Below are 278,576 nucleotides of genomic sequence, written 5' to 3' on the forward strand. Positions count from 1 at the left end.
CGCGTTAATTACGCCACCGTGCGACGCGACGCGATTCGAGCTCGGGTTCGGGCGAAAATGTTAATTAAGTGATATTTTCGGCACCGCGCAGACATCCCAGCTATCCGGCATCCCAATTGGGCCTGTGCCCCTGCCTTTGCCTCTGCGCTTTTGGCAGGCACTGTAATTAAGTTGTCCTACGAACTACGGCGTTTGTGCGTGTGCTGATGCAACGTAACTTTTCCAACCTGGTCTTTGTCTTTCCCCAAGTTGCACAGAACACAGAACACAACTTGCTCAAGGTCACCGGTTGAACTTGCTGAAAGAGTCTAGGAAGTTTGGACAACCCACAAGATATATTGCGAGAGCTAAGCGATTTGATGTATCCTCAACTATTTAGGTGTTGCACATTCCCCGGCCGGGTATTTTATTCAGCATTCCGCATATCCGAGCATCTGACTGTATAATCTACAGAACAGCAGATGCCGTGCGCATTAGCCTAACTAGCTGGCTTTAGATGCATCATTAATGTGCATTTGTTGGCTTAGATTTTGCGGCCAGATAACCACGCATGGGAATCTCCGGAGTGGAAGTCCCGCCAGTCTGAAAACATTAGAGATACAGGCAGAGCCGAGCGAAGCCAACCTTTTTGTGCTGCTTAAAAGAGCAAACAAATAAAAATGATTTATAACGCAGTGCGTTGAGGTTGCAGCGCCGCCAAAAGCGCCAAGAGCCAGGCGGCGGCCCTCGAGGCGAATGGACATCGAGAAGGTTGTCCGCTCCGGTTCTCAGCTCCTCCAGTTCCCTGGCTCCCCTGTAGCCCCCGATTATGTTTCTGATTCCGATTCTCGGTCTCGTTCTCGTTCTGGGACTATCTTTCGCCCGACGAGCGGTGCGCAAGCTAAAAGTCTATGTTAACTTTGATAAATCGCTGCACTACTAAAATGCGATAAGCGTGCGAGCGCGACCGTCGCATCGCACTGATGAGGAGTCCCAAGGCCCCGGGTTCGAGTTCGGTACCGGCGGCAGGCAGCCAAGTGCGACCCCAGAACGCCAGTGATGGCAAAAGTCTAATAAAATCGGTCATTTAAGAAAGGAAGCAAATGAAAGTCTTTGTAATATGTATGTAGATTAGATGAGGAAATGATATCTTAAAAATTTTATTAGGTCTAACTAACACTGAAGTTGATTACACGCTTAATCATTTAAGCCAAGAATATCAAGAAAAAGAAGTTTAAAATGTTTAAAATAAATTTTAACAAAAAGACAGATTTTACCAAAGGAAAGTGGTTTGAAACCTCTTGAAAGGGCGCCTAAAAGTAGGCTATATAATATTTTTATGATAAGTGTCCTATTTTTGGAGCACATATCAAGGCATATTTTTAGTACATTTTAAAACTCCTTATTTCTCTGCAATCTCTTTTTCCCTTTAGATACAAAACGTAATTAAATAGAGATGTCAGATACATAGTGTATCTACCCCAAAATATAGCCAAAGGTGCACCACTGCTGGACTCTCCAGTCCGTGGAGCGATTCCGATGGCTACTGTGAAAGGGACGATGGCCAGTTGATCGGACGTTGTAAACGCATGCGCTGATTGCAATGCGATAGTCGCCGTGGTCTGGGGACTGGAACTCGAACTACCGATACTTATACTCATAGTACTTATGTATGTACTCCGCTAGTGTCCAGCAAGTACTTGCCACAATGATATCTGCATGTCTATCTTAGATGGGCACACACACTCTCTGCCGCACAGCACACACGCACAGTTGCAAGTTGCGAAAGGCGTTGAGTGGTGTACGCCTGCGTGGCTACCTCTTTCTGGGGCTCTGGCTTTCTGGGCCCGGTTCGTCTTGGCCCGGTCCGCACAGCTCTGGGCCATTCCATTGCGTGTTGTGGCGAGTCAAGTGCAGCAAAGGTCCGCATGTGTCAGGCACACACACTCCGGCACTCACAAGAGGGAAACACTTTAGCGACAAACAGTCCAAGTAACCCAACAAGCTATTTAGCAAGAAAATGTATTCCATTTTATTGAAGAGGAAGAGCTAAAGTGTTGGCCTATTTGCTTAATTATTTTATAATGGCTGAACCCCTAAAGAACGATATCCCTTTTAACAAGGTGGAACCCTAAAGGTATAAAATATATGACTTTTTAGAGAAAGGTTTTAAAACCAACCAAGAACTTCCTTTTGGAACATTCGTTTCTTTACAAAACTAATTAAAAGGATCTCATTCATTTTTTTAAGATATTATTATAACCCTGTAAAAAAACTTACGCAGAGCCTCAACCTTTTTGGATAATAGAATAATTCCAAATTAAACGTTCTGATAAAATTAAAAAATTATACAAATCCAACTTTATCGAGTTCGATAAAGTGCTCGATAGTAAACATAGGTAGATTAAATCACTAATACCAAACAATTTTGTTTGTAGATTTTTAATTTCTTTAAGATTTCTAAAGCCAGTTTTTATTTATCAGTATTTTACCTTGTGAATTTTATAACCATTCGATACATTTGTTCACTGGGTTGGACAAGTACTCGTCTTCTTTTTACTGGACTGGCGCATACCCACCACTCATCCCCATTCCCCCTGGCGATCCGCCCAGTACTTTGTACGATACGTTCGCTTATCTAGCGCCTTGAACTTGTAATGTTGGTTATTTTGTGCAAATATTGCGTTAATTAAAATATTTTAGTTGCGCCTCGTTGATAATGGTCGTCGTTGACGTCGTCGGCGTTTGTTGTTCTTGTTGTTGCTGCTGTGGCGATTCCCTTGGGGCTTCCTTACGATTTCTTGGCGCTGATGGCATGGGGCTCTTGCCACCGACACCTTTTCCTGCTTAATGTGCCACCGCCAGTTGCCAGTTGCCGGTTGCCAGTGGCAAGTGGATTGCAATTGCATTTCCAGACCCTCGAAGTTGGCAAGTTGGCAGCACAGAAAGTTGGCATCTTCCGCCGCGGTGATTAGATAACCCAATCCAATCCAAAGTCAAAGTCGGGGCAAACGGCATCTGGAGGTGATGGAGCACGTAAGCGCGTCAAATATTTGCATTAAGATGCCAGATAGCAAATGTTGCGTTTTCGTATTTGGCCGCTAAACATTTATAATTACTTAACGCATCTTATCGGCCCGGCCCTGGGCAACTCAAAAGCGCGAACGAAAATAACTCTGATAAAATAAACTGCACATCAAAGTGTCCGTCGAAGGTTCGACGCTTTTGCTGTTCATGTCTTGAGACGTGGAACTTGGAACTCGGAGCTTGGACAGGGGGCACGCTCGGGGGCAAGTCAACGAACCCAAATGGAGCGTAACTATATTCAAAGTGCCATTGGAGAAGCCGCACACTAAACCCAAAACCCACATGGCCCGCTCTAGGTCTATTCGTGCAAAGTTCAAAGCGAGGGCGGTTCGAAACGAAGGTTGAAAGTACTTTTGCAGTTCAGTAAAATCGATTATTGAAATGTGGTGTTTCATCATTATTATTGCATCATTGTTATTTAATTATTTAATTTCAAGTTTTCTGTTTTTTTAGAAAATGTATACCTTGTTACATTTTTAATTTGAACTACTTTTAAAAATGTAATACTAATATGTATATGTAATACTAAATTTGTGGAGATTTATTAGCTTTAATTTTAAGATTCCAGTTTCATATACCATTTTTTCACTCAGGCTAACACATGGCTTCGCTTCTAATAGTTATCATTTAGAAGTAGTTGACCCACCCTCGCGATTCCTGAAAGAAGCGCATTTCGAATTGCACCCACGCATTTGTTGTAACAAATTTGTAGCGCGTTCTGGGGAGCACGTGACTCTGCAACCGGGCCGAAAAACCAGCAGCGGAGGAACTGAAGCCAAGCCAAGGCCCCAAAATGCAGCACTATATCCCGATCTAAACGCCATTGCCGGGCGGAAGTGTGAGTGCTTCGGACCCTCCCCTTCCCCTCCCCCCGACTGGCCATCCCGGGGTCCGATGGTTCAGTCAGTGTGCAGAGCGAAAGTAATTGATTTCCTTTATAGTTGAGACAGTTTCGAACTCAAATGGCTGCAGCGGCAACAACGTTGCCAGCGTCAATGCCACAAAGCCCTTTTCCCCTCCATTATTTAGCCATGCAGTGAGAAAAAACATCTGAAAATGAAGGATTACTACTAAAATGTTAAAAGCTACTAGTAAGTATAGTTAAGGCATACATATATGTTTTGAATTATTATTAAAATAATTAAATCTAACATACTTAGTCGCACGATGTCTTATAAAGAAATATTTATGATATATTTTTATACGAAATTTGCAAATTGTTCAGTAAATGAGACTTATTAAATGTTTTTCAAAATTCATCAGAGCTGAGTTAAGTTTTCTCTATGGAATAATATTAACATTTGATTGCCAGCTATTCCGATATAAAATATCCTGCTTCCCCAAATTGTTCTCAGTATTGTTACATGTTACAGTCCTCACATACTTGGGCTTCCTGTCTGGCCATCGCCTTTGGCCCGCTGTGTTTGCCGCACGTGTAAATGCTCCAAACATGTTGCGGTTTTCGGGTTGAACCTAACACTTTTTCGGTGTTTTATTGCCAGAGCCGTGAGATGTTTTAAATAAAGATTTTTTATTGTCAATGTGGGGAATAGTGTTGCGGCTTTTAGCTTTATATCACCCGAGACCGAATGTTCGACCGTAACACCTCGGCATTAGCTCCCTAGCTCCTTCCCCCTGTCCAAATCGCTAAAGTCGGCATTCACTTTAAAGTGCCGAGGTCGGCGTGGAAAATGTCAAAGGGGAGTTTCCTGGCTGAAAGGTGCAGGAAACGCTTAGACCCGGCGACGCCAAATTAGCATTAAGATGAGAGGGAGGAAACGGAAAATAGAGGAGTCTTGGCGCGATCAAGAATTCCAAAGGCGAGAAATAAGAAAAATAAACTAGTTGGGACTAGGGATACTATCAAGTTACAAAACATTTAATTCTCTTCAGATTTTAACCAACTGTAAATAGGGAACATTTTAAATAATGACTTTAAATTACTTTATGCGCAGCTGAATAAACACAGTAAAAAGTAGAAAAAATACCAGTTTCGAGTTTCTCCGTTTTGCAGTAAAAAAATTAATTTACGTGTTCATCCCCTTCCTTAAAAGCCTATAAATAGAGACCAAAATTTCACTTGCGGCACGATAGGCGCCGATTTGGACTCGGGGCGTTTCTGAGACCCGCAATCAATCTACCGCATATTTAAAATACAATCTTATGTAAATAACCTGCGACGGCGCATGCCAAAATATGTTTTGCTAGTGTGACTTTTGATGATGCTTAACATTAATCGAACTGCTTATAAATTTGATAGATATCGTTTTGAAAATTGATTAATGAGCACCGGCACCGGGCGAATGTTTTTTTATTCGTTTGGTGGAGATAATGCGTTTAGTAGGCAGAAAGCGTTGAAGATCTCCCCCGAAAATAATTTTGTTTTGAATAGTTTTGGAGAAACCATCGCCGAGTCATTAATGAGACCAATTTGAAGATCCGTAGAGACTGGTAGACGTAAACAAAATGCAAACAAACCGCCGACAAAAATGATTTATTAGATGCTGCACTTGACACCACCAGGGGAGATTCGCTGAGATGACGATGGGGATGAGGAGATGGGTTGGCTTGGAGCTGGTCTCGTATGAGTGGCTGCTGCTCATGATGTCGCTGATGCAGATGCTGATGCGGCTGATGATGTTGATGATGAACAGGCGGCAGTGATTCGATTTGCCTGGATGCAACAGCAGCAGCAGCAACCATATGTGGCAGGGCAACATTTATATGCAACATGCGGCACGGCAACGTGTGTTTTCCAAGCCGTTGATGAATGCCAATGTGATGACTGTTTTTGTTGTTGTTGCTGCTTCTGCTGATGGGGGCACAAGTGCCAAATGCCTCTTACCCCCATCCGCCTTCGTGGGCGTGGCCAGCAGCACTTTGCGGCGCGACTTGACTCCCACTTGAATTTGCATTACAAAGGCAACACAAATTGCGCACGGCTCTTTGTGCCGGCTTGCTGGTGATGCTGCTCCTTGCAAGGTCTAGGCAGATCCTCTCTAGAAGCCGGAGGGGCGATACGAGAGTTCCTGGTCCTGAAAGAGTTATCGAAATGGTATATTTTTTCATATTTTAATAATCATAAAAATTTGGTTCAAATTCCAATATATAACTTTTACCTATGGCGTCTTCCACGAATTTCTTAACAATAAAATATAATTTAAGTATTTTACAATTTTCACTGTAGATAAATATTATTTTTATTTCACCCAACTTTTCTAGCACCCCTCGCTTGGTCAGGTTTGTTTGTGGAACTGTAATTGAATATTGAAATGCATTTTTCATTAGCGCAGAGAGGTAGATGTAAAGGGCCAACACAAAACGGGCCTAGAAAAATTGCGTATAATGAAAATTCAATTAAAGTTTATTACCTTTGGCTTCACTGGCTTAACCCCCTTGGCCTTCACAGGCTTAACCGTCTTTGGGACTTGTGGTCTATTTGTTGCATTAATTCTAAAGCAGCTGTTTTCTCAAGTTCCTGCCACAGCAGCAACAGCAACATTTACATTGCATCCCGGCAGCAACAGTTTGTAAATTGCATGCCTTTGTTGCGATTTTCCACAGAAAGTTTTTCTTCTGGTGCCTAGCTGCTGCTGTTGTTGCTGTTACTGTCAAGGCGACATGCAAACACCTTCATATCTTTTAATGAGAATAAATTGATGTTTTGGGTATTTTGTAACTACCTCCTCCCGATGTTCGTATGGAAAACTGGGAAAACTTCGTCGGGAGGCCGACCAAAGTTTGGTGTTAATCATTCTTAAGGCGCTCGGGGCGGGCCGGCGAACGGAGATTATTAGACAATTTGTTATTGATAGGCTGGGGCGAAAGGTGTGAAGGAAATAATAATTGAAAAATGTGGAAAACAAGCTAACAAATTATGAGCTCAATTTAATCCCAAGTTAGTTCAGGACAAGAGGAGAAAAGAAAGTTGGGCGTTCCCGCGTCTCCTGCTAAATTTTCGCATAGCAGGACTTGAGTATCTGCAGATGCATCATTACGACTGCTCATAGTTAAAACTTTCGCTCATATCGTTAATAGAAAGCGACTCCCACAAAGTAACCCCTCGCACAACGACCCTTTTAGCCATTGGAAGTGTCATTAAAAAACCTATTATGAATGCCCTGCAACGACTGTATTTCCCCCACAAACATTCAGTCATTAAATAAATGACAGCCTGTCCGTCTGCCAGCTCCTCACTGTTTCCCTGCCAATGGTGTGGGTCGACTTGCTCCACTTTCCGCTGCTGCCATCGAGATAAGGCAGCGATATTGACCCAAAGAACTCAGAACTGTGGAAAACCGAAAGCTCTGAGCCTGAAATGGACTCAACTCGACTCGACTCGGCGAAACTGCAATGCAAAAGTTGAAACTTATTATAATTTTAATGCAAAACATTATGCGAAAGTATAAAATTATATATCTCTGCCTGCCAGTTGTTGCAACTGCAGAGGCAACTCAAGTCGGTGGCCATAATTTTAAATGGGCAGCAGCAGCATCAGCAACAGCAGCAGCAACAGCAGCAGCAACAGCACTTGCAACAGCAACACCAACTGCTTCGGAATCAGCAGCCGCAAAGAATCAACTGTCATAATGACAGTTCTCTGTTTACGCCATCGCCGTAGTCATGGCTTTGCCACTTTGGACTTGGACTTGCTACTTGCAACTCGCAACTCGCGACTTGTTGCCTTCTAATGGAAATTATAATGTGCGGTGCAGTTGCAGTTTCAGTTGCCGTTGCCGCTCGACTTTTTTATTTCACTGCTCTCGCCGTTGCTCTAACTCGGGTAAATGCTTCTAAACGAGCAGATGGCTAAACTTTATAAATTTACAAAAAAAACAATTACCAACAAAACTAGTTCGCTAAACATTCCAAAGTTAAGGAATGAAAATGTTTATTTTAGTTACTATAAAAACATTTTCATGAACTGAAACATTCAATTTTAGTTTTATATAAGTTTTAGGGAAATATCTCAATATTCTTTATATTATTTAAAAATGCACAGTTTATTTAAAAAAGGTCTTTTACATTTAAAATTTACACATAAATACTTACTTAGAGAAAATATTCCTTACCTACTCATATTCGAAATATTTTTAAATTTTTAAGGACCTTAGTCTCAAGACCTCAGAGTATTCCCCCGTCGCCTTGGAGTACACCTCTCTCGGTTCGTCTATTTTCCTTTCTGTTCACCTAACTGCATAGAGAGCCAACCTCCAACCAGTTGAGTTGATTAGGGGCTGTCCGAGTGCCTGACTTTTTGCCTGACTGGATGGATAGATGGCTATATGGCTATATGGCCGACTGCCTCTCGAGCTGACTTGACTCCTTTTGTTGAGCGGCGCGGCGATAACGCGCCGAAATGTCAATAAAAGTATGGCCACGGCTTCGCCTTGACTCTCGAGTGCAGTGCGGCGGCCTCAAATTTCAAAATTTGATCAACGAAACCATGCCGGAGCGAGCATTTGAGTGACGTTGCGCTACTTGGCAGCCCGACTGTCTGTCTGACTGTCTGTCTGATTGTCCGACTGACTGGCAACAACAACCTTGTCTAGCCTTGCCTGAACCTGAATGCCTGAATGCCCGACTGCCTGATACCTGGGCTGCGCGGCCATTGTTAGCTGGTTTTTAATATTTATTTTGATGTGCGATAGATTCGTTTAGACAGGTGAAAGGCTAAATTGTCAATTTGCAAGCGGGCCAAAAGCAAAACCCCAAACTAAACGCCTGGCCTGGCCAAAATGTAAACCAAAGTGGGTCGCTCCGTTGACTTGTTTTTGATTGGGCCAACAAAAGCAACAAAAAAAATTCACAACGGCAGCATTTCCATTTCACTACGTTGTTATTTTCGGGACTTAAACTGAGTCAATCGGTGCACCCTTTTGTTTAGACATATCTATCAGTTTGTTTGCTCTGCTGACGTGGCTGGCTGAGTGACTGGCTGACGGACTGGGCAACTAACTAGCTGACAGACTATCTCTCCCCTCGACCTCGATTTGTTGATTTTCACTGGGCCAAGCCATTGAGCATTTATGAAAAATTCTGCACGAAATTTGTTCGACCCAGTTTAATTAAACCTGGAAGTGAAAGTATTTGCCAGGTGATGTGCAGTTTTTATGTATTTTTACCAACCCATTTTCGCTTTAGTCTACATTTACTAGATATAATAGCAGGGGAACTTCTTTAACTGTAACCTTACTTGTTTTAAAGCCTCTGTAAAAGGAAGTTGTTTTATAGGATCAGGAGAGTACTGCTATTAAAGTTGGAATGTTTAGTCTAACACGACCTATTCGTTGGCCAAAAAAAATGTAAACTGATAATTATGAAGCCATCAAATGATATATAGAGCTATTATTTTCTGTTAACGAGTCTATGCCAACAGCTCGAATTGAATGCCACAAATCCCCTGGTATATATTAACCCAAATGACACCACTTTTCACGCTAAACAAATCTCGGCAATTTAATTTCCATAGAAAAATAGGACAGAGGAGGAGCACTCGACGTTTGAATTTATATAGTGAACTTTTATGTGCTGGCTGCTTACGGTGCCATATACACATACGATTAACGGCCTTATAAACAAGTGCAGCAAGGATAGTCCTCCTCCGTTGCCCTTTTGCCTGCCACGTTTGTTAGTTTTGCGATGCATCGTTTAATTTTAACGCTCAATTTAAAATGTTTTATGCAGCAGCATCGCGAGGACTCGCTCCCCACACATGCTGGGGCAGCACCCTCACATTTATGGAGATGTGGGTGCCGGGAAACTGGGAAAGGGGAAAAGTAGAAACCCCGGGAGTGGAATACAACAAGGACATGGTGTCCTGGCAGTGGTCTGGTCCTCGGCTTCGGTTGCGCCTGCATGCAATTATCTTTGCACTGCCCTTTTCTGCAACTCTGCAGCCGACTCCCTTCGCGCCTCGTCCTTCGTCCTGCATCTTCTGCCTCGCAATAAATTAAGCTATCAAGTGTCCTTAATGTACAGTACAAGCAGTGGCCATGGGAGCTCGACTTAATTTATAAGCAGACATCCCCCACCCATCCGGCATAATAATGCCGGCTATATACAGTCCGTCGGCAATTATAAAGTTTTTATTTATGCAAGAATCTCGGCGGCCATTAAGGAATCGGAATCCCAGACTCCCGGACTCTGGCAGACGAGAGACGAGAAACTGCTGCAGCAGCAGGTGTTGCATATGAAAATTATACGCTTCATAAACTCTGTGCACAGATTGAAACTTGGCCACGAAAATGCTGACTGCGATCCAGGAGGTTCCCCCTATCCCCGTTCCCTCTAACAGAAACCCTAGACGTTTGTCAACCTTTTTAGAACTCTGTCATGCGATACTTTTATTCAACATCTTCATAATGATCAAGGGGCAGGCATCTTGTATACAAAAACCGGATACTACCTGCGCCAAATTAGTTTGACAATCTTCGGGATATCTGTGAAATCTGCTTTTGCTTAGGGATTCTTGTGGGAATCAAGCGAGTTGATGTCAAATTATTTTGAAGTGTTTGGACAGATTATTTTCCCTCTTTTTGGCGAATAATTTGATATGTTACCATGCATTTTATTGCTGGGCGTATACTTCCGCGGCAACAGCTGCTTATCGTCTGACAAACTGGGATTCCGAGGGCAGAACCTCAATTGAGGAATTTTTCTCAATATTTTCAAATCAATGGATTTGTAATATAAGACCAGGTAAACTTCAAATTTATTAAGGGGGAATTAAAACGATTTACCTTTATTTGTTTCTCGAATATATTCTCATCTTTTTGTATCCACTAAACAGCCAAGATTACAATGACTTTCCCACTTCTCTGATTACACATTCTTCCTTCCCCTCACGTCTCACTCAGCCTACTCCAATTTCAAAGAGTTAATAGCCCCGCTCTCAAAATATATTATAATAATCATAATGAAGCTGACAAAAAAAAACAGACTGGATAATATGCCAAAGCCATTCGCCGTTGGCTGTCGTGAAATGAAGACATTCGATTCGATTCGAATGGAATGGAATCATTTGGTACGGTTAACCCTTCAGAATGTATCGGTTTTCAGGTTTTCGTGTTCTAAATTGGTGCTAAATGCGCTGGCGTTTCAATTTCCAGCAATTGAGATAAATCGGAAGTTGGCCAGCATGCCATCTCGCTGCAGCTCGTCATCTTATCACCATTATAATGCATATGAGGGCTGGGTCCGTGATTCGAGATCCAGTTATGGCGTGCACCTTGCGGCGCCTCGCATTATCACCCGGGTCATAAATTTCTCCCGACCGAAAGCCAACTTCTAGACCGGCTTAAGTGCCGCAATTCCAGTTCGATTTTAACATGCTATGCGGATCGCGTTGATGACAAACTTTAAGTGCTTTTATTTCTACGCTTTATGGCGGCTGGCTGGGAGTAAGTAAAAATTTCTACTATATATAAAAGCAAAATATGCCGCTCCATTTAGGTTTTCCTTGGTGTTCCCTCTTGGGGTTTGTCTTGTTCCATTTATTGGCATTTGGCTGGTTGGCTTTTGAGACTTTTTACGATCGAAACAGACCTTTGTCTGCGCACTCTGTGTGGTATTTCGGGCCGAATTATGAAGAAGACAAAAAATTAAGAAATATCGCACACAAAGCCATTCGAGACAAGCATATTTTTATGGAATTTTATGTTCTTATTGTTGTGACTTGGCATATAGTCGATAGCCTTGTTCTAAGACGGACTCTCAAGGCCACAGACAGAATTTGTCATGTCAAATACACTGTATGAAAACATTTTACAGTAAAGCGGGTTTTATATTACATTTCGTTGTTTTATAAGCTTTAATTTTACACCGACAGTTACTTTTTCGCTTAACTAAAAATGCAAAACAATACTGCGAAATATTCGCTGGCAAAGCACTTAAACATCATAGTGAATTTTTAAAACATATTTTTTGCAGCTTCAAAGCTTTGAGTTGTCAACCTATGGTTGCGGTGTTTTAATATTGCAAATCCATGGCATCATTTTCTAACGTTCGCCAGGACAAAAGGTCACCCGCATCCGCAGCCGTGAATTTTGATTAAAAATGTCCCTTTGCTTTGGCTTCCGTTCTTTGTTGTAGCGTATGGATACGGCGAAATACGCTAGTTAAATTACATTTTTGGGGACGCCAAATACCACCGGATCCAACTCAATCACAATGGCCAAAGGGGATCCGCATCCCATCCCCCCAAATGATCCACGTGCTTTGGGTTCAATATGCTTCATATTTTTCCGGCAACGGTAGTGGTGTTGGCCTGACATTTTTCACACTTTTGGTGGAATTTTATCCACCTCCTCCCTTCACCCTGGCCTGCATTTTTTTTTAATTTTCCGCCTGCGACCGTTAAGCTTGTCATTAACCCAGTTTGAACTACTGTGACCGAGCGTACGGCTGCATTACACAGTCGGTAATATGTATATATTTTTTATGGACCGAGATTTAAATGAAATTAAACTCGTTGTAGCCTTCAGAGCCTGACTTGCGGGTGCGCCCAGCTGCATATTTAACTTTATGCGAAATGGCAGCCCGAACGGGAAGAGTTGGATGTTAATGGCCCCAATATCGTTTTTCATTAAGGTTTGAAGCTATTTTTTATGAGCCAAATTGGCATAAAATTGATGGCGGAAAATCGAATTGGCCGGGTTAAAGTTGCAATGAATTTAGTGTCTTTTTTGCGTTTTACTAATGGAAAATCCGGTGGGTGAAACAATTAATAAGTACTTTATACTTTCAACAATTTATAAAAAAAATTTCAATTGTTATTGAAATAAATTTGTGGATTGTTAACCTCTATTAAAAGTGGTCCTTAATTAAATATTATTGGCTGGACTTATATTAGTAACCGTAATCGCTTTTAAAGGTAATTTTTTATTTATGGATTAATATTTTATTTCGGTTTGAGATCATTAGCCATTTAAGCCCAAGGCACCAAAAATATGATTGCAAAATTTATTTCTTCCTTATCGAATTTTGACAAATTACGGGTGAAACTCATTCCAAGATACGCATGCAAACATATCGCCTTAATACATTTTTCGCATCGATTAATGGATGTTATTAAGACATAAATTACCGGGGACGCCATGGGTGCAGGGATCCCAAGATCCCAGGAATCTCGGGGCTGGGCAATCATCATCTTGGCTCAATATGTCACGAGCCTGCGCTGCGTCTGGTCGCCGGAGAAGCCGGTGCGCATCAAAGTGATTAATTAAAACATTTTTGCATATTACAAGCATTTCGACTTTGAACTTGATGGCGGGTCTGTCTGAGGCGAACACACATTACCAACGCCGGTTCAGAATGCACGCAACATGTTGCTGCTTGATATTGCTGCCGTTGCTATTGCTGCTGCTGCTGCTGCTGCTCTTGATGTTGCTGCCGGGTCTTTTGGTTGACTCTGCTCTGTCACTCAGCCTGAAAGGAGTGAAAGGGGGATGCACATGCTTAAAAGTAAAATTGTGTCGATTTCAATAATGCAGCAGACCCATTACACTTATACCCCATGTGCGTGCCTGCTCTGGCATTTTGTGCAAGCATTCCATCAAACCGCTTTCCACCGCAGCAGCAAAGGCAAACTTTGCAAAAGGGACGGGTCTTCCGGACCATTGTCAAACATTTCGTTAATTAAACATGCGAGTGTTGCACATTTTAGTTTCGCACAACAGCTCTATATGTAGGATGGATGCCCACAACTCTATAAAGTGTGCCTCTTCTCGACCACCCTTGGCTGGGTTCCCATTCTTTTGGCCCTCGGGCGGGAGAATTGGGAAACGGGAGAACGGGAGGGACCTGCGTGTCAAAAGACATAATTTTCAACATGACCAGCTGGCCGAAAGGAGGAGTCGATCCGGTCGGGGGTCCTGGCTTAATGATCGAAGCCCTCAAAAAGTTATGCTTGCTCCGCAGAATCTACATACAGCCAAGTGCTACATAAACTTGTGTGTTGCACACACCTCACACAAAAGAGGGACGGCCTTTGTCGAAGGGAACGGTTCTTCAGCTTTTTTCAGGGTTGCTGAAAAACATATTCAAAATCTCACCTTCATAGTTCTGATTTGGAACAGGGGAAATGGTAAGGTTGCTTAAAAAATGTGTAATTTCAAATCTGCTAATCTGCTAATAGATAATTATATCACGGAGTTCCAAAAATCCAGTCTTTAGATTACAAAAAAGACAGTAAAAATCACCAGTCCCCCAAAAAACAAAAACCATATATGTTCTTAATTACTTTATACAGATATGTTTTTTTCTAGCTTAAAATAAAATTATATCGAATCTTTAGTTTCCAACAACTTCATATCCTCAACGTACTAAAAGTATTGGGATATTTCCTTGCCACCCATGAATAATGATCATTATTTAAGTGAAATGGAATAATAGACCACTGAAATTTCTCATACATTTCCCCGGTTCGGCAGCCCTGGTCCATTTGCGGTCATATTGTACGATTCTTTCAGCTACCTTTAAATAAATTAAATAAAAATTATACAAGTGGCGCAGCATAATGAGCGCTGGAAGCGCTTTTTCAGTTACTCCTGCCTCAATGGCCAGACGACCGCAACTTTGGTCAGTGGCCAGGGAATCGGGGGTGTCGGTATGGGATATGGTATGTGTGTATATGGTATATGGCATACGGGACCTGGACTGATGGCAGTGGGACAACGGTGCATGGCACGGCTGACTGAGTGCCGTTGCGTGTGTGTGTGCTGCTGGCCGGGGTGAAATTAATGTGTTGTAAAAATTAATTAATTTTGCAAATTATATATTTTATGCATTATAAACCTTTTTCACAAGGTAAGCTTGTGCATCGTTTATGCGGTTGCCTCCTGGCCTCCTGCAGGACGTTTTAAATCAACAGAGCGGCTTTGATAAAAATAACACCAACAGCTGTGCAAACAACGCCATATGCAACATTTTACACACGACGCACACCCAGTTGTCTCGGCCCAAAGATAATGGTAAATCCGGCGAGTTAAGTCTGAAAATCATTTTCGCATAGCTTTAAGTGCACTCCATCAAACTTTGTCATGTGGCTCGGGTCTTTTGTTGTCGTTTCCTCGTTTTATTCCATTTTGGCTTAAGTGTCAGTCAATTTGCGTGATTCATGGGCCGAAACTTTGGCTTTGGCCTGGCCTTTGTGAGTGTGTGTGGCCACCGGCCAGTCAAAGTGTCAAATCGAAGGCTTTAAGCAAGATTTAATTACTATTTAAACGGCAAAGTTAAATGCATTAAGCTCGCCTCAATGTTCAATGTGCAATTATTGACACTCAAAAGAGTGCCGTGCGTTTAATGTTAAACTCGGAGAAGTGCTTTCGAATAATAATCGATTTGAGTGCTAAAGTTTAAAGCATTGGTTAATGGCTCGTTCAAATAATTTTATGCGAATAACCTCATTAAGATTAACGTAAGTCGGCTATAAAAAAAAGCGGCGAATGCTGCATCAACATACAGAAAAGTCCATTTATTTATAATCTCCATCTGCTCTGATCTTTCGTTCTGCTGATCCCCTTGGCCATGCTCAAAGGCTTAGACTGGCCAAAAAGCGATACAACGTCAAATCGAGAAATGCCCCACATCAAACAAACAGTGCCACTCACTTCTCAATGATTTAGTTCCACGCTCTGGAAGGCCGATTTGTTTTAATTGCCTGGAGTTCGGACTCCGGACTCCGGAAAAGGAATGCCAAAGCCCCAAAAAAGAACAAAACTGGCAACTTACTCACGACCTTAAGCCCGAAATTCGAATGAATTTGTTTCTCTCGAAGGCTGGCAGAAAGCAGAAGCTCTTTTGGGTAACACTTCTGTTTCTGTTGCTGTTCTAAATAAATTATCATTTTCGGCTGCGAATTCGTCGAATATCTCGGCACAAATCAACTGCTTAAGCTCGCCGACTCACACGAGAAATGAGTTCGCCTCAGTTTCGGCCACTTCAAAGTCGGAAACTGATCCATTCGCTGCTGGATTTGCGGTGGCGGAGTGATTAAAGGTGTGGCCATTTATCAGGAGTGCAGTACAAAGTCACAAAAGGTCTGTATATATATACCACTATGTTTTCATATTTGATTTTCGGTTTTTGGTGTGACGTCAAAACTTTTTTTAATTAAGAAATGTGAAATGAAAGCGAAGGAATCGCTGGCAAATTAAGTGTGACTTTAATTTGCGCAGGAATTTCTTTTAACGATGAAACCGAATCGTATTTTGCTTCAGGACTTCAGAAGAATTTTACTCAGGATTTCAAATTGAGAACAAATTATTAGGTGAGTGCCAAGAAACATATATATATTTTTAGTGTATGCTAGTGTATGCTATCTTCGGAATTCTTAGTACCGAAAGTTAAAAACAAGTTGAATTCGATTATGTATCTCCGATACATTTTGCCCCTTTTGCCATCAATGCCACAAAAGTTTAAGAGTCACTGCCACTTGACACTGAAAACGTTTGCGAATACGCTTTTCGCTTTCAGGCGGGGGAAGATTTATTAACCGACATTTTGTGTCAATGTCGCGCCAATGTCAAAGAGTCCCCGCTGACGCCTTGTCCCCGGAGGACATTCTACGGATATAAAGGGTATGTGCGGATGTAAGGGCAACGGCAACTCCTGTTTGTGAGTGGATGTGCTGGAGTTGCCAGCAGCTAGCTGGCATAATTATAATTAAGAGCTGCAGCGCGTTTACTTTGCCGCTGTCTGTTCGTGCCACCTCCCTCGGGCACCTGGATCCTCATTCTCATAGAGAATAAGGCTGGAGACTTCCTCCTCATTTTCTTCGCTCTTCTTGCAATTTTCCTGCGCTTGCACCCCTAAGCAATGCACACACGCACACTCGAACGAACGTTCCTTGTGCCACGCTCGAATTGTCATAAAATGTTGAACGCTAATTGGCGTCCGTTCCCGCCCCATAACCCCACCGCCCCTCCTCCGCCCACAGATGGGAATGTCTGTGCGTGAGGCGGCACTCACACGAGTGCGAATCGGGCGCCACTCCACGCCCCACCGCCCACCGCTCAGTATGTGGCGCCTTGATTCGACTGCCCCTTACAGTGGAGCCTCTGCCGATGGCACTACCATTCAAAATGAGATAAATATAATTTTGACAATTTTTGAAAAAATTTAAGTATATTAACAAAAACATATATTTTAATTTTGTTGTGCTACAGTTATATTTGTTTTAATGGTTAATACAAGTAAGTAAGTTAGCAATCTAGAGATTTTACAAATTCTAGTTTACTAAGAATTAATTTATAACATATCTATATCTTGGCACTACTGGAGTATAACTTTTATTAAAATATTTTTTAATAATAAAAAAAAATTTTAATGTATTGGTAATCAGTTAGGAAGGATAATAAAATATTAAAAATTAAATATATTAAAGGTTTAACTTAAAGACCAAGTTCGATTTATAGAGGTTACACTGCATATTTCTCAGGCTATGTTTCCCTTACCAGTTGATATGGCTGATGACTATTTGGGACTCGGTCTGGCTGGCTTGGAAAATGCATTCCCTATGAATACGAGTTACTGGTCCCCGGGGCACACACAAAAACATTTTGCACATGGACAGGCTACCCCTTCGAGCTTTGTCTGGAAAGTTTGGAAGTTGATTGTGGAAATTGTCGAGATCTCATAACTGGGTGCGTCATTATTATTAATTTAATAGACCTCGCTCTGAGTCTATTAGCCAGACAAAAGCAGCTAGGTAATTCTAGCTAAGCACACAGACGAATCCAAATATTTGTATTCTGGCCAGCAAACAAAGCAAAGTAATATCAATAACTGGGAGAATAAGTCCGTGTGCGGATATGCAAAATGTATTGCCATAATATCTATCAAAATCCAATTTGCGAAGAAAATAGCAATTAGTTATTTTGCCTGCTGTTATAATACCACCTCATATGCGACCGATGCATTAACTTGGCCATATAATTAATGCCGCACACATTCGGGTTCAGAATCCAGCATGAACTTTGCCCCTCGGTTTGCCGTAATTTTCGACAATTTTGTGAATCATTAAGCCAAACATTTTGCTGCTTGTTTCATTATGCATACATGTGTACAGCCACACACACAAACACACTTTTGGCCAGTTGTCTGGGCCTAGTAGTAATGTAATGGACGTGGTCTAAAGTAATTGCCGCCGCTGCATGCAGCGCATTACACGCTCGACAAACATGCGATTAACAACAATTCGAAATTCGAAGACATTGCCACAAAATTTATAACATGAAATGCATTGCATTGGCTGCCGTCCGGAAAAGCCAACTACTGGCCATCTGCTTGTTTTCCCTGGTTTCCCTGCTCCCTTCCTCGCAGCCGAAAAGCCAGTCCAAATGGATGATGTAGAATTAAGTGTTAATTAGTTAGAAAGCTGCAGGGCGCCTGGCAGCCAATGCAAAAGTCTTTGATTTACATAGCCCTCTAGATGAGAAAGGAGCTGTTGGAATTTTCTCATTTACTCTGTTCAATAAAATCATATTTATTAGTGATGAGAAAAAATAAATTCCTAGCCAAACTTTTTAATGGGCACATGAAAAGTAATTATAACTTACTGTAAACATCCGACTGAAGAAAAAGTATTCATTGTATTGGATTGAAAATTCTTATCTTATTAAAATTAAAAAAAAAAATTCACAATGAAAAAAAAAATTTTTTAAGGGGGGAGATACATAAAGACAAAAAAAATTCCATTTTTTTTTATTATTTAAATTGGTAGAACAACTCTTTAAGAATGTGTCATGAAAGTTTCACGAAGAAATTCGAACTATTTTGGAACTTATACCAGGATGACGGCACCCACCTTCCTTGTGCAGTAGATATATTTCATTACTTTGAATGCGTTTTTCTCGAAACCATGTTTTCCTCAGCTGCGGATGGTGTATCTCAAAAAGTAATGCTTCGATCATCATGCTGCTTTTACAGAAATGTTTGTAATGAAATTGCCGACTGTCTGAACCTACTTTATGTACAAATTTGTACGGTTATGTATTTTTTGTTAAGAAAAAACAACAAAAAAAAATTTGAAAAAAAATATTTTTGACTTTGAAAGAGTGCCACAACTAGAGTTTTTCAGATATTTTATGTAAGTTAGGTTCAGACAGTTTCTACGTTATTTTTTAACAAAATAAACTTGGTTTCATAAAAATCGGATCTACACAGCGACCTGTGGACGATCCGCAGCTGGCCTACTTTTTTTTAATATAGCTTGACAAAAAAATTCCCACGGCCGCCATTTTGAAAGATTCAAAAAAAAAATTGGTTAAAATTATATAAGAACAATGTAATCAACGTGCCAAGTTATGAAATCCCAGCACTATTCCTTATTGGTAAAAAAAAATCACGAAAAACATGACAAAATTGCAGTTCTATATGTATCTCCCCCCTTAAATACTTATATATTTTGAACACACCCAGCTACATTTTCCAAAGATTTATTTACCAGCTAAACAGTTTACAAGCCAACTTGTTCAGCACCTTGGGTTCCCACATAGCACATCCTTGAACATCAATCAATCTAATGATCTTTCTCACAGAGCTCTTCACTTTGAGGCGTTTTGATTGTGTTTCGACCACTTCGTTTTGTTTATGCCGCACCATAATCAATATCGAATTTGTTTTGTAATCGTTAAGCAGTTTTGTGTTCGACTGTGTGAATAGCACCTTTCGTTGCCCATTTTAGCCCTTTTGATCCTGCGGTGTCATGCTGAAAGGATCGCAGCTGCCTAATGATTGCGCATCTTTAATACTCCACTGCATACCGCATCCATATGGATCGAGGGGCGCGCTAGAAATCACACATCTATGTAGTTATAGAGACACTCTCAAGATGCCTGGTTCATTAATCAATTTGAAGCCTACAAATTGTTCACGAAAAGATCTCATTGTATTGCGGTTTACTGGCGAAGATATGAGAGATGTGGAGGGAGCGGCTATTGCTGCACATAAAATCAATCAAATTAACTATAAATTTCTCCAGCATTCGCATTTCTCGATATTATGCAAAATAATTTATGTTTAAGACGCCATAAATATTCATTAGCACAGCAGCCCAGCACCCAGGCCCACTAAAAAGTGTACATAGTTTTATGGGATGGACATGGTTGGACAGCCCCTCCAATCTCCACCCACCCCACCTGATGGAATCCGTCTATATCCCCATACGTGTGCTAATGACGGCGACGGGAGTTGATCTTGAATCTGCTGCGGCACTTCTTCGTTGGCTGGAGGGTTTCCTATAATTATCTCGGCACCCAGCCACTGTCCCCGTTGCACGGTAGCCCGGAGAGTTGTCTGTAAAATCGCCAATAATGGCAAACATAAAACAAGTTAATACATTGTAGTTGGGCCCACCTATTCGTATGCAAATGGCCGGGTCTGGTGCGAGCCGAAAACGTTTTGTAACTGGTTTTCGAGCTTCATGGCTTATAATTAAGAATTGGGGTTTTGTCTCCGCCACTCGAATGCCGCCTCTTAAGAGTTTATTTTCCGATTTCGGGCATATATCATCCGCGCTCAGCAGCCGAATGGCATTTGCATAACAATGCTCTAAAAAATCCGATGATCCCATGATCCATTGCTGACCAACCTGAGAACAAGCAGCTAAATGGCTTCATTTACTAGTGAGTTGTACCACCAGCCCCTTAGGTTTAGCGGCCTTTGTAACCCCTTCGCAGCTGTATATTTAAGAAATATTAATGGCCTCTTTGGGCAATGAAAAATATGGTTATTTAATTGGTTGTCACCTCGACTTTGCCTTAAACAGTCGCAGTTCACTTCGGTTTTCCCCGACTATGCGGACTATTCAACAACTTACTTATTTAACGAAAACCATTCAATGGACGGTTGCCTGAATGAACTTAAAATAGCCATTAATTTCCTGAATACATACGTATATGGTCGATTCGAAGTCTAAGTTGGAAATATTTATTGGCATTAAGATGCTAATTTTTGACAAATGCATGATTACCAAATAGGCATGAGTATTTTCATATTTATGGGTTTCTTATGCGGTGGTAATTTTTATTTCTTTTAGAAATTTATACTTTAAATTACAAACGCAGTGCTAGTTTTTGATTTTTGCAGTCTTTCTTAACGAGTATGCAAATTATCTTGATCAATTACCCCCGTAAAATCACCACAAATTGCGAAAATACTCCTTTCTTGTTATTATTTTCAATGATGCCAAAAAATTCCCAAAAGCAAATCTTGGCCAGTAACAAGCCAAAAAGCATGCTCGACAAGCAAAAAAGCAGGACTGCAATACGTTAAATAAAGGCGGAGGGAGAGGCGAGGGGTATTATACATACGAGCGCAGTATAAAGATGGTAAAGTCATAAAACTGTTGAATTGCACGTAAATCTCCAGGGCTTTGCACTCCACCGGGGGAGAGACACCATTTCCATTCCCATTTCCATTTGCACAGCCCCCTCTATATGGCAAGTCCGAGCTCTTCTATTCTGTGCGGAGATTTATTTTTATGCAACGCGTCTGCTCAGTTGCATTTCGGAGCTGCAGCAGTTGCAGAAGCAACTCCGGAGGAGTTGCCTCGGACACGTTGCGCAAGTGGCACCCGAAAACAAAATAAAAACTGAAGCCAGCTTCGTGTAAAGAGCAGAAAAATCATATAATCGTCAAAAGTCACAGGAAACATATGCAAATGCCTGGCCGAACGAGAGCCTGACTGAAACCGAGCCAAACCAAGCCAGGGCAAACCCAAGACCAGCGAAATACCCAATCTGGCCCTGTCCAGTCGCCTTTGTTGAGCGTCTCGTTTTGTTCTCGGCATGCAACAATAGCCAGCCACACCACGTTTGGCAAAAGGTAGCAAAAGTAACGATTTATGGATGCACTCGCGCAGCGAAGAATGTCAGCTATTAAAACACGCCAATATTAAAACAAATATAAATTCTTCTCCTGTTTAATTATACTATAAAAAATAAAAGTAAAATCAAAAACAAGTTAGTTACATTTAAAAAAAAAAATCTTAATCTCTAAAAAAAAATACTAAGCCCAAAAAAAAAGAGGTGTTTTACATATTTTTGTATTCCTGAATTAACTAACTAGAGTAGAGAATTTTTTAGACGAACATATTTATTTAAATATATTTACTCTTTCGAAAATATCAGCGAAATTGGAAAACATTTCCTTCCCTTAATTCATTTTATATCTAGACCTAAGTTGGAAAACATTTCCTTCCCTTAATTCACCCTATATCTAGACCTTATTTTACATGAAACTTTCGATTTCTGCAGAGTATTTCAATGTCGTCACGCCCTCCAAGCTAATTTTAGTGTCGTTGTTTTTGTGTATTTTTGCCACTGCTTGTGCTGCATTCATTCATACAAATTTTGCGCGCTTGACAACGCTGAACAATGATGTACTTCATGTAAATTTCACTTGCCGCCTCACTGCTTCCCTGGCTGACGGACTGACGGACTGAAGGACTGAATGACTGAAGAACAGAATGACTGACTGGCTGACTGACTGACTGTCTATCTGCCTGGCAGTCCGCTTGCTTGGGGTCGATGAAATGAAGAAAAAACCTTAAATGTTGCATATGTAAAGCGGTTAGAATGTGTGTCTGTGTGTGTCTGTGTGTGTCTGTGCTTACATAACTTTATTGATGGCAACAATAAATGCTGCCGGCTGAGGGAGCAGCAAAAGCTCAGCACAAATCGGCTTCATGTACTGCATATTTGTATAAATTTAAGTTTTAGATACGCGGCCAACGGCAGCAGCAGCTGTTGCATAATACAATTGAATTTGTTAAAACAAAAGCGGCAGCAGTGCAGTGTGCAGCCAGAAAACAACAAATCAGCGAGTGAGGGAAAAATAACAGCAAATTGCATTTGAGAATTTTCATTTTTTCGAGATGGGGTTGTACTATTTCCCTGCGACGCAACACCCGCCGCGGAACTTGGAACTTGGCTGCATCGGCTGGCGTCGTCGTTATGCCATCAAAAAAGTTGGCAGCGTACCCAGACCCCAGCTCAGAATCCAATTTGAAGACTCACAGCCTGACGGAGCAGAAGAAAGGGAGTTTCTGTATATTCACGTCAAAATGCCGTTTTGACGAGACTTCAAGATTGGCCGCGAGTCAAAGTCAATGGGTTTTGCACTTCAGCATCTTGGCAAAAATAGCGAAAATTGATTGGGGAATACCAGCAGAATAGCTGGGTTGCGTTGCAGTTAAAGGAAGATTTTCAAAAGAAATTCATCCTTCCAGTCCTACTAGAGAATCGCTTAATAGCTTATTTGAAAATATTTTTATCTTCGATATCTTCTATGTTGTCTATTTTGGAAAATCATAAGCCACTTTGTGACGAAAAAGATTCATGTCATTCTTGGGAGATCAAATAACCAACAATATAATATTTATTTTAAATACTAATTGTTATGTTGCCAACTTTATTATTTTTCCACTAAAACAACTAAATAGTCGATGAAAAGCAATATTATTAGGAGTAATTTAAAACTTTAAGATAATATAGACAATTTCATCTATGGCTTAAAGTAAATATAACAAGAGAGAACGCTATAGTCGGGTTGGTGTCCCGACTATTTAATACCCGTCACTCAGCTAAAGGGAGTGCAAACGCTGTACTCGGGTTGGTGTCCCGACTATAATCGTAACTCAGCTAAAGGGAGTGCGAGGGAGATAGATATATATAGATATTTTGATTGCGTATAACTTTTTAATGAATGGTCCGATTTGAAAAAATGTATACCTTTCGGAAATCTTTAAAGGCGTGGGCGCCAGACCCATTTTAAGAGGCGTTAGAGGGGGCACTCGGCTGAAATAAACTTGCGCTGCGTAAGAAGCCCAAAAATATGTGTGGAAAATCTCAACCTTCTAGCTTTTGTAGTTTCCGAGATCTCAGCGTTCATACAGACAGACAGACGGATAGACAGACGGACATGGCTAGATCGACTCGGCTAGTGACCCTGATCAAGAATATATATATATTATATTCTATATATATATTCTACCTGTTACATACTTTTGCACGAATCTAATATACCCTTTTACTCTACAAGTAGCGGGTATAAAAATAAACGTTATTTGAAAATAATCAGATAAAGTCATCATTTTCTTGAAACAAGGTAAAATATCACTATGGACGCCAGTCCATGTAGTGATGAAGATCACAAGGAGAGTCTGCGAAGGCGACTACTATATATACACGAAGTTAAAAATGCAGTACATTAATTATACCCGTTACTCGTAGAGTAAAAGGGTATATTGTATTCGTGCAAAAGTATGTAACAGCTAGAAGGAAGCGTTTCCGACCCCATAAAGGATATATATTCTTGATTAGGGTCACTAGCCGAGTCGATATAGCCATGTCCGTCTGTCCGTCTGTCTGTCTGTATAAACGCTGAGATCTCGGAAACTACAAATGCTAGAAGGTTAAGATTTTCCACACATATTCTTGGGCCTCCTACGCAGCGCAAGTTTATTTCAGCCGAGCGCCACGCCCCCTCTAACGCCCACAATCGCCCACTATCGATTTTAAAATGTGTCCTGCGCCCACATCTTTTAAGATTTCCGAGAGTATAAATGCAATTTTGTTGTGTATATTTATACCTATCGAACTGTAGAAGACATTTTTTAATTCGGACCATTCATTAAAAAGTTATACACAATCAAAATATCTATATATATCTTTCTCCCTCGCACTCCCTTTAGCTAAGGTTCGAATATTAGATAGTCGGGACACCAACCCGAGCACAGCGTTCGCACTCCCTTTAGCTGAGTGACGGGTATTAGATAGTCGGGACAACCAACCCGACTATAGCGTTCTCTCTTGTTTTGTAATCAAACCTTGAAAATTAAGTTTTGATATTTTGTAGCAAAAATTAAAATTAATTATCGTAAAATTGATGAGATTGCTAGGTATCCAAAACAATCGTTCCTTGAACAAACTGCCGTCCACAGAAATATCTTGAACCCTTGGAGATTATTTTATATTCTAAAGGCTCTTCCTTTAACTTTTGAGCAAAATTTACCCAAGGGTAAGTGCCTTGAAATTTTCAAATATTCGAATGCCTCTCCGCCTGCATATGCTAATGGTCACTCCCCCTTCGACCAGTATTCCAATGCTCCCACAGCAGCTCCCTCAGAAATGACCGAATGACGAACTGACCAACGTTTCCCCCTCCACGTCTCCTGTAGCAATTTAAAATCACAATTTTTTCTCGTCGTTTTTCCGTACTGCTGGGCTTTGCCGTTTAGAATGTCACTTGATTTTTGATTGATTGTTGTGGGAAAAATGGCCAGCACAAAAAAAAACATATTTTTGCATAAATTCAGTCAGTGCCCGTGGCAGCCGAAAGCAGAAACTGGAGCCCATATCCATATTTATGCCCATTTGTGTGTACGGAGTCCATCCAGCTGAGCCGGCCTGTTGACCACGGCTGTGTGTTAACATTGTTTATGTTTTTATTAAAACACAAACGTCGTCGAGGCGGAAACATTTCATATGCCATTTGGGCTCTCTACTCTGCAAACAGTAAAGCGAATAAAAAAATGAATTTTTGCTTCGCCGCCGAATATTAAAATGTGCATTATTTAGCGGGCGGCCCGATAGTTCGCAACATTGTAAAAACGCAGAGACTCGTAAAACGTCGACTCTGGCTAAAAGAAAGCATAACTCTCGGCTAGCCGACAGACATTGGGCCGATATAACGATATAACGAGCCAAGAAGCGCGCGCATTGCTCGCTGAGCATTAAAAAATCAAATTATAATAAAATTGCAGATTAACTGTTGACTGCCGGGGAGCAGGGGATTCGGATTCGGGTAGCCGGGGATCCGCACTCGTTAAGCCAGGAGATGGAGATGCAGCAGCCAAATGGCGTCTGGTAATGGCCCTGTTGGTAGTAAGTATTCCCCGCTCCAAGAATCTCGCCTGCCAACTTGCCAACTGCCGCTACTGGCCACGTATTCGCAGATCGGAGTTGGGAGCTGGAAGTCGGGAATCGAGATGGAGATGCAGCTGGGGTCTGAGACTGTGACTGCTGTGCAGCCTGCCAAGATTAAGTCATCATCAACATTTTGCAGTTGTCAACTGCTGTGAGCCGGCTACTTAAACTGCACTTTGTGTGAGGCCAATTTAGCCGATGTGCGGCTTAGGGATGAATCAATCGCATGCCGATTCCCGTTAGCCAAGCAAACAGCAAATTTTGTTATACCAAGAAAATTATGTCAAATATTTAGTTTAATAAATAATAAACGAAACAAAACACAATAAACTTGTGTATACCAATACTTTCAGTAAACAATATAATGAGATATATATTTATCAAAAACAAACAAATAAATTCACGATATATTTTTAAAATTTTTCTATTTAACTTTTTCGTTTATTAAATTATTGTAAACCCAAGATATCAATAAGGCACTCTCTTTTCCTTAAAACAAATCTGAATCATTTGATTTTTCTATGCACTTCAAAGCTTCCCAACCCTAGGTCGCTGGCAGAGCCATTCCCATTAACAAATACAACCAAATTTATTTGATTGCTGGCGAATAAGGCGCTTAGGGGCATGTGGAATGCATATTCAGTTGACAATTTGTAGGCTGGGAGTGAGAGGCACTCGAAAGGTCCGGGGTCCAGAGACCCGGGCTCTTATCTAAGTGCCCGAGGCACGACCAAGACGACAGTGAAGCTGCATCTGCTGCTGCCGATGACACATGCAACGTGTCTTGGGATCCCGGACAAGTCCAAGCCAAAGTGTTTATTGCATTGACACTCGAGGAGAGTGGAAAGCCTCAGCGACACACTTTCAAATCATAAATTTCCAGTTTGTCACTTGTGCGTTGATAGCAGCCAAGGCAGACAAAGCGAGTGCCAGGGAAAAATGCAAATGAATGATGCCCCACTGCCGAAGCCGATGAAAATTATAATTGGAGCAGCAGCAGGCCAAGCGAAGTAACAAAAATATTTTTTAATTTTTAATGGTGTCATCGCTTATCGGCAACAAAACGGCAATCACAAAACCGGGCATGCAAATGCAGTAAAGAGCCGAACAAAACGTTTTCGAGATGAAGTCATTAAGGGGACCCCGAAAAGCGAACGGAAATCGTTATCAGCACTTCGCTTCGATTTCGGCGTACATATTGAAATATTGAAAATGTTGTAAGACTTCCCTGGCATTCGTATTCCCATTTAAGAAATATATATAAAGCCATTCGATGCCCCCAACTACTCTCTCCTTTTGCGTTGTTTGCAGCTTGACATTCTGAACTCGACGACCGTTGCCCAACAAAGAGCTTCTAGCCACACAGCCCAGCATCCCCTCCTCGGCATCAATAAAAATTTGTTATCTCTCGTAAAAACGAAAACATAATTTTGTAGTGGTCCAAAAACACATTGCAGCGTCACTCTATCGTAAAGTTTCCAGCGGGGAACTCTTTCGGGACTTGTTCTACATTTTCTGAGAGTAATTTGTAGGCCAAACCATCTAGTTGTTCCTATTTTTGTTGCCTTTTATTACAATTTGCCATTTGTTAATGTCATAAACAGTGAGCACTATTACAGCAAAAAGAATATGGAAAGAAGAGTTTTCAGTTTTATTGATTTATACGCAATTCAATGGCCATTTGTTATATATCTATAGAGACTCAAATATTAATATTTGGTGTTGAAAAAAAAAAAATTTTAATTTTGGTTGCCATAGGAAAGAGCTTGATATCATTGAGGTATGAGATTTCATTTATCCTGCCAAAACTATTTAACTAATGGTTTAATTAAGAGTATTTTAAAATGAAACGAAAAAGAGATTTTGTGCTAAATAGTAAGGCATACAGCATCGTCCTTTGTTAGTTAAACTATTTACCATAATATCAATTTTCTTTAGCAAAAACACAATAGCTATAATAAACATCAAAATACCCTCCTGGTAATTCCACAAAAGCACTAGAATAGGTAAACAAAAACCAGCCCCTTCAACTAAAGAGGGTATTATGCAGCAATTGTACGTTATTAGTTCTTTCAAAACTGTTCTTGAACTAATTATTATGAAGGATAACAAGCCAGAAGCATACACGTACCCCTAATATGCATTGCAGACTGCTGGCCAGACCATTTCCCACATACACATGTAATGCCTGCTTGTTGAGATAAACCCAACTTTTCCAGCTCCCTGCCATCCATCCACCCAGCCATCTGCACTTGTTGCCCACGACAACGAGGAAAGCAGCCGACATTATTTCGACATTGAAATCTCCCCAGGAAGACACCGCCAACAACGAGGGGAGGAGGGAACCACTAAGCAGCTAAGAGACGAAACACAATAACCAATGCCTAGACACCCACCAGTCACGGGCAAAAGTCACACCAAAGCACACTGAGAAAAATACTATACTCTCTATACGCTACTTAAGGTAAGGAGAATCAGTGAACATTACTAATTCTTATCTTTCAAAATAATAATAAAATCTAAATGATATTTTTAAAGAACTCTACTTGTATATAATCATTCTACTGAATCACTGAACATTACTATTTCTTATCTTTTAAAATAATAATAAAATCTATATGATATTTTTAAAGAATTCTACCTGTATATAATCGTTCTAGTTACATTTGATCCCTTAACTAAAAAAAAAATACTTCGCTCTCCGGAAATCTACCCATTTTTAAAGTCTTAAGCCAGTTTATAGATTAAATCCTATTTCAATTTAATAAGCTGACTTGATTTTAAAATCAGAAAGACTATCAAATGATTATTTAAAAAGCATACTAGAAAAGGAAAAATCCAATAAATTCAAATTGTCGTAACCACAAATACCTACTCAAAACTAAAATCTGCAAACATAATTTGAATAGAATTTTATAATTGCAAAAATAGTTATTGACCAAATGATTTTACTGTTAGTACTAGAAAAAACTTTTTAAACTTTTCCGTATGACTAAAATTCTTGAAAATGTATTGTCTTATGTTAAAGGTCATGCTAAACTATTCCCTTATATTTTTAGTTCAACGAATGGTACTTTTTGCGCAGTGTAGAAGGCTCCGTCTAACCGCCTTCTTCTCTAGACAGCTCCTTGGGCAAATAAGCCTGCCACTGTTTTGCGCATTGTTTTGTTGCTCGTTTGTTTGTTTGCCGAGCTGCGTGTTGCAGTGAAAATTAGAAAGTACGCACTTGAAAAGTGTCTGTGCTCATGTCTGGCAGCTGTTGCACATGAAAACACGGCTCCAGGCTAGCGGGGTGCTCCCAATCCCATTTCCGATCCTCCTCCCGAAACAGCCGCATGAATAGTTTAATTAAAATTTCCCTTTAAGCTTTGGCTGCCCCGAGCGGAAGAGACAAACAACACGAAAGAAAATTGTGAAAAGCAACTTTGCCGGTCGGCTGAAAAACGAAATGAAAAACTTGTTAAACTTTTGTGATTTCCAAGGCGACTGCAACCACGACGACTGCAAGATGACGACAAGTGTTCAGTTTTAGTTTCGTGGCCGAAAAAGAAAAGAAAACCCTTAAATCTGTTAACCTTTCATTTCGAGCAGTGGTTGAAAGTGAGGCAGAAAAGGAGGCAGGGACAAACTACGGACATTAGAAAGTTTAAAGAAAGTTATATTTTTAGGATAATTTATTTTAAATGATACAACGGTACAGTTAAGCCCTTGGAAGCAAGGCAGCAGCAGAAAGGTTATTGAGCCAAAAACAATATGTATTATATGCATTATTTTATTGAATGAATTTCATATATTTTAGTTCTGTATTTTTTGTTTCGCAGTGAAATTTATAGATATTATTTGATAACCGTTATCCATTTTTAGACAATATTAAATTACACTTAATAAAAAGGTTTCTTAGAAAGCTATTTTCATTTCAAAATTGGAATCTTAAATAATTAATAATAACTAAAAATGGGTTATAAATAGTTTCATGTAGCTTGTGATTATTACTACAGGCTTATATTATCACTTGGCTCTTACAATCTCAGAAAATAATAATATTGTCATGCATGCTTAGTCCTGCCGACTGGCAACACAATGTATGAACCTCATCGCCGCCTTCCTATTTCGCTATCAGCTCTATGCGATCGGTTGCATTGCGAAGAGTCAAAACCCCCGGCGAATGTCAGGCTTGGCTTCTTGCGAACTGACGCCAATGCGTCAGAGGGCGTGGCTCTGCCCTGTCTGCCTCGTAATACGTATACGCAGGGGGGGTCGGCACGGACATGGGTATGGGTATGCCGGCGATGATGAGGATAGTTGTGGCTGATAATGACGCTCCGGCCGGGACGTTCGCCGATCGGTATCAACGTCAGCAGCCTCGTCGTCGCCACCGCCACCGCCGCCAAGTGATTATTGTAATGATAATGAGACAAGTCGACTAACCCATGGTCACCTCCAAGCTCCAAGGAGCTCCAAGGGGCTGTCGGCATTTTTGCAAAGTGTGCGCGGAAACATGTGTCGCGTGCATAATTGCCAAGTCGAACCGAAAAGCCCGAGAGCGAGGTGTTTGCGGGCCCCATAGAACACCGTTATGGTTCACGCTGATTTGACAAACAATCTTTGGCGGATCTGGAGCTGTAGTTTCTAATTAAGTCATAAAACAAACGCCGCAGCGGAAAGGCAAATAAGTTGCCCAAGTTGCCAGCCAACCTGCTTCAACGTCCCCGGGTCTTTTATCATCAACAGCTCGTAACAATATTTTTCCCTTTTAGCTGTTAGCTGAATTTTCCTTTGTACCCCCTATACCATTTTCTTGTGGGCGGTGGAATGTTTATGTCTGCTTTGTGACTTTTAATTGCTGCACATAACCGCACGTTAAACTAAACTTCGCAGTCTGCCATAAAAACCAGCCAGCAACAACGAGAAATGGCTATTTGCCATTGTAAAAACGAAAACAAAAACGACTCCCTTTTGGCTCAAACCCAAAGCCCAGACAATGTTCGAGAATCGCATTTTTTGTTTGACTTCGCCGTAAAAATTATTTGTCTAGGACCGTAAAATTTTTTTGGCAACGTTTTTTTGCCGTTCGCAAATGACCTGTTGCATTTTTGGCCAACGGAATGCAGTTAAATGAACTTTGGCGAAATAAATCGTTTGTAATTTACTCGTTTCATCCATTGTTTTTTTTTTAGCAACAAACCAAATCATTTGTCTAGTTACTGATTATATCAGTACTTAAGATGTTGTCTGAGTAATTCAAGGTCCGATTGAAATGATAAAATCAATTGTGGTAGAACGATTTAAGAAACATATTCCTATATAATAAAGAATAATATAGAATATGTTAAGAATAATTAATCAATATTTCAATTATTTCCATCATCTAAAAGTTTTCCTTTAAATAATCCGTAAAAGGATACTTTAAAGACAATAAATAAAGTTCGCAATGTTTAAGCACCAGCTTTAAGGTTTAAGGTTTAAATGCCACAGAATTCATACATTTATTATGCACTTGACAACACTTCTTATTCAGTGCTAAAATATTAAAATTCATTTCGGATCGGACAAGGCAAACGAACTCCGAGATGGCAGGGAAAACAATTTGCCATGGCCATTGGTAAATAACACAAAATATATAAAATAGTTATATGCACAGGTGATGCTAAAAACGAAGTCATCGCCTCACATGGATCAGGCGGCTTAAAGAGGGGTCCGAAAATCACACACAAACATGTGTATGAGCAGTTAGATGCATGGCAGGAGATAGCCCCTTTACCAACCAGTCAATTCCAACCCATGCAAACCCAACCCATCCAAACCCATCGCAATGCCAATGACTTCTTTTACAGAATAGCGCAGCCGAGTCAGTTGACTGGCAATAAAACTTTCATAACTCTGCAGCTAATGGAGTTCGAAATGCTGGCTCGTAAAATATCTGCTGTTGGCCGGTCTTGTTCCTTTTGCCATTGGTATAATTGCGCTCGGACTTGCTGGCCGAGAGTGGATGTGGATGTGGATGGGCCTGGTTCTGCTGCTGTGGGCAACGGAAGCGCCAACCTGGCCGGGCCAAGAGAAATTGTCATAAAAACACCACAGCGCTCCTTACATAGAGAAGATGCATCTACACTGCCATTCGGTTTGGGCGGCTTTATGCAATTTCGGCCGAAAGGTGATCGCTAGGCGCGCTAGCCGGACATTTTAATTGAAATCACAGCCGGTCAGAGTTATAAATAACGAGAGGGGTGAACAAAAATCCACTCGACTGCAATTATTTTCCAGGGAAAAAGGTATTGAACGGACAGCCATACGATGGCCAACTTAATCACCGCCCGGAACTTCAACAAATGCCAAAAAGTAACAACTACTTAGGCTTACCCGAGGTAACCAAAACGGGATGAGGACGGGTTTCCTTATTTTATTTTTATTTTTTTTCCTTATTTTTGTGTTATTGGGAATGGGAATGGGAGCGACTACGCCTGGCTGAATCTGCTTTTGTTTTTGTAGGCGTCAACCTGCTCTTTAAGCCGCATTATTTATGCGGCTGTTCAGCGATAACGCGCTTGCAAAAACGCCACGACTCCAGCTCGACTTGGAGTCGAGTTCTTTTCGAGCCGGCAACCTGCAGCAGCACAGCAGCAGCATAAAAAGCAAAAGCAAGCAGCAACTCGAAAAGCAAAAGCAACAGTAGAAGCAACAGCAGGCTGCACTACTTTTAAGGGCTTACTTACTGCACTTAAGCGCTGAGGAGCAAGAAGGCCAGGCCAGTGGAAAGGAACTGTAGGCAGTTCAAACAGGCAGGAGTGAAACAAAAATATGAGATATTCCTTATCAGCTGGTATGCATCTGAGCACCTCGGGCGATACTCCTCCTGCTGCTCCAGCTCCTCCTTGCTACTCCAGCTCCTCCTGGTACTCCTGCTACTCCTGCTCCTCCTCTGCTGCATTCGCTTTCAAACATTTTCATTTGCCGCTGAAAAGAAGCTGCTGCAGATTTATTGTCTTTGCTTTTGTTGTTGCTGCAGCCACGTCCTGGTCTTGGCCGTAATAATAATCATAATATCAGTCGTAAGTGCATTTGTTGCTGCCGCTGCACTAAATACCAAGGAATTTCCCATTTGTGGCTGCCCTCCACTGGGACTGCACTGCATCCATCGCCCGGGGGCTCCAAGGCGCACTGGTTCTGACTTTCCCCCCACATCGCTCCCCTTGTGTTTTATTGTTGCCCGGTTTCGATTTCTTTACTTAGAAGTGGGCAATGAATGTCTGTGCCTGACTCGCTTTCCTCGGAACGTGGACAACGCCGTGGATTGGGGACCGGCAAATGGTTCCACGGACATTTCTCATAGGAAGTATTTTCAAAGAGAACAAGCTTACAAGACAATTTCGGTAATTTAATATCCAGGAATTCTTGTAAAGTTTGGGACTTAGAACTATGTTGTTCGTATGATTTGCCATGATGTGCAGTATACCATGTTATTAATTGTTTAAAAATGTCACAAGCAGTTAAATAAGAAGGCAATATATTATTTTGTAAAAATAGGTTTGGGGCTTTGACATATTCTATTAGTATGATTTACCATGATGTGCAGTACTATTTTATTAATTATTAAATATTTATAGAAACAATGAAATAAAAAGGCAATATATTTTGTAGCAAAAGAAAATTACTTAAGAGTGTCTCAAAAAGCATAATAATATTATAGGCAATATTAATTAAAGTGTTAAAATAAATTGTGTTTTAATTTATGTCTTCCTATTATTATTTTAATTTTTTGTTAAGAATAAATTTATTTAATAAGTTCTTTAACACTTCACTTGATTTCTTAGGATCTTCAAGCAGAAATTATAAATTTTAAAATATTTAACGACGAAAATGTTATTTCTCTATTTTCTTTAAACTATTAATATTTTAAAAATTTGTTTAAAGGAGAAAATGTTTTTTTTAAATAATTCAATATTTAGCAGAAGTTTTTAATATGAAAACTTCTGTTTAATTTTAAAATTACTATAGTAATCTCTATAGAGATCAAATAATATTTCGCTCTTGCAACAATTTTGGTTAGTCTTCTTACCACTGTGCCACCCGAACACAGAAGCAATTTTTGTTGTACGTTGCCAAGGTTGCATCCTAGTTACACAAATTCATAACTAAAGTAGTGCGATATTTGTATAATACGCACATCTATCTGTGTGCACAAGATTCGCCAAGCGAATCTCTGTTGGCTTCGCCTGGTTCATGACCATAGACTGTGGGGAAAAACAACAAGCGAGCAGACCAAGAACAGAGCCTCATTTAAATGCTTATCAGTGGAATCTGGATGAACAAAAGCGGCTGCTGCTACTATTCGAGACTGCTGGCCAAAACTACTCACTCAAGTGCTGAGCAATGGGGAAAATATTCTGGGGCTGCGATGGGATGGGATGGGATGAGTTGGGATGGGATGAGATGGAATGGCTGGGTGCGGATAGCAGAAAAATGAGAAACCACTGAGATAAAGTGGCAGAGATTCGCAGCATTCAAAAGCTGATGCATTTGGTGTTGCTGCTGTGGCTGTTGCTGTTTGAGATTCCAGCAATCCGCAGCGTGCTCGGTGTATTTGCAAATTTTGGATTATTCATAGTGTTGTTTGGTTTGGCTTGGCTGCACCACTGCTACCACTTGATGAAGAACAACAGTGGAAGCAGCAACAGCAGCAGCAGCAGCAACTATTGCTATTTGCTCAGCATAAGTAGTGTGCAATGTTGCTGCTGCTGCCGCATTTCTTACGCAGATTGCCTGGGCCCTTATGTGAGCGAGTTTTCCTTGAAAGTAGGCAAAACTAACTATGAAATGGTTTCTTCTCCTTATCAGTCATCTCCTGCGTTACAGTGTGCCCACGGTGCGCATATTTAACTCTCGCTGCGTGTGTCTTGAAGAGCCCCCTCGAAAGCCCCCATTCGGATTCGCATTCTCATTCCAGCACCATCAGCATCACAGTGTGCACTGGATGTGATGCATCATTTTGGTCTAATCGCACCGCAAATCGTTGGCATTAAGCCCGGGCCCAAAGTTATGTTTATGTTATGTGCCTGCGACGCGGTCTTCGTCCCCCGGAGATTCTGATTTGGTCCAGGTCTTGGTTTGGTTTTGTTCTTCTGCTGGTCGCCTGCCACTGCCTACTTCTGGCAATTTTGTAATATTTACTTGCATGTTTGCATTGGTTTCTATTTGCCTTTGTGCCTTCGATGGGTCCAATGGTTAGATGCACAGATAAGGACTATTGCAGGCAAATAGTGCAGGGCGATTTTGTGACTAATTCCACGGCTGCTGCAGGGCTTAAATTAATCACTGCAATGAAGGTTAAACCGTTAATTAAATTAAATAAATTGCACATCTATTTTATTTTAATATTTATAATTTTATGTGTTATTATTTTGTTCTTTTTCAGAAGAGATAAACTAAATAAAATTTTTAAAAAACGTGGAATATTTTTTAAATTACCTTTAGAGATTAATCCATTGAATTTCAAAGTGAATAAATAAGTATCGGTTCCTTACCCTGCACCTATTTATCAGATTCTTATCACTAGTTTCCATTTCACTTCCAGCCAGCAAAGCGAAAGTTTGAACAGCATTCAGATCTACAAATGTATTTTCCACCCGATTTCCACGCAACATGTTTCACTTGTCAACTGGGCTTATAAAAATAGACAACAAATATTGAATGGACTCGAAGCCAGCCAAATAGAAACGTAACAAATGCCCAGACACTCGCCGTTTGAGTTTACTTAGCGTCATATTAATACGCTTTCATTAAAAAACTGAATGCTCGATTAGTCAGGCCCGATTGGAGAGGAGTTTGAGCAGGAGGAGTGGGCTCCGACAAATCGGAATCCCAGTCAACTGGCCACCTTTGACACGTGTGACCCACAAGCTCCAGCGACGTGTGCCGTCAAGTGGAGAAAATTCGCCTTTTGACAAATGTGGTTTCGGTTTTGGAAAATAGGGAAAAAGTGTACGGAACGAAAAGAAACGAAAAAAAATACACACACATGCCTTCATAATGCACAAACAAATGTTTGTAAGTCTTCTGTTTGCTCAACGGACAATTCAATCAACGATGCGTAAAAAACGAGCAAAGAATAAAATCGACTTGTAGGAAAAAAATAAGAAAAAGAAAGTCAAACTGCAAAGCCTTTGAGCCAAGAATTCGATTTTCCAGGGGAAGGAGTGCGGTATGCTAGAAACTTATAACCGCATGCGACGCTCTTTAATTACAAACGACACAGAATTCATTTCGAGTGTCTCAATTTTGACATTATTAATGTTTGCCATGCCACCCAATATGCGAGTGGATGGGGTATATGGGGTATTGTAGGATTTCAAAGGGGCTGTAGCCGGGGATCGAGCCGGTTTGCTGCACACGCTCTGGCCATACAAATCACAACATGGCCATATGCGCAATAAGACCGCGCCTGATATACGATTTTGGCTTAATCTTTGTGGAGCATGTGCGTCTCGGCTCGGGGAAGTAGAATGGGCATGATGAGGGGACACCCAAAAAAAAAATCGACTGAAATCGCCCTTGGTTTTAGAAAATCGCCTATGAATTTGCTTTACTGGCGATTTTGTCTATATTAAAGAAAGTAGGTTTTTAAAATCAAAGACGTTTTTTCTAAAAATCAAAAAAAAATAGACTGCAATTTAGAAATATTTTGCTAGAAAGTAAAAAATTATTTCTTAGAATTTAGAAATAAAGGTTTTCTAAAAAATAGAAATACGGTTTTTTTTAAATATAGACAAATATTTTTTAAATAAAAAAAAAAAAATTTCTCAAATTCAGAAAATACAAAAATCTATTTTCGGGCTTCGGAATTATACCCGGTTGTTTCTGTGACGCCACGGCCTTTGTGTTGTTTTTTTTTTCGTTCTTGTTTGTCACCTTATTTTAATTTCCTTTAATTGAGCACATGGGTGGTTTCAAATTGGAACTGAAATGAGTGTACAAATTACAAATTATAAATATAAAAACCCAGTAACTTACTATTTTGAGAAAAACATCTTGGTCGCCGCACGCGGGATTCGAACCGATAACCGCTCGCGCCTCACAGTTTGCAGTCAAGCACTCTACTAGCTACGCCACGGAAGCATCACGTGAGGCGCTGTACAAAGTCTATTCACATTTTGTTCTCCTATTTTTACTCAAATTGATCTGGCTTTCTTCTGGTTATTCCTTTTAGTTTATCATTTAATTTTACTTTTAAATATTTATTGATTAATATTAATATTTATATATTTATTATTTATTATGGTTCAATAGTAACAGTAATTGAATGTTTCAAATTTGAAAAACTTAAACAAAATGCAATACATTTTTTTTATTAATATGTAACTATTAGTGTTAAAAAAAAAAAACAAAAAGACACCACGAGTTTTTCGTCTCGACGTGGGTTTGAACTCACTCTTGCAGCCGCAAGCTTGAATAACATATGCATGCACGCACGCGTTAGACCCCTAGGCTACCAATCCCGGAAATTTTCTTCGATTAATAGCGATTTTTTCTTAGGCTAAAAAAAACTTTTCTAAAAAGTCTATAAGAAAGGAAATCGATCAAATACGGTTAAATTTTTTATTTTCTAGAAAAATATTTCTTAATATCACACATTTTTTTCAAAATGTTAGAAAAATCTTCAAAAAATTTTTCTGTTATTAGAAAAACAATATTTCTATTATGTAGAAATATTTATAATTTTAATGGCAATTTTTTTTTAGTTTTAGAAAAGTTCAGTCTTTTTTTTTCTAAAATCAATGGCGATGTTAACCCTCAAAAAAAGAAAGGATGATTAGAAAAATAAACCTTATAATTTAGAAAAAAATTGATTTTTCTGTATTTCAGAAAATATTTTCTAAAAAAACTCGTTCAATTCAGAATTTTTTTGAAGATTAGAAAATTTTTCTGAAGATTAGAAAATTTTTCCTCTTTATAGAATATTTTTTTGAAGCACAGAAAAATTTTTTTTTTCTATATTTAAGAAAAAATAATTTTTTGAGTGGAGGGGGAGGTATGTGTACCGGGGCACGTTCGAGATTTGCAGTTATAGATACCAATGCCACGCACTGCACAAGTGCACCACAAGGGAGAAGCGAACTGCCTTGCCTTCCAAAAATGCAAAAACGAACGCAAAACGATAAGAAAAATCAAATCAAGTTTGGCCTAGGCTGGCAGCCGGAGTCTCAGTCTCAGTTGCAGTTGCATACCCATTCTATATCCCCCCGTTGCCAGAAACCATAAACCGTTTCAATATCGAGCCGAGAGCAGCGGGCCGCCAAAAGATACATCGCCCAGTCGCACAATCGAGGCAATCGCGAATGCATGGGGCCAAGTAACTGGAACACAGCAGGATGACATTTTCATTGAGCCCAGAGCGCAGAGAGCTCTGAGGGACAAAGTCGGAGTCGGATTTGGTTTTGGACTCGGAGTTGGAGCTTCGTTGTCCTGACTTAGGCTTCGACATTGAGTCAACGTCAGCAGATAAAACAAGTTGGGACTAGGTGGGGGCCATCATAGAAGTTGAGACCTCGGAATACCCATTGCGGGTTCGAGTCTCAAAAAATATAATACTTCGGGATTAAGAGCTTTGGCAAATTTTTTAGAAATCTGTCATTAAACCTGATAAATATTTAATGTATAGAAATATTTAAAACACTTTATAAGTAGTTGTATGCCACTAGAAATCTTAAAACAATCTTTACAATATAAATCGAAAAAAAATATTTGGTGTTAACTTGTTCCACAGTTTATTTTACAAAAACAACCATTCCGACTAAGTAGTATTTTCAAATCATTAAAAAACCGAAATGGCTATGTACATTTTGGCGCACCTAGCTCGTTTGCCTCCGTTTTATAGGCCCATCCGAATAGCACTCCACTAATCCTGAAGAGCAAACCAGAACTCTTCGCGCAGTGGAAAAAAACGGGGTGGCGATGGTGGTGCCTCCCCCTCTCTTTCTCTCTCGTACCCAGTGCATATTTATGGGCCACAGTCGCAATAAAATTTATGTCTTAGAAGTGCAAAATATATAACACAAAACACGAGGCTTAAAAAATGCACCGCCCAACAGCTCGATGTGGGGGAAAAGAAACAGTCGAAGATTGAGGGCCCCGAATGAATGGAGCATTTAGCCAAACGACGACGACAAATGGCCACGTTTACCCATAGGAAATTAAGACTTCCTCACGGGCCCCCCAACTTTTGTGTGAGCACACACCTTCGCACACACGAAAAATTCATACATTCTTTTTTTTTCGAAGCCATTTTCCATTCTCTATTTTCCGATTCCGATATGCCGATGCGTTGTAGTTGTGGCCCACAAAAACGTTTGATCGCCGCCGCCAAGAACACACACGCGTCTCTCAGTTCGGTTCAGTTTGGATTTCCTGCAAGATGGACAAGTAATTTTTCCCAAGTAATTGATACTCTGCCGCGTCGCAGCTTCCCATTCCAAGCCATTTCTTACCATCTCACCCGTACTTCTTCTGCCCTAGCTGTTCTGTCCGGACAGCTGCTGTCCGGTTGTCTGACTTTCCGTCTCTCAGTCCGTTACCGCCTGACAGTCTGCTGTTGCATATTAATGACTTTCTTTAATGTCTTTTCCTCATTTATTTTACACACGGACACATTTCACACAGTCTTTGTGCCCGGGAAGTTTAACTATTCTGATAGATTTGCCGCATTTGCTTGTAAATGGTGCTTTATGAATGAATGAAGACAATTTCCTATTTTTATATACCTATTACAGAAATGTGTCTTAAAATTCCAATTCAAATTTTTTTTTTACTATCGATTTCTCTCTCCGAGATTCGAAATAGAGCGTAATAGCGCTAAAAGTTACATGGGTGGCAGGGAGAAAGACATATTTCAAGTTCAAACGTGCCTGCTGTTTTTTTTAGTTGGATCAATCTTAAAAGATATCGCAGAATGCTTTTAGACTTTGAGATTTAAAGGATTCTGCATACTTATGTATTTCCTAAATAGGGTAATTTATCGTATGTAGATTGTAGAGATTTTCTTTTAGACCCCATATCGTCTTAAAGGGTGGCTAGAAGTCGACCAGTATTGATTTCCGCTTTGCTTGCTTATTTTTAAGCAGTGCGGTGTCGGCGATTCGCTTTTGGCTTTTGAAATGCTCTCTGTGGGCCACCCAGAACCACCCAGATCCACCCATCTTCGGCACTTGCACTTAAACTCTGCGCTACCACCGCACGGCCACAGCAAATTGAGTTAGTATAATTAAATATGACATTGGCAAGCGTATATCCGGCAGAGTGTGGGTTGCCGCTTGACAATTGAAATTAAGTGTTGATGCTCTGTGTATCTGTGCGTGGTGCAAGGGAGCCAGTCAGTGAGCCCGTGAGCCTGGCAAGTTGCAGGCGCAGTCAGGCGACAAATATCATATGCATATCATGTCAGGGCGGACGTGTAATGAGCGGGCAGAGCAGCCAACCAAACAGGCGGACAGATGCATTGCTGCATAAACGCCTCACAGGCGACGCGCGCAATTTTCAATTAATGCATCCACATTCATGGCGTTCCCCGTCCACCGTCCACATTCTCATCCAAGTTTCCATCAGAAAACCCCATCTTCATTCGCTCAGCTGCTCGACTTCCAAATTCACGCATTGTGCCGCGTAACTAAATCAAAATTCAGCGACAACAACTCTGCAACTCGCAACTGCAGTTGCTGTAGCGAATGCATCTGGAGCAGGCGATGCTCGTGAAATTTGCATGCAATTTATGGCCGTGTGTGGTATATGCAAAGTGCGTTAGGGTCACTCAAAGATCGAAGAAATAAACCTCTCAAAAGGTGTCTAAAAGTATGTGACAATAATTTTTTTTTCCAAGTTTCAAGGTTTTATTTCCTAAGACCTTAAGAAATTTCTAAATAAATCTTAGCCTACCAATAGTAATAATACCCTACTCAGGTTTTTTCTGTTTTAAGCACGAATTCATTAGACTCTATTATTACAATAATACACAATTATCTTCATCTATTAGAATTTTTTTTTTTTTTCTAAATCAAAATAGTTATTAGTACAGAATAAGAATAGGAAGATTGGGCAGCAGGATTTAGCTTTCTTTATAGTTAAAATGAGAATAAAATCAGTGTGGGTTGAAAGACAGTAATTCAGGAATTGCCCCAGTGATTTTTCTTCTCCTTGTATACATCTTTACTATGCCTTCATAATCTTAATAAAAATATACGTTTTCTCTTTTTATTTGCAACTAATTGAAGGGCTAAGAAACTCAGTCTAAAATTGGCAATTGGCAGGAATGTCCCAATTAAGCGGCTGCATCCAAAAGTGCTGTTTTAGAGTGGAGCATCATTTACTGCCTGCAGTGCAGTTAGCCCATCCCAATGAGCACCCCTATGGCCATCATCCGATCCAAAGCAAACCAAACCAATTCGCGAGCGGGAAGAGCAGCAGCAATACCGATACCAACCCACCGAATCGTGGGCTTTTTACAGCGACAATGCCTCATTGCAGCGGGGATGCCGAGGTGCCGGGGGCAGTGTCATCGGCACAGAAGCCTCCCTGCAGCACGGAGATGGCATTGCGGAATGGAGCATGAGCATGCTGCATGGAGAACATAGCACATAGCACTCAGAATGGAGCGCCGAGAACGATGGACGACCCTGCGATGGTGGCGATGATGATGACGATGACGACGACGCCACCGGCGGCTGCGAAAAGTTTTGCTAGCCGGGTGACAGCTGTGAAATATGCCGTCAGGCATTTGAATTTCGCATAATGCACGCCTGCCTGCCAAGTGGCCGCTGCACAGTGGTTCGAGTCGCTGCAAATGCAAATAAATTAAACTCGGTCTATAATATCCTTCTTCCAGTTTGGAAAGGTTTTATCCGGGAAAAATATAAAACATTTCCTTTCCGAATATCTTGCCTTTTTTCCTAAAGGAAGTGTATAAACAATAGTTTTCCATCTGAATTATGAAAAAAAAATTCAAAATGGATGAAAATAGGATTTTATTTTGTCAATGAATATTTATTCTGTGGTCCATTTCAGTTGTCACCTCAATTTAAAGGCCTTAATTAGAGTTCAAATAAAATGTGACAAAAAATGCATTTCTCCTACAACAAATTTGCATTCGGTCTCAAACTTCACGTCGCTTTTCGTTTTCAGGCTAAACTTTGTTTAAACAATAAAAAAAACAATATCATACACTTTCCGAATCTATGCTAGCTCCCACCTGAAGAAATATTTATACCCTTGCAGAGGGTATTATGATTTCAGTCAGAAGTTTGCAACGCCGTGAAGGAGACGTTTCCGACCCCATAAAGTATATATATTCTTGATCAGCATCACAAGACGAGTCGATCTAGCCATGTCCGTCTGTCCGTCTGTCCGTCCGTCTGTCCGTCTGTCCGTCTGTCCGCCTGTCTGTTTCTACGCAAACTAGTCTCTCAGTTTTTGAGCTATCGGGACGAAACTTTCGCAAAAGTCTTCTTTCTATTGCAGGTAGTATATATGTCGGAGCCGACCGGATCGGACAACTATATCTTATAGCTCCCATAGGAAGGATCGGAAAAAAAAACTTTAAAAAATTCTAGCTTCGGTGTTTTTTGAAATATTACCTTCTACTTTTGGGGATGTTATTTTTTAAATATTTCTGAATTTCGAATTAATTTTTTTAAAAATCGGACTACTATATCATATAGCTGCCATAGGAACGATCGGAAAATTAATGGAAAAGTAATAGGAAATAAATTCAAGCTTCTTTGGTTTTTATTGTATTATCTTCTACTCTAGGATATGACTCTTTTTAAATATTTCCGAATTTCAATTTTAATTTAATCAAAATCGGACGACTATATCATATAGCTGCCATAGGAACGATCGGAAAATTAATGAGAAATATTAGAAAATTGAACATTTTTGCGATTTGTTAATTAATAGGAATGATCTGCAAGGGTATATAAGCTTCGGCTGGCCGAAGCTAGCTTCCTTTCTTGTTTTTAAATGAATTTAGGAAGAATGGTCCTGAAAAAATATAATTTATGCGCTATTTAGCTAAAGGGAATTAGGACCAAGTGCACAGAAAAGCTATAAATAAATATTCAAATAACTTAGCTAATACCCCGAAAGCCACTGTGCACTATGCTGCCTGATTTGTATGCAATCATATTTTCGGGCACCGTGCTGAAGTTGTCTGGGGGTCGATCCGCTCCACTGCGTCGCGCTCGACTTGATGATACTGTTGGATTACATTTAGGATTGTTTATGTTGTCATCTCCTCCGCAATTGTTGCCCGGCCCGGCGAACATGCGACCAACAATTGTGCATGATATACGATGGCGACAACAGGCAATGATGACGCTGAAATGGAGCTGGTTAAGCGGATGGCTGTGCGGATGGAGATGGAGATAATCACGATGATGATGATTCTGAACAGAGGTTTCTCGGGATGCTGGGGATGATGATAATGACGACGCTTTGGCGACATGAAATGCGCGTACAACAACGCCATTTAGGCTGCCGCTGTTACTCGGCCCACATAAAGGCACAAGGAAGCGAATACATTTGGAAAATAGACCAATTTGCTGCCTACTGTGCATCGCTACTGTCTGTCCTCCGAAGACACAGAAACTCCACTTCACGTGGGCGCAAGAGTTTCCATTTTCCAGTTGCGAGTTGCGAGCTGCAATTGCAATTGCAGTTGCTGCCGTTGATCATCAGTTGCAGTTGCCGTTGCAATTGCAGTCGCCGGCAATTGTTATTCATAAATGCGAATTCAATTTGAAAATTGCTTTAATTTTACTAGGCTGTCGTCACCTCTGAATTGGTGCAAAAGACAAAGCTGCAGCCCGTCTGCATTTATCCCCAGTGAAATTAGCATTTTGTATAAGTTTTGCGCTCTGCACACAAAGTGGCCTGCAAAAAGCCGGAAGGAAAATCATTTTCAAGTCACTTTTTTGGCTCTCACTTATTGCCTTTACCGAATAATGTCCAAGCACACATGTTTCAGGCCACTAAGAAATATGAAGGCAATTAGATATTTATAATTTACAATGTCAACTGCGATACACTTTAAAATCTACATATTAAATTTAATAAAGAATTATATTGATATCTGGATTTAAAGACCAATGGTATTAAAAATATTGTCGCTAATAAGAAAAATGGAATTAGGTTTAGAAAATGTATTGCGAAATAAACATTTTTTAAATTAAATTTATTAGTTTTCTCTTTCTACAGTTAATATACTTAAGCTTAATGAATCACAATATTCATCCGATAAGCAGCTGCTTGCGTTTTGTGTGTGTTTTTCAAAATCACGCTAAAGCGTTAAAACAACTGTTGTCATTTCCATTGAAATTGAATACGTTAGTTGTGCTTAAATTAACGAAATCTGCTACTCTGACAAATGGCCAGCGGCCCTTTTTTGCTGCTGCAGCTCCCTTTTTTCAAGCTCTGCATTTTGCGTATCTGACCGCTTACAGCTGAGCGCATTTAAAAAATCTGCATTAAGCGAACCTGGATTCCGATTGGGATTGGGACAGAGAATGAGCTTGGGGCTGGAACTGGCTTTTTTGAATCTTCTCGCTGGGCACACGCAGCCGAATCGGACAAAACAAAATCATTTTTCAATTTCACGCTTCAAATAATTTACTAATTAGATTTCCATATAATTTTTTGGCAGCCCGCATGTTCCTTTTTTGCATTTTCTGGACTACAAAAAACTCGGCACGCTCGCTGACTTGGCAGCTCGAGGGCAAAAGCGTATCCAGGATCCGCATCCTGCTGGGTGCAATAAAAGTCCGGCGAAAGTTTTGTTTGCTAAATAGTTGGTTACAAATTCTGTAAACTCCGGGCTTTTTATTGCTGCCAGATTTTTGGGCCAACAAACATGTTGCCAAAACTAATTATTCGAAGCAAACACACTCACAAAAGCCTCCCACAGTCGGAGTTCAATTTCGGCAATTTAGCAGAGATCATCATAATTTGCATTTCGATTTGCCCAAACGGCAACGTGAAGCGATAACAATAAGTCCAGGGATGAATAGTCAATTTACGAGATTTTCTGTGTTTTCGGTTTGTTATACCCGTTACTCGTAGAGTAAAAGGGTATATTGTATTCGTGCAAAAGTATGTAACAGGGAGAAGGAAGCGTTTCCGACCCCATAAAGTATATATATTCTTGATCAGGATCACTAGCCGAGTCGATCTAGCCATGTCCGTCTGTCCGTCTGTCTGTCCGTCTGTCCGTCTGTCCGTCTGTCTGTCTGTATGAACGCTGAGATCTCAGAAACTATAAAAGCTAGAAGATTGGCATTTTGCATGCAGATTTTAGGAGTTCCTACGCAGCGCAAGTTTGTTTCAAAATGGTGCCACGCCCCCTCTAACGCCCACAATCGCTAATATACGATTTTAAAAATTTTAATATTTTGGAAAAGTAAAAATGCAGTTTTATTGTGTTTATCAATACCTATCGAAATGTAGAAGAAATTTTTCAAATCGGACCATTCGTTAAAAAGTTATGCGTGATCAACGTTTTCTATCTCTATCTCCATCTCCCTCGCACTCCCTTTACCTGAGTAACGGGTATCTGATAGTCGGGGCACCCGACTATAACGTTCTCTCTTGTTTTTAACTGTAAAAAGAACAAGGTAATTAGTTTATTTATAATTAAAAATTCATACTAATTTGGTTTATTTATAAAAATAACAAGGCACCTAGTGTACAAATTAAAAAAATTTAAACTAACTTGCAGAACAAATAAAAATCCGGTAACAAAAAGAGGCTCCATTTTGATTTTAAGATAGTCTTAAGATAGTTAAAATGGTTCAAATATTTTATCTACATATTTTATGTAATAATTTTAAAAGTATTATATATTTTGGGATATAATTTATGGGAATCTAATGGACATTTACCTAATACACATTAATTTTTTAGACAAATTTCGGTTTTAACATATTATAAAATTAAATAAGACCGACCACTTAGAATTCTAACTGGGAGTCTTTAGCCGCTCCATCCCTAGCAGCACAAACTGACTAACAACTTTTGAGCCAATTTAATCAATGCCAGTGACAGACGACCCAATGAGCGCAATGAAAGAAAGGCGAGCTGCATCGAGAGACTGAAGACAACTGGAAAACATCCAGTCAAGTCACTTGGCTGCATTTTGCATTTGCATTTTGAGAATCTTGACAAGGCTTTGGCTCCATTTGGAGCCGACTGGCAAGACAATGATGCGGCCGGGACTGTGACGACTCAGCCTGGATGGAGGAAATTCATTTGGGTGCCTTTGTCTAACCGATCGATCTTTCAATCAATGACCGCCGAGCACCGGAGCGTGCAGTTGCTGACTCAGAGCCATGCAAATCTTCAAACAGCCCCAGCAAAATGCATCAAAATGCAATCAAAATTAAGCAAAACGAACTGAAACCAAACCAAACCAAACCGGAGGCATGAATCACGGGGGTCCTGCAGATTTTCTCGACGTGTGGGGGTCCCGTCATTCTATTTTAATTAATATGACAGTCGGATCATGCAAGCGAATGCAAATGCGACCAACTTTGACTCCATTAAGAGCTGGCTGCATTGCTAATTTGGGCTGGAACCGATCGGAAAGGAGCAACCAGCCAAAAAGCGAGCTGAAAGAAATGTCACCATTAGGCCGCTCAACGGAGCTGACATTTAAGCAATTCCAAACGTTTTGCTAACAAATTTTACGGCAGCAACGGCAGGAAATCACAAAAATCAGCATTGACCTTTTGACATATGGCTCTTGCTCCGCGACTCCGCAGCTCCGGGTCTCTGTGTGACTTCTTAACTTGGTCCCAAGTTGCTGCTACAGTTGCAACTGATGTTGCTGCTGTCGTCGTCGTTGTCGTCGTGCCTGGCACTCATATAGGGACAACTCTGAGCTCTGGCCGGCACACAACAGCGAGACATTTTACAAATGTTTCCAATTGAATTGCTCTGATTTTGGCCAAAACCACCCCTCATCGCCTCCCCCTCGTTCAATTCATGCCGTTAACGCTAACGCTGGCGGCAGCAGCGGCAGCCGAAAATGTCGTGATGATGGCAAATTGTAAATAGCTTAAATGGTCTAAATGGTTTAAATGATTTCAATAGCTCTGCCTCCGACTCGGATTGCTGGCGCTGGAGGATGAGTTTCTTGGCCAAAAAGTAGAAAATAAAAGAGAAACACAGACGACAACGAGGACGACTGTTGGCCAAGTTAGCTTCTCCGTTTTGGCTCGTTTTCAATGGTAACAGTTATCACACAAACTAATGACATGAAATTAGGTATTGCCCGACTGCAGCTCCGACTCCTACTCCTCTACTCCCACTCCAACCCGAATCGAATTCGGCTGTGACTCCAACTGACTTTGCTGACTGTGCGCCGCTTTTGCTGCCTGCCAGTTGAAAAACAAAGCCGGGGAAATCGGGCAACAAAAGCTGCAAATTTAACCGCTTTGTTGTCGCTGTGTTTTGCCTGCCATAGTTACCTTTGAGTTTTAAGCTGAATGCTAAGAATACACTCGAAATAAAATGGCTAACTGAAATTAAGCCGAGAAAGTAAAGCAGACTCGCACAAATTGGCTTAAAGGAAGTTAAGCACCAAAGCAGTTTGACTTTAATCCTTGGTTTAATTCTGTTTATTATTACAAGTTTATCTATATCAAAGGCAATGTGTAAAGAAAAAGTGTAAAAATCAATAAATGCTAATTGAGTTATTTTACTGACCTGAAGGCCAAATACAAAAAAATATCTACAAATTTTAAATTCTATAATTCGCGAATTTTTTTAAGCTTCTTCATTAGATAGTTCATAAGTAAATACTTAAAATAATTTAACTATTTAAAAAGCTAATTGGATAGTTCTAAGTGATGAAATTAAAAAAAAATACTTTATTTAATTAATTAGTTAATTAAATCACCCTGCATAAATTGGATACCTATTTTCTTCCAATGCACCACCCACCAGGCAAAAAACCGTTATATTATGAACCAAAGGCCCAAAGTTCGCTACCAAAAAAAAAATTTGAAACCGATTTTGTGTCACAAATATTGCAATACATTGTTGTGGCACATTATGACCGTTTAAAATCTCATTTTCCGTATTGATTTGTGCTACCAAAGTGATCGGAAGACAAAGGCTTCAGGGGGACCACCGACCGCAGAGCAAGTTCATGATCTCGGACAATCAAATAAAACAATAAAATCGCGCTGCCATTGTTTACCGATTTCCTGGTGAAATTATGTTTTTTGGGGGCGGGGTGAAATGGAAATGCAGATCTGAAGTGCACAAATTTCCCAACGAAAGGAATCGGCAGCAGCGGCATTCAAATTTGGGTCGTTTGAGGCATTGAATTATGGTAGCTCATTAGGCGGGCGCCTTGTCAACGGCGGGGCAACATGCCCTTTTCCTTCAATCACGCCACACCGATCCCGAAATCCGAAATCCAAGATCCGGGGAAACATTTAACATTTTACAATTGGCCATAAAAGGCAGAACCGCAGAACCACAAAACCCGGCTGGTGAAGGATAGAACGGATCTCTCTCTCTCTCGATCTATTCCCGCTTCTCACAGAGCTGGAAATAATTTAGATCACGAATTTGTTGTCGTATGCAAATTAATCAAATGTCGTCTGGTAATTCAATAATGTCAGAGCGGGCCAACGAAATCGATTACTTATCGCCGGGTTACTTATTCCCGGGCAACCCAAAAACATTTTGAACTTTGGGTATTAATTACCGGCCGAAAAGCATCTTGATTTCCCCATAAAAATATAATATCAATATGCCAGATAAGAGCTGTGCTGCCTAAAATGCAGTTTAGTTTCCTCACCACCTCTCCCAGGGTGGTCGTCGCCTGTCCAGGAATCGGACTCCAAGTCGGAACCGAATGGTATGCCCATGTCTGGTTCGGGTAATCCAAGACGGCATTTAACCAATTTAATATTATTATCTATGATCTGGTGGTGCAACACACAGACATCTCCTCATTCTCAGTCTCATTCCGCAGTTGGCCCCGGCCTGTAATCAGAGAACATTGGAACATGGACTTCGAGCACGGATGGGTTGGGATGGTATGGTATATTGGGAATGGGGATGGGGCTAGGAACCAGTCTCTGCGCTGCCCGTTTGTTGACAAACGAAAATGAGTGAAATATTTTTCCAGCTCTTTCTAATTGGCGCTTGTAGCCAGGCTTGTTCAAACGATCGCAGGCAGAAATCTTAAATCTACAGCGTTCTTATCTTACCAGAAATGAGCAGTCGGAGCATTCCACGGCTGTCAGGCTGCCAGATTGCCAGAACAAACGGACAGACGGCCAAACGGACGGACAGCGACATTGATGCATGTTTATGTAACCGCAAATTGATTATCCAGCTACTAGACGCCATCTCTTAGCTTCTAGCTCCCAACTACCAACTCCCCAAATGCCAGACTTCCAGTTGACAGCTTTCATCCACAATTAACTAAAAACGGGACGAAATATATTTCACAACTGCAATCATTGCTGCTGTTCATAAATACAATTGTTGGCAATTTGATTAGATACGTTTAGCTCTAATTAATTACTTTGTTGCGGCTTATCTTCGAATCAGAACTACTCACCTCTGTTCTTCCGGTTAATTGATTTTTGGCCGCCCGCTGAGACCTTGTTCTTCATTTTATCGTATTGGGGTCAGTGGTTATCGTCAGCATTAAATCACATTTTTGTCGTAACTTTCAACAAATGCATTGCCATTGTGAATTTTGGGTTGCGGTTTTCGAACAGATCTGAAACTTTAATTGATTTTAAAGCCAACCTCGTGTGTGGGTGGCTTTGAATTAGCCAGGTTATATAAATTGTATAAGTGCATGTATGTATGCTTTTCTGTGGCTGCCGGCACTGGCAATCAACCAGCCAGCCCTCGCAAACAGCCGCATTCTGATTTATTCATTATAAATGGTTGATTTAAGTTATTTATAAAACTGCTGTGCAAGAATTTTTCGGTTTAGAGTTAAATTAAAAACAATACAGATGTTGGAAAGGAATTTTACAAAATGAATTTGCTGACTTTTCTATGTAAAGCAATCCCTAAATATTCCATTTGCAATTTAAGAAAATGTGAAAAGTTCGACAATTGAAACGATAATATTTTCCTATTTTCTTTAAGGCCTTGAGATAGTTTTGCATTCCAGGACGAGTAATAAACTAATATGTTTACAGCGCCATAACTAAATTACACTCTAGTTTAGCACTTGCATTGAAAATAAACTGAAAACTAAATTTTTTTCTTTAAAAAGAAAAATTTTTAAAAATAAAACGGATTAATTGTGAAATATAAATTTTAGTAAATAAATTCCAATTTATTTCAGAAAATTTAGCAAGTGAAATTAATCTATTGATTTTAATTGCACAAAAAATCGCCGTGTATCTCAGTTATTTTTAGTAAAATGCAGTTAGCTCGCCCAAAAAAAAAAAAACCAAGCGTTTAACGCAATTATTTATTGATTTTTTATTCAGCCATATTTTCTATTCACCGGTATCACATAACGCATTTAATATTCAACTGGACTGCGAGATTTGCCAGCGTTGCACTTTTTTCCTCAATTAATTGGCCTGTTCTGGGCTGGTCAACCGAATTCAGAACAAAAGTCCCGAAACCAAAAGCTAGCCAACAAAACTTTTCTGACAAAACACACATATACCTTATACACACGCACGGAACTGCTCCACTTAATTTCAAAAACTGACCGCACACAATCACATGCCAATCTCAATCCTTGGCGAAATAAAAATCAGTTACGAGTACACGGAATTTAAATTGAAGCTCAAATATTTGGACAGCCGGAGGAAAAGCCCCAACACGCTGGACGAAAGTAAAGTTGGAATGGAAACCGAGTTGCATTCAATTAAAAGAATTTTCGATTATACAAAGTGCGTTTTGTCAGCCAAATGCAGGCGAAGTCTGTCCGGCGTCCAATGGCTCTGGGGCGGATTGGGGTTGGGGTTGGGGGTTGGTGGCTCGGGGAAAGTGGGGAAAGATGGCCGAGGCAAAGGTAAATAAAAGTGGACATGTTAAACATCCTGTACATGACAACTACCAAAGTTACAAAGACAGCCGTTTCGAATAGGCCTCTCTGCTCTGCCCGGCACTTGACAATGCCCGGAGTATAAGTGCTCGAATTTTAAAACAGCAGAGGAAAACCACATACAGAAAAATCAAACATGGAATAAGACACCGAATGGTTGGTGGGGGAAAAGCAAAAAAAAAAGTAAAAACAAGACAACAAATGGGGCCAGGAAAATAGAAATCTTGAATCGGAATTTCAGCCATTTCAAAAATTGATTAGAAGCTTTGGCAACATTCTGCTGAGCTGTAGCTCATGCGAAAAGCCGGGGATTCCGGGGAAGGGAAGCGAAGGCAAGACAGCACCAGGTTGGCCCTCAAGGATATGCGGGAATCAGGGGGAGCTGCAGATCCTTGCCTGCAGAGGACTTCAAAACGACGACGACGACGGAGACATCCTTGCCCCGGCATGTTGCATGTTGCGGACAGCTCTGACTCAGCTCAAGTTGCGAGAATATTCCTGTTTGTCGATGGGCAGGCTCTCTGTGTTTTCTGTTTGTCTCTGCCACTGCTTTGTTGCTTAATGTACGAAGGGTTCGAAGGGGGTTGGGGGTTCTGGGGCATCGGAACTAGGTCAGTTCTTTTAGCCCGAGCTGCGAACACAGGCAGGACACGTAGTGGCAACTATCTGAAAATGACGCCAAATTACCAATGCAAAGTATCCTGGTCCCGTTTACCCAGTGCAAATATTGCCAAAAATAAAAGTAGAAAGAGCCAAGAAAATTAAAATGAAAATTCAAACATTGCCCCCGTTTACTTCGCTGTTTCCAGTTACCTGTTACCTTGGCCAAATCGCTTTGTTTCCTCTCGTTTCGTTTCGACTTCCTCCTTGGCAGACAGCTGCTGGTTTGCCACTCTGCAGTGTTTTTTGGGTACTCGGAAAGGAAATTTCCTTGGCTAGAAGTTGGCTCACATTGTCACAACACACATTCGCATATAAAGTTGGGGCTTTTGGCCCGGTTCACATGGTCTCCGAATGGTATTTTGCACAGGTGCTGGCGGCCTTTGAGTATGATGAAGTGTATATGGAACGGATATAACGTAAACATTTGGCGGGATATTGAAAGACAATGTGTTTGTTTGCTTCCCTCGCTGCTTTTGATGATGGCAAATTGAATGGGGTGTGTGGACTTTATTACCTTATTACATAGAGGTAAGTGAAACAAGGAATGTAAGGATGAGTACTGAAGAAACATTGCAATAGGTAAAAGGTAGCTAGGAATATAATAACATTGTTTCCAATAAATAAATAATTAATTTAGTTTAAATACAAAAACAACAAATCGTTCTCTAATAGTGGTATTAATTTTTTTTGAGCTATTCACTTCACTACTCACATTCTTTTCTTTAAAATGTATAATATAAGATATAAATGGAAACTCATAAACCATTAATTCCGTGAGTATCCGTAAATATACATTGACGTCACAGTAATTAAAAATTCAGTTCTACAAAAAACATAGCTCAACCCTATTTTAAACAGATCTAACTCAATGCGAATGTTAATTCGCCTGTTTTGTCGCTAAATCGCAGTGCTCCGGAACTCTGCAATGTTTTTTACACTTCCTTACACATTCTCAGTTTAATTAGACCAAATTAAAAGCGCGCAACGAGCGGCGAACAAAGACCTATGGAGGGGGATCCGGGGAATTGATGTGAAGGTAACCTCCAGAGCAAGCCAGCCAAATGACTTAATCGCATTTGCGCGACTTTGTTGCCCATCTCCTCCCGCTCACTGCTTTCAGCTCTTTCTATCCCTCCCTTTCTCGCCGACATTTGCCATAAAAATGCAAATGAAAAACCCATCTGGAAGGAGGGGGAAATTGGGGGAAGTACCAGGGAATTACCGGGGACACTCGAAGTAGAAGCAGAGAGGATGAAGTGATGAAGTGCAAGAGTTACGCCATATCACGATGTTGTCTGTGTTTGGTTAATGCCACGGCTAATCCGCGTCCGTTACCTTAATCCCCCTCGAAACAATTTTGTTAACAAACGAACATCAAAGAAAATAAAATGTGCAATAAATTTAATTTGCGCTGGCAGTGCTTGCTTGCGAAATAAAAATCACACTCCCTCACCGAGGAGCAACTTCCTTCCTGCCGTCCCCGTCTATATCTTTTTTCGAATAAGTAGAGCAGTGACGGTACCGAGTTCCCCGACTTTGTCCGCTGCTATCGCCAGGTTTTATCGACAAACTTGGAGTTGCCAAATAACAAAAAAAATAAAGAAAGGGAAATAAGTGTCAGTGGAACTTCGCAGCTTAAGCGGACTCGCAGTGAGCTCAACACTTGATCAAAATGCCACAAAGCGATTTGCATATTTTAATTAAATTCGCGCTTTGCTCTCCGGAATAAAAAACGAAATTAAAAAGAACCTCCGCCAGAGAAAAGCGCAACACGGTCGCCAAAGTGAAACACTAGGGTGATTGTGGAGGGGGAGGGGGAATGACTCCCTCTTTGCTGTCTTTGCTATTTTAAAAAATATGTAGAAAAAACCGAGCGCAACACATGTGACCACAAGCGTATTAAATTTTGTCCGCTCTCTCCAAAAAGCAAAGCGAAACACAAAATAAAAGCACAAATAACAGACATGGGCAGAACTTGGCCGGAATGGCTTAAAATAAAAGCATGGGTGGCGACGAAGAGGGGGTGCCAGCAGAGTGTGTGTGGCCATAGGTAGCCAACTAACAGAGTCACAAAGTGACTGCCAGTGTGAAAGGTCAGTGCGGAGCACTGAAAGAAAAAAAGACTAATCGCCAAATGAAAAAGGAAAAAAACTACATGTTAGCTGACAGCGAAATGTGATAGTTGGTTATACAAATGGCATCTATTCGGAAAACTCTTTGAACAAATCGACTTATTGATATTTTTTATTACACCGCATACTTGGAGTTCGGGCTTAAGTAACAACGATTTCGCTTTGATAAAATATTTACTTTAGTTATAAAAATTATAAATAATAACTATAAATCATAAAAAATATAGTAATTGTTTTAAAAGTGTCCTTTAAAAAAAAGATGATTTCCAATTTTAAAAAATCTTCTTCCAGACTTAACCCAAACTTTAGTTGTTAAAAATAATAATAAGAAATCATCAAAAATATATTTAGTGTTATGAAAGTGCGCTTCCTCAAATTAAAGATAATTTCGTAATTAAAAAGAAATGTTTTCTCAAATCAATCCCTTAAAATTAAAGTCTACATCCGCCCCTGGGATAGATAATATTCCTTGTAGCCGATATTACCCACTCAAAATCGCTTTCTCGCTGTGCAAAAGCCGGCAAGCATATCGCTGATACACATAGCTGCTGTTGCTGCTGATGTTACTTACCGCAACTTTGCCGTTCGCCGCTGCTGCAGCAGCAACATGGCCAAAGCGCAGTGCAGCATAAAGTGTTAAATTGGATTAATCCAGAAGATTTACGCTGCGGGTGATATCAACATGGTAACGTAGCAACAGCAGCAGCAAAGGCAGGCGGCAACATGTTGATGTCGTTGCTGTTGCTGCTGCTGCATCAGCCGGCAGCAACACTTGAGCGAAGTCAGCAATTTTATTAAAACCGGACGCGTACTTCAACACCACCGGAAATGCAACAACAAAAGCGGCGAAAAGTGTGTCAATGTGTGTTGATGATGGTGTTGTGTGTTGCCGTTGTTGCTGTTGCTGCTGGACGTCAACGAGCATGCAAATTTTAATACGAAATTGGGATTACTGAGGCGACCGCGGCCAACAACAATCGAGTTGCAGCCCAAGTTGTTCTGAGCTAGTTGCAATAGCGATGCCACGGCAACACGGCGGTAATAATGCCTCGACAGCAGCAACATCAAGCGGCGAAGCTGCATTTCTGCAAGCGCGTTGATTATCCCAATCAGCAACACTTTACCAGCGTAAATCTATTTAATTTGCCATCGGGCCCCCATGCAATCCGACCACAAATCAGCTGTTTCACCGTCGCTCTTGTTAAATGTAATTGAACCTGTTCTTAAAGTTTTGTTTCGTAATTTATTATTGGCGCATGAGAGTTGCCAGCCGAAAAGAAGAGAAAATAGCCCGAGTTGGGAGCCCATTGCCTATAGCTCCGCGATCTGGCGATCCGATCATCATCAGCCGAGTGATACTGATGATGATGGTGATGATGATTGAGCGACCAGGCATGCGAAGATCGCGCGCTCTTTTGCCAAGATCGTGCCTGACGCGTAATTGATTATTACGAGAGTGCAACAGCAACAGCAACACCACTAGCAACAGCAACATCAGCACAAGCAGCAACAGCAACAACAGGAAAATGCCACGGTAATGATGTATTAGTTAAACTTGGCCAACCGGTTCGCATTTCGGCCATGAAAAACGGTTTAGAATTAGGAGCCGTGATTACATACTTCTGGTGCCCCATGCCACGGACCCAAGTGCGTTGAAATTGAAAAGAAGTGGGCATCAAGTTGGTAAGTTGCTGTTGCTGTTGCTGTTACTGTTGCCATGGCTTCAGTTGCTCCTCATGTTGCTGGTTGGAATCCAGATTGGAGTGCAGCTTAGCAGCTTTGGTAAAGTTTCAGAAAGAGTAGATTTTATGGCTTTTGTTTTTTGTGTTGTGATATAGGGAAATTGAAACTGCACAAATGAATTGCAGAACTTAGGCACATAACAAATCACAAACCTCAGTTCCATTTATTTTAAATGCTGTAGGTTAAATGACCCAAATATAAGCGCAATAAAAAAAAAAGCAATTACTTTTTTTAAATTTTATTAATGACCTGTCCGTCGAAAACAAACACAATTATCCTAGGTCATTTAACAATTAAATTCTTCTTTTTCAATTGTCCGCATTAATGCAATAGGATTCTATTTAAAACTTAGCGATACTCTTATCTATCTTATCTATATCTTAAATAATAGTTTAGACGTTGAGATTAAAGCATTAAATATAATTAGCTTCAGTGGTGGGAAACTTAATAATACAACAACACACAAAAAAGCTTGATATGAAACGATGATCGATTTGATGTTATGTGGTACCAATTTCAACTTGGTATGCGTTCACCTTAATTCGATATGCTCGAAATGTAAACAACCGGTCAGTTCCAATTTCGAATGAGAGTTTCTCCATCCCACTCATGTACTTTAAGCGCTATCTGGATCTATTTCGAATTGAGAGAGTTGCACTACCCGCTCCCACTCGCATTGCTTCTTCGTCTCTTTTTTCAAATCAGAGAATCTGCTAGAGAGAGATATGCGTATGCAATACCAAAAATTTACCATGCGCATATCGATTTGACCACGACGAATTTTTCTTTTTTGTGTGTATCAACATGCCTTGGATTTGAGTTTTCAACCGCTTCCCGAAACATTTTCAATGCCAACACTCCAACAGCTGGGCAATATATATTCCTATGCACTCGTATCTAATGGCACTCGCGAAATTGACAGCACAAAAAGCTATGCAGGGCTATGCCGACAACGAGGGCCATAATTCATAAACTACAGCACATACCAAATACCAAGGGTCTACTATACGCGACTGACTGTGCCGCCACACGAAAAACTCCAATTTTAATTGCTCGACATTAAACGATCGGCAACGGCAACAAAAACAGTATTGAATCGGAACTTGGGCTTTGGATATCGCCCATGGTTGGGCATTGCAGACCGCAGCAGTGCCATAAAATATGCACGTTTCGTTTGTTTGCCGTTGGTTTGCATATGTCCTCATCCTCTTCCTCCATCTGCCATCCCAAAGTCCCCGGCAATATGGTCCGCGGATCGAAACTGAGACTGAGACCAAACCGCGCCGGAGCAGACAGCATTTAGCGTACGATTTGGCGGCGCGAAAAAGATAAACTCATAAATTATGGCATTGAATGTCACTTCAGCCACCGCCGATTCGCCAAACGCCGACAATAGCAACAACGACAAACTCAAGCCCGATTTTGCTGGCAGGACGCGGGACTGACTGGAACTGAGTCCGCGGTTGGGGCACCGGCGATAATGAAGCCCATTTTAAAGTCACTACCATTCAATGCGATTTGATTTACAATCCCATTTCGATTATAATCGATGATGATGTGTGTGCGCGCTTCGGCCGAGCCATGAACTTGCATATAAATACCAATCTGTGTCTTTGCCAGCCCCAGACTAAAAGTTGGGTAAGTTGGGGAGTCGGGGAGTTGGGTAGTTGGGTAGTTTGGAAGTCGGGAAGACGGCATATCGACCGACCAGGGAGCCGGGGAATGCTAAGCAGAGCAGATCGGGGGTCGGCGGTCTCTAGCGGTTTTCCAAGGAAATCGAAAAGCTGCCGCAGATCCGAGCAGGAGTTCAATCTTGTCTGCCCGCAGGCCAGAGCAACAGGCGCTGCACAGTGGGCTTTTATTGCTTTGCGACAACTTTTGAAACTTGAAAAAACAAGTCATAAACTTCTAGTAATAAAAAACCATAAGCCGCATAAACCTGACAGACTATCAAAAAAAGGTCTCTTAAAATCTCTTTCTACAAATATTAAGAAATTAGAAAAATATATTATACAAAGACAGCGCCCTAAAGAGATTTATTACAAATTTTAAAATAAATTTATTTATATACAAAAATTGTTTTGTTATATTTTTTCATTTTTAGAAAATATTTTCGATTGCATCAGTAATGGTAGACCTAAACGAAGCTTTATACTTGAATGTAATAAAAAACTTAAGTCTTTATTTAAATAACATGTATATAAAATATTTGCTTACCATTACTTGCAGCTTATATAGAGTTTAACACCACTGTACAGTAACGTCTGGCAGTCTTGTCCGTCCGCCTTACCTGTTGGCGCAATTGAACTTGAATACGCTTCGGTTCGGCAGCGGCGTTTTAGTTTAGTTAGCCCGCCAACTTGTCAGACAAACGAATGCGGAGCTAACGAACCCACAGCCACCCGACGACACCCCCATCCTCGTCCAACCCCACCAACTGCGGACCAGGCCGATCCGATTCCGATTCCGATGATCATTGTCGCATCCGCCACGATGGTGGCAATTGTTTTGATAGCCGCTGATAACTGTAGCGGCGGGGGGCATGAAGATTCGATTCCACTGGGGACAGAGACCCCAAAAAAAAAAAACGAAACCCCGGACAAAACGAAGTTCAATACAATGGGACCTTATATATTTTGTCACCAGTCTCGAAACAGTTCTTTATGGCCTTTTAATTGAAGCTGAGACCATTAACATTGGCCAGGCTGTTCCAGCCCACGCAATGGAGCTTAAATTTATTACAACTTAATTGTTAGCGTTAACGTTGTTGTGTTTTCTGTTGTATCTGCTGTTCAGCTTACGAATATGTCTTAATTTTTGGCGTAACGCCCACTCAATTTCAGTTGGGCGGTTCCCCAAGCCGGACGTGACTGAAGTTATGAAAATAACTATATTGCTGCAGATGGGCTAAGTTCTTGATTGATTTTATTTAGATGGCAAGATTAAGACTGTGTAAATCATTTATATAATCTTACATATAGTAAAAAGTTGATATGACATATAACTAACTTTTCATGACAACATCAATATTATGAGTAATTATATCGTACGACATTAATCTCTGATAAGATCAAATAGTTTTTTAGGAGTAAGCAATATGTTACCCCATTTGTCGCATTTCAACGCCCACCAGTTTTCCCTTGGCAAAAGCGCTTTTCTTTCTCTTCCTAGATGGTAAAGTGGGATTTGGAGATGCTTTTCTTCCCAGGCAATTAGTTCAAATGCAGTGTGCGACTGTGATATAGTCGCCCACTTACACTCATAGAAATTTTCCGGTAAAATCGCCCTAAAAACAAGGAAAATCGCCCTAAAACGGGGGTCAATGGCGACTAGGCAACAAAATAAGGGCAAATTGCCCTAAAAATACGGGTGAATTTGTCATACATTTAGGACGATTTTTCATAGATCTAGGGCGATTTTTCTATTTTCAAAGGTAATTGCCCTAAAAATAAGAAATGAGACCCTTAAACTAAAGGCAGTTTCCTTTAAATCCAGGGCGATTTTTTTGGACTTATAGGCGAATTGCCCTGGAAATCGGAAAAAATACCTTTAAACTAAAGGCAATTTTTTATAAATCTAGGGTGTTTTCTGGATTTTAAGGCGAATTGCCCTAGAAATAAGGAAAAATATCCTAAAACTAAAGGCATATTTTCATAAATCTAGGGCATTTTCTCTGGATTTATAGGTGAATTGCCCTAAAACATGCAAAATGCTCCCCAAAATTTCACGGCCATTTTTCATAAATAAAAATACAATTTCAATATATATTTTTTTTGTTTTTATATTTTTGTTTGTTGTTATTTACATTAACTACAAATATATTTACACGATTTATAGTTATACAAATTTACATACTCTCCCATTCTTATTGCTAAATGGATTATATCGGGTTTAGAAATTATAAATAATAAATAACTTTAAAAGAAACGGCTTCCCGAGTCTGCAATGGTGTGCTTCGCGTTCTTGCTCCCGGCGTCCTTTTTTCTTCTTGCTGTCGGCACCAACACTGAATGGATCGCAAGCCAATTTAAAGTTGATTGTATCTCTATTAAATGAAAACAGTCTAATTATTATATGATAATAGAAAAAAAGAGAAGCACTTACCTTCAGAGCTTTCCAAAAATTTGAGCAGGTTTATTTCCTGTTGCTTCCTTACTCCTGCTTTTAATAAGTCCGAAAAATGGTTTGCGAAAGCTGGATCTACACTCATAGAAATTTTTACCTAAATACTAGAAAAATCGCCCTAAAACCGAGGTCGCCCTAAAACTACGAAAAATTTTCTTATTATACGGGTGGCTAGCCCTAAAGTTACGAAAAATCGCCATGGAAAATATTTTTTAGGGTTAGTTTTACCAAAAAGGCCAATTTGTCCTGTTTTTTAGGGCGAATTTTTACGAGTCGACTCCAAAAGTAATTCCTTCTTTTTAGGGCGAAATCGCCCTAAAACGTTGAACAAAATAGCAAAACAAATGTTCTGAAATTGCCCTAAAAACAAGGAATAGTCAAACGAAATTTTAAGACGCAATTAATGGATACATATGTAATACATGTGTGTATGTGTGTGTGGTTGACAGGTCAAAACAAGTGAATGTGTGTGTATATTAGGGCGGACCTTTTTCTGTGAATTTTGATGCTGAGCGCATTTGACTTTAGAGAAGTCCACCCTTTTTTCTTCTTCTTTGCTACTTTTCGTCCGCTGCAGTGGCAAGGGTGGGGGTAGAAAGAGTTGCATTGTCTAGACTTTGTCATAATTTTTCGGGCGCTTGGCAGTGAAAGACGTGTTTGTATGAAACCTTTTGTTTGTGAAAAAGTGAAAAATGTAAACGCTATTAAAGGACTTGGGAGGCGATTCTTTTTCTGTTTTCTGGTGAGTACATACATATATAATTGTGCAATTTTGATATTAATAACTAATTGAATTTACATATCTGTAACAAAGGAAGGAAAATGCAGCTGAAACTTTAAAAAATTTGAGTGGAAGCAGCTACGAGGAGAAATTCCTGTTCAACTAGTCGGTCCAGAAGCGGAAGTGTGGCAGAACAAAGTAAGATCATTAATAAGAGTATACATATATGTATGTGTATATGTAAATAATGCTTGAGTTAAAAAAATGATGCAACAGAATACACACATACATATATATATATTTACAAGAAATCTGTATTTATGCACCGGACAAACCGCATTCACAAGTGCATATGCCAAAACAACCCCCAAATTTCTATTGCGACATTTCGTCAGTGCTCGAAATTTGCTTTTGCTGCTTCTTTTTTTTTCTAGGAGTAGCAGCAAACGCAATCGCAGGCTAAATGAAAATTGTGTGTGTTGGCTGTGCATTTTTATATTAATTTCTTATAAAATTTTTTTTTTTTTTTTAGATCGAGAACGCTTTTCAGATCCAGCTTTCGCAAACCACTTGTCGGACTTATTAAAAGTAGGAGTAAGGAAGCAACAGGAAATAAACCTGCTCAAATTTTTGGAAAGCTCTGAAGGTAAGTGCTTCTCTTTTTTTCAATTATCATATAATAATTAGACCGTTTTCATTTAATAGAGATACAATCAACTTTAATTTGGCTTGCGATCCATTCAGTGTTGGTGCCGACAGCAAAAACAAAAAAGGACGCCGGGAGCAAGAATATAAATTGTGTAAATATATTTGTAGTTAATGTAAAAAACAACAAAAAAAAAAATAAAAAAAAAAATATATATATATTGAAATTGTATTTTTATTTATGAAAAATGGCCGTGAAATTTTGGGGAGCATTTTGCATGTTTTAGGGCAATTCACCTATAAATCCAGAGAAAATGCCCTAGATTTTTGAAAATCTGCCTTTAGTTTTAGGATATTTTTCCTTATTTCTAGGGCAATTCGCCTTAAAATCCAGAAAAACACCCTAGATTTATAAAAAATTGCCTTTAGTTTAAAGGTATTTTTTCCGATTTCCAGGGCAATTCGCCTATAAGTTCAAAAAAATCGCCCTGGATTTAAAGGAAACTGCCTTTAGTTTAAGGGTCTCATTTCTTATTTTTAGGGCAATTACCTTTGAAAATAGAAAAATCGCCCTAGATCTACGAAAAATCACACTAAATGTATGACAAATTCACCCGTATTTTTAGGGCAATTTGCCCTAATTTTGTTGCCTAGTCGCCATTGACCCCCGTTTTAGGGCGATTTTCCTTGTTTTTAGGGCGATTTTACCGGAAAATTTCTATGAGTGTAAAAAGCGTTCTCAATCTAAACAAAAAAAGATAAAATTGTTAGAAATTAATATAAAAATGCACAACCAACACACACAATTTTCATTTAGCCTGCGGTTGCGTTTGCTGCTACTCCTAGAAAAAAAAAGAAGCAGAAAAAGCAAATTTCGAGCACTGACGAAATGTCGCAATAGAAATTTGGGGGCTGTTTTGGCATATGCACTTATGAATGCGGTTTGTCCGGTGCATAAATACAGATTTCTTGTAAATATATACATATGTATGTGTGTATTCTGTTGCATCATCTTTTTAACTCAAGCATTATTTACATATACACATACATATATGTATACTCTTATTAATGATCTTACTTTGTTCTGCCACACTTCCAAAACTTCCGCTTCTGGACCGACTAGTTGAACAGGAATTTCTCCTCGTAGCTGCTTCCACTCAAATTTTTTAAAGTTTCCGCTGCATTTTCCTTTGTTACAGATATTTAAATTCAATTAGTTATTAATATCCAAATTGCACAATTATATATGTATGTACTCACCAGAAATCAGAAAAAGAATCGCCTCCCAAGTCCCTTAATAGCGTTTACATTTTTCACTTTTTCACAAACAAAAGGTTTCATACAAACACGTCTTTCACTGCCAAGCGCCCGAAAAATTATGACAAAGTCTAGACAATGCAACTCTTTCTACCCCCACCCTTGCCACTGCAGCGGACGAAAAGTAGCAAAAAAGAAGAAAAAGGGTGGACTTCTCTAAAGTCAAATGCGCTCAGCATCAAAATTCATAGAAAAAGGTCCGCCCTAATATACACACACATTCACTTGTTTTGACCTGTCAACCACACACACATACACACATGTATTACATATGTATCCATTAATTGCGTCTTAAAATTTCGTTTGACTCTTCCTTGTTTTTAGGGCAATTTCAGAACATTTTTTTTGCTATTTTGTTCTACGTTTTAGGGCGATTTCGCCCTAAAAAGAAGGAATTACTTTTGGAGGCGACTCATAAAAATTCGCCCTAAAAAACACGGAAAATTTGCCTTTTTGAAAAAACTAACCCTAAAAAATATTTTCCATGGCGATTTTTCGTATATTTAGGGCTAGCCACCCGTATAATAAGAAAATTTTCCTTAGTTTTAGGGCGACCTCGGTTTTAGGGCGACTTTTCTAGTATTTAGGTAAAAATTTCTATGAGTGTAGTAGGCCCGCTGGGGAAATGGCCTAAAATATGGCTGCCGACTAACGTCCATAATTTCATGAGCAATTTTGGGAGCCAACAGGATCGGAGGAAGGAAAGCACCTCGCATGGTCGCGGACGATGTTGCTGGCAAAGTGCAGTGATAAATCAGATTGTCACTTTTGTATATTTGCGCCAACTGACGATGCCGTCTCCCTTGGAACTGAGTTGCATGCATGCGAAAGCAGGCTCCTGATGCGTTCATGCACAGCAGCGGGCATATAAATAAAATTTACAATATACCTCAATTAACTATGTATTTAGGCACTCTTTCGCACTAATCTGCAAGGCAATAGTGACATGTAAATAATGGATTTGAACATTTTTTGTTATTTTTAAACAAGTTATGAAAATTAATATTAATTTTAAGAAGTAGTAATATTTTGTTGAATGCCGCTGCATTGCATGCAAGCGTCTGCCGACTGCCTTAAAATGCATTCACCAAAGGGAAGCGAGAAAAAAAGCGAGAGAACAGGAATGCATTTCACTTTGCCAATGCGCAACGAGTCATAATTATTATTATTTTGATTACGGCACCTGAAAGATGACATTATTAACATCGCTAATGTGGCGAAACGGGGACGCGATGTATGTACATCGTACAATGTACACACATACAAAAGGGCATACTTAATTAATTGATTCACTGGGAAAAATTGAAATTAATGTTTCCTTCTTGTGGTTAATATAATTTTGGATATTCGATACAATAAGTGGCTAATAACGGATATTGTTTTCAATTGTCCTTATCCTGAACAGAATTTCTGCAATAGTAAGTGAAAAACAAATAAACGTTAATTGAAACCATTAATTGAAACAAGAACAAGCTGTCTAAAACATACGCTTTTCGTTTTTAGTTGACACATTTGCAAATGCTTGCTGTCCTCCACTTTTGGGTAGTTAATGGAAACTCTTTACAGAACTTTTATTTACATGTACAAAGTCCTAAAAAGCGCAACCAGAGACACTTCAAATTATTATTGGGGAGGGGCTTGATTTTCAATTATAATTGGATAATTATTCTATCCTTACATGAGTAATTTATTGAAATAAAATCACATTAAAACGATGCTTTATCCTAATTAATTAAGTATTATTATCTTTAAGAATTGTGTTTCTCTCAACCATTAATCCAAGAAACCACCCAATAACGGGGCGAAGTGTCCAAAATATATATAGGTATCTAATTTTACACTGTGCAGCTGGTGCTCTACGTTACAGTAAGTCTTACTTTTCACTCAGGTGGTGTAATTTATGGATAGGAGCACAAAGTTGTTAGATTACATTTGTACATACATTAAAATTGATTTGAGCCTCGTATGTGAATGCAATTTTGAATGCAAATTTGTAGTGGTAAATTGATAATTTTGTTTTAAATAGTTTAAAAACGATCAAAGCCATTACTATTAAACAGTTTTTTTTTTATATATATAATTATGATTGGTTTCCAACCAATGTGTTTGTGTTGTTTGTATGCTTTCCCATCTAGCTACTCGACATTCACAGCTTCATCACGCTGGGATTCAGGTATCTGCCCGATGTGCAGCTTCTCCAGCTGATTGGCCTGCTCCTCATCCAGCTGCCTGGAGGAATCGATATGGCCCAGATACTCCGACGGCTGCGAACAGTCCATTGAAGTGGCCTCCTTCCAGCAGGGACTCTTCAGCTGGTCCATAAACTTCAGATGCCGTTCCGCACAATAGGGCTCCACGATGATATAGTGGGGATCCTCCGTTTGTGGTCGGTCGTACATGCGAAGTCGCGAGGTAATGGCCTGTTCCTGGACCCGTTTGATATACTCGGGCCGACTATTGGCCAACATGTTCAAGGCCTCCATGTTGTTGACCGCATCCATGACGACGAGATCGCCCGAGGACGATTGGCCGGTACAGATACTGCCCTCGGGATCGGCAAATATGGCCTGGATATAGCGGAGCAAGTGCCAGATGTGATGTTGCTCCTTGCGCCACTCCTTGAAGAAGGGCGTCAGATCGAGCGTTCTATTTTCCGGGCAGATGTGCGGATGAAGGATGGCCGTCGAGAAGACCACAGTTAGCAGGATGAATTCGTCCGGGAAATTTTCCGGCAGTAGAATGGAGAAGCGAAACACGCTGCCAGCATAGATTCCACTGTGCACGAAAATCACGCCGAACCAGTGCAGTCCACAGGCATAGCTAGGAATCGCATAGATGTTCTTCAGTTCCTCCTTTACCAGGTTGTACTCGGCCAGGATCTGGTAGCCCTGTCTTATGAGGGCCATTCTCGGATTGGTTGCCGTAGTATACCACATGGTGTTTGCACGGTATGGCTAGGGCACAAGATGGTGGCTCAAGCTCCTCCAAAAATCTAAGTCGTGATAACTGAAAATTTGGAAGAGCTTGTGGAATCTTGCGGAACGTTTTTGTGTGTAAGTGACGCTCCAAAGGCCTAGAAATGGAATGGAATTTAAGACTACATTTTCTGACAATAAATTCTGAAACCATAGACTTTGTGTCAATTTTGTAAAGCCTAGTTTCCACAAAGATCTAATTAAATTTTCACTAAAGCATCCAATTTGTAAGTTACAGAAAATTTCTCAAATTTATAAAAATAAAACATGTAAGGCTTATTTTTAGTTTATTTTTAACTTAAAATTAAAATGTTGTTATTGTTGATGAAAATTAAAGTCGCGTTTATGAATCGGTTTCGAGCTGGAATGTTTATCAATTAAATTATAAATTATTGCCTGAGTTTTAAGGTATAAGAATAACAAATAATTGTTACAATTGATTAAAAAAAAATCGCAATATAAAAATGGCGGATTTACATAAATTTACTCATTTGGATATCATTGGTGTTCTTGATTTGTTGTTGTCTAACATGAATTTTTTTATTCAGGAAAATTCGAAATAACTGCCATTGACTATAATTATCATTATTTTGATCTCATATTAAGAAATTCGTTTTAGAAAGAATTTTTGCAGTGGAAACCAATATAATAAATAAATCGAATCAATATGAAGTATCAATGCCGTTCCGAGATATATTCTAAATTAGATATATTATAAATATTTTTAAGTAGAACGTGCTAATTAATTTTTTTTCCCTTTATGACAGCTACCAATGTACTTTTTGCCGAATAAAATGGACACTTACATTTATGCAGCATGTCGACTTACTGCAAAACAACATACAAGCGGGAAACGGGAATTGTCCGCAGAGACCTCAAAAAACTATGTATGTCCAGTCACAACTACACAAGCTCCTTTGGCGGAGGGGGGTAGGCGGGAATTAACTGCAGATGGGCCTGAAACTGCGGATCTGGAACTGGTACTCAGCGGCATATTCAATCATGTCAAGTGTAATAATTTTGCGAATAGCAGATACACGCAGGAACCGAGCCCGCAGCCTTGGGGAGTTGGGGATTTGGAGGACTGGAGATCTGGCGGTCTGGCGGTTTGGAGACGGGGCTTAGACCGCATCGCATGTGTGTGTGTGCGGATTTTTGATTTATTGTCGCCACGATGCTCTGATGTACGGTTCTTTCACGCACTGGCAACATAATGTGGTATTATAATGTCGCATGTTCTGGCCGTGTGAGCTGGTGTTTGGCTCTGCGTCCGTGTGATTTGTTATGAATTTATTATGTGACGGAAGTGGCTTTGGCAAGGCTCTACCAACTCGTAACTGGTCAAGCAGGCGAGAATGTTTGCATGCCAATAACGATGCCGATGGGCGCAGCTGCTAATTGGCACCGCTCACCTTTCTTCCCCAAGAAATCGCTCTTGGCAGAACAGCGAAATAACTTTAGATATTTTTGGCACTTTAACGCGAGTCTTGTTTTACAATTTAGGGAAGAGGATAGTATCTTATTTGTAAGGATACTTGGTAACATATTTATAAGTAACTTGTTTAGACAACTTTATATTTAGCTTAAAAAAAATTAAACAAATTTTATTTTCCCCTTTAATACTAAAAGCGGTAAGGTATATTCATCCAAATTTGGATGCATTGCCATCTATTTCGATACAATTTCGTTTTACATTTTTCCCTATGATCTTTCACATTTTACACTATCTGAAAAAGATCTGATAGTACATATATTTAATGCCGTTTCTGTACATCTAAAAGAGTATTTCCCTTTTCGTTCTTCAAGTTGCAACTCTCTACCCCTCTTTATTTATTCTTTTTTTTTTGCAAACATATCCAAAACACTCACTGACTGAGACGGACAGACAATGACGCTTCCTTGATAAGTTCAGCCCAAAAAAAAGGGGAATGAAACGAATGAATAAACGTGCGAAAGATAAAGGAAGTGCCAAAAATAATGAACGGAAATAAAATTTGGTGTTGCGGTGCTACAACTCATTAAAAATTATACCGCGATATGAGGCGATATGATACGTTATGATTTGCGACTCTGGAACCGCGAGACTTTCTTTATTTCTTTCGCCCCGAGTGGAGTCCAACTTACCTGGTGGTTAACGTTAACGCCAGTTGTCAGGGGGCCTGACATGGGTGCAACACCCAGGCGTGGAAAGGGATTCGCGGCCAACTCATTTTCACCTACAATATCAAAGTGACAGACAAAAAAATAACACTTTCTTCACTGAATTAAATATTGCTGGGTTGGGAAATTGAGAATTAATCAATTATGTTGACCCATTTAAAACTTTAAATATAAATCAATTTTTCCTTTTAATTACTTACATTTATGTAAATCTTTAAGCATGTGTTTCAATGTAATTAATTTTCTTAATATTTATGTTGAACAAACTTACATATGAATTCATTTCTCTAGGTGCACGTAACCCATGTCAGAGTGTTTGGCCCCAGGCAATTGCTAATATGTGGCCCGATTCCGATTCTGGGGATTGCACCTGTGGGGGATAGGGACACCGATACCACTGCCTGTCACCTGGACCGACCTGTCGACCGACCACGAGTCCAGCATTCAATTTCGGATTTCATTCCAGCTCGAACTCATATGCGGGCAGCAATTTCTCCGCCTTGCTGCCTGTCCTTCTTATCAGCTTTCTTCATTTATGCTGCGTTGCCTTTTGGGAACGAAAAAAAAACCTTGGTGCCGAACTGAAACCCAGAACCCATCCCGATTTTGAGGTCCGGCATTTGTAATACGGTGGCATATAACACTTAAGTGCCTGTTGTTGTTTCATAAGATAAACTCTTGCGGGGCCCACATACGGCCACTTTTGAGGCGAAACGGCGGATAACGCGATGCCAATTTCATTTACTGGCACTTTCATTAACCAACGCGAACAACCCATGCCCCGTCCCAAAAAAAGACGAAGAAAAACTGCATCAAAGTTGAATAAAATAAACGAATTGGCGTGTTTTTTAAAGTTCTCGCTGAAAGTTGCGGGTTGGCCACAAATGTTTGCTCTTACCGCAACGGAGGAAGGGAATTCTGAGAACTGTACTCAAATTAAATGGGTTTGTATTCCAGATGCAGCGATTGCTATCAATCAGTTATATTCGGGGAAAGCTCGAGAGTGTAGTCAACAAGAATCGGCGGAAGCAGTGGAAACTGTGCAAAAAATTGCATTGGCAACGAAATTTGATTTCGAGAACTGCTCTTTTTCTTCCTTTAAATTCTGACACATTTCTTAAAATATTTGGTATTTTTAGCACAGACAAATATTATAACAAGAGAGAACGCTATAGTCGGGTTGGTGTCCCGACTATCTAATACCCGTCACTCAGCTAAAGCGATCGCTGTGTCGGGTTGGTGTCCCGACTAATAATCGTAACTCAGCTAAAGGGAGTGCGAGGGAGATAGATATATGTTGACAATTTATAAAGCGTATAACTTTTTAATGAATGGTCCGATTTGAAAAATGTCTTCTACATTTCGATAGGTATAAATATACACAACAAAATTGCATTTATACTTCTCGGAAATCTTTAAAGATGTGGGCGCAGGACCCATTTTAAAATCGTTAGTGGGCGATTGTGGGCGTTAGAGGGGGCGTGGCGCTCGGCTAAAATAAACTTGCGCTGCGTAGGAAGCCAAAGAATATGTGTGGGAAATCTCAACCTTCTAGCTTTTGTAGTTTCTGAGATCTCAGCGTTCATACAGACGGACAGACGGACAGACGGACAGACGGACAGACGGACAGACGGACAGACGGACATGGCTAGATCGACTCGGCTAGTTACCCTGATCAAGAATATATATACTTTATGGGGTCGGAAACGCTTCCTTCTAGCTGTTACATACTTTTGCACGAATCTAGTATTCCCTTTTACTCTACGAGTAACGGGTATAATTATAATAATCTATAATTTAAATGAAATTTAATCGTTTTCCCTGTGTTAATACCAACCAATAAAATAATTATGGTTTTTTAAAAACATATTTCATTTCTAACAGCCAATCGATTATCTTTTACCGCTACCAGCAAGAATCAATCACAATGCTAATTTGCTAAAACCAAAATATTCCTCCTAAAAGCAGGTAAAACGATGAATTCCAATTGCTTCTTGTTTTCTTAGGTCAGAGAACTGAAAAGGCGAAAACTCTCCATTTATTATGAATTATGAGCATGCAACTAATCCTTATTGTTGTGGCATACTTTCAGGCGGTGTCATAAATAGTCCCCAACTTAAAACCAATGTGTGGAATTGTGAATTATTATTGCCATTATTGATTTATGCGAAAAATGTGTGGTGGGAAAGAAAGCAGGAGGATGGAGGAAGGCATTGGTCAAATGCAATCCCAGACTCTGGAACTGCTCTCTGTGTGTGGCTTATTCAAATTCAAATTAGATTATATGCAAACACCGGCCACTCTTTCACTTGCCGTTCTTTATTATTATATAGGAATGCCGACCGAAAAGAGCAAAAACAGCGAACGACGGACGGTCTACTAATATTTGCATAATCGCAGGCAGCTCAAACGGAGCTCAGCTGAACCGAGCTGAGCTGGCCAACATGCGGCAAAGCAATTATTTCTTTAAAAATAAATTGCATGCACAATTGGTAGCAATAGCAATTGCAGCGGCAGTTGGAACAACAAAATACCCACGGAGGATGAGGACCACCAGAGAATGGAATCGGAATCGGAATCTGGCCGAATGCAGGTCCCGGCGACGACTACGAATTTGGTCAAAACCTCTTTTTTGTGGCCAAGTGGAAAGTGGAGGAGGGGCAGCTCGTTTTTTGCGATTTGTGTGTACGCCTCTTTCGTTTATTTGCATATCGATTTGGAGTTTTTAGTCTGCCAGAACCTACTGGTCTTTCCATCTCTTAGTCTCAGGCCGAGAGCTTCCCCTAAAAGTACTTGCCATGATTTTATTTGCCCACAAACAATTGCATAATTGCCCAGCCTCTCTAGTCTGTTGGCCAAGCATTTAGCCCGGGGTTTCGGGCTCATAAATAAAAAGTGCCTGAATCTCAAGTGCAAATTCAATTTTTATAGCACACTTATGTAATCTCCGGAGCAATCTCTCGATGGGTGACATAATGCCGGCCGATCTGCCCGATAAGCACGTGCCATAGCCCGTTTCCATGGAGTAAGTTCTTAGTTGGCCGGAATATCGATGAGTGCAATAGTCTTAATTCGCCGAACGACCTGATTTCTTGGTAAAAGTTTTCGGGCAGTCACGTAGCCATAAAGCGTTGCTAAGTCTATTGTTGTTGCAGGAAAATTGAAAAGTTTTGTGGCCTGAAATTGTGCCCATCAACTTTGGCATATGCGCTAACCACTTTCAACTCTCGAGTACCTTTGGTTTTAATAACTTTCAAGAATCTAAATAGTTTCAACTGTGAAACTACATTTAATGACTTCTTATGTTAAAGCCTAAATTTTGTTGTTAATATTAAAAAATAAGTCTAATGCAAACTTTTTTATAAATTACTATTTTTCTATTTCGCCTGAATAAACCTGACTAAAACTAGGGTGTCTAATATTTCCTTATTCCTGAACGCTGACTTTTCCAAACGCCCCGGGAAATAATTAAAATTTTCACAGAACCTCCCTGCTTTTTTCGCTTTCAGTTCTTTCGTTTGCCTTGTTAGCCACATAGTAAGCCCTTTGACCAGTCAGCTCCGGAAGGGTGAAGCCCTCCAAGTCAGTCACTCTCATTATGTCCGCTCGTTTTATCATGTTCCTTGTTGACATTCGCGCAGACACAAATGAAGCAATTTTCCAGACATGCAAAACGTGCAACAGTTGCGACTGTTGTTGCAAATGGGAATTGGAATTGGAGCAACTGTTGCTGCAGTTAATTTTCGTATATTTAATTCGCTTTAAATTATTGCAGAGCGGCCATGACGTTGGTAGCTGGCCGCTCTTTGATGTGCGCCCCGTCACCCATCACCTCATCACCCGTTAGCCATTAACCAAAGGTAAGGCCAGCAAAAAGGAGCAGTCTCGAGCCACAAACTCCAAGCTTCAAGCTTCAACTCCGAGCTCCAGCTCCATCAATGATCCATCTGTGCAATTTGCAAGGCAAATCAAAGGCTTAATGAATTCATTTCAATTAAACAAACAAAAAGCGAATCAAGCCACAGCCGCATCAACGGCGATAGACAGTTTGCATTAATAAATCGTTTAGCTGGGAGCTCCGTTTCGTATATCTCCGGGCCAATCCATTTGAACTTGGCATTTGTGGTCGGAGTGGACTGGAGTGGAGTAGAGTGAAGTGCACAAAAAGCGATACCAAGAATCTTGTATTAATTGATTCTGATCTTTGAAGTTTAACCCATGCAGCTGCCAACCGAAGAATGGGGCTTACTTAAAAGGTTACGGGTCTTGTAATTTGTGTCTTCTTTTTAATGAGCTAGGCAAACTAATAAGAAGAATAAAAAAATTGAAAGCCTATGATTAATTATTGCAAATTGGTATTTAAAATAATTAACAGTCTTTTTTTATGTTTTTATATCGTTATTGATGTACTACATTTATGGACTTTCATAAGATAACTATAATTACTATAAAAATATTTTTGGTTGATATATTTATTTATGGGTATTATAAGTTTTATTTATTACTCATTACTGAAAATCTCCTGATTTATTTCGTACGCAAGCTATAAACTCATTTTTCCGGAAATTTCGTTTTTATATTTTACAATCCACCGCGAAATCGAGTATGTTTATTTTCCGTACATTCCGGACTGTATTTACAAACAGCTTAAGTTTATGCACGGGGTCAGTCACCCAAGACTTTCGGATTGCTCCCCTTTTTTGGGAAGCGACCGACAGCCGCATGGCTGATAAGCCTTAAGCTGCTTAATCGATGACCAGAGAGTTGTCAAAAATAATTCACAGGCCGCGGCAGCGAATAAAAGGTAAATACAAATACAGGAAGACAGCCCGGCGTATACGTAATGTTATCTGTGCAGCAGATCTACCCTTTGGTGCTCGCTGAAAAATAGGGGGGCATGCGAGGAGCGGAATCCCATCGGATGGCCAAAACAGAGTCTCCTGGTCGCGGGGCCCTTACATGAGAAATATTTTAGCGTACAATGCAAAAATGGTAGCAGCTTCGCAGCGTTTCCTTATCAGCTGCAACTCCGCTGACGGATGCACCCAAAAAAAAGAAAAACAAAAAAACTCCAGAAATGGGAAAAAAAGGAAACAAAGGTAGAGGAGGAGCTGAGATAATGCCACAATAAAGACAGCATAACGCGCCGCTGTTGAAAAATCGGTGCTCGAGCCTGACCAGCAGCATCAGCAGATGGAGAGGATGCGTCCGCATCAAGATAAACAAGCGTGCGCCTCGGTCTTCAGAATTGGTTGGCATTATATATATACATACATTTCTGCTGTATCTGCCCAGCCACCGGTGAGCCGAAAATCAAAGCTATAATAATGCATAAGTAATTCGCAGCAGCGGCAATCGAAAAGAGCCATCGGAACCTCGGAGCTCGTGCCATGGCTCAGTGCCTTGACAACAGTTAATCAAAATCCAGAGAAACAGGGCCAAGACAACTCGAGCACACAGCCTTCTTAAGCCTCTTCTCCGCCTCGGGCAGTTATTTATTAACTGAGTAGCATTTATCGGCACATCGTTGAGTGGCTGAGAGGACACCGCCCATACTCAAAGGATTCGTAATGAGAGCAGTTGAAAAGCTCTTTTTATGTGATTTAAAATCATCAGATATTTTTCCCCCTTTATGGCGGTATAATGCAATAAAAGAAAACTTATTTATGTTTATGCAACTTTGAAACCTTTGAATCTATATTTATACCCGTTACTCGTAGAGTAAAAGGGTATACTAGATTCGTGCAAAAGTATGTAACAGGTAGAAGGAAGCGTTTCCTACCCTATAAACTATATATATTCTTGATCAGGATCACTAGCCGAGTCGATCTAGCCATGTCCGTCTGTCCGTCTGTCTGTCTGTATGAACGCTGAGATCTCGGAAACTATAAAAGCTAGAAGATTGACATTTTGCATGCAGATTCTAGGAGTTCCTACGCAGCGCAAGTTTAAAAGGGTGCCACGCCCCCTCTAACGCCCACAATCGCTTATATACGATTTTAAAAATTTCAATATTTCAGAAAAGTAAAAATGCAGTTTTATGGTGTTTACACTGGTAAAAAAAACGCATAGTAAAATCAAATATTTTTTTAGTTGATTTCATTTACTACTTTTCATAGTTAAATCAAATAAATAAATCATTGATTTTAATAAAAAGCATATTTAAACCTTCATTCAAATATAAAAATAATGAAATCGAAGGGAATTATATTTGAAATGATATTACTGATGTTGAAAACCAAAGTCGCAATAGTAGTTTTTAGTATTGTAAATAGTAAGTTATATACATAGTATAATCAATGTTTTTTTCTGATCCGATTAAATACTTTCGCAATTTATTTTGAATAAAAAGTTTATTTGACACAATTATTTTGAAAGTCAAGATTCAAATAATATTAAATTAAATTTCCATAAAATGTATAAGTGAAAAGTAGCATTTTTAGTTTTAAAAAGTTATATGTGTTATGGATCGTGTTAACTTTACATTTAAATTGAACTTATCCACTCGCGCGTAACATGGTGCGATGGATCAATGGGTAAGGCATCTACCTCTGACGCGAGAGGACCCCGGTTCGAAACCGTCTGAGGCAGAGTAAGTAAAAAGTTTTTAAGAAGCGTATTTAACATTTCCTTAACATTTATAAGAACAATATTGTATTAAAAAAGTTGTAAAAATTACTAATCACAAAAAAAAAAAAAAATAAGTTGTGGTGTCAGCGGGTCTTGAACCTGGTACCCCCGAGCACAAAATAGTATCAGAACCAAGCCCTTGACCCCTGAGCCATGCCCATATTATTTCCTTTCGAGGCAGAATGCTCTTTTAAGTTCACAGTAATATTTTTGATTGTAATGACAATAAATAACTGCATTTCAAAATTAAAGTAAATACTTTAGGCGCTCACTCGAAAAAAAAAACAAATTTGTAAATTATTATTACAAGATTCTGGATAAAAAAAATAGTCAAATCAAATACAAAAATCTTTGAATTTACTATAAAAATATTTAAAACATTATTAACTATGCGCCATATACGATTTTACTATTTTCATGTTAGGATCTATTTCGCTGGGAAAAATAATTGAAACAATGGTAAAATAGTGACATTTACCATTTTTTTTTTTACCAGTGTATCAATACCTATCGAAATGTAGAAGAAATTTTTTAAATCGGACCATTCGTTAAAAAGTTACGGCGGATCAAAGTTTTATCTCCATCTCCTTCGCACTTCCTTTAGCTCAGTAACGGGTATCTGATAGTCGGGGCACCCGACTATAGCGTTCTCTCTTGTTTAGATCTATATATATTCTCCATAAAAATATATATTCTCCATGGCAAAACAAATTAGATACCTTTTCCCAGTGCCCATTTAATAAACTAATTTTAATTGATCGGTGAAAAACAAGGCAACTAACTAAGTACTAGGGGAAATTCCAGGGCCTCGAACTCTGCTTTTTCGCTCGCCACCTTGTGCGGACCGTGGGCCAATATTAACTGGCCTAACAAGTTCAACAAAAGGCATCGCAGCACAATGGCCAAGGCCCGAGGTGCAGTCAAATCCAGTCGCAGCATAGGGCCAAAGCCAAACAATGCCACTCGGCTTGTAAAAACACAGGGGAGCACACACAGTGGCCAGACCTGCGGACACTGAACTAGATTTTCATTGCCATGAAAAAAAGGAATTAAGCCAAGAGAACGGAGGTAAAAAATGAAATCAGGAAGTGTATTATATAATTTTATAGATACTAAACTCAACTTTGACACAAATCGGCTGAGTGCGGTCTGTAAACATGACATTTGCTGTACACGAATCCAGCCAGGAGTCGCTTGGCCAAGACGCTGCTGGCTCGTTTGGACCGCTTCTTTAGAGAAGCTGGAGTTGCGCTGGGTGATGCTTATCGCAAAACGTTCAATTATTTTATTTGGTGCAGATGTGGCCGGCGATAAAAGTGCCTGATAGCAACGGCATCGACATCGACATCGCCAATGGACCGCAGCAGCTTCTTTGGGTTTAGTAGCTCGGGGAACGGACCAGGTTGAGGCCGCACTTCGGTGCCCGAACCCGGGGATCGGCAGAGCTCAGTTGGCCCTGCTTTGTATATGAGGTTCAATTAAAATCAGCAGAGGCCAGGCGGAAAAAGCAGCTAAATAATTGACACAAGAAAGCAAAGCCGCAAATTTGCCGATCCGCAGAAGGAGCAGCAGGAAAAAATGTGTCATCCGATAAATGTCCGTGTTGATGGTCAGCCTCATAAAATGGTCTAAGCTAAAGGCCACAAAACGAAGGGGAAACAGCACGTAACTATGAGAAAAGAAAAGATAATAAAAGAAAGACAATTTTGCTCAAGAGAAATGGTCTTAAATATGTCCAACAAAATTTTCAATGCTATGCTAAGGGGTCAATAGTAGCTTTTTTTTAAGGTCAGCATTGTTTTAGCATTTTTACTTGAATAGTTCTCATAATCTTAAAAGGAAATAAAACTCCTAAGCAAGAAATAAGTAGGTTTTCGGAAAAAAAAAATCGTTGCATACTTTTTTACACTTTTATAAGTGATTTGAAAAAAAGAATTGTTAAAAATTATTTTCGTTAATCGAAAATAAGTGTCTCTCGCTAAATACTAAGTACTCTGAACATTTCTAATAGTTTTGAAAATAATAAATCTCTTTTACCAGAAAGAAGTAATTATTTGAATAAAAAATATATCTTTGCGTACCTTTAGGCACTTTTATAAGTGATTTAAGAAATTAGGTTGTCTAAAAAATTTCTTTAACATAATGGAGAGTCATTTATAACCTGTTAAAATTAAAATTAAAATTAAACCAACCGAAGCTTAAACGCAAATATTGAATTCTCCCTTTTAAAGACAAGACTTCATCCAAAGCCGCAATGAGTGAATCTTACTAGCTGTTTTCTGCAGTTGGCAGCAAAAGTTACAATTAAAATTGTTGAAGCGCAGCGAAGAGCCGACCAGAAGCCAACAAGCGCCGTCGAAAAGCCAAAGCGGATGTGGATGTTGTGGGCAGTGCTGGCAATTCGTTTGCCATTGTTGGTTGTTCTAGCAATTAAAATTATTCCGTTTGAGCTATTGATGATGATGGAGGCCCGTCCCGAAAGAGGGCACAGACTGGTTGGCATCGGGAAATGCGGAAGCGGAAAGTGTGCCATTATGCGACAGCTCGATTTAGTTATCTAACAGGGCCAGAACTGAACAGAAACGGAAACCGACTGGCTGTGGCCAAAAGTTCGCACAGTGTGCTATATCAAGTTGAAGTCTTTCGGTTGCGGCGACAGCAACTGGACCAAAAAACTGCATGTGGACTGGGGACCGCAGCAAGTTGGAGTGCCAATGGTTTTTTAATTCTCGCTCTGTGCTGAAACTTTGCACGCGGAACGACTAAATCAAATCCAATTTGCAATCAAATGCAAATTGCCATTAGATTAGTTTATTTGCGCCAGCCACCGCGACACGCGGAATCCATCCTGTCATCTGTCGCCCAAGCAGTGACAGGTTTTTCCCACAACCGAAGCTGAAGCTGAATTATATTCGCCCTTCCCTTTGAGTTGGAAATACAAAAAAAAGGAAATAAAAGGGCAACGCAGTTAATAACAAAGTGACGGAATATGCGACAGCAGCTGTCGCACTGGCAAACAGCTTTCAAATGCCAAAAGGTATGCCAAAAAGACACTGCCAGCAGTCATGTCACTACCAAGGAGTCACTACCCCAGGAGCTCTTGAATTGAGTCTGATCAAATTAGAGTCTGTGGGGATGAGGGTGTGTTTGAGTGACGCTCCGGCTGTGGATGTAGGCGTGGATGGGGGCGTGACTGGGGCTGTGGGCGGCCAGTGGGCGTGGTTGTGGGTGTCCAACAAGTTAAGTGAGTTCTAACGCTTCTCCCTCCATTCCGGTGGACTAGCTAACGTGCAATAATATTGTACCACATTTTGGGGTTGAAAAGGTTTAAATAAGTAATAGCTTTTATGACTTCGCATTTTTACAATGATATCAAAACTGCAAGCGTATAAGAAGAAATATACTTTCATGCTCTCATGGGTTTAAAACAACAAAAAATGCAAAAATAAATTGAAAGCTCAGATTGATATGTTATTCATATCATTTTGATATGAATAAAGATTACGTTAATCGTATTTTACAATATTTTTTCAAAAAAAACCAAATTTGTTGTTTTAAAACAGTATTTTTATTACATTTATGAAATGATAAAATATGAAGTTGATATGTTTGAATCATAAGTTTGATAAGTTTAATCATATCGGCTTTTTATTGATATGAAACATGGTAGAAATTACCCTACTTCAAGAGGATTTTTTTTCTGTTTATAAACATTTAAACAACTTTTGGACAAGAGATGCAGTTGCAATATCCACATATAATAATCGTGGGAACTTCCCTAAAAATCTTAAACCAAATCGTTGAAATTCAATATTCACAACCAAATTCGCTTAGCCCCCATAAGTATCTGAATTTGCCACATTTTGCTCTTCGATTGCCCCCACATATTTTTGCTGGTGCCGCTTAAGAAGCTGAGTCTCCTTTCGTCAGCCACCCACATTGACAGTTTTTCAATTGTTTGCAATACATTCTGGCCACATTTATGCAGAGATTTCAAACGAGGGGGAGTAGAGGGGGAGAGGGATTTGGATCTGGATCTGGTGGCACCCAATGCTGCCAGTTGCCATGATGTTCCAGGAGCTGGAGCTCGTACTTTCTGGCTCGTGCCCGCCTGTGTGTTATGCTTTACTTTTACTTCGATGCACACAAAAGGCCATGGAAAACTGTCATTGGCAAAATCTAAACAATAAGTTTGTTATTTTTGAGCAGAGCCAACGAACCGAAAGAACCGAACCTCTGCTGCTGCTGGCACTGGTGCCACTTCACTCCCTTTTGCGATAATGCCGCACCCTTGGAGGTTAGGCAATTTTTCTAGACTTTGGTTGACACAATTTTCGCTTGGCCCAATGTTTTCCCAATGCTCTTGCGAATGAGTTTCTCTGGCGCAAACCTAATTGATTTCAATTTTCCATTTTGCATAGGGCAAACTTCCAGGCGAGCAGTTAATAGTGCTAATATCTGCAATTGTTTGCCCAACATGCATTATTAGTAGCAGGAACAGAAAAAGCACGCCATAATCAAATTCGAACAATTGTCCAACAATTTTCCATTTTTCACGCTCTCCGAAAAGGCCTGCAATCCTCGCCTCCAGGACGGTAGGTGCAATTTACATATTTGACAGCCGTGTCATGGTCAGAAACGGAGAATAGCTTTCATTTTTCCTGCCTGTGACACTTTTGGCCAACACTTTTTGTACAAATATTTTGACAATTTGACTGGCAGTTGATTTGGTCGACAGTCAAAATTATGGCCATAAATTCCACACTACACATGTCAAGCAATTAAATTCAAATTGTTTTTCATTTGCTTTATTAGATAATTGAAATAGTTTATTAAAGACTCATGGCGTTGGCAAAGTGTTGAAGAGAGTGTCTATAATTATACAGGTTAGCTAGCGAAACTGGCTTTTTGACTACCGTTGGCTTTGTAAATAATGATAGGTAAGAAATAGATTTATGACCATAAAAGGGACAAAAATTTCAATTAAAGGTGCCAAAAATGCGTAATAATTTACATATGCCCTTAATTTAGTCAAGTGGATAGATATTTTAGCTTAAAATTTATTTGACTCGGTGTCTCTGCTCGAATGGAATTTAATTCTGGTCAGTTATTGCAGCCATAAAGAAAACAATTACCAAAAAAAATGTTGACAGCCATATTTAGTGCTCCTTGTTCATTTGCCGACCCATACCCATTGACCTCGTCTTTCCTTTCCCTCCCACACGGAAAAAATCCCCCATTCTATTTGACAACTACAATGGTTTTATTGGGACACCGTACTAAATTTATGCAACTCAATGTGCGGCACCAAATTATGTACACTTCATTTCGTGTACAATAACGAAAGAAGCACACGCCATATATTTCGCACTTTGCCCGTGAAGGAAACTCACATCAGGTGCAGACATTCGCCCGATGACCTGAACTTGGGGGTCAGTTTATTGTTTACCTACGATACAACAGCAATAATGGCGAGAACTGTGGACGTGCCAATAGCTACGAGGGGTGTACAAGTCCTTGGATTCCTAGTTTGGTCTTATGTGAATACAAATTCGACACAAATGTGAAAATGCGACAAGATTTATGCCAAAGTAATAAATATAAATGCGGTTTTGAGTAGAAAATAGAAACATAGGAGCATTTGGCGCACACAAAGGTGCGTTTACACATTGTATACCTAGTACATATATATCTACATATATGTGTATATTCGGACGGACTGGGGCAGTAAATCATTGCGGCTGGGCTGGCAATTTATCGTGCCGCCCCCCCATCCATCTGGCCATATGTTACACGAGTGTAAATATTGAAATAACTTAAGGAAGTCGGCTAGGAATTCCTTGACTGGCCGACTGGTCGTGTGGACATCGAGGCGCCCCAATAAATCACACGAAAAAGAGCATTGAACGAAGTACTACCGGGCGCATACGTAATCTATTTGAAAATGGCATTGGCAAACAAAAATGCCACTCCAGCTGCCCTGTGAAAAGGCGGGGGAATAACGGGGAAAAACGCAATTTTTATATTTTTGGCTTACCAATCAGATGCTGTTCCACCTCCACGCCTCCTCTATTCACATTTTCCGGCGATGGCAACTTGCAAAAATATGCAAAATTTGCAGCTTTCCCGAATTTATGGTTATTTGTGTTGCACTCTTAATGCTATTGAACTTGCACTTAACAAATGGCATGGAGCCGAATCCGATTCGCCAACCTCAGATTCACCCAGTTGCACTCCATTTAGACGATGAAATAAAATTTGCCTGCCCTCCACTTCCTTTTCTTTTACATTCTTTTTTCTGTATTTTTGGCTGTCTTTCAAAACATTTTAGTTACATTTTGTATATGCGTTTCTGATATATGTCTGCAAATTGGAAGGCAAATGCAATAAAATAACTTTCATGTACATGTGTATAAAAATATAAGTATTTGGCTTTTACGGGTCCAGTCTGAGTTCAATATTTAAATACAGATGCTTTACTAAAAAGTTCAATAAATTGTTGTGGTTTGGTTAGCAATTAAATGTAAATCTCTCTTTGACAAGCTTATAGTAAACTTTAATTGAGTCAAAATCGTTGTATACCATGCTATATTCTGGAATTTTTGTAAAGTAATTTAATTTAACTGTTGTCCATTATAACTTCGAATTGTTCAACATCAGTTCGGTGGTTTCCTATCATTCTGAAATGCTTCTTTTTCGCAAGCTGCATTGCGTGACGCAGCAGTTGATCAGGATCCTGACCTTGTGAGTTTGGAAAAGATAAAATGGCGTCTAAAAACAATACAATAAATTTTGTTCGGCAATTGAATTAATTTAAAATATTGGTAGTATTTTTGTATTTACCAAGTATGACGTGATAAAGTTTGGGAAAGCCTAATAGTTTCTTCTTTCCGTGTGATCCATTCAAATTATAATCCAAAATAATATTTAATGACAATACATTACATAAGTTTTTTCCTATATTGTTGCGCAGTAGTTTGCTTATGGTAGACACCTAGTAGCACAAAAACAAATTTTAATTTGTTTAGGAACTTAATTGAATTCGAAATTTTTTTATACTTACATAGTAGCTTTTGTTATCATCGCAAATAAGGGATTCTATTTTTTCAAGAGACTCATCTGAATTTATTGGAAAATCAAACGTAAGAACGTTTGCAGTTGCATCCTGACGAACCAGTTTATTGGTAACATTCTTTAGTTCAGAAAGTGCTTTCATTATTGCTTCACTGTACTGTCGATTTTTAGCTAAAAAATAGTTTATATTCATTATGATTATAATTTAATTTTATAATACTGTTTATTTACCCTCAATTTTGTCTAGCTTTGTACTGAGCTTTGTAACGCATTCTATAAGTAAACTTTTGTAATATATTTTACATTATGATTCATATTTACCTTTCAGTGCATCGACCTTTGTCTCCAAGCGTTGGCAATTATCGCACATGTCTCTTTATTTTGACCTAGGAAAAAGCAAATAAATTAAAAACAGCAACATATACAAATCCGATGTTTTCAAAATCACTTGAATTGTTTATTTCATGGTAAAACTACTCTTTTTATAGAGTTTACCTGCACTTGTGACTACTCAGCTCGGCTGTAAACAATAAAGTGATTCAAGTGTTCACCGTTTCCAACCAGTTTTATTCCCAACTCACTTAAATCTAGTTTGCTTGCAACCAGTCAAATTCCAGTCGCTGCTAAACCAGTTTTTAACTATTTAATTTCCGTCCAAGAAATAACTTAACCGGTTTAGTCAGCCGAATTCAAAATTTGCAGCATACATACGATATATAAATATTATGTAAATTTTTCACAATTTTTAGTAATTGGGAATTTTTTCTTCGAATTTTAAAAATTATAAAGTAATAACAAGGGTGTTGCCTTCACTTGAAATGTAGCTTAAATAACTTCAACATGAAGTGTAATATTTTTTTAATTTTATTCATATATTTTATAAGTTCTAAGTCCTTTATTTTTCACTTAAAGCATATGTTTTTTTGTTATAAAGAAGGATTGACTAAATTCATCTTCACGCATTCTTGATTGCTTAACGCAACCGCTTTCGAAATTGATATTTTTTATGTAAATAGAAGTAATCAAATCGGTGTTTTTTGTTCCAGTCCTGCACCACCCACTAATTAAAATCCATATGCGCCAGCTAACTGACAATAATTAGCACACAAACGCGTGCAAACAAACACACAATTAAAAGTGCATAAATATGCAGGAATTGTGCATGCTGGCAAAGGTCTTGCCATACCCAAGCCCCGGCCGGGTATAAAAACTAAAGGCATTATAATGTCAGGCTGGCTTTTATGCACACGTCAGGCTAATCGCTAGCACAAACACACCTCCATAAAGGAGCGATCCCCCTGCTCATGCCCAACCCCCAGCCTAAAACCCATCTAAAACCCCCTGCTTGTGCAGGGCAAATAGAGCGAAACCATAATTGTTGTACTTGGCAACTTGAGTTCTCTCCTCGCTTTTTGTGTCGTAGTCAGCAGCCGCCGTTGGGGCCATGAAATATGAATAATGTCAGTCCCAGCACCATAACCAGTCCACAGTTGGCCAAATCCGAGGATGGAGGAACTGCTGCCGCTGCTGCATGTGCTCGGCAGCTTGATGTGCGTAGTATTTGCTAAACCCATTTAATGAACCCCCTCCTGAACCCGCCGCGTTCACTAATTTCCCTTAATTCGCTGCCAGCGGGTGGCTCTTCAGGGGGATGATGATGATAGTTTGACTTGGAGAAGGTTTCGGTATTACTTTTAATGAAATGAGCCGGAGTCACTTTCACGAGCTCGTAACTGCAAATTGGCCGTACTCCTCAGCCAACATCTCCGGTGACACGGACCACGGATGATGAACAGACAGAGGTATTTGCATTTTAGCCCTGGCAGTTAAATATTTGTGAAGCCACGTGATGGCAATTAAAATGCGTAGCCCAGTAAATAAGGCTTAGGATGTGAGCTCGACAACCTGTTCTGAGTTGATAAAAAGATTTGCTAGTGTCAAGGATAATCATAAACCGTTTGATGAGATTTCACAAGAGTAAATGACAACCCCAATTAAATACATTTCATTTAATAGATTTAAAAACTTAAGTAAATTGTTTTTTAAATAAGAAATTATACAATTTCCATTCCATTATTTTAATTTTATACCACAGGAAAAGGAACTCTTCGATTTCTCCTGTTTTATGGTCCAAATAAAAATGGGGACCATAAAAAACTAGAGAATTGAATAGTCAATATTTTTTCTCAGTAGGATGTCTCAGGATGTCCAAGGTCCAGTAACCTGTCACGAAATGTCAGTCGGCGTGACCTGCTGCACCAGTGGGAACCACATGTCAACGCTGATGCGAAAATTGTCAAGGGCGATTCTTTCGTTAACACACAATATATTATGCAAATTGCATTTTAAGCTGAAAACGGCATTTTAATTATATTCATAGGCTGGCATGACCAATTTTGCCAGCTAATAATTTCATAATTAACTTAACAAATTTGGCTAGAGTCCGTTGCAAACAAAGCGCACGTCTGTCAAAAAATGTTGGAAACAAATACAGTTAATTAAATTGGACTTAATTAAAATCATTTGAAAGAGCAAACAAATCAACTGTTTACTAAGTAAATAATCCAAGCGTTTGATATAGAAACAGCAAGTTGAAGTAAAGCTTAATTTTAAAAATGTTGAACAAATAAGTAAAAATAAGTTATAACTAACATCGGCCACTTATTGGCAACTGCAGTAATGGCTTAGTGAAGGCATCGCCCCAAAAAACCACCCTCATAACCTCGATCGGCTTGTATGTAGGGGAGTGTAGGGTAATTTGACGAGTAGGGTAATGTGACGAACTCGTCGAATCTCATATATGACGTCACGACAAAAATTCCAAATAAATGTAGTCGTCTCCTCTTATCGTGTCGACAATGTATTTACAGTAATATTAATAAGAAGTCCCGTAATTTGTTCGTGAGGTAATTTTCGCTAAAAATGTGATGCGCAAACTAGCAAACCCATTCAATTTACTTGTGTTTCAGCAGTGCCAGAGCAAAGATGAGTGGAAAATAAAATCAGGCAAATATATGCACGTATACACGAGATCTTTATCAACAGTTTTTGGTACCTCGCGTTTTTTTCTTTTGCGCCGTTTGAGAGTGACACCGATTTTGCTCCAAGTCTACCTTGTAGGGTATCGTGACGAACTTTTTGTAGGGTATTGTGACGAACTTTTTTTATTCAAGAATTTTAACTGTTATCGTTGATTACACTAGTTTACAAAATAATATTCTTGGTGTGCTCCCCAGCAATTGATGGCAATTTCTGTTAGTGCTGGACCCCTAGATCACAAAAATAGCACTAATTTTTTTTTCGATGGCATAGTTTTTTTTTAAAGATTTTTTAAAGTTTGAAATGTTAAATTTCGGACTTTTTTCGAATTTCTTCTTATATCTCGGCAGATATCCACTCGGTTGGGCCAGTTTTAGTTTTATTTTAAATTCAATAGATCAGAGCTTAACTTTGCCATACAGATCAATACGATTGGATGAGTAATGGCAGCGCAGAAGCTCGACAAAGAGGAAAAATGTGTTTTTTGGTCGTCTGTAAGTCGGCTGTATATATCGTAAAAACTTGAAATAAATCCGTTGAAAAATCATAAGGGGTACAAACTTAAAGTTTACATCCTACCGAATAAAACAAGCCGGATATGGCCCAAATCCATGGAAAACTGGATTTATGGTGGATTTTTAAAGTTCGGATTTTTCCACTTTTTTCGGTTGACAGAGTCCAAATTTAAGATTTATCATAGGCGGCGACATGTAAACAAAAATGAGTGGTGACGGCAGCCGGGTCAAAAAATAGCTAAATTTAAAAGCTAGAAAATTATAAAATAAATTTAATTTCTGAATATTCCTTTAAAAATATAAAATTGCTTGCGTTATGACTGTGAGTATTTTTAACAAAGTACTATCCATTTGGATAGTTCATTCTTATGAAAAAAGTAACCTTAATTAAAACATTAAATTCACTTTAATAATTTTCTAGCTTTTAAATATCTGATTTAGCTATTTAGTGACCCGGCTGCCAACACCAATTATTTTTGTTTACATGTCGCCGCCTATGATAAATCTTAAATTTGGACTTTGTCAACCGAAAAAAGTGGAAAAATCCGAACTTTAAAAATCCACCATAAATCCAGTTTTCCATGGATTTGGGCCATATCCGGCTTGTTTTATTCGGTAGGATGTAAACTTTAAGTTTGTACCCCTTATGATTTTTCAACGGATTTATTTCGAGTTTTTACGATATATACAGCCGACTTACAGACGACCAAAAAACACATTTTTCCTCTTTGTCGAGCTTCTGCGCTGCCATTACTCATCCAATCGTATTGATCTGTATGGCAAAGTTAAGCTCTGATCTATTGACTTTAAAATAAAACTAAAACTGGCCCAACCGAGTGGATATCTGCCGAGATATAAGAAGAAATTCGAAAAAAGTCCGAAATTTAACATTTCAAACTTTAAAAAATCTTTAAAAAAAAACTGTGCCATCGAAAAAAAAATTAGTGCTATTTTCGTGATCTAGGGGTCCAAGTCTAACAGAATTTGCCATCAATTGCTGGGGAGCATTTCGGCTGTAAACTAGTGTTATTTGTAAAAAAAATATAATAATACCAGATAACATTTACTGCTGCAGTTTTATTGTTGTTTTTAATAGTGACGTCAGTTTAATTAAATTTTAAAAAAATTTGCACTTTGACCATTTTCTTTATTGTAAGTTTGGATATTATCTTATTACTTCTTTCTTTTCCGTATCGAAAATAACTTTTCCGTAAATAATATATAAAAAAATGTATTTTTTTGTTTGCTAAAAGGATGGTTTACACCAAACGCTGTGGAATTTGGCTACGTTGAAATTTCGAATCCAAATTTTTTTTGAAATATGCTCAGTAAATGTAAGTAACTTTCTGCTTTTACACTTTTAAAAAATATTGATTTTTGGAGAAGTTACATTAAAGAACAAATCGTTCGTCACATTACCCTACAACTTTTGAAAGTGCAAAAAAAGAAGGGTTCACGCCAAACGCTGTGGGATTTAGCTGCATTGGAATTTTGAATTTCGAATTTTACAGGGATATGCTTAGTAGATGTAAGCAACTTTCTGCGTTTACACTTTTGAAAAATATTGATTTTTAGAAAAGTTACATTCAAAAACCGAATCGTTCGTCACCTTACCCTACACTCCTAAGGTTGTAGGATGAATAAAGATGGACACTGCTGGCAAAACGCATGTTGCGAAGAGAATTCAATTTTGAAAGAGGGGTCCTATGTAAACATACAGTCATACTTCTATACAAAAACCTTAACATTTTTTTTATCATAATCAACCAGAGCTTGCAAGGTTCGGTCAACCTTTTCAAAGTGTTAGGAAAAAACCTGTCACAAAAAACCCTATGACAACTGGGTGTGAGCTAACCCCTTAAAAGGGTTTTTGCTTAACAGATGTTACGCTCTGAGCAAAACCCTTTTTTTCAGAGTTATTTCGGTTTCGGTTTCTACTGACTACTTTGCTCGGTCTGTTAAGGAAAACGGTCTTTTGTGAATGTATGAGTGTGTATGTGTGACCTGTTCAGTAATGCTTCAGTCGTAACATTGCTTTTTGATTATTAAAATTCAAAAGGGTATTTTCTAAAGCTTAATCTGTAAGATTAGCCCATTTACCATTAAATTCCAATATTCTACATATTTTAAATAATTTACGATTCCAAAACTCCACTTTTGGCATATCTTTCTTATGTAGTAATTAATAACCAAATCCACGTAATAAGAAGCGAATCTTTTAAGCTGCAAGATAAATTAGAGCTTTTTAACAGGTTAAACCTCCTTTAGCAGTTTCAAATTTTGTTTATGTAGCTTTAAATCAATTCCTAACTATTTAAGAATATCTTCACATTATTCAGTTTTATTCAAAATATTTCGAAAGATTTGAAGGAACGCGCGATCCATTTTGTAGGAATTGGCTTAGTTGGAATACTTTGAGCCAGTTTTTATCTTAAGACTTATGGTAGTTCTCATTTATTCTTATGGTATAGCTCGTTTGAAAGGTAATTCGTTTCTTTATGGCATTTCTTTTTAAAGATAGTTCCTTATATAGTCAATTAATATATTGAAGCAAACAAAAAAATAGCTGCTAACCTATATTCAGAATACAATTTTATATACATTTATATGTACAATGCAATTTTAGAATTATCTTGATTTCCTATGTAAAATTTATTCACATATCACAGCAGGCCTATAATTTTTCCTTTCTAGAGAAAACCCATTTTTTTGACTTTTATTTAACAGTAGTCTTTCAGAAACCCTTTTAGGTGACTGTTAACTTAAAAGGGTCTCACCGAGTGGTTATTAAAAGACCGATTGCTTTGTTCGGTTGAGCCGAACGGTCGGACCGAAACCGACAAGCAAAACTAAAAAAGGGTTCCGCTCAGAGAGAGAGTTTGTGAGCAACATTTTTTTCGGTTTTGTCGAGATTAAACTGCCTCAGGAAAATCGGTTGACAGTTATTTGCAAGCTCTGTAATCAACACATATGCATTGGATAATTTTAATGAAAGTTTAATGTAAGCCCGTATACAAGTTAGTCAGCTACACCTACAGCTATATGATATTATCTGAAATCAATTTTGACTTCATATGCGCGAAATCGTCAAAATGATATTATTAATGATCAATTTCACCAGTATTACATGGTAAAAACGATATGCGTATAAATACCAGATTGGAACCTGGCGTTTTTTTTTTGTGTAGCAAATGTAAATGTTTCCAGGGACTCAAAATTTCGTTTAACGACTGTACGCACTGTTCAACCAGGGAAGTCGAACGATTTTATGCCGGCGTGGGGAGTTTCTGGCGTTTGCATGTGTGCAAGCGATGTAATGAAATCCCCTTAAATGTTTATGAAAAATTCATGACGCGTGCAAATGGCGCGAAAACAAGTTGCCCCGCGAGTGTGTGGGCCAAATTGCGAGTGGCTCAAAGGGGGCGGCTGGACTTGGGACCTGGGACGTGGACACAGAGCCATTGCATGGGTGAAAATGACGGCGCCAAGCTTTGCCGGACACGCAGTGTTGCATGCAAAATATGTTATGAAAGGAATTCGGACGTTGTATTGTGTATTACCAACGTGGTTTTTGTTGCCCTCAATGGTCCGGTGGCCAGTTGGACACGTACATCAGCCCGTGCGCCCAATAAGTGAGCAAGTGCATGGACATGGACGCCTCGAATCGCACGTGATCACAAAAATGAATCCATTTGTTTGTTAACTCTGTTTGGGGAACACCCTGTTCTTTTGGTTTGTGAATAGACTAAGGTTGAAATCTGAAGTTAACGTCATTTTAAGTAAAAATGTTAGTATTTAATATGAACGCCGCGGTCCAGAGAAAGCTTACTAAGCGATCTCTTTTTTGTAATAACGATATCTGGCCACTCTACTCGTGGAAATAAATTGGAAACAACGTGAATTATTGAAAACGCAACGAAAACGAGTTCTATATTGGAAACCTAACTCATCCTTTGGCTACATTGCTGTTAGCAATTCCCTCCAGAGCAAGGTCTGGAAACATTTTGGCGACCGTGACAGGACAGCTCTAAAGGATAAGTCACACGCGCAAGTACGATTGCGGATCTCTCATCGGGTCAATATAGAACTGCAATTCAAGCACACATCGGCCAGGGCTTCGCTGACCAATTCAACGAACGCAAATTGGTCAGAGCCTCACTGGACATCTCGGAAAGTCAACCAGGGCTTCGTTGGAGCAACTCATCAGTAGCAGTTGGCCAAAGCCTCGCTGGTGGATTCCACGTCGGTCAACCACAACCTCACTTCTGCGGATCACATTTCGGCAAACATAACCACACTTCGAGACACGCAGCTTTCACACACTTACACATCGCAAGTACACACACATATCTAAGTAACCTGTACCCATATACATGTAGAACATATACAAAATTATAAAGATTGTTGCGCCAAGTAGCTATTTCTATGAAAGGCTGAGATTCTTGCTGTTGCCCATTTTATCTTCAGTTCAGTTGCAGGTGCCTCCGCTAGGGGTCGAACATACGTTTCAATTAAACTAGTCAGTTCTCGATCTTGAGTGTACGCATTGAACAATGGATAAGGCTGAGGCAAGCATTCCCAACGAAGCAGGTCCATCCCAAGTAGAAGTCAATGACGCAAAACTTGTTAAATTACGAGTTCAGCGGACAACGATAGAGCGCAATATCAAGAATCTTAAAGGTCGTGTTCTCACTCTTGGGGCATCCGTTGAACCCACAGTGCTGGAGTGCAATTTGCAAATAGTTGAAAATTACTTTCGTACATTATGTCAGATTCAGTCAAACATCGAGGAAATTTACTGCATCGACACGGGGAGGGCGCAAGTGGAGGAAATCTTCATTGATGCAAAATCAACAATTACACAGCTCATAAATAAGAAGCGTAAAACCAGCCTCGTTGGAGACGATCCAAGTTTTCTGAACTCCACTGGCAACACAACGCACCACAGCCGATTACCTAACATCAAGTTGCCCAGTTTCGATGGGACTTATTCTCAATACAAACGGTTCATCAGCGCGTTCTCCAACCTTGTTGATCAGGATTCAGGCATCCCCACCATTGATAAATTTAACTATCTCCTCAATTGTCTGGCTGGCCCAGCTTTAGAAGTTGTTCAACCTTTTCAAATCACTGAACAAAACTACCCAAAAGCCCTAACCCAGTTGAAGGCACGATATGATAATGATGTATTAATTTTTTTGGACTACATTTCTAGTTTTTTCGCTTTATCCACATTAAAGAAACCAGATGCATCACAGCTTCAAAGACTTATACATTCAGCCGCAGCTATAAGAGGTTCTCTACTGTCATTAGGGTCAGCAGAAGATGTGATGAACGCAATTTTTATTCACATTCTACTCTCCAAGGTCGATTCTGATACCAAACTGTATTACGATGAAAAACTGACGTTTGAGGCTTTGCCATCATGGGAAACCTGCTGCAAACTCTTAACTCATAGGTGCCAATTCTTGGAGAGCCGTTCCAAAGGGAAGGAACTAGCAGACTCGCACGAGTCAAATCATAAACAAAGGCCTACTCAAACATCGAAGGCTTACATCACAACCAGTGCAAAATGCGAATATTGCAGGGCATCCGATCACTACATATCGAATTGTCAAACGTTTTCCGTTCTTCTTTTGGACCTGCGAAGAGATTGGGTCAGGAAACGGGGACTTTGTTTAAACTGCTTGCGTCCTAATCACAACAAAAAGCAGTGTCAGTCGAAATCGCGCTGTAAAATTTGTCGCTCCGCTCATCATTCACTTCTTCACAACTTTTCGCCTGGAGTTTCAACACAATCCAGCGATCAGGTCCATCGCACGGGAGAATCGCCTCCGTCAACGGTGCAGCCACACCTTTCATTAGTGGTGCGAGCAGCTAAACTCGGTATACTTCCCACAGCAGTGGTCCAAGTCAAGGACAAACTCGGGGAACTTCATTATATTCGCGCCATGCTTGACTCCTGTTCTGAAGTCAATCTGATCACTGAAGAAACAGCTAAGCTTTTGAATTTGGAAAAATTCAAGGTATCTCAAGAAGTTTGCGGAATTTCAGATACGTGTCAACCCATTAAGTATAACGTTATAGCGACACTAAAATCACGCCTTTCTGAATTTGAATGGACTTCCACGTTTGCGGTAATAAATTCAATATGCACGCACCAACCTAGCAGCACCATTGGAATTCAAGATTGGAAGCTACCAACTAATGTCAATCTAGCCGACCCGCACTTTTTCCAGTCGACCAAGGTGCATATGCTTATCAGTACCGAAGGGTTTTTCGAAGCATTAAAAAATGGAAAGCATTCTCTTGGGTTTGGCAAGCCTAGTTTAATCAATACAGAATTCGGTTGGGTAGTAGGAGGGAATATCACATCAGCTCCAACAGTGTTTAAAGCCTTTCATTGCACACTTCACGAAAATCGCGCTGACACCGACACAATTTTAGATCGTTTTTGGAAAATCGAAGAGTATTGTACCTCTCCTCCTACATTTACGGATGAAGAGCAAGCGTGTGAAGATCATTTCATACAAAACGTATCCATTTTAGTCGACGGACGGATTCAAGTGCGCCTTCCATTCAGCAATTCAAGTGCAGGTTTGGGTAATTCATTCAACATGGCTCAGAATCGTTTCTCAATGCTTGAGCGAAGACTTAACCGCTGTCCCGAATTAAAGGAAGGCTACGTAAACTTTATGAAAGAGTACGAGGCTTTGGGCACATGTCGCCTCTTCAATCATTCGATTCCAACATGCGACACTTTTTTATTCCGCATCATTGCGTACATAGACCCCAAAGCCTATCGACCAAACTTCGCGTTGTCTTCGACGGATCAGCAAAATCAACCTCGGGCAAATCACTAAACGATCTTTTACTCTGCGGACCGACAATTCAGCAGGATCTCATCACCACAGTTTTAGCTTTTAGACTACACCGGTTCGTTCTCACCGGTGATATCACTAAAATGTATCGCCAATTCATGATCGATCCCCGTGACCGATTATTCCAGCTAATCCTGTGGAGGGAAAACCCAACAGATCCAATGAAAGTATACCAATTAAACACCGTGACATACGGCCTATCATCAGCTCCGTTTTTAGCTATCCGAAGTTTACAATATTTAGCAAGCGAATCAAGGTCAGAATTTCCCGCAGGAGCTTCAGTTTTGTGCAACGATCTTTACGTAGACGACCTCCTGACAGGTGCTGATACGGTAGAAGAATTACTGGAAAAGAAAAGACAGGTCGTACAAATATTGAGGAAGGGAAACATGAGCATGTCGAAGTTCAACAGCAACTCGCACATCATCGGAGGCTTATCAGCAACGGAAGTCGCCATCAAGTTTGAAGAAGAAGAAATCACCAAAGCCCTTGGATTGTCGTGGCAGCCTCAAAAGGACTACTTCGTATACAGATACGACTTATCGTCAGACAACACGTTTACTAAGCGAATTGTTTTGTCTACTATCGCAAGTCTCTTTGACGCACTAGGATTACTCAGTCCCGTAACCATACGATGTAAAATCCTGTTGCAAGACCTGCACATTCTCAAACTTGGATGGGACGAGCCACTCCCGGATACACAAAATGAATTGTGGAGTGATTTAAGAAACGATTTGAAAGATACACCCAAACTGAAATTTCCTCGATACATGCACACGTCTCCGTCAGAGCCGTGCGAAGTTCATGGATTCGCGGACGCATCCGAGCGAGCTTATGGCTGCTGTATATACATTCGAGTAAAATTAGGAAATACAGTTCACACAAATTTACTTATCGGAAAATCCAAAGTAGCTCCTATTACCGTTATATCTCTACCAAAGCTAGAACTATGTGCAGCAGTCCTGCTAAATGCAACGTTTCGAAAATTTCAGAATAAGCTCTCTCCATACGTCAACAAGATTTACTTCTGGACGGACTCAAAGATCGTTCTTCAATGGATGACGATGCATGCTTCAAAACTGAACTGTTTTGTAGCAAACAGAGTTTCAGAGCTGCAGCAGCACAGCGCAGATGTCGAATGGAGACATGTACCGTCAGCAAAGAACCCCGCGGACATTGTTTCGAGAGGTTGTCGCACTTCTGACCTGTTAACTAACACTTGGTTAACCGGCCCAGAATTTTTGAAACTGCCATCCGAGGAATGGCCGAGTCTCTGTATTTCCGCACCATCATCTATCGAAGTACGAAAAAGAGCACTAGTCATATGCAACGAACCATCTACCTGCCATGTAGGGACGTCAGTTGGGAGTCAAAAAGTTAACGTTGATGGCTCTAAGGAACAGGTAAATTCAAAATCTGATGTTTTAGATTCGATCATAGACTACGTCATCAACAAGTCCTCATCGTACGTTCGCATACTACGAGTATTGTCATACATTTATAGAACATTTAACAGAGTCGTACCAGATCGTAAACTCAAGGTAAAGGAAATTTTGCATATATCTGCATCTGAGCTAAACGTTACGTTCTGGCGTATTATAGGGCACATACAGCAGTCAGCCTTTCATGAGGAATTGAAGTTACTAGCAAAAAATAAATCTCTAAAGCCACACTTACAGGGTCTCGCTCCATTTATTCATATGATGGAATTAGATAGTGTCAGTGTCAATGTGGTAAGGGTAGGCGGGCGATTAGCAAGATCAGCGTTGTCATTTGAAGCAAAATTTCCAGCAATCGTTCCACGAAACCATCGTTTCATTCAGCTGTTTATAGAATTCCTTCATAGGAAAAATCTACATGCAAATTCAAAAATACTCATTTCTCTTTCTCGAGAAAAGTTATGGATTGTCAACGCCAGAGTTCTAACTCGTCAGGTCGTCCGGAACTGCACGCATTGTTTTCATTACAAGCCAAGACTTGCACAACAAATTATGGGGAATCTGCCTCCTGACCGACTTCACGCGGAACGCCCTTTTTCAATTGCAGGGGTGGATTTCTGTGGCCCATTTCAAACGTGTTATAAAATACGTGGCAAGCGACCATATAAAACATATGCGTCGATATTCATTTGCTTTGCTACGAAAGCTGTACACATTGAGGTGGTGTCTGAGTTATCAACTAATGCATTTTTATTATGTCTTCGAAGATTCATCGGACGTCGGGGCCTGCCTTCGAAACTGTACTGCGATAATGCTACCAATTTCTGTGGTGCAGCAAGGAAAATGGACGAATTCAAGCAACAGTTTTTCAGTACAGAGGTCATCGACGATCTTCACTCCTTCAGTGCGGTTAAAGGATTTGACTTTAACTTCATTCCGCCTCGAGCCCCACATTTCGGGGGGCTCTGGGAAGCCGCTGTGAAGTCAGCCAAAACCCTTTTACTGAAGAACATATCGGAGGCCAATCTCACATACGAAGAGCTTGAGACAACGTTTGCTGAAATAGAGGCAATTCTCAATTCCAGGCCAATTGCCCCTCAATCAGATGATCCTAACGACGGAATCGCTCTAACGCCAGCTCATTTTCTGGTTGGTTCATCACTGTTGGCTGCTCCAGACGAGCGCATCTTCAAACCACAGTCCACCACCCAGCTAAGTTATCTGGATCGATGGCAAAGGGTAACGTTTCTCAAGCAGCAGTTCTGGAGTATGTGGCAGCGGGATTACATACACACCCTACAGCGTCGAGGAAAATGGAATACTCAACAAGCAAACATCAAACCGGGCCAACTTGTCATCATACATGAGGATAACACACCACCACAACATTGGATTCTCGCTCGCGTCGTTTCCGCAATCCCAGGAAAGGACGGGAAGGTTCGAGTTGTGGATCTACAAACTTCAAAGAACGTGCTGCAACGCCCAATTCATAAAATTGCTCCTCTTCCAATGGAATAGTTGAAAGATCATAGATCCTGCAACGGGGGGAGTATGTTTGGGGAACACCCTGTTCTTTTGGTTTGTGAATAGACTAAGGTTGAAATCTGAAGTTAACGTCATTTTAAGTAAAAATGTTAGTATTTAATATGAACGCCGCGGTCCAGAGAAAGCTTACTAAGCGATCTCTTTTTTGTAATAACGATATCTGGCCACTCTACTCGTGGAAATAAATTGGAAACAACGTGAATTATTGAAAACGCAACGAAAACGAGTTCTATATTGGAAACCTAACTCATCCTTTGGCTACATTGCTGTTAGCAATTCCCTCCAGAGCAAGGTCTGGAAACAAACTCATTTTATCTCAATTATGCGCAAACAATGGGATTAAAGGCTACAGCAAGAACAAACAATAAATACACAAAAATAAATGTGAAATGATGGAAAAGTCTGCCAAGTGAAAAGCATTACGAAATACGGACGGCAAAAATGTTCACTTTAAAAAGTTATATAATTAAAAATTTGTTTTTTAAAAAACGATTATCTTATTTGAAATAACAGGCTTGGCAGAATTTTATGTTCAGTCGCACATTAAACCGAAGTTTGATTAGATTATTGGTATATTTAAAAACGAATTTTGATTTTCTTTAGGATCATTTGATCAATTTAAAGTTTAAAACGATTATCCTTATTCCCATCCCTAACTCCACTTTTGTAGCATACTTACATGCGAACGCGTCAATGCGCGAACAGGAGGGCAACATTTAAGGGGGAGAAAGGGAGGGCGCAACTTTGACCGTTTCAATACTAATGAGGCTGTCAAGTGTTTTGCATAAAAAAGCCGGCCAAAAAGTGTTTGGGGGAGAGAGCATTTTCGGTTAGGTCGCTTTTTTATGTTAATAGTCAACACACACGCACAACCGAGCCTGTGTGAGAGTGGGGCACGCACACACAAGTAAATTAAACTAGGCAGGACGCCGTTTGTAGTGCAAGTCAATTTTTCGATAATTTGAAAAGTTTATTTAATACAAAACGTGATTCAATTACAAAACTGACCGAAAAATACACACGCACCGTACATGGACGGCGGTAAAGGAAAATGGACGGGGGATGTTTGCTGTCCACTCCATGGCCGAAAAAAAAACTATTTTTCGCTTGTAAAGCGCAGCGTGTGCGCCATTTTCGCAGCTGTCCCTTGACTTGGCCATTATTGTTGTTGCCGTTCGTGCCGCACAATGGCGCTTTGTTAATGTAACGGAAATGTTGCGGCGAAGTTGGTGGCACATGTTTTGATCCTGGTCATTATGCTTTTTCTAGGGTTTTTCACAGGTCGCCGACAAGTTTCTGCGGTAAATGTCCCTAAATGAAACCTTATTTCTTACTTGTCGAACATATTTATAATAGTCTATTTAAATTTGTTTTTGTCTTTTTCGTTTTCGGCTAAAATTTACTTTACAAATTAACGTTATCACTATGGACGGCAGTCCATGTAGTGACGAAGCGCACCAGGAGAGTGTGCGAAGGCGACTACTATTATATAGCCGCAAAATTGAAAATCTGCTGTGATAGTCCGATCGTAATGAGTAATACACCAATCGAAAGGTATTGCAATAACTTAAAGGATTGCATACCAAGACTTTAAGAAAATCAATTGGCTTGGGAGAGAGAGCGGTGAAAGTGAAAAAATGAAAATTTCGAAATTTGGAGCTGTTGGGGCCGGTGGGGATAAATGCCCCCTCGCAATGTTTTAGTTGTATTCCTTTTGAAAATACCCGTCGAATGAGGGGTTTGTCAAAATCCGACGCTCCGTTCAAAAGTTATAGCCAAAATAAGATTTCCTTCTTCTTCCCAAAATGAAAATTTAATTCTGTTTGTCAGTTTGTCAGTTTGTCAGTTTGTCAGTTTGTCAGTTTGTCAGTTTGTCAGTTTGTCCAAAACATGTTTCTTAAGTTTTGAAAATTTAATATGACGTTCATCCCATCGATATAAAAAACTTTTGTTCTACCACTTTTGGAAAAACTCGCTAGTTTAGCGGGAAAACAGCTATAAATAGCTAAAATTCGGAAAACCGTAACTTCTATACTACTAAAGCTACAGACTTGTGCTGCATCTTGTTTGAAAGGTATTTTTAAAAGCTATAAACGCCTTCTATATGCAATTTGTGTAAATGTAATAATTAAAAAGATATGAACAAAAGACAATTTTTTAAAACTTTTTTTTTAGCTTTTTTTTATTTTTCTCAAAAACGGCTCTAACGATTTTCTTGAAAACTTTAAACTGTATAGCCCTTGAGATTCCTTAAATTTTGGTATATAACACATTACTGTAAAAAGTCACGTTTAAAAGTTATTTTTATACGAAAATAGCCACTTTTGCCAGCTCGAACAACTAAAGCTTCCTGAGTATTGAATTTTGTGTGAGGGTATCCGAACTGTATTTTAGGGTCATGGAATCAGTAAATTTGCACTTAAGAGTTCCATATAGGAATCTTTTGTTCTACGACTTTTGGAAAAAGCCGCTACTTTAGCGGGAAAAAAGCTAAAAATGGCTAAATTTCGTTAGTTTGTAAGTTCTACACTACTAAAGGTACAGACATGTGCCATACCTCGTTTAAAAGGTATTTTGAAATACTTTTTAACTTAATTTGTTTAAATACAATGGCTTACAAATTATGATTGACCAATTTAAATTTAAATGTATATATTAGCTCCTATGAGAGCAAATGTAAACAAACAAAAACTTCTGATATCAAATAAAAACACCTCTTAACGAGGTAAAAAACTAGTGACGATCGCACCTTCAACATACAAAAGTTCTGATATCAACATTTGTGACGAAAAATTATTACACTCGTCATTAAATAGACTTTCTAATATTTTTTTATTCGGCACGCTGCAATAGAAAATGCCTGTGAAGGGAAAAAGGCTGGAATAGTCTGCTAGGGCGGGCCGAATGAGAAAAGATTAGAAAGTCTATTTAATGACGAGTGTAATAATTTTTCGTCACAAATGTTGATATCAGAACTTTTGTATGTTGAAGGTGCGATCGTCACTAGTTTTTTACCTCGTTAAGAGGTGTTTTTATTTGATTCTTAATATAACATTTAAATTAGATAACATATTAACTAGGTATTTAAAGAAATGGATCAACATTTCCGAATAATATTTGAATGACTATTAGTATTAAAAGCTTATTTTCATTTCACTTCACAACAAAATTATTTCACAACAAGTGAAATTTACTCAGAGTAATTCACAAAGTAATATCAAACAAGGAAATGGTTATTTCAATGCTAGTGTTCTACTGATCGAGCTATTTTAGCGATAAGTTGAATATAGATCTCCCAAACAAAGAAAGCTCGAACCATCCAAGTCCTTAAGAAATTCACAAACATTTTTTAAGAAACCGGATTTCAACGAGAATAAAGCTGTTAAAACCAGTCAATGTTCAACTTTCTAGCAGTATGTTTGCTGATTTTCACAATGTTGCCTTTTCTGTTTAAAGCTTTAAGCTTTATTTTTGTGAAATTAGTTAATGAATTTCATTTGGTTTTACCACATTTCAACAGCAAACATTTGAAGATTCGAAAAAAATCGCTCGTGTCGAATTGATAATATTTGATAACATTACTGATATCGAATGTATTTTACTGTTACAGAGCTTTATTGACCTCGCAACAGTATTTACAGGTTGCATCCCATTAAGTGAACCACTCACTTTAGACAAGCAAGTAAATCAGAGGTGGTAAAAGTAAGTAATAAACTAACTTAAAATATATTTAATATTATTTAAAAGGCTTTTTCGAGAATACAATTTTTACCGGAATAATCGTAAAAAGTGCTTAAAAGTCCATTCTTTGTATGTTTAAATATTTAGTAAATAATTATTCCAGTAAATTGAGATACATTTGAATAGTTTCTAAAACTTGTATCATACAAGTTGTATGACATCACAAATGTAAATAACAAAAAATTGTACAATTCTTGTAAGGGAAGTTCGACTGTAGATTTACTGCTTCAAATGAGAATTGTTTGTTTATTTATTTCATCTAATCGCTGAGTAGAGAGCTTTTATCGCTGACCTAGGGGAACAAACCCATCAGCATTTCGCCGAGCAAGCAGATCGCTTCCACGTGTGAGAGAAAATGATTGTGGTTACCTTGGCTTTGGGCCTTCTACTGGGCGGTCTGCTCTATGCGGCTATGACCTGGAACTTCAACTACTGGCGAAAGCGACGGGTGCCGGGTCCCAAGCCCCAACTCTTCACCGGCAACTATCCCAACCTGTATACGATGAAGAGGAATATGATCTACGACTTGAACGACATCTACAAGTGAGTAGAACCACACATTCCAGAATCAATTGGGTCTTATTTTCGGATTCTTTCGAATATTTTCCGTTTAGAAAGTACAAAAGCAAGTATGATGCGGTGGGCATCTTCAGCGGATGGGTTCCCCAACTACTGGTGATCAGTCCGGAGTTGGCACATCGAGTTTTTGTGACCAACTTTAAGAACTTCCATGACAACGAGCTATCCAGATTGACTGACGAAAAAACCGACTTTATCCTGTCCAATAATCCGTTTTCGCTCACCGGCGAAAAGTGGAAGCAAAGGCGGGCTGATATCACACCGGGTTTGACCAACGGTCGGGTAAGTTAAGCCATAAATCGATATCTGTCAGTAAATTACCATTGGATATATAATTTGTAAACGAATAGATAAAGTCCGTCTATCCAGTGACGAACAAGGTGTGCCAGCAAATGAGCGAGTGGGTGAAGAAGCAAATTCGTTTGGGTGCAGCCGATGGCATCAATGCCAAGGATGTAAGTAAAGATAAATATATTTGTAGAAGTCCTTAAATTACTTTAACTTTTCATTACAGTTGGGTCTCTGCTTCACTTCCGAAATGGTCACCGATTGCGTGTTGGGTCTAAGTGCCGATAGTTTTACTGACAAACCGACTCCGATTATGGCCAACATCAAGGACCTGTTCAACCCTCACTGGACCTTCATGATCCTCTTCGCCCTGGTCAACACCTTTCCCTCTCTGAGTCACCTGATAAAACTGCGCTTTGTACCGCATCATGTGGAACGATTCTTTATCGGATTGATGGGAACAGCGGTTCAGTCGCGAAAATCCCAACTGGCAACTGGGCACTTTAAGCGCACCGACTTCCTGGATTATCTGATGCAACTGGGGGAGAAGAGAAACCTGGATACTCGCCACCTGTTGGCCCACACAATGACCTTCCTTTTGGATGGCTTCGAAACTGTAGCGGGCGTTTTGTCGCACATGCTATTGCTACTGGGTCGCGATGAAGAGGTGCAACAGCGGCTGCGGGACGAGATCCAGGAACATCTACAAGATGGTATCATACCATACGACAAACTCAACGAGTTGCCCTATCTGGATGCCTGCCTACACGGTGAGAAAAAACAGATGATAAAACTTTATAAATGTTGTATAAACATTACCATTTAAATCCATCTTACAGAATCGATTCGTTTATTCCCTCCCGGCTTTATGACCTCTAAGCTCTGCACCGAATCCGTGGAGCTGCCCAACAAAGATGGTCCCGATTTCATCGTGGAAAAGGGTACTGTTGTTGTCATACCCCACTCCTGTCATATGATGGACGAGGAGTACTTTCCCAGTCCGCAGACTTACAATCCTGATCGCTTCATGGATCCCGATGCAGTGAAAAATCTTCGCGAGCGCGGTGTCTACATGGGATTTGGAGATGGTCCGCGTATTTGCTTAGGTAATTATAAATCTATGATGTCCAAGTAATATACTAATGGTTGTAACCTTCCAAAGGTATGCGCTTTGCCACCTCCCAAGTTAAGGCGGCCATCGTGGAGCTGATCAGCAAGTTCAATGTGAGGGTCAATCCAAAGACCCGTAAGGATAACTTGTACGACCCAACCTTGTTCTTGGCCAATCTAAATGGAGGCATTTGGTTGGATATGGAGGCCCGACAATAGTTACGTCGAGGTGCTTTATCACAACGCCATAATTCATTTAATTGGAAGTCATTTATTAGGGGTACATTATCTCTATGGGTGCCCTTATCTGATCAGCCCATGGTCGTTCCCCTAACCATTAATTGTAGATGTGCTTTTTAACGTGTTATTACTAAATATTTATTAAATGTGAGTATGGGCCATGAATTAAGCCAAATAAAATAACATTTTGTATTTCCAAAGATTAGCTTTAGATTAGATTTCTTAAGAACAATGATTCATATTTCCTTGCAAAGACTAAAACCTTTACAAGGATTCTACACATTTTGGTTGGTGAACATAAAACAATTTTTTGTAAGCCACAGTAAATTAATAAACGCGCCAGTCTTTGCATAATCCATAAATATAAAACTTTTCCAATTAATTCAAAGTGTTAAACTCACCAAAATATTCTTCGAATAGTATTAACATTTTGTTATTCCAAGGATAATTCTTTTAGCGATTTTCATCCTTACCTTTTTTGTCAACTTGCCACCGAACCAATGAATTTTTATGCAAATTGCAGTCGCCTTGCAACTGACAACGTCGGCACCAAGTGAAGGAAGCTGCCGACGCACTCCCAAAACTTTTTTCCCTTCCCACCCAAGAAAACACTTGAGGCATTGCCATAAATCTTTGAGCAGTTTGCGCCACCCCCCGAGTTTCAACTGGTGGGGTAGGATCGAGTGGGGTGGAAAAGTCTGGGGCTTGTTTACCTTGTTAACTCGGGGGAGTCGGGGGTCCTGCTGAAAAATACTCGAGGCAATCAGACGGAATTTGCATAATTTGACAATTGTTTTCAAATTGCAATAACAATTTTAGCTTAATTGTTTTGCACACGCCAGCGAATATATTCTTTCCAGCGGCACTGCCTTAATTCCCATTCATTTGATTAGTGGGCCAAAGTTGCTCCTCTACACATTTTGGGGCAACTGCCACAGGCAGAAACTTTTTCAATTCAATTGTTAAATAAATATTTTACAAATAATTGCAGGCAAAAAAAAGGAGGAAAATTTCAAAAAAGTTTCTATTTTATACGCCACTTTTTTAATGGCCACACAATTTGCTGCGTTTAGCAGTCGCCATTCCGAGGGCGGGGCGATTCCTTCCGATGAACCGCAGCTGCTGCACAATTAAAATGCATGACTATTGTCAAGGCAAATTGCTTGCTGTGACAATGGCAGAACAATTGAGCCAGGATGGGACGGAAGTCGAAAGGGCCATCGCCATCGCAGTGCTGGAAATTGCTGATGTGATTGAGCCCTATATGTTTATGCCAACTTTTTGGGCTTTAAGTTATCCACCCACCACAAAAACTTTGCATAAGCAGCAGCTGCGCTTTCGGATTTCATTGTCATTTTAGGCAGTTCGAACTGTCACAAAGTTTGCTGGAAAATGGACAAGAACGAACTTCCAAATAACCAGTGTGCAATCGGATCAAACAAATGTAACCTAGACAAAGAAGATATTAAAAAAACATTTAGAGTGGTTTGAAAAACTTTAAAATGTATTTCCATGATTTCCACGTAAATTGAATTTCCTCAGAAAGGCAATAAAAAAGATGATATTCATTTTAAAATAGTTAAAGGAACGCCGGATAAAGGTTTTTATTTAAATCTCTAAATAATAAGATAATAAATTAATTCAGTTTGAAGTCAGCTGTCAGATAATTATATTAATAGATTTTTAAAAAAGCCATCAAGGATAGTTTTCAAAATCAATTTCTTTACCAAACATCGGCTGTTCATGCCGGCGTGAACGTTTTTTTCGTTCTTTTTTTTCCACAAATTTTATTGCTCAGGGGAAAATTATTGCCATTTAAATATTTTTTAAATGTAGTACATTTTAATATAAATCAAAGAATAACGGGTTAATAAACTACCTTGTTAACTAAAAGGTAAAATTTCCTTTTCAACCTCAATAAATTGCAATCCTAAGTCCCCCCACCAATGGAAGTGCCCACCGAGTGGCCATTAAAATGCAATTCACAAATGCACAGTCAAGTAACACATCAGCCTTCTTAGGGCTGTCCCCCAAGTAGAAGTCAACAATTTACATAACCACACGGCAGAATGGGTCACAACGGGGTCAGTCAGCCAGTAGTTAAAATGCTACAAAATTATACATTAAATTCCGAAACTTGGCAACATCCGATGGCCAAACAATGGCCCCAAACAGCTGCCAGTGCGATGCACCTGAGCAAGGCCAGCCAAACAAAACGACCAGGCAAAACCAACAATAACAGGACTTGTTGGCTGGCTCCTGCCGGCTACGGCTTGGTTAGCCAAGCCAACCAGTCACTTCCTGTTTTCCAGTTTAAGCCGCCGCCGACCCACCGGCACGCACAGAGCAATATCCATATGCATATTTCGACCGGCGAACCCGACCCATAATTTTCACAAGTGCGTGCTAGAGGTGCGAAAGCGATGAAGGATTTAAAAAATAAGGTAAAAGATTAAGAATCTACATTTATTAAAAAAAGTTAAAGCGAAAAAGGGAAAAATATACAAACACTTTCCGTTTGTTTTATTAGGTTCAAAATATGTTTCCAGAACAGTTTAGAAAATATTGTATTTAAAAAAATAAAAAAAGGTTTAATAAGAGAAAATATTGTATACTAAATTTCAAAATATTCAAATTAATTTCATTTCATTTTTAAATAAAATAAAATAATTTTAAATAAAAGATATATTTATAAACAAGTTGTAACATATTTAATACTCAAGGAAATATTTTAATTTATTTTTCAAATATTCTAATATAGATTTCAATAGCTACAACCCATTATTTTAATTTTTAAATTATAAGTTTGTTTGAATGACATATTTATAAACCATTTGTTAAATATTAATTACAGCTAAATATTTACTTTTATTCTCCCAAAGTTTTATGTAATTCACGTACCCATCTCGAACCGCTGTTCGCTTTTAATGGAGCTTGCACACATTTTCACAGCCCTGGAAAACGCTACACTATATGATGGCCGGCTGCCCGGCAGACACAAATAAGGTTTTTGGGTTAAACTGCAAGTTTTTGTTGACATTTAAATTTGCATGGCAACATTTTGGTTGCAGGCCTGGCCTGTCATATTTGATGTTTTCCCAACCGAAGGCAAAGCGGAAGGGCGCTTTCCAACTGTCAAGCGGCTGGCTGTGTGCATATGTGTTTGGGTTTGGGTTGGTGCTCGGGTTTTGGCGACTGGCGACCGGCGAGTGTGTTTTAACTGGTTTTAAAATTGTTTTAATTAAGCCCGTATTGCTGCGCATTGTTGCAGATCCCACCAGCTCTGAGTTCCCCCCACTCAGCCGGGCTCATTCAATATTCAGCATATTTTTAAGTGCTTGGGCGCGGAAAAATTCCGTGATCCTAAAAGTATGCAACGCAAAAAGGAAATTGCAATACGGAAAAGTTGCCGCTGTTGTTGTTTGGTTCTTCGTGCTAAATAAAAAAGAAAAGCGAAGGGCTAAAAAGGATCCAGGAAAATGGCCAAATGCCTTTCTGCATTCTCCTTGGCGGAGGGCCCATCAACATAAACAGCTGTTTCCGCTAAGTGTACCTGGACACTCGAGCAACCTGGCCATATTACGTATACGTAAGCGGTGATAGTATGTGTGTGAAAAAATGACAATGCACAAGTGGACAGCGGAAAATCGGAAAAGCGGGATAACAGCTGGCTCAGTTTGTGGTGCCGTCAAGGAAACGACGATGGCATCGTTTGGTGGCCTGATGGAATTTTCTTCCGGCTTTTGCAAAGGCAAAGTGGGGTCAAGTATCAAAAGCGAGGAACAAGATAACTGCAGGATTTCTAAGTAGCTTAGAGCACATTTGGCTCAAATAATGTTGTACTTATCGAATACGAGGAATAAATTAGAGGCTTTAGAATATTGCTTAGAAAAATCACTTTACTTGTCTAAATTAAAATAATGGGAAATATTACAAATATACTTAAAATGTTTTACATAACCAAAGAGTACCATTGACTTTATTTGACTAATTTTATAATTGATTTTTTCTAAATGATAATGTAAATATTTCTTAGTTAAAATATTAAAGTGCAGTGTAAAAAAAATCATTACAATATTTATATTTCTTTCTGTGCATCAAAACGCCTGGAGTATAGGTGCACATGCTACGAAATGCAGATCGATCAGATCCCCACAAGACCAAACAGCTCAAGTGTTTATTTATAATTTACACCTCAATAGCCAGCGGTGGGATCAACAAGTTGCCCCAGTTCCGTGCCACGGAACGGAGGCCCTAAGACCTTGCCCAAAGTGCCGGTGTCTAATTTTAAAATCGGGGAATGAAAACAACAGAGAATCGGAATCACAACAGTTGCCATATCTCGAGCACAGTTCCACGCATCAACAAAAATCAAGAAAGAAAAAATAATAACAAAAATAAATCGGAAGCTCTGTGCGCAGAGCAGGCAAAAACGCAGGTCTTTGGCAATTGTGAGGAGACGAGAACCTAACAATTTCGAACACGAGAAACTGAAAACAGTTTTTCAGTTTTCGAAAATAGCCAACAGAGCGATTTGAATATGTGAAAGAATCACAATCTATTCGGGAGACAGTCGCTGGCCAAACGCGACGCAACTGCGAGTGCAGCGGACAGTCGGTCGGTCCAACTATATAAAAATAAACCGAAAGCAAGAAGAAGCCGTCAGCGCAGGCTGTGCCAAAAAAAATTTCAAAATTAGAGTACATATAGTTCTGTGCGGTCGTTTGCGTTGTAAATAATTTGAAAGTCAGTAAAATAACAATAACAATACCCCCGGAGACATGAGTGCAACGAGCGTGGGGCGAAAGGGCAGTGGCCAACTGGAGGTTATGCAAAAGGCTGGTTGGAAGATCGATGGAGACGAGAAGGGTAGGCCAAAGACTCCTATGGGTCATGTATGACAACTCAGTGAAATAATCTGATTTTCATTTCATAAAACATTTAGCATGCTACATAGATGTTGACGAGGATGACGACCAGGACCCGGAAAACATGATCGAGTCAAATTGGCGTTACTTACCTGACCTGGTACTAGAGCAAATATTTACGTACCTTAGCCCCAAAGAGCGCTACTACGCCGGACTGGTGCGTATATTGAAATAACACAACAACTGTTTAAAAATATTTTATAATACAGTTAATAGGATTTACAAAATACCTTAAAAAACATTTTCGGTAATATTTCGCCATCAAATTTCGTACTTTGTTCATTATAAATCGATATATTTTTAACTACTTAATATCTTTCTTGATACGAATTTATTAATTTTTAAGTCAGCTCCACAATAGTTATATTTATAGAATTAAGATTTTAGAATGACCAGAACAGGAACTGGAGACTTTTTGGAACCCACCCTTTCACCAAGCATCGGTGGTTCAGTGGTAGAATGCTCGCCTGCCACGCGGGCGGCCCGGGTTCGATTCCCGGCCGATGCATAACACTTTTTTTTTTATAACGGCCAACTTTTTTTTTTTTATTTGAAAGAAAATTGGTGAACTTGTCGCTATCATCGGTTTTACCCAAAAGCTCTTTATTGATTTTATTTTAGGGTCGAATATTTACATAATACCGAAAAACCGAAAATTCGGAATGTTTACATTACAATGGCTCATTGGAGCTGACCTTCAATAAAACCATCAAATTAGTTCATATGGCAATGTTTCCAGTCTTTTGATCTAAATAGCAGCTGTGTGCTATCTTCAGAGATATAAGTTGGCCTCCACTATAACAGCGAATTGTAATATAGGGTAGTATATTAATAATACTAACGATTAGCGGGAAAAACGTCTTCGTCGTTGTTTTTAAATATTAGTCTAATATCAGGAAGTTGTCAGATGACGATAGCAGAATCTAATCTTAGTAAAAAGATAAAGAACAATCGTTTACTCGGTGGAAGCTAAAGAACGCGACTTTATGATCTTTGCAGGTTTGCCGCCAGTGGTATAGAGCCTTCTATTTGCCAACTGTTTGGAACAACTTCTTGGTGGATGATCGAACTCTCACGAAACCGAAGTTCAATTACTACTCCGGCTGGCAATTTTGCCTGGATCACATGCGAACACAGTTCTGCCTGTCGAAGATCGGCAAATATATGCGAGGTATCGAGTTTCGTCCGTGGCACAGTTTCAATAACATCTTTCAGTTTATGACCATGCTGTCATGGAACATCGACAAGGTATACCAATATTGTTTTAACGGAGAATAAGAAATATAATGGTCTACTGATTCAGGGTAGAGAGGAGAATCCTGGTACAGAGTTCGTTGGCATAGGTCGCCGGATTCGAACACTGGTCTATCACTTCCCATGCAATATGTCGCAGCCCAACGATCCAGAGGGCATCAAGCTTTTCGGCACTGGTGGTCAGCTGCTGAGGGTCCTGAAGGAGTTGCTCCTGCGACTGACGGACCTTCACACCCTCAAACTGGTGGACTTTGTACTGGAGCGATACGAGGCGAATCATCTGCTGGACGAGGTCGTCTGCAGTTGCTGCACCAAGATGAGGGTCCTGAATCTGGTGAATGTGACCACTATGCACTGCCCCATCATGCATGTGGGTCTGTTTCTCAATCTACAGGTGAAAACGATTTAAATTCCTTTCTTATCCGATTGGTGAATAAACGTTTTGATTTAGGTGCTCACCATATCGCCGCAGAACATAGATGACGACGTTTTGTCCCTTCTGGCGGACACCAAGCTGCGACACCTGCACTTGCTGCAGAACTGCTACACGCCAAACCACCTGACAATCAGTGCCTGCGGCGTGAAGGCCTGGCGGAATGTAAAGAAGACCAATCCGCGCCTGCGTGTCCACCTGCGGATGGAAAATCTGGCGGACGGAGAGGTGGTGTTGCAGCCGGAGGCGCCTGTCCACAGCATCACGTACTGTGCTCCGCAGACGCGGATTCGGGCCGAGCTGCTCGTCCGCATGGTGGACCACTACCGGAACACCCTGGCCGTCTATGGCCACGAGCTCCTGCCGCGCTTCTCCAGCCCCAAGCCATTTCACAGCCGCATCGACAGCTTGATGTTGCTCATGTGCCGCCAGTGCTTCAATGTGGACACTCTGGTGAGTCCTTTCTGTATATAGTCGATGGTAATTCAGTGGGTACCTTTACTTTTTCACTTGAGTGGAAGGGATTTATCGAGCAAACCCCTAACACGTGGATCCGGGCATGATGAAACCTTTCTTTAAAAGAACTTTTCGAAAAATGTTATGAAAAACACAAATATTTCGCCTAATGAGCAAAGTAAAGATATTTGCTTCAGGATGAATATGTCATATAGTTAAATCGTTATAAATTGGTTTTTCGATTTTCTTAAAAAACTAATGAGTATTGACATCGAATTTTGAAATCTGAATTTAAGTTCACACTGTTTTCCAATTAATAACCTATTTTATTTACAAATCTAGCAATTTGATAACTAATTTTGGGGTATTTCTTGATTACTTAACACCTCATTACCTTATTCTGCAGATCATCCGCGAGAAAGTCTCCACATCGACGCTTCTGCTCATTGCCCGAACAGCCAAGAATCTACAGCATCTCTATGTCAGGCGATTTGCTGTAATTCTGCGATGCGACTGGCCAAGACATCCGGAATGGAGCGACGAATTTACCACCTGGCTGAAGCGAAATTCCCGATCCTACGAGGCCGTCGAGCGAGAGATCTCAGAGATCCTGGGCTACAAGTGGCGCCTGCTCAGCGATCGAGACTTTAAGCAGCTGACTGTGAATGTGAAATCCGGGGCCTAGAGGTCAAGGACTCAACAAATTCTGTATCCCCCTTTAAGACTTGTGATAAACGGTGTAGAGCTTTAATAAATAACCCAAATATCGAAAACAATAAACGACTTGCAAAGTGGCAATTTAAATTTACTTAATGTTTGTTTCTGTTTGTCCACCTTGTTGGGATATCCCAAAAAATGCATATGCCCAAATGATTTAAAAGCCAATGCATTCGAGGCAGCTGCATCAGTTTGTTGAAGAGCCCTGCCATGAAAGCTGTGATCGCTGTACTCCTTGGACTTCTGTTCTTGATTGCATCTGCATGTGCAGCACCTCATCATGGAGGCGATCCACATTACGATCCCCACCACGATCCTCACTACGATCATCATTACTATCGTCATCACGATCCTCACTACGATCCGCACCACCATGAGCATCATCATTACTAAAAAGGAATGAATTTTGAAGTATTTTTATTCTCTGAGAAATTACTTAAACTCACAATAACTGGGATAAGGATTTAATAGTCCCCTTTTCATGTCAAATGAATCGCTTGAGTTAAAAAATTTTAAATTACCTTATTATCCAAGGCTCGTGTGCAAATAAAGAAAAATATCGTGAACTTTTGGTAATTTGCATGGGAGGGGGAAATACAACTCTTCGATCAATTCGCACCTTTCGGCAGGTGAAATTCAATTCATTTTGTTTGTCCACGCTGTGATTGAAATTCCCAAAAGCGTAACATCATCATGCTTAAAAGCCAACAGCATCTCCACAGATTTGTCAGTCAGTCGTGAAGTCTTGCCAGAAACATGAAAGCTGTAATCGCTCTACTTGGACTTGTGTTCTGCATTGCCGGAGTAATGAGTACACCTGTCGTAGTTGGACTGCCTCTTCCACTGCCAATTGGCGTGGGATTCGGAATACCTCCTCCACCACCTCCACCTCCACCTCCGTCCTATGGCTACTACGGGTACCCTCATCACCACCACCATCATCATCCCCACGGATATGGATACGACTACGGCTATGACAACTATGGATATTAAGGATTATAAGCGTTGGAGTTTCGCATATTTTAGAATTTAAAGGACTATGGCGACTGCCTGTCTAACCCGTGGAATAAGATATAAAAAAATTTTTATTATAAAATTTATAAAACACGAAATTTGTTCTGTAAAAAAAAGTTAAGCATAAATGTAAATTTATTTATTCCTTCAAAAGGCTGTAATGAATTTTATTGATTGTGTAAAAGTAGTCAAGAAAATATGAAATCATTTTTTCCCAAATAAGCTAGAAATTAGAAATGGCAACTCGGGAAGTTGTTGAGCATCGGAAACAAGAAAATAAGGTTCTCAAGATAATGTAAATTATTACACAGGTATTCTACATTCCTTTGGCTTTTCCAAATATTTTCCCCGAAAGCTAAGCTTGATTTCCCAACTATTTGTGCTTTTCACTGACCAATTTATGGATACTTTCCATAACCCCTTTCTTCTACCTCAAAGCTCCTGGCAGTGCTGGAGCTTCGGAAGCTTGCACTTTGCACTTGGCTTGCAGCAACGACCTTGAATGCAGCGCAGACCACGGGAACATCCACCCACTGGGGGGAGGGAATCAATGCAGTGGGAAAATTCAATGTCAGTGCCAAAGCTCGGAAGGCATTTAACCGCCACCAAAAAAAAACAAAAATGGTATACTTTCGGGCACTCAATCACATTACGTATACGTCAGTGGTCAGTGAAAGGCGCGATGATTGGTGTTGATTCGTTATTGAAACAATAAATATGTAAGAAAGAAAATAAAATTCAGGGGAGACGATTTTTCGGCACTCGCGAGAAATTGCGACAGGCCAGTGAGACAAATTTAGCCAAGACCAACGAAATTCTGAACCGAATCGCAGGAGACTCTCGATTCTCGGCGGAGAGCAAACTGTTGCTGCTGATTCTGGTGGTGCTGCCACTGGGCCTGAGCCACTCGGTGGCTGTGGTGGCGCTGGTGGCGGTGGCAGTTTTTGTTTGGCGGGTGGCGGTGCCAAATGATGATCATGACCGCGTAGAGACGCAGATAAATATAATTGAAACACCAGCAAACTATAAGCAAGTAAAACCCGAAGACGCCACCATAGTGCGGGCATTGTGTAACTGCAACCATATCGGCATCGTCAACATGAACAAAACGATTCTGCACTGGAGCTACCTGAACTTCAAGGATGTGCCGATGGATCTCTTCCTCTACGAGGATCTCGAGGAGGTCTACCTCAAGGAGAACTTCATATCGGTGATCCCCAAGTGGCTGCTGAACATCACGACCCTCAAGTTCATCCATCTGGCGGGCAACAATCTCAGCGAACTGCCCACCGATATCTATATGCTGGAGAACCTTGAGTTTCTGGACGTTTCCAACAATGAGCTCACGGAGCTGCCCCCCACCCTAGGTCTCCTCCTGTGTCTCCAGCAGCTGAATGTGTCGGGCAATCAGCTCACCGAACTTCCAGTGGGTGAGTAGTAGTGGTCCTTATCGCGGGGTTTCGTATCCTTTCATTCCGGTCTTCAGAACTGAGCAGCTTGCGCAATCTGGAGCACCTGAACATCGCCAAGAATCAATTTCGCCGACTGCCCATACAGCTGAGCGAGTGCGTCCGCCTGAACGAGCTGAATGTGAGCGACAACGAGGCACTGCTCCACATCCCCGAGCGCATCGCCAACCTGCCCATGCTGCAGTCCCTCCTCGCCGATCGTGAGTAAACCGAGGGATCGGTATCCGGATTGTGTCCGCTAGTGAGCATCATTGATTTCTCTCGTTGGCAGGCTGTTCTCTCGTCTACCTCCCAGCCGCCCTCTCCAAGTTCATGAACCATGTGCGCATCTTTCACAACACAGCCATCAACTACATACCCATGGTCTACGAGAGGTTCTACCAAAATTTCTACGACAACCGACAGAGATGCACCCCCATGTAAGGGCAATACAATGTAAAGCATTGATTGATGTATTTGGCAATTCATTGCCTTCCCCTTTGATAATAACTAAACTTAATTTGGGATACCTTCAGCTAGAAAACTAAATCGAAATGTTTGTCAACAAAGAGCATTACCCTATTCTTGGCGGGATGCCTTCACGCATGTCTATTATATATTTAGCGATCATTTTTTTTTTATTTATTGTAAGAGGGTTCTTTAGGAATCTCTTTCAACCAAAAACGATCAAAACTTTTAAGCTGCAATTAGAGTAATTGTAATAGTCTTATTAGATATTCTTCCTATAAGAGAAGTGCGGTAAATGGAACCAAACCTCAAACTAATATCTCTTTCCCTTTTATTCAGTGCCGTTAATCGCAAGGGTCTGTTTTGGGTGCGCGAGCTGGAGACCAACTCCAGATTGGTACTTCCGGTGGGCACCCGCACAGTATTTCCGGTTCCCTCGGTGGAGAACAGGGTCACACTCTACGACGACTGTCTGCACGCCCTGCAGTCGTTGAATCGCTCCTTGCCCGTCTACGAGAACGCCGCCCTGCACCACCTACTCCCGGAACCGTACATCAGTTCCCACATCAACAACGGAGCCATCGCCCGCTGCACGAATTCCACCTGTTCCAGATGCCTGTACACCTCGTACTACTTCATGGTCGTGAAGAGGTGGGTCTAAGTTACGCTTATGTTTGCTTGGCGTTAGTCATGTGGCTATTGTTTTGATAAGGCCGAAACCGGTTCGCTTTCTAATTGGGGCAGATGGACCTATCACAACCGCAAGAAGTACAGTGAAGGCTGACTAAGTCAGATCTTGATATTCCTTAACTGTATTAATATTATTTAAAATTCAAATGATTTAAATTTAGAAAAATTATCTTGTTAAGTGCTTTCGTAGACATAACATTTCATTTAAAAATTGAGAAAATCCATTTTAAACTTTACAAAAAAATCACCAATTAATATGAATCGTCATTGTTTAACTCTAACTCTAACTATAAATTTAACATGCGGACGAGAAAGCTGGCCTTAAATTACTAGTTTTTCATTACCAACAGGGCTTAAAGCTGCTTTATAAAAATATTCATATTGACGAGCTGCGATTCACTTTTTTTTTATAGGCGTGGCAGCACTTCCAAGCAGCTCTTCACCTGCAATTTCTGCACCAACCGATGCGCCCTTCTCTGGCTGACGAGCAATGACAAAAAGTACTACCAATTGACTTGGCGAGTGTCGGATGATGATGACGACGATGATGAAGAACACGTGTCCGATGGCAAGTAGAGCCAATGGAGTTCGACCGACCTCGTTGTATATAGTCATACATACATATATAATTATTTAATTATTATATTTAATTACCATTAATTAGTTTTGTACATGTCATGTTAATGCTATTGAACTACTGGCAACCGGCGCCATTTGTCCAAAGAGAAAGCTCCCGATAATCTAGGCTCAAAAGAAGCTCTGTGTGGCTCCCCGGGAGTAGAGGTGTACGTAGTCGTCCAAAACGCAGTGATGGGCCTCCGGAAAGGCTCTTCGACAATCGACGCCATGTCGACCCATCCTGTAGGCATCGAAATACCGACCGTCCAGCGTTCGATGAGGTCTATAGAATTAACAGAGTTATCTCAAGCTTGCGTTTAAGTGAAAAACAGCTTACCTTAACAGTCTGTGTAGTAGTTGTGCATACAGTCCACTGTGCTCATCCACCTGACCGTTCTCGCAGATCAATCGCTTCAGGCAGGCACTTCCATTCTGACCCAATTGATTCATATAGCCCTCGGCGAACTTGAATAGCAAAAGCTGGGGCTCATCCACCAACAGACGAGCAGGCACCGATGGAGAATCAGGATCTGACTGGGTTTGGGTCACAGGTCCCTTGAGATTTCGGGATCCATCCCAGAGTTTCCACCAGTAGATCGGAGTTTGCGGCTCATTGAACTGGTAGTGGAAGTTCATCAGCCAGACCAACTGACGCCAGGCCTTTTTCTCCATAAACGGAACCGGAAATGCACAGCCGGATACAAACTTTAAAGATACAAATTAATGTCTATCACTATATTCAATAAATATTTGATGTCTAACCTTAATGACACCGCCGTTCTGATAGATTAAGAAACGCTTTTGTCGCCTGTGATGACGCCAAGCTGTGAGATTGGCCTCCAGAGCATCCGCAGCCTCCAGGGTCAAAAGGAAGAGTATAATCTTGGCTCTAAGTTGGGGGAGGGATCACTGATCAGTGGAAATTCAACAGAAGTCACTTCACGGGCTATTAACTCACAACAGGTTCATTTTGCCGCTTCTTGTGCTGTCGTCTCGAGCTCCCAACAGCATTTACCGCCTCGATTCTTACAGCTCCACTGCTTTGGCATCGTTTTACGATAGTTTGTAAGCCCAGGGAGGGATGGGTGGTATATGTACACGGTGTCAGAGAGAGGTGAGAAAAAGCACGTGCTTCGGTGGGTTTCCTACTTTTGCCTGCCAGACTAATTAGCAAACACAGCGTCTGCGCCACCAGCCCACCGTCATTGGACCGCGGCACCAATTCAATCATCGATTGAAATATTTTCAGGTTCAACGACGTAGACCTATAGGTGACACTGTCACTTGAAGGATAGATCCGCACAGAAGATAAGTAATACATATTACGAATACATAATATACATATTAATTTGTTTAGAACTTATTCAGATCCGGAAAATCTATTAGTATTTTCTGTTACATTGGCAAATACATTAAAAATTCCCATTTTTTTAATTTGAAAATAAATTAATTTTTATACTAAAATAGAATATGAATGGTATGATTTCAGTTTTTTTTAATTAATCTATAAATTGTATTATAATTTATGCAATAAATATTGCTTAGTTGTTTTTTATAATGTGCTATATTGATACAATTAAAGACCCAGCTTTGTAGAAGTAGAAGCTGACCCATACTTCAGTTAAGTTTACCCTTGGAAACCGCTACCAGTTGCAGTTAGTTGGCTTGTTGGCCAACAGTTGACTTTTCGGGCTGCCATGGCGAGGTGGCATTGCCATAGTTCCGTTTGTTCCATTTATCGAATAGCAGCGGAAATGTCGAAACACTCGGCCAGTCCAGAATTCTGCTGCGTGGCGTTAACTGCCACAGAATTGCTTTTGGCTTCGAGACAAATGTAACCACAACGATTTGGCAAAGGGATTGGCAACAAAATTACACTGTGAAACAAACGAAGAGGTTACAAAATTATCTGTGAAAATGATGCGACTACCGGGAATGCCCATGCTGCCAGGCGCTCAGTTCTACGATGTAAGTGGTTCCGATGGGAGATATCCTCCAATTATTAACTTGTCAACTATTAACCTCCTCATCAGCGTGGCAAGCGTCGCCATCCGCGACAGCAGACGTTGATGCACTACCAGGGCATCCAGATGCTTTCCGACCGCCGGGAACCGGAGCTCGTGGAGCCCAATGGCATCGTGGCCGATCCGAAGTGTCCACCCGTTCCGGCCCAGATCAACAGCTTGTGGGCCCCGAAGGCCACCACCAAGCTGCCCCCCTGGTTGGCCTACGACAAGCAGGTTCTTTGCTTCAGCGCCTACTTCAAGGAGAACCTCACGGAGGTCTACCACGCCCCCTACCAGGTGCGCAAGGTGAAGATCTACTTTTACCTGGAGGACGGAACCATGCAGGTCACCGAGCCGAAGGTCGAGAACTCGGGAATACCACAGGGATGTCTGGTCCACCGCCAGCGCATCCCGAAATCCCCACCCACCGACCGCGAGTTCATCTCGATCTTCGACCTCAATGTGGACACGGATTTGCAGATCTTCGATCGGGTCTATCACATCAGCGGATGTGACATCTTCACGCGACAGTTCCTCAATCGAGCTGGGATCTTTGTGCCTGAAGCCCAGCAGGAGCCATGGTAAGTATATTAAGTCTTTCCACCATCCAAACATAAATAAATTAAAAAATACCTTCCAAAGCCTTCTATAATTCCGAAGTTTAATTTAATTTATATATCTTATTTATATATCCTTAATTCATTCATTAAAATTTTAGCAACCCCTTAAACCATTCTCTCATTTTACCCTTAGTGATCCCACTACAGAAATCCGAAAACGTTCCGGCTTGAAACAGACAGCCAACTCCTGCTCCTCGGCTCTTCCCAAGAAGCACTCATTTGCCCAGTTTCTGGAATTCGATAGGCGAGTGCTCAAGTTCCAAGGCTATTGGAACGATCGCAGCGAGTTTGGCGATGTGCGGAAGCTGGAGATCTGCTACTATCTGGCCGATGATACCATTGATATTAAGGAGAAGTTTCCACGGAACTCCGGGCGAGAAGGACCGAGCACTTTTTTGAAGCGAGGCAAGCTGCCAAAAGAGTTTTCAGGCCTTCCTCTGCCTGGCCAACAGACGGCAGTGACGCTACTCAATGTGCTGGGCAACAGTATGCGCGATGTGCGTTACGTAGCCGACCCGTTGAACACAGGGCAAAAACAGGTCCACCACTACACCGATCAGGATCTGCAAATAGGGGCCGTGCTTAATGTCTTTGGAAGAGCTGTCGTCCTTACGGGATGTGACCAGTTCACGCAGAGTTACTACAGGGAGAAGGTGACCAAATCTGTTTCCTAACAATCAAGAAAAACTTATAATATTTAATTCTTTATAGTACGGCATCCAGGAGTTTTGTGCCCAACCAATTCCACACCGTAGCGACATTCGACCGTACACTCAAGGTGGCATGGCATCCCGCAGACTGCCACCCTACAATGGATGGGGTAGCCATGAGGATTCGGAGGGCAACTGCATAACCGTGGAGCCCAAACCACCGCAGGCAGACTTCAAGAAGCTTTTCAAGTACGATGGCTGCATTCTGCGCTTCGGGGCAAAGCTCATCTCGGCCATTCGGGACAATGGAGAGCGTGACTTTGTCATCAGCTACTTTCTGGCCGACGACACCGTGCAGATCTACGAGTCGTCGCGTCGGAACTCTGGCTTCCTGGGCGGGGAGTTTCTTAAAAAGGCCCGTGTACCACTGCCGGGTCAGGATATGTTCAGTTCCTCGCGGCCCGAGTACTATAGAGCCAATGATTTTTACATAGGACGCACCATGACTCTCAAGGATCACATTTTCCACATAGTTTCAGCCGACGAGTTTACGCTGATGTACATGGAACAGCATCCCAGCGAGGTAAATATATATATTTTGAACCACATTTCTTACTACCCCTAAATCAATACGATTTTGCAGTTCCCCGTAGCAGATATTCGAGTGATCATGCAGAAGATCCGCGAGGCAGTGCGTCCGGAGTACAAGCAATTTGTGCTGCGCTGCAAGCCGGGTGGAGACCTCGGGGACTCCACCACGGTTAGCTTCGACACCCTTCGCTCGACCCTCCTGTCCTATCTGTCTAAGGATTGCCTGCTCAACCATGAAATTGTGACCGTGTGTCGCTATTTTTCGGCTGAGCAGGCAATGCCTCCCAGCTGCGACAGGAATCGAGTGCGAGCTGCTGCCCAACTGGAACTAAAGCGCGCTCTGTGGAACGGCGTGGAGCAGCTGAACGATCACCTGAGCCACATTAATCCGGAGTGCAGGCCGTACATCAGCGAGGCTCAAGTGAGGTCCACATTGCGAGGCTGCCGGCTGCCCTTCAGTCTGGAACTTGTGGAGGACATCTTGATGGTGCTGCAGCGCAATGGCCAAAACGAGATCGAGGTGCGCGACTTTCTGGCCTTCTTCAACATGCGCGGCGACCAGGTGCCCGACATTGCCCCACTCAACATTGCCTTTGAGCTGTGCCCCAAGCTGCCGTTCTTGCACAAAGGTCGCCTGGTGGATTTCACCTGGTTCCTGGACTACCTGGGCCTAGAGGAAGAACTGAAGCGAGCCAACAGTTAAGTAGCGAAGAAGGCGTATCAAAAATTGCATGTATATACAGAAAAATTCGTGGCAATATAACTTTCGGAATGGTGAACTTTGTGCTTAAGACCTAAACGTAGATGGTGGTATTCTACAGTTTTGACTCGGTGAGCCAGTTGAAGGACTGCGGCTTGCGATCGGATGACGGGCTGATGGCCACATTGATGATGGTCGGCCTGTCCTTGAGCTCATTGGCCGCCTTGACAGCCGCCTGCAGCTGTTCGATTTCCGTGCAGAAGTAGCCCTGCATGCCGAACATTTTCATCATCTCCTCGTAGCGCACTTGAACGCCCAATGCCGACGGTGGTGTGCTGCAAGATAAGATTAGCCGTAAGTAGTTGTACCCAGATAAACCGATAAGCTACCAGCGCACTCACATTTGGGTAAGATCGCCCTCACTGCGAATGGCCTCAAAGGTGTCCTTGTCGAATCCACCATAGATGCCGTTGTTGTTCACAATCACGATGGTCACGGGCAGCTTGTACCGCACCATGGTCTCGATCTCCATGCCCGAGAAGCCAAAGGCGCTGTCGCCCTCCACGCACAACACTCGCTTTCCCGGGGCAAAGTCGCGGCAGTAAAGAGCGGCGGCCACGGCGAATCCAGGACCCACGCCCATGGTGCCAAAGGTGCCGGCATCCAGGCGGTGGCGAGGCTGCTCATTCAGCAGCATGGAGCGACCAATGTCCATGGTATTGGCTCCCTCGCTGACGATGATCGTGTCCTTGGGCAGCAGTTCGCGGAGATGGTGGAACACCGCGTAGTAGTTAAGCGGCGTCTCCGTGTTCAAGGACATCTTCTGCACGGTGTCGCGGTTCTGCTTGCACTTAATGGCCAGCTGCTTCCACCAATCCTGCTCGTAGCCGAAGCGGAAGTTAACGGCGTTCATCTGCTCGAAGAGCTGCTCGGCAAAGGGACGAATGTCCGCCTGAATGGCCACCGAGGCAATCACCGAGTTGTGCAGCTCTTCGGGGTTGATGTCCACCTGGATGAACTTCACATCCTTGTCGTAACGCGGCGCCTTGCCGAAGTGGAGGATCCAGTTGAGGCGGGCGCCCAGGAGCAGCACCACATCGGCCTTCTGCAGGGCCAAGGTGCGAGCCGAAGAGACGCACTGCGGCGCCGTGTCGGAGACCACGCCCTTGCCCATCGGGGTGGGCAGGAAGGGCAGGTTGGTGTTCTCGATGAAGTGCCGCAGCGTGTTCTCGGCATGAGCGTAGGCGGAGCCCTTGCCCACGATCACCAGCGGTCGCTTGGCCTGGCGCAGCAGCTTGGCGGCCCGGATCACATCATCGTGCGGCGGATAGGCGAGTGGCGGAGCCGGATGGGGCAGGGCCTTGTAGATGCGAGCCTCCTGGGCCTTGGACTGCAGGATATTGCCGGGAAAGTCCAGGTAGGCCACGCCAGGGCGGCCGTAGGTGGCATACCGCACCGCCTTCTCCACGTGCAGCGGAATGAGGGCTGCGGTGGCCGGACGGGCGGCGTACTTGCAGTACGGACGCGACAGCTCCACCTGCGGGCACTCCTGGAATCCGCCGATGCCCTCGTGGTCCTGGTTGGTGGCCCCGCCGATGACGATCAGGGGCCAGCAGTTGACCTGGGCATTGGCCATGCCACCTAAGTGTCGGATGAAGTGGGATTAGAACTCATTCGGGCTGTCTTACGCAGTCTGTTACCTGTTACATGGAGGAGTCCGGGTCCGGAGACCACCAGGCAGACGCCGGGCTTTCCAGTCAGATAGCCAATCGCCTGGGCGGCGTAGCAGGCGGCCTGCTCGTTGCGCATTCCGATGTACTTCAGTCCGGCGGCCTGGAAGGCCATGGACAGCTCGATGACCGGGATGCCGATGATGCCAAAGACATACTCCACGCCCTGTGTTTGGATAAGGGCATAAATTACAGTTATTTAGAGACCATACTTGGTTGTCAATTAAACATGCAATCGCATAACTCTGGGAATTTATAGACCAAATCACTAGGCAATGTGCAAACACGTTCTTAAGTGATTTGCCCGGAATCCGGTTAAAGTTTTATTGATTTTAATCTGCCCCCCGGCGATAATCGCCGCTGCAGGCACCAAGGTGTTTGGGTCGTGGTACCAAACCTTTGGAACAAGCTCTTTATCAAATCCGTTCCGTCTTTTATGAACGGGAGTAATCGGGGCAACAACAACTGGGTAGCCACCAAGTGTTTTTGAACTTTGCACAACAAACAGGTGCCTCTAGATAAGAGACCACTCCATTGTTCTCGCCAGCTCCGCAGATTCCACGGTCCCCCCCTCGCTATGTAATATCTACAATTTACATGGTACTTTTTGCGAGTGCAGAAAAGTGCATTGCCAAAATGTCGGACAAAAGGACGGACGGCCAGGTGATCCTCTTACCTGTTGCTTCAATGACTCGGCAATTATCTGCACGGCTTCAACCTCGGCCATTTTGCGCGCTTCTCAGTGGTAATTGTGCTAAAAGTGAATTATGCGCCGCCGCGTTTCCTTGCGTACTGGCCTAAGAATTTGTTAAACAAATTAAATAGTGTCCAACAAATAGGGATGTGTAAAATATACCAAACTATCGATATATCGATATTTTTGAATAAAAATAAATATTTTAATCGTGATATTTTTCCTGGAAAAATCGCTTTCAATGTGGATACTATCGATAGTTTCACTTCATTGCCTCTTATCGATAATTTTACATTTACCGCTTACTTTAAAATACATTTAGTAATGTCATTTATATTTTTTATTAAGAAGCTTAAAATCAAACAAGATAATTAGGTACTTAAAGCACATATTATTGCCATGCCTTTCTTGGTTGCTGAGCCTTCTGGAGTTGGTAGTTGGTATACAAGCGATAAGTGCAGTAGTAAAAGAATTCAACCACAGAAATCATGCTTAATCCAAGGCAGAGATTAAAGATGCCACCCAAGTCCGCTGAAAATGACTTTTGTTAATCGCTTAGTTCCCGAAGGATATATCTACTCACAGAGAAGTCCTATCCAAGACATAACGGTCACTTTTCGTATAACTGGAACTACTTGCTTAGCCAAATAGACCCGCAGTACGAAGCTGTCACTGTTAATCAGCTCCGGAGAGCTGTGTGGAAAAGAATTAACTAATATAACTAATTATTTAAAGAAGATATTACTCACTAGAAGCGGCTCACGGAGAACATATGCTGGTTAAGGTCCGTTTTGTATGAGAGCGTCGAATAGGTAACATCATAACAGTTTGGGAGGCACTGGTCACATCGCACACTTTTGAAGTTGTCTACGGAATGGGAAGCAAACATATTTACTTTAAAAATCTCTCTGCATCTTTGAAACCATGCCTATTTAAACACTTTAAACTGCTTGACTTTTTTTTGAAACGAGTGTCCTTCTTAGGGAAAGAAGAATTCCTAAAGAATTCGCTAACGAATATTTCGTAAATTGAAATAGTAGGAGAGCTTATGTTAGAGTAAACACATGCATAAATCATTTCAGAGAAAAATATACATATAAGTTATATAAGAAGAAAGGATGCTGGGTCCGATTAACTTTTTAATCTTTAAGAAGATTATTAAGATACACTTACCATAGTTGGCTGAGTAGCAAAAGGTGTCGTTTAGGTTGCACTCCTTGAACTTGTTGCCCACGATAGGCAACAGATATGGATGGCAGCCACACTTCTGGACGATGGCCTCCGTCTGACAGGCGAGCAGACAGGCGGCCTGGCGGTAATTCCTCAGCTGCAGGTCGTCCGAGATGAGGCAGTCCCTTTTTCGTTCCGAAAGTTCCAGGACCTCCACGGAAGAGCTCTGCACCGTAGGCGAGACCTCCACAAAGCTCTCGGATCGAGCGGTGATGGTAACCGAGGCCGCCGACTCCGTGACATAGTCCATGGGATGGTGAACGAGGACGATGAGGCCTGTGTTCAGATTTCGCTCGCTGCCCTCTGCCCCTACGAAGGTCAGGCCTCCGTCCATGCCAAAGATGTTGGCCGAGAAGGGCACAAAGCTGGCATTTCGTGGATTGTAGTTGAAGGAGCAACAGGGACCCAGGTACGCTGTGGTGGGAATGAACGAGAGGTACTCGTGGCTCTGGTTGCATTGGAACTCGGTGTGGCCCCAGAAGCAGCGTTTCACGTAATCCGAGCAGCCCGGACTGACGGCCATGGCCGCCTCCCAAGTGCTCACATTGTTCAGCCGGAGTACGGCGTCCGTGGCCCTAAAACTTTCGTGTCCTGGCGGCTCAAAGCTCTGATCCGTGAAGGCGTTGAGGAAATCAAAGCCGGCGATTACCTCTGCAATGTCGTACTCCTTGGGAATCTTACTGGGGAAGAAACGCATCTATAAATAGGATCCCAAAGAGTCATTTCTAGGCTTCTCACAGCGTCTTCACATAGCGATCGACCCGCTCCGAGTTGACCACCTTCGGACTGCAAATGGTAACGCCCGGAAAGGCAACGTCCGTGATTGAGAGGTCATTGGAAATGGTGTTCAGGATGGGGTACGAGTAGAACTTGAGCCACAGTAGCAGGGTGAGGTAGATGCTCAGCAGGAGCAGCTGCAGCAGAACCGAGGACCAGATGAACCTGGACAGGCCGTAGGTGCGATTCCGGCGCATAAGCCACATGCCGCTCACTTTTGTCCTTTCCGTGTACTCCCAAAAAGTGGCCAGCATAGCCGTCTTCAGGGAACTTGGATCCTTACTTCTCGACCTGCTGCCACTAAGCTCGGAGTTCCTTTTTCCTGGCGACGGCCACTTACCTGGTTCTATCATTTCGTACTGTCTGCAATTGTCACACGAAGTGCAGGCTTTTATAAGCCAGGGTTAATTAGGGATAATTATGGGTTGACTGAGTGGCTAACTTGTCAGGCGAAAGTGTCTCATTTCTTGGGACCATTAGCGTTAATTGCAGAACCTTAAAAGTTTGCCGGTCAATCAATAAAACATATCAATAAGAATGGATTCTGAAAAACATAAATATGCTTTAAATAAAATTATTATTTTATTACAACATTTCTTTATAATTTAAAGTTTCTAGATATGAAACTCAATCAATTGGAAACTTTATTACGAATTATTTCGCAGAATCTCTATGACTAACCATTGAGTTTCGAATTTAAAATGAATTTTCACACCTAATAAATTGCGCTTCGGCTTTACTGATAACCTACTAAAAACTGGTATGGGAAGGAATGACGTTAAATCGCAATTAAAAGCGGCAATTTGTTAGTTGAAAGTGTCCTCAAATTTGATTAGCATATGACTAATTATGAGTGTCAATTCCGTTTTTTTGCATGAGTGCCTAACCGAATAAAGTTCTGCAAAGAGCCGCAACCAGTTCACCAAAGTGCTTCCCCCCAACCAGTCTAAGGTCGTTGTGCCAATCTAAGACGAACTGGTTTCGACCTCAGCTGACTCGTGATTCACAATTCACGTGCGCCGAATAAAAACATTATTCTTTAATAATAAATACTCGGCTAAAGCTTTAATAGGACTCTCCATAAACAAGTACACTTCGTAGTTATGGCATAATACTAAAAATACAAAATCACAGGTGATTGTCAAGGCACAAACTACAACTTTGTGTTGACAATATCCTCGCGCGACTCGGTGGTCTGAACCTCGTTCCACTTCTGGATCTTGCCCGATCCGAAGACCCAGAAAAACAGGGCTGGCAATATATAGGCAGCTGCTCCAATGATGAAGACCCAGTGCCATTGGTCGATCGTGTTCTACAAAAAATGAAGCAATAAAAAATTATTTAATAATATTGATACGGTCTTTCAAAGGAGTTGCCACAAACCTCGTTCTTTGTGAAGGCAGCCACAATCAGAGGTGAAAAGATTCCAGGAGTGGTGCCAACGCAGTTGATGATTCCGTACAACGTGCCCGCATAGTTGGGCGCCAAATCCTGTGAGTTGGCCAAATTGGAAGCAGTGGCAGCCCCATTGAAGCCCAGCGAAATGGTCATAATGGCCACGCAAACGTAGGGATCGCGACCGAAGTAGGCCAAGATGATCAGCATCACGCCAGGCAAGATGTGAGCTATTAAAGGTTAAATATGAAAGTTACCGAAAAATTGGCAAATTGATTGGCGTAAATCCACTTACAGGGCAGACAGAAGGCCTTTCGCATGTGGGTCACAGACAACCAACCACGACGACGAATCCAATCCGCCACAGCACCGAATCCGAAGGCACAAAGCAGACGGGCCACATGGGGCAGACTGGACAGGAAGCCGGCGGATGAAAGATTAAAGCCCAGGACCTCGCTCAAGAACTTGGGAGTAGCGGTGATCAGGAAGAACAGACCCCACATACTTCCGTAGTGGAGCATCATCAGCGACCAGAAGGGAAGGGAGAGGACCAGTTCCTTGTATGGAGGCCACTTCTGCAAAAGTTAAATAAAATATTTTAGAAAAAATATCTCCATAAATAACAATTTAACAATATTCACGAAAATTTAATTACAACCAATTTTTACCTATAAGTCTATAATCTTTTCGATTTCTTCAATTTTAATTATGATAATTCATTCAAAAGCTCTAATTATTTTGATAAAAATCCCCATATATGATTCATAAACAATACTACGAAATAAGATAACTCAAAATTTCTTGGAAAAAGTGAACTTTCAACAAAATTAATATGAATATTATAATTGGAGAGTAGGAGGAGATGGTTAAAAAACTAAAATTAGCTTTTATATAACTCCGATTCAACTAAATGAGCTATTAGCTAAGAATAATTACTAGTCAAACTTACCTTCTTGTTGCTCAGAGTGCTGCCCAAGCTATTCTCGATGTATTCCCGCTCCTTTAGGCTAATGGTGCTGTGCTGGGCCGGAGTGTCCGCCACTAGGTAGAACCATATAGCCACCACAACGAGCACAAATATGCCAACAATGTAGAACGCCCAGTCCCAGCCCAGGTTCTCGATGATCACTCCGCTGATTGGCCAAGTGATGACAGTTCCGAAAGTTCCGCCCATCAGCGAGGCCACAAACTTGCCCTTCTCATCCGGAGGCGACCACTTGGACACCAGGCTGTGGCAGCAAGGATACACCACGCCGTTGAGGAAGCCAATCAGGAATCGAACGGCGAACACCGCGTACTTGTCCCAGGCAGCTGCCGCCGGAGTCAGAGCCGTAAGGATTCCGGCCACCAGACAACTGTAGCCGGCGACATTTCGGGCTCCGAGCATTTCGGCCAATGTTCCAGCCGGCAAAGAAGTGATCATATAGCCGTAGAAATAGGCACCCAGCAGGAGAGCTTGATCGGATTGCGTCCAGTTATAACGAGGTCCATACTTAAGGAGATGATAAAAGGGGGAAATACATAATTATTTTTATAAATATTAAAAATAAATGAATATCCCAAAACTAAATAGGTTTTTGATTTATAACCTTTTTCGTTTTATGAGTTTTAGGTAATAGACAATAATAATGTAAGTAAATGGATTACCATTAAAGTCTTATGTTTGAAACTTTGGTTTTTAAAAAGTTAAATAAACCTTATCAGTAAATGAGAAAGCGGGAAATATTTCACAGCCTTTGTTTTAGTTATTAGTATTTTAATTAGTTAAAACTAAAGAAACTTACATTTGGCAGGGCCTCCACTTCCGTTCCATTTTCGTGGCTGCTCGTGTCCTCCACCATGGCGATGATGTTGATTGAGAGATTCACCCGCATCATGTAGCTGAGGAGGCAGGCCATAAAGAGCATTATCGCCAGGTTGATCCGCTTGGGCACATAGACTGCAAACGGCAGCAAATATTGGTTATTGACAGATCGTTACTCAATTTTCGATAGCGGCACAGGCCCCTCGCAGCACATTAGCTCAATTAGCGGATCGGAAAGATCTCTATTCCCGTTGGGGCGGGTCGCAGATCTCTAATGGGCTGCGCATGCGCAAATTTCAATATTTGAGCTCAATATCATTTTTTCGGGGATTTCACTTAGCCGATCGAAGATCACGTGAGGCGTTTCGTTATTGATGGGACATTTTTCGCTCATGACTCGAACTTCAAGCGAATCCGAGCGTGTGGCAATAATAAATATATTTTGGATACTTACAGCACGGCATGAAGGCCATTTCGGCGGCTTTTGTTATGGCTCGGGAGCCTCGCGTCAGGTGTCAGCTGAAACGACAACAACAGGAAGCTGTTAGCAAGACTTTTATGCAGATCACTTTACGGTACGGGTACGGGTACTCCCCGAGGCATTTGCCGAAAATTTTGACGCATAAATTAAATGATATTAGGTGCCGAGTCACTGTCGGCTATTTTCGGAAACAGCTGATCTTAAAGAGTCTATTAATATTAATAAATTTACCTTTCAAGTGGTTGATGTCGGTTATATCTCAAACACGTCGTATTTTAAAGAAAAAGTTTATAAGCAGTTACGTATAAAATAGCCATCAATTTTGTATTATTGTTTGAAACATGTCTCCTCTAATAGAAAAGTTTAAAAATAAATAAATTATTTGACCGGACATTTTAATAAATAATCTAAATTAATGAATGAATTATTTATTTTTATACCCTTGTAGAGGGTATTATAATTTCAGTCAGATGTTTGCAACGCAGTGAAGGAGACGTTTCCGACCACATAAAGTATATATATTCTTGATCAGCACCAATAGCCGAGTCTATCTAGCCATGTCCGTCTGTCCGTTTTTATGCGAACTAGTCTCTCAGTTTTAAAGCTATCGCGATGAAACTTTCCCGAAAGTCTTCTTTCTATTGCAGGTAGTACATATGTCGGAGCGAGCCGGATTGGACCACTATATCTTAAGGCTCCCATAGGAATATTCAAACAAATATCAGAAAATTCATTGTAACTTTGTAGGAAGTAGGCGTTTTGATTCTTGACTACTTAAAAACAAAATTTAAATAAATAGAAACGCTGAGTCTGGAATCCCTGGAACTGCACCGGGTGAGCATACTTTTATCTGCAAGGGTATATAAGCTTCGGCTGGCCGAAGGTAGCTTTCTTTCTTGTTGAAAATGCAATGCAAATGCAATCCAAGTGTAATAGAAATATTTTGTGTACCTAGTAATCTCACATTTTAGCTAAAACCCAAAATCAAATTAAATATTATTATTACGTTCATTAAATTTAAATGCAACTCATTAGGTATCTGTAACATTTCGTTTTTATAGCTAGCGAGTATAATTATTTGGTAATAAAGTAACACTGTTCAGTAATTCAGCACTACTTAGCTTTGAATAATAGTTGCAATCTGAAAGTGGTAGGCGATTAAGTGCATAGAGATGTCACAATACCGCTAGCAAAAACTCGATAATCGCAAGTGCACGTGTCGGCGATCTATATAGAATTAACCCTGCATTTTTACCAACCATATCATTCGAGAGTGCTTTTAGCGGTATCTGCGTGCAATGCACTTGTCAAATTTTATAAGCACGTCCCATTTGGCACTTTAAAGCCGGCACGTGAGGGCCCCGTTTAGGCAAATCGAGTTACGGGCCAAAATAACAAAATACATGCATAACTAAATCAAATGCCACTAGTTCCGACGCCGATCGTGCCACGAAAGTGTCGAATGGCATTGACGATGTCGGGGTTTCGGAATCGAGGAAGCTTTATTATAATTGCCCGGCAGCATGCTACCCTAATTTTCAAATCATCCCATTCGAACGATCTCTGGGATATGATCTTGCGATTGCATTGCTTAGATCCCATCGCTCTGGAGTTCCAGGTTCTGGTAGTTGAAGCATTTAAACAGCTGCCTTCGCTGCACTTCGCACAAAAGAAATGTTTGCACGAAAGCTTTTCATCTTTCCTATATAAAGGGGTATATAAAGAGGGCGGTAGATCGATACCGAACACTTGTTGGCTTGTTTAATTACTGCCCTATATATCCGGCCAAAACCAAAATGACGGTGCCCAAAAACCGACATTCATTTAACTTCCCCTACTCAACGCAGTTTGAATTGTCCTCTTAAATCATGAAACACAATTAAATGTTTTATTATGAAGAGGCATATAAATTTTAGTACTTCTTTGTACACGGCACGATAAGCAATCTCAAGCCAGGCAATCAATTTTCTGAATGGAACCAAGAAATGGCAATAGCGCCACATTATCATTTAACAGCAGCACGATCCCGCGATGCAAACCAAAGGCAGTAAAAATAATTCTCTGCTTATTTTTCTTTCCAAATATAGAACTTTATTATATGTACGAGTATATCATATCGTATCCTCCGACTCAGATAACTGTATCTATGGGAAAGAGAAGAGGAACTGAAAGGCAATCTACCCCTTTGACCCGCCTGAAATCGCAATGATTTGGGGTTTGTTTACGTGACTTGGATGTGAATACCCGTAGATTGATTCGAAAAAAACTAATTTGGCAAACAATCGGGAACTAGATTCGAATTATTGATTCGCAATACGTGAATTAAAATTTTTTTAATTATACCTTTGAGAAGAGATCAAAGAACGCAGCCAATGACCTTCGGCCTTAATTTGGGCTTAATAGTAAGTTAGTGAACCCCTAATTGCAGGGCTTATTACAGCAGCTCGAGATCTTGGTTCCCGATAACCCAAAAGCATTGTGCAATTTCTGAAAGCCTAAACAAATCATTAGGGCAAAAGCTGCTCAAGTACTTTTTTTTGGTTTCCCTCTACTTGGTTATATGGGGAAATTAAGCTAACGCCAGCTTCTCATTCTAATCTGTAGCGTTACGCTTTTATCAACATCGTATCGTTGCCATTGACTCCATAAAATCAGCTCGACGATTTATGGGCCATAAAGAGGTGTTATAAAGTTATAAAGTGTAGTCGAATGTGGCGCATGGGCATGGTCGTGATAAGTTGGCCATCAGCTTGTAAACGACGATCATTAGAGTCCGGTTAATCGTCAATTAGCCGCAATCGCAGTGGACTCTGTTGTATGAACTGTGTATTACCACGATAAATGATTTGATTTACAATCGGATAGCGGTGGTTTGGGAGGATCAAAATACCACCATATAACGCGTATGTAGGTGGGACTTCGAACTCGAGTTGGAATCCGAAGATGGAGCAAAAACGTTGGATATTCACAACACGCGTTCCATTTACATAAGACTCGGTTACCCACTTGACACGGTTTAAGGTTGGTCTTGGTCTTGGTTTCTCTTCCCCCTTTCGCTTGGGATCCGATCCTCAAGACCCCTTAAAAGGTCTCATTTGTTGTCGCTTATCTATGATTGCTCCGACTCTGGTATGCGATTCCACATAGAACTCTGCAAATTATTTCAAAGGCAATCAACCGTAACTGTTTAACAAATCAAGACCGGTAATGAACCCAGTTAGTTGGCAGTTATTGTTGTAGATCATTGTTTTTGCTCAATTTCGGTTCTCATAGCCTCACCCGGGGCGAACTGAACTGCCATTTTGCACCAGTTCCCATTGAAATCATATAATTTGTGCTTTTTTTGCATATTTGCACGTTATAATTAAATTTCGGAAAATTACGTGGCGCATGAAAAATTTAATATACGTACTCTCTATAATGATTGTTAATACCTGTTCAGTTATTCGGTTAATTGAATAATGCGAAATCGAAGGGACAATTGCGAAAATTGCACGCACATGTTAATAACAAATCACGAGTGTTAAATATTGGCCCGTGTTATTCATATTTTCCCAAAACGTAAAAATGTAAGTTGGTTGGGCAAACGGTTCGAATATCGTTGCATAAATCAAAAGCTGGTGTGTGAATATTTTGCGAAGACCCAAACCTGTACATTAACCTAGATACTTCTTTCAATCAACCCGTCCAGAGTCGGTCCAAAGTCTGAAATCCTTAGCCAATTGCAATAACTGGGGATTATAGCCTTCCCGGCTTGTTGCCAAGGCCTGGAATTAGCGGAACCCAGAGATCACTTGTCTTGTCCGAAAGCGAAAAACAAAACAAATTGAAATTGTTTCGAATAGTGGTCGCGGTTCAATGAATCGAAATAAAGAAACCTGTTATTATTTGAAATGCAAATTTGATTGGTAACTGAAATTAAAACGGTCAAAGCCAAAATAAGCGCCAGTTCTGGCTTTTATCTTCGATTGTTATGCACAAATATTTGGGCGATTTCTCTTATCCCAGAAATTAATAATGCAGAAGTAATAATAGTTAGGTTCACTTTCCTAAAGTTGGTGTAATATTATCAAAAAATTCAATATCCAATTGTCTTAAATGTTACGAAAAATAAAATCGGAATATGTCATTTTATTTAATCTTACGAAAAAGGAAATGAAAATGTCCTTTTTATTATTCGTACACCTGAAGCAGAAACATTTCTTAAAAGGGGCCTGTCTTCCTAGACTTCTTATCATTGATTCGCTATGGAAAATTTGCAATGAACCGCACTGTTAGCACAAAAACAACACGCGATCACAAAACACTCAAAGTCATCTCTGTTTATCTCTGCTTATGTTTTTCGATTCATACTTCTTCGTGGCACACATTTTGCATGGAATTTTTCCACAAAGCCCCCGCCGTAATGTCAGATGAAGCTGTGGCGCCAAAAACGGCGCTCGAAATACAGCGCAGATTTATTTGAAAATTCGAAAAAACTGGACTTTCCCGTTGACAGCCCCGAAAAAATGCGTTAATAGCTAGGTTGCACCGCCGAACTGAACTCACTTTATTTGGTTGGTACTTATTTGGGAGCTCGCCGGCCGAATCGAACTGCTGAGAACGTCGCGCGGCGAATGAAGCTAAATCGGCAGTTGCCAATGGCATATATACTTGGGCGACGATTTTAAGCAAAACTTCCACCTGCCGCAGTCGCAGTTTCAGTTTCAGCGGCGGCAGCAGCGGCCAGGCAGCGGTTAAAACGGTTAAAAATTGTTTAAATTGTTGCCGACGGTTGAAGCTCACCGTCGACTGTCGACTGGCTTTTTACGCTTTCTGATAGCGTGCCAAATATCGCATGCGATTTGCGAACAAAAACCCGAGAAATTTTTAAACAAAAAAATCACAAAATCGTGCTAAAATGTAAACCAATAAACACGATGACTAATAATTCAAAAATATGAACACATTATATTAAGATTACTAATTTGTTGTGTACATTCAATGCCCAGCGAATTTTAGAATGTTAGTTTATGCCCGCATTCGTATCAATTTCGCAGTCGAGCAGTTCTAAAAAACCTCAATAAATTTTAAAAATACCCCTATAAAACACGTGCTGTGAAAACTCACTTGACCGTTCACTTGTTTTATAATTTCTGTTTAATTAGCACACTTGGCAAAGGACAGTGAAAAGCCACAGAGGCGCAGAGCACATAATTATTGACTTAAGTTTATTTATAATTAAATATTCACCTATACCCGTAAGTAACTTTTCACACTCCTCACCTTGGATAACTTTATTTCCAGAGTAGACAGCTGGGAATCCGAACCCTTTAGGCACATCCGATACTTTCCGCTTCTCAGTGCGACTTGATTTCATGCCAACAAGTAGCTTCCTGGCCAACTATCTCACGATGTGTGTGCCATATAATGTACATTATCTCCGGCGGTTATCCGACTTGTACCAACAGAAAATGTATATGTTGCCAGCCCATAAAGCTTAATTGATGCATTTAGCTGCTTGTTTCAGATAAGCAGTGATAATTATAATTATAATGAGTGGAAACTGTCGGCTTTTCAAAATATGTATTAATGACAAGCATCTTTTCCCTCGAATTCCGTAAGAAGTTGGTTGTCTGGAGTTAACGAACCAGAAGCGAATCAATTATCGCGTCGCAAACATAAGATTAACATTATACGACATGAGTTGCGGGCAGTAATATTAAAACTTATTTAATTTCAACATCTTTTCATAAAGCATAGTGATTTTAGTACAAATTTGCTAATGCCAACGGAATATAAACAAACAAAAAAATGTCCATTACGAACTCTACTTGACTAAGATTTTAAACGCACAGGCTAAACAAATTGAATTTCTTTAGAGTATATCGTTCACAACATATTCACGTAGAGCATGCGGTGGGCGCAGGCTTTGCCCACCAGCTTGCTGTACTCAATAATCGTATCCACATCGTTGTCAGGGCCGCGAAGCTGTTAAGAAAATTAAATTGCATGTTTAGAAACAAGATGATTATATTTTACATATTAGTGGTAGACATACCTGCTTGTAATGCTTGTAATCAGCGCAGGTTTGGGCATCCAACAGCAGCATAACTTCGTCTAAATGCTCCAATAAAAACTCATTCACATCCCTGGCAGTAGCATCTTCGTTTAAGCGTTGGTACTTTTGTTCGTCTAGCTTAGCACGAATGGCTAAAAACAGGTGATGGTATTAAGATAAGAACATGGGTAATTTCATCGCGAAATTTACCATCGGTAAGCGGTAGCCATTCATAAGTCTCTGGGCACAGTAAGTATGAGGCGGACAACTTGCCCTTGTAGCGCATCTTCGGGCAGGAGTGTATGTAGAAACCCATGTAGTAATACTTTAAGGCAGGCACATTCTCGGCAAGCGACTGCACAAAATCAATTTCCCTGAAATGATTTCTACCATGAATATCATGTTTTAGTTCTTCGGAACCATATGTTACCTGAGTGAGCCATAGGTGCCCAGCGATAGAAAGCTATATTCCGGATCGTAGAAGAAGTAAACAGAACTCACACACCCGGGCAGAATGTCAATTACGCCCACAGCAATCAGGTTGTCGTCCAGCCAATACTGCTGATGAAACGATCCATAGCCCATTTCGGGTCCATCGCTGGGTTTTTCATTCTGCAACGTGAAATATAAACAAGATAGCAGTTATAAACGGGATAATTAATAAGTTCAAAGTAAAGAACACTTGGAGTAGGGTAAACCTTCATGGGCGTCAACTGCAGATGATCCTTGTAGGCGGCCTGATCCTTGGGCGGATCGTTGTGTATCGATATCTGATACTTCTTGTACAGCGCGAAGCTCTCGGGCAGGGTCCGCTTGAATTCCTCGCCATGAACGTGCACCAAACGCAGCTGTGAATACATTTTCGGTAAGGTGAATGGGCATTTATAATTACCTTAAGGGGCGATTTGACCAAGAACCGCTGCATACTAGCTAGGGTGAGGCGTGCGGGGTTATCATTGTGTATGGTTATTTGATATTTGCGATACAGCGCGATCACCGCATCGGCACAAGTGCGCTGTGTGTCTGAGGAAGCGACCAAAACGATCTGCAAGAACACAAACAGCACAAAGACAGTGTGTCTACATGTAGAGGGAGACTCGTATTCGGGGGTCGGACACATAATACACATAAGCACAGTACACAAAGTGAAATCATAACATAGGGACACGCTAACTAGCTAATCCTGGCAAACGGTCTAACAAAAGTTCTGATATTCAATAAATGCATACCTTCAGCTGATGCTTATTGGTCTCGCTGTCGGTGGACAAGAAGTCGCGAAGGCTCTTCTCCTGCGAAAGGGATTTCGTTGAGGTGGAGGCAGAGTCTCCCAGCTTGGCCTGCCGCCGCTCCAATCGCATTTGCTTGGCCTTCTTGCACGGCTTGTTTGAGATCGGTGCTGCAGCTGGTGAATATATTATATTTGGAAATCAATTCTATTCTACAAATAAGTGCGGAATATACCCACATTTGTTGGAGCCCAGCGTGGGAGCTTCAGCCGCCGGAGCAGCCGTCTGCTTGTTCGGCTTCTTTTGAGCCCGTGCCAGTGACGCAACTTGCTCCACATTGATAACAGCCGGACTCTTATCGGGCAGCTGGGGCTGCGGCTCGCTGGCAGTGACCTCCGGAGCCCCTGTGGCGTCATCGGCATCGCCTTCCTGGTCTCCCTCGCCGCCCTCCGGCTTGGACTCTCGCCTGCCGTCGCGCAAAAATCGATTCATGCGTCGCAGAATGCGCTTGTTCGACTTGGACAGCTTGAACTCCAGGCCATCGCACTTGATGGTGTAGCAGGGGCAGCAGGTCTCCTGGTTGCGCAGCTTGTAGCAATAGTTGCCACATCGCCTCCAGCCGCGATCGATGAGGTCCTGGTAGTCCTGGCAGTCCAGCCGATAGGCGTGCATACCTGTGCGTACATGACGAATTATTGATACATTGCACCCGGACTGGTTTTGTAGTCTCTTACCGTGCGACAGGCTGCAGTTTGCTCCCGCGCAGTAGCCGCACTTGCTCTGCTGGCTGCCGTAGTACTGCACAATGCTGACGCTCATTATTCTGCTCTTTCAACGCCGATCAGAGTGCAAGCATAGTGCATTTAATGGCGATTGGATCAATTAATTGGCCTGCAAGCCGCTCTGTTGCGAAATTTCTTTACGCTTTAGTGTGACCAATGCCTGCCGGCTAAAAAAAGCCTTAAGTTGGGTGCTTACGTCCTGATTCCACTGAATTGTGGTTTGTTATCTGAAAATATTTTATAAATAATAAAACAAATATATAAATGAAAAACATTAAAAAGGCAGTAACATAAAATATCCTACCTTTTAATTCCAAAAAAAAATTAACTCATAAGAAAAATTAGCCATATTAACATTGAAAAAAGCATCAAATTGTAGTTATTCAACATTATTCGAAATTAACATTTTCTCGAAATTCATTCTTCAAAACAAAATTTAAAGTACCTTTGAAAAGGGGAATCCCCCTTTCGCAAATTATAGAGTAACGGTATTTTTAAGCACAGCCACACTATCCAGCTGTCGGTTAATCGGTCGCGAAGTCTTGTAACAATAGTTATCTTTCTCTTTTTGGCAGCGGGCGCGGACGGACGTGCCTTGGATAGTGCTCTAATTAAGTGAAGATTTAAATCAGTGTGGTTAGAAAGAATACTACCATTGAGTAGATAAAGTCTTGTTTATTTGTGATTTATTCTTTTTAAATCCCGATTACTCTTTTTAGAGGAGATTTTTAAAGATTTTTTTCTGAATAAGGTGAGTCTTTGGCAAAAAAAGGTGGTCAAGCCGGCGAAAAACATGGCGGACGCCGAAAATTCGGCGGCCGGCCATTTAAACATCAGCAGTGCTAGCAAAAATATAAGTCGAAGTGATGATTCTAAGAAAAGAAAACTTATACTGAATAATCTTGATGATCAGCATGTTTTAAAGCTCGCGAATTTAAGTTCTAATAAAGAGTCCACAAGCTCTATGGATTCTGAGAATTCATTTTTTGATGTAATGGACGAGGGCGCTAAAGGTGTCTCATTTCCAGCTAACGAGCCGGTTAACCTCAAATCTCAAGCTACCAGTAGCAACAACAACGCAGTTAGCAACAATGGTTCTTCTGACAGGACTGAAAATCTTTACGATGTGCTCCACGTTGGAGTAGCAAGTGTTCTGCTGGACACCAAGGAGTGTAAGAGTACGGAAAACATCATTGCTAAAAATGGTCTTTATCTTTTTGGTAAAATAAAAGACGTAGGTTTGAAAAATATCTGTAACATAGTTGTATTAGGTGCGAAGCTTTATAAAGTTGTCTTTAAGGAGTGGAGAGATGCCAATGCGTGTGTTTTAAACAAAAAGCTAGCTGATATGAAAATAAGTGCGTTTATACCGAAAAATTTTACTGAAACCAGTGGTGTTATCAGGAACGTTCCTGTTGACTTGAGTGACAAAGAACTTGAGGCGAACATTGATTCGTTGATTGAGGTCAAGAGTGTGGAAAGGATTTGTAGAAAGGTGAAAAGTACTAATACTGATGGAGAAAACACGTTTAAATTGGAGCCTACAGAATCAGTTAAAATTAATTTCTTAGGTACCGAAATTCCGGAGTCGATTTCTGTGTTTGGAGTTATTAACCTAAAAGTTACTCACTTTATTCCCAATGTTAGACAGTGTTTTAAATGTGGACGACTAAATCACACCACAAGTCGCTGCAAGGCTAAGGATAGGTGCAGGAGCTGTGGTGCCCAGGACTGTAAAAATACCTGTAAAGTTAAAAAGTGTATTTTGTGTAATAGCCCAGATCATCATTCCTGGAGTAGGTATGAATGCCCTGTATGGGCAAAAGAGATGCACTTAATGAAACTAATGACGATTCAAAAATTGTCCAGGAAGGAAGTCCTGGAGAAATATTCTTTGCCCAGTGAATTTCAGGTTTTTAATAAGTATGATCAAGATTTTCCTTCATTAACTCAGACAAGCATTCCGGTGACAGTCAACAGAGATGAGGTAGTGAACAAATCATTAAAAAAACATTCCTATGTGACCAGATTAGTGCAGAGACCGACTGCACCTATTATGAAACCCAATTTCCCTCCTTTGGAGTCCTATGAACATGTGAAATCTGACTGGAAATTTAAATATCCAGACAGAGAGGAAATTTCAGAAAAAGACAGTACATTTTTACTCATTAAGGACTTAATTCAACTTATTTTACCTCTTGCTGAGGGTAAGAGTGAAATTCTGGAAAGTGTCATGAAAATACAAAATAAAATAGAATTTTTAAAGCAAGACAAAAGAAAACTAACACGTAATAAATCTGATATGACGACCGTTAATCATTTAAATGCCTATTAAAATTTATCAACATAATGTCCAATCTTTATCTTATAATAAAAACGATATTGAGTTTGTCTTAAATAACAATAACTATGACATTGCAGTTCTTTCTGAAGTTTTTTCTCACAATGTGTTAAACAATCGAAGAAAGATTGCGCTTTTCAATATAATTGAGAAACATAGAGACGACAATTATGGAGGTGTGGCCATTGCGTTTAGAAAATGTATTAAATTCAAAAGCATTACTTACAGGACTGATAACGACGTTATTGTTGCAACAACATTAAACCTAAACCCCAATATAACTATCATTTCTGTGTATTTTGAACCTTCATTATCCATGGATGATTTCAAGTGTGAAATTCTAAATATTCTTGACTTTTCTGATAATTTAAACAATGTCTTTATTATTGGTGATTTCAATGCCAGGAATACAGTCCTAGGTGATTATACTAACAATGCTCGAGGTAAATTTCTTATTGAATCAATGAACAATGCTGGTTTTGTTTGCCTGAACTCTGGTAGTCCTACGTACAGAAGACATATTGATAGTGCGCAAGGTTCTGTGCTGGATCTAGCTTTCACAAATGCTGGGCTCAGGACATCCTGGGAGTGCAAACCTTTATTTGTTGGTGGTAGTCATCACCACCCTGTAAATATAGAAGTTCTTGATACAGCAATGAAAAGCAGTACCTTCATAGCAAAAAACAGATTATTGAACAGTTTAGGAAAAACGGTTTTAAACGGTGACATTACTAACATAGCTAGTACCATTAAGGAAAAAATTAAAAAATCTACTTACATTATCAAAAAGAATAGGATTCCTAAACTGTGGTGGAATAATGACCTCAAAATTCTTTTCGAGAGATACAAGGCTACTCAGACCTTAGCTAACAGACACCCTTCAATGGATAACTATATTTTAGCTGTCAATGTAAAGGCAGTATGGAAAAAGGCTGTGAAAGCTGCAAAGAGTCTCTCTTATATGGAGAAATTAGAAGAAATAAATGAACAACCTTCTAATCAGTCTGCTTGGAACTTCCTAAAAGCTCTTAAAAATTTAGATTCTGGTAACTATTGTAAATTAAATATGTCTGATCAAGAAAACTATCTGCAGTATCTGGAACAACAAATACCAACGGATGTTTCGAACTCAATGTTTCATGATCAAATAGTGGATGCTGAACTCTTTCAAGAATTTAACTTAGTTGATCTTAACCTGGTTTTAAGCAAAAAAAAGAAAAGTGCTGGAGGTCATGACGGTGTAACTTTTGAGATGTTAAACAACCTTGACTCTAATTGTAAATCACACATGCTGAAGCTTTTTAATCAATTAATCAGAGACAATAGGATTCCCGAGGAATGGAGAATAATTAAAATTATTCCTATTCCCAAAAAAGATAAGGACCTTACGGATTACAAGAACTTCAGACCCATTTCCCTTATATCTGTTTTTGCCAAAACGATAAATAAAATGATTAAGGAAAGGTTGTGTGAATTTATTGAAAGTGAGTACATTTTGCCTGCTAGGTGTTTCTCTTATAGGAAAAACAGATCAGCTGCTATGTGTCTGAACGATATTTTAAACTCGTGTGAGCTATACAAATCACGTAAAAAGTCCGTGGCAATGGTAATTCTTGACCTTGAGAATGCATACAATTGCGTCAATTTGAATTTCCTCAAAAGAATTATGGTTTCGGAAAACATTCCTCCAATTTTTATCAATTGGATACATAACTTTTTTAAAATCAGAATACTAACTCTAGGTAAATACACTAAAACAGTAACAGGAGGTATTCCGCAGGGCAGTTGTTTGTCGCCTGTTCTCTTTAATTTGTACACGAAACGCTTACATCAAATACAAGACAGGAATACTGAGGTTTTTCAATTCGCAGACGATTTTATCATCTTATCCAGTAAGAGATTTTTTCAAGATATGGAGGATAACTTACAGTCTAAAATCAATGACTTCGAACTGCTATGCAGTGATATCAATATGTCCTTCAACTCAGGTAAAACCGTTTCACTAGTTATGTGCAACGGAAATAGTAGAACTCTTAACATTCAAGCAACTAGTGGAGTTATTAGGCAAGTGAGGAATACAAAGTTACTCGGTAGGATAATCTCGTCCAACGGTTCCCAGATTGAACAAGTTAAAAAAATCAAAGGTGATAATAATAATGCGATGCAAATTTTAAACTTAGCAACCACAATTAAGTCAGGTTTAAGACCAAAAGTTGCGACTAACATTTTTAAGACCTTTATTAGGTCAAAGAATGAGTACGCACTCACCTCATATGGTAATCTTACAAAGTCTTCCAGTAAACAGTTGTTCATTACACAGGCAAAATCTCTCAGAAGATGTGTTGGAGTAAATCCTTTTACCCCAAAATTTATGGTTTTTGCTTTAGCTGGTGTTATCCCGCCTTGTTATAGAGCTAAAATCTTGACTGCTAAGGAACTCATTAAGCTTAAAACAATCGATGTTAACAGATTTAATACAATTATTAATTCTAATATTAAAACCAGCTATAAGGTAGTCTATGATTCACTCAAACTTATCATTGACAGAATACAAATTGCAGATCATTATACGTATTTTAAGAATATTGTTATCCAACTAAATTTTTCGTCTAACAACAAAAAGGATATTGCAAAAGAGGAGGCCAAAGGTAGATACAGTGAATTGATCAGTTATTTCAGGCAGAATGATTACAATATCATATCCACGGATGCCTCTGTCACAAGCTCGTGCACAGGACTCGGCATAGCCGCTATCTGTGATAGGAGTAATGAAATGTACAAAATAGAGAATAGAATGAGCTCGGTTCAGGCTGAACTCTTAGCAATTAAACAAGGTTGTATCTTAGCTATTAAATCTAACTGGAGGAAGGTGGCCATACTTACAGATAGTAAGGGCGCGCTTATGGTACTACGTAACAAAAACTGTGATAATAACACAGTATCTGATATTCATAATCTTCTTAGTATTTCGTGTATATCCTCATGCTACCTGCAGTGGATACCTGGTCATATGTCTCTAGACTTAAACGAAAAGGCTGATTTTTTAGCTAAACAGGCCGTTTATGATGGCACTGATATTGATTACAAACTTAGTATAGGTGAAGCTAAAAGATTGCTAAATCAAGAGATTTGGAAAGAATGGGGATCTGAGTACGAAAGATTAGCAAGGGAGGATGGAGGCATCTTTGCGAAGACTTATCCTACATTATCAATTATTCCGTGGCACATAAGACTTAAATGGAAGGCAAAAGACATTAAATTGATTAATAGATTAATGACTGAGTCTACATATGACAATTGTTTTCTGTTTCGTATTAAGGCAATTGACAGCAATCTTTGTACCTTATGTAATCTGATCGACGATGCTAATCACCAAATTTTTAACTGCCAAAGACATATCTTGATCAGAAGAAAATATAAAATCTTTAATCGTTTCTTTAATATTTCAGATCTCATTTTATCAAAAGAGCAGCTTTTTTATAGAGAAGTTGCAAAATTTATTAATGAAGCACAAATCAACTTGTAGGTAATTTTTATTTAACGTTAATTATATCCATGTAGAAAGGTAATTCGTGGATTTGCCACCGGCCAACCCCGCTGTTCGGGAAGCATCCATGCGATACTATCCCGATATATCGTATCTGGTCATATGCACACGTCGTGCGACCATCACTATCAGCAAGCATTGCTGAAAACAAAGCCAAAAAAAAAAAAAGTAACAATAGTTATGCTAGAACCCGCAATAGTTGGGCCAATTAAAAATGTATTAAGCTAAAAGCTAGGAGCCCATAATCTGTGAGTGAATTTGGTTATAGAAAATCAGATTGCATTAACATGTCTCATTGAGAAGTTCAAACTCCAGACTAATTGTTTTAGTGCGTAGTTGCGAAGTGAAAGTTTTATATGGTCTTTCTTCGGTTAATAATGTAATTAAACTTTTCCAAAAACTCAACTTGTTATACCAACCTATGAATAGCTGGTTTTGTTCCTTAATCTAATCACTATTTTGGTAACTGCATTTGTGGTTAGTAGCAAACTGGTTTAAGCTCCAACTTTCAAAGCGACCTTCATACCGTCAAAGTTAGTCACTCTAATCCGGAAAAGCAATGCAATAAGTTGGACATGGTCTATCACCTGTGCACATGCGATAGCGAATGCATTACTAACTTGATTTTCTTGGCAGTGCACAATGATTGACGCGGCTTCCGCCGAGCGGGGAAGCCCCAAGTTTATTGCCCTCTTCAACGACAATCTGAAACTGGGCCACGAGGACGACAACCCACAGCCGGTCAACGGAAAGGATACCCAAACCCCCAATCACATACCCTCCGACCTGCAGACGGCCTATGGAACGCTGTTCGCCGCCTGCCAGGATCACGCCGCCTTCTTCGCCAGGGACCACACCGAATTCGGCCAGCGGCTGCATGCCGCCCACATTGCCTGGCAGGACTTCATCGTCCTGGCCAACCGGCTGGTCCAGCAGATCGAGGCCTTCGCCCACGAGTACGACTTCGACGAGCAGACGCCGGGCAATGGCTACCGGAGCTTCATCTACGTGACCAATGCCTGCATAACGCATGGCATTGGAATCTGCCAGCAGCTGACGGCCACCCGCTCCACCATGTTCTTCCGCAAGAAGTTCTACATGAAGGAGGTGGAGGCCTGCTCCCAGCTGCTCTCCTCGCTCTGCACCTGCCTGCAGTACCTGCTCATCCTGCGCCAGTGGTCGGCCAGCACGGGCGATCTGTTCGCCTGCGGAAACCACACGGCCGAGCAGCTCTTCGAGCTGGGCGACACCATCAACCAGTATTGCTTTTACGGACGCTGCCTGGGCTTCCAGTATGGCGACTCGATACGCGGCGTTCTCCGCTTTCTGGGCATCAGCATGGCCAGCTACTCGGAGTCGTACTACTCCCAGGAGGGCGACGGCACCATTGTCAAGACCACCCGCAGCCTGTGGACCAGCGGCAAGTACCTAATGAATCCGGAGCTTCGGGCCCGCCGCATCGTCAACATCTCGCAGAATGCCAAGATCGACTTTTGCAAATCGTTCTGGTTCCTGGCCGAATCCGAGATGATGCACAAGCTGCCCAGCATTGTGGGCAGCTCAATCAAGGTGAACCGCCTGATCGAATTGCCTGCCGAACCGCTGAAGCTGCCGCGACGAAAGGACTTCAAGGCACAAGAAACGTCTACCAGCGACGTTAATCAAAACGAAGGGGATGACGACTTTGTGGAGATTCCCGTGCCCACGGCTCACCTGGGACCTGGTCTACCCGTCTCTGTGCGCCTGTTAAGCGCCAAGAGGCGTTCGGGAATGCTCGGCGAGGGTCGCTATAGGGGTTGGAACAAGCCCACTCCGCCGAGTCCCTCGATTCTGTTTCACTGCCATGGCGGTGGCTTCGTGGCCCAGTCCTCCAAGTCCCACGAGCTGTATTTGCGCGACTGGGCCGTCGCCCTGGACTGCCCCATTCTCTCGGTGGACTACAGTTTGGCGCCAGAGGCTCCCTTTCCACGCGCCCTTCAGGAAGTTTACTATGCCTACTGCTGGCTTTTGAACAACACCGAACTGTTGGGGACAACGGCCGAGCGGATTGTGTGCGCTGGCGACTCGGCGGGTGCGAATCTGTCCATTGGAGTGGCTCTCAAGTGCATCGAGCAGGGAGTTCGGGTGCCGGACGGTCTGTTTCTGGCCTACTGCCCCACTCTCGTCAGCTTCGTGCCCAGTCCGGCGCGACTGCTCTGCCTAATGGATCCGCTGCTGCCATTCGGCTTCATGATGCGTTGCCTTCGCGCCTATGCAGCTCCTGCCCAGGAGACGCTGCAGGAGAATGCCAGGCATGTGGAGGACGCTGCCCAGATACGCAATGCCCCGCAAGGCAGCTTGAACTCCAGTCGTCGCACCTCGATGGCCAGAAGTCCGCTCACGCCGCTGGAGGCGAACACCGAGCAGGATGACGAGAGCAGCGACACTTTCGCCAGTGCCTCGGCCTCTTACCACAGCCAAACAGTAGAGCGAACCGATCTGCCCAACAGCGAGGGCGACAACAGCTCGTGTGTCTCATTCGAGGACGACTCGCAGCCCATTGTCCACTATCCGATTGAAGTATCAGCCGACCCACCGAAGGACGCCGCTTCTGCAGCGTATATTGACAACTTTCTGGACAAGTATCTCATTGACACCGCCACCATGGAGGTTACCGAGGAGACTGCGGCCGAGGCAGCCCAAGAGCAGGCGAATGGGCATGCCAAGGTGAGCTCGGATGATGATATTCTGGTGGAGACTGGTCGGGATCTCGTTGCCATGGATACGCTGCAGGGTCGGCTGCAGGAAGCCGTTAACAACATAACCCACACCTTGACCCGCTGCACGCAATCCTATGAGATTCATGGCAGCAATGCGATGGGTCAACAGGACGTGCGGAACATGGACGCGCTGATAGCACGGAGTCCCAGCGAGGAGTTTGCATTCGATGTGCCTAAGGATCCATTCTTGTCGCCCTACTGGGCCAGCGATGAATGGCTTTCCCAACTGCCGGAGACCAAAATTCTTGTAAGTTGATTGGGTAACTAGAAGAAATAATCAATTAATGGCAAATTCTCCTCTATAGACCCTTAATATGGATCCCTGTCTGGATGACTGCGTTATGTTTGCCAAGAAACTGAAGCGGCTAGGTCGCCAAGTCGACTTGGAAATACTGGAGGGGCTCCCGCACGGATTTCTCAATTTCACCATGGTAAGAAACGCCTCGACCAGAAGAATTCAATAAACTAATATCGCCTTTTTTAATTCAGCTCTCCAACGAAGCCATGGAGGGATCCAAGAAGTGCATAAGATCTCTACAGACGTTGCTTCAAGTAAATCCGAAGCTCAAGACAAATGACAAAGGCAGCTCGCTGGACGACGAGGAGTCCTCCAGTCCCAGTGCAAGTCTGGCAGCTTCATAGGATGAATTTCAATCGGTCTATATGCCTATTGGACTGGAGAACCCACCAACCGACGAAGAACATTAAAAGCCGATGGTTAAGTGTAAGTGACAATGGGGTTTCACCATCACTGTAAAATATTGTCACCTGCATTTGGCCCCATTGGATTTCTCCTCTCACATGGGCGTGTAAATCGAATTTTGTTATGCGCAGGAACAAATTGAATTGTTCATTGTTAAACGCACTTTTCTTGCTTTTTTACGTAATCTCAAACGTTTTTTATACACTTTTATATGACACAGCTTTCTATGTTTTATATACTCACAAAATATGTATAGGATATATCGCTTTTAGCATAAGCAAGCCAAGTATGGAAGTATTGGAAGCGTGTAAACACGCACTATTTATTATGTATACTTACGATTAATGCTCTTGATTCCAGGCACACACTCGCTAAGAGCTGTTTAATGCAAAACTCCCGAATATGTGCCTGATACGAAACGAGTACTTATATACATGTGTAGAGAATATTGTTCGCTCTTTACCCCTTTTTCACAACCCCAATAGTCTGTCCGGTTTTTTTTGGAGCTATGGAGGCTAACAAAGTTCAACTTTAACCGTGTATGTTGGAGATATGCCTAGTTTTCTTTGCCTATCCCACGCGAAACCGTCTGAAGGTATATCTTTGGTACACCAGGTGTTCGATATACCATTACACTTTATATATGTTTGCAATCTCTCTCCTTAAACTATACCCAGTGTTATACATAAAACGCGAATAAATGGTTATTACCCCTAAAAGTGAATTGTTTAAATGGATCAGTTAACATTACACAATATAGGTTTTATTGATCAAAAATGCGGATTTAGCTTAAAACTTAGGAATGAGTTGTACGTAGGAGGATGAGAAGTTACGAATGGGCATACAAATATGAGGACTCTTATGTCTCGTTGTCCTCGATCTTGGGCGCCAGGTAGTAGCGGATGTGGCCCAGATCCTTGATCGCATACTCCACCACCAGCGGCACATCGGCGCACATCGACAGCTGCACCTGGGTGGACAACGGCGTCGCCTTGGTGAAGGCGTTCAGGTAGCGACAGGCGAACGTCAGCGTCACCGGCTCCTGCATCTCGATGATCACAGCCTCCTCCTCCTTGTCCACGGAGCCGGTTTGGGCCAGCTTAATGTTGGCCGTGCCTACATCGCCGCTGGCCGAGAACTTGACGCCCTCCTTGGTGCAGCAGATGACGACGGACTCACTGAACTGGGCCAGATCGCGGCAGATGCGGGCAAACTCCATGGCCGGCATGCGGACGACGCAGGAGAAGTCCGTCTCCGGGATGCCCAGGTGCTCCTGGTCGAGGTTCATCAGCTTCATCTCGTAGTCGGAGACCTTCTCCTGGTTGGCCGACTCGAACATGATGGTGACGGTGTCGGCGTTGTCCTGCGCCTTCATTGTCACGTTGTCTTCGTTGTTGGCGCACTTGAGGATCTTGGCCATGCTGCCCAGGTTCATGCCCATCGAGAGATTGCGGTCGCAGCGGAACTTGTCGAAGCCATCGGATCGCAGGGTCAGCGAGACGAGCGACACATGCGAGTTGTCCATGGCCTGCAGCTGTGGGGTTATAAAGGGGGTAAGATTTTCCTATTCCTTAGGATTATCTATTAGCATTTCTTACCTGAATGCCGGAGTCGCTGCAATCGAAGGTGGCCTCATTGAGCAGATCCTTGATGGCGTCCAAGATCTTCTTGAGGATGGTGGCTTGTCCCAATCGTGCCTCGAACATGTTGAGTGTGTTTTATTGTTTAAATACTGGTGATGGGCTTGAAAAATTGGCCGATAATTATGTTGCCGCGGCAGAGACTTTAAGATGAATGACGAACGTGTGCAATTTTTTACCTATGGATCGGATCAGGCGGGCAAAATGAGCGGGATAGGGATGGAAAAAGCCACAGGCGATATCGATTGCAAATGAGCGGTTGCTATCGATAGCAGCCAGCGGCCGGACTGCCAATCTGATTAAATAACATAACAGAAATGGTCACCCTTAGGACAGAAATATATTTTTTAACTAGACAAATTACAGAATTTTTAGAATAATCAAGTTACACATTTTTAACGAAGACTATTAGTTATAAAAGTACGAGGCGATGACATTTGTTTTTTGTTCAGACGCTTTGCTTGTCTCATCATTTTTCGCAGTTCTTCTACTCCCAAACCTGTAATAAGTTTTTATTGTTAACTGTTAAATGAAAAATAACCCTTTTTATGTAGTTACCATGCACAGTATGAATTTCCTGCACTCCCATGGGGTCCAATTGAGTGAAAAATGCCTCCAGGGCGGAATGTTTTTGCATTGTGGCCACGCAGAGAGCGGGGATCATTGAGGATAGGTTAAAGTCCTTATAAGTCCTCCATCGCAACAGCTCCTTAACCAAGGGCAAGTGGCCTGCATAGCTCGCCAGGGTAAGAGCATTTTGGCCAAAATAGTTAATGGCGAAGATGTTGCCACCGAACTCCAGAAGTGTACGAGCGCACTCAAATCTCCCCAAATAACAGGCCTTCAAGAGGGCGGTGTTTCCGTAGCTGTCCACCTCCTCGAGGTTGTACTGTCTGCCGTCGCGAGCCATTGTGCAGACGATTCGCAGAGAAACGATGTCATCCTGTCCCACGCAGCCAAGGGCTTCAATAAAAATGATTAGCTTCTGTGTTTATTGTTAATTTAATTTACCATTTATTTCTCCCATTCTGCAAGTCTTTTCATATAACGGCGCTTTGCTGAAACCAATGAGATACTATCATACTATCGGTAAAAACCAAGAAGCTTTTTTCAATGAGGGTACTCTCTTATAAATTAAAGTTAATTTACAGATCCAACGGTTTATTTATATCTTAGGAATTCCTATTAATAAAAACTTTCCATTATATACCCTTGCAGTTATAATAAATACCCAAAGTTTAGTCCTTAATCAAACGGTGCTGTCCCTGGGATTCCAAGGATATTATTGCCTATTAAAAATGTTGATATTAAATTGTCAAACATTAAAAAACATTAGTTTTGAACTTCGCCGCTTGCAACAAAAACTAGTGATGAAACAGAATGCGCCTAACAGCACAGAATGGCCATTAACAGCACGCTAACGGAACGTGGCAGCCATTTTTAGGCCCTTTTGCTCGCCTGAGGCAGCCACTCTAATTCGGCCTTCTTTTCTTTTCCCGTTTCCGGTAAGTAGTGTGCGCGTTTAATTTCTGGCCAATTTTTAACCAAAATATCTCTTAATTTATTGCAGTGAGGAGTAAATACGAGAATACAAACGGCAAAATGGTGAGTGGTTCAAGAGAAAGTGGAATTTTCGGCATCGAACAACAAGGGTGGCGAATATATATATAAGTGTTTGGTGCCTTGTGTTGCAAAAATGCGAAAATGGCGTGGCTTACATACAAACTGTTTTATTGACGTTTCTCCCCTTGTCTTGCAGTCGCTCGTCATCCCAGAGAAGTTCCAGCACATCCTGCGTATCATGAATACGAACATCGATGGCAAGCGCAAGGTTGGCATCGCCATGACCGCCATCAAGGGAGTGGGTCGTCGCTACTCCAACATTGTGCTGAAGAAGGCCGATGTCGATCTTACCAAGCGCGCCGGTGAATGCACCGAGGAGGAGGTAAGCTGGAGGAGAAGCTACTCCGGATAGCACCCCCACTAATCCCGCTCTCCGTCCATCTCGACAGGTCGACAAGGTGGTGACCATCATCTCCAACCCCCTGCAGTACAAGGTGCCCAACTGGTTCCTCAACAGGCAGAAGGACATCATCGACGGCAAGTACTGGCAGCTGACCTCCTCCAACTTGGACTCCAAGCTGCGTGACGATCTGGAGCGTCTGAAGAAGATCCGCTCCCACCGCGGTCTGCGCCACTACTGGGGCCTCCGTGTCCGTGGCCAGCACACCAAGACCACCGGTCGTCGCGGTCGCACCGTGGGTGTGTCCAAGAAGAAGTAAGCTGCTGCTGCTGTTTTCCCCGGGCGGATTTCCGAATCTACTTTAATTTTCACATCAACCACAAAATAAAAGAAAACACGGAAGCCGGAACGTTTTAGTGCGGAGTATACGTGAAGTTTGTTATATTTCTAATCCATATCAGAATCGTTTCGAATATGTCCAGTGGCCCCTCGCCGCAGAGCAGCATCTGCCTGCTGTGGCTGGTCATTTGCAAGACGGCCCGCTTCCAGCTGGCCAATACGCTGACCAGCATGATTATCATTGTGGGGCCCATCGTTGCCTTCCTCGTCTATGCGGCCACGGCTCTATTCCGGGAGACTCACGAAGATTCGGTGGTGATGTATCCACCCGTCAATATGACAACCGAAGAGCCGTATGTATATGTGACTGCCACAATAATCCAGGCCACCCTGACCCACCCAAAGACCCAGGTACATTTTCTACTCACCCGAGAATCTAATTGTGGCTGGTGTCATCGAGGATGTGGTCCAGGGATTGAAGGCCAGAGGCAGCGAGGCTTTTCCCAGCGGGGTTCAACTAAATGGTGCTCTGACGGGAATGGATAAATATGGCTGCGTGGGCATTGAGTTTGACGACACCTTCAGCCACATTAGCGTAATTCCTCGGAAAGTATCGGTAGCCATTCGCCTGCCACTTCACCTGCGGGAGAATCCCAAGCTGACGTGGGACGACGAGTCAATCTACAAGCACTCGGACCTGGACATTGACTACTATGAGGAGGAGGGGTTCCTATCTATACAGGCTGAACTGAGCAAGGCGTTGATCAGGGCCAAAAACGAGAGTGCCATCCTGCCGGAAGTAATTCTGCAGCACTATCCAGATCCCAGGCAAGTGGAGGGCACGTTTATGGATAGTAGAACGTCCTTGACAGGGGTTCTCCTCCTGCCCTTCACCATCTCCGCCGCATACATTGCCCAAGTATTCTTTCCAACTCGAATAGGGTTTTTATGGTAGCTGATTAGTATTTTTCAGATGATTGTAATGGAAAGGCGGGAGCATCTGAGGGCCATGTTGCAGCTTCTGGGCGTCAGGGCATGGATATACTGGCTCTCCTGGTTTCTGGTGGCCTTTCTCCTCTTGTCCATTCCCACCGTCTTTATGATTCTCCTGCTAAAGTGGCGCTACTATCCCCTGAGCGACTGGTCCCTGATGCTCTTCTTTCTTCTGGTCTACAACTTTGAGGTCTTGTGCTCGGCCTTTATGATCTCATCCTTTTTCACGGACACTGTCGGTGTCCAGGTGGCCATCCTGGTCATGCATCTGTTCAGCTGCCTGCCCTGGCGCCTCTTGGTTATGGGCTATACGCCCACTTTGCCTCGGGCTATATTGGTCTGCCTCTTCCTAAACAGCCAGTTGGCCATGGGACTGCAAGAGTTCATCAAAAGCGAGAACCTCAACATAGGAATGCATTGGAATGCGCTCTTCAAAGCGACCGATTGGAGGGAAGAATTCATAAACCTGGGCCCCATCCTGGTGTTCATGTTGCTTGGCTGCTTCGGTCGCCTATTGATCCTGGTCTACATGGAGCAGCTGAGGAGTTACCAGACTAGGAAGTGGTATTTCCCAGTACAGCCCTCCTTCTGGTGCCCGCGAAAGGGTCGGCAGTCGTCCATCCTTGATCTCGAAGGTCAGAAGGAGGATCGGAGGCGGTCTAGAAACCTTCCGGTGATTGTGCGCGCCAGGAACCTGGAAAAGGTCTACAACGAACGCCTTGCGGTTAGCAACGTCAGCCTGAACTTTTACCAGGACGAGATCACAGTGTTCCTGGGCCACAATGATTCCGGAAAGACGACCATCTTTATGCTGCTCGCCGGTTTCGTGAGGCCCACCGCCGGTGAGGTCACCATTAATGGGTATGATTTGGTTACTAAGCAAAGGAAGGCGCGTCAGTCGATGTGCATCTGCCCGCAGCACAATGTGCTGTTCGAGAAGGTCAAGGCCAGGTGGCACCTCAAGTTCTACTGCCGGCTGAAGGGAATGAACCGTAAGGAGGCCTCTGCCGAGGCGGACAAGTACCTGGAGATTGGCCACCTGCAGGAGTATGCCGACACGAAGGTGAAGGATCTACCCAGTGGCCTGAAGAGGATGCTCATGCTGTGCTGCAACCTGTGCGGCAACTCGAAGGTGCGATCCCTGGTCTCCCTAAGCTTCCGATCGCAGTAACCTCCCTGAATTCCAGATTCTCCTCTTGGACGAGCCCGGCACCAGCCTGGATCCTCTGCTGCGGAGCGACATGTGGCACCTGCTGCGCCGGGAACGCAAGGGTCGCTGCATCATCATGGCCACGCACAATATGCTCGAGGCCGAGGTGGTTGCCGACCAGATAGCCGTCCTCTGCGATGGCCAGGTGATCGGTTACGGCACCACCGGCTTCCTCACCCAGTTGGCCGACACGGGCTCATCCTACCTCCTGATCTGCACCAAGCTGGACGGCTGCTGGGTGGCAGAGGTTACGCACTTTCTGCAAAAACGCATGCCGGACATCAGGCTGCATGACGAGTACGGAATCTACGTGTCTTACGATCTACCAACCAAATATGTAGAGAAATATGCGGTTTTGTTTCTGGAGCTGGAGGATGCACTGGAGGATCTGATGCTGCAGGAGTTCAGTGTGAGTGCCCCCACCCTGGGCAGTGTCTTTCTGCGGATCGGAGAAGAAGTGAGGGAGAGCTGGAACCGGATCAGCTCGGTTAACATGGCAAGCCCCTCGCCCCTGTCATCTCTGCTCAGTAAGTTTTAGGTCCTCTGAAGGGCGTGCTTTGTAAAGGTGATAAATGGAACCTATAACTCCTATCTGCTAGGGTTGATAGCTTATTTTCTCCTTTTAGTAGAAGCTGAAAACCAAAACCAAAACCAAAGTATACACCCAAAAAAATCGATATGAAACTAAGATCGATTTTACATTATTTAAGATCAATTTTACTTTGAAATGTGGCCACGTAAAATTTGGATGAAAAGAGTAGTTCATGTAAATACGACCTGAAATTGACCTGAAATGTACATGTCCATATCGATTTTACGGGAACATGCTTTCTTTTGTGTGAGGGCCCTAGGTCTTAAACATAAATGTATAATATAGGGCGGAAACGTATCCTTCACTGCGTTGCAAACTTCTGACTGAAATCATAATAACCTTTGCTGGGGTATAAAAAATCGATATGAAGCGTAGATCGATTTTACATTATTTAAGATCAATTTTAATTCGATATGTGGCCAGGTAAATTTGACTTGGTCGAAAAAAGTAGTTCATGTAAATACGACCTGAAATTGACCTGAAATTTACATGTCCATATCGATTTTACGGAAACATGCTTTCTTTTGTTTGAATAATATGTGTGTATTATATAGGGTCGGAAACGTCTCCTTCACTGCGTTGCAAACTTCTGACTGAAATCATAATAGAAAATCGATATGAACCGTTAATCGATTTTAAATTTTTTAAGATCAATTTTAATTTGATATGTGGCCAGGTAAATTTGGCTTGGTCGAAAAAAATAGTTCATGTAAAAACGATATGGGTTTAGCAAGACCTGAAATTTACATGGCCATATCGATTTTACTTTACTTTAGGTTTTAGTCCATAGATGTATATTATCACCTAACGTCGGAAATGCCATTCTAAACACCCGATTTCTACCGATCCTTTCTTATGTAGACACCTATTTCTGCCCTTCAATCCCCAGATCTTCTACCGACCTTCGATTTCCGGGAGGACGATGGTAACAAGAAGTGCTGCAACCAGTGGAGGGCCATCATGGAGAGAAAGCGAATCTTCGCGTGGCGCCACAGAAGGTTGTACATTCTGCTCGTCACGATGCCAATTATCATTTGCGCCCTGGTCTACGGAATTGCCTTCCTTATCTTCATGATCGAACGAAACCCTTGCGAGCTACTGGTCACGGATCTGAGGCTCTACACTAGGCCGGTGTTTGTGATCGAATCTCCCGGGGATGAGGATAGCCTTGCCCAGCGCTACAGGCAGAATGTCTTGAGTCGGGGAGCATCGGTTCGCAGCACAGGAGGAACTCCCCTTCCCGAGTATCTCCTAAAGGAGATGAAGTCGGATCAGTTGAGGGTGCAGCACTCGTTTTTAGCCGGCGTTACCTTCAACCAGAGTGCCAGTTCCATTGTCGCCTGGTCGAACAACAAACTGGAGCACGGTTCCGCGCTTTCCTTGGGCATGGTGTACGCTGCCTTGGGCGAGGAGCTGGCTGACCTGGATATCCGGATTGTGAACAAACCGTATGAGGATTCGATTAAGCAGGCCATGTCCACGCTGGCCGAGTACTGCTACATAGAATTCGCCGTGCTCCTGTTTCATTACCTTGTGATGGCGACCATCGTTTTTGCCGCCTTGCCGATCATCGAGCGCCAGACGAACGTGCAGCACCAGCAATTTAGCAGCGGGATGAGCCGGACCACCTACTGGCTGTCGCACCTCTTCTGGGACTATTGCCTGTTCATCGTCATGGTCGTTGTTCTGATCGCGGCCAGCGGAATCACGGTGGGATCAGCACAAGCCGTAACACTCCTACTGCTCGCCTTCGGGTTCTCCGTCATTTCGTTCACCTACCTGATGTGCCTGATGTCCAATGATTTTGGCAAGATGTTTAGCATTATACTGTACATTAACATGATAGGTAACCCATATGAACTGCATTCTTATAGGATTCTATAGCGAACTTCATTTTCAGGCGTTCTGGCATTGTTCATCCATCCCAAGAGCAACGAAACGCGCTATGCTTTTCTTGAGACTGTGCTCTTATTTCATCCACACTATTCCTTTTTTTGTGGCATGTACGATATCACCTTGGGCACATCCACCTACAGCTGGAAAGAACTTAAATATCTGATCGTCAGCGGAATGGTCTATCTGATCCTGGTTCTCTTGTCGTGGCTTCCCCGCAGGATAAACTATACCTTCAAGTTATGCTGATCCTATGATCCTATCCTTTCTACCCCTCTGCTCACTGATTACAAATTTATTTACAGATCCATTAGGAACGAAAAAATAGAACCAAGCCACAGAATTGAGGATCAAGAAGTGAAAGAAGTTCGGAAGAGATTAGCCTACTTGACCACCAGACATTATAGTCATTTCCCTCTCATCCTGAAGGACGTATCAAAACGGTACGGCAGTTTAGTGGCAGTTCGATCACTAACACTGGACCTCAATCCGTAAGTGAAAAAAAATTTTCCTTAATTTAAGTTCATTGACTTTGATTTAAGGAATAATGGCTTTAAAACAGGGACCGAAAATAACTGTTATTGTAATTTTTTCTTACCAAAAAAATCATGCACTTAGAAGAGTCCCAAAATTTTTTTAAATACACCATTATTTTTGTTAGCCAATGTAGTTTACAAATCCGTAACGATTTTATTTATTTGATTTTAATAATAAAACTTAAAAAATAACTGTTTTATGTATAACAATTATTATTCCCTTGACATTTAAAAAAAATTAAATAATTTAAAAAACATGCTAACCGAGTTTTATATAACTTACTAAAAATCTTTAAGAAAAAGCCAACAGTGCATAGAATAACTGTTATTTGTAAACTTTTATTATAAAACTCAAAACTTTACGAATCCGAAAATAACTGTTAAAATGTGATTTTTAACATAAAACTCATAACAGTTACGGTCCCTGCTTTAAAATGGCTTACAAGTATACGTGGTCTTACACATTTTCATCCCATATACCTTTTAAGTCTAAACGAACTAAAAATGGACTTAAAACGTATATGGGATGAAAACTTTTAAGTCCATGTATAGGTTTATTTAGCCACTTTTAGTCCATCGTTTCCTAATTTAAAATCCGTGTAAAATCTTTTCCCATCGTTCTAGCTTTGAGTGCGTTGGTTTGCTGGGAAGGAATGGGGCGGGCAAGTCCAGCACCTTCTACATGATCGTGGGCATGCAGTCGATCACGGTGGGCAACATTCACATCAAGGGCTTCAGCTTGAAGAAGCGCCGAAGGGACGCACTGCGTCACGTGGGCTTTTGTCCGCGGGAAGAGATGCTTTCGTCGTACATGACGGGCAGGGAAACGCTGCACTTCTGTTGCCTGGTCAACGGCATCCGGCGGGATCATGTCAACAAGTTGGTGGAGTCACTGGCCGAGTGCTTTGGACTCGCCCATCACATGGACAAGCGTATCGGCACCTACAGCAACGGCACCAAGCGGAAGCTAATGATTGCCATGGCCACCCTGGCGCCCACGCTGATGTGCCTCGATGAACCCACCGCCGGCGTGGACATGCACGCCAAGTACGAGATCTGGAAGATTCTGGAGAGCATCCGGCAGGGCGGTCGCGCCATCCTCCTAACCACGCACAGCATGGAGGAGTGCGAGTTCCTGTGCACCAATGTGGGCATCATGGACCACGGCTCGCTGCTCTGCTACGGATCCTTGCCGCGCCTGAAGTACCGCTTCAACAAGGGCATCTTCGTCAAAGTGAAGATGGGCACCCGAGAGGAAATGGACGATGCGGCGGAGGTTTACGGCCGGATCACCATGATGCAGGAGGCCAGTGACAGTGAAGTGGGAAGCACGACGGGTTCACGTCGCATGTCGTTGGCCCACTTGGTCAGACATCATAAGCCCACAATGGACGCGGTCAGGAAGTCGGAACGCAGCCGATCAAAAGCAAGTGCCGGCAGTTTCCAATCGGACAATCAGGATAGCTACGACCTTTTGTTGCAACGATTAGAGGAAGTCTTTAAAAAGGACCATCCCTATTGCAGCGTCAGGTATGCTAGACCTTTTTCGATTATATATTCGTGTGAAGGTGCAACAAAAACTTTATTAATCCTATATCAGAAGCATACGTAGTTCGTTTAATTTGTTTTATCGTATGACTGTTATTGGAGCGAATGAATGGTTTGCCCTAGATAATAAGTTGATATACCCAGTTATAAAAAGCTTTCATATGTTATAAATACAATACAAAGTTGGCTTCGATAACTTAATAATAAGATTTATTTGCAAGTGTATTAATGTGTATATACTATACTAGACATAGAAACCAAAAAAAGATTTTAACTGGCATTCGTGTCGTATGAGTAATGCTTATGGAGACCTAGCTTTTTTTTAGAAAATATTCTATTCTAATTCAACATTTTTTGCATGGTATAAGTGTACAAGTTTTTAATACAAGCTTCTTACTCCTCAAAAATGTAGAATTACTTTTCTTGTATGTACATATTAATTAATAACTATGCGAACATATGTAAAGAGATAAATAATAATCTGCAAGTATTTTCACTATATCTCATTTATTTCCACACAAAGCAAATAATCTTGAATGGAACTCAAAGAAAGCTATGTATCATAGTTCAACTTATGTTTTGTATCCTTACCTAGTATCATTTAAAAGTTAATCCATACGACCCACAATAATTGTCGGTTATATTCTAATTCGACCAAACTAATTTATATATGCATTTGTAATATTCACATTATTTCCTCAGCGAGAAGTACACCTACAGAGGAATGATTACCTTTTGCATCCCAAATGAGCAGGTAAAGTTATCCGCGATTTTCCTCTACATGGAGAACTTAAAAAGCGATATGCAGATATTGTACTACTCGGTCAGTCACACGACTTTCGAAGATGTGTTCATGGAGTTTGTCAGAAAGCATAATGAATAGAATAGTAAATCCCTTAATGAATCATACATATGTTTATCAACCTGCTGAGTGGCGGAACCCTTATCGTATCAGTACTGGATTTGAATGGCAATCTGTGAAAGCTTCTGCCACCAAATGCTAACAAATCGGTAAATTCATAGGTTTGGCGTTGCGAAAAAAAGAGTAAATAAATCAAGCGATTTTGCTGAATCATAAACTGACATTATCGACAAAGTGATACTCTTATTGTTAAAATTGTATATATTTTGTAACCTTGCGTAAACAATAGTATGTATTGAAGTTCTATTACGTAAATATCCAACAAAAAAATATTTATAATAAAATATCAGCTAAATAAGAGTAAACCGAATTCGGTTAAAGTCCAACTATTATTTCTGTCGCTTTGGTTTCTTCTTTCGCCAGAACATTAGCCAAAAATGTGTGTCATGCGAGACTATTAGTACTTTGAACTCTCGATCGAGAAACTTTCCACAAACAAGACAGACGTGGACAAGCTCTATTAACGATGTTTCGATATATTTCAATTGTCTGTTGTTTATAGGCAAACCCATTCACATGGTGGCCCATGCCTCTTCCAATTTTAAGCAATTGGCTGCCTCCGACCCTCAATTAGACTTTGTTCCCGCATGGCGCAATAGTCAATTGGCGAAGGTAAGCGCTGAAAAGTTATGGCATTCGTTCGGAAATAGATTCCTCATTGAGTACGCAATGTTGGGAGAGCCTCGCGTAACCTTGGTAGCTGATAGCGCACAAATTTGCTTATCGTAGGAAGTTCTCAGCTCATCGTGATTTCTGGAAAATATATGAGCCACCAAGTAATTATAAAAATCCAAGCCACAGCTTCACGTTAAGCTTCATGCTCCATAACAAAAAGTCTGCCTTTCCAATCACAATTTGTAGAACAGTTTAATTTAATGGTCAGCAGTTTTGCTTTCAGAAATACATTTTACTTTCACTGCTTAGAGTTATAGTTTAAAAGTTGATTGCGACACGACATGCACATATTTATATATATTTGTTCTATAGTATATTTGTGTACATCTAGAGGTATATAAGTAAACACAATTCACAATGTGGCGCAGTGTAAAGCCTAAAGAACATTTTAGTAACTATTTATAGGGGTGCTCACTGTAGTGTATATATAAAACCCTGACCTCGAGCTGTATTTTCTAAATGAAAGATGAAACTATGTTTGTAAATATCAAATAACTGAGTAAACACATTTTATAAAATTAAGTAGGTATGAATATAAATATCCCAATAAAATTAAGTATACAACTAAATCAATAATTTATGTGAGGCATTGTGGCTGTCAATGCGTAACATGGGAAAGTAGTCGGCCAACACGATTTTGGGCTTCAAATTAGTTATTGTCGCTTGTAAATGTCTATTGAGGTAGAATTCTCCCCTTTAAATAGTATTGTAAAAAACATTTGACTATTCCTACGAGGCCTCTGAACGATCTGCTTGTGAACATTTGCAACTCGGTTAATAACTACTAATTATCGTTGTCTATATGTATATGGAAGACTCTGTTTTGGTCGCTCTGTATGCAAGCTTTGTTCACACAGGTATACAAAAAGGTCACATAGTTATGCACTTTTAGGTACGACATCCGTAACAAGACTAAGCAAATACCGCGATTGTATAGCCGACGCCTCCTGGAAATTCTTTGCTTTTCATAAATATATATTACTCTAAGTCTAAGCCGGCCGGAACTACTGCTGAGTTAGCTTGGTGAGCGTTTCGTCCTGAGCCGTTTGGTTTTGTTTTTCAGCTTGGCGTCGCCAGCGACGAGACAGTATGGGTGCGAATAGGTCGTAGTCCAGTTCTCTCTGATACTTGTCCATGTAAATTTCTGCGTTTTCTGCCCATCCAAAGTGCGCCAGCACAATACTGCTGCCGTAGCCGACGACCACGGCGATAAGAAAGCCGATCACACTTAACCACAAGTAGGAAATTCGATATAACCAGAAGTAGTGCGGTTCGATGACCACCGGACTGCTATTTGCGCCGAGTTCGATGGCATGTGCTAGCAAAGCAGTGGCATTCTCACAGCCGGACGTGCTGAACTCCATGGTAATGGGCCTCGGCTTGGGTCCGCCAAAGCCCATCCAGAATGAAATTATTAGAGAGACGAGAAATCCGAGCAGAACGCCTCGTTGATTGGTGCGCGTTGTACAAACTCCCAGCGTAAAGATGGCCAGCAGCGGTCCGCCCACAACTCCGAAAATTGTGAGCGAGGCTTGAAGAACGCCGCCCATGGAGCCAGCCACAAACGCCAATCCGATGCAGAGCAGGCCAAAAATACAGGCCACAATCTTGGTGGGCAACGTGGACTTGGAGTCGATTAGTGTCCGCTTAAATATCGCCTTGTACAGGGGCTTCAGGTAATCCTCTAGCGTTACGGCGGAGAGAGAGGTTACAGCCGACGAAATGGTGGAGAGACTGGCGGAGAATATTCCCGACACAAAGAGGCCGCACAATCCAGGATATTGACCTGAAAGTAACTCAAGTAAGAATAAACTCTTCCGGATATTTTCCCAAACTTACCCATGGTGTCCAGTGCGAAGAGTGGCATGACCTGATCACGCTTTTCAATCCGTCCCTCGAGCACCGGATCACAGTCGCGATAGTAGTAGAATATGGCCAGGCCACTAAAGATGGTGCTAAAGCTGAGCATTCCCAGGATGGGCAGGTTCCACCACAGCGCCGACTGAGCACTCTTCAAATTCCGGACACTCAACAGCCGCTGAACTTGCGTTTGATTGACTCCATACAGCGAGAGGTAGGTGACCATGCCGCCAATGATGAGTGACCACCAGGTGTGCCGCACGGTGGGGTCCAGGGAGAACTCATCGATCTGGATGCGTCCCCGCTCCACGGCCACCTCCCAGATGGCAGCGAATCCGCCCGCCTTAATGGCCGACACAGCGATCACCGAGAAGATGGCGGCAAACATGAGGAAGGACTGAAACACGTCCGTGATGAGCACCGCCTTTAGGCCGCCCAGGGTGGAGTAGAAGGTGCACACCAGGCCAATGACCACGATGGCCCACGTTCGCGGAATGTTGGTCACCGCCTCCAAGGCGAGAGCCGGAGCATAGAGGGCGATGCCCATGTAGAGCACCATTTGGACGGTGAATGCCAGGGAGGCAGACAGCCGGGTGGCCTGGCCGAATCGGCGCTCCAAATACTCGTACACACTCGTCGTTCGCATCCTGTAGAAAACGGGCAGGAAAATGTTGGCGGCAATCGGGGTGCTCAGCAAGTAGGCAATGTTGATCACACAGAACATGGTTCCGAACTCGTAGGACTCGTTGGAGACGCCCATCAGGGAGATGGCCGACATGAAGCTGGCCATCAGGCTGAAGGAGACCGGGAAAGTGGTCATGCTCTGGTCCGCCATCAGGTACTCCTGCGTCGTCTTCTGCTGGCCGCCCGCAAAGCGGTAGTAGATGCCGATCAGGGCCGAAATGACCAGGATGCTGACCAGGACACCCGTGTCCCAGGCGTCGAATGTTCCCACGGGCATGTTGCTGCTTTGGGCTATCCTCCTCCGCTTATCACAGAACCGAACTGCAGGTCGACGTCCGTCAGTGGCCTGAATTGATTTTTCCACAAACGTCACTGCCAATTGATTGGAGCTCCCGCGTCGCAATGACCTTTCCCGCAGTCAACGCTTTCCAAAGTGCGTCCAAGAGCACGGGCAACGGGCAAAAACAACTCGCGTGCTTGTAATTCCGGGAGCAAAAAAAAAGAAACGTTCTCCCGAAAGCTTCGACCGTTAAATAAGCGATCAGCTGGGCGGTTAGTATGACCCTTTCTGGAGGGCCAAAAATTATTTGCGTATTCCCTTAAAGCGAACTACTTTGAATTATAAGAGGTATTCCCCTTACACAAAAATTAAATGCAGATATTCAACAAATGTCCATAATTTCCTAAATTCTTTTTATAGAAAGATTTTACTGGCTTACTTTAAATATAAAACATAAAACATGAATTATATATTTTTTCTCTTCAACAACATACAATTAGTAAATTTAGTTACATAATACATTTAATTTGACTAGTTTTGTCAAATCGATTTCAAAAATGAAATCAATTTATTAAATGTGAAAAGAACAACGAAAGCCCCCTAATAAACCCGAACGATGTGGCAACGTCATTGTGCAATGGTCACTTTATTTTTTCCCGCCATTGTTTTGGTCAACTTGTTTTTGTTTACATCAAAAATGGAATCCATGGAGGTGGATGAAAATGCTCCCCAGCAGTAAGTTCCTCTAAATAATCTTGTTATACACCAATAACCTCCAACCAACCCGTAGCTACATTCGCACACCGGAGGATGTGAAGGCCATTGTGAAGCACGCCAAACTGGACGAGCGCCAGCTGACCCAACTCACCCAGGCGCTGTATTTCCCCTCGGCACACGTGGACTCCGATAATCTGCGCCTCCTGGAGCTGGACGGGCACATGCTGGAGCAGATCCGCGACGGCCAGACGCTCCACTTCAAGGGCGGCCAGAACGAGAAGGTGGTGCTCTGCACCGACGAGCGAACCTACGACGTGAAGGGCGCCGAGATCTCCAACAGCCTGCTGTTGGTTCCGGACCTCAAGTTCGCCGCCGCCACCAGTACCTCTCCGCTGAAGAGTCCGCGGACGGGCAACGCAAACGCCTCCTTAGAGCGGAGTCTGAACGACAGCACGGAGGATGAACTGGAGGTGCCGCGCACCCTGGAGCAGCGACCGGTGCTCAAGGTGTTCCACGAGTACTTCGAGTGTCGCGAGATCAAGCCGCGCTTTCGCAAGCTGGGCGAACTACTGCAACTAACTCGGTATTCGGGGCCGGAGAACGAGTTCTGCGTCGAGCAGAAGCTGCTCTTCACCCTCTCCCAGCTCCTGGACACGGTGCAGTGCAGCCGGGCGCAGTTTATGGAGGGATTGAACCACTACCGGGCCATGGAACTGGACGGCCGAATGCGCGTCATGGAGTACGAGTACGAGTACCGCATTATCAGCATGATGCTGGGAGTGATTAGCGAAAACTCTTGGTCACTGGACGAAGTGGAGAGGGAGGAAACCATCAACGCACTCAAGGGCATTGCTCCCGAGGAAGTTGTGGCTGGGCTATTTGATATTTATACCACTCCTAGCGAACGTTGTCCGGGAAAGTTTGAGTACCAAGAATCTCTGGTCTCCCGGATCGTGGCACAAAACATTCTACAGCCCGGCTTGCGATTCCGCAACGAGGAGTTTATGCGCACCTGGCAGGAGGCGCTACCAGAGGGCATGTCCTGCCAACTGAAGTACCTTCGAGGCCTGGGCATCTGCGACAAGGAGGGAGCTCAGCCATGCATCCGCTCGCTGGCCGAGGAGCAACTGCCCACCAACATCAACGATCGCATGAAGGCCTTGTTTAAGACTAAGCAAAGGTGGACAATGGATGAAATGGAGCCGTACATTGAGTGAGTAATGATTGAAACTTTTCTTGAAGGTTTTATTGATTCGGCTTATTATTTCTAGATGTTTTACCACCCCCACTTTGTCCGTATCCACACTTCTGGCCAAGCACGCTCGCTCGTTAACAGATGGAGGTGTGCGGTACTTTGTTTCGAAGCATTAATGCAAAGTTTTAACTTTTTAGCTTTTATTCAATAAAAATAGTTGTAAGCTTGTCCTAGGCATTCCTTTTGCGTTTGTTACGATCCTTTTTGGCCTGCTTCTGGTCTTCAATGGCCGCCTTCATGGTCTCCACGGCACTTTGGGTGTGACTTGTGGCCAGCTGCGTTGCCTCGCTGTTGGGATACTTAAAGCTGAATCCTCTGGGGAAGATGGGCTGGGTCAGAAGAGCCTGAAGCTGGGCCCTGACTGTCTCAACTCGCAGGCGGTTTCGTCGGCGCTCTATCACAAAGGGATCTTCATCCTGGTCACTGCCACTGCATTAAACATTAATAATTGACTTCACCGTAACATGGTCTTGCTTAAAGAACTTACGATTCGTCGTTGTAGCCATCGATAATCATGTCCATCTCCTCAGCATGCTTCTTCATCCAGCCGCGTTCGCTCTGGACGCGCTTGAGCTTCAGTTCCTCTTTGTCTAGATCCCTCGCAAGATTAACCCGCTCCCTGACAGCGCCCATGAAGCGCTCAGAGATGGGAAACAGTGGCAAATCCTCAGCTGAAATGGTTAGCTTAATATTTAATTGCTCCGCTTTTAAAACAATTATCACTTACTTCTCTCTAACGTTTTGTACAGCTTCACATAGCTCTTGACCTCGCCAGGTTCCATAAACATGACGGTTATGCCATGCTTATTGGCTCGGGCTGTGCGTCCCGATCTGTGGACGTAGTTCTCGCTGGTGCGCGGCACTTGGTAGTGGATCACGTGCTCCACATTCGGTATGTCCAGGCCGCGGGCAGCCACATCAGTGGCTATCAGCAGACCCATGGGACTGTCGCGGAAGCGTTCCAGATTCTTCAGGCGCTGCTTCTGGATCATGTTGGCATGCAGAGGTAGAGGATTGCAGTCCAGTAGCCCAAAGAGCGTGGCCAGTCGCTTGACACAGTCGATGGAATTGCAGAAGACAATGGTGCGACCAGGATGACGCTGAATAAAGTAGTAGAGATGGAAGTCCTTATGATCGATGGGGCACAGTAGGCGACTCTCAGTCAATGTTTGAGCGGTTTCTGAAGTAAAAAATTGTAAGTTTGATATTTGTCCTGAATTTCCTTTGGATTACTTACGCTGAGAGCTGGTTATGTCTACAATCTTGGGTTGGGAGATGCCCAACTCTTCGATAAGCCTTTCAATTTTCTGATCCACTGTTTGCTTCACAAACTTGGGTCGCTTGCCCACATTGCGCTCTAAAATAAATGAAAATAACAGAAGAGTTTAAAGGGTTAAGTGATTTCCAAGCAACCTACTTTGCATGTGATCGGGAAGATCATGAACCAACGTCAGCGTGGCCGAGTAAACAAAGTTCTGGCGCTGATGCTTCTTCTGCTCATCTGAGTTGAGAACCTTGAGCAGACTGCGGAGCTCCTCGAAGTGTCCCTTCTCCACCATGCGATCCGTTTCGTCGATAACCAGGAAGCTGACATCCTCGATCTTGCCCAGATGTTGGTTGCCCTGGGCGTACAGCTCCCAGAGGCGACCGGGTGTGGCCACCACAATATCCGGACACTGCCGAAGTACTCGCTCCTGTTTCGCTACGGCTAGCCCTCCGAAAATGGCAGCCACTCGAATGCCCGTGTATTTGGCAGCCGTCACCAGATGATTCTTGACCTGCACCGCCAACTCGCGGGTGGGTGTGAGCACCAGGCCGTACAAGGGGGTTTGCTTGCGCTTGGCATGCTCCTCCGCATCGCTCTCCTCTTCACTGGCTCCGGACACATGATCCAGTTCCTCCGGCGGAGGCGTCAACTCGTGCTCATCGGCCGCTGGCTCGGGCTTCTGTCCCTTCACCTTTGGCGCCTTCCGAATTCCAGAAAGGATATTTCTTTGCTTCAGCTCCATGATTCCGGCCAGCATGGGTATGCCAAAGGCCAGGGTCTTTCCGCTGCCCGTTTCCGCTGCTCCGAGGATATCCTTCTTGCCGTGGATGGCAGCCGGAAGGGTCAAGGCCTGGATTTGGGTGGGTGCCGAAAAGCCCTGTTCGCCCAGGGCACGCAGAATGGGAGCGGGAACTCCCAGTCCGTTCCAGGCGCTGACATCCGCCTGCGCTTCGCCTGTGGGGATTGGCACTAGATCTGGGGCTTCTTCATCGCTTGACTCCTCCGCCTGGGCCACTTCATCGTCCGATGGTGGTGGTCGGAGCAGAGCAAAGCGATCTGCGTCGTACTCATCGTTGGAATCCTCGCTTTTGTTCCTTTCCTGGTTGTCCTGTCCCTTTGACTTCTTTTGCTTGCGCAGTTCCTTACGCTTCTCGCGTTTCTCTCGCAGTTTCTGCATTTTCTGCGCATGACGCTCGGCTAGACGCGCTTTTTTACTCAGCCTGGCTGTGGCCGCCACTTCATCCTCGCTTTCCGATTCGCTCTCCGAACTCTCGCTGGAGTCATCTTCGCCGCCCTTGGACACCTTCCTCTTTTTCTTCTTCAGCTTGCGCTCCCTGTCCGGATTCCGGGAGCTAACCCGCTTCGAGGAGGATTTCACCAGCGCTGCATCGTAATCCTTGAGGACCTCCAGACCAATTAATCCCTCGTAGCCGCCGCAATCGTCGGAAATCACGTGGCCCTTGATCTTCACCTTTTGCCAGCTCTCTGCCTTGGAAACTGCAGCCTCCTTGGCCGCGCTCTTTAATAGCTTCGGAGGCTTTGCTGTCTTCTGTTTATTTTGAACCATAATTTAATATTTTAACTAAATAAAAGAAGGGGGGAAACTGCAGTTAAATAAAACCGCGTGTTAATAATGCTTCTTCTTGCCGCTGTTTGTTGACATTCGACAGGGCTGTTATGCACGCAGCGGTTCAGTGTTGGACAACGTCCAGTTTTGGCGGTTACTTGAATTTGAATTGCCTGAGACCATTTATCAAACAAGAGAGAACGCTATAGTCGGGTTGGTGTCCCGACTATCTAATACCCGTAACTTAGCTTAAGGGAGTGCGAACGCTGTACTCGGGTTGGTGTCCCGACTCATAATCGTAACTCAGCTAAAGGGAGTGCGAGGGAGAAAAATATATATTAAGAATTTTGAATGCGTATAATTTTTTAATTAATGGTCCGATTTGAAAAATGTCTTCTACATTTCGATAGGTATAAATCAGCGGTCGGCACACTCATACAATTACATTTTGTTTTATATTTGTGTGAGTAAATTGTACGGGGCGGCTTAACAGTGTGTGTGCGCAGACCGCTGTTCTACAGTATACGTGGAGGCAGCGCTCGAGCAGAACCATTTCCTATGCTCACTTAATAGGACGCTGCCGACCGCTGGTATAAATATACACAACAAAATTCCATTTATACTTCTCGGGAATATTTAAAGATGTGGGCGCAGGACCCATTTTAAAATCGTTAGTGGGCGATTGTGGGCGTTAGAGGGGGCGTGGTGCTCGGCTGAAATAAACTTGCGCTGCGTAGGAAGCCAAAGAATATGTGTGGGAAATCTCAACCTTCTAGCTTTTGTAGTTTCTGAGATCTCAGCGTTCATACAGACGGACAGACGGACATGGCTAGATCGACTTGGCTAGTGACCCTGATCAAGAATATATATACTTTACGGGGTCGGAAACGCTTCCTTCTAGCTGTTACATACTTTTGCACGACTACAATATACCCTTTTACTCTACGAGTAACGGATATAAAAAGAAATACTGGGTGTTGTATTAAATTGTAAATAATTTTGTCTTTTTACATTTACATTTACATTTACATTTACATTTACATTTCCTGATTTGTGATTAAATGTCAAGTACTTTTAATTAGATCTTTTTTAAAAATAGTCGGGGAGGCAAAAAAAAAACCCCTAGGCCGCACAATTCTAACCTACACACAAAAAAAAAACTTGGTAAAATCAACTGTAATAATTGTCAAACAGGCCCCAACCAGCAAAATTGTCAATTCTACTAAGTAAATTGTCATTTCACAACAACAAAATACACACAATTAGCAAAGACACAAACCCAAAGCAAAAACAAAATACACGTAACTATTTTAATAGTTACGTAACTATCTTTGTTGGTCAATTTTACCAAGCAAATTTTTTTGTGTGTAGGAAATTTCTGAGTCCCCTTATATATTTTAGTGAGAATGAAAATTGAAAATAACTTAATGACTCATTAAAAATTCATAAGCTTCGGATTTTTAAAACTCACATGTATTTTGTACACAAAAAAAAATTTTTTTTCCTAATTTTACTATTAAGAAAATGTCATTGTGATCTTCTTTAGAATCTAGGAGTTACATTACAACTAAAACTTTTTTATTATGTTTTTTTTTTTAAAGTAAAGTAAAAGTAAATTTACAAATGTTTTTTTTGTCCGCATTTATTATTGTTACTAAAAAATATAAGAAGTACATATTAAATATATAAGTTGTACATACTGGTAAAATATTTAGCTTTCAGTGGTTGAATCCCGATCAGAACATGCGGGACAAAAAGAGCAGAAATCAAAAGATAAGAAAAAAGTCTGAATTGGTTTTAGAAACGGCTTATCGAGAATACTCTTTCTCTGTTTTGCAAGCCAATCCAGCATTAGTTTTCAAAAATCTCTCGTTCTTAAAGGTTGTAAATTCAGAAAATGCAAAAACCATCTATTTTGTTTTTGTGTGCAGCTATTTTTTTGAACCTGTATTTTCCGACGGAATCCCTTAGAAGCGGCGTGTTTTCTTATTGCAACCATATTTGCAAAAATGATTACGGGCAAAAATGGGATTGCGTTCACAGACTTTCAAAAGATTTGCCGTTTTATGGATGCGAGCAAGAGGAAATAGAACCAAATCCAAATAAAGATATTCAGCAGGAATCGAAAAGCTTATGGGAGCTTATGGATGACAGGAATCATAAGGAATCGGAAATCATAGAAAATGGTGTTCATTCAACAATTGGGTATCCTCGGCAGCTTTTCGATGAAACGCACTCAAACAATGAGAAAAGTGGACTTGGGGCTGGCATAACTGTCTTTCTCTTCATGTTGACTGCCATCGGTTTTTCCTTCTGTCTTTCTCAGAGTGGGAAAAGCCTGTTCTCGAGGTGCTTTCGATCGGATAACGATACAGCGCTTCTGCAGAGTCGAAGTCTTAACCCCTCTTTGGCGGAATCAATACAGCCCCAGCGCCCCGGTTGCCTGCTGGACGTCAGAGAAGGACGACAACTGGAGGAGCCATAGTTTACCCTAGTGGACGATAGGACGATTACTTCCGATCCATAATGATGCCGACGGAAATGCCAACGATTGATGAATCACCACCGCCATATGATTCATGTGTAAGCATTCGGTGAATTCTGTCGGATCCTTGAACACTGTATACGAGAAATACTCTACCTCATTGTTTTTTAAAAAAAGCATCCACCAAGTCTACTAATAGATAGCATAAACATTTGGATTTGCATACACGAAATTCGGTTTTAAGCTTAGAATAATACTTAGGCTTATTAAGAATACAAAAGCGCTTCTTGCCGATCAGCAAGCCAACCAGAATTAGAACAATAAAATGGCTTGAAATACATACGTACCAGGATTTACCAATTACAAATACATTATAAAAAAAATGCTGTTAAAAAATATAAAACTCATGGCGAAAAAACTCGCATTTATAAATATGTATGGGAGATATCCTATCCGTGTGGATAGGAATACATATCATACAAATGTCAGTGAACAGAATCCGAACGCCTACGAGGACATTGTGTGCAAGAGGGACGGAAGAAAAGAGATCGGTTCCGATCCTGTCTTATCATGTCATATGATTCATTTGTAAGCTTTCGGTGAATTCCATCGGCTCCTTGACTATAGTGTACGAGAAATACTCGACCTCATAGTTTAAAAAAAGGGATACCACAAGTCTACATAATACACACAAAAAAAAAACTATGTAAAATCAACTATTTAATAGTGAAAACTGCCCCAACCCATAAAAAATAGAAAATGCCCAAAAAAATAGTAGACCACCTATAAAATAGTAGATGACCTACAAAATAGTATTTAACCCGAAAAAAATTGTGGTTTTTTTTAATTATGTTTTTAACTTTTTTATTTTTAATTTAATTTGTTATATTAATTTATATGGAAGTTATTTATAGACACTTACATTTCACAGATACTTAAACTTACAAATCAGGTTTTTTGCCTCCGCTGGGAATCGAACCGGGGCCGCAACCATCGGAGTCAAGCACTCTAACCACTAGGCCACAGAAGAATGCTTTTTGTAGAGGAAAAGCTATAGACTTGAAATCAACATTTAACAAAAAAAAAAAAAGAAAAATATCATCTGCAAAAGCGGGATTTGAACTCACGACCTAGAGATTATGAGTCGGATACTCTAACCACCCTAAGTCCAGAAAAATAGTTGACATACAATTTATAATCGTATTTTTAATAGTTTTTATAGTTTTTAAAATAGTTGTGCTACGATATTAATTGTGGTGTTACTATTTAATGCCCCAAAAAATAAAACAACAAAATACACGCAAACAAATAAAAAAGTTTTGCTACGATATTAATTGAGACGTTACTATTAACTTGCCAAATGAATAAAACAACAAAATACATTCAAATTTCGTAAATATGTTTTCTACTATTTTAATTGTTAAATACTATTCAATGACCCAAAAAATAAAACAACAAAATACATGAAAAATTCAGAAAATAGTGAAATACTATTTTTCTATGTTAATTTTACATAGTTTTTTTTTGTGTGTGGTATAATTTTTAACTTTCAGTGGTTGAATTCCGATCAGAACATGCGGGAGAAAGAGAGCAGAAATCAAAAGATAAGGAAAAATTTGGTTTAGAAACGGCTTATCGAGAATACTCTTTTACTGTTTTGCAAGCCAATCCAGCATTAGTTTTCAAAAATCTCTCGTTCTTAAAGGTTGTAAATTCAGAAAATGCAAAAGCCATCTACTTTGTTTTTGTGTGCAGCTATTTTTTGGAACCTGTTTTTTCTGACGGAAGCCCTAAGAAGCGGCGTATTTTCTTATTGCAACCATATTTGCAAAAATGATTACGGGCAAAAATGGGATTGCGTTCACAGACTTTCAAAAGATTTGCCGTTTTATGGATGCGAGCAAGAGGAAATAGAACCAAATCCAAATAAAGATATTCAGCAGGAATCGAAAGGCTTATGGGAGCTTATGGATGACAGGAATCATAAGGAATCGGAAATCATAGAAAATGGTGTTTATACAACAATTGGGTATCCTCGGCAGCTTTTCGATGAAACGCATTCAAACAATGAGAAAAGTGGAGATTAATGAGATTAATTGTAAGACCAGTAGCACCTTGCAGAAAAAGTGGATGGCGTTTTCGGGATTGGCGTTTTTGATCCGCCTTTTTGTCCTCTTTTCGTTCAAAACTATTTTGAATTTAGCCAGGAAAAAAATTTAATTTTTAGTAAGAAAAAATACGAATCTTCGACTTTTTACTGTGGCTCGCCAGTTTACATATTACCATCAAAATGTACATCCTGTACGAAGACCCATTTGTGAAACGAAATTGATTAAGATCAAGCGGCACAGCATTCATGCTGAACCGAATTGGAAAGTCCGCAGTCGATTTTCATAGGCTTTTTCGCGCCACCAAAAGTACACTTCGCCGAAAATGCGATTCGAGATGTATTTGTGGGACATGTCTGCTTAATAATTATATTTTACGTTTTATTTCATTAAATTATTGCTGAATTTAAGTTGGCTTTTAGTAAATTGCATTCAAATCAACTTTAGCATGGACATCAACCAAAAATGGTATTTTTGGTTCGTATTAAACCAAAAATGGTATTTTTGGTTTGTAATAAACCAAAAATGCCATTCCTCGATATTTTCAAAAATGCAACACTAAAATGTAATGTCGCAGCTTCCGCTTCTTGGAAGCGTTCTTTGCAAATCAGATTTTGACCAGACAAGACCAGAAAGACAAGAAAAATGTCGAAGAATCAAAAGGACAAACCACAACAGTTCATAAAATGCGTAAGTATTAATAATTTAAATTAATTAATTGTTAATTAAATTTAAAAATTTAATTTTATTTCAGAATTAATTAGAAAACCGCTTTTAAGCGTACAAAACTTGAAGTTCCAAATTTGGAAATCCTGTGGAATAAAAATGAGAAAAAATGGAAAATGTATTATTATTCATTTTTTATTAATAAACTCCATCATCGCAGCCTTATCAAGGATGTCTACCCTGAACTCCAGGGTAGCGAAGGTAGCAAACATTTTCGGGTAAAATTCATCCCCATATTTCAAAAGTTGCTCTTTTGTTATTTTAAGCTCTTCTAAAGCTTTTTTCAGGCCTGCTTGCCACTTACTGCCAATATTTTCTAATATATCATTCTTCATACACCTCGCCTGGAAGAAATTGTCAGGCGGTGAAGAATAACTATTAAAAAATCTTTCTGTTGCTTTTTGCAGATTATTAATTTCTGCAGCAAGTTGATTTTCAATATTTTTGTTTGGTGCTGTTTCACCATTTTGTTTTTAAAAAAATTCAAATACTTTGGTATATGAATTTTTGAAAAGAGGCCTTTCATAAAGCTCTCTCAATATGCTATCTGTATAGATTAATTTAGTGTTTTCTATATAATGATTGAAATCCCACAGTCTGGGGATTTCTTTTAAAATTTTCGGATTTACTAAATTGTTGTCGGAAACCACCGCCAACAATAGTCTATCTAAATTTTTAGCTCTTAGAGTTTCTAAGAGTCTCATTAACCCATTTGCAATATTATCAGTTTCTCTTTTTTTCACCACTTCCATAAAAACCACTTGGAAGTGGGACCCATCATATGCCTGAAGGGCATACGTTGAAGCTCTATACGTGGTATGCGTATCTGGAATTTGCGATGAATATATTTCATCGCAAAGAATGCAGTAGGGCTTTGAAAAGTCCCATCTGTCTTTTAAACTCCCCATAAACGAAATGCAACCATCTTTCAAGTTTTTTGTTACCCAATCAATGGTTGCTTCCGCCACTTTTTCAAGTGGGAGAGAGTAGGGAAGTTTCGCATATTTAAGAAATTTAACCTTCTTCAGAACCTGAAGAACGTTAATCTCTTCTACTTCCCCACCACCTTCTGCCCCAAGGACCATATTTATGTCCTCATCTAAATTCGCGTCCATACTTACCAAAATTTTATAAAAAAAGAAAGAAGGAAGAAAGAAGAAACAAAAACAAAAGCGCCGATAGAGTGCAGAATGCAGCCCTATTTCCCACGAAGTCGATAAATTTATCGAAAATAGTCGGGAAACAAGAAGAGTGAGTCCGAATCGAATGGCAAGCGCAGCAAGAGCAGGAGCAGAAGACGCAGCAGGAGCCAGAGTGGCAGTGGCTCTGGCATCGGCAGTGATAGGAGCAGAAGTGGCTCCGGATCAGGCAGTGACAGTGATGGGGCCACCAAGCGCAAGCGGGCCAAGAACCGCATCAATTCTGGCGGAGAGTCGGACAGGTCTGGCAGCCGCTTCTAGCATGGTTCTTCTCGTTCTCTCACGTTCTCTATAAGGCACAGATATTTGTTACATCAGTTGTTTATACACATAAATGAAAATAGGGAAAATAAAGACTACATTAATTTTAAAAATGTGCAGCGAGTAGTTTTTATTAAATTCAATTAAATTCACTTTGTTTCAATTAATTATTCTCAGGATCTGACTCCGATCCCACGTCGAGGGCCGCCAGCGCCTCGCGCACTTGCTCAGCCTCAGCCGTGGCGTTGTTTCGTGGTTGGCGTCGCGTTGCCTGCTGTCCAGCCACGCGCCCCGAGTCTCCCCGCCGCCAGCGCCTTGGCGGCGAGTCGTTGGCTTCGGGGCCAACAACCTCTGCGCCCTCTTTTTCTTCGCGAGGGCGCTTCGTTGTATTATAATGGTTTCCACCATATATGTTGGTTATATTCTGAAATAAATATTAATTAATAATTATGTCTATATATATATATCTGTATTCTATACTTACACATTTAACGTAAGTGTGTTTTTTGTGTTTTTTGTTCCTGATTGGCCATTTTTTCTCCAATAGATTGTTCTGTTCTTTCCTCCTCAATCGATTATCGTAAAAGAACGCTTCCAGGAAACGGATGCTGCGACATCACATTTTAGTGTTGCATTTTTGAATATATCGAAGAATGGTATTTTTGGTTTATTACGAACCAAAAATTCCATTTTTGGTTGATGTCCATTCTAAAGTTGATTTGAATGCAATTTACTAAAAGCCAACTTAAATTCAGCAATAATTTAATGAAATAAAACGTAAAATATAAATAATTATTAAGCAGACATGTCCCACAAATACATCTCGAATCGCATTTTCGGCGAAGTGTACTTTTAATGGCGCGAAAAAGTCTATGAAAATCGACTGCGGACTTTCCTGTGGACTTGAGGGCCTCCTGCAGCTTGTCCAGCAGCAGCTGCTTCTCCTCGTGGAAGCGCATCCGATTGGCCACGCACGTATACATACAAACACACATGCCAACACTGCTTTGAGTTAAAAAAAACGAACTACATATGTATGTAAATGATACAAGATTTATTTTTATTATTTATTTTCGTTCTTTTTAACATTTTACGAATCCGACTCTGATCCAGCCGCCAGCGAATCGCTCACTTCGTTTGCTTGGCGCCCAGGGGCGGCAGGGGCCGGCTTCCTTTGATTGGCGTTCGTCTTCCTCCACTGCTTCGGCGGCGAGTCGGGGGCCATTAATGCCCGTGACGTGCTCCTCATCCTCTTCGCGATTGCGCTTTTGGGAACTATAATGGTTCCCGTAGATGACGTTCGTTATGTTCTGAAAATAAATAAGTAAATATAATTAGTATATGTATAATTAATATTTATTTAATTGTTGTACTACTTACGCATTTTATGAACTGTTGTTGTTTGTCCTTTTGATTCTTGGACATTTTTCCGCTGGTCTTCTCTGGTCAAAATCTGAATTGCAAAGAACGCTTCCAAGAAGCGGAAGCTGCGACATCACATTTTAGTGTTGCATTTTTGAAAATATCGAAGAATGGTATTTTTGGCTTATTACGAACCAAAAATACCATTTTTGGTTGATGTCCATTCTAAAGTTGATTTGAATGCAATTTACTAAAAGCCAACTTAAATTCAGCAATAATTTAATGAAATAAAACGTAAAATATAAATAATTATTAAGCAGACACTTCCCACAAATACATCTCGAGTCGCATTTTCGGCAAAGTGTACTTTTGGTGGCGCGAAAAAGTCTTTGAAAGTCAGCATCCAGTATTCAGTTTTAATTTATCAAATAAAAATAAAGCATAAATTAATTTGATTCTTAATTTTCCAGGTGGTTCGCCAATGTTCTCAATTCACAAGTGCATTCACAAGTTTTGGCGGTTACTAGAATTTGAATTGCCTGAGACCATTCATCAAAAAATAAGTTCTGGGTATTGTATTAAATTGTAAATAATTTTGTCTTTTTATTAGTTAGTTTCTTTATAAATTTTGTTTAATTTAACAATTTAACGATAAAAATAGAAGGCCGGAGATATGTCGACGCTATGCCGTATTTTTAATCAAATAAAAACACCTCTTAACGAGGTAAAAAACTAGTGACGATCGCACCTTCAACGTACAAAAGTTCTGATATCAACTTTTGTGACGAAAAATGATTTTAGATGCGACTAAATAAGTACGCTACCTAAAATTTACTCGTTCGGCCCGCTTTAGCAAATATTTAATATCTACACGAAATTTTAGTAGCGTGCCGAATGATCAAATTTTAGGTAGCGTACTTATTTAGTCGCATCTAAAATTATTTTTCGTCACAAAAGTTGATATCAGAACTTTTGTACGTTGAAGGTGCGATCGTCACTAGTTTTTTACCTCGTTAAGAGGTGTTTTTATTTGATATCAGAAGTTTTTGTGTGTTTACTGTTGCTCTCATAGGTGCTAATATTAACATTTAAATTTAAATTGGTCATAAATCATAATTTGTAAACTATTGTAATTTAACGAATTAAGTTAAAAAGGCGTTGAAGTATTTCAAAATACCTTTTAAACGAGGTATAGCACATGTCTGTACCTGTAGTAGTGTAGAACTTACAAACTAACGAAATGTAGTTATTTTTAACTTTTTCTCGCTAAAGTAGCGGCGTTTTTCCAAAAGTCGTAGAACAAAAGATTCCTATATGGAACTCTTAAGTGCAAATTTACTGATTCCATGACCCTAAAATACAGTTCGGATACCCTCACACAAAATTCAATACTCAGGGAGCGTTAGTAGTTCGAGCGTGCAAAAGTGGCTATTTTCGTATAAAAATAACTTTAAAACGTGACTTTTTACAGTAATGTGTTATATACCAAAATTTAGGGAATCTCAAGGGCTATACAGTTTAAAGTTGTAAGGAAAATCGTTAGAGCCGTTTTTGAGAAAATTAAAAAAAAGCTAAAAAGAAAGTTTAAAAAAAATTTATTTTCTTCATATATTTTTAACTATTACATTTACACAAATTGCATATAGAGGGCGTTTATAGCATTTAAAAATACCTTTCAAACGAGATGCAGCACAAGTCTGTAGCTTTAGTAGTATAGAAGTTACGGAATTCCGAATTTTAGCTATTTATAGCTGTTTTCCGCTAAACTAGCGAGTTTTTCCAAAAGTGGTAGAACAAAAGTTTTTTATATCGATGTGATAAACGTCATATTAAATTTTCAAAACTTAAGAAACATGTTTTGGACAAACTGACAAACTGACAAACAGAATTAAATTTTCATTTTGGGAAGAAGAAGAAAATCTTATTTTGGCTATAACTTTTGAACGGAGCGTCGGATTTTGACAAATGACCCCTCATTCGACGGGTATTTTCAAAAGGAATACAACTAAAACATTGCGAGGGGGCATTTATCCCCACCGGCCCCAACAGCTCCAAATTTCGAAATTTTCACTTTTTCACTTTTACCGCTCTCTCTCCCAAGCCAATTGATTTTCTTAAAGTCTTGGTATGCAATCCTTTAAGTTTTTGCAATACCTTTCAATTGGTGTATTACTCATTACGATCGGACTATCGCAGCAGATTTTCAATTTTGCGGCTATATAATAGTAGTCGCCTTCGCACACTCTCCTGGTGCGCTTCGTCACTACATGGACTGCCGTCCATAGTGATTAGATCTTTTTTAAAAATAATCGGGGAGGCAAAGAAATCTCCAAAGCCGCACAATTCTAACCTAGGAAATTCCTGTGTAACCCTTATATATTTTAGTGCAAACGAAATTTGAAAATAACTTAATGACTCATTAATAATTATCAAGCTTCAGATTTTTAAAACACAAATGTATTTTGTACACAATAAAAAAACCATGTAAAATCAACAAAACAAATTTTAAATTTTTTGTACTATTAAGAAATCAAATAAAAACACCTCTTAACGAGGTAAAAAACTAGTGACGATCGCACCTTCAACATACAAAAGTTCTGATATCAACATTTGTGACGAAAAATTATTACACTCGTCATTAAATAGACTTTCTAACATTTTCTCATTCGGCCCGCCCTAGCAGACTATTCCTTTTTCGCTTCACAGGCATTTTCTATTGCAGCGTGCCGAATGAAAAAATATTAGAAAGTCTATTTAATGACGAGTGTAATAATTTTTCGTCACAAATGTTGATATCAGAACTTTTGTATGTTGAAGGTGCGATCGTCACTAGTTTTTTACCTCGTTAAGAGGTGTTTTTATTTGATATCAGAAGTTTTTGTTTGTTTACATTTGCTCTCATAGGAGCTAATATATACATTTAAATTTAAATTGGTCAATCATAATTTGTAAGCCATTGTATTTAAACAAATTAAGTTAAAAAGTATTTCAAAATACCTTTTAAACGAGGTATGGCACATGTCTGTACCTTTAGTAGTGTAGAACTTACAAACTAACGAAATTTAGCCATTTTTAGCTTTTTTCCCGCTAAAGTAGCGGCTTTTTCCAAAAGTCGTAGAACAAAAGATTCCTATATGGAACTCTTAAGTGCAAATTTACTGATTCCATTCCCTAAAATACAGTTCGGATACCCTCACACAAAATTCAATACTCAGGAAGCTTTAGTTGTTCGAGCTGCCAAAAGTGGCTATTTTCGTATAAAAATAACTTTTAAACGTGACTTTTTACAGTAATGTGTTATATACCAAAATTTAAGGAATCTCAAGGGGTATACAGTTTAAAGTTTTCAAGGAAATCGTTAGAGCCGTTTTTGAGAAAAATAAAAAAAAGCTAAAAAAAAAGTTTTAAAAAATTGTCTTTTGTTCATATCTTTTTAATTATTACATTTACACAAATTGCATATAGAAGGCGTTTATAGCATTTAAAAATACCTTTCAAACAAGATGCAGCACAAGTCTGTAGCTTTAGTAGTATAGAAGTTACGGTTTTCCGAATTTTAGCTATTTATAGCTGTTTTCCCGCTAAACTAGCGAGTTTTTCCAAAAGTGGTAGAACAAAAGTTTTTTATATCGATAGGATGAACGTCATATTAAATTTTCAAAACTTAAGAAACATGTTTTGGACAAACTGACAAACTGACAAACTGACAAACTGACAAACTGACAAACAGAATAAAATTTTCATTTTGGGAAGAAGAAGGAAATCTTATTTTGGCTATAACTTTTGAACTGAGCGTCGGATTTTGACAAATGACCCCTCATTCGACGGGTATTTTCAAAGGGAATACAACTAAAACATTGCGATGGGGCATTTATCCCCACCGGCCCCAACAGCTCCAAATTTCGAAATTTTCACTTTTTCACTTTCACCGCTCTCTCTCCCAAGCCAATTGATTTTCTTAAAGTCTTGGTATGCAATCCTTTAAGTTTTTGCAATACCTTTCGATTGGTGTATTACTCATTACGATCGGACTATCACAGCAGATTTTAAATTTTGCGGCTATATAATAGTAGTCGCCTTCGCACACTCTCCTGGTGCGCTTCGTCACTACATGGACTGCCGTCCATAGTGATTGTTATTGTGATTTTCTTCAGAATCCAGGAGTAACATTATACAACTAAAGCTTTTTTATTATTTTTTTATTTTTTTTTATTATTTTACAAATGGAATTTATTATTGCAATAATTTATTGTAAAAACAAAGAAGTACATGTTAAATATATAAGTTGTACATAAAATATTTAACTTTCAGTGGTTGAATTCCGATCGGAATATGCGAGAGAAAAAGAGCAAAAGTCAAAAGATAAGAAAAAAGTCTGAATTGGGTTTAGAAACGACTTATCAGGAATACTCTTTCTCTGTTTTGCAAGCCAATCCAGCAATAGTTCATTAAAATCTGTCGTTCTTAAAGGTTGTAAATTCGGAAAATGCAAAAACCATCTACTTTGTTTTTGTGTGCAGCTATTTTTTTGAACCTGTTTTTTCTGACGGAATCCCTAAGAAGCGGCGTATTTTCTTATTGCAACCATATTTGCAAAAATGATTACGGGCAAAAATGGGATTGCGTTCACAGACTTTCAAAAGATTCGCCGTTTTATGGATGCGAGCAAGAGGAAATAGAACCAAATCCAAATAAAGATATTCAGCAGGAATCGAAAGGCTTATGGGAGCTTATGGATGACAGGAATCATAAGGAATCGGAAATCATAGAAAATGGTTTTTATACAACAATTGGGTATCCTCGGCAGCTTTTCGATGAAACGCATTCAAACAATGAGAAAAGTGGAGATTAATGAGATTAATTGTAAGACCAGTAGCACCTTGCAGAAAAAGTGGATGGCGTTTTCGGGATTGGCGTTTTTGATCCGCCTTTTTGTCCTCTTTTCGTTCAAAACTATTTTGAATTTAGCCAGGAAAAAAATTTAATTTTTAGTAAGAAAAAATACGAATCTTCGACTTTTTACTGTGGCTCGCCAGTTTACATATTACCATCAAAATGTACATCCTGTACGAAGGCCCATTTGTGAAACGAAATTTATTAAGATCAAGCGGCACAGCATTCATGCTGAACCGAATTGGAAAGTCCGCAGTCGATTTTCATAGGCTTTTTCGCGCCACCAAAAGTACACTTCGCCGAAAATGCGATTCGAGATGTATTTGTGGGACATGTCTGCTTAATAATTATATTTTACGTTTTATTTCATTAAATTATTGCTGAATTTAAGTTGGCTTTTAGTAAATTGCATTCAAATCAACTTTAGCATGGACATCAACCAAAAATGGTATTTTTGGTTCGTATTAAACCAAAAATGGTATTTTTGGTTCGTAATAAACCAAAAATGCCATTCCTCGATATTTTCAAAAATGCAACACTAAAATGTAATGTCGCAGCTTCCGCTTCTTGGAAGCGTTCTTTGCAAATCAGATTTTGACCAGACAAGACCAGAAAGACAAGAAAAATGTCGAAGAATCAAAAGGACAAACCACAACAGTTCATAAAATGCGTAAGTATTAATAATTTAAATTAATTAATTGTTAATTAAATTTAATAATTTAATTTTATTTCAGAATTAATTAGAAAACCGCTTTTAAGCGTACAAAACTTGAAGTTCCAAATTTGGAAATCCTGTGGAATAAAAATGAGAAAAAATGGAAAATGTATTATTATTCATTTTTTATTAATAAACTCCATCATCGCAGCCTTATCAAGGATGTCTACCCTGAACTCCAGGGTAGCGAAGGTAGCAAACATTTTCGGGTAAAATTCATCCCCATATTTCAAAAGTTGCTCTTTTGTTATTCTAAGCTCTTCTAAAGCTTTTTTCAGGCCTGCTTGCCACTTACTGCCAATATTTTCTAATATATCATTCTTCATATACCTCGCCTGGAAGAAATTGTCAGGCGGTGAAGAATAACTATTAAAAAATCTTTCTGTTGCTTTTTGCAGATTATTAATTTCTGCAGCAAGTTGATTTTCAATATTTTTGTTTGGTGCTGTTTCACCATTTTGTTTCAAAAAAATTCAAATACTTTGGTATATGAATTTTTGAAAAGAGGCCTTTCATAAAGCTCTCTCAATATGCTATCTGTATAGATTAATTTAGTGTTTTCTATATAATGATTGAAATCCCACAGTCTGGGGATTTCTTTTAAAATTTTCGGATTTACTAAATTGTTGTCGGAAACCACCGCCAACAATAGTCTATCTAAATTTTTAGCTCTTAGAGTTTCTAAGAGTCTCATTAACCCATTTGCAATATTATCGGTTTTTCTTTTTTTCACCACTTCCATAAAAACCACTTGCCTGAAGGGCATACGTTGAAGCTCTATACGTGGTATGCGTATCTGGAATTTGCGATGAATATATTTCATCGCAAAGAATGCAGTAGGGCTTTGAAAAGTCCCATCTGTCTTTTAAACTCCCCATAAACGAAATGCAACCATCTTTCAAGTTTTTTGTTACCCAATCAATGGTTGCTTCCGCCACTTTTTCAAGTGGGAGAGAGTAGGGAAGTTTCGCATATTTAAGAAATTTAACCTTCTTCAGAACCTGAAGAACGTTAATCTCTTCTACTTCCCCACCACCTTCTGCCCCAAAGGACCATATTTATGGCCTCATCTAAATTCGCGTCCATACTTACCAAAATTTTATACAAAAAGAAAGAAGGAAGAAAGAAGAAACAAAAACAAAAGCGCCGATAGAGTGCAGAATGCAGCCCTATTTCCCACGAAGTCGATAAATTTATCGAAAATCGCACGCTTCAACAACAACAATATACAAATACGAAAAGTGCAAGGCATAATAATAGAAGCGTGCAAACACAAAAAATAAAATACAACAAGTGTTATTTCCGTGCAGAAACAAGAAGTGAAGAAATGAAGAAGAAACAAGCTTCACAATGAAGATGACATCGTGGAACCAACATGAGAGCAACCTTTTCGACCACGCTGAAACCTTCACAGATGTGACGCTGGCCGTCGAGGGGCAATATCTGAAGGCAAACAAGGCAATAAAATATTAAATAAATTAAGATCAAAATAAATGTAAAAGTGAACAATATTTGTATAATCTCAACAGATAGTGCTATCCGCCAACAGTCCCTTCTTCAAAGCCCTGTTCGTAAATCACACGGAAATGTATCCGTTTGTCATTCTGGAGGATGTGCCCTACTCGGATATGAAGTCCCTGCTTGACTTTATGTACAGAGGAGAGGTCCGTGTGGATCAGGAGCGACTCACAGCATTCCTGCGCGTGGCCGACAGCCTGCGCATCAAGAGCCTCATGGGGATATGCGATATGCCCTCGCCGGAGGCAGCCACAGCAGCAGGAGCGGGGGCGGCGGGTTCTGGGAGCACGCCCACTCTACCCCAGCTGCAGAGCATCTCGCCCCAGCGAAATCGCACGCAGGCCGGCGGTCTGCTGGCCAGTCCCGCCAATGCCGGAAACATGCCTTCGCTGCCTAGCTCGTCCCAGAAGCCCAAGCGAGGGCGCTTCGTTGTATTATAATGGTTTCCACCATATATGTTGGTTATATTCTGAAATAAATATTAATTAATAATTATGTCTATATATATATATCTGTATTCTATACTTACACATTTAACGTAAGTGTGGTTTTTGTGTTTTTTGTTGCTGATTGGCCATTTTTTCTCCAATAGATTGTTCTGTTCTTTTCTCCTCAATCGATTATCGTAAAAGAACGCTTCCAGGAAACGGATGCTGCGACATCACATTTTAGTGTTGCATTTTTGAATATATCGAAGAATGGTATTTTTGGTTTATTACGAACCAAAAATACCATTTTTGGTTGATGTCCATTCTAAAGTTGATTTGAGTGCAATTTACTAAAAGCCAACTTAAATTCAGCAATAATTTAATGAAATAAAACGTAAAATATAAATAATTATTAAGCAGACATGTCCCACAAATACATCTCGAAAAAGTCTATGAAAATCGACTGCGGACTTTCCTGTGGACTTGAGGGCCTCCTGCAGCTTGTCCAGCAGCAGCTGCTTCTCCTCGTGGAAGCGCATCCGATTGGCCACGCACGTATACATACAAACACACATGCCAACACTGCTTTGAGTAAAAAAAAACGAACTACATATGTATGTAAATGATACAAGATTTATTTTTATTATTTATTTTCGTTCTTTTTAACATTTTACGAATCCGACTCTGATCCAGCCGCCAGCGAATCGCTCACTTCGTTTGCTTGGCGCCCAGGGGCGGCAGGGGCCGGCTTCCTTTGATTGGCGTTCGTCTTCCTCCACTGCTTCGGCGGCGAGTCGGGGGCCATTAATGCCCGTGACGTGCTCCTCATCCTCTTCGCGATTGCGCTTTTGGGAACTATAATGGTTCCCGTAGATGACGTTCGTTATGTTCTGAAAATAAATAAGTAAATTTATTTAGTATATGTATAATTAATATTAAACTTACGCATTTTATGAACTGTTGTTGTTTGTCCTTTTGATTCTTGGACATTTTTCCGCTGGTCTTCTCTGGTCAAAATCTGAATTGCAAAGAACGCTTCCAAGAAGCGGAAGCTGCGACATCACATTTTAGTGTTGCATTTTTGAAAATATCGAAGAATGGTATTTTTGGTTTATTACGAACCAAAAATACCATTTTTGGTTGATGTCCATTCTAAAGTTGATTTGAATGCAATTTACTAAAAGCCAACTTAAATTCAGCAATAATTTAATGAAATAAAACGTAAAATATAAATAATTATTAAGCAGACATTTCCCACAAATACATCTCGAATTGCATTTTCGGCAAAGTGTACTTTTGGTGGCGCGAAAAAGTCTTTGAAAGTCAGCATCCAGTACTCAGTTTTAATTTATCAAATAAAAATAAAGCATAAATTAATTTGATTCTTAATTTTCCAGGTGGTTCGCCAATGTTCTCAATTCACAAGTGCATTCACAAGTTTTGGCGGTTACTTGAATTTGAATTGCCTGAGACCATTCATCAAAAAATAAGTTCTGGGTATTGTATTAAATTGTAAATAATTTTGTCTTTTTATTAGTTAGTTTCTTTATAAATTTTGTTTAATTTAACAATTTAACGATAAAAATAGAAGGCCGGAGATATGTCGACGCTATGCCGTATTTTTAATTAGATCTTTTTTAAAAATAATCGGGGAGGCAAAGAAATCTCCAAAGCCGCACAATTCTAACCTAGGAAATTCCTGTGTAACCCTTATATATTTTAGTGCAAACGAAATTTGAAAATAACTTAATGACTCATTAATAATTATCAAGCTTCGGATTTTTAAAACACAAATGTATTTTGTACACAATAAAAAAACCATGTAAAATCAACATAACAAATTTTAATTTTTTTGTACTATTAAGAAATTGTTATTGTGATTTTCTTCAGAATCCAGGAGTAACATTACAACTAAAACTTTTTTATTATTTTTTTTTTTTTAAGTAAAGTAAAAAGTTCACAAATGGAATTTATTATTGCAATAATTTATTGTAAAAACAAAGAAGTACATGTTAAATATATAAGTTGTACATAAAATATTTAACTTTCAGTGGTTGAATTCCGATCGGAATATGCGAGAGAAAAAGAGCAAAAGTCAAAAGATAAGAAAAAAGTCTGAATTGGGTTTAGAAACGACTTATCAGGAATACTCTTTCTCTGTTTTGCAAGCCAATCCAGCAATAGTTCATTAAAATCTGTCGTTCTTAAAGGTTGTAAATTCGGAAAATGCAAAAACCATCTACTTTGTTTTTGTGTGCAGCTATTTTTATATCCGTTACTCGTAGAGTAAAAGGGTATATTAGATTCGTGCAAAAGTATGTAACAGGTAGAAGGAAGCGTTTCCGACCCTATAAACTATATATATTCTTGATCAGGATCACTAGCCGAGTCGATCTAGCCATGTCCGTCTGTCCGTCTGTCTGTCTGTCTGTCTGTCTGTCTGTCTGTCTGTCTGTCTGTCTGTCTGTCTGTCTGTCTGTCTGTCTGTCTGTCTGTCTGTCTGTCTGTCTGTCTGTCTGTCTGTCTGTCTGTCTGTCTGTCTGTCTGTCTGTCTGTCTGTCTGTCTGTCTGTCTGTCTGTCTGTCTGTCTGTCTGTCTGTCTGTCTGTCTGTCTGTCTGTCTGTCTGTCTGTCTGTCTGTCTGTCTGTCTGTCTGTCTGTCTGTCTGTCTGTCTGTCTGTCTGTCTGTCTGTCTGTCTGTCTGTCTGTCTGTCTGTCTGTCTGTCTGTCTGTCTGTCTGTCTGTCTGTCTGTCTGTCTGTCTGTCTGTCTGTCTGTCTGTCTGTCTGTCTGTCTGTCTGTCTGTCTGTCTGTCTGTCTGTCTGTCTGTCTGTCTGTCTGTCTGTCTGTCTGTCTGTCTGTCTGTCTGTCTGTCTGTCTGTCTGTCTGTCTGTCTGTCTGTCTGTCTGTCTGTCTGTCTGTCTGTCTGTCTGTCTGTCTGTCTGTCTGTCTGTCTGTCTGTCTGTCTGTCTGTCTGTCTGTCTGTCTGTCTGTCTGTCTGTCTGTCTGTCTGTCTGTCTGTCTGTCTGTCTGTCTGTCTGTCTGTCTGTCTGTCTGTCTGTCTGTCTGTCTGTCTGTCTGTCTGTCTGTCTGTCTGTCTGTCTGTCTGTCTGTCTGTCTGTCTGTCTGTCTGTCTGTCTGTCTGTCTGTCTGTCTGTCTGTCTGTCTGTCTGTCTGTCTGTCTGTCTGTCTGTCTGTCTGTCTGTCTGTCTGTCTGTCTGTCTGTCTGTCTGTCTGTCTGTCTGTCTGTCTGTCTGTCTGTCTGTCTGTCTGTCTGTCTGTCTGTCTGTCTGTCTGTCTGTCTGTCTGTCTGTCTGTCTGTCTGTCTGTCTGTCTGTCTGTCTGTCTGTCTGTCTGTCTGTCTGTCTGTCTGTCTGTCTGTCTGTCTGTCTGTCTGTCTGTCTGTCTGTCTGTCTGTCTGTCTGTCTGTCTGTCTGTCTGTCTGTCTGTCTGTCTGTCTGTCTGTCTGTCTGTCTGTCTGTCTGTCTGTCTGTCTGTCTGTCTGTCTGTCTGTCTGTCTGTCTGTCTGTCTGTCTGTCTGTCTGTCTGTCTGTCTGTCTGTCTGTCTGTCTGTCTGTCTGTCTGTCTGTCTGTCTGTCTGTCTGTCTGTCTGTCTGTCTGTCTGTCTGTCTGTCTGTCTGTCTGTCTGTCTGTCTGTCTGTCTGTCTGTCTGTCTGTCTGTCTGTCTGTCTGTCTGTCTGTCTGTCTGTCTGTCTGTCTGTCTGTCTGTCTGTCTGTCTGTCTGTCTGTCTGTCTGTCTGTCTGTCTGTCTGTCTGTCTGTCTGTCTGTCTGTCTGTCTGTCTGTCTGTCTGTCTGTCTGTCTGTCTGTCTGTCTGTCTGTCTGTCTGTCTGTCTGTCTGTCTGTCTGTCTGTCTGTCTGTCTGTCTGTCTGTCTGTCTGTCTGTCTGTCTGTCTGTCTGTCTGTCTGTCTGTCTGTCTGTCTCTCTGTCTGTCTGTCTGTCTGTCTGTCTGTCTGTCTGTCTGTCTGTCTGTCTGTCTGTCTGTCTGTCTGTCTGTCTGTCTGTCTGTCTGTCTGTCTGTCTGTCTGTCTGTCTGTCTGTCTGTCTGTCTGTCTGTCTGTCTGTCTGTCTGTCTGTCTGTCTGTCTGTCTGTCTGTCTGTCTGTCTGTCTGTCTGTCTGTCTGTCTGTCTGTCTGTCTGTCTGTCTGTCTGTCTGTCTGTCTGTCTGTCTGTCTGTCTGTCTGTCTGTCTGTCTGTCTGTCTGTCTGTCTGTCTGTCTGTCTGTCTGTCTGTCTGTCTGTCTGTCTGTCTGTCTGTCTGTCTGTCTGTCTGTCTGTCTGTCTGTCTGTCTGTCTGTCTGTCTGTCTGTCTGTCTGTCTGTCTGTCTGTCTGTCTGTCTGTCTGTCTGTCTGTCTGTCTGTCTGTCTGTCTGTCTGTCTGTCTGTCTGTCTGTCTGTCTGTCTGTCTGTCTGTCTGTCTGTCTGTCTGTCTGTCTGTCTGTCTGTCTGTCTGTCTGTCTGTCTGTCTGTCTGTCTGTCTGTCTGTCTGTCTGTCTGTCTGTCTGTCTGTCTGTCTGTCTGTCTGTCTGTCTGTCTGTCTGTCTGTCTGTCTGTCTGTCTGTCTGTCTGTCTGTCTGTCTGTCTGTCTGTCTGTCTGTCTGTCTGTCTGTCTGTCTGTCTGTCTGTCTGTCTGTCTGTCTGTCTGTCTGTCTGTCTGTCTGTCTGTCTGTCTGTCTGTCTGTCTGTCTGTCTGTCTGTCTGTCTGTCTGTCTGTCTGTCTGTATGAACGCTGAGATCTCGGAAACTATAAAAGCTAGAAGATTGGCATTTTGCATGCAGATTCTAGTAGTTCCTACGCAGCGCAAGTTTGTTTCAAAAGGGTGCCACGCCCCCTCTAACGCCCTCAATCGCTAATATACGATTTTAAAAATTTCAATATTTTGGAAAAGTAAAAACGCAGTTTTGTTGTGTTTATCAATAGCTATCGAAATGTATAAGAAATTTTTTAAATCGGACCATTCGTTAAAAAGTTACGGCGGATCAAAGTTTTTCTCTCCATTTTCTTCGCATTCCCTTTAGCTGAGTAACGGGTATCTGATAGTCGGGGCTATAGCCCGACTATAGCGTTCTCTCTTGTTTTGAACCTGTTTTTTCTGACGGAATCCCTAAGAAGCGGCGTATTTTCTTATTGCAACCATATTTGCAAAAATGATTAAGGGCAAAAATGGGATTGCGTTCACAGACTTTCAAAAGATTTGCCGTTTTATGGATGCGAGCAAGAGGAAATAGAACCAAATCCAAATAAAGATATTCAGCAGGAATCGAAAGGCTTATGGGAGCTTATGGATGACAGGAATCATAAGGAATCGGAAATCATAGAAAATGGTGTTTATACAACAATTGGGTATCCTCGGCAGCTTTTCGATGAAACGCATTCAAACAATGAGAAAAGTGGAGATTAATGAGATTAATTGTAAGACCAGTAGCACCTTGCTGAAAAAGTGGATGGCGTTTTCGGGATTGGCGTTTTTGATCCGCCTTTTTGTCCTCTTTTCGTTCAAAACTATTTTGAATTTAGCCAGGAAAAAAATTTAATTTTTAGTAAGAAAAAATACGAATCTTCGACTTTTTACTGTGGCTCGCCAGTTTACATATTACCATCAAAATGTACATCCTGTACGAAGGGCTGCCCATTTGTGAAACGAATGATTAAGATCAAGCGGCACAGCATTCATGCTGTCCCTCCGGGCTTACATGCGTGCTGATCTCATAGCACAATTTGCATGCTGAACCTAATTCCGAATTGGAAAGTCCGACTAGTTGACTTGTGAATGCACTTGTGAATTGAGAACATTGGCGAACCACTGGAAAATTAAGAATCAAATTAATTTATGCTTGATAAATTAAAATGCTGACTTTCAAAGACTTTTTCGCGCCAAAAAAAGTACACTTTGCCGAAAATGCGATTCGAGATGTATTTGCGGGACATGTCTGCTTAATAATTATTTATATTTTACATTTTACTTCATTAAATTATTGCTGAATTTAAGTTGGCTTTTAGTAAATTGCTGATTTCAGTTTCGGTTGCCATTCACAGGGAAACTTTTCCCCTAATCAACTTTAGCATGGCCATCAACCAAAAATGGTATTTTTGGTTCGTAATAAACCAAAAATACCAATCTTCGATATTTTCAAAAATGCAACACTAAAATGTGAAGTCGCAGCTTCCGCTTCTTGGAAGCGTTCTTTGCCATTCACAGTTCGAGCAGTAAAGACGCATAAACCAACAAGGAAAATGTCCAAGAAAAACGATAAGCAGCAACAATTTATAAAATGCGTAAGTAGTACAACAGTTAAATAATTATTAACTAATACTAATTAAATTACCTTTTTATTTTCAAAACATAACCAACGTAATTTATGGGGATAATTTTTGTACTCAAAAGCGCCCGCGCGAGGAGGACGACGAGCAAGTGACGGGCATTAGGGCCCCGGATTCTCCGCCGAAGTGGAAGAAGCAGAGAAAGGCGGCCCCTGCCGCCCCTCGGCGCCAAGCCACTGAGGAAGCAACGGATTCCCTGGCGGCCTTGCAAGTGGCTGAGTCGGAGTCCGATTCCTAAAAACTAAAACATTCAGATCATCCGTGTGCGCTGCGTGTGTCAATCAGCACTAGAGTGTGTGTTAAAATAAATATTTCATTTCAAAATTTCATTTTCAAACTACATATGTGTTTATTTTTTCTTACTGTGTGGCATGTGTGTAAGTATGTATACGTGCGTGGCCAATGCGCTTCCACAAGGAGAAGCAGCTGCTGCTGGACAAGCTGCAGGAGGCCCTCAAGTCCACCAAGCTGCTCGAGGAGCGGGCGATTTTCGATAAATTTATAGGGCTGCATTCTGCACTCTATCGGCGCTTTTGTTTTTGTTTTTTCTTTCTTCCTTCTTTCTTTTTGTATAAAATTTTGGTAAGTATGGACGCGAATTTAAATGAGGACATAAATATGGTTCTTGGGGAAGTAGAAGAGATTAACGTTCTTCAGGTTCTGAAGAAGGTTAAATTTCTTAAATATGGGAAACTTCCCTACTCTCTCCCACTTGAAAAAGTGGCGGAAGCAACCATTGATTGGGTAACAAAAAACTTGAAAGATGGTTGCATTTCGTTTATGGGGAGTTTAAAAGACAGATGGGACTTTTCAAAGCCCTACTGCATTCTTTGCGATGAAATATATTCATCGCAAATTCCAGATACGCATACCACGTATAGAGCTTCAACGTATGCCCTTCAGGCATATGATGGGTCCCACTTCCAAGTGGTTTTTATGGAAGTGGTGAGAAAAAGAAAATCCGATAATATTGCAAATGGGTTAATGAGACTCTTAGAAACTCTAAGAGCTAAAAATTTAGATAGACTATTGTTGGCGGTGGTTTCCGACAACAATTTAGTAAATCCGAAAATTTTAAAAGAAATCCCCAGACTGTGGGATTTTAATCATTATATAGAAAACACTAAATTAATCTATACAGATAGCATATTGAGAGAGCTTTATGAAAGGCCTCATTTCAAAAATTCATATACCAAAGTATTTGAATTTTTTTTAAACAAAATGGTGAAACAGCACCAAATAAAAATATTGAACATCAAGTTGCTGCAGAAATTAATAATCTGCAAAAAGCAAAAGAAAGATTTTTTTATAGTTATTCTTCACCGCCTGACAATTTCTTCCAGGCGAGGTATATGAAGAATGATATATTAGAAAATATTGGCAGTAAGTGGCAAGCAGGCCTGAAAGAAGCTTTAGAAGAGCTTAAAATAACAAAAGAGCAACTTTTGAAATACGGCGATGAATTTTACCCGAAAATGTTTGCTACCTTCGCTACCCTGGAGTTCAGGGTAGACATCCTTGATAAGGCTGCGATGATGGAGTTTATTAATAAAAAATGAATAATAATAAATTTTCAATTTTTTCTCATTTTTATTCCACAGGATTTCCAAATTTGGAACTTCAAGTTTTGTACGCTTAGAAGCGGTTTTCTAATTAAGTCGATTAGGCCTACGGATACTAAGTATCCTTATATTTTACGTTTTATTTCATTAAATTATTGCTGAATTTAAGTTGGCTTTTAGTAAATTGTATTCAAATCAACTTTAGCATGGACATCAACCAAAAAATTCTTCGATATTTTCAAAAATGCAACACTAAAATGTGATGTCGCAGCTTCCGCTTCTTGGAAGCGTTCTTTGCCATTCACAGTTCGAGCAGTAAAGACGCATAAACCAACAAGGAAAATGTCCAAGAAAAACGATAAGCAGCAACAATTTATAAAATGCGTAAGTAGTACAACAGTTAAATAATTATTAACTAATACTAATTAAATTACCTTTTTATTTTCAGAACATAACCAACGTAATTTATGGGGATAATTTTTGTACTCAAAAGCGCCCGCGCGAGGAGGACGACGAGCAAGTGACGGGCATTAGGGCCCCGGATTCTCCGCCGAAGTGGAAGAAGCAGAGAAAGGCGGGCCCTGCCGCCCCTCGGCGCCAAGCCACTGAGGAAGCAACGGATTCCCTGGCGGCCTTGCAAGTGGCTGAGTCGGAGTCCGATTCCTAAAAACTAAAACATTCAGATCATCCGTGTGCGCTGCGTGTGTCAATCAGCACTAGAGTGTGTGTTAAAATAAATATTTCATTGCAATATTTCATTTTCAAACTACATGTGTTTATTTTTTCTTACTGTGTGGCATGTGTGTAAGTATGTATACGTGCGTGGCCAATGCGCTTCCACAAGGAGAAGCAGCTGCTGCTGGACAAGCTGCAGGAGGCCCTCAAGTCCACCAAGCTGCTCGAGGAGCGGGCGATTTTCGATAAATTTATCGACTTCGTGGGAAATAGGGCTGCATTCTGCACTCTATCGGCGCTTTTGTATTTGTTTTTTCTTTCTTCCTTCTTTCTTTTTGTATAAAATTTTGGTAAGTATGGACGCGAATTTAAATGAGGACATAAATATGGTTCTTGGGGAAGTAGAAGGCATATGATGGGTCCCACTTCCAAGTGGTTTTTATGGAAGTGGTGAGAAAAAGAAAATCCGATAATATTGCAAATGGGTTAATGAGACTCTTAGAAACTCTAAGAGCTAAAAATTTAGATAGACTATTGTTGGCGGTGGTTTCCGACAACAATTTAGTAAATCCGACAATTTTAAAAGAAATCCCCAGACTGGGATTTCAATCATTATATAGAAAACACTAAATTAATCTATACAGATAGCATATTGAGAGAGCTTTATGAAAGGCCTCTTTTCAAAAATTCATATACCAAAGTATTTGAATTTTTTTTGAAACAAAATGGTGAAACAGCACCAAATAAAAATATTGAAAATCAAGTTGCTGCAGAAATTAATAATCTGCAAAAAGCAACAGAAAGATTTTTTAAAAGTTGTACAATAGGCGCGTTTGCTTTTTAATTCCACGTTTGTAGGCAGCCGAGATAAAAAGAAACACATGCACGTCGGTTCGAGGTTTAGGCCAAAGTGAGCCGGCTTAAATGGCCGCCGGAAAAGCTGGCTTTTTGTGTGACCGCATATTCTGAATCGTACAATCTATAAATCTAGTATTTGTGTAAGACTTAAAGTTATGTTATGTTTCCATTTCACGTTCGTTTCTTTAGGGGGATTCCCTAAACTGTTGAATTGCTGAATTGTTGAAAATTCAACAAAAAATTTCAGCAATTAAGGGAACGACCCAAAATGGTTCCTGTTGAATTTTAAAACAGCTGTTATTTGTTGAAAAATTTCAAGGAACTTAAAGCCTGTAAAATTTGATTTATTATTGCTAGTTACTGTCTAAAAGTGTTACCAAGGTAAAAAGAACCACAAATATGCATTCTAAGTTGATTTTAAAATAAATAATGCGTACTGGTGATATTAAAATGTTACAGAGTTGCCACGACTTTTAAAAAAAGGTGACAACTCTGGCTTTTCAGCAATTCAACAAAATTTTCATCAGCCCCGAGGCTGATGAATTGCTGAAATTTCTGACAATTGACTTTGTATGGAACAGCTGATTAACAGCTGACCAAAATTCAACAATTCAGCAATTCAACAGTTTAGGGAATCCCCCTTTTTTAAGGTGTAAACTAAGTATAAAGGCATTTTTCCACTATGCGGTTTTTTCGGTATTTTTGTGTATTTTCGATTGGCAACGCGATAGGCGGACGTGAGGTGTTTCCATTGGCAAACGCGTCTGAAAACAGCTGTTCTGATATTGTCATTTGCGAGCTGAAGTAAACAATGGATTTAAATAATTTGTTATTGGTAATTGTAATCGCAGAACAGCTTTTGAACAGCGTGAAAACATTGCTGCAATGATGAAAGCAATAACAACATCCCACGTTATGCTACTTGAGCATTTATTACGGCAGAAAGCAAAAGGATCTGCAGCAGAAGGCGTTCATATATATAGATCCGAACAGTCATTTAAATAATTCTTTGACACGACCCGCGACAGCAGTAGCTGCAGCTTCTGCAGCGGCACGTCACTGAACAGAATATGAGACGGGGCTGAAACGCCTACAAGGACATCGTGCGGAAGAAGGAGGGAGATGGCCCTTTTCCAGCAGTCGCCTGTCAACGTGTGTCATTTGAATATGGAATGGCCATCTATGGTCAAAGCAGATTTTGTACCTGCGCTCAAACGCGACCAGGAGGTCGCCTTAATAGACGAATGGCGCACGCGAAGCAAACGTCAAGATCATGAAGCGGGCAACTACCAATATTTCGCTTCCGATCCTTTCTAGCCGTGCCATTCCATTGTATAATCGAACTTCTACTGCCCTTTATACGCTTGGATCATCCTCGGAATACTGAACTATTGCCAGATACGAAATGTATATATCAACAATAAATTGTTTTAATATTTCCCGCTTTTTATCAGCCTTGTTATAACTCAACGGAGTTGGTGGTGCACAATGAGGTACTCACTAAGTCCCAAAATAACAGAGAACGCAAGGTGAAGAGTTATATTCACATTACTTAAGTTTATTAGTTATACTTCAGTTGAAATTAATGGCTCATATCAAAAATACGTGTGTGTTCCAGAAGTGACCAATACAAGACTCGCTGGGGCCGGTCTTATCGATACATCGAATAGAAAAGCCGTTAGATATCGAATAGCGATGGCACATAACTTGTTAGCTCGATATATATATATCACTCCTCCCCTCTTATTTTGAAGTACCGGCGTTAAGGTTTTTTTGAAGGAATCGGCTTGATCGGCGGAGTGGCTGTTGATTTTGTTTTAGATCATCTTGTGCGGTGCTAGTTGAAGCGTTGACTGAACAGGGACTACGTGGTTTCATTTGGTTGCGATGTCGCCTGAGCATTCCTTGATCGCTTTGGACTGCATAGGGGAGAGTGGGGGAATTTCGTCAGCATTTTTTCAAAGCTATTTTTTGTCCATCTTGAGACACGTTATCATATTTCTATTTTTATTGTTGAATGCGGTTAGCACCAAGCTTTAAAATGTGACATTCCCCTATTTTTTTAAGTAGCTTGGTGATTTATAAAAAAATAAAATGCAAAACCAATATACTGGGGCAATCTCACCACACAGGGGGGTAAAATCACCACACAACTGGGGAAATTTCGTCACCTGAAAAATGTAGGGAGTTTAACGCCTAAAAATATGCTACACTGATCAAGCGTACCATTTTTGTTGACGTCCTATATTTGTTGCTGCTGCTGGTAGTCTGTTCGTTAGCCAGCTCGTCAAATATAAAAATATGTATTTAAAATAGGTGCGAATTTACCCTTAGCGTAGGGTGGCGAAATTTCCCCAGACCGTACTTTTTTAGAAATAATTATTTTTCTTGCGAAATTAGGCGCGAAGTTAAAAATCACTGACGCAGAAATGCACATTATAGCACTGTGTATTATATAAAAAATCGTGTATCTTATTCCTTTTGAATTGTGGCATACAGAAAAAATTTCGTCGAGAACTAAATGTAGCTTTTGAACTGTTAAAACACATTTAATATTATAGCTTAATTATCTTGGCCTTCTGTGCAAAACAAATGCATTGGTTGTATCTGGCCGTCTTGAAGGACTAAAACAAAAAAATTATATATTTTTACGACTTATGGATTCCGAGATATTGCAGGTGACGAAATTGCCCCTGTGACGAAATTCCCCCACTCTCCCCTACATAATCTTTCCAAGTTTGCGACTAACCGTGCCCGAAATCCACTTTGGACCTCCAGAAAAGTTCCTAACGAAAACAGGGTCGTCTACGTTAAATGAATGTTTACGATCCTCAGGGCTGGCAACAATAGGTATTGGAGGTAGAAGTCGGTCCAGTAGGGTTTTCTGCTGACGACCATTAAGCATCTCTGCCGGAGATTTATTTAAATTCGGGATAGGCGTGCTTCTGAAAGAGCTCAAAAAAGTTAAAAGTGAGTTCGTTGTACTATTACCTTCCTCCACGGCTTTTTTGAATGCTTGCTTGAAAGTACGAACAAATCGTTCTGCTACCCCATTAGATGCGGGGTGAAACGGGGCCGATGTGAGGTGTTTTATGCCTTGCGTATCACAAAAAAAATCTGTAGTCCAAAAATGTACGAGTTTTTGGAAATAATTTTTAGGTAGCCCGATATATATATTTACTCGGGACTCGGGGCTGGCCTTAGTGTCTTTCTCTTCATGTTGACTGCCATTAGTTTTTCATTCTGTCTTACTCAGAGTGCGAAAAGCCTGTTCTCGAGGTGCTCTCGATCGGATAACGATACAGCGCTTCTACAGAGTCGAAGTCTAAACCCCTCTTTGGCGGAATCAATACAGCCCCAGCGCCCCGGTTGCCTGCTGGACGTGAGGGAAGGACGACAACTGGAGGAGCCATAGTTTACCCTAGTGGACGATAGGACAATTACTTCCGATCCGCCAGCTTACCATATAGCCATAATGATGCCGACGGAAATGCCAATATTTGATGAATCACCACCGCCATATGACTCATGTGTAAGCATTCGGTGAATTCTGTCGGATCCTTAAACATTGTATACGAGAAATACTCTACCTCATTTTTTTTTAAAAAAAGCATCCACCAAGTCTACATAATAGATAGCATAAACATTTGGATTTGCATACATGAAATTCGGTTTTAAGCTTAGAATAATACTTATGCTTATTAAGACAAAAAAAGCGGTTCTTGCCGATCAGCAAAGCCAACCAGAAAAATAACAATAAAATTGCTTGATATACATACGTACCAGGATTTTCCAATTACAAATACATTATACAAAAAATGCTGTACTCATGGCGGAAAAACTCGCATTTATAAATATGTATGGGAGATACATATGAATTAAAAAAAAAAGGCTTCCGTGTGGAAAGGAATACATTTCATACAAATGTCAGTGAACAGAATCTGAACGCCTACGAGGACATTGTGTGCAAGAAGGAGGGAAAGGTTCCCCAGGGTCGTTTCCGGTTCCATCTAGCCGAGCCATTCTATTGGATAACATACTGCTACTGCCATTTATGCGATTAGATCGTTCTCAGAAGAGATTATTTGGCATGTCGAAAAGCACAATCAAAATTTATAAACAATTCAATATCAAACAATAGGCCTCTCACTTCTTGAATAGCCATAGTCACTGGAATGTTTTCCGGCCGTTTTTCTCGGGAAAATCGAGTAACGGAGACCCGGCTACAGGCATAAGAGAATCGACTGATCAGTCTTAAAGTCACGCCCAAGGGCGTTATAGCTGCTGTGGTCGTGCAATAAGTTGCATTATTTTCCAAAGTGCACCAGCGCGCTAGTGTATAAGCAAATATAAAAGTGACCAAACAATTTGCAAAGGAAAAAGCAAAACCAATATTTTTGTGAGAAGCAACTGGGAAGCCTAAGCAGGATTAATCTTAGGTAAGTGGTTTGAAACCAGGAGTGAGGCCATACTTAATGGGCTTTCCATTCCAGATCTGACCAGACCCATTGTGATCCAAAAGGCTTTCGGCCAGGTCAACCAAGTTGGTCAACGACGTTGATTTCTGTTGATGTGTAATCGGAAAAGGGTTCGGGGAACCACGGCCCTGATAAGCTACCTAGCCAGGGTGAAAACCGAAAAATCACGCAGGACCAACCTGGTCCATCGAACAACCCATTAAAATCTCTCGAGCTTAAAGGTTGTAAACTCGGAAAATGCTAAAGTCAGCTACTTTTTTTTTGCACGCAGCTATTTTTTTTAAACCTATTTTTTCTGGCGAGGTCTCTAAACACGAGTTCTCCAAGAGACGACCCACAAACATATTGCTTCGAAATCTGCAAAGATCATGTCTCGCAAGTATCGGATTGCGTTGGCAGTCTTAAACAAAATTTGCACTTTAATGCATGCGAGCAAGAGGAAATAAAAGCAAACTCAAATATAGATTTTCAACAGGAATCGGAAAATAACGAAAATGTTGTTTATAAAAGAAAGGAGTTTCCTCGGCAGCTTATAGAAGAAAAGGACAGGTCTGGACTCCACTTTAGCGCAGCCAGTGCTTACCCTAGTGGACGATAGGACGGTTAATTCTGATCCGCCAGCTTACCATATAGCCATATTGATGCCGACAGAAATGCCAGCGATGGATGAACCACCACCGCCATATGATTCATGTGTACGCTTTCGGTAAAAATATGTACTCTACTTACAATCCAGATTTGAAATTAAATTATTGTTAAATTACATTAAAATTGCTCGACAAATGTATAAAGAACTTCCATTTACATAACACATAAATAAAACAAGAGAGAACGCTATAGTCGGGTTGTTGTCCCGACTATCTAATACCCGTCACTCAGCTAAAGGGAGTGCGAACGCTGTGTCGGGTTGGTGTCCCGACTAATAATCGTAACTCAGCTAAAGGGAGTGCGTGGGAGATAGATATATGTAGATATTTTGGTTGCGTATAACTTTTTAATGAATGGTCCGATTTGAAAAATGTCTTCTACATTTCGATAGGTATAAATATACACAACAAAATTGCATTTATACTTCTCGGAAATCTTTAAAGGTGTGGGCGCAGGACCCATTTTAAAATCGTTAGTGGGCGTTAGCGGGGGCGTGGCGCTCGGCTAAAATAAACTTGCGCTGCGTAGGAAGCCAAAGAATATGTGTGGAAAATCTCAACCTTCTAGCTTTTGTAGTTTCTGAGATCTCAGCGTTCATACAGACGGACAGACGGACAGACAGACAGACAGACAGACAGACAGACAGACAGACAGACAGACGGACAGACGGACATGGCTAGATCGACTCGGCTAGTGCCCCTGATCAAGAATATATATACTTTATGGGGTCGGAAACGCTTCCTTCTAGCTGTTACATACTTTTGCACGAATCTAATATACCCTTTTACTCTACGAGTAACGGGTATAAAAACTATCTTTAGATACTATAATACTAATGATAACTGAAACCATTATGTACTCATTTTTAGAGATAATTAAAATTTCCAGTCAGAGGCTACCTCCCAACTTAAAGAACCTTTAATGTTTATGTTTGTTTTTATTTACTGTGTGGTTTATCTATACAAATCAAGTTTAATTCGATTAACATTCTGCTCGCTCTAAATTTAAAAACAGTTAGCTTATATTTGGTTTACTGCTCGCCAGTCACGCCCAGCTTCTTCTTCAGCGACTCGGGCATTTCCGGTGGGGGTGGGCGTGGCATGCGCAGGGCCACCTTGACGGCATCGTAGATGAACCACTGGGCGGCGGTCAGTGTGCCGATCATCACAATCCTGGGCACCAGGCCGCCCCAGAGTCCTGAAAGCAAAATAGGGGAGAGTTAGATGAAAGGGCGAATGGGAAATCCCCAGTAGAAACCATCACTCACCAGCCCAACCCAGCTGCTTGGCCACATCCAGGGCAGAGGCTCCCTTGGCCTGGTTCAGCTTGGACACCACCGTGTCAGCAGGATGCGAGACAATGGCGCAGAACACACCGGCAATGTAGCCGGCGGCGAAGGTGACCACCAGCTGCTCGCCCTTGGTGCATTCGGCACGGGGCTTGGGCACCACATACTTGTACAGCAGCTCCAGCGTCCGCTCGAAGCAGGCGAACTTCATCATGGTGTAGGGTATCTGCCGCATCCACAGTGGCACCAGGCCCTTGTAGAAGGCGGCCACGCCCTCCTGGGCCGTCATCTTGGGCAGAGCCTCGCGCAGCGTCTTGGCAAAGCCGGGCGTGGTCTGGATCTTAACCTTGGCCGCCTCCATGGGCGCCAGTGCGATGTCGGCGAAGAACTCGGCGGAGGCCGAGGCGGCCAGGTAGAGTCCGGTGCGGTACAGGAATGCGTTCTCCTCGCCGATAGCATCGCCGTATATCTTCTTGAAGACCTCGTACAGGCCGAACTTGCACAGACCCTGCATCGAGTAGCCGATGAAGGTGGGGGCCCAGCCCTTGGCCAATCCCCGGACGCCCTCCTCCGCCAAACTGATACGGAAGCCGGTGAAGACGCTCTTGTACTTGGCCGGGTCCACCTGCAGGCGGCACTTGACCAAGTCCAGGGGCACCACCATGGTGTGTGTGGAGCCGCACGAGATGATGCCGCCCAGGCCGCACAGCAGGAAATAGTGGTTCGAGCCGAATTCGCAAGAGTCTACGGTGAAACATAAGAGCATCCAAGTGATTATTTCGTTTCTTTAAATATTTACGATCATTCAAAAAATTAACTGTGTACTTCCCACGATCCCAAGATTAAACAATTTTAAAGATAATAAGGCAAAAGACTGGAAAAGTTAAAAGGATTGCATTAAATATGCTTTTACAATTTTACTGTCTATTTAATTTTTATTTTATTCTCCAGTTTAAACTTCAACTTTTTGGATGAATCATTATACTGGTTTAATTGGGTCGTTAATGATTTTTAATTTTACTTGTAACTACAAGATCGAAAATATTTTCGAATTTAATTAAAATTTTTTAAATGTAATATTTAAAATAGACCCAGAGTAATGTATTATTATAGTGATATGGCATGTTATTTGATTATTCTGTGACCAAATTATTTTATGTATTTTAAGATGAAATTATATTGATAAATTAGATACTATCTAACTCATTTTGCGATCGTGGGTGGGTGATTCCGCTAAGAAGCTATCATACTTACCACCCTCGGCAGCAGCAGCGGCAGCGATGTTGTGGATTGGAGTCAGCTGGCGTGGCGAGACATCCTTGAGGGCGGGGGTCACCACAGCGGAGGATGTGGGGGCGGAGGCAGGCGTGGCTGCCTGGCAGTTGACGTTGGTGAATGGCGACTTGAACGTTGAGTTCTGCGCGGCATCGAACAGGGACTTAAACATGGTGCCTTAAAAAAGTACCTAGAAAAAAGTGGTCGAGGATCTTAAAAGCTTGAAGGTTAAGGTCATGATGTAATCAAATTGTTACCAAAATGTTTTACCTATAAAAAAATATTCTATTTTTTCTTCAAGTCTATAAATTAAGTTTGAAGACATGTTGTAATCTACTTTTTTAAAAGTTAATACTCCCAACACTAATGCATTGCCTAGTTAGTTAAATTATTATTTATTATCATTATTATCTAACCCTTTAAATGACACCCATTATATTATTAACTACTGTAATAGATAAGCATTACAACAACTTCATCAAAAAATTGACTTGAACATATTGTTCTGCCTTCATATATTTATTTTATATCTTTCGTCTAAAATCCGCACTCAAATTCTAAAGAATATACTCGCAAATGTATGATTGCATTGCATTTTTTACATAACTATTGTTTTTTTCGTTCGCTAAACACTTTTTATGCATTGCGTAATTTTTTCCTCTCGGTACGTATCGAAGCACTTTGTATTTATTTCGAAAATATTTGAAAACAAAACGGCTTTTGGCAAAGAAAACGGTTTGAATCACTCACTCACTCACTTCAAAGTGCAGGGGATCGAAGGAAGTGAAGTGCAGATAGGCCTGAAATATAGTTGAAGTATAGAGTTGTTGTTGGGCTGAAATGTTGGGACCCAAAACAACGTTCGTCGTGCGCCAAACCAGAAAACCAAATGCAATGGCTAATGGCTGCAATGGAAAAGTGAGAGCAAGCAGGAGCTTCTATCCAGGGTTGTCGAGTGAGGCCAAAGCGAACCGGTTGCTAACGGTTTCAAATCGGTTGGGTATCGGGTAAAAGAAGAATACACTAAAATCATAGCTAAACCATGTAAAGGAAGTGCCTAGTATAAAGCTTTAAATATATTTACTCTGAAAACCACCTGACAACCCCTTAGCAGATATTGTTATTTTTAAATTCGCAATTTTTGGCCACCACCACCAGCTGAGAAATTGCCCATTGAGCAGCGTCTGTCTTGCTTATAAACTGTATACGTGTATAAATAAATTCATTAACGTTCGGCCAGCTGATCGGAGGACGAGAAGTTGGCAACTCAATCGATTCATTGGATCGCCCTGGATCAAGGTTAAGATCTTGGGGGTTTTTGCAAAATTTAAACATTTTATTTGAAACGTACAATGCTATTATAGATGTGTAGTACTAAAATCGGTAGTTAGTAACTTTGTGGACTTAGGATCTATTACAAAAAACGGTATACGACATGGTATCTTACAATCAGACAAGTAAGTACATTTCTGTTGGCGCTTATAAAATAAATGCTAAAAATATCGGAAGTATATAGCTGCACATAATATAGTAATACTTTTTGCAATAAATTACAGTAAAATACAATACAATACATCGATCAAAAATGGCAGAAACAATGTCATCACTTAATAGTTGGTGTTAGACTCGTATTTAGAGGCTAAAATAGATACAGTTGGGCCAGAACTGGAGGCCATTGCGAGCTCACTAAACCGTTAGCAAGTCTGGAATGCGTTCGCATCATTCTGGACTGGCGGCAGTTGAACTGCCCGTTTCGAAACTTACATAACTAAATTGGCAAACAAGCGGACATCTTACGCTCTAAAACTTAACAATGCTATGTGGACTACGATTCGGCTGTTTCCATATGTCGGTGCACAGTCACTGGAGCCAAAATGTAGTGTGGTCGCGACTCATCCCCCTCGAGGGGCAACGTGGTCTGCCCGTAGACACCGCCCCCACCCGTTGGCGGTCCGCGACAGGGCGAGGGTGTGGCCTGCACCTGCTTGTAGCGTTCCGTCTTTGAGGTCGGCTGATTACTCAAGTACGGATGCGTGTTGGGCTGCGTGGAGGACTGCTGGCGATTCGTGGGACTCGATATGGAGGTGGATATGGACATGGTATCCGACTTGCTGTGCCGCTTGTCGTGCAGCAGCAAAGGTTCCGCCAGCGTGAAGCACTGCTGATCGGAGCTGTCCTCGTGCGGCGTCATGGTGCTGTAGCCATGATCCGACTCCCCGTTGGGAGGCCGACGATAGCTACTGCCGCTGGAAACGTGATAGGGCGATATATCCGCCGCATGCATCAGCTGCCGCTGAGCAGATGCGTGGTCATATCCGCCACCGATGGGCGGTTCGTCATGCGCCTTGCAATCGTCAAAGTTGAACCTGGACAGCGGCAGCCCGTAGTTCTCTTCCTGCACGGAGTCCACGTAGAACTGCTCCTGCGTCTGGGCATCCAGATTGTGCCTGTAGCAGTAGATGGCGAACCCTATCACCATGACCAGCACCACCATGGCACCACCCAGCGGTCCAAAGGCGGAGTAGGCGTGCTGCTCCCTCTGTGGATTGTGGGCAGCCAGAAGTTCCAGCTCGTCCAGTTCGCCATAGGGCGTCAGGGAGGCCAGCACTCCGTTGAAGCAGCTCGCTTGCGACGAACAGAAGGCGGTCGAAAAGGTGTTTCCGTCCACATCCTGCTGGCACCACTCGCAGCCCATCACTCCGAGGCATTCCCTTTGCGTGGAATATGTTTCGCATGTGCCCGCAGATCCGGGACAACTGGGCAGAGCACTGAGTAGTTGTGTGGTCGGTGGAAGGGCAATGAAGTGTTCACTTGGCGGTGGACAGTATGGGAACTGTTTCGTGTAATTGGCAAAGTAGACAAGCGAGGATGGCGAGCTGCTGTCCCCCACCATGGGACACTCACAGGGGCACTCGCAGTCCGTTTGGTCCATCCGCTTGCAGTTGAGGCATTCCCGGTCAATGGTGCTGCATGGACAAAAGGCACCGCCATCGCAACTGGAGTTAAGAACGGCGGCGAAGAGATTGCTACCCCGGATCAGTGCAATCGCGTACTTGGTCCTCTCGCCGTGCACCACGTTGCTCAGGATGGTGGCCAGAGATGTGTTGAAGGCGTAATAACGCTGCAGCGTGCGGTTCTGATAACTGGCACAGCCCAGTTTTCGTACCAACTGTCCATGGTTAAGCACATCGTTGGCCAAGTAGGATTCCTTGTGCGTAAGGTGCTCATGTGGCCGTCGCTGGTTTCTCGTCATCGTGGCGGGTTGCAGCATGCTGGGATGGGCTAGCAGATAGCCTTCGTGCTCAAACAGCAGGCACTTCATGTGCGGCAGCTGACAGACAGGAGTCCCATCCAGGATCAGGCGATAGTAGAAGGCATAGGGAACGTCCAAGGCCACCACTGCCACCGGTCTGTCCTGCTGGACAGAGTGCAGCGCATGGGCCTTGCCCTCGAAAATGGTGTGCGCAATGGTGATTATGTATCCCGCTCCGCCTGCATCCAAATACGGAGCTGTGCTCACAATCTTGCCCGGTTGTGCCATGGCCTGACGGAACCAAGGTCTCCTTGTTGGATCGTAGCTGCTGCCGAGCAAGCAACCTGGATACAATTGCAGCACTCCACTCACACTGGCCATGTACCGTCGAATGATGTGACTACGCAGGGAACCTCTTGCATCCTGGTGACGGCGTCGCAACTGCTGCATTGCCTGGTACAATACACTCACCTCATGTCGAATACTGGGACGCAGCCCCATATTGGCCAACAAACCACTGGAGTCCCGGAGGTAGGCCATTATGGACTCCACGTGTCGCAACTGGGTTCGCGGCCTATTGTTGTGAAGGAATCCGAACGGAGACTCGAAGGCGGCGGCGCTAAGGAACAGAGTGGGCGCATCTGCGAAAAAATCGTAATTTAATAAAATGTCTAGGGATTTCTATGTATAAAATTTACCCATTGTGGCCATTTGCCTGAAGTACCGACAGGTTTTGGGCGGCGCACTGCCGCCTTGATTGAGGTCCAAGCGATGGTAGAGCAGGTCCATACTTTCCCCATAGTAACCTGGATCGTAGTTGGACACGGTGTCCTTTAGATTGAATCGTTGCGGAGAGGACACATTACGCAGGGGATCGCCTCCACTGCTGACCAGGCAGAGTACATAGAATCCCAGCACGGATTGCCAGTAGTACGTGCGCTGTAGCAGCTGCCTGCCCACATAAACATCCGCGGTGGCATTGCCGCTGTCTTCGCGCAAAAGGCGCTCCCGTATGAGGTTGGAAAAGTCCGTAGCGTTTTCTAGGTAAGCGATGTTTACGGGATAAGAGGTTTCTCGCTGAATAAGCGGCCTCGGGAAGGCCGGATGAGCAAGCGTGTTCCCCGTTGAGCGCTCGAGCAGAAAGGCATACCCACTGCCCTGCTTGGCACTAGATGCGGCACTCGGATAGTTGAGCAGATCCTCGAGCAGATCTGACAGGTACAAGTTAACGCCCACGACGCCATAGGGAGGAACGGCATGGGTGATGGAGACAAGAACATCTGCAAAATGAGGAATATTTATTGGGTAAACTAGTGAGATCCTTCGACACTCACCTCCGCTGTCTGCGTCCACAACTGGGGGATGCACTTCCAGCGTATTGCTCAAGTATCTCTCTTGAAAGAGCTGTCCAAAGATCCTGGAACTCGTCTGTGGCAAAGAGGTCTCCGCATGCATTTTGCTAAGCACAAAGAACCGTCCAGCCAACTGTGATGCCGGCTGAGTACTGGGCCACCAATTAGCCACATCAATCTCGTACTTGGTGTAGTTCTGGGTGGCCACATCGTTAAGGAATTGCTTTTCGTACATGATCCGCTTTTCATCCAGCACCACGGCGCATGTGTTGATGATCACTGGGGCCCTGAGTCGTCGTTGACCATCGGCTACCACTCGCAATACTGCCATCGCATCCGACAAATTTGTGAGAAGACCACGCGTAATGTAGACAAATTCCACTGGCTGCTCCGCCGGGTTGATCATTCCCGACTGCTGCAATCGATGGAGCAACTCGAAGGAGTACTCAAACCCCAACGAGTGATTCGTAGGAGCCTGTGCCCGGCTCAAGTTGTTGATGTAGCTGTTGATCTCCTCCTTGTGGCCACGAGTGGCACTGTAAATCCCGTGGCCAGCCTCCGCAGGAAAGGCATCCAGGGACATGAAGTTCGCTTCACTCGAAACGGTTACCAGTGACACTTTATCCGTATCCTCCAACAGTTGGAGCATTTCATGTACTAAGAGTAAATAAAATGTATTTTCTGCTATCCAATATTAATCAAAATATTTACCAAAGCTTTTCGTGAGGGCCAACAACTCGGCGTTCAGAGCTGATCCAACATCGATGAGAAAGAGCACAAATTTTTGCTTTATTGCCGACACATAGAGCTGGCGAAAGTGCAGGCTGGCAGAGGCGCCATCCGAGTTGGACAGGAAATAGATATGCTTGAAGTGGTTGCCGCTGCTGGGCTTGCTATTCGAGTTTTCCGCATCGCTGCGACTAAGCCTGCGCTTGAGTAGAACCAGTTGATCCGATATGTACCCATTGACGGCCAAGGAACGGGCGTTATTCTCATTCAAGAAGGTGGCGCGAGCATCGTCCGACTTCAGATAGTTTAGGATTTGGATCTGCTGCCTGTTGTAGTGAATCGATTGGGCCGACGAAGAGCCGTACTCCAAATCCGTTTCGAAGTCGGGTTGACAGTTCTCTATTTGGCTGTTTAGGTAGAGCTGCATATGCTCGGCGGACGGCGAAGCTGTGTTCCTGGCATGCAAATCTTCCAGCTCCATCTCCAAGTCCAGTTCGCTCTCCGACTCCTCCTCCTCGTCGTCGTAGCTGTATTGCCAGACCTTGGTGAGGTTGTAGCGAAAGAGCTCGCGCAGATCCAGCACCACGTGGGTGGCCTTCTGCAATTTCTTGCTCAGTCGGCTGCTGAACAGCTGCAAATCCCGCTGCAGCTGGGGATTTCTGGGGCTGCTGTCGTTACTCGGAGCTTGGCGGGTGGGCGGCGCCAAATTGGAGCTGCTAAAGTGCATGGAGTCGAAGATTTCCTGCAGGGTTTAAGAGCAATATTAGCTTTGCTTAGATAGGCTTATTGTATGAACAGGTTACCTGTATTTTGGCCACCCTCATCTCCATGTTGCGGATGTTGCGCAGCTTGCCCTCCATGCTGTGCCGCAGCTGCATGGCATTCTGCTGGTTGTGGCTGACGAAGAAGACGCTCGCCGGCGACTGCTGCAGGGGCATGTAGCCGGGGTCCGTAGGCACTTGGTTGCTAGTTGAGTTGGCTATGGCCAGAGGAACTTGTTGACTGCTAGTTGGGCACCCAAGCGCTGCCAGGATGAGCAGCGCAGCGTGGAGGCGGCAGCTGGGCCACATGGTTTTGGGGTTTCCGGCGGGCTGCGTGGCCACTGGCGCATAATAGGTAGCTTACCGCATGTCTAAAAGGGCCACAAAATGATATAGTGCAATGGTAAAGTTCTCCTCCTTCGCAATTCTGTATTACCAGGTTCTCCGCGAGCTGCACGCTGATTTGTTTATGGAATTTCGTCACATATATCTCGCTGATTCCTTCTTGTTAGGCATGGCAGGCAAGCGCACATTGCTTATTGGCACTAGGACAACACATAATTAACACATTAATCGTTTCATTCTACCGATTTAGTATTATTAAACAATTATTATTAAAGTTTTGTAGTTTTTCTCAACATTCCATTCGCGCAGTAAAGTGTAGGACCGCAGGCGGGAGTAGTGAAAATACCGCATACATAAGTGTGGCTGTATATTAGGGAGATTTGAAAGTTAAAGTGCGGCTACCCTAAAAATAACGTATTTTTAAATATCAATTTGGAGCCAATCCTTGAATCAATTGTTTGAAATTGTAATTTTCTAATCTAATTAGACTAAATAATAAACTAAAATAATAATCATAAAAAATCGAAGAACTTTAATAAGGGAAACACAGAAAGAAAAAACATTTAAGAGTAGATTTTTTAAGTGTTACGATTATTTAAATGTCGAAATTATAATAGAATTAAATTACCACATGTAAAATTATTCTTATTTAAAGGGATTTCAATGTTTTTGTTTTATCAAATGAAAACGTGCTATAAAATCATGAGGATTTTACTACCCAATATTTTTATGAAATTAAATTAGTTTGTCAATTAACGAACAACATTTACTTTCCCTTTCACTTTTCATGAGTAGTTACAATTTGACGACCGTTAACTAACTTCTGTCATCGAAACCAAATTTGAGCCTTTGCCAATTATTCGCTCATCCGTTGTCAAGGTTGTGTGCAGTCAGTTCTTTTTTATTTTTGTCGCTTGGGTACGTGACTATGTAGTCTGAAGATGGAACAGATGCAGGCCAATTGGTGTCAGACGAACAAGGTGCGTGTCCGGCATGATAAATATTGCAATGGTTCCAATTGTCCAATATAAAAGTGAGCAAGTCCCAAACGTTGCAGCGCAGTTTCAAACGCACAGTTCGTCAAAATGGTGACAAAGGTACGAAATGTTCGATTGCCCGAAATGTATTTGTAATTTAAAACTTCTTTCCTTAAGTTTCTTCTACTGATGCCTTTTTTGGCCATTGTGAGGGGTGAAGTAGGTCCAATCGTTGCACGTAGAGCTTCATATGCCCCAGCTGGTTGGCATCCGCGGGTTCCGTTTAATTTACCCACTGAGTATGAGCCTCCAGTTCGCCAGGCTGTTGAAATCACCAAGGCACGAGTGGACCAAATCAATCCGGTCGATAAACCTCAATCGAACTATCTGCCCCCGCAACAAGTGGATATTCCCGATGGAGAAACTCTGCCCATCTCCCGTCCATCCAACCAGTACGGCCCACCTGATCCGAAATTCAAAATCATCTATCCCGACGAGGAAGAGCCCGCTACTCCAAAGGATTCAGCAGGCAACCAGCAACCGAAAATCAGAGAAGGACGTTACTTTGTCATTTCAGAGGATAATAAACTGCAGAGGGTTACTTTCAGCTCTCAGCAAAATGACAATGATGAGGACTTTACGGCCCAGTTGAGTTATTCAACTGTGGGACAGCTCAAGGATCCTGTTTATCGGTACAACAACCAAGGACAATTGATGAGGATCTTGAAGTAGATATTTTTTTAAATGCCAATTAAAAAACGTATTTTCCAATTGCATTAACATATTATAAATAAAAACACATTTCGGGCTTTCTTTTTTGACTTTGTTTTATACAAAAATGCTTCTTTATTCATTTAATAATTATTAAATATACACAAAAATCTCATAAGTTCGTTTCACTTTCGAATTTCCATTATCGTTTAAAAACTAAATACAATCCTTATGCATGTATGTATGAATGCGTAATGGTCATGGTGTGTGTGAGTGGTGTGTGGTTTGTGTGTGTGTGCGTAGACTAACACAAAATGGAGGCGCTTAAACAAAACAAAACGGCAAGGAGTTCCAGGCGTAGAGACAGGAAACGGTAGTGAAACGGAAACGGAAAGGAACGCGCCTGTCTATGGCAAAATGGCGGCCGTTCCACTAAAAAGGATAAGGGATATCGATAGGCTGATAGACTGATAGACTGACTGCGATCGCTGGCTCTCTGGCTGGATGTGCGTTTAATACTCGGCCAGCGGTCCCATTTGAAGTAGACGAGTATAGTTGCGGGGTCGACCTAGATCGGGAATCCAAATTCCCCTTCCTCCTCCTTAATAGCCGTTGAACTTGCCCTGCTGCGCGTTGCTATCGTAACCGCCGCCATTGCGTCCGTTGCCGTTGCCATTTCCGTTTCCGTTGCCGTTGCCAACCTGCTCGTACCGGATGGTTGGGCGGTATCCATTCTGATCGGCCTCGTACTCAACGATCTGCTTGCGACCATCGGGCAGCAGGACGTAGTAGCGGCCGACGGCCAGATCGCCATCGCGGGACTCCATGTGACCGAAATCGTTGCCCGATTCGTAGTCCTGAACGTCGTACTTGAACTCGTACTTGGCCGGTCCGTACTGCTCCTCATCCCGCTGTCCGTAGCCTCCGTTGCCGTTGCCATTACCGCCGCCATAGCCTCCATTACCATTACCGTTGCCGCCCTTGAAGATGGCGCCCGTCAGCGCGGGAGCACCATATTGACCCTGGGGCGGGGCAATCGGAGCTCCGTAGCTGTTGCTGGGCGCTCCTCCGCTGCCACCGTTGGTCCGCTGGGGCGGCAGGTAGTTGTTCGACGGCGACTGGAAGCCCTGCGTGGGCGGCAGATAGTTGTTCGACGGCGCCTGGGGCGACTGGTTGGGCGGCAGGTACTGGTTCTGGGGCACTGGCGGTTCCGCATGGGTCCAGGCAGCCAGGCACACGAGCAGCGCAATTGATGTAAAGGCCTTTTGGGAGGGGTAAATAATAAATAATTAATAACCGAAAAAAAATCGATACGAAACGTAGATCGATTTTACATTATTTAAGATCAATTTAAATTTGATTAGGTAAATTAACAGGTAAATTTAAACTGTTTGAAAAGAGTATTTCATGTAAAAACGACATGGGTTTGGCATGACTTAAAATTTACATGGTGTGGGTAAAGTTGAAGATCTCTCTGAATCCCAGTCAAAAGTAGCACCCCAGGACACAAAACTCTGACCCGAACCCTAGTCACTCGAAATTTTAAACGTTTTTAACCCCATTAAGTGCTATTTTCGCTAGTTAGTTAGCAACCATGACCGACTCGGATGAGACAGCCTGGATCCATTGGTTTTGCAAGCAGCGCGGCAACGAGTTCTTCTGCGAGGTCGACGAGGACTACATCCATGACAAGTTCAACCTCAACTTTCTCGACTCGAACGTGACGAACTATCGCTGTGCTCTGGAGGTGATCCTGGATCTGAACTCGGGCTCAGCCTCGGATGCCCCCGCCGAACCGGAATTGGAGGCCAGTGCCGAGAAGCTGTATGGGTTGATCCACGCCCGCTTCATTCTCACCAACCGTGGTATCGATCTGATGCTCGACAAGTTCCACAAGGGAGCCTTCGGCACGTGTCCACGCGCCTTCTGCCAACGCCAGTCGGTGCTGCCCATCGGATTGAGCGACAATCCCGGCGACGAAATGGTTCGCATCTACTGCCCCAAATGCAACGATGTGTACTTTCCCAAGGCGGCGCGACACTCCAATCTGGACGGGGCCTTCTTCGGCACCGGATTCCCTCACATGCTCTTCATGGTGAATCCGGATGCGAGGCCCAAGCGGACGAAACAGAAGTTTGTGCCCAGGTAAGAAACCGTACTTGGTTACTTGGTTAGTTTATAAGATAAGTAAGTGCCTAATAAGTTTAGTATATCTCAAACTATTGTTCGGTGTTCTATAACAAAATGAAGACTATTTAAATTTGGAAACTATAAAACTGCAATAAGTGCATAAAACATTTACTTTTGAATTTATAATTTTATATTTTTAGTTTTTATAATTTTTGAGACTGGGATTTAAAAGGAAAGGTTTAATTATTTTTGTATTCATTTTTTGTATTAATTTGTTTTCGTTTTATTTGATTTGATACAAGACCGTCCAGTTTCCGACATTATAAAGAAGTCTTTCTCGGATTGAAGTAGTTCTATAAATATAATATTCAGTCTAGTTATATTGTCATGTTTTTTTCAGGCTCTATGGCTTCAAGATCCATCAGATGGCCTACCATTCGCCCGCTGATATCCTAAAAGATTTAACGGGAGCGGGAGGACCGGTAGCAGAAATCGATACCCCGAACCACCATGCCTGAGATCCCAAATCCAAAATTTCTCATGTGAAACTGTCTTGTGATCGCCCCCTGTAGAGTACGAACTACTGTTTGGCTGTTTGGCTGGCTGGATTCCAGCTCATTAAACTCCCATAACGAAACCATAACTGCTCAGGCTGTGACCCGCTTGACAATCTTTTGTTCGGATTTGATGGCTTGCGAGCAGGCCCAGAATCGGCTTTGTCTTTCCCATCTTTACAGCATTTAGCCGGGGCATATGCAAATCTGAGGTAATTGGGTCTCAGGTGAAGCTCCCATCGGATTTATATTGGATTGGATTCGGTTGGATTTTGGACTGAGCTGAGCTGCAAGTGAAGGGCTGATCTGTGGCTTGCGCAATGCGTCTGAATGTTAAGTATACGCCGTGTGGCGCGGACAACCTGTGGGAGAACCTCTTCGGCGCAAAAGGCTTACACAACTTATTTCCGAATCTTGTGCAAAAGATCTACAGGGCCGCTAATGGCTTTCATGCTTCATTGGCTTTAAAATGCTATGCTTTTTGGCTGCGCTTTTGTGTGCCTTTTTATCGCCGCCTGGTCATCTCCAGGCTGCCGTACTTGGGCATGTCCAGTAGTTGTTCTTCTTCCGCCACTTAAGTTTCTCTAATTTATTCATTGCAAAATGACCCCAAGCTTTGTTTACCCACACCCTAGAAATGTACTGGGATCGCTGCCTGCAATTGTTTCCCAGGCGGATGAGATCGGTGTCGTGTTCTAATTCCGAAACCAGCGAACAAAAAAAACCAGTAGCCATCCCCAACAAATTGAATGCTATCTCAGCTACAGCTTATGAAATTTATTATGCGGATCTCCGCTTGATTAATCGCCCTGCTGAACTTGACTTTAAATATGGCTCAAATATTAATATTTCATGTCTTCTCCTTCCGATTAGCTGGCCAAGTGTTATGTTGGACAATCAAAGCTTCATTAGCTTGATGAGTTGTTTAATTGATTGATCGATCTATTGCCAAAATCCATTTTAAATGAGGGCTATTGATTGACTCGAAAAAATGAATACAAAGTTCGAACATGTTTTTGGCACCTTTATGATTAAATTTAAAACATGAGGAAAAAGCTGAATTTTTAATTCATATTTCTAAGAATTTATCTAACAATTTTATTTTTAGAGAATCAAAAATAATAATCTAATTTAAAATTTATAAATTAATAGATTTATCATGTTTTTCCATATTTCTTATAGTTGATTTTAAAACATCTATATTATTTATATTATATCCTTGAGTACACTATTGGCAACTGAGTCCTAACGTCTCCTCGCTACCTCCTTTTCGTTCTGAATATTTTTACTAAACAAATCCTTTATGTATTCAGCAAGGACTCATTTTTACACAGCACACCACTTAACACTTGAGTTGACTTTACAGTTCTAGTTGGCTTTATAGAATATACCTTCATTTTGTGTTGTCACTTGTTTGGGATTTTGGCACACACGAAAACGGTTTTTGTTAACTCTGCTCTGTTGGCTCTGTTCTTCTTGCGAAGATGGTTGACTTGATTGTGATACTGAAACAATTTCGTAGGCCAGTATTTATATTTGAAATGAGCAGCAGCAGCTAACGCTGCGTCGTCGACGTCGGCTTCAAAAAATTGCGCGCCAAAATGTATTTTTTTTTCTGTACTGTTCAGTTCAGTTCAGTTCGTTATTTCAATTTTCGTGCCTCTGCCGAACGAGCACTCGAAAAACATTACAAAATAATGCAAAGCACAGAGGAAGAGCAGATTGCTCTCGGGGCTCGCGAGAAAAGAGGGAAATCGCTCGGGGAGGTTTGTTATAGTAAACTAGTTACTTTGAAATTAAAGCGCCAAACATTTTGACGAGCTGGCTTCGTTTTTGTGTTCGGCGTTTGGCAAATGAGCGAAGATGAGTGCCGCTGCGACATCCAAACAACCAAACAACCAAACATCCAAACAAATGACGACGACGAGGGAGTAACGCGCTCCTGCGGCTGCAGGCCATAAACATTTGTTGCCGCTCGTGTAATGGCAGAAACACTTATTTGTAATGGAATTAGTCATGCAGCGGGCAGCGACGTCGACGGTAGCGTCCAAAAACGAAGTGAGCGGAGGCCCAGCTGCTCCACGCATCTTCATCTCGGATCGGAGGCTCAGTCTTGCGGCAGCTTCTGCGGCGGCTGCCTCGAAAAGCGACAAAACAAAAGACTCAGGCAACGAACTTGCTGCAGCAATTTTGTTTCCCCTAAGTGCGTGGGAGTTTCTTCTGGGTTTTTGGTTCGGCTTTTTGTTTTTCGGCACAACTAATGAGCTGGATTATGCCCCAGAGTTCGCAGATGCGGCCGTTTGGATTTGCGCTGACATGGATTCAAGTCGGATAAGCTGCAATTGAGATGTGAGCACAGCGAGGGAAATAGCGTTTCAAAACGATTTTCAGATACGTTATCGCGCTGGGAAATTTACGCTCTAGTGTCAACGATTTTGATTGAATTTATAATGAACATTAGAAGAGGCTTAAATGTGCCCTACAAAGTAAAATATTTTCTTACAAAATGATGGAATTGCTTTATTTTTGAATGCAGTTTTTATATGAGTAGATTGAAAACGAGAAAGCTCGTCTCTGAACGATTTTTATACCCGTTACTCGTAGAGTAAAAGGGTATATTAGATTCGTGCAAAAGTATGTAACAGCTAGAAGGAAGCGTTTCCGACCCCATAAAGTATATATATTCTTGATCAGGGGCTCTAGCCGAGTCGATCTAGCCATGTCCGTCTGTCCGTCTGTCTGTCTGTCTGTCTGTCTGTCTGTCTGTCTGTCCGTCTGTCCGTCTGTCCGTCTGTCCGTCTGTATGAACGCTGAGATCTCAGAAACTACAAAAGCTAGAAGGTTGAGATTTCCCACACATATTCTTTGGCTTCCTACGCAGCGCAAGTTTATTTTAGCCGAGCGCCACACCCCCTCTAACGCCCACAATCGCCAACTAAAGATTTTAAAATGGGTCCTGCGCCCACATCTTTAAAGATTTCCGAGAAGTATAAATGCAATTTTGTGGTTTATATTTATACCTATCGAAATGTAGAAGACATTTTTCAAATCGGACCATTCATTAAAAAGTTATACGCAATCAAAAATTATATATCTATCTCCCTCGCACTCCCTTTAGCTGAGTTACGATTATTAGTCGGGACACCAACCCGACACAGCGTTCGCACTCCCTTTAGCTGAGTGACGGGTATTAGATAGTCGGGACAACAACCCGACTATAGCATTCTCTCTTGTTTTTATTAGGGCGGGCAATAAAAAGTAGTTGTTAAAAAAATAATTATATTGACCTAAAAAATGTTTTTATTTTTGTTGTTTTTATATTATGTTATAATAGATTGCATATTAAATGAGTTAAATTTAAATATATATATTAAAATAAATATTCCAAATAAAAATTTCTAATTTGGTTCTAAAAAAGTAAATTAAAAAAAATTGTATTAAAACCTACTTCTAAGTTTAAATTGTTTTAGAATTAGGGCACTACAAATTTACTCAGATTTATCTTCTTTATTATTATTTGCAATTAGTCATAGAAAAAAATATTTTAATAAAACAGGGAACATTTGGTATTTCCTGCAACAAAATATTTAAAATTGTTTGTTCAATAGTTTTCAATATTTATTTATCCCATTAAAAAGTCGATTGCATAACACAAAGAAAACTTGAACTCTTAAAAACTACTTGAACACAATACTTGACAAGGGGGAAAAGTGAATCAATATTTTTATTGCCATATTCCATGTTCATTGAAACGGTGGGCGTAGCATCCATCACGATCTGCAAATATTTCTTTGGTCAATTGTCTTTGGCTTATTGATCGAATGCGTAGCAAATTCAAATCTTTTGGCAGGCATTTTGTTATAACGGTTTTTGCTCATTATGCGATTTGGCACGAGCTGACTTTCACATTCGATAATGCCAAGTTTATGAGTTGTAAATTCAAAGGCCAGACGCCAGATGCCCCGCCCCAAATGAGCTGGAAATTAATGAAGGCTTAAAGGGATGGGAGGAGGATCGAGGAGGTATGGGGATGAATAGCTTCCTAACTGCCAATTCCGCAAAGTGCTTTTCTGCAAGTAATACTCGACCTTGCCACAGACCACAATAAAAATAAATTAGAGAATAAACTCCAAAAGTTTTGTAATTACCAAGATCATTTCGAGTTGTGTTTGCAAATATGCGAATGCGAAAAATGAAAATAAGTAAACAAAAACTATAACAGAGCAAGGCAGACTTTACTTCATAATGGCTAATATGAATTTTGGATTGTAAACAAAACAATTAAATAAAACTTGGTTTTGCCGCATTCCTTGTCTCGGAAACGAAAAACTGAAATTCATATTCAATAGCACTCCATGAACAACTTGAAATCTGTTTTCGGTTTTCAGTGTTCAGTGCTCAGTTTTCAGCGTCTTCTGCTTGTTTTTTTTACGTTTGTAATCATTTTTCCAGCACATTAAAAAATCATTTAATTTCCTGCATCGGCTAATTTACATTGAACGTGCCAGACAGAGAGGCCAACTAGATGGAGATGCCGATGGAGTTGAAGTTGGAGAGGGGAGCTAATGGCACCTAGCCAGGTGATGATGCGCCAAGTCGAAGACAATGACGATTTGTAATTTCTGATGGCTGCTCTAGAGCTTTTCGAGGGGGGCGGACCTTGAAATACTTGTGTATTTACAACTGCCCGAATCCGATTCCGAATATCTGTATCTGCAGATCCGTATCTGTGTTTGTTTTGTAACCTAGAATGCTGACGAGTGGTGCGCCGCCAACGTATAATTTAAATTAAACTACGATAATTTCTGATGCAATGCCCCCCCAAGACGAACGGAACCATGGAAGCGCGGACAGAATCAATTAAGGCATATTTTGATGTAAGCTGCGACTCACTTTGAATATATCGAGGCACTCTAGATGATGATCTTTCGAGAGTGATTTCTGATTTCTGTGCCTCGGAGTTCTTCGCACACCGACTGCATTTTTCGCCCGACGCGAAGGCCGCTGCCTCTTGCCAGAATCGGAGTAAAAGTCGATTGACTCACACACAAAATTGCCAAACTTTGACATTTCGTATCGCTCTAAAGTGAACTGAAATGGATGTGAGTAAGGTGGGTGTGGGTGCAACTTAGTAGGGATGGCTATAAGGAAATGACTGCCTTGCATTATGATGAATGTTTTTAATATATGCGCATTAATGATATTATATCCATTAAATTCATATGTCCAATAAATAATACAAATTCGTAATGATTTTTTTGATAAAATGCATTTACTACATTTAAATATTTTTGGTGTATACGCCATCTAATAAAATTACGGCCTTCTTAAAATCTATCTTTATTAAGTATCCTAATTATCTATAATATAAAGCTCATAAATAAATGTTTTTACAAAAATATTACAACATAAAAACTGTGAAGTAATTGAAATATTTTCCAAACCTGATAAGGATTTTAAAAACTTTAAGTTCATTCGTATTTACATGATTTTCTATTACAAATTAAAAATTAGTTAAATCAAGATGGAAAAATCTATTAAATACCCATTTTCGTTTGACGACTTTATCGAGAACATTCGAAATAATCCCGGCAGTTAATGATAACATTCCATCAAGCAACTCAAGCACGCGAAGGTCGCACCTGGGAATCTTCTGCGCTCATCCTGCACAGCTGCAATCACCTTTGGCATTTGAGCGATGGACCCGATCTCGATCGCTCTGCACTTCAATGGCTGTCATAAAAGACGCATTCACAGTGCACTCCATAAAGTAATTACAGCCCCCTCTTGCGGTTGGCCAAATTGCCAAATTAGTTGCTGCTAGTGCTCCATTCAGCACTGCACAACTCACAACTCTTGGGTCTCAGATCTCAGCTCTCGGCATAATTAAAACGTATGCGAAGCAATTAAACTTGAAACAGAACGCTGGGGCAGAAAAAGCTGGTCTTCGAGCGGTGGCACGGGCATTCTGATGGGGCTCAATCTGTGGCAGGCACGAGGGGGAGTTGCGATGATTGATGTCGGCCTCCCACACTCGGAAAAAATACTGCTTAAGCTAATCCCATAAAAGTTTGGTAATCTATAATACTTTATTATCATCACTAAAAGCGTTATTGCCAGGTAATTATCCTTAAAAATTCCACAAACTACCTTGAAGAAAAAAATAAATATTATAGAAATTACAGAAATTGATTTTATAATAGAATTATAATATTTGTAACTAACCTATTAAATGTAGAAGATTTCCCAACTTTAGAAACTATACCTTGGTTTTATTTTGGAAACTTTCCTTGAAAAACTTAAAATTATATTAGTTTTTTCTCTGTGTATACACACACCTAACCAAAGCAAATAAAAGCTGGTGACTAAACATTGCATTTTGTGGGCGATGGGAGCATGGGTCCTGTGATTTATTTACGGCCCCAGTGGTCATAAAGATTGTTCCCACTGCCAGTCAAGGCAACAAATGATGGTGTTGCAGCTACCGAAAAATTTGCCTTTTGTTTGGGGATTGTCTGCCGAGCACTTTTGTCATTGTTACACAACCCCGGATTCGGTTTGGGCCACATTAGATGGCCGAAATCAATTGAAGAACCTTCGATGAGTGCGTGCCGTGTTCGCGGTTTGCCCCACAGGTCATCGGATGAATGGTCCATTGTCTCTGGCATTGGAATGCCGAAGATTGCATAGCGATAATGTGCCGGAGTTCGCGGCTAATCCGCTCGCCAAGTGTAGAGCTACATCATGTGTATCTTGTACGTGTGGATCAACTCGATGCCACTTGTAAGAACTTCAGCTCCGACTACATCCTCTTGCGTGGGGGTCAACCTGTTTCGGTTTCGGTTTTTCAGGGGGGGCACTTTTGATTGGCACTTTCTGCGGGCCTACCCACATCAGCACCTCGTTGATGAGCTCGTGGATTCCAAAACTGAATCAGCACACATATTAATAGACAAGCAAACATGCTTACGATTCTCGCACGTTGCCATATCGATGAGCACTCTGATCCGACTTCCGCCTTCCCAGCGAACTCTGTGCGATCCGCGAAGAAAAGGTTGGGCCATCTACATCAAAGCTAAAGATCTATCCATGACACTGAACCTCGGCAACCTCATCCTTAGCTCGCAGCATTGACATTGAAACTCTGACACGCTGGAACGAGCCGGCAAATATGATTTTGGTTGTAATTCATCTGAATTGAACTTCAATTCGGGTCGCAAAGTGGTTGGTTGCTTTGGGAAAAATGTAATATTATCGAAAGATTTTACAAAAATATTTTTATAAATTAAGCCATATTAATTAACTAATATTTACAGGTATTAATGAACGATAAAATACTTGACTTGACTCTATGAACTTACACTTAGATTATATTTACAAGAACTTAATTAAAACTAACTGTAATAAAACTATACTAACAAACTAGAAAAATTATATTAGAGTAAAAGGTTTCATAAAAATATCAATAACAACTTATATTTTATAAAATTCCAAATTTGTAATAGATAGGTAACAAATTGTTTGCCCCACTGTGCCTGTTGCCTTTAAAACAATTAAAAACCAACAGCGAAAACAATAACAGCACCAGCTACAAGACACTGAAAACTTTAATAAAGAGCATCGGGTAAGGCAAAATGATTATGGAATTTTACTAAGCTCCAAGCAGACCGAGAAGACAAAGTCTGGGGGCCAGCAACTCCATGGGAGTTTCAAGCGGTGAGGACCGAAAAACACTTTCGATTTCAGCCAGTTTGTCAGTGCGATGCAGATGATTGTGCAAGACGATGGTTCAGTGGGTCGGTGGTCCAGGTCGGGTCAGATCCGCAAAGTAGCAGCTGAGCCACCTGAAGTTGTACGGACTTTTACCTGCGCAGAACACGTCTCGATATGGGCATTACCTTCGGCTGTGCTGGGAAATTGTGGGAGCCTTCGTCTTAGAGCATAATTCCTGTCATTTGCATTATAACTGGAACTGCTCGCCGTTGTGGAGTAATTTCAATTGGCATGTGAATGACGAGGCTGTCATTATCACGAATGCATTTCGCCGAAAGCGGAGATCCGTCTTTGATTGGGGGAGTCGATCGATCATTATCACCATTATCCGAACCGAAAGCTTCTCGATCGTCGATCTTCATCTGGTCGTAGCAAATGTCAAGGCACATCCTTTCTTGTTTTGCATGTCGCCTCGCAAAGTGCCGAGCAATCTACCCCGAACAATTAATAATAAGTTGCCGGATAATGAAAGCTTTGCCGCTCAAAAACCGAGCGAATGCCGCCAGCCATGTAATTGGTATTATGGAGAGCGGTTTACACGGAGGTTTATACAATAGAGATAAGAATTTAATGATGAAAATTAAACAAACTCTTCAAGAACTCTAAATAGTTTTAAAACATTAAATCCAACTTTATTGTTAAAGAAAAGATTAAAATATTTTACAAAAGAGATACATGTAATAAAATGTAGAACTTGATTGGATTAGTTGAGGAAACCCGGTTTAAGTGATTTAATTTTAAAAAATCTAACCCGAAAATCAACATTAAATCATAATCTAAGTTCTCGTATAAGCGATTAATCTCGCTTTGCACTTGTTTTTTTGTAGAGCGAAAAGCAATTCCGAATCAATTTGGCTTCGAATTGAGCGCCTTTGGAGATCGCCCTCATCATTGGAGCAATTGTTTGGCTGAAAATTAATTGCTTGGCCTCAAAAGTCAAAAGGTATCCGACGGACTCTCTAGGCCGCGATTAGTTGTGGTCCTAATTTTCGGACTTTATTACGTTGCCAAGTTGCGAAAAGTGGCAGCAAATCAGCGATAAGAGGCGACAACCTTGAGGGAATCAGGCTGCGATGGAAACTGGGCACTAGCAGGCAAAAGATACTAGATAGGAGATACTTGAGAAACCAAAATTGGATTTTCAATTGACAAGCGATGGTCATAATTAATATTTAATGTGTATAAATTCCTTGGCATTTTCTTTTTTAAGTGGAAAGCCGAATCGCGTTTTTATTTGTCCCACTTAAGTGCCATCGAATTCAATAAACTCTGACAAAATGATGCCACAGTTCGGGGCATAAATCAAACGCATTGTTGCAGCAGCGGCGAATTCGCTTCCTTCAATTCATATCTTTGTGCTTTTTCGAGAGTGGGTGACGAGGATGATCCGAGGACGGGATGTTTTGCAACGCATCTGCTCTGCAGCTCGGCTCACGAATTTCGGAATTTATGATTTTCTACTGATGTAATAATAATCATGCACAGCCCCAGACGACAGGTGAAAAATTGTTACAATTTGATGGCTGTGCCAGTCACAACAACGTGATGCGGCACAGCAGCAATTTGCTGCAGTTGCAATTCCCCGGATTCGCGAGTTTCGCTGGGCTTGTGGGCTGTTGTGGGCTACCATCTGCATGGGTCGCTTTTTTATGGGCCTCTAAATCGCTTCTTTATTGCTGAGACCGCCGCTGTCGCTGCTACATATTTGGATTTTTAGAATGTGAAGTTCGCTGAGCTAATTAGATATACCTGTATTAGCTGGCATATTGTTTATGGCTGTGGGGGAGTCGCTTTTGCAAGTATTTTTGGAAAAGATCAGTTTGAGATTTAGATGTAGAAAACCATAAAAATAGTGTAAGTATTGGAATCTGCCTTCCTATTAACAAACTGCCTCCAATGATGCCAATTCTGTCAAAACAAAATCAGTGATGCCAAATGCTTAAAAATATCAAAAGGAGTCAAACTGCTTTTATCATTATATTAATTAGAGATCAAGCATAATTAGGCTTCTAATTTTTTTTAAAATTTAAGGAGTCATAATTAAACTGTTTTCAATGATGCCAATTCTGTCAAAGCCAATGTCAGTAATGCCAAGTCCTTAAAAATCTCCAAAGGAGTCACACTGTTTTTCATTCTATTCGAAATTGCAATGTCTATTAATTAGACATATGATAAGTGATGTAAAACATTCTACCCCCATTATATGTACCCCTGCCATTGACAGCCAAGAGCTTCCACAGCAAGTTCGAGATACAAAATGTGAAGGTCAGACTGCAAAATGCTCCCCTTTTTTTAGAATTTACCTGGCACTCGAAGAGCGCTGAGAGACATTCAATCATTCTTTCGACCTTGTTGCTTTGACGTCGACTTTGGAGTCGAAACCCTAAACTTGTTGGCTTCTGTGTGAAAATGGCAGTTAAACAAATAGCGAGCTGTGTTCGGCGTTTCGAGTCAGTCAATCAGTCAGTTTGCCCGCAAATGAGATAGATTACAAAGAGTTCTTTGCTGAAATTGTTCTTGGCTAAATGGTCTCAGGTCTGGAAGCTAGCCTCCCACCCCGAGAAACATCCATCTATGTGCAAGTGTAACTCAATGATGCCAAATGTAAACCGAATTGCTGTCTGCTGTTGTCTGGGGCGCCGCTTCTGCTTGAGTGGCATGCCACCAGAAATAATAAAAACAAAAACCGAAAAATTCAGAGACTGACTTGAAAGCACCCATCTATCTATTTATTAAAGCTAGCGCCAATGCAATTTCGGGCTTCATCTTCGACTAGTAATCAAAAGTCGGGGACTCTCCACTTTACATTGCTGCAACACGCAAAACAAAATAACAGAAAATCACAGAAAATAGCAGAAAAAATCACAAAAATGAGACGCCAAAGCAGATTAATTATGAGGCCAGAGTCTCAGAGCCAGAGTTTTGAGTCTGAGCTGGGCCGACAGCCAGAAGGAAGCTTAGGAAGCAATCTTGGCTCAGTTTCGAGGCAGGTGAATGTGCTGAATGCCACTAGGTAGAAGGCAGCGGCAGCGTCTATTTTTGTTGAGTGTTTGACATATGATTTTTGCTAAATGAAAAATCTTTCGAGTCTTCGACTTGCAGTTGGCAGAATTTTCGTAATGATTTTTGGGGGCTATTGCGAAAAATCTTTTATTTGGCGGTTCGCTCATGTTCTTTCACAACCCAGTCGACTTGGCTGAGCTCTCCATCTCGATCTCCACTTCCATCCACATATCCCCATCTAAATCCCCACCTGCCTGAGCAGATATTTTCGCTTGGCAATAAAAGGCTGACAAGAAATCAATGAGCATAAATAAGATTAGAGCGGAACCGACGGTCTGTTAATACTGGGCACTAAATAGCAGTTTAATTGGCACCCACGGTGGCAACAATGGCTCGGATTAGGCCCAATTGCCTGGTGCGGCACCAGGAGTCGGAGTTCTCTGGCGGATCAGGCTGGCCCACCATTGGCACATCGCATAATTGTGGGCATGATGCGGCAAAAGTGAGCCAACTGAACAAGAGGGAGCAATTGGGAAATCGCCAAAGCATCTGCTTTTAGCAAACTTTAAAAGCTATCCAAACTATAAACCTTCATCCCAAAAATATTTTGAGAACTAAGAAAACTTGTACATTATTGTGTAAAATTATTTTATAACAAAAACAACTTATCAATATTGTTAAATTGTTTGAAATTAATTGAATCAAAATCTAAATATCCCCTTAAAAAAAAAATTTTTTTTTATTTTATATGAAATTATTTTATTTTTTAGGTTTTGTCGAATGACTTAATACTAAAATAATCTTTATAATTATCAATCAATTGTATATTAAAATGTGTAGGTAATTAAATAAAAAACTTTTACCAAAAAGTATAAAAAACTTGTATTTTAGACCACCTTTCCAACCTTACCTTTGCACTTGTTTCATTCATCTGCAATCCAACTTGATCGAATTGTTTTTCGTCTCAGAAACAAAAACAAGATAACAATTACAACAGTGGGAACAATTAGGTGAACCTAAACTGGTGTTGCATAAGTGCCAGCTTACTTAATTAAAGTATCCAAATAAGTTCGAACGATTGCGACTGATGGGAGCCTCTCAAAAGGGTCTTTACTCACTTTCTAACTCGCATTTCGCTCTCCATACTTGAGTACGGGTATTTTCGATGCTGCGTAATCGCGGCCTCAAAACCGAAATCCCGACCCCATCCCAAAAACCAACCAAAACTGAAACCAAACCAATTCAATTCAAATACAAAATCCAGTCGCGTCTTCTTTGTTGTTGGCTGAAATTTCTGTGGCTGTGTTACCACAAGAGTTCGAGATCTGAAGTATCATAAACATTCACTTTTATCTACGAAATGCAGCGACGAATGGAGCGTCGTCACCCAATTTCCTGCTGCTACTTGATACAGTTTTTTAACGTGGACAAGGTCGTTGGAGAGCCGCCTGTCAGTCGGTCCTAAGACACATACTTTTTTGTTTGTTGTGGTTTATGCAATAGACAAACTTCACAACAATCGGTTGGGGTAATTGAGGCCAGGCCTCTGTGTCAGTAGGTAAGTTCCTCCTTTATTCCTGTCAATGTGTCATCGCTCTAGATACTCTCACTTTCCACCCCGAAGAAATCTTAACTCGAAACGGAGGCACCTCATCATCTTTTCATAAATCTCCCAAGGCACTTCAAGCTGCGTAAATACTTACGATTAATTACTCTTGAGCCCAGCAACTCAATGGGCTCGATGGCAAATTTCTTTGCCTCCGAGAGTCTTTGGCCTTTATGGCCCATACAATACGTTAATAATGGAGCGTTAAATGGGTTAGCATTGCCAGCCCATCATCATCGTAACACAAACCACATCAAAGTGGCGCCAAAGGGCATCGAAAATAATGCGAATATCCGTATGTACTTATTGTTTCTTTCTCACAAGCCGCCTTTTTGGCAGGGCCAAATTATTCAAGTGCTTCCAAAAATAATTCACAAAGCGATCCCAGAGTTTGAATCGTTTTGGGGGGTTGGGAGAAGGTGTCAATATGCAAATTGGCAGGGGTCGAATTGATTGATCACCTCTCAAAGTAATTATGCATAATAATTTAGCAAAATAAGCGAATCAAAAAAAGGGGAAAATAGTATGGTAGCCAGTCACGGGGGCGTATACGCAATGGTAAAATTTTAAAGGAGGGTTAAATACTTGATAATAGGATAAAGAACTCAATAGAATACCAATTCATTTACCTCAATTATTTTAGGGCTTTATACTGCTACACAATGATAAAAACATTGTTAATGATCCCATTTATTATAACCTTGTAGATGGTATTCTAATTTTCATTCGAATTTTGACGTCTTTACCTTTGATTTATTTTAGCCTTGCAGATTACTTTTCAAATTTTTGATTAGAAGTTAAAGATTGTACAAAAATGTTCTTTAAAACTGTTGATTTATAACAACCTTGCCAAGGTATTCTTATTTTGATTTTAGTATTTTTGAAAATTGGGTTTAAAATTACTTTTTGATATAAGTATGATTTATTACAATCTTGCATGTGGTTTTCCAATTTTGCTTAGAACAATTTTAACTACACCATCAAGCTAAAAGTATGTTAATCTGATCCTAATTTAATAGGTTTTAAAAACGAAACTGCCAAGCAAAATAATTTGGCCCTTTTACTTTATCTTCTACATAATCAGATACAACACCTCATATCATCCCAACTAAACTGAAAAGAGCATAAATCTCGCAAGCAATTAAAGATGGTAAAATTCAACACTTGGCCGGATCTTTATTACTCACTTCTCAGTCACTTGGGGCCAAGCTAAGCGCGGTCATATAATTATCTCAGTCATATCCATCATCCTAGTTATTCGCATTCGTATGCACAGCTGGAGTTCTTGACCGCAACATTCCCCAGCGGATCTTCAGATGGATGCCACGGATCTCGAGTCATTAATTTAGTCCAGAGAGTTTCCTAATATCGCACTGGTCATCTAATTGACCAATCCCTAGTCTGCTCTCCCACTTTTAATGTACTTTTATTTAAATCTGTGTTGCTCGGCATGCAAAACGCCGAACAAAAGAAGCAGCAGCAGCAATTTTGTTGCACTCAACTGGCGGCGAATTCTTAGCAACAATTTGCTGCTCCAATTAAATTCACAGCTACGAGCTCTTCTTCTGCTTCTTCTGGTTGTGGCCAAGTGTCTGTACATTAATCATGAGGTGATTTATGGCGCCCACGCCATCGATGCATGTGCTCACGTTTTTCACGGCGGCAGCAGAAACATCAGCGCGTGTGGGCAGCCCACCTCAGCCCACCGCCTCCTACTAACTCCCACCAACACCCCCAATCTTACAGAAACACCTGCCCCCCTCTACAAGCATTGTTATGCTCCGTTAGCCATTTTAGAAGCGTGTGGAAATTAAACGATGTGGCAAGAGTCGGCCAAATTGCTGCTGTGGGCGTAGGAGCAACATCAGTAACCGCAGCAACAACAACAGTAGCATAGCATCCCCTTCCGAAAACTTCCTCGACCAGGTGTCAAATGCAAGCCATAACTAAAATGAGGAATCCACAATCCACAATCCCCAATCCAAATGCGCATTGCCAGGCGATCCGATGAGTTTATTAAGCTTTCACTTAGAGAAATAAAAATAATCATTATTATTAATCAAATATGATGAAAAAAAAAAATTATTTTTTAAAATAGAAAAAATACAAAAATTAAATAAATATATCTAATTTGATTACCACATTAAGCTTAATCATTAAAACTAGGTTTTAATATCGCATTTTTATTTGCATTAATAAATGTCTGATAAATAATACACTATCAATTACACCCCATTAAATTGTTGTCAAAAGACATTAAAATATATTAATTAGCATCAATTACCATTAATAAGCATTTTAATAGGTTAGGTACCTATTATTATGAATACTATGTGGTATAAGTTTATAAATTTATGCAATTTAAAATACATTAACGACGTAACTTTATTTTAGCAATTTAGATCCGATCCTAACCAAATTTATGATGTAAAATGAATTTTTAAGTGCTCAAAATATAATTTTCGAATTTTAATTAATTGCTTAGCGCAACTTAACTTTTTTATAACTTTTAACCATTTTAATATAAACCTACAGTATTTTTCTTTGGGAATTAAATGTATATATTTTCCCTGTGCAGCAGCTGCCGGCGAATCGTTTGAGCTTGTCAGGTGAGGCACGTTGAGTGTTTTAATTACCACCATTGCACTGTGCGATCGGTTGCATCCGCATAAACCGGCAACTTTGGCCAGGTTTATTTGATTTACGCGTGGTCATTAGCCATTGCCAAGTGGCTAAGAAGTCTTGGTCGCTCAGTCTGCCCGTCGAGAAATGTCAAAAGGTTAATTGGATTGTGGCAGCCGTAGCCGGAGATGCCACCGAAATTGAAAACTGAATCTGAAGCCGGACCCAGCCAAGAATCTTGTTGAAAGGCGAATGCCAGAATGGCTGGCGGTTTTTGCCTCCGTTGACTGCTGAATGGCCAGAATTGGTCAATGGGTGCTCGAGTAAGTGGAATAAAGTCAAAGAGTATTGCAAATGAATGCGATAGAATTGCTTATTATTAGAAGATTTCCAAATCTACAGTATAAACTAAAATGTATAATAGTGCATTTAAAATAATACAGTTAAAGCTTACCTACAATTATTTATTATTATTTTAAATATAATTAAAAGGTTTAAAAAACTAAAATGTAATGTTTAAGAAATCTTATATATTAATTGTACCTTTTGTGACTATGCCAATAATATAAATTATAAATCTTAGGAATCCACTAATTTACTTTAGGATATTAAATACTGAAAAGTATCTAAAAATAAACCCTAATCCTGAGGGACTATTTAAAATATAACGCTCCAATTGGTTTATCCTCATCCCTGCTCCACCTCAATCAGTGATCTTCCAAATCCAATCAAGCTGCTAATGCTCGCCAAACATGCAACCGATAAAAAGCGCCGCAGAAGATGAGTTCATTTGGGACTCCACTCCACACTAAAGACAGCCTGGGAATCTGGGTTGTCTTTGTCCACAGAGGCTTGATTGATGACATCGCCCACCGCATCGGCAGCTTCACACATTGAGTTATCGTCGGGTCTATCTCTTCATATAGCGATAGACTCTTTTTTGGATATGCATTAAATATGAGATTGTTTCTGTTGTTTTTTTTCTACCGTCATGTCGTTCGTTTTGAGCGCTCAGTTCGCTTAAGTGACAGCCGAGTTGTAGTTGTTTCTTAGTTGTTTTTTATGTTTTATTTTTTTTTTTTTTCGAGATGATACACCTACCTGCCCACCTACCTGAGTGCCGCCTCTATCTCCTTTCCCTCTTCCGTAACTGAAGTCGATTAAAATTCCTCCAAAATGTTGAATGTTAATCGCTCATTGTTTGAGGAGGCGCACAAAATTAAATTGTTTGCTTTTTCGCAAAATTTGACATATAACAGATGTGGATGCTGTCGTTGTTGTTGTTGTCGCCTTTCAAGCTGCCGCCGCCAAACCACTGAGTGCATTTTTAAAATGTGTTTCTCAGTGTTTTGTGCAGCTCTTTTAATTGCATTCTTTAGCCCCAAGACGGCAATCAAGCGAAGACAAGTTAATTAAAACCTAGGACAGCACTTTGGCCAGATTAGCATCAGTAGTTCCAGAACACCAGCTGCAGTTCTATATAAAAATATGTTTTATACAAATCCATACAAGAAATCGATTTACAAAATATGTGACGGAATCTAGAAAAGTACGTTGCACCAGTAGCTGAGTAGGAGTAGGAATGTTAGAGAGAGTGTGTTCTTTTAGAATTCGCCATTTCCGTACTGCTGGATCTTTAGCAGGTCGCAGGAGAACTGGAAGAGCTGCTCGCACTTGGCCGGCTTCTTGGCGTCCGGATGGAAGGGTCCCTTGCCGCCGTTGGCCAGGTAAGTGCCACCCTGACCCTCGATGGAGGGATCGATGGCCGCGAAGACCACGGTGCGCGATCCCCGCTCGGGGGTCTTGAAGAAGAGCTTCTTGAAGATGGGCACCGATGTGGTGGCCGAGTGCTCGAACAGATCCGTGTCCACAATGCCCGGATGCACCACGTTCACCTGCACGTGTGACTTTTCCGCATCCAGCAGCGTCTGCAGATGGCGGGTGAACAGAATCTGGGCAAGCTTCGACTGGCTGTAGGCGGTTCCTGGATAGTAGTGTTTCCTATAGAAATCAAAAAACAATAAAGTCTAGAATTTCGGAGTTTAATCATTTAACTCACGTTCCGTTGATGTCCTTATAGTTAATGCGTCCAATGAGATTCACGCAAGAGCTGACGTTAACGATCCTGGAATTCTTTCCCTCCTTGCCCGCCGCCCTCAACTGGGGAAGGAGCAGATGGGTGAGCAGAAAGTGACCCAGGAAGTTGGTGGCAAAGTGCGACTCGTAGCCATCGGCGGTGAGTTTAAAGGGTGCGAACATGATTCCAGCATTGTTCAGCAGCAAGTCCACCTTGGAAAAACGCTCCTTGATGAGCTGGGCAAAGGCCTTCACGGACTTCAGGTCCCCGACGTCCAGTTGCTCACAGATCAGCTTGCCCTTGGTCGCTTTTAGGTCTACTATCGATGCGACCGCAGACTCAGCACTTTGGGGATCACGTACACCTGTAATGGAAATAAAATTAAAAAACTGCTTTAATTGGTGAGGTTTAGGTGGTTATTTTAACGGGTATTCATAAGCATCGCCTTTCAAGTGTGCAAAGTATAAAAACTGAATAAGTAAATGATACTTTGATTAAGAAAACCCGAAAAAATGTATGTTCCTGGCAAAGAAATTTATAGAAATTTGACTTGAAGGTGGGGCTTCACCAGCTTTAGATTTGGTTTTTTTTTTTAAATGTTTTTTAGATCCATGATTGCTAACGATTGAGCTTTGCGAATAAGAATGGAGTGATGATGAAGGAGAATGTGAGAAAATGTTTTCTCGAGGTAATACACTATACCACGAAAAATGGCTAGATTTCTGTGCTTTTTGGAAACCGCTTTAAACTTTGATTTTAATATGAATTAAATATTTTCATTCGTTAAATTAATCATTCATTCTTCCTTTACACAAGCTCACATGTGTTTCTGCGACACCTGGCGGCAGAATGCTGTACCTTTCATACTTGATTTTACCCTACACGAGTAAATTATACATTTGATCAATGTAGAATGTAACAGTTGACTGTTAAGTAGTCAAAATGTTAATAGTAAGAATTTGATTATTTAAATTAAATTTTGATTAAACAAATTAATGGATAAGGAAGAAGAAATATAAGAAAGAATGCTTCACAATAAATTAAAATTAATTATTAATAAACAATTTTAAAAATACCGGCCGAAAAGTTACAGATAAAACTCTGTAAAGATTTGTCGTTCGTTATTAATTAATTGAGAATTAATTTTAAGTTTATATATTGACAATTAATTATTTTTTAAAAGCCAGTTATTCAGCTAATCTCAGAAGCGAGTCACAACAACAAGTCACTAGTGAAAATTAGAATACTTTTCTTTCTCAAGTCAATACACTCTTATCGTTACACTCCACCGAAAATCGTTGTGCGTGACTTGGTTAGGTAATGAAATCAGGCGAATGGATCATGATTTGTTGATCGCATTGACAAGGGTGGGAGCCACTCCGCAGATGGATCTGCATTTCGACGATCGGTTAGTCGATATTTTTGTTTTCTGCTTTCCGAGCACGTGCACTGCAGCACGTCAAATGTTTGTGGAATTCATAAACCGTCCGCCGACTTATGGTAAAGGGCCAAAACAAGTTCCCCGGCTGATTGGTCAACTCACCCATGACGACAGTCATTTCGCAGGCCAGCAGCTTCTCCACGATCCGCAGTCCGATGCCGCGATTTCCTCCGGTGATGACAGCAATGCGATCCGGTTGTTTATAAAGTGCTTAATGGATAATGGCGACAATTAGCGGCCGTTGGATAAGCATCTCAGCTGGTGAGTTACGGGTATCATTCACTTACCCACTCGATCCCGCGCCGCATAGTGAGCATCGTGGACGAGACCGACGATTCCGAGGTACTGGTACCGGAACTCCGTCTTCCACTCGAACCAGGACTTGGGAACCTCCTTGGTGGTCTTCGAGAAGAGGAACGCGCACAGCAGCAGGCCGACGAAAAATATCCACAGCAAAGTTCCCAGCATGATTCCGCCCTATCGACTAGTCGTCGTCGTCGTCTCTTCGGAACTCTGAAAAGGTAATTCGGGGCCTTGATAAGAAATCGTGTTTCAAACAGGGCAAAGTGCGCCGGCTGATAACATAAACCGATCTTGGTTCGTCACAGCCATTAGCCGGCAACATTATCAATATTGGCGAGTCAATTCGCCTCGAGTGCACTTTGCGACACTCTTGAACTGAGTCAGCAAGATTTCACGATCCGAGTGCCAGCGGGGTATATTTGTTGACCATATGCGATTGGTATTATAGGCGGGGTCAAACTACGGGAAATTGATTCGTCTCACGATTTAACTACGAGTAGTCAAGCCCTACACAATTATCATAAGTGTATAATATAAATTCACGTGTTGTCCTAACAATAAAGATTACTATCATAGCCCTTAACAAACGTTTAATACAAAATGCGGGAAATTCATATATATTTTTGATAGGAAAAAGTATTCAATATATACTTTAGTGTTTTTAATAGGATCGTAAAACGATATTATTGTCATATAGAAACTGTTAGCAACATATTAATTGATTCTAAAAATGAAAAAAAAAAATTCAGATTTGTAAGGGTAGTCCGAAATCGTCTTAGCCCCATTGCCTTGCCCTCAAACAGCTTAAGTTGTTGTCTCTTCAGCTGGGATTTTTCGTGTTTGCCCAGCAATTTCGAGCGTTCGTTAGCCGGGCTTATAAAGCCAGACCGATTGTTTAGCCGCAGGTATTTATTTGTACATATTTGCACTGCCAACTGCACTCTGGCTTTTGAGCGGTGCACTGGGAACTTAATTTTCAGCAGGGCGGCGGAACAATTAAATTAATTAAACGAAAGTTACTTTGTCGTATTTATTAGAAGAGACAGCGAGAGAACGGGCAAAGGTGTGCTCGTAAAATGCAAATTAAAAACCCAAACAGCGGCGGAGTGGAATGAAAGTTGAAGAACCGAGCTTAGAGCCAAAGCCAATGAACGGGGCCAAAATAGTGAATTTGGGGCCAAAGCTGAAAATGACTGAGGCGCTAAACAGCAACAACGGGGTTCGGTTTCTTCTGCTTCTTGAAAGAAGGGAAATATCGAGATAGCCGACATGACATATGTGGTACACTGAAAAAAACGGACTTTCCACTTAATTCTTTACAATTTAAAAATCGATGTAATGATATAGCGAGTAAATGACTTATATGAAAAAAATCTTTAAAAATATATAAATCTTGTTTCATATAAAAAAAGCGATATACTTACAACTCTTAACATCCAAATAAAATATACATCCAAAAAAAATTTAAATAAAAAAAATCTACATTTTTTTTTAATCCTTGATACAAGTATATTATTGATATATTATTATATGAAAAAAATTGAAGCCTAATTGTTTGTACAATATTGTAAGAGATTGTAAATATTTGGGATGGTAATTTTTTGGCTCATGTTTAGTGTGATAAATAAGTTATTAGAAAATTGACAATCTTTATTTGAAGTGTAAGTATGACTCTACGAGCGTGCTGTCAAGAGTTTCGACTTCCGTCAACAAAACGCAAAAGCTTAGCAGTTTTATTGTTGCTTCTGCTGCGGTCGTTGTTAATTTGGCTGCATATGGTTAACTTTCTTTTTCTATTGTTGTTGCTGGCGTTGCCCTTGCAAACGGTTTCATCAGTTTTTTACCTTCAATTCAGCTGCCGCAGGTGAAAATGCACTTGTGCTTTTATTTCTATGCTAATATTGACACCCTTTTTCAATTAAAGGCTGTGGCGAAGCTTCTTCGTACTTGGGTTTTCAATCACGTTTTCGAAAATCAATTGGGAAGAGTTCGAAAACCGGTTTTTCCAGCGGGCCCGTGTTGCCACAACCGCTCGGCGAGAAATTCAAAAGCGAACTAAACGTTAGTTTTAATTGCGCGCCTTTTCGACAAGAACTTGATCCACGATTGTTGTTGTTTTGTTTCGTTTGACTTGTTGCTTATGGCCAACAGGTGAATTTTAGCTATTTGCCGGCTGATCGCCGTGAAAACAGCTGATTTTGGGTTTTGCTTTGTTGTACAACAAATGGGGCACGTGGGCGGGGTGTAGTTACCTGTGTTTGCACTCACAAAAACGCTGATTAACAACAATTTAATTGAAAAAGTTGCAGACGAGCGAAGAAATCAAGATACATCGATGGCACCAGGGATGGAGAACTTTTCTTCTTTTCCTTGAACATCGATTGTTGCTTGCGACTATCGATACTTGCCAGCAGTGTGAACGCATCCACCGCTGGCCTATTTTAGTACTTTTATTTTAAGGCTCGTTAATTTCAAATTTTTAAATTATTTATTTTAATAAATGTATAATTGAAAATGGATTTTGTATCTTAAGAGTGGCTGCAGTTGTGCGATTTTACTGCTTTATAAAGCTAAATTATATTTTTAAAAAGTTTCATTAAAAAGTTTCACTTAAATTCAAAGACCATGGTCTAGTCATTTTAAAAGAAAGTAAAGTTGAACTTCAAAAATGTCCTATTCAATAAGGACTTAGAAAATAAGCTCTTTAGTTATCCATCTTCCCATCTCCAAAGAAACAACACATTTTTTGCTAGCTGATTTATTTATTGAACCGAAATAGTACAGTGCATTTAAGTGTTAAAACGGAAATATGTCCATACAACAATTACAATTTATGTTTTGCCACGTTACCAGTTATTAACTAATTTTGCCTTTATATAGTTGCGCATACGTATATACTTAGTTCGAAATAAACAGAAGCTAAGCGAAATTGAAATCTATGCTTTGGCGCTTTTCTGGTTTTGATTAAATTGCATTTCGCTTTCGGTTAAATCATTCAATTGGGGTTACCATATAGAGTGCACGTGTTCTTGTGTGTATAGGTATATAAATATTTTCTGAAATATATACTAGACTAAATTGAAATATATCCTTGAATCGTGTGTGTGTGTGTGTGCCTAGGTGCTACTAAAAGAAATATTACTGTGGAAAGGGTAAAGTATTGAAATAGAATTTTGGGTTGGAACTCTAAGTTGCAGCTGCGTTGTCAGTAGTGTCTTTTATCGCCAGTTTCTCCATCTTCGTTTCTGTTTTAATTTCCGTTTCCATAGCAGCGACATCCTTAGGCTCCTTTAACTGTCAATTCTCCACGGACATGTTGCCAATATCGTCGTTTATGGCCAAAACCTGGCTGATGAAGCTCTGGTCGGTGACCACCTCGGCCAGGGATTTGCACAGTTCGGTCAGTTCCGGCAGGGGCATCTTCAGTTGCGGCGCCAGCCTGCTGAGATGTTGAGCCACGTAGTCCGGCAGCTGGAGGGGATTAAAAGCTAGATTAGAAATAATTTTCTCTGGGTTTCTCTCTGGGGTAATCCTCACCTTTCCCTTGCCCACTTTGAAGGCGCTGAACATCAGCTTCGTTCGCACCCGCTGCTCATTGGGTCCGTCGTAGAAGATGGTCAGATAGGCCTCCTGGCCATTGGCCACCAGCGGGAAGTAGATACCCGCATACACCTGACCCTTGGCATCGCGAGAGAGCAGCGACCGGAAGTTGTAGACCAGATTACGACGCACCGTCACATCGATGGCCGTGATGTACTCCTGGGCCACGTAGATCAGCGAGGTCTTGTAGCTGGTATCATCGCCACGGATCTCGCGCTCCTTCCACTCCACGAACTTCCCGTTCTGCTGGCTATAAGCATAGCAATAGTCCCGCTGCAGATGCGGCTCCTTGGATTGGGTGAACCAGCCTGGAAGAAGACAATACACCATACTATGAGTAAGTAACTCCAAAACAAAGAGAAATAATCTTTCACTTTGAGAGAAATTTTCTGGAATTGAGAGAAATGTTCTTGAATTGACGAATATGTTCTTGAATTGAGAGAAATGTTCTCGAATTGAAAGAAACGTTCTTGAATTAAGGGGAATGTTCTTGAATTGAGAGAAATGTTCTTGAATTGAGGGGAATGTTCTTGAATTGAGGGAAATGTTCTTAAATCGAGCGAAATGTTCTTAAATTGAAATAAATTTTCTTGAATAGAAAAAAATGTTCTTGAATTGAGAGAAATGTTATTGAATTGTAATTACCGACAATTGCACTTGTTTCGGGCACATTGAAAACATTTTAAACTTAAGAACTTTCGTTATATTTTTAAGACCGATTTCAATTTTGAGTACATAGTGAGAAATCTCTCTGTGAAAAAGAAATAGAGACCCCAACTCACCCGTGTGTGGATAGCTCTGATCCTGCATGACAGTCACTGCTCGGCTGACATGGTATCCTGGGTCCAGGATCATCACACCCCGTCGCTCGCCGATGGCTACGCGCATGGCCACCATCACGTGCTCCTTCTCCACACCCGCGTCCACCGAGTTAAGGCCACACTCCTCGTCCAGTTGCACGTAGTCCTGGCAGTCCATCACCTGCTCCTCGCAGGACACCACGTACAGGTAGTTGGCCAGCACGGGGAACAGCTGGACCATCCTGGCCATGATCTCGAAGGCCAGGGAGACACACATGTGATGGCGCCGATTGATGGGCACATCGTAGAACTGGAAGAAGCTGCGCAGATCGGAGCGACGGGTGCGCTTGAAGCTGCGATAGAAGTCGACGAAGAGGTTGACCGTGTTGTAGTGCGTCTCCTCCAGCATCCGCTGCAGCGTGGTCTCCACAATCCCGTTCAGCTCCTCGTACTGCCAGACGTTGTCGAAGATCAGGGTGCCCTTGCCCCCCGCTTCCGAGCTCCAGTCGGGCAGCGGCAGCGGATGGCCCAGGGGCCACACTCCGTTCATCTGGTTGAAGGCCTCCAGATCGTAGCCATCGCCCACGATCCACTGACCAGCGGGAATCCCCACAATCTGCTGTCTGGCCAGCAGCTGCCTGATGTCGGAGTAGCGCTCCGATTTATCCACCGATGTCAGGTCGGTCGGAGGCACCAGCTCCTCGTCCTCCAAGTCCTCCAGATCCTCCTCTTCGCTGGAGGTGGAGGGTGTGCGACGGATGGCGCCAGTGCCATGTCCAGTTGGTTGCTCACTCGCGGCATTAGATCGCGTCGTAGTCAATCCCAATCCCCGGCCGAGTCCGAGCACCAACCCATCCGCCAGCTGCTGATCCGCCGGGAGCAACGGATCCTGGGCAGCGGCGGCACCGGGGGCGACCTCCTCCGCGATCGGAGGGGCCACTCCCCCATCCCGTCGGTGGCTGGCGGCAACGGCGAGTCAACTCGGCCATTCGGAGCCCCAGCGGCCCACGGTGGGCACATAGCCACTTTCGCAATCATTGAGCGTGGCGTCTAGTTGAATGTTGGCGAACGTTTGTTGGCTGGAATGCAGCGGTGATTGGGCAGCTTGGCCAGCCTGGGTGGCTCCTACTCCAGCACCGATCAGACTAATCCGGCCCTGCGCTCGCTTGAACAGGAGGTCCGGCTCGTCTCCAAGTTTCGACGTTGGTTTAGACTGATCTGTTTGTGGGGGAGATACAAGGGAAGGTTTATAAGAAGGGGCTTTAAAATCTGATAAAGAAGAAGGTACATATTGGTATGGCCTAAAACCTAGGTTCATCCTAACTTATGTACTTCAAAATATGTACATCCCAATTAAACTATTTAGAATCTCCTTAACTATTTAAGATGGTTAATGGAACAGGTTAGCTAAGTATATTTAGATCTTCTATATAATTTCATTCTTATAGACCTTGATAATGAACAATAAATAATATGTACTTGGAAATCAATTATATAAACCCATTAAGATTAGACGAGGGAGCTACAACCTCAGTTTTATAATCTAGAGCTACAGATTAGACATAACCCATGTCAGACCCTTGACCTAAACCTTGGTTGATCCCTTTACTGATTAGGGATCAGTACTGTAATTGGCTACGATCTTAACTCAGCAGGTAAGTCTGCCCTTCTCAAAGTCAAATGGACCTATAATTACCCCTAGGTATAAAAACCCCCGTATAACAACCATCTGTCTGTCTGGTCTATGGTTTTTCGAGCAGTGTGTTGCCAGGGTGGCAATCATCTATCTCGATGTACAGTCGTTCGACAAGCGGGCAATAAACAATTGCCATACGACAATACAATGTCCATACGTAAGCGCAGCGTTATCATCGAGAGGCAGGAAGTGGGCGGGCACATCTAAAATGGGTTTCGAGTGCTGATTGCTAACTTTCGTTGGTTGCAGCCAATAAAACACAATAAGTGCGAAGACATAAACAGAGTCCACGTGCCCTGGAATCTCTAGTTCCATATGTAAGTGGAGAATACCGAATCGAAATATAAATAGAGGTCAGGGGGCACAGCATGTGATATTGTATTCTGCGAAATCTCGACTGGCGTCATGCGCTTATCTTGTTTTGGTTTCGGGCGTATGTTTTTGATTAGACATTCTGCGTCGCGAATTTTCTTTGTTTGTAATATGACTCAATGTAGAGCACAAAAGCTATGAGGTGCCATATTCAAAACATTCGCAGGCACGCGCAATTGTTGCTAATTACACGTGAATCACCGGATGTGAGAGTGGGCTATAAAGTTTATTTTTCCCTATTTTTTCAGACCTCACAACAATGTATTTGTAAACAGCACTTTGCTTATTTTCATGGTCTTGCCACTGAGTAATCTGCTTTGTCTTGGCTCTGACCATATCATTTTTCGTCTGTGCAAATGTTTTCTGGGTAAAAAACCTGGCTACTGTTTGTAATATTTTAAGATTACTAGTTGAGATTATTTTTTTCCCCTTTACTGCTGCAACAATATTATATTTTTTATAGCCTCGACTGATGTTCTAACGTTCTGTCCAATGTATTGTGTTTTTCCCAATGGTTAGTATTACAATCTATAGTGTTTTCCCCATAAATAGTATCTCCTAGATTTATCTCATTACTTACCCATACAATGGCCTAAGCCCAATAAACGAAATTGTTGTTTTCCTGGTTAAGATCTCGGTTTTAGTTCGCTTTTTCACACACAACTTTGTATTCTCTGCGGTATTTCGCTTGGTTACCACTTGAAAGTCTGGGTTGATTTGGCTTCGATTCGGTTGGTAGGATGCAACAGTTGCTTTTCAACCGTTGATTAGTATTTTCAATTGGATTTTTCTCGACGCGCGTGCGTGGAAAACCGAACGGAAGGAAAAATAAAATAAGGGGAACGCGAACTAAAAGCAAACAACTTGTTGTTTGCGGTTTTTGCCGTGGCTTTGTCTTCGTTTGTTTGTTTAGATTTTTGCTTTCAATACAATTTGTTTGGTTTTTTAATTAGAGGTCGCTTTGCCTGTTCAATGCAGGTCCGAGTTTTTTAACGATATTGGCGAATTAATCGACATCGAAGAGGATTTTGTTCGACACTGGGCAGCGATACTATATGCACTTGCACTTGGCTATTTTCGATGGCTGGTTGATTTTCCTTTTCCCTTGGCTTTTCCGATGCTTTGAAGGCTCCGTGAGCTCCGTTGACGACGAGAGACGCGTAGCGACTGATGAAAATCGGGTGCGAGCACGCTGCTATATAAACGATCGGCCAGTCTCGAAGTCGGAACTCTCTGCCGACGTCGACACAGTTTGTATTGTACCGTACCGTTCGTATTTAATTCGCACGAACTCAAAATATTTCAATTTATGACGCAAAAAAAGCTTGAAAAATTCCACAAAAGAGATAAGGGGGTATAGTAGTCGAACTTGAACGCGATTTTTGTTTTGCTCCAACGGTTCGTAAGTAAACAAATCGGATGTTTTTGTTTTGGGCAACGGATGTTGGGATAGGAACACTGTAACGAAAAGAAAGAGAGACGAAGTCTGAATATGAGCTTCGCTTAAGGGTCTTAAGATTAACTAAACTAATACGCAAATAATTCACCCTAATTTGGTCTGGTGATTTCACCATGATAAACAGTAAGTCACGCAATTTATTCATTTGCTTACTTTGATTTTAGTTGCTAAATCTTATCGCACTGAGTCAACGGTTGTTTATGATCTATTTATGTGGTTATGTCGTTCCCCTCGGGATGGAAAACCTTGGATTTTATAACCGACCAAGCGGAAAATTTGTCCCCGGAGTTTGTTTTCACTGCTATTACACGACTGGATGCACTCCCCATGGATACACTGTGATTTTCCCACAAATCTGTTGGAAGGGCAAGGGACATTTGCCTCTCGAAATGCCAACTGGTTGCAACCAAGCAAGGTCGCAAGGGGGAGAAGTGGGCGGAAAGGGGCTGTCGGAAAACGCCTGCCAACTACGTATACGTATTATTCTAATAAACAAAACGCTTATGCGGCCCAGGATTTTACAAGTGTCACAAAATAATTGGCATCCAATGGGCTTTGCCTAGTTACGAGGGGCCAACTGGTTGTATATGACAACAAAAAAGTACAGTACAACTTCCATAATGTCACACACATTTGTATTTATAAATAAACAGAATTAAAAACTCAATGTAGAAAATACAATGGCATATAAAATTGATGTTTCGTAAGAATTTAAATTAAATTTCTTAAAAAATAAAAAAAATTATAAAACAGTACAGTACAACTTCTATTATGACACTCCCATTTGTATTTATAAATAAACAGAATTAAGAGAACTAAAAACTCAATGTAGGAAATACAATAGCACATAAAAAAAAATAAATAAAAATGTAATTTTTGATACCTAGCATAACTGTAACTGCTCAAAATTAAATTAAATAGAACACATAAAAATTGTATATGAGATAGATCGATTCTAACAACCTAAAAGAGTTGTGTTTCAAAGTCTAAAATGATATATCTTCGGGATAACTTCAGAATCGAGAGTTTCCCCAGTAAAAAGTAGGAACATTCATTTAATCGACCCTTTACTGTTATCACATTCGTAGGCCTAGGGCGCCTTTGGCAGCAGCTCTTGCGATCCGATTTTTCTCGAGGCCCCAGTACGCGGAACATTGCCAAAGCCGTGCCGCTTTCCTATTGTTGTTGTTTACGGATTGTGCCAACCAGGCCGACTGTCACGCCCCCTCCGCCCCCCAACCCCCGCCTGTGTGGGCCGTTTTATATAGCTGCCATATAGTCGAGAGATCTGTATATCTGCGCCGTAATGAAATTCTTGCCGTGTTTGCCGAGATGTAGACAAACATTTTTGATGGTGCAATTTGAATTAAGTACGAGTATATTGCACTAGTCCAAGGTCATTCATAAGAACAAAACTAGAAAAACTGCAATTGAATACGAGGAGGGAGAGAACAAACGACACAGTCTAATTAAAACCACAAAAAAAACGCAGTTTTTTATAGATTACACGTTTATCTCGCCAACATTTAAGTTTAGAAGAACACTAAATTTATGAATGTTATAAAGAACGAATTTTTGGGCTATTTTTTATACCATGCCATATTTAGTTATCAGGGGAGTTATTTCGCGGAATGAAAAATTATGACCTTTTAGTATCAATTTTTAGGAACTGAAGACTCTTTTAGTTCTTGTTATTGGTTCAGATGTTTGTGAATTGGTACCTCCCATCTTTTCCAATTATATTTTTAAAAATAAATTGGAACAAATTCAAGAGGCACTTTTATAGATTAACTGGCATTATATCATTAGTTTAGGGGCTGTCCATATATTACGTAATCACGTTTTTGGTGATTTTTGACCCCCTCCCCCCCCTGGTGATCAAACGTAATCATTCAATAAACAACCCCCCCGCCACACTGATTACGTAATCCCAAGAATAAAATTTTTTTTGTTTTAATCTGTGGATTCAAACGGAGATGCAACCCAATCTTATATATTGTTTATAAATGGAGTTTGGTATGACACATTCGGTTCGTCTACGCTGAAATTATCTCCAACATACTCTTCGTCAAGCCATTTCAGGTCTTCGCGTCCTTCGTGTGATTGAACCACTAAACATTTTCTTTTTCGCCGCCCAGCCACTAAAAAAATTTTTTCTCTGCTTTCCTATCTAAGTTTGTAGATATAATTAAAGGAAAAAAGTTTTTAAATAAATTCTTTAAATAAAAAAATTTATATAAAATGATTACGTAATCATTGTGCAAGAGCCCCCCCCCCCTCCCCATGTAATCGAACATAATCATTTCAATGACCCCCTCCCCCCCCCCCTAGGTGATTACGTAATATATGGACAGCCCCTTAGCTTTTAAAAAAAAATGTTTTTCTAATTTATGTGCACTTTCAATATGGAACAGAAGGAAATATAGTGGCAAATTTGCAATGTGAAATCAATTCAGAGGGCATGCTTCACATAAACTATTGAACGAATTAATATTTATTAATTAGTTAATGAATTCGCTGCGCAAAAGAAGCTCAGGGCTGTGTGGCAGACGATTTACGAGGCAGGCCAATACCAATTGGCAGCAAATAAGGTTGGTTATTGGATGAGTTTTTTATTTCAGCGGAGCGGAAGGCAAAGTTCGGAGGTCGTGGGCTGAGCTTTATTGGCTTATTCTTAGACTTGCGGGCCTTCAGTGCTCCATTGACGTCACTGGAGAAATGTGAGCGATTTGCGGCTGATGAAACTAGTTCAATGTCGCTGGCCAACTCTGACGTCATCGTCAGGAGACATTGCTCATCCGCCAGGTCAGCCTAGCCGGCCGGCCTCTGGAATGGGGAAAGTGGGATTCGATTGGAGGAGGGTGGTGGAATTGTATTCATCATCCCATGACCCGGGGCCTTCCAGGAACTTCCCTGCGCCACGTGTCGCGTGTCTGGCGTGCGTATTTGTAAACAACAGCAATCGCCTGTCGGCTTGCATGTATGGGTAAGCGATGCTTTGTCCTTTTTACTATCAAAACAACAGGATGTCGAGGCGCAGGCGCTGGAAAGCAGTGGAAATTCCAAATGGAACACAGTCTGGAAATCGAGGAAGGCGGAACAAGAAGAAAGTGCATTGCTGCACGACAGTCAGGGGCCTCCAAGTGTGGACACCTAGCCATTTAACTATTTATAATTAAAATATGTAAATAATAACTAATAAAAAATAAAATAAAAGCTCACTGTATATCAATTTAAGATAATATATTAGCCAAACAATTACATTTTTGTATCAGGTAATAACATAATATTTATCAGTGTACTTTACTTATTTAAATTTTCCTCATCTTTAACGATTAAAATTATACAAATTTGCTCAAAAGAAAATAAAATATAATACCCACTATATATACCTATTAGTTATTTCCCAAATTCTTTTAGTGGTTTTATTATGATTTCAAAAAGAGTAAAACTTGTTTGTATAATTATAATTGTTAGGCCTATTGCTAAAACGTTATTGTATTCAAAAATCCCCATGATAAAAATCATGAATTTATTAACTAATATCGTTATTAGCCCCATTTTTCGACCCACCACTGTCAACGGGGATGCCCTGCTTTTGCGCACTTTTATTGACCATTTCTTTGTTGTCTGTCGTTGGTGTTGTCGCTTGGTCTGAGTTGCCTAGTAACCGCAGGCAGTTTTATGGATAGTTGGGGACCCAACTGCAGCGGGAAGGACGGGCAAGCGAAAGGCCAAATTGCAAAATCGATAGAGGGAGTTGGGAACCATCAGCACTGGCTTACAATATAATATTACCTTATTTTGAATTCGACTCGCAGGACGGCATACACAAAATCAAACGCCGCCTGCCGAAGGGAGTAACTGAGATATGTGCCAGGGGCCTCTTACAGCTTTTTACTCCAGTTGTAGGAGCCGTTGTAGAAAAATAAAATCAATATTATCATTTTGGTGTGCAAATTGAGGACAGTCATCGCACTAGATTTCGCAACACGCTTTTTAAGACGGGTTTCTGAGGACTGAAACTTAATATTTGGGTTTCGAAAAACGATTAGTTTTTATGCCTTTTGCGTTTGAGTGTCATTTAAGTACAGAGTACAGAACTCGCGAAATCTGGCTATAGCACTAAACTTTAAACGAGTTTCGAGAAATCTCTATTTACTGAAATATTTCAGTATTTAATCTATTTTTAATTGCATTTATTTTGTCCTTATTTTGCCAGGGCGTGTTGCACAGTTGAACGTGGAAAACTCGACTGTGACTTAGGAACTGAATCAGCAGAGCTTTTCCAATTTCCAAGCCGATTTCCAATAACCTTCCAATCTCTGTTTCCCGTTATGCTTTGTTGCTTGTTAGGCGACGTGGCAATCGCCGTGTCCTTAGAAGATTGTCTTGTCTTTGTCCTTTGTTTGAAAGGAAAAATAAAGTTGCCTTCCTTATTCAGAAATATGTATATTGGTTAATAATTCTTGGGAAACCAGCTCTCTTTAGGAAATACACTAGTTATAAACTAATCTCTAAGTGGACTCATCCATCCACTGCGGTATTCCCCATATAATTTGTTGATGAATTCACAAAATGATTCACTAAATAAATATACTTATAAATGAATTAATGAAATTACTGCTGAACTTACTATTTATTTAGTTAGTTTAATAAGAAATTAAATTATTAAATCCCTAAAAATAAAATATGAAATTCATTTGGAAAGTTTATAGGTTGTAATTATAAGCACAGAGTTGTTTATAAGATACATGCAATACCATTACGTTATTCAGACCTTTTAAGATTCATTTAGAAATTCTTAGATTTTTTTAAGAAAATAACGAAAAAATCAGAACTACGTGTCATTGATTTGACTAGAGAAATAAAGAATTTTACAAAAATGAACTGGGCGATAATTCCAGCAAGATGTTGTGCTGATGAAAACAATGTCAATGCGGATTTGGAGCCACAGCACAGTCGCACTTTCACTAATGGCAATGGTAATCCTGGCGAGCGTTGGACAATCAACCGGTCGATCCGGGGGCCAATCAGATTCAAATGTTCCCTGGTCTAGGCGGCACTACAGCAGCGAAAGAAGGGACGAGAAGGATTGGCGGGATATGCCACCAGCGGAGCCACGATTCCTCTCCGATCCGGAGGTACTCTTCCAACGGTTGGACGACATGGAGCAGAAGGGCATTAAGTCAGTGAGTCCTGATAAAGGATCATCTCTTAGCAAGGCAAAGTCGGAAAACTTCCTAGTTGGTTCCAAGAATATTAACGACCAGTTGTTCAAACAAGAGCTATCCAAATTTCCCACGATTGACCAGGAGTTGGGCCAGGATTATGGTCTTGCAAAGAAGGTGGAGGATCCCTTCGAGTCACTGGCCCGAATGAATTTTAATGAACAGCCCCTGGAGCATAAAACTGATAGGGAATTGAAGAGAATGTTGGGTTACTACCGGCGAAAGGATCGGGATGAACAGCCCGCTGTGGCCACGGCCAATCTGTTGGCCAAGGTCATTAGCTCCAAGGTGGATCAACCGAGGGTGTCGTTAAAAGGTCAGGGTCAGACCTGTCGGGCCACCACACCACGTCCGTTGTCCACGATGAGAAGCACCACCACGACGACAACCCGGCGGACATCCACTAGCACCACCAACCGTAGTCCCTCCACTTTCTGCCTGCCCGAACCTGAACCCTCTGCCGATCGGCTTATCAAGCTCCTGCCTTCAACTCCACCACCAGCTCCTCCTCCACCTCCACGTCCTCCTCCAGCCACTCGAAAGCCTTGCGGAAATCGGGTAAAGCCCAGTAAGTGCCGAATGAAATCCAAGTCCAAAAAACATGGAGGCACCAAGAAGCTGCTAGACATAATTTTGTCTACCAAGCAGCATGCACTTTCGGTGCTCAAGTGCCTCAACCACCTGGAAATGGAGCTGCTCAGCAGGTCGGCAGAGGACGAGGGTTCGGATAAGCTAAGGGCTAAGGTACAACCGGGTCCAAAAAAGACCTCTGAACGATTGGAGAAACCCCCGAAGACCAATTCTCGGGTATTCTCCTTCGGAATACGACCGGCGAGCCAAAAGGAAAGCATGTACGATTTGGCTTTGGCCAAGGAGGAGGAACTGAAGCTGGAGGATCGGGTGTGGGAGGAGCACCAGCAGCAGATGAAGCTGAGGAGGCCCATAAAACCGAAGCGTTTCGAGGCTGCTCCGGAGGCGGCTGCTCGACTGGAACTCTTACAGGAACCTCGAAAGCCCCACGAGTCCTTGGATCCCTTGGATTCCGTGGAACCAAAGACTCCCGCCGACGACAGACGCATTAATCTGGAAGCTTTGAGCGTGGTCGTGAAACCCATGTCCCCTCCGGTTCCCAGGAAGGATTCATCCAATCCTTCAGCCCACTGGAATCAATCTCTTTTACCCCGGGCCGAAATGAAAGCCATTCGAGTGGAGGGCCCCATTGATGACGAACTGCAGCCAAGTAAAATGTTGCAAAAGCGAAGGAGGAAAAAGAAAAAACACAAGCTATATGCCCAGGAACAGCAGACGGAAGCCAATAGACTTCCCATTGCCGGCGTTTTCTATTAGGGCCCTTATATAAACATAAGCGGTGTTTTATTTGAAATATTTTCTAAAAATAAAAATATATTTTTGACAAAACCAAAATTCAAAGTTTGGCGGTCTTTTTAAAATACCAAACAAAAGTTTTTGGTATGTCCCTGCTCATTTTAGTATTTTTCTGGCATCCAGCTTACGGCCACGCTAAAGGGCGCCGAAAATTCAGAAACGTCAAAAAGAAGGATTTCGCTTTTTCCGCAGCGTTTTTTTTTAGTTGTCTTGCTTTTGAAACATTCGAGTTCTTCTAACTTAATAGTGGTTAATAATATAATAAGTTCTTGAAAAATAAAGTGAAGAAAAGCCGGAATACAAGGCAAGCACGGACGAAGAAAGTGCAAAAAGGAATAGAATCAGCGCGTTCGGCGCCATACTGGATTTTCCGATTCACTGGAAAAGCAGCAAAAGTCTCATTTATGCAGATTGCAGTGCATATCTAGCTGAGACTTGATTTTTATTTATTTGGTAAGTGTAGGGAAAGTGGATTATAATAGTGGGTTTTCCATTGAAACACAAATTTCTAGTGCAAGTAACGGGAGTTTGTTTATATGCGCAGCAGCGCTGGACACTTCAAAAGAGAGACGAAAAATGTTATGTGAAAGTTCTTGAATTTCTTAAAGATGGATTCTGCGTTAAATAAATGGAAATTTTAAATTCGACACGTTACTACTTAAATTGTTTGTTTCATTTCTGCTTCTGCGCCGCCGCTTACGTCCGTTTCTCTTTAATCAGTCTCTCTCTCCTTTCTTATCCGCCTTATCTATTCGCGTCCCTTTTTGTTTGGCCAATTTAATTTTGAGCACTGAAAAAAACAATTTACATATATCATTTCCATTTGCCAGGTGCAAAATGATATGCAAAATAAAATATATATTTTTTTTATTAATTATTTATAAGCTAACTTTAAATAAAAATCTTAAATGAAACTAATGGGTATTGGTGGCTAGTCTATGGTCTATTTCTATGATTTTCTTGCATTTAATTTAAAGTTTCATGACTTACACAGCCATATGGCTGTAAAGGTGTTTTCATATTAATCATGTTTGCAAGTGTTGGTAGCCTCATATCATTGTTCAAACTATTGTGTAATGAGCTCTGCTTTTTTTCTGTGCATTCTTAATTGCTGCCGTTTTTGGGGGTGGCGGTGGGCGCACGCATTCCACGCCACTTGAATCATGCTCAATGGATTGATACTCTCTCTTCACCTCTCTCTTTCGCAGATTAGTTGACCGATCTCCGTTCCGATGGAGCAGGAAGAGGAGATCCTAACGCATGTGGCCAAAGTGGTCAGGGCCCTGATCACGTCCGCCAAGCCTCCGGTCGAATTGAAGTCCATCTGCAGGGATTACGTGGCTATCGAGGGTGAGCAGATGCCCTTCCGCAAACTGGGCTACTCGAATCCCCAGGAATTGCTTCAGGACACCGAAGAGTTCAACTTTAACAGTTACGGCAATCAGGTAAATGTCATGGCCCAATAAGCCAAAATGTCACACCTTTCCCTTTTGCACTTACATACTTTTATTTGTGTTGCCAAGATTCTTGGCGAATTACTGTATATCGCAAATGTCTGAGAGAGCGGCTCTCCGCCACCCACTTTAACTGCTTTCTTTCGCCCACTTTGCTGAGCTTGCTCTCTCTCTCTCTCACTTGCGCAGCTTTTAAGGCAGAGAGCTGCCAGTGCTGGCAACTAATAACTCAAAAAGTAGCCAAATATTTGATTTAAAGAAATTTAATACAAATGTACTTATTTTTAATGATTTTAATATTTTACTAAATTATAATTATTTTATTTTCCTTTGTTACAAAATACACATTATTGCATTAGGTCATTCATACTTCTTTATAGTAACTAGCATGCCTTGATAATTCAGTTACAGCATTGATGTTATAAAGCACTGACATCGTCAGTAAGCAGCTTTTATAGTTTGTAAAGAATTATATCCGGCTCCAAGAATTAAAAAATCATTTACGGAAACCAATCTTTCTACGTAAACATTCGAATTTGATATAAATTTCGTTTTTAATACGCAGTTTACGATTCGTGGTAATTTATAAAAAGAATTTTAAAACAAATTTCTACATAAGTGTCACTTAAGTATAAAAATGTTCTTTCTTCATAAAGCCATATACAGTTTTCAAGCGCGTTTTTATAGATAAAAAGCCAGATTGGCTTGGAAAGCAGTCAGGCTGTCATCACCGTTGGCGGATGAGCTTTTGGCGAGCGGCGACCGCTGCTTTCAGTCGAATTCTCTGGCTGAACGAGTGCGGTGAGCCGCTGCTGCTGCGCCGCTTCTTTCCCGCTCCGCTGTGACCGCCCGCCCGACCGACCGACCGCTCGACCGCTCCGCCCGCTCTCTCCAACGAAGGGGCAACGTGTCAACGGCAACGGCGTCTTCTTCTTTTCATCTCCGCCGAGAAAAGTGTAAACAATGGATCTTACTTACTCTAGTTTCGTTTTCGCTTGCATATGTAAATCCATATATTAACTAGTCTCGCCTTGAGTCGTGTTTTCCACGATTTGTGCTGATTAAGCGCTTTGCTTTAATAAATGCAGCGACAGCCAAAAACAAAAGTGTATAACGCGAAAATCGAAAAGGCCAGCAATTTAAAATTGGCTGAGTGTGTGTATGCGATTGCATGATTGCATGGTGAAAGTGAACGAACGCTGTTTGTTGTTGGCTATCATTTGCTTTTTTCTCTATAAATGTCTGTCCATCTGGGCGAAATGCACTTGAACTGTTTGCATTATTCTTGTTTTGCCGTCTGTTTTCTCACCTGTGGGCGAGAAAGTGGGCGATTTGGGCAGGTTCTTCCGGCCAACGCTTTTGCATTGTTGCCAAATCAATAATCGTACGACCCACGGATGCAGCACGAAGCAAACGCATGAAAGTCGAGACCCGGGACAGCTGATGATATTCATTTAAATTTCAATTATGTATTCCGTATCAGAGCCAGCATTCCGAGCTCTCGCTCTGCACTATTATCACGTCTTGGGTTTCAAAGCCCTGCCCATATCCAGAACCCACTGATTCGCCACTTGGAGCTGTGACCCCATAAAGACGATTGCAGCAGCAGTACTCAATGTGATTCATAAACAAAAAAAATCAACTTCAAACAACCGCTCTCGGATTTCCAAACGCTTGAGTAAAACTCATTGGGCTTGGCCGTAAAGTAGCTGGCTCTGCAGTTTTATGGGGCATTGGTTTGGATTACCCAAACTCAAGAGTTGTCCAAGCGGATCAACTTTCCCTTTCCAGAAATAGGGTTCTCTATTTGAAAGTCATTGAGACTGAGTATCATGTTAAAACTCCTTCAATATCTGGCATTTTTGTGCTAAAAATAATAACCATTAGAAAAGCCAAAGCTTACTTCAAAAAAATTACTTTTAAAATTAAAAATAATTCAAAAAATTTTTAAAAAGAAGGTTATTATTAAGAATAGTTTGACAAACTCAATAGTTGTCTAATCCACTTTCCGTTCCCAGAAATACGGTTCCTTATTTGAAAGTCATTGTAAAACTAAGTATCAGGTTAAAAACTCCTTTAATATCTGGAGTTTGTGTAGTAAAACAATAATCATATTGGCTACAACTTTTTACATCAAAAATAATTATAATTATCTTTAAAACTAAAAATTATTAAAAATAAGAGTACCGTTAAGTTTGTCATTGGTTTGGATTACCCAAACTTAATAGGGTTCTTTATTTGAAAGCCATTGTGAAACTAAAGATCAGGCTAAATAAAATAACAACAATTTTGGGAAGCCACAGCTTTTTACGTCAAAAAGAATAATTTTCAAAAATTAATCAATAAGAAGGATATTATTAAATAATGTTTCCTTTTTTTCTAATTGCTTCAAAACTAACTGAATTTCCATTCTTATCCCGTAACAGGTATTCATCAGTGCTAAATATAACGCCAAGACTGAGCACATTGCGCGTATGGTGCGCCAGCAGAAGACCAGCAAATCGAAGTCAATCACAAAACCATCGGCAGCTGCCCAGCGAGCAGTCAGTCAGAAGTCCAACTACGCCAATAGCTACCAAAACAAGAGCAACTACAACCAGCAGAAATATCAGCAGCCTCAGCAGCGCTATTACCAACAGCCACAGTACTGGAATCACCAGCAGCAGCAACAGAGTTACCAGCAGCGACCTCAGCAGTACTATCAACCAGCCCAGCAACAACAGTACCATCAAGGATCCCAGCAAGAACGGTGGGATCACGACTTTTACTGGCACCAGCAGCAGCAGCGACAGCAACAGCTGGAGGCAGAGGAGACGCAGCGGAACCGGCAAAAAGCTGCAGAGCTGGAGGTGCAGCTCAGGCGGGATAAAGAGATTAGGGAAAACGCTGAACGTGTGAGGCTGGCAAAGGTCAAGCGAGAGCAGGAACTAAAGGAAGCAGCTGCTGAACGCGAGAAGCAGGAGAAGGCCAAGCGAGAGTCTGCTGAACGCGAGCAGCAGGCGAGGGCCAAGCGAGACCAGGAGCTAAAGGACTGCATTGAGCAGGAACTGAGGGCCAAGATCAATCAGGATTGGCAGAGCAGGCAGCAAGAGTTTCAGGCACAGCTTGAGGAGCAGCTGCAGGCGTTGAAGAGGCAGCACGAGCAGGACCTCAAAAAGCGAGAGGAGGACTTGGAAAGTCTAAGGAAGGAGTTCCAGAGAAAGGAGCAAAGGGAGAAACTTAGGGAAGCCGAGAGTCGGGAGCAGCAGGAACGCGAGGAGAAGGAGAGAAGGGAGAGAAAGGAACGCGAGGAGCAGGAGAAGAAGGAAAGGAAGGAACGCGAGGAGAAGGAGATAAGCGAAAGGAAAGATTCCGAGGAGTTACTGCAGGATCTGGCTCAGCCGGCGACCATGCGAGCAGCGAAGTTGGATCAGGAGAAGATCCTAGTGACGATTGCAAACGACAAGGCGCCCGCCATGAATGGACACGGTCAGAACCATGCCAAATCCAACGGACATGGCAAACCGCCACTGCGTGCCATCCTGGGTAATAGTGCACCGCAGCAGCGCCAACAAGAAGCAAGCAGCGTTTTCAACAGCCCTGAATCCAACTACAGGCGGCCGCTGCATCCCCGCGTAATGCATCCCGGACAGGTGCGCTCTACGGGCAGCTCTGTGAATCATAGACTGAAAGTGACGCCGCAATTGAATGCTCCAACGCCAGCGGGAGCGCCCATTACGCCACCGGCATCGCCGGAGAATGCTCAAACGAAACCAGCTGCCAAAGCAACGCCCAAGGATGATGTTCTAAGAGTGCAGGGATCCCAAGTGCAGCCAGTCAAAGCCAATTCCACTCCGAAAGCCAAGGTGTCGCTTAAACTCGACTCTTCCTTCGATGCCGTTTCCTCGCTGAATCTCTATTGCGAGGAGAATGACTTTGAGAAACCCACATTTAATATATTCAACAAGCCGCCTTACCTGCACTGTTCCGTGCGGATCGCTGGCGATGTGTACAGCAGCTATCCGCAGGAGTTCTCCGATGCGGAGACTGCCTACCAGCGCACAGCCCAGATCGCCATTCAGCGCATCCAGCACGCCGAGTCGCACCAAAAGCTCACCGTCTGCACGCTCAGCGATGAGGAGTTCATCGACGGCCTGTACAAGGAGCTGTTGAAGTACCCGCACGGCATACTGGGCCACAAGCTGGAGGATTGGTACGGCCGAACCTTCCGGCAGCATTTGCCCAGCCATTGGTACGATCTGATCATTGAGTCGAACCAAATTCGCGTGGAGCACGGCATCGATCCGAGGATAATACTGTTTGCCAACGAGCCCGGATCCCCGCAACCGATTCGCATCAATACGAGCAGCATTCTGCCGCAATTGGAGCTGCCCTGGCAGCCGAACGAGAGTGGATCGCACGACTGGAACATGTTCATCAGCCACTGCGACTCCACCAAGCGGGTGTGGGCCCGACTGATCGATCAGATAGCCAACTTTGAGGAGCTGACGAAGCACATGGGCCGGCAAATGGAAGCTCCACTCTTCCGACAGAAGGTGCCCAAGCCTCAGGTGCAGGAAATCTATCTGGTTGAGATCCCCGACGGCTGGAACCGGGTGCGGGTGATCGCCGTGAACGAGGAGCAGCGTTCGTGCCGCTGTCACTTTGTGGACTTTGGCGATGTGTCGCTGTTTGACTTTGAGGAGCTATTCCAGTGCCCGCCGCAATTCAAGGTGCTGCCGGCGCAGGCCATTTGCCTGAGCATGTACGCGTTGGACAAGTTCGAGGATCATCCGCACGCCCAGCAGGTGCTGACGAAGGAGCTGGACAACCAGACGGTTGTGGCCCATGTGCTGACCACCGAGAAGCAGTTCGTGGAACTCGGAGGCGCAGCGCAGGGGGTGGAAGAGAATGGCAAGCGTCGCGCCTGTTTGGTGGCCACGTTGTACGACACCTCAACTGCGGAGGACATTCACTTAAACGATCTGGTCGCCAGCAGGATCACAAAGTGCACGCCGGCACCTTCGCTGAGTGACGAGAAGAAGATCGGCAAGACCACTCCCATTCTTGTGTCCCACATCAACGAGGATGGCGATCTGATGGTGCTGCTGCGCAACGATGATCTTAAGTTTGTGGAGCGAAGCATCGCGCAAACAGTTGCTGATCTGGGCGAGCAGGATCGAGTGAGCTACTCCGATCTGCTTCACGACCGTCATGTCTTCGTGTGCGATGAGTCCGTTGAAGGACTGAAGCAGTGGTTCCGCGGGCGATTGGTCAGCAGACCTAAAAACCCAGAGGAGGAGACCTTCGACGTCTACTACGTGGACGACGGACGGCAGCGCAAGACGCACATCTCCAATATTTACCGACTGGAAGCCAACAACAGGGCGCTGGCAACGTTCCCGCCGCAGGCACTGCCCGTTCGCCTGCACGACGTTCCCGAAATTGCGGGTCAGATGCTGGGACGCCTTCGTGGATTGATGCCGCCGCGCAGCGAGGCTCTGGTGGGTTTTTTGATTATACTTAATACGTTTAAGGACTGATTTATATGGTAAACTTGCGTTACAGCTCAAGGTTGTGGCAAAGGATGGAGCGAAGCCCTTGGTCAACGTGTTTATTCGCGGCCAGGATCCCGAGTCCATGTACATGTGCGTGAATATCGGGCTTCGTCTGGAATTCGAGATGGCCAGGTAAGTGCCCTCATTTTGGCTGCTGTGCATTGTCTATTCATTCAATATCATTACGGTCCGTGTCATCTAATCCCATCCGCCATCAAGCTCCTTAACCAACGACATCTGAATAGTGACTGGTGCCCTATAAGTTCATTAATATTATACTCGATCCTTTGGTTAATGCTGTCTCTATATATTAGTGCTTTCGATAAACTGGAACTGACTTGATAAGCTATCGCTAACTCAAATTCGATCTACGCTAATGAAAATATCCCGAAAACAAACCTACTGTAAGCTAACCCTAAGTCATTCACATCTTTGTATATACTCTGAAAAATATACTCATAAGTTGCCACATTGCTACCCAAGTAAGCTAAAGAGCGAACAAATTTTTTAAACCTCGAAACCAACTATTATCCCTGCCCCTCCGATCCGGCTTCTTCTTACCTTCCCACCTCCCCACCTTCGATTCCGCCCCCTCCGCACAGCTCCAATCAGCCGGAGAAGTGCGACTATATGCTCCTGAGTTCCAACGCCCAGCAGCTGCCCAGACGCGGCAGCTTTAGCTCCGTCGTCTCCAGTCAGAGCAGCAGCAGCGACCTGGTCGCTCTCACTCCGCCGGTGACGCCACAGAAGGCGGCGACTGCAAGATCGGGAGCCACCCCCTTCTCGTCGCTCATGCTCAAGGATTACGAGGCCATTCCAGCGGTGGGCGCCTATTTCGAGGTGCGCGTATCGCTCTCCATCAATCCCGGTCACTTTGCGGTAAGTTCAGCTATGGTAATTGAATAACTCTATGTTGTAATATTATATCCTGCTTCAGGTGCAACCTTATAAATGCTACAACCAGCTGCAGACTTTGATGAAGGATCTGCAGGAGCATTGCAAAGGACCTGCTGCCAAGGCAGTTCAGCCCTCGCAACTGGCAATTGGAGAGGCCTACGCAGCTCCCGACAGCGACGGCGTCTATCATCGGTAAGGAGTTCTTTAGATACCAAGATTTCACCAAGGTATATATGGGCACTTCCACCAAAAAGTCCACAGTCTACATTTTTCTGTACATGTTAAATTATTAAGTTAAAAGCAAACAGTCGGTAATTCAGGGATAGAGGTAAAGAAATACACTTTACAAAACGCTAAGAAAAAATGTCCCGAGCGAATGTAATTGAAACTGCATAAAAAAAAACAACAAACAGCTTTTGAGTGAAACCAAAACCATTTCACAGCGACATGTTTGGACACCATTCTAAAAAAAATCGTATTCAAATATTCCATCAGAATTTGCTAAATTCTTTTGTTGAATCAACGATAACTTAAAAACTAAAAATAGTACAAAATCTTTGCACAAAATAGAGCTTGGGAAGAGTGAAATGGAAAGCCCATTATTTAAAATAAATTAAATTTTTTTCCAATTTTTTTTTTCAACTTCAAAGGTGTGCAAATGTCCCGAGCGACAATATGGAAGTGCCCATATTCATGCTTCCCTTTATGCTATTAATGAAACTATTAGATTTCTAAGACATTTCCTATTCTGTTCACTTGCAGCGTAAGTATTCGCAAGATTTACGATGAGATTATACACGTGCGTTTCGTGGACGTGGGCGACGACGGAGTGGTTGCCTGCGATCAACTGAAAACCCTGCAACCGGATTTGAGAAAGCTGCCCAAGATGGCACTGCCAGCCCAATTATATGGTAGGTTTAAGATAAACCCTTGATTAAGTCTTTATAAACCATTTCCCCATTGCTTGCCAGGCATTCAACTGACCGACGTTGTCTGGAGCAAGGATACCTGCGTCCGATTCCGCGAGATGACGCTGGGTCAAAAGTTCATCGGAATCGTGCGACGCATGCACAAACAGAGAGACGAAACGCGGGCACTGGGCCTGGAGCTAGTGGACGTTTCCACGCCGAAGGATATTAAGCTGCACGAGATTCTCGTCGAGGAGGAGCACGCACAGCCGGAAACGAAGGAAGTCTGAAATGGAGGAGACGAACCGCTTGAATTTGTTCACGTTTATGTTTGCTTAATCATAGTCTTAGGATTAGGGACACATGTAACTTATTACGACGACACATTCCGCCAGCAGGAAGCGATAATAGCCAATAAATTATGGTTTTTTCTATCGAGAGAAGGGATGAACTTGGTTGGCGGACTTGATGTTGGTCTTGACGGCCGAGGGCGCCTTGCCCAGCTGCTGCTGCACGTTGCCGGGACTCATGGCGGGTCCGCCCATGGGCGAGGGTGCCCGGATCGAGGGCGGCACCATCATCCCGGGTCCGGGACCATAATTGGTCAGCTTGAGGCCCTTGCCCATGCCGACGGCGGCCACCAGCAGCTGGGTGTCGGCCATGCTGCTCGTCTGCTGGATGCCGGTGCGCGAGGAGCTCTCGATCTCCCACTCCTCGCGCGCCTTGCTGACCATGTCGAGGACGTGGGAGACGACCTTGTTGTACTGGGTGACCTGCTTCATGGCCGCGTCGTTGGTGAGGTTGGCCGCCTTCTGTTCGTTCTGCTGCATCTTCTGCTCGGTAATCGGATCCGGGCGGGTCCTCAGGTAGTCGGGAACGATGTCGTGCGAGAAGACCGGCACCCGGCCCTCGGTGATGTTGATCAGGGTCTCGTCCCGGTCCATGGAGACCAGTAGGGGCAGTACGGTTCGGTTCCTGAGCGGCGGACACTGCTCCTTGGCCAGGATCTTGGTCAGGCCGGTGAGGTGGCTCGAGATGATGGCAAAGTTGTCCAGGAACGTCGGCCAGTTGATGGTCTCGTATTCCAGCTCCAGTTTCTGGATCATGGACAGCACAGCTAGCTTCAGGTCGTTCAGGCGCTGCAGGACCGTCTCCAGCGTCATCTCGAACAGTTTTTCGTCGCGTTGCATTTTAGCTATTTATTTATTTAACTATTTAACAATAAATAATGTATTTAATTTAATTTCACAAAACTGGTAGAGTGACCAGGCAGACCGCGAATAGTACGTTTTCTGAACATGAAATTAGCGCCTGTAACTTATATTCGGTTTCCACTGCCTTTTATTTAGCAGGGGGATTCCCTAAACTGTTGAATTGCTGAATTGTTGAAAATTCAACAAAAAATTTCAGCAATTAAGGGAACGACCCAAAATGGTTCCTGTTGATTTTTCAAACAGCTGTTATTTGTTGAAAAGTTTCACGGAACTTAAAGCATGTAAAATTTGATTTATTATTGCTAGTAACTGTCTAAAAGTGTTACCAAGGTAAAAAGAACCACAAATATGCTTTCTAAGTTGATTTTAAAATAAATAATGCGTACTGGTGATACTAAAATGTTACAGAGTTGCCACGACTTTTAAAAAAAGGTGACAACTCTGGCTTTTCTGCCTCGAGGCTGATGAATTGCTGAAATTTCTGAAAGTTGACTTTGTATGGAACAGCTGATTAACAGCTGACCAAAATTCAACAATTCAGCAATTCAACAGTTTAGGGAATCCCCCTAGCATTTTAAATATTTAGGGCACTCTACTTTATTTCTTTAAAAAGTCAAGCAACATTTTATTTATTTTCAGAATCAAGAAGACTAAGCTTTTGGAAACCATGACCGCCAATTTACTATGTTCCAAAAGATTATTTTAAATAAAAACCTCCTCAAACTCCATGCAAATAATATTTGACCCAAAAGCACCCGATATAAAAACAATAATACAATGCCTTAAAATCATAATTAATGAAATTTATGTTCATACACAATGTTGCTAAACATGACCAGCACCAACAAACCAAGCAGTCTCTAAATTGGTAACAGTTCCAGGCGCCCAGTTGCACATACGGCGGGTAATAATTACTGATCAGCATATTCTGCATAATCAAAGCATGGAATTTTTAAGCTTAAGACCCCGTATATATAGCTACATTTAAAATCGCTTGTAAATTTGACATTATAGTCAAACATTTAATAATAATAATAATTACATTTTAAATAAAAGCTTTTGAATATAAAAATTAGATATAAATCGACGAACATTTTATTACATTTGTTGAGTATCTAAGCTGTTTCCATCGGATAGACTCTGTGGGAGAGGGCATTCAGGAATACCCCAATTAAAAGTAATTTTCCGCGTACTATTGAAGCTAAAACCACGATACTATCGCGAGTTGCCCAACCAGTGAGAGCTGACAATTGGTCAGTGCTAAGAAAAAATATCGGTATATAACTTGATATTTTTCACATCTCTCAGAGAATCTATCCTCTCTCAGTCTCTCTCTCTCTCTCTCTGCTCTCAATTTAACAGAAATGTTAAGATACAACGATTTCTTACATTGGCAGAGCAGCGGCAGAGGACTAACAGCTGTATCTTAACATTTCTGTTAGAAAACCGCGGAATCTAACATTTGAGAGCGCCGTTGCGGCCGAAAAGGGAACCAGTGAGCCGCTGACAACTGGTCAGTGCTAAGGAAAAATATCGGTTCATGATAATTCGACACTTTCCCACCCCTACCAACATGGCCGCCGAGAAAAACTGAACGCAACGCCGTGTTTTCCGTTGCGAATAAAGCGTTAAAACCCACAAAAACTCGAAAAGCGTGCACGCAAACGTCGCCAAATGTAAGCAAATTAGTATAGTGCCTGTTTTACACCGTTTACATAATCGCAGTAGCCTGAAATCGGGATTTAGTTGCTGTCGGTCGGAGTCTCGCCTTTTGTCTCACTCCCTCTGTCTCGCTCTCGCTCTCGTGCTGACAAGGCAGATATATTGGTGCTGGTGTGAGTGAGTGTGTATGTGAGTGAACCGAAAAGAAGAAAATGGAAGTGGAAAATACCCATGTGAAAAGATATACGCGCAAGCCGGTTGTCGATCGGTGCTCTCGCCCGATTTGGGTACGGACTAGACCAGGTCCCCGACGCCCCAAACCCCCGCGTCGCGATATGGGTTAATTGACGGACGGAACGGAACGCGTCCGCGTTTTCTCTCTTTGCGTTTTCAGCTGTCTCCCCAACTCTCTCTTACTCTTTCTCTCTCCGCTCTTGATATTGTTGATGTTGTTGCTTTCAGTTGGCCATTTCTAATGCTCTCTTTACATGTTTCTGTATTCAATTGTAATATATTTGCAGCTTGTTGTGTATGTTTTTGAAATGGTAAAGTGTGTTGTCGCGTTCGCCGAACCGAAACCGAAACCCTAACCGATTGGGGATTATAAAGAACTATACATATATCTACCGCGCGATATATATACATTTGCCAGAGCGAGAGAAATCCGATAATCCCGCGATGGCGTCGCGCAGGCGCGCCGAACTGAATCCCAAACTCCACATGGACAGGCAGCCGACAGCTGCGCGCATAACAGGTACCTGAACAGAACTTCTACATACCAACAACCAGCAGCAACTAGATGTGGGAAAACCCACTCATCGCCGGGATTAGCGGTCCTGCAATAAAGTAGCACCCATTTAAAGGGCTTCCCGGAACGAGAACTACCCACCACCCACCATCCTGCCAAACGAAGCTGACCTTTTACCTCTCAACCTTGCAGATCCCTCATTACCCGCTGGGAAGCGACGCGAGATCGACAACGTGATGAAGAAGGCGCGCGCCAACACCACCAACGATTACTGGGACAAGAAGCTGATCGAGGCCGAGGAGAAGGATCCGAACCGATGGCGCCACACGGGCTACAAGAAGATGTACATCCAGGGCGAGAGCAGCTCCGGCGAGAGCGAACGCGACGGTCGTGAGGGCGGTGGCGGCGGTGCCCCGCCCTACGGCCGGTATCCGCCCCCAGGCGGACCGCCGACCGGTCCGCCGCCTCCGTCGCAGCGATACGGCCGCTCCCGTTCGCCCCATTCGCGCAGTCGGTCGCGTCTGCGCAAGTCGCCACCGCTATCGCCGCCCCCGCGTCGCCGCTCGCCGCTCATGTCCATGCACGGCGGCCTGGACCGTCGGGGCGGACCGCGCTCGCCGCCCATGCCGCGTTCGCCCAACAACAGCCACGACGCCCTCATGCGTCGGCCGGGCAACGGCCACGGCGGAAGGCCGCGATCCCCGCCGGAACCCGCTGGCTCGTCCTCCTCGTCGCTGCGACGCAAGCCAAACGCGTCGCGTTCGCCGCTCGGCCGCCGCCGGTCGCCACCGCTGCCGCCGCCCTCGTCGTCGGGCATGGACAAGCGGGGTCCAGTCGGAGTCGCCCACATCCTGCCGCGCTCCAAGCGCCCGCCTTCGCCACCGCCAAGGGTGAGTAGTCAATCTAAAACAGTGGCGGCCAGCAGAGCCAGCTCGCACGGTCCACGGGATAGGCAGTTTCTCTGCCGCTGCGCTGCTAGCGTTTCGACGCGCACGTACGCTGTAAATCAGAAAAACACATAAACGCAATGGGTTCTTTCATTGTATGTGGGTTGCTTCTGCTGGCCAGCACAGATCTACAGGATTATGAATCTCTATAAGAAGTCTTAAATCTCAATTTTATAAAAAACTAATAGATTTTAGAACAACTGGTATAATTGTTAACCTTTATAAAATTTTTAAACATTTTTATTTTACATCCATCCATTCTCATTCTTATAGAATACCATTCCCATTAAACTTACTTACCTTTACTCGAATTAAAAAAATATCACAAGTTTATTTGTTTTAGATATCTATGAAATTGATTTTAGATATCTATAAAATTTATTTACTTCATTTATATCGCAGTTAAGCTTAAGTAATCAGAACATACTTTTAAATTTACATCTTAATAAACGTCTTATTAAACTGCGTCATTAAAACTACTCATTTAATAGCTTTAAAAACAGATTTTATCATATAATAATTACATATTTTCTACCTTCTTGCAGCACTCAATGCGTTCGCGTTCAAACAGCTCGATGAGCAGCAGCTCCGATGATTCCTGCTCTCTTTGCTCGCCCAGCCATCGTCACAGATCTCGGTAAGTCAGCCATTCAGATTTCTGTTGCTTCTGCTTTAACCATATCGACCCCTCAACCATTGCAGATCCCGCGGACCGCGTTCGCCGCCACCCAAGCCACGTGGCCATTATCGTTCGGGGGCGCCGCCGCCTCCTCCGTCGGAATCCCATGGACGTATCCATGGTCGCCCCACCACTCCGCCGCCCGTGCGCGGTAGTGGAGGCAGTTCGGTGTCTGCCATGGAGAAGTACCGCCAGGCGAAGATGCGTCACATCGGCCATGATCGCGTCTCCTCGTCGGATGCGCACATGAAAATCGCGCGAGCGTCGCGTCATTCACCGCCGCCGGAAGATCCGCGTCTCAAGCACCGTCCGCCAGAGCCACCAGAGCCGGCATCAGCACCAACTGGAGCGCCGACATCACAGGCTAAGAAAAAGAAGAAGGAAAAGGAGGTGAGCATCCTAAAGAACATGCTAAAGAACTAAAATTACACACACTTTGCTTAGTTAAAAACTAATAGTCAAAATCCTTGCAAATAAAATCTAATAATCCAATTCTAATCCACAGATGAGGCCACGCATTAAAATTGAAGGTGAGAAACGCAAAAAGCATCCGAGCGGGACGACCGGAGCTAACGCGGCGAACTCCTCCTCGGATTCGGACGATTCGAACGGCTCGGACAGTGACGAGGTCGGCACGCTGCCCACATTCTCGGCTACAACGCGGCTGACGCTCTCGGAGCGATTCGGCAAAATGGCGCAGTGGAGCATCGATCGCAGCAACATGGAGAATATGCGAATCACCAAAGACTCCGCCGGTGGGGCCCTCAAAGTGATGATTGAAGAGGGCCTGGAGTCGCCGCCGCGTCGCTATTCGTATTCGCCGGCACCGGCCGGGCACTTTCCGGAGGAGTTGGCCACCACAGCACCGTCGGGAATGCTGTCGTGGGACGACGTGCGCGTCCGTTACGAGTACTACAAGAGTCGTGGTTACCTAAGGGACTTGGACCTTAAGGTAGGTGGTGATTTCATCTGGGTACTTTTGCTCAAATACTAATAAATTAAATTTTTCCTGCAGGACTATATCAAGTGGGAGGAGTGGTGGTATAAATATCAGGAGTGGTTGAAACAGGAACGCTACTATGAGTACTGGGATCGCAGTCAGCAATTGCGCCGACGACGCAAGAAGCTGCCGGTCACTCAGCGCTTAAATTGAGAGCCCCTCCGCATCTCAATCATCTCATTAACTTCCTTTTTCCCGCTCTCCTTATTCAGTTCATTTTTTTGATCTAGTTTTTCCCTCCCTTATCTTGTATCCTCATCATTTTCGCATCCCATCATACTCTTTTGTACATTTAAAATGTATGAAACTGCATTTGTCAGCTTATATTTTGATAACTAATTACAAGCCAAGCGAAGGAGTTGGTTGGCTCTTGGCCCCTGACATCCCGCTTTTGGTTTCTATTAACACTGAACTTTGTAAGTTTCTTTTGAGTGCATGTTGTTCAGTACAACACACCCAGATATTTGTAAACGCATTAAATAACAGTCAGTATACAACCGTTTGACTTTTACTGGGTCGGTAAAGAAGGACACGTTTTTAATAGTTCTCTATTTTTCAATGTAGAATGGATTTTGGGGATCTTGCCAGAGTTCTCGTTCCCGAAGGTGATGGCCTGTCCGTCGGTTATATAGTACAGCCTTTACATTATCCTGATTGAAGTCGAGGGCGAAGTAGCACAGCTTTTCCTTTATTTTATTCTTTGGGGTTGAGAGGAGGCACGGTGATAAGGACGGGGAGATTCTCTGGCCTTACATCGATATCACTCACCCAATTAACAATGGGGCAATGCAAAACTGTGACGACATGGAGAGGATCTTGCGTCGCACCTTCAAGAAGTTGAACTTCGTAAAGGTGTGTCGCCAAGATCATCTTCATGTCATCATAGTTTTGTATTGCCCAGTTGTGGGCCTTAAACTTCACAATAGCGACTTCGGGATTTCAATCGAGGTATGGCTTGCATCCTATCAATTATTTGGGATCTGCAAAGAAGGAGAGCGCCGGATAAATACAATCGAATCGACAAGAATGGACAATTTTACCAAGTACTCCAAGAGGATCAAAGGAATCGAAAAAGCACACTCTTCCAAAGAGACGAGAATCTTAACTTTAATGAAAATGTGTTTAACGAGTAGCTTCTAATAAGTTATGAGCTGAGCAAACTGAGCACAATGACAGACAGAAATGAAATAACAACAAAGCCTACTTTTTCGAGGACCTTGCCTTTTCAAAATATGATATTTTTTAAAATTTTATTATTATTTTTGTTTTACATTTTTATTGATTTAAACCAAAAAGAAAATATTTTGACATCCGCTTCCGATTTTCATAGAATTAAATTCGTAGTTCTGAAATAGTAAAAAATGGTAGATCGTTTGTTCCATAATATAAATCTCTTAAATTATTATATCCTCTGCAAGGGTAAAAATGTGTCTAAATTTACTTTATACTTCTACTTTACATTACTTTCTACACTTGTCGCAATTTTACATATAAAATTTCCTTAATTTTACTTTGAAAAGCGCTGAAGCGCCATCTTCCGGTGTTTTCTTAAAGCTCGATCAGAGCTTTTCAAGGTCAGGTATTTTTGAATAAACAAAATGCCAGAAGATGCCCTAACGACACTGCCAAAAGCGTTGAAAATGAGTCAAAAGTGGGCGCATCGCCCACCCAACTCGATGTCAATACTGTGATGTGCACGCAGCGTTTATTTGACGGCATATAAATTGAAAAATTCACATAAAAATGTGTAATTATTTGGCATATTTTCAATTTCCACAAAGGCGAAAAAGGGAAACTGCCGGCTGAAGGTGACACGCACACGGAGGTCGGCGGGAAATCCGTGATCCTGCTTCTGGGCGTGATTTCCGTGCACAAATTAGCACTTTTTCGCTGGCGTTTGCCGAGGGTGGCTGATAATCAGATTATACCCATTGCACAGGGGATGCTAATGTGTCGATATCGAGTTTCTGCCTGGCTAATTGCGGTTGTGTGGGGGCCAAAGCCAAGGGGCGGCAGCTCCATGGATTAGCCATCGAAGCGGACTTTAATCCATCTTGAACCTTAAGGGCAGTTCAAACTCACCTCTTCTCACCCATCCCACAAATTGGCGCCCAACGAGAAGCCCGGGGGCCGCCGTGTCCTGGCACAATTAAGCTCTAAATAACAACAGCGTTAAGAAGGCTTTAAGGCCCGATTTAGCCCACCACCCCCCAACCCCCGAGGACAGAACCCTTCAGAGGAACTCGAGGAAAAGTCACGTCTAATTACACACATCTTGGAGCAGCTTTTTGACCTGGTTGACTTGGTTGTTGTTGGTGGTCCGGACGGTTTTACCAAATTGGTTTTAAAAGCCACAGGGGGTGAGGCGTTGAGAGCGCGTGAGAACGTGAGCAATTATTACGGCGTAGTGGGGAGTACTCAAGATGTAGGGGACTGGGGCCATAATCCCTTTATAATCCACACAATGCTATTATATGCTAAAAATGACAAATAAGTGTCACGAATAAATACAAGAAATTGTGCTGCTGGAACGAGGCTGACAGTCGTCTGACAGACGCCCTTTTGTTAAACAAAACGCGTAAGAACAGACAAGTACACTTCTTTTCACTGAATGCCCACTTGAAAAATATAGATTCCTCATTTTAAAATCTATTTTATGCTCAGAAATAAAGCCAAATATTCTTCTTGTGGTTTATGATTCCCCTCTACAAGACTCGTATTTGTAATCAGTATTTAAATTTAATCATAATCATAACAAGTGTTCATTAAATGGGCACTTCCAAAATGTCGCTCGGGACATTTGCACACCTTTAAAGTTGAAAAAAAATTGTAAAACAATGGATTTTAATTTTAATTATGGGCTTTTCTTTTCACTCTTCCCAAGCTCTATTTTTTGTAAAAATCTTGTTTTTGTACCACTTTTAGTTTTTAAGATATCGTTAAAAAACTGCCGTATTCGCTCGGGACAAAAATAGAAGTGGATTTCGGGGAAGTTCATACAAGACCAGAAATTAGCGAATTCTGATGGAATATTTGAATGCGATTTTTTTTAGAATGTTGTCCAAACATGTCGCTATGAAATGGTTTTGGTTTTACTCAAAAATTGTTTGCCGTTTTTTTTTTATGCAGTTTCAACCACATTCGCTCGGGACATGTCGCTCGGGACATTTTTTCCGACTGTTTTGTAAAGCGGATTTCTTTACCTCTATCTCTCAATTGCTGGATGTTTTGCTTTTAACTTAATAGTTTAGCATGTGAATGAAGCATTCAGTACAGAAAAATGTCACATATTAGCATTCCTATAGGATAAATTAACAGCAGAAGACAGGTCCAAAAAATAACAAAAAATAGCCAAAAACTGATTTTTGCGTATATTGGTGGGGTTTGTCATAAAAATAATCAAACTATACTCCAAATTTGTAGTTAAGCTCAGTATCCAACTAATTAGAAACTAATATCGGGGCAAAATCATGTGGAAATATGTTTTATTCAAGTTTCAAGTTTTTTGGCTTGGTGGACTTTTTTTTGGAAGTGCCCAAATTTAAAAAAAAAATGTAGATTGACAAAAGATTAGATTGTTATTCAAGTTATTCATATCATCTTGATATGAATAAAGATTATTTTTATCTTATTTTACAATATTTGTTAAAAACATATTTGATGACATGATGATGAATCTTTTTGAATCATAAATTTGACATAAATTTATATTTTATTGAAATAAAATACGGTAGAATTGACTATATATCATATAAATTTCATTCGCTGCAATTAAGTAGTTTAGTGTGGAAGATTTAATCTACACATCAATTTTAATTTGAAACCATATCTCTGGATATTTTTTTGAGCGTGTGACGGCGTCACGCGTTACTTTTCGCCAAGGAAAATTTCAAATAATTGAATTTGAGGTCGGGAAGCGAGCGGGGAGGAGAAGTACAGTCTCCCCCGCTTACGGCTCTAACCAATCACGCACAAAGGCGAGGAATCGAGGTCTTGTGTGAATTAACAATTCCTTTCAATTAAGTGCGCAACCGCCAAAAAAAAAGAAGTTGTGCCCCCATAAAAAGGGAAGGGTGGGAAAACTGAAAACTGACGAACATAAAACGAAAGGGCAGCGATATTTTCGTTTCAATAAAAATCAGCAACCGAAGGACGCTGGAGCAGGATCCCCAGGATTCGGGGGGCAAATGAATACGTTGCATATGTGGAGGCGAGCTATGTACACTGTACATATAAATAAACGCCGACAGATAACAGACAGAAAAGGGGGCGGCCAGCGAAAAGGGCGGTTTAAGGGGGCGTGACTGGGTCTAAAAATCAGCAGCAACTGTAACAAGTTTCGTATTTCTTTTTACAGTTTCTTCGCTACAGTCAATCAGTTTTGCATGAGCGATTTCTTTACTCGTTTGCGCCAACTCCACAATTTACTCACACACACGCACACTGACTTTTCCCTTTAGATGTGTGCGTTTGGGGAATCTCCCCCATATCAACTTTTTTTAAAATAAAGTTAAAAAGAGTTTCCAGTACTCGATGATTTAGCAATGAATTCGCTTGCTTGCTGCTAAATATATTTTTTTCCACTACACAGAAAGAAATAACATAAAATTTTAAAAATAAAGTATACGTTTTATAATCCACTTTGTGAATAGAAATCTATCCACAAGACGTTTCTGATATATAAGTTTCAAGAGGTAATTAAAAATTACTGTTTTACTTGGACTCTTTCAATAAAAGGCCTGAATTAACTATGCTTCTCAGAAATCCTAAACTCTTTTGCCACCTATAACGCTTTCCCATTATTAACACCAATATCTATTGCCAATTTTGTGAAGTTTCTCCGGGCTATCTAAACTCCACTCTCGGATTGCTGAACCCTTTCTGTAATTAAAACCGAAGTTGAAACACACGCCCATTCGAACTCAGTATCCGTGAATATGCTGCTACACAACGTTTATTCAACTTGTGGCCATGTTTCCATTGTATCCAAAAACTCAGCTTGTCTTTGATTTTGTCTGAAGTTCAAATGTGAGCGACGTGATATTTGCTTAATTTTTCTCTCTTCCCTTCTACTTTTGCCCGGCCCTCGGGGGAATTTTGGGGAATTGGGTTTGCTCGAATAATTATTTGCCCATTTGAGGGTTGAAGTTTTGCCACGGATCAGGTAATTTGCACAGACAAAAGGCGATTACCACTAGACCAAAACAATTAGAATCGGAATCAATCGAAGCAAGACGGAAGCAACACCCCCACACTCACTGCAATCGGATATCAGGAAATATACCTCAGATACCTGAGGTCGAGCATCGAGCATCACGTTCCTTTTGTTCGCCAGTTGTTGAAGGGATTCAAAATCATCCGAAGGGCAACTTAGCCTGTTATAATGGCGGATCGAAGAGCTGTCAAGTCAGCATTAACGTCGAATTATTAGCTACACATAGATACATGTATCTGGTGCCATGAACATGAATAATATTTCTGGGCAATATTTTATCTTCGTAACAAAAACGTGTAAACGAACTATTTCAGAAAGAAAGTTATAAACATCTGATACCGAATTTAAACCTTGTAAAATTTTCTTAAAGGCATATTTTTATAATTTTACCCAAGTTTCATTTAAAGTTGGTTTTATAAAACTCCTTCACAAATATATTCTTATCGCACGTTAAGTATATTGTATTTAAAAAATGTTTGTCATCCTGCTTTTTATGAGCTGCTTTATTTTAATCTCATTTATGCCCTCTTCGTTTTTACATCCCACATTTGTTTGTTCGTCTATTTTATTATTGTAGGAAATTTTAAGATTCATTTCCTTCTACACACATAAAACCGAGACAAATCTCATGCACATATAAAGCAGAGCTCATCTGCCACACACGAAATATTCTCAAAATACATAATTTCATTATGTTTTTCCTGCTCGCTCCTCCTGCAATCGCCTGCAGCGCAAACTGTCAACACGGATTGCGCCCCTCCCATCCAATTTCCCGGCGCCCCTCTCCCTTTTCTTTGCCGGGGGCGTTGGCAGATAACGGTTTACTTTCTTAATCTCTGTACATAATTTTTGCGACTTCATGTTACGCAATGTCTGCCGGATTTTTTCTGTTTCGCCTCAGCGGAATAACATACGCTCTTTTTCTGCCCCCATCTAAGGTAACTTGGCTTACCCGAAAGCCTTAGCAATTTATTAATATGGTAAATGCGCCAACATTGGTTAAATTAAATATATTTTACTTAGTATTAGTATTTACTACTTTTAGGGCCGTTTTCTCGTCCGTTTGTTAAATTTAAAGTAGAATTAAAACAATGATTTCCCATACGGTTTCAAGGTTTTAACCCTACTTTAAATTTAACAGACGGACGAGAAAACGGCCCATAGTGTATTTAGCGGATATCTGAATTCTTGAACAAGAACTCTGGATTTCTAATGGTGTTACGGCAATTTACGAAAAACTAAATTAAAAAAAAGGAAACAAAACTAAATTCAAAATTATTTGGAAGCCTGTCTTTATGTTCAATGAAAAACGAAATACTTTACAATAACATTTATATTTTCCATTTCATTTAGGTATTTTTCAAGATATGTGTAGGTAGCTTTATTTAGTTTTAGAATATTATGAATGTTGTTTAACCAATCTATCACAAAGTTTTACTAAAAACAATATTAAAGTTGTATTTTATTTTGGTTATTTTTTATTTGAATTAAAAACAAAAAAGGAAGCTACCTTCGGCCAGCCGAAGCTTATATACCCTTGTAGATAAAGTAATGCTCACTCGGTGCAGTTCCAGGGATTCCAGATTCAGCGTTTCTATTTTAATTTTGTTTATACATAAGTAGTCGAGAATCAAAACGCCTACTTCCTACAAAGTTACAATGAATTTTCTTATATTTGTTTGAATATTCCTATGGGAGCCTTAAGATATAGTGGTCCGATACTACCTGCAATAGAAATAAGACTTTTGGAAAAGGTTCATCACGATAGCTTTAAAACTGAGGGACTAGTTCGCATAGAAACGGACAGACGGACATGGCTAGATAGACTCGGCTATTGGTGCTGATCAAGAATATATATACTTTACGTGGTCGGAAACGTCTCCTTCACTGCGTTGCAAACATCTGACTGAAATTATAATACCCTCTACAAGGGTATAAAAAGTATCGATGAAGTTGAAGCCTTACCACAATAGGCAAAGGTAACTGAAAAACAACTTTTATTATTAGTATATAAATTATAAATTTAGCATAGTCAACTTGTAAAGAGTATTTAATGGCTTTTCAGCAACAGCGTGGCCCTGAACGCCCTTATATTCATATTGTTTTTCCTGCTTGAATAACATCTGTACTCGGTGGCCTTGGGCCCTTATTTCCATTTCCATCGCCCACCTTGCTGCATATGTGGGCGACTACCTTTGGTTCTTTTATTTTCGAGACTGTCTGCAGGTGTCTTTCCTTGAAGTGACATCGTCTTGACATCGTCAAACTCAGTTCCCAAGAAAAGGTATTGTTTCTTTTTCCACTCTTGTGGACGCACTTGACCGAGAGGTAAAAGCCAAGAGATGGCTTTAAGGAAGTCTGGGCTAGCGCTTTCAATTACCAACTTAGCGCTGATTACTTATTCGTCAGCGTCATGTTCGGGGATTCAAGGAGCGGGTGGGTAGAGGATAAGTCGGCCCTCTGCTCCGCCCCAGGCCACAAGCATATTAGTCAAAAGGAGTTGACTCCTCCGCACTTTCACTCGACTCCCATTCCCACTCCGACTTGGCCTCCTCAACTTCTCGACTCGGCTTGGCCACTTAATCTCGCCTTTTTGGTATGCACGGACTGTATTCAAATGAATTCTGATTGAATTCATTGAAGCTCATCAGTAAGAAGCGATTTTTTTCTATATAAGACAGCAGATGAAGCTGGAGCAATGGCTGGAGTCCTGCTGCGACGACTGGGCCTTGGCACATCCTTCAGACATTTATTTTCAGTAATGGAAAAAATGTGTTCTGCAATTTCGCTCATTTTTATACATAAATTTGCCCGGCAAACCCACGAGTGAAGCGGTACGGTCCAAGCCAAAGAGAAAAAGAAATGCGGGAAATATAATGCTAAAAAGTAAAGTAAATAAAGGATAATGCAGCAAGGATATAAATTACATAAAGCAGCGCGAGATGACTAACTGTGGCAGGCCAGAGCCGGTCCACGACAACGGAACGTGGCCAGCATTAGCTGTTCAAACAAAGCTTTGGAGGGGTCTTCCTGGGGAGGATTGCTATTGAAGAGGGGGGTCACTGCACAGAGAAGAAATTTGATAACTTATTTGGTTGCCAGAGAGTAATCACGCATGCAGATTGCCAATATACAATTTTTGCAAAATTGTATCTTAAAGTATTCAACGAATAAAAAGAAACCCTTGAAATATTGTGTTGCATACTTTCAGACAGTTTTTAAAAATGATTTAAAAGCAATAGTTTATTTTGGTGACACCTTTGAATCACCTTTGAATACATTTGAATCAAACCAAAATCGTTGAGAGTTTTAAAAGCATACAAATAAAATTTTTTTAAAAATATTTCTTTTTTTCTCTGTGTGGCAACGGAAGCCAAGGCGGCGCATTAGAAAATGGCGCGCACAGGAAACGGAAGTGGAAGTATTTTTAATGATTGGTAAATTTTTTGACGGCTCCTCCCTTGGCTCCCTGCCCCCTTCCTCCACCGTCAGGCGCCCTCCATCTTCGCGCTTTTCGCGTCTGTCCCAAAACGCATCGAAATCATGGAGAAAGACGTGGTGGTGGAGGCGGGCCGAATCGTCCTCGTCTAATATTCCTTTGTGCGGCCGTTATTATTGATGGAAATGCAAATTGGATTTTCAAATTTACTTCCCTGTTTGCTCTGCCAATCGACACACAAAAGTGTCGGTGAGCGAAAAAAGCTGGGTGCAAAAGAGCTAGAGATTCGTTGGGGATTCCTCACTTTTACTCGGGATTTATGGAAAATTATCAAGGACAGGAAAAATGTTGCATTTATCATTGAGACTTGGTAATCGGAGAGAATTTCTTATAAGCTGTAAATGGAAAAGTTATTTTAAAACAGTTTTACAGAAGCTATAATTCAGCTAAGGCCCTGATGAATTCTTAAGCCTGAACAAATATACCTGCTTTAAGATTGAGCAATTTTAAAGATATATGTAACTATAGATAAGTTTCTTTTATATTAATGGAAAATATTATTTGGAATTACAATTTTGCCCAGTTAGTTTTCCTCTGGCATCAGTCGAAATCATTATTTCTCTTCTGGCTATTGTTTTCACCTAATTTCCAACATCGCCATCATATCCTCCATCCACTCTTTTCCAGCCTGTCGCTTCTCGATTCCACTTGCTAGTCGCTTGCACTTTACTTCAAAGTAATTAACGCCGATCCAAAACAGACACCAATTTGCATAGCTGACCCTCGTTCTTTAGCCCCATAGCCACCCACCAAGCAACCCTCTTTCGGATAAGGGAACCTATTACTCAAGACGTTCAAACACACACTGATGCGATGAAGGGGGTGCTGTGGGGAGGAAAAAAAGTAAAACAAAAACTTGCAGCTTCTGAAAACAAAACCTCTTGAATTTTAATTAAACGTTTTTATGCAAGAATCCCCAATGCTGGCGCCTCTGCTCCCCCTTGCAGCCCCCTTTTCGCCACCCCTTTTTTGATTCATTCGGGTTGGTTCTACTGGTGCATTTGAATTTTTGCCCTTGCCTTCGGATTTGTTCTTGTTGTATTTTAGTGTATAAGCGATTGCATTTGCGAATATTTTTCTGGCAGCTGCTAAAAACTTAAAGAAGGCGCAGAGGGACTTTCGGCTGATGAAGAACCAGAAGGAGGCGAAATGAAATTGCAGGGTTAAAACTGCCATTGACTGCACTCTGTAATTCAATTATCGACTCTTGGCAGTAAAAAGTGTTAATTATTAGTTTCCTTTACTGCTCTCTCTCAAGGAAAAACAGAAAGAGAGAGAGAGAGAGGGGAGGAGAAAAGGAGACAAATATTCCAGCTAATGAAGACGTCGGTTGGAGTCAACTAAAGGGACCAAGGCGAAAAGGAAACGGAAGTGAAAAGAATGTGTTGATGGCCAGTCAGCAGCTCAGTCTATAAAAAGTTTTCGGGGGATCAAGGTTTGTTTGAAATCGTGTTATACTAGAGATTATTAAAGCCAAAATATATTATATTAAATATTATATAATAGGTATTTTTATAAGAAATACTGATACAGATTATTTTGTTCTCTGCACTCAAAAAAAAAAACAGACCGAAATCGCCATTAATATCAAGAAATTCGCAATGAATTTCAGTCGATGGCGATTTACCGTATTTTTTAGAAAAAAATTTTCTAAAATGAAGAAAAATTTACCATATTTTTTATGGCGACTTTCTAGATTCTAGGAAGGGCTGAAGTAAATTTTTTCTTAATTTAATGGCGAAATCGCCATTAAGTTGAGAAAAATTTGGAGAGCAAACTAGGAAAAAACACCATTAATTTAAGAAAAAAAATCATTTTTCTAAATTTTAGAAAGTTTTTTCATAAAATTCTGTTTCTATGGTCTTTTTTCCTAGATTCAAGAAAACAATTTGTAAAATTCAGAAAATTTTCTAAAATTAAGAAAAAATTTCATTTTATGGCGATTTTTTAAAATTTAGGAAACAAATTTTTTTGAGTGTGCTTATTTATGACAAAACGATATTTTGGATTCTCAATAATATATAAAAAATGTACGTAAATAAGTATGAGTAGTTATTTTTTTTTCTTAATAAATGGGGCAGGAACTGAAAGATATATTCTAGTTGGGACACTAGTAATATCGGAACACCTATTCCCCCGAGCTACGCCCATGAACTCTTGGCACTTTGGCTTTGATGACACTCGCAGACGCCGCGCGGAGCTAACCACTTGATCTGGCCTCCGCTGGCAGATCCCTAGAGTGTCGCGGCGCCTTGGATAATTGATATTAGTTTAATCATAATTCTGTCAAGTCAACTTGAGTGCTTGAGAGCTAATTAAAGGCCCAGAGAAACAGAGTGAGTAAGGTTACCAGCTTCTTTGAAGATCAGGTAATGCAAAGTGTGCACTAATTGATTGGCTCGAAACTGTCTAATGACTCGAAACAGAGAATATGGAATTACATTTTATTAACAGGTGAGTAAAATAAAATATTCATTTTATTCCTATTTATTTGTAGCTTTTGACTATTAATATTTAGAAATTATAATGAAGAATGCAATTTTATAGAACCCATATTTACATTTGTAAATTACTGAAAATTTCCTTTCCAAAAAGCTTTTAATCACAACCTGCTAAAGCATATGACATAAATAACCTTAATGAACCTAATCAGCAGTTGAAACTGAAAACATCTACATTCTGTGATTGAAACATTTCTCGCACTCATTAGGAGTCTGTTCCCAGAAATATCCGATTATTCTAATTAACAGCTGAAAGCTAAAACCTGTGCATTCTGTGATTCAAACATATCCGTGGAGCCATCTCTCATTAGGAGTCTTTCCTCAAAAATCTCAGATTTCTGGCCAAAATCAGGTCGCAAAATTCGATTGTGTTCAGCCCGAATTTCCATGACCTTTTTCCGATTGGCTGCACCAGTTTGGGCCAGCTCTTGTTGCAGTTTTTGCCTGCTAGCACGCGGATTGATGATTGAGCAGCCAGCCCGGTCGCCTGAATGCCACATTCCACGGGTCCATGGATAAGCTTGGATTGCTACTTCCGCCATGGCAATTGACCCGGGGGAAAGGGTTTCTGGGGGCCTGGGTTCAAATTGAATGCAGTGGAACGCAGGGGAGGGGCAACGGGGACCAGAAGGGCATCAGATTGCAGCATCTACCGCGCGTTGCATAATTTATGGCGCCCCGTGTGGCCCCGACTCCTTCATTTTTTTGCTACTCTTTTTTTTTGCCGGTTTTAGCTGTTGTTGGAGCTTCGAATTTGTATGTTGCCTTTGACACCAGCTAAAGGGGTTACGTGTCCACCACTTTAGAGGCATCCTGCCCAGACTCCGGCCTCCTGCCCAGCCTCAAAAATCCTTCGCCGCTCGTGTCTGCGTCTGTTTTCGAACTTTGCAGTTTTTTCGTGCCTGGGAGTTTTACAGTTTTCGGGGGCTTTCCCGAACTCTTCGGCATGGCCATCTCCCATTGCTTTGGCCGTTTTTCAAATGTCTGCGCCATGTGCATGCGAAATTTCCCAATGGAACCCTAAGGAGGGGTGAGCCACACACAAGCACACACACACAGTCGCACACGTTTTGGCCAGCAGACAGCGCGATAACCTGTGCTAATGAAGTGTGATGTTGGCCAAAATGCGATTCTCTTTGGCGCTTCTTTGTGACTATTTCAATTCCCGAATGCGTGATGAATACTAATTACATAGTGGACAAATGCTGGCTCCTAAAAGTATTTATTCATACTTCCATAATTGTTAAAGTGCTTTAGGAATTCTAAAAAAAAACAACCATTACCCATTTACTTATGTATCAATTTATATTGTGACTACATATTTTATAAAAAAAATATTAATATTTTTTATAGATCTAGGTTTAATTTATATTTACTTATACTTTCCATACGCAATATGAATTTGAATTATTTGGGCAATAAATATTTATGAAATATAAATGAACAACAAAGTTAATTTTCATATGAAATTTTGTTTACTGTGACGAAAAATATATAGGGGAGAGGTCTGTAGGTTGAGACACCTTTTGTTTTTAGTCTCCCATTTGGACATTCGCTTTTGAAACTTCACGTGTTAAGTACCGATCGAAAGCTTAGTCTTTTAGCTGTAAAATAAAGCAAAAAAAAATTTTTTTTCCCTTGGGAAAACTAAAAAATAATTTTTTTTGAAAAGTGCCAAAAAATGACAATTTGAAAAAGAGGTCTGTAGGTTGAGACACTTTTTAAAGTCAATAATACTCACACAAAATGTACTCCAAACTATAAGGAACTATTTATTTATGTTAATTTAATCAATTTTAGTTCGTCCTAAATTATTTCCCATCCATTTTTTAAGAACTTCGAACAAATAACAATTAAAATCAAAAGGGTCTTTGAACATTCACTTGTCCCCTAATATCAAAGAAATGTGCTAGGCAGAAAGCGACCTCTGTTGGCCTAAGGCCTTTTTGTATGAAAAACGGGTGTCTCAACTTACACAAAATGGGATGTTTCGGGAAAAAATTAATAACTTTTGTTCTGACTGTCACATTAAGCTGATTCTTTTTTTAATTAGTTAACAGTTAATATACTAATGTTTTAAATCTCTTTCCAAGTTAATTTAAGGACGTTATTAATTTTAAATGGAATTTTGAAAAAAGTAGACAAAAACTTTTTTGGTGCAAAATGGTACACGACTCTCACAGCTTAAATCTGTCTAGAGCCTGGCTTATAATGTTTTCCCCAAAAATTTTGTCACTAAAAAGGACTACAAAAAAAAAAGAAAAATAAAAAAAAATTTTTTAGTGGAAAAGTTTTGAGAAAATTGAGTGTCTCAACCTACAGACCTCTCCCCTATGTTTAAATTATTAAAAGACAAACAAAACTATTAAATATATTTTCTTTTGTATTCTTATAAATATTATAAACCTTTTTTATTTCTAGCTTTTTATTTGAGTCATATTTTGAGGGGGGATTGTTTACTCAGTTCGAGGACGCAATGTCTTTCTTTTGCCTTCGGTTGCCTTACTTTTTTTTAACATTTTGAGTGCTTTCAAAGTGCAAATTTATCAATCATACGACACGTATGCCGACATTGTGCTTGTGTGTGTGTGCATAATAAACTGATTTCAATGGCTGCCAGTCCTTGTGCATTAATTTATCCAATATTCAGCTTACCGCTCCCGCTTCCTGTTGTGTGAAATATAATTTTTAATTTTTTTCCCATTTTTTTCCGTATATTTATAAAATAAAATTCACATCACGCTGATGGTGATGCGTTGTTGATGTTGTTGCTGCTGCTTTTGTGGCTGCCGCTGTGTAACATTTAAAATATGCACAGTAACTAAAAGTATTTTTCACACAAATTGAGTTTGCGCCATCCCCGTGCCACGCCCACCAGACCCATGGCCACCCGCCTCCCGATGGGCAATGGCAAAAGTCGCCTGCGCCGTCGTTGATGCTTTGGAATTGCCAATTTTGCTGCCAGTCAACGGACGCAGCGGCAGCAGCATCAGCAGCCCTTGATGCTTGATGTTGCTGCTGTTTGCCGTTTGCTGTTTGGTGCTGCTGCCACTGGCGACATGGAAAATTTGCTGCCATCACCAGGCGTCACTCAGTCAGGCTGTAAAGGCAACAAGGCAACAAAAACAGAAACAGGAGCAACACAAAGAGCCATCCCGGCATCCAGCCATCCAGCCACCGAGGTGGTGGCATAATTTAATAGAGTCGGTAATATCAATAAATTTTAAAAGCCTTTTAATGCGCATCGATAAAAATAAAGCAGACGCATCTTCAGCGGCATAATTATCCCAGAAATGAGCGGCTCAAACCGGAGTTGTCGTTTGGTTTTTGGCGGCCATGGAACACATAAATTATCCAACCATCTGATGGCGGCGGACTGCAAGACCAAATTCAATTATGCAAATCGCATGTGAGAAATTCAATTGAAATACGATAATTTCACTGGGACTGAGGGCAGTGGGATGGGGCACCAGCTTTAAGTTACTGAATGTTTTACAAGCGTATTATGTCCCCGCGAAATCTGCTCAACAGCTGAAAAGCTGAACAGCTCGAAAACTCCGCGGCACACAGGCTCCCCATGGAAATTTGCGCACAAAAGCCAAGAAAGCGAAGAAAAATGCTATAATAAGTGGCAGAGCGGAGCGATAAAAAGTGTGGAAAGCTGTCGTTCATATGCAACAGAAAACAATGCAACAATGCAGCCCAGCTTCACCAGCACCACCCAGAACCACCATCCCTACCGCAACCACCAAAGACAATGTGCAGTATCCCCTCGGTTTGGTGGTGCAAGGTGGTGACGGCGGGGATCCCGGGCAGACTGAAATGCAACCAACGAAAATTCATGGCATTAGGGGAATGCCAAACGAGCTGGGCAACATAGCAACAGAATCAACTAAAAAGGAGTCGGGTATTTAGAGAGATTACATCGCAAACAGAAGTCGACATGAAGATATCCAGCAGGTTCTCTTATAATAAAAAATTTTATTTTTATGTAAAGAAGTCTATAAAATAATATGCACACAAAAAAACGCGCCAGGATGAAATCGATATGGGCATTTGAACGCATGTCGTTTATACCATGCAATACTGGTAAAAGTGTTATTAAATAATATCGCCTCTCTTTCGGAGATTCTTTGACTTCGTAAAAGAGAGTAAGAAGCAATATGGCGACTTAAATAACGTTAGTCGGAGCGAGATTGGGAGAAGGAAAAACACATTCGAAATAGCCAAAATTTATGATACAACTTGATCATCGTTTCATATCAAATTTTTTTTTGGGTGTAGGAAGTAAAAAATACAATATTATCATTTTTGGAATTGGACCGACACTCTGATACAGATAAATAACAAATCTCTAGACAACAACAGACAGCCTTTAAGGCTGTACAAACTCCTGCTTTCAGCTAAAAATCCGAAGTAAGTAGATCCTCCCTAAGCTGGCTTTCTCATCCAATATACCCGCCGCTTTCCACCAACGAACTCCAACCGATTCCCATTAGACTGGGGATATATAAGTACATGTATATATATATACGTGTGGATCTGTCCTGACTGCCTTAGTTGTTGACGATTTGGTAACTGCAGCAGTTAGCTGCTCCCTCTCCACTTTCTGCTCTGTTCTGGCTCAAAATGCAACTCGGGTTGGCTGGCAAGTGCCTTTGGCTTATAAAATATTTAAACGTTTTTGCGGCTTTGGCCGCAACATATTTGCACTTTGGGGCCACGGGCTGCTGTTCGACTGTTCGTCCCTTTTCTTTTCGCTTTTTTCTTTATCTTTTCTTGGCGAAAGCCAAAGGAAAAAGTCGGAGTTGAGTTCAAGTTGCGCCCGGATGCATGCTATTAATATTGTGCGACAGCTGGCGGACTGCTTAAATATTTACTCAATACGCAGGACAAGAACTAAAAAACCACGGCTTGTCAGTTAACCCAAGGAGCCCCCGGAACCCAGCGATATGCTAATACGGTTATGGTTACTGGTTACTGCCGCTGCTCCTGCTCCTGCTCCTCTTACTGCTCCTGCGGCTTCTATTCTTTGCGGTTGTCCTGGAGAGGAAATTTCATTATGCCAATTACTTGCATCAAAGCTGCTTGGATAATTGACTTTGCTTAGCCTCGTCGATCCCCGGCGACCTCCCTTCGCTTGGCTTGGTTTGGGTTTGCATAAGACGCCTTTTCCACATTAGCTGTCCGTGTCTCTCTCCCTGTGTGTGTGTGTGTGTGTGTGCCGAGGTCCTTTCCACTCTCCTGCAGCATAAAATAATTAAACTTAATTGACAGTTTTTCGACATCACCTTTGTCGCTTTAGTGTGACAAGTCAAGAGACTTTCCACCTCCACCCCTCCTCCTAACGAGCTTAACTTTTTAGCAGCAAGTGCCTGCTTAGTTTTTACGGCTGAAAGTAACTAGCACTACTACTAGCCGGCAGTTAGCTGCTTTTAGTTAAGTTTAATTCTCGCAGGCGGAATAAAATACATTTTAATCAGATAAAGGATAAGGTAAAAATACCAAAACCCTGCTGGCAAATGAAAAAGTATGAGTCCTTAGTCACTGGTTCACTTTTGTTAGCAAAAAAAAAACAACTATTTTCAGCAGAGTAAAAAGAAACATGAACCAAATAAGACAAGACCCTATAAAATTAAGAAATGGAAATTATTACCTAATTAAAAATATTTAATTTATTTTAATATAATTTTGATATATTTAACTTTTTTTTATTTTATATTGGGTTTCTTAAAATTGCATCAAAGTATCCTTCACTGACAAATCAGAGTTTTTGTATGTAATTTCTTTTTTCCCTCGGCATTTAGAAATAAACTCCTAAAAAAAGTTCAAAAACTCGCCAAATTTAAAATTATACATTTTTTCCCCACCCCTTTTAAGTTCCAGCAGTCGAAATGAAGTTCTATCCCGATGCGGACGTCTGGTTCTTTGTGGACAAGCCCAGCTGCATGACCAGCTACCAAAAGTACCCGCCCAAGCACAGCTGGAAGATTCGAGACCAGACCATCGCGCGGGAGATGTACTACTGGCGAGACATCGAGGGCGTGAAGAAGACGGAGATCAAGCTCAAGGATCTGTACTTTACCAACTGGCCCAAGAGTCGCATTCGACCGCAGGCCTGTTTGGGCCTTCTCTATGCCACCGGCAATCGATTCATCCGCCTAACCAAGGCACCTCCAGCCGGATTTAAATGCGCCCCGATGCCCGTAAATTTGGCGACCGCTCGCATGGTCAAAGGTAAGTTTATACGTAATATATTATTTTATATTTTTAAAATAATTTTTAATTATTAAGAAAAAAATATTTAAGGTTCTTCTTAATCTAACGACTTCAGGTTAATACGAATTTAGTACAAATTTTATTTTTTAATTTATTTTCAGTGGAGCTTCGCAAGAAGGCCAAGCGTGATAGATTGGCAGCAAAGAAGGCTAAAAAGGAAGCGAAGAAGGCCAAGAAGGCCGCCAAGAAGGGCAAAGGAAAGGGCGGCAAAGGCGGCAAGGACGATCTGAAGCCGAAGGTCATTAGAACATATGAAGATGCGGAAAAAGCATAATAATGAAAATTATTAGAAAATCAAAGTGTTAACTTTAGAAAGTGTTTTTCAAAAGTAAATAGATAAAAATAATAATTAAATTTTTGTTGACAAAAATTTATGAAAAGAACCAGATCATATTTTTAAGATCGATGCCCTAAATTTGAAGTCGGTGCATTCTTTAGTTGGCTTGTGGATTGGCGGATACTTAACTGGCACTTTTAACACCAGATCCCCTTTATCTTGCCCCTTGATATCCTCTTCATCTCAGTTGGACCCCTTGGGCTGCCCTCGCTCGACTGATTGCCTGCATTTAATCAAATTAATTAATGGCACATTTCACATTCATCATTTGCCCGGTTGCATATTTTCCCATCCTTCGATGCAGCAAAAAGCCAGTGTTTTCCCTTCAGGCTTCCTCCGGCTGGCGCCCCGCCCCCTTTTTTACCCGCCCTACGCGGCTGATTGAAATTGCACGGCAGTCTCCGCTTTTAATCCATCCAACTTTTTTGTTGCGGATTTTTTGTATTCACTCGCATTCTTTTTTCGGCACAAATCAACGAACTGCAAAATTCAATTGAAAATCGTTGAATGCAAGTTAATCAGTTCGCTTGGCTACGCTAATTATGTGGCCACTATATGTGACTGTGTGTGTGCTTCTCTGTCTGTCTGTGTGTGTGTGTGGAGGTGGGCGGACTTGGACTGATATATTTACAAATATTCACGGGACTGGGTGTGTGCGAGCTATCTGGGTAACGTAACCAAATTATTCGGTTGTCGAATGGTCTGCAATTTAAATTGGACAGAATTGATGGCTTTGGTTGTCCTTACAAATTGATAAACAAACAATAAATTGAACATCGACTGGGTTGTGAATACGTTGCCAAAGTATGTTCGAAGAGAATTCGATACATTGATAAATAGCGCATAGTTAAAATTTAAACGATTTAATGAATAGATTACAATTCAGTTCATCACAAACGTGGAAAACCTCTTAAGAAGACCTTGCTTGTCGGTTTAAGTCAATATGCCCGTTCCCCGTAGAGTAAAAGGGTATATTGTATTCGCTAGAAAGTATGTAAAAGGAAGGGTATCCGAATTCAGAAAATATTTCAATACAGACAATTTTATTAAAAAGTCGGCGCCAAATGGCGCTGTTATTTCATGATCGAAGTCAAGACATACGTATCTCCATCTCCCACACACTTCCTTAAGCTGAGTATTTTTGTCATTTTATTTGAAGATTTAAATAAAAATAAAAAAATAAAATTTAAATTTAAAATCATAGTAAACATTGTTATCTTAATTGACTAGCAAACTTTTCGATCATAACTTACCTCTGACAAACACAAACATATTATGTAAAATAAATGTGTATATTTAAGAACTAAAGTAGCTAGGCAAACATGGAGAAGAAATCAGCAACGATACATAATGAGGATCGGCAAAATTTTGTGGCCACCCGTATGAGTCTGCCGCTTTTTATGCTGTCACGTAAGATGGTCCTTAGAGCTTAAAGCTTGTCCGCCAAATTAAAACTTTGTCTCAGGTAATCGTATTAGAAAGGAAAATTTGCCACGAGTGGAGAATCAATTTAGATTGGCTGGCCAGCATTACAATGAGGACTGTCAAAAGGGTAAGAGTTTTTTAAACTTCCGAAATGAGTATAAAGGTTAAGAATTCTTACCAGAAAACCGCCGAGAGGCCTTCAGCAAGGCGACGTTCGATCACTATCGCCATATTACGGGCTATGACAAGACACCAAAAAATCCGTATCCGGAACGTCGAAGCCTGCACATCGATCGGAATATGACCAAATGGCGGGGCTGGCAGCTGCCGCCCAATCATTATGGAGTGCCTCCAGAGCCGTTCCTCCGCCTCAAGGGCACCAAGGGCTCCGTGTTCGCCAAGCCGCATACAAACCACAGCCGAGTGTCCATCAAGCCACCGCCCTACCGTTTCTACGAACTTCCGGCGGAGATCGAGCGACTCTTCAAGCGCGAGAACCTGCAGAAGGGCATCTTTCTATCGAGTAACTACACAAAAACAAAAAAAAAACGTCGAGGTCAAATCGATATGCGCATAGTAAATTTCTGCTATTGCATACGCATATCGTTTTTGCCGAAATTTCTCTCTCTGAGATTCTCTGACTTCGAAATTGAGCGCATACAGTTAAATGAGTGGGAGGGAGAAGGACGAATTAGAAATTCGAACTGGCCTGTTGCTTACATTTCGAGCATATCGAATTGAGGTGCCCGGATATCAAGTCAAAATCGATATCACATAACATCTAATTGATCATCGCTTCAAATCAGGTTTTGTTTGGGTGTAATGGAAAATGGAGCGGTGATATAACACTAGTTTACAGCCAAAATGCTCCCCAGCAATTGATGGCAAATTCTGTTAGATTTGGACCCCTAGATCACGAAAATAGCACTACATTTTTTTTCGATGGGACAGTATTTTTTTAAAGATTTTTTAAAGTTTGAAATGTTAAATTTCGGATTTTTTTCGAATTTCTTCTATTATCTCGGCAGATATCCACTCGGTTGAGCCAGTTTTAGTTTTATTTTAAAGCCAATAGATTAGAGCTTAACTTTGCCATACAGATCAATACGATTGGATGAGTAATGGCAGCGCAGAAGCTCGACAAAGAGGAAAAATGTGTTTTTTGGTCGTCTGTAAGTCGGCTGTATATATCGTAAAAACTAGAAATAAATCCGTTGAAAAATCATAATGGGTACAAACTTAAAAATTACATCCTACCGAATAAAACAAGCCGGATATGGCCCAAATCCATGGAAAACTGGATTTATGGTGGATTTTTAAAGTTCGGATTTTTCCACTTTTTCCGGTTGACAGAGCCCAAATTTAAGATTTATCATAGGCGGCGACATGTAAACAAAACAAAATTTAACATTTCTAACTTTAAAAAATCTTTAAAAAAACTGTGCCATCGAAAAAAAAAAAGTGCTATTTTTGTGATCTAGGGGTCTAGCACTAACAGAATTTGCCATGAATTGCTGGGAAGCACACCAAGAATATTATTTTGTAAACTAGTGTAATCAATGCTTATTCAAAAATATATTGGGGTATTTTATTATTTGAATCTTCTCTCTTTGAGACTGAAGACAAATTAAAAATTGCAGTATAATTAATAAGTAGTTATAAAGATGAACTTACCTTTGTGACAGAATATTGGTTTCTCATCCAGGGTCCCTAATATTCACTGTGAATTTTTGATAACACATTTTAATGATTAATATTTCTAAAACAATCCTCCCTTCCAGATGCCCGCGATCGCCGTCCCACAACCCATGCGATGATCTCCGAGCTGACCGGGTGTTGGCGTGATCCCAAGGACGCCGGTCCCTGCGATACCCATACGAACATCTTTGAGCTGGCCGCAAATGCCACACCGGTGACCAAAACAGTGCGTCCCAATCCGCATCTGTTCCTGCGGCACTCCTGCGTGCCCACAAAGCCCAGCCTGCTGATCCGTCGTCACATCAGCATGGAGCCAGCGCCGGGTCGCTACTGCACCAGCTACAAGGACGTGTGTCCTTGTCCGGCGGGAAAGACGAGTGTGGCGGGTCTGCAGTTGCTGATCGACGACCAGAAGCGTCTGAAGTTTCGCCGCCAGCCGTTCGAACGGATCAGCAGGAAGCGACTCTGTGAGCCGGATTGGCGCCACGTCGAGGGTCAGGGCCATCGGCACTTGTTCCAAATGGGACGCAGGGACAGGCCGAAGCCGCCGAAGAAGGCGCCAACTGCTTCCAAAAAGCAGGGCAAACCCATAAACATGTTCGCCGACGCCAAGTACATCAACATGCTGAGTCAGCCGCAAAGGCATCCCATTTCGATTCGGACCTATCCGGTACCGCCCTATGTGCCCAAGATCACCTACAATTGTGCCGCGAAGCGTGTGGTTCGCAAGCAATTGAAGAACAACAAGAAGATCGCCTTTAATAGCGGCCAGGAGCGCTGGAAGGATGGCGAGCGGCCGCTGCAGCTGACCGCCCGCCAATTGGAGGCCATCAAGCAGAAGCTTCCGCCGGAGCGCCGGCTTATGGACTATCCCATCGACCTGCCCGAGCTAATTCCGCGGCGACTGACCCATGTGCCCGATCACCAGAGGGTCACCTACATGCCCAAGTTGCGCAAGCGTCTGTTTAAGTTCCTTCCGATTCCCGGTGCCCGCGTTCTGGTCACCGATAACGATATTCGGCCGGACATTGTGTTCGATCCGGAGCATCCGACTGGATTGTATAGGCGCAAGATCGATGAGACCGCCTTCTTCAAGGACTCTGTGCTGCAAGCGATGGAGAACAAGGACGATTTGGAAACCATCGCCCTGGCCGATTCGCAATCGCAGTCCCAGTTGCAGTCGGCCCAGCAGTCGATCATCAGGAATACGGTCACACTGGTGGATCCGGCGGAGAAGGGGAGCGTTTCCCGGATATCACTTCATGGCTAAAATGGCCAGGCGCCTGGGCCACTTTGAAATACTTTTCTTGTTTTCGTTTCTCTGATTTATGATCCACGCTCGAGTAAATTCACGTGGCCACACGAAGACAAGAAATGGGCGCAGTGATGGCCTGGGGAAAATAAGCTGAAAATAAAGATGTGAAAAATTATTCACTTGGAAAATGCGGTTTCGTTTTTAATTGCGTAGGGGATAGTGATGTTAATGTATTTCGATTTTGTAAACCCTAATTTGCTGCAGAAAATATTTATTCCCTAACTCAATATTGTAGGGATAAACTTGAATAGTGACCAGTGACCCATTTTTCGATATGAAAAATATATGTTAGAACATAACTATATGAAATAAAAAAGCAATAAGTTATTATGATTTTATTGACTGCCAACCACCCATTATGTAAAGTAATAACAGAAAGTCTGAAGTTTTATTAAATTGTGTGGGAAAGTTTTCCTAAAAAAAACTTAATTGAAGTGGTTAACTTAAAATTTTGGAGATACAATCTTAAAGATTCAATGAATTAAATCATAGGTATTGCCCAATAAATTTTACTTGTAAACTAACCTGGCTATTTTGTAGCCTATATGTTTTTGGCTTTTGGGCAACAAGCTCTTCAGCACTGGCGGATAGACTGGGAGAATAGAGTTTCCTCGCCTTTCCGGACTTTGCTGCCATAAAACAGGCCAAAGTAACTTTCGACCATAAAATAAATAACTTTTTTAACTGTCCATCTCTGCGCACTTTTCCCCCGAACCCCGAACCTCGAACCCCTAACCACACTCACACACACGAAGACAAAAAGGTCAAAACGAAATAATTAAGTTTTGCAAACGTTTTGCGGGTAACTCGGAGCAGGGGTCGTACATACATAGTTGAGGCCGGAGATCCGGGTGCTCGCTACGTGTGCCCCGCTACATGTGGCCATTAAAATGCTCGTATTATATCTCTCCTTGCTTAGATTGTAAAACATAATCTGTTATCAATTATTTTAGCTTCGTGGCCTGACTAGCTGAGGATGAGGATGTGGATGTGCCAGAAAATGGGTTCGGGGCCCAGAAAACTTGCAAAGCGCTCGCATTGCATTTTGGGAGCAAAAGTTTTCAGACCCCACACACGCGTACATATATGTATTTATGACTTGGTTAACAATTCTGGCTGCTAAGCAATTTTCCTTCTCTTCGGTTCTCGCCATAAAAATGGGCAATCTAATCGATTATCGAATTGAGCGAGTGCAACCGGGCCTAATTGAGTTCCACGAGTCGAGAAAGCAACGCCGACTCAGCAGTTCAAATAATTGGAAAGAATTTTGAGAAATGGCATCAAACGAATGCGAGGCGTTGAACAGCACTTCACTTTGACTTATTCATTTTGATACTTTGGATATCAAACACAGAGCACTTTTTACGTTCTAGCTACTTTTAAAACAAAGAAATTTCTGCCAAATTAACCGTCATTTGCGGTCTTAGCGATACTAACGACAATGGGTCTGAAACGCTTTGTTTCCTCTCTGCTGCGCAAGTCGCCGATCTGCCCGTCGGAGCCCGGAAAGTTGGCTACCGGATGCCCAGCCGTTTTCGCCGAGGACGGTATGTGGAGCGCCAAGTTCACCGGCCGAAG

At 41.4% G+C, this 278,576-nt stretch overlaps 33 protein-coding genes, 3 long non-coding RNA genes and 1 other non-coding gene across 45 annotated transcripts in view; 19 read left to right on the plus strand and 18 right to left on the minus strand.

Moving 5' to 3' along the window:
- Positions 1–60,297: 60,297 nt before the first annotated feature.
- LOC138912695 (uncharacterized) lies at positions 60,298–61,288 on the plus strand. Its single transcript, XR_011418252.1, has 4 exons — positions 60,298–60,483; positions 60,560–60,660; positions 60,995–61,108; positions 61,168–61,288. It is a non-coding gene; the product is annotated as an uncharacterized lncRNA (long non-coding RNA).
- A 2,999-nt stretch (positions 61,289–64,287) lies between these two features.
- Positions 64,288–65,534, minus strand: LOC108055003 (protein crossbronx-like). Its single transcript, XM_017138174.3, has one exon. The coding sequence runs from the start codon at positions 65,358–65,360 to the stop codon at positions 64,560–64,562; it is 801 nt and encodes a 266-aa protein (XP_016993663.2). The 5' UTR covers positions 65,361–65,534; the 3' UTR covers positions 64,288–64,559.
- Positions 65,535–80,795: 15,261 nt separating this feature from the next.
- LOC108059074 (uncharacterized) lies at positions 80,796–81,819 on the minus strand. Its single transcript, XR_011418153.1, has 5 exons — positions 81,759–81,819; positions 81,585–81,649; positions 81,495–81,536; positions 81,033–81,434; positions 80,796–80,960 (listed from the first exon to the last, which is right to left on the minus strand). It is a non-coding gene; the product is annotated as an uncharacterized lncRNA (long non-coding RNA).
- A 6,842-nt stretch (positions 81,820–88,661) lies between these two features.
- LOC123002504 (uncharacterized) lies at positions 88,662–94,834 on the plus strand. Its single transcript, XM_044392785.2, has 2 exons — positions 88,662–89,153; positions 93,905–94,834. Exon 2 carries the CDS (start codon positions 93,981–93,983, stop codon positions 94,653–94,655), a length of 675 nt encoding a protein of 224 aa, XP_044248720.1. The 5' UTR covers positions 88,662–89,153; positions 93,905–93,980; the 3' UTR covers positions 94,656–94,834.
- A 3,762-nt stretch (positions 94,835–98,596) lies between these two features.
- Positions 98,597–100,780, plus strand: LOC108059090 (probable cytochrome P450 28a5). Its single transcript, XM_017144139.3, has 6 exons — positions 98,597–98,966; positions 99,038–99,284; positions 99,353–99,457; positions 99,517–100,060; positions 100,130–100,396; positions 100,453–100,780. Exons 1-6 carry the CDS (start codon positions 98,779–98,781, stop codon positions 100,617–100,619), a joined length of 1,518 nt encoding a protein of 505 aa, XP_016999628.2. The 5' UTR covers positions 98,597–98,778; the 3' UTR covers positions 100,620–100,780.
- A 4,406-nt stretch (positions 100,781–105,186) lies between these two features.
- LOC108059213 (F-box only protein 39) lies at positions 105,187–108,519 on the plus strand. The gene is made up of 6 exons (XM_017144368.3): positions 105,187–105,509; positions 105,586–105,725; positions 106,568–106,816; positions 106,872–107,216; positions 107,274–107,708; positions 108,118–108,519. The coding sequence occupies exons 1-6, from the start codon at positions 105,422–105,424 to the stop codon at positions 108,394–108,396; spliced, it is 1,536 nt and encodes a 511-aa protein (XP_016999857.1). The 5' UTR covers positions 105,187–105,421; the 3' UTR covers positions 108,397–108,519.
- Positions 106,006–106,076, plus strand: TRNAG-GCC (transfer RNA glycine (anticodon GCC)). The gene has a single exon. It is a non-coding gene; the product is annotated as a tRNA-Gly (tRNA).
- Positions 108,520–110,105: 1,586 nt separating the features above from the next.
- Positions 110,106–112,798, plus strand: LOC108059201 (leucine-rich repeat-containing protein 28). Its single transcript, XM_017144342.3, has 5 exons — positions 110,106–110,872; positions 110,929–111,111; positions 111,183–111,330; positions 111,698–112,009; positions 112,462–112,798. Exons 1-5 carry the CDS (start codon positions 110,542–110,544, stop codon positions 112,622–112,624), a joined length of 1,137 nt encoding a protein of 378 aa, XP_016999831.1. The 5' UTR covers positions 110,106–110,541; the 3' UTR covers positions 112,625–112,798.
- Positions 112,796–113,974, minus strand: LOC108059207 (uncharacterized). Its single transcript, XM_017144355.3, has 4 exons — positions 113,625–113,974; positions 113,429–113,555; positions 113,004–113,371; positions 112,796–112,949 (listed from the first exon to the last, which is right to left on the minus strand). The coding sequence occupies exons 1-4, from the start codon at positions 113,675–113,677 to the stop codon at positions 112,796–112,798; spliced, it is 702 nt and encodes a 233-aa protein (XP_016999844.3). The 5' UTR covers positions 113,678–113,974.
- Positions 113,975–114,407: 433 nt separating this feature from the next.
- Efhc1.2 (EF-hand domain containing 1.2) lies at positions 114,408–117,312 on the plus strand. Its single transcript, XM_017144256.3, has 5 exons — positions 114,408–114,634; positions 114,700–115,253; positions 115,426–115,945; positions 116,004–116,525; positions 116,586–117,312. The coding sequence occupies exons 1-5, from the start codon at positions 114,584–114,586 to the stop codon at positions 117,234–117,236; spliced, it is 2,298 nt and encodes a 765-aa protein (XP_016999745.2). The 5' UTR covers positions 114,408–114,583; the 3' UTR covers positions 117,237–117,312.
- Positions 117,252–119,801, minus strand: Hacl (2-hydroxyacyl-CoA lyase). The gene is made up of 4 exons (XM_017144267.3): positions 119,640–119,801; positions 118,934–119,129; positions 117,635–118,874; positions 117,252–117,568 (listed from the first exon to the last, which is right to left on the minus strand). Exons 1-4 carry the CDS (start codon positions 119,688–119,690, stop codon positions 117,349–117,351), a joined length of 1,707 nt encoding a protein of 568 aa, XP_016999756.1. The 5' UTR covers positions 119,691–119,801; the 3' UTR covers positions 117,252–117,348.
- Positions 119,802–119,954: 153 nt separating this feature from the next.
- Positions 119,955–122,167, minus strand: ppk6 (pickpocket 6). The gene is made up of 5 exons (XM_017144155.3): positions 121,626–122,167; positions 120,831–121,567; positions 120,407–120,524; positions 120,241–120,350; positions 119,955–120,188 (listed from the first exon to the last, which is right to left on the minus strand). The coding sequence occupies exons 1-5, from the start codon at positions 122,015–122,017 to the stop codon at positions 120,049–120,051; spliced, it is 1,497 nt and encodes a 498-aa protein (XP_016999644.2). The 5' UTR covers positions 122,018–122,167; the 3' UTR covers positions 119,955–120,048.
- A 529-nt stretch (positions 122,168–122,696) lies between these two features.
- LOC108059123 (sialin) lies at positions 122,697–130,014 on the minus strand. Its single transcript, XM_017144218.3, has 7 exons — positions 129,893–130,014; positions 125,318–125,382; positions 124,844–124,998; positions 124,009–124,551; positions 123,355–123,634; positions 123,048–123,289; positions 122,697–122,976 (listed from the first exon to the last, which is right to left on the minus strand). The coding sequence occupies exons 2-7, from the start codon at positions 125,334–125,336 to the stop codon at positions 122,818–122,820; spliced, it is 1,398 nt and encodes a 465-aa protein (XP_016999707.2). The 5' UTR covers positions 125,337–125,382; positions 129,893–130,014; the 3' UTR covers positions 122,697–122,817.
- A 1,016-nt stretch (positions 130,015–131,030) lies between these two features.
- Positions 131,031–133,553, minus strand: Ate1 (arginyltransferase 1). 2 transcript variants are annotated; one of them, XM_017144195.3, is made up of 8 exons: positions 133,345–133,553; positions 132,850–133,284; positions 132,614–132,786; positions 132,277–132,429; positions 131,815–131,996; positions 131,595–131,758; positions 131,385–131,536; positions 131,031–131,314 (listed from the first exon to the last, which is right to left on the minus strand). In XM_017144195.3, exons 1-8 carry the CDS (start codon positions 133,427–133,429, stop codon positions 131,216–131,218), a joined length of 1,443 nt encoding a protein of 480 aa, XP_016999684.3. In that variant the 5' UTR covers positions 133,430–133,553; the 3' UTR covers positions 131,031–131,215. The 2 variants fall into 2 exon arrangements, with proteins under 2 accessions (XP_016999684.3, XP_016999694.3); XM_017144205.3 differs by lacking the exon at positions 132,277–132,429 and adding an exon at positions 132,083–132,232 and having other exon boundaries at positions 133,345–133,552.
- Positions 133,554–133,794: 241 nt separating this feature from the next.
- On the plus strand, positions 133,795–142,952 carry Hsl (hormone-sensitive lipase). The gene is made up of 5 exons (XM_070212461.1): positions 133,795–133,936; positions 139,449–139,528; positions 139,917–142,286; positions 142,345–142,470; positions 142,529–142,952. Exons 3-5 carry the CDS (start codon positions 139,923–139,925, stop codon positions 142,679–142,681), a joined length of 2,643 nt encoding a protein of 880 aa, XP_070068562.1. The 5' UTR covers positions 133,795–133,936; positions 139,449–139,528; positions 139,917–139,922; the 3' UTR covers positions 142,682–142,952.
- A 531-nt stretch (positions 142,953–143,483) lies between these two features.
- PCNA (Proliferating cell nuclear antigen) lies at positions 143,484–144,572 on the minus strand. The gene is made up of 2 exons (XM_017144183.3): positions 144,341–144,572; positions 143,484–144,276 (listed from the first exon to the last, which is right to left on the minus strand). Exons 1-2 carry the CDS (start codon positions 144,446–144,448, stop codon positions 143,602–143,604), a joined length of 783 nt encoding a protein of 260 aa, XP_016999672.1. The 5' UTR covers positions 144,449–144,572; the 3' UTR covers positions 143,484–143,601.
- A 131-nt stretch (positions 144,573–144,703) lies between these two features.
- Positions 144,704–145,550, minus strand: plu (plutonium). Its single transcript, XM_070212462.1, has 3 exons — positions 145,394–145,550; positions 144,941–145,345; positions 144,704–144,881 (listed from the first exon to the last, which is right to left on the minus strand). Exons 1-3 carry the CDS (start codon positions 145,407–145,409, stop codon positions 144,778–144,780), a joined length of 525 nt encoding a protein of 174 aa, XP_070068563.1. The 5' UTR covers positions 145,410–145,550; the 3' UTR covers positions 144,704–144,777.
- A 332-nt stretch (positions 145,551–145,882) lies between these two features.
- Positions 145,883–146,773, plus strand: RpS18 (ribosomal protein S18). Its single transcript, XM_017144330.3, has 3 exons — positions 145,883–145,987; positions 146,142–146,327; positions 146,395–146,773. Exons 1-3 carry the CDS (start codon positions 145,985–145,987, stop codon positions 146,662–146,664), a joined length of 459 nt encoding a protein of 152 aa, XP_016999819.1. The 5' UTR covers positions 145,883–145,984; the 3' UTR covers positions 146,665–146,773.
- A 46-nt stretch (positions 146,774–146,819) lies between these two features.
- On the plus strand, positions 146,820–154,673 carry LOC108059176 (phospholipid-transporting ATPase ABCA3). 3 transcript variants are annotated; one of them, XM_070212459.1, is made up of 10 exons: positions 146,820–147,037; positions 147,090–147,603; positions 147,658–148,809; positions 148,865–149,414; positions 150,369–151,325; positions 151,380–151,611; positions 151,678–151,863; positions 152,533–153,438; positions 154,159–154,210; positions 154,265–154,673. In XM_070212459.1, the coding sequence occupies exons 1-10, from the start codon at positions 146,820–146,822 to the stop codon at positions 154,337–154,339; spliced, it is 4,842 nt and encodes a 1,613-aa protein (XP_070068560.1). In that variant the 3' UTR covers positions 154,340–154,673. The 3 variants fall into 3 exon arrangements, with proteins under 3 accessions (XP_070068560.1, XP_070068561.1, XP_070068559.1); XM_070212460.1 differs by having other exon boundaries at positions 154,285–154,673; XM_070212458.1 differs by having other exon boundaries at positions 154,159–154,673.
- Positions 154,674–155,219: 546 nt separating this feature from the next.
- LOC108059172 (putative sodium-dependent multivitamin transporter) lies at positions 155,220–158,164 on the minus strand. The gene is made up of 2 exons (XM_017144282.3): positions 156,893–158,164; positions 155,220–156,839 (listed from the first exon to the last, which is right to left on the minus strand). The coding sequence occupies exons 1-2, from the start codon at positions 157,872–157,874 to the stop codon at positions 156,058–156,060; spliced, it is 1,764 nt and encodes a 587-aa protein (XP_016999771.2). The 5' UTR covers positions 157,875–158,164; the 3' UTR covers positions 155,220–156,057.
- A 305-nt stretch (positions 158,165–158,469) lies between these two features.
- On the plus strand, positions 158,470–160,020 carry LOC108059149 (sister chromatid cohesion protein DCC1). Its single transcript, XM_017144248.3, has 3 exons — positions 158,470–158,612; positions 158,668–159,807; positions 159,866–160,020. Exons 1-3 carry the CDS (start codon positions 158,494–158,496, stop codon positions 159,963–159,965), a joined length of 1,359 nt encoding a protein of 452 aa, XP_016999737.3. The 5' UTR covers positions 158,470–158,493; the 3' UTR covers positions 159,966–160,020.
- LOC108059138 (ATP-dependent RNA helicase DDX24) lies at positions 159,986–162,775 on the minus strand. The gene is made up of 5 exons (XM_017144236.3): positions 161,267–162,775; positions 161,087–161,206; positions 160,577–161,029; positions 160,337–160,520; positions 159,986–160,278 (listed from the first exon to the last, which is right to left on the minus strand). Exons 1-5 carry the CDS (start codon positions 162,681–162,683, stop codon positions 160,020–160,022), a joined length of 2,433 nt encoding a protein of 810 aa, XP_016999725.2. The 5' UTR covers positions 162,684–162,775; the 3' UTR covers positions 159,986–160,019.
- A 31,081-nt stretch (positions 162,776–193,856) lies between these two features.
- Positions 193,857–196,399, minus strand: Mpcp1 (Mitochondrial phosphate carrier protein 1). The gene is made up of 4 exons (XM_017139511.3): positions 196,261–196,399; positions 195,482–195,692; positions 194,207–194,971; positions 193,857–194,136 (listed from the first exon to the last, which is right to left on the minus strand). The coding sequence occupies exons 2-4, from the start codon at positions 195,672–195,674 to the stop codon at positions 193,970–193,972; spliced, it is 1,125 nt and encodes a 374-aa protein (XP_016995000.2). The 5' UTR covers positions 195,675–195,692; positions 196,261–196,399; the 3' UTR covers positions 193,857–193,969.
- A 418-nt stretch (positions 196,400–196,817) lies between these two features.
- LOC108055946 (VWFA and cache domain-containing protein CG16868) lies at positions 196,818–202,262 on the minus strand. Its single transcript, XM_017139529.3, has 6 exons — positions 202,034–202,262; positions 201,640–201,968; positions 200,819–201,578; positions 200,090–200,764; positions 199,454–200,035; positions 196,818–199,396 (listed from the first exon to the last, which is right to left on the minus strand). The coding sequence occupies exons 2-6, from the start codon at positions 201,904–201,906 to the stop codon at positions 197,328–197,330; spliced, it is 4,353 nt and encodes a 1,450-aa protein (XP_016995018.2). The 5' UTR covers positions 201,907–201,968; positions 202,034–202,262; the 3' UTR covers positions 196,818–197,327.
- A 746-nt stretch (positions 202,263–203,008) lies between these two features.
- Positions 203,009–203,651, plus strand: LOC108055942 (uncharacterized). The gene is made up of 2 exons (XM_017139522.1): positions 203,009–203,039; positions 203,097–203,651. Exons 1-2 carry the CDS (start codon positions 203,028–203,030, stop codon positions 203,649–203,651), a joined length of 567 nt encoding a protein of 188 aa, XP_016995011.1. The 5' UTR covers positions 203,009–203,027.
- Positions 203,652–203,728: 77 nt separating this feature from the next.
- Cpr56F (Cuticular protein 56F) lies at positions 203,729–207,824 on the minus strand. Its single transcript, XM_017139541.3, has 2 exons — positions 207,706–207,824; positions 203,729–204,892 (listed from the first exon to the last, which is right to left on the minus strand). Exons 1-2 carry the CDS (start codon positions 207,709–207,711, stop codon positions 204,233–204,235), a joined length of 666 nt encoding a protein of 221 aa, XP_016995030.1. The 5' UTR covers positions 207,712–207,824; the 3' UTR covers positions 203,729–204,232.
- CkIIbeta2 (Casein kinase II beta2 subunit) lies at positions 205,105–206,403 on the plus strand. Its single transcript, XM_017139540.3, has 2 exons — positions 205,105–205,775; positions 206,161–206,403. Exons 1-2 carry the CDS (start codon positions 205,225–205,227, stop codon positions 206,276–206,278), a joined length of 669 nt encoding a protein of 222 aa, XP_016995029.2. The 5' UTR covers positions 205,105–205,224; the 3' UTR covers positions 206,279–206,403.
- Positions 207,825–222,792: 14,968 nt separating the features above from the next.
- Positions 222,793–227,500, minus strand: LOC108055953 (polyprenol dehydrogenase). Of its 2 annotated transcripts, none has more exons than XM_017139544.3 (5): positions 227,392–227,500; positions 225,124–225,349; positions 224,939–225,046; positions 223,378–223,759; positions 222,793–223,319 (listed from the first exon to the last, which is right to left on the minus strand). In XM_017139544.3, the coding sequence occupies exons 2-5, from the start codon at positions 225,302–225,304 to the stop codon at positions 222,923–222,925; spliced, it is 1,068 nt and encodes a 355-aa protein (XP_016995033.1). In that variant the 5' UTR covers positions 225,305–225,349; positions 227,392–227,500; the 3' UTR covers positions 222,793–222,922. The 2 variants fall into 2 exon arrangements, with proteins under 2 accessions (XP_016995033.1, XP_016995031.1); XM_017139542.2 differs by lacking the exon at positions 227,392–227,500 and adding an exon at positions 226,984–227,196.
- A 381-nt stretch (positions 227,501–227,881) lies between these two features.
- Positions 227,882–232,782, minus strand: LOC108055930 (uncharacterized). The gene is made up of 5 exons (XM_044392731.2): positions 232,188–232,782; positions 230,521–230,757; positions 229,522–230,478; positions 228,677–229,047; positions 227,882–228,610 (listed from the first exon to the last, which is right to left on the minus strand). The coding sequence occupies exons 1-5, from the start codon at positions 232,189–232,191 to the stop codon at positions 228,437–228,439; spliced, it is 1,743 nt and encodes a 580-aa protein (XP_044248666.1). The 5' UTR covers positions 232,192–232,782; the 3' UTR covers positions 227,882–228,436.
- A 5,127-nt stretch (positions 232,783–237,909) lies between these two features.
- LOC108055938 (uncharacterized) lies at positions 237,910–239,697 on the plus strand. Its single transcript, XM_017139517.3, has one exon. It carries the CDS (start codon positions 237,989–237,991, stop codon positions 239,642–239,644), a length of 1,656 nt encoding a protein of 551 aa, XP_016995006.2. The 5' UTR covers positions 237,910–237,988; the 3' UTR covers positions 239,645–239,697.
- Positions 239,698–240,891: 1,194 nt separating this feature from the next.
- tapas lies at positions 240,892–248,922 on the plus strand. Of its 4 annotated transcripts, none has more exons than XM_044392718.2 (7): positions 240,892–241,128; positions 243,564–246,620; positions 246,685–246,806; positions 247,277–247,553; positions 247,612–247,763; positions 248,334–248,482; positions 248,543–248,922. In XM_044392718.2, exons 1-7 carry the CDS (start codon positions 240,916–240,918, stop codon positions 248,767–248,769), a joined length of 4,197 nt encoding a protein of 1,398 aa, XP_044248653.2. In that variant the 5' UTR covers positions 240,892–240,915; the 3' UTR covers positions 248,770–248,922. The 4 variants fall into 4 exon arrangements, with proteins under 4 accessions (XP_044248653.2, XP_070068010.1, XP_070068009.1 ...); XM_070211908.1 differs by lacking the exon at positions 240,892–241,128 and adding an exon at positions 241,572–241,715; XM_070211907.1 differs by lacking the exon at positions 240,892–241,128 and adding an exon at positions 241,953–242,093.
- Positions 248,789–249,751, minus strand: MED8 (mediator complex subunit 8). Its single transcript, XM_017139528.3, has one exon. It carries the CDS (start codon positions 249,667–249,669, stop codon positions 248,911–248,913), a length of 759 nt encoding a protein of 252 aa, XP_016995017.1. The 5' UTR covers positions 249,670–249,751; the 3' UTR covers positions 248,789–248,910.
- Positions 249,752–251,229: 1,478 nt separating this feature from the next.
- LOC108055949 (serine/arginine repetitive matrix protein 1) lies at positions 251,230–255,226 on the plus strand. 2 transcript variants are annotated; one of them, XM_017139537.3, is made up of 7 exons: positions 251,241–251,369; positions 251,877–252,109; positions 252,296–252,993; positions 253,596–253,687; positions 253,753–254,119; positions 254,235–254,681; positions 254,745–255,226. In XM_017139537.3, the coding sequence occupies exons 2-7, from the start codon at positions 252,034–252,036 to the stop codon at positions 254,880–254,882; spliced, it is 1,818 nt and encodes a 605-aa protein (XP_016995026.3). In that variant the 5' UTR covers positions 251,241–251,369; positions 251,877–252,033; the 3' UTR covers positions 254,883–255,226. The 2 variants fall into 2 exon arrangements, with proteins under 2 accessions (XP_070069138.1, XP_016995026.3); XM_070213037.1 differs by lacking the exon at positions 251,877–252,109 and having other exon boundaries at positions 251,230–251,369.
- A 7-nt stretch (positions 255,227–255,233) lies between these two features.
- Positions 255,234–255,904, minus strand: LOC138912356 (uncharacterized). The gene is made up of 3 exons (XR_011417884.1): positions 255,770–255,904; positions 255,498–255,709; positions 255,234–255,427 (listed from the first exon to the last, which is right to left on the minus strand). It is a non-coding gene; the product is annotated as an uncharacterized lncRNA (long non-coding RNA).
- A 15,809-nt stretch (positions 255,905–271,713) lies between these two features.
- On the plus strand, positions 271,714–272,545 carry LOC108055939 (uncharacterized). Its single transcript, XM_017139519.3, has 2 exons — positions 271,714–272,181; positions 272,325–272,545. The coding sequence occupies exons 1-2, from the start codon at positions 271,839–271,841 to the stop codon at positions 272,495–272,497; spliced, it is 516 nt and encodes a 171-aa protein (XP_016995008.1). The 5' UTR covers positions 271,714–271,838; the 3' UTR covers positions 272,498–272,545.
- A 1,287-nt stretch (positions 272,546–273,832) lies between these two features.
- LOC108055937 (uncharacterized) lies at positions 273,833–277,126 on the plus strand. The gene is made up of 4 exons (XM_017139516.3): positions 273,833–273,970; positions 274,026–274,112; positions 274,167–274,508; positions 275,767–277,126. The coding sequence occupies exons 1-4, from the start codon at positions 273,883–273,885 to the stop codon at positions 276,951–276,953; spliced, it is 1,704 nt and encodes a 567-aa protein (XP_016995005.2). The 5' UTR covers positions 273,833–273,882; the 3' UTR covers positions 276,954–277,126.
- Positions 277,127–278,311: 1,185 nt separating this feature from the next.
- LOC108055940 (uncharacterized) overlaps positions 278,312–278,576 on the plus strand; it is a 512-nt gene continuing 247 nt past the window's right edge. The window contains exon 1 of the mRNA XM_017139520.3: positions 278,312–278,576. This exon is cut by the window's right edge and continues 247 nt beyond it. Coding sequence (XP_016995009.3) covers positions 278,440–278,576 — 137 coding nt within the window. The 5' untranslated portion in view covers positions 278,312–278,439.

Source organism: Drosophila takahashii, chromosome 2R (assembly GCF_030179915.1).
Source record: "Drosophila takahashii strain IR98-3 E-12201 chromosome 2R, DtakHiC1v2, whole genome shotgun sequence".
In the NCBI taxonomy this organism is placed as follows: Eukaryota; Metazoa; Arthropoda; class Insecta; order Diptera; family Drosophilidae; genus Drosophila; species Drosophila takahashii.

What these genes read in the sequence shown, in the direction of transcription:
- LOC108059149 (XM_017144248.3), top strand. Translation starts at nt 158,494, where the DNA reads ATGTGGCAACGTCATTGTGCAATGGTCACTTTATTTTTTCCCGCCATT. An exon ending in GATGAAAATGCTCCCCAGCA is followed by an intron (nt 158,613 to 158,667) that starts GTAAGTTCCTCT and finishes ACCAACCCGTAG; the next exon opens with CTACATTCGCACACCGGAGG. An exon ending in GAAATGGAGCCGTACATTGA is followed by an intron (nt 159,808 to 159,865) that starts GTGAGTAATGAT and finishes TATTATTTCTAG; the next exon opens with ATGTTTTACCACCCCCACTT.
- ppk6 (XM_017144155.3), bottom strand. Translation starts at nt 122,017, where the DNA reads ATGATAGAACCAGGTAAGTGGCCGTCGCCAGGAAAAAGGAACTCCGAG. An exon ending in GATCGCTATGTGAAGACGCT is followed by an intron (nt 121,568 to 121,625) that starts GTGAGAAGCCTA and finishes TTTCTTCCCCAG; the next exon opens with TAAGATTCCCAAGGAGTACG. An exon ending in GTCTTGGATAGGACTTCTCT is followed by an intron (nt 120,189 to 120,240) that starts GTGAGTAGATAT and finishes AGTCATTTTCAG; the next exon opens with CGGACTTGGGTGGCATCTTT.
- LOC108055946 (XM_017139529.3), bottom strand. Translation starts at nt 201,906, where the DNA reads ATGTGGCCCAGCTGCCGCCTCCACGCTGCGCTGCTCATCCTGGCAGCG. An exon ending in TGAGGGTGGCCAAAATACAG is followed by an intron (nt 201,579 to 201,639) that starts GTAACCTGTTCA and finishes TAAACCCTGCAG; the next exon opens with GAAATCTTCGACTCCATGCA. An exon ending in TGTGGACGCAGACAGCGGAG is followed by an intron (nt 200,036 to 200,089) that starts GTGAGTGTCGAA and finishes CTCATTTTGCAG; the next exon opens with ATGTTCTTGTCTCCATCACC.
- MED8 (XM_017139528.3), bottom strand. Translation starts at nt 249,669, where the DNA reads ATGCAACGCGACGAAAAACTGTTCGAGATGACGCTGGAGACGGTCCTG.
- tapas (XM_044392718.2), top strand. Translation starts at nt 240,916, where the DNA reads ATGGAGCAGGAAGAGGAGATCCTAACGCATGTGGCCAAAGTGGTCAGG. An exon ending in TTAACAGTTACGGCAATCAG is followed by an intron (nt 241,129 to 243,563) that starts GTAAATGTCATG and finishes ATCCCGTAACAG; the next exon opens with GTATTCATCAGTGCTAAATA. An exon ending in CTGGAATTCGAGATGGCCAG is followed by an intron (nt 246,807 to 247,276) that starts GTAAGTGCCCTC and finishes CCCTCCGCACAG; the next exon opens with CTCCAATCAGCCGGAGAAGT.
- LOC108055949 (XM_017139537.3), top strand. Translation starts at nt 252,034, where the DNA reads ATGGCGTCGCGCAGGCGCGCCGAACTGAATCCCAAACTCCACATGGAC. An exon ending in GACAGCTGCGCGCATAACAG is followed by an intron (nt 252,110 to 252,295) that starts GTACCTGAACAG and finishes TCAACCTTGCAG; the next exon opens with ATCCCTCATTACCCGCTGGG. An exon ending in TAAGGGACTTGGACCTTAAG is followed by an intron (nt 254,682 to 254,744) that starts GTAGGTGGTGAT and finishes TTTTTCCTGCAG; the next exon opens with GACTATATCAAGTGGGAGGA.
- Mpcp1 (XM_017139511.3), bottom strand. Translation starts at nt 195,674, where the DNA reads ATGTTTAAGTCCCTGTTCGATGCCGCGCAGAACTCAACGTTCAAGTCG. An exon ending in CGCTGCTGCTGCCGAGGGTG is followed by an intron (nt 194,972 to 195,481) that starts GTAAGTATGATA and finishes GTTTCACCGTAG; the next exon opens with ACTCTTGCGAATTCGGCTCG. An exon ending in CAAGCAGCTGGGTTGGGCTG is followed by an intron (nt 194,137 to 194,206) that starts GTGAGTGATGGT and finishes TTTTGCTTTCAG; the next exon opens with GACTCTGGGGCGGCCTGGTG.
- LOC108059207 (XM_017144355.3), bottom strand. Translation starts at nt 113,677, where the DNA reads ATGCTGTTGGGAGCTCGAGACGACAGCACAAGAAGCGGCAAAATGAAC. An exon ending in AGCGGCAAAATGAACCTGTT is followed by an intron (nt 113,556 to 113,624) that starts GTGAGTTAATAG and finishes CCCCCAACTTAG; the next exon opens with AGCCAAGATTATACTCTTCC. An exon ending in CTACTACACAGACTGTTAAG is followed by an intron (nt 112,950 to 113,003) that starts GTAAGCTGTTTT and finishes TTAATTCTATAG; the next exon opens with ACCTCATCGAACGCTGGACG.
- Efhc1.2 (XM_017144256.3), top strand. Translation starts at nt 114,584, where the DNA reads ATGATGCGACTACCGGGAATGCCCATGCTGCCAGGCGCTCAGTTCTAC. An exon ending in GAAGCCCAGCAGGAGCCATG is followed by an intron (nt 115,254 to 115,425) that starts GTAAGTATATTA and finishes TTTTACCCTTAG; the next exon opens with TGATCCCACTACAGAAATCC. An exon ending in TGGAACAGCATCCCAGCGAG is followed by an intron (nt 116,526 to 116,585) that starts GTAAATATATAT and finishes ACGATTTTGCAG; the next exon opens with TTCCCCGTAGCAGATATTCG.
- LOC108055937 (XM_017139516.3), top strand. Translation starts at nt 273,883, where the DNA reads ATGGAGAAGAAATCAGCAACGATACATAATGAGGATCGGCAAAATTTT. An exon ending in GCCGCTTTTTATGCTGTCAC is followed by an intron (nt 273,971 to 274,025) that starts GTAAGATGGTCC and finishes ACTTTGTCTCAG; the next exon opens with GTAATCGTATTAGAAAGGAA. An exon ending in GAAGGGCATCTTTCTATCGA is followed by an intron (nt 274,509 to 275,766) that starts GTAACTACACAA and finishes CCTCCCTTCCAG; the next exon opens with ATGCCCGCGATCGCCGTCCC.
- LOC108059123 (XM_017144218.3), bottom strand. An exon ending in GCACTCTGAGCAACAAGAAG is followed by an intron (nt 123,635 to 124,008) that starts GTAAGTTTGACT and finishes TAACTTTTGCAG; the next exon opens with AAGTGGCCTCCATACAAGGA. An exon ending in CTGCCTTCACAAAGAACGAG is followed by an intron (nt 122,977 to 123,047) that starts GTTTGTGGCAAC and finishes CATTTTTTGTAG; the next exon opens with AACACGATCGACCAATGGCA.
- LOC108055939 (XM_017139519.3), top strand. Translation starts at nt 271,839, where the DNA reads ATGAAGTTCTATCCCGATGCGGACGTCTGGTTCTTTGTGGACAAGCCC. An exon ending in GACCGCTCGCATGGTCAAAG is followed by an intron (nt 272,182 to 272,324) that starts GTAAGTTTATAC and finishes ATTTATTTTCAG; the next exon opens with TGGAGCTTCGCAAGAAGGCC.
- Hacl (XM_017144267.3), bottom strand. Translation starts at nt 119,690, where the DNA reads ATGGCCGAGGTTGAAGCCGTGCAGATAATTGCCGAGTCATTGAAGCAA. An exon ending in CCGAGTCATTGAAGCAACAG is followed by an intron (nt 119,130 to 119,639) that starts GTAAGAGGATCA and finishes ATCCAAACACAG; the next exon opens with GGCGTGGAGTATGTCTTTGG. An exon ending in CGGACTCCTCCATGTAACAG is followed by an intron (nt 118,875 to 118,933) that starts GTAACAGACTGC and finishes TCCGACACTTAG; the next exon opens with GTGGCATGGCCAATGCCCAG.
- LOC108059090 (XM_017144139.3), top strand. Translation starts at nt 98,779, where the DNA reads ATGATTGTGGTTACCTTGGCTTTGGGCCTTCTACTGGGCGGTCTGCTC. An exon ending in ATGGCATCAATGCCAAGGAT is followed by an intron (nt 99,458 to 99,516) that starts GTAAGTAAAGAT and finishes TTTTCATTACAG; the next exon opens with TTGGGTCTCTGCTTCACTTC. An exon ending in TGGTCCGCGTATTTGCTTAG is followed by an intron (nt 100,397 to 100,452) that starts GTAATTATAAAT and finishes AACCTTCCAAAG; the next exon opens with GTATGCGCTTTGCCACCTCC.
- LOC108059172 (XM_017144282.3), bottom strand. Translation starts at nt 157,874, where the DNA reads ATGCCCGTGGGAACATTCGACGCCTGGGACACGGGTGTCCTGGTCAGC. An exon ending in CTTCGCACTGGACACCATGG is followed by an intron (nt 156,840 to 156,892) that starts GTAAGTTTGGGA and finishes AGTTACTTTCAG; the next exon opens with GTCAATATCCTGGATTGTGC.
- LOC108055003 (XM_017138174.3), bottom strand. Translation starts at nt 65,360, where the DNA reads ATGTGGTATACTACGGCAACCAATCCGAGAATGGCCCTCATAAGACAG.
- LOC108059138 (XM_017144236.3), bottom strand. Translation starts at nt 162,683, where the DNA reads ATGGTTCAAAATAAACAGAAGACAGCAAAGCCTCCGAAGCTATTAAAG. An exon ending in TCTTCCCGATCACATGCAAA is followed by an intron (nt 161,207 to 161,266) that starts GTAGGTTGCTTG and finishes CATTTATTTTAG; the next exon opens with AGCGCAATGTGGGCAAGCGA. An exon ending in GTACAAAACGTTAGAGAGAA is followed by an intron (nt 160,521 to 160,576) that starts GTAAGTGATAAT and finishes TAACCATTTCAG; the next exon opens with CTGAGGATTTGCCACTGTTT.
- LOC108055930 (XM_044392731.2), bottom strand. An exon ending in CTGGGGCTCCGAATGGCCGA is followed by an intron (nt 230,479 to 230,520) that starts GTTGACTCGCCG and finishes GGGATGGGGGAG; the next exon opens with TGGCCCCTCCGATCGCGGAG. An exon ending in TCAGAGCTATCCACACACGG is followed by an intron (nt 229,048 to 229,521) that starts GTGAGTTGGGGT and finishes GTCTTCTTCCAG; the next exon opens with GCTGGTTCACCCAATCCAAG.
- Ate1 (XM_017144195.3), bottom strand. Translation starts at nt 133,429, where the DNA reads ATGAGCGTCAGCATTGTGCAGTACTACGGCAGCCAGCAGAGCAAGTGC. An exon ending in CACGCTGGGCTCCAACAAAT is followed by an intron (nt 132,787 to 132,849) that starts GTGGGTATATTC and finishes TATATTCACCAG; the next exon opens with CTGCAGCACCGATCTCAAAC. An exon ending in TGGTCAAATCGCCCCTTAAG is followed by an intron (nt 131,997 to 132,276) that starts GTAATTATAAAT and finishes TTCACGTTGCAG; the next exon opens with AATGAAAAACCCAGCGATGG.
- LOC108059176 (XM_070212458.1), top strand. Translation starts at nt 146,820, where the DNA reads ATGTCCAGTGGCCCCTCGCCGCAGAGCAGCATCTGCCTGCTGTGGCTG. An exon ending in AATATGACAACCGAAGAGCC is followed by an intron (nt 147,038 to 147,089) that starts GTATGTATATGT and finishes ACCCACCCAAAG; the next exon opens with ACCCAGGTACATTTTCTACT. An exon ending in CATCCCTATTGCAGCGTCAG is followed by an intron (nt 153,439 to 154,158) that starts GTATGCTAGACC and finishes TTATTTCCTCAG; the next exon opens with CGAGAAGTACACCTACAGAG.
- CkIIbeta2 (XM_017139540.3), top strand. Translation starts at nt 205,225, where the DNA reads ATGACCGACTCGGATGAGACAGCCTGGATCCATTGGTTTTGCAAGCAG. An exon ending in AAACAGAAGTTTGTGCCCAG is followed by an intron (nt 205,776 to 206,160) that starts GTAAGAAACCGT and finishes TGTTTTTTTCAG; the next exon opens with GCTCTATGGCTTCAAGATCC.
- RpS18 (XM_017144330.3), top strand. An exon ending in GTGAATGCACCGAGGAGGAG is followed by an intron (nt 146,328 to 146,394) that starts GTAAGCTGGAGG and finishes CCATCTCGACAG; the next exon opens with GTCGACAAGGTGGTGACCAT.
- LOC108059213 (XM_017144368.3), top strand. Translation starts at nt 105,422, where the DNA reads ATGAGTGCAACGAGCGTGGGGCGAAAGGGCAGTGGCCAACTGGAGGTT. An exon ending in AGCGCTACTACGCCGGACTG is followed by an intron (nt 105,726 to 106,567) that starts GTGCGTATATTG and finishes TGATCTTTGCAG; the next exon opens with GTTTGCCGCCAGTGGTATAG. An exon ending in GCTTCAATGTGGACACTCTG is followed by an intron (nt 107,709 to 108,117) that starts GTGAGTCCTTTC and finishes CTTATTCTGCAG; the next exon opens with ATCATCCGCGAGAAAGTCTC.
- LOC108055953 (XM_017139544.3), bottom strand. Translation starts at nt 225,304, where the DNA reads ATGCTGGGAACTTTGCTGTGGATATTTTTCGTCGGCCTGCTGCTGTGC. An exon ending in TGCGGCGCGGGATCGAGTGG is followed by an intron (nt 225,047 to 225,123) that starts GTAAGTGAATGA and finishes TTATCCATTAAG; the next exon opens with CACTTTATAAACAACCGGAT. An exon ending in CGAAATGACTGTCGTCATGG is followed by an intron (nt 223,760 to 224,938) that starts GTGAGTTGACCA and finishes TTTCCATTACAG; the next exon opens with GTGTACGTGATCCCCAAAGT.
- LOC108055938 (XM_017139517.3), top strand. Translation starts at nt 237,989, where the DNA reads ATGAAAACAATGTCAATGCGGATTTGGAGCCACAGCACAGTCGCACTT.
- plu (XM_070212462.1), bottom strand. An exon ending in GGAAATTCATACTGTGCATG is followed by an intron (nt 144,882 to 144,940) that starts GTAACTACATAA and finishes AACTTATTACAG; the next exon opens with GTTTGGGAGTAGAAGAACTG.
- Hsl (XM_070212461.1), top strand. Translation starts at nt 139,923, where the DNA reads ATGATTGACGCGGCTTCCGCCGAGCGGGGAAGCCCCAAGTTTATTGCC. An exon ending in TGCCGGAGACCAAAATTCTT is followed by an intron (nt 142,287 to 142,344) that starts GTAAGTTGATTG and finishes TCTCCTCTATAG; the next exon opens with ACCCTTAATATGGATCCCTG. An exon ending in GATTTCTCAATTTCACCATG is followed by an intron (nt 142,471 to 142,528) that starts GTAAGAAACGCC and finishes TTTTTAATTCAG; the next exon opens with CTCTCCAACGAAGCCATGGA.
- PCNA (XM_017144183.3), bottom strand. Translation starts at nt 144,448, where the DNA reads ATGTTCGAGGCACGATTGGGACAAGCCACCATCCTCAAGAAGATCTTG. An exon ending in GCAGCGACTCCGGCATTCAG is followed by an intron (nt 144,277 to 144,340) that starts GTAAGAAATGCT and finishes ATAACCCCACAG; the next exon opens with CTGCAGGCCATGGACAACTC.
- LOC108059201 (XM_017144342.3), top strand. Translation starts at nt 110,542, where the DNA reads ATGAACAAAACGATTCTGCACTGGAGCTACCTGAACTTCAAGGATGTG. An exon ending in GCTCACCGAACTTCCAGTGG is followed by an intron (nt 110,873 to 110,928) that starts GTGAGTAGTAGT and finishes TCCGGTCTTCAG; the next exon opens with AACTGAGCAGCTTGCGCAAT. An exon ending in GCAGTCCCTCCTCGCCGATC is followed by an intron (nt 111,112 to 111,182) that starts GTGAGTAAACCG and finishes TCTCGTTGGCAG; the next exon opens with GCTGTTCTCTCGTCTACCTC.
- LOC123002504 (XM_044392785.2), top strand. Translation starts at nt 93,981, where the DNA reads ATGGACGAATTCAAGCAACAGTTTTTCAGTACAGAGGTCATCGACGAT.